Below are 211,766 nucleotides of genomic sequence, written 5' to 3' on the forward strand. Positions count from 1 at the left end.
ATCTCCAGGACCAGAACAATAAAGATGTCAAACGCTTTATGAATACTCTATAAGCTCTTACTTTTATTAATGTTTCATAGACAAGCCCACTCGTGTAACGCCCGACAGCGAAACTCTTCTTGACAATATCCTTACAAATGTGCCACACAAAGTTGTGTTGTCTGGCATTATTATATCTTAAACCAAAATGATGCTGACTCTGCATATTCTTTGTTTTTCAACAAATTTTCCTCAACTTACTATAGCTGCTTTCCGTTGGAACGTCGAAACCCCGTAAAAGCAAAACTTGGTGCACCAGTGGTATTTCTAATTCTTGTCGTACCAAGCAAAAATTGTACAAAAAATACGTTCAGCATCTAAATGACAGCAACCGCCGCAATTACGTTAGATTTCGTAATAAACTAAATACTGTTATTAGAACTGCTAAAAGACTTCATTTTTGCTCGCTCTTAAGCAACAATAATAATACCAAACGTTATTGGGGTGTATTAAACTCAATTATAAAAGGAACCAATCAACCCAACCATTTTCCTCAGAAGATACACTATAATGATATCGAATATGACGATCCCACCTGATACTTGCACCACACTTAATAATTATTTTACCAATATAGGGCCATCTCTTGCTGATCGACTACAAGGTAGCTACCACTCTTTTAACGATTTCCTACATACTGCAAATCCCGCCAGTTTTCTTCCTTACCCCAACCGACGAGGAAAAAATTGAGAAGTGTATCTGTAACCTAAAAAATACAAGTTGTGGCTTTGACGACATAAATGTTTAAGTAGTTAAATGCGTCTCTATAACCTTATCACGAAGCCAGCTCTTTGCCACATCTTCTACTGCTCCTTATCAAATGGGTTCTAGGACAATTTCCCCCTGACAACTGCCCCCTGGACAATTGCCCCCGGGACAATTCCCCCTGAAAACTTCCCCCGGAAAACTGCCCCCAGGAAAACTGCCCCCCGGACAACTGGCCCGGACAACTGCCTCTGGACAACTGCCCCCGGGCAACTGCCACCCGGACAACTGCCCCCCGGACAACTGCCCCCGGACTAATACCCCCTGGAAATTCGAATCCCTATAACTGTTATTATTTTGTAGTTATTCTCACATTAGGTTTTTTTTTTATAAACCACATACACCCACCTCATATTTATAGGGACTACAAGGGCATCACTGGCCAGTTTTCCTATTAGTTATATTGCTTGTCGGACAACAGGGAAATTGTGCTGCCGCTTAAAGATGATGTGTATGTATGTGGGATCTATAACCAGAATTGCAATGCACGAATGCATTGTGGTTTCTTGCATTTTTTCTTGTTTCTTTAGCTGAAATAATTACATCAAATTGGTTGAGCTATTTTGTTGAGAAGGGTTCATCTACTCGTTATAGGGCATCATGCAATGTTCCAAGTATGACTTCAATACAATTTGTTGTTGTCAAATTACTATGATTTATGAACTTTTCAGCATAATCAAGTTATAAATATGCACATATCAAATTGATCTACCAACTCTTTCGTAGCAAGCATGAATATATTTTCATTGCAGAAAGGAAATGGCACTAATCTGCTCTAACTGTTGACAAAGACGTCTATCTTCAAGTTAGAAAGAACACTACGACAATGGCTCGATCAAAGATGAAGTGATTTCTTCAGAACCAAGTTCCAAAATTGTGAGGGGAATTCCAAAGACCTTTACAAATGTGTGCATAAAATTCCTTGATAAAAATCAAACTAAAATCCTTCCACTTATACTGTTTCTTTACACTCTCTTACTAATGACCTTAATACGTACTTTATTAATGACAAAATAGAACAAATACGTTCTAATTTTCAGGACATTGACAGAGATGCTGAGCAGCTTGCTACTGCTTATCGTGGAGTTGTCTTATCTCAGTTTGAACCTACCAGTATTGATGAGTTAAGGGAGATAATTAATGATATTGGAATTAAATGCTCCCCTAGTGATATACTTCCGAGAGATCTCTTACAAACTAATATTGATCTTCTTCTTCCTTGCATATATCATCTTGTTAATTTGTCTCTCATCACTGGCAGTATGGATGGTCTAAAACTTGCAGATATTTCTCCTGTCATCAAAGGGAATGGCTTAGATCACAACAGTTTTAAAAATGATAGACCGATCTCCAATCTATCTTTTTTGGGTAAATTGATTGAAAGAGTTGTGTTTAAACGGTTGTATAATCACATCATTATAATAGCCTCAATATTTCCAGGCAATCTCCATGCTTACAAAAAATACCATAGTTCGGAAACCCTCCATTTAGGCTTTTGAGGGTGACTATAATGACATATTAGTTACAAGTGACAGTGGATATACCACTGTGCTGGTACTCCTTGACTTAAGCTCGGCTTTTGACACAGTGACCATGCATACTATATTCTTTTGTCCGTATTATCTAATGAAATTGGTTTTACTGGTATTGTGCTTAACTGGTTTAAAAGTTTTATTGCAGGCAGATCGCAAAGAGTTAGAATAGGGGATGATCTTATGACGAGATTACAATTAAGTTTGGTGTGCCACAGGGATCTGTTTTGGGTTTGATCATATTTAACATTTATATTCGTTCACTTTACGCTGAAGTTTCTAGAATGGGTTTAATATACATGGCTTTGCTGATGATCACCAGATTTATAAACACTTCAGGCACCATAATCAAGGATCTGTTCTGGTTGATTCTATGTAGTCCTGCTTTGGTTGTATTCAACGTTGGATGCGCAAATACTATTTGCAACTCAACCCTGGCAATAATTGTATTTGGTCCCCCTCCTATATTAAAACTGATTCGCATCAAGAGTGTTATTCTTAACACTGTAGATTGCGTACGTTTTGACCAATTTTTCGTAACCTTTGTGTTCATTTTGACGATACCATGTCTTTTCGGCATAAAATCTGTTCACTTAACTCCAGGTGTTTTAAGAATCTTAGAAACATTTCTAAATTGCGGTTCTATCTTACTAAGTCTGAGTTAAGCACTATTGGCCAATCCATGGTTATTTTTCATATTGATTATTGTAACTCAGTTTATTTTGGTATCAACCAACATTTATATGATCAACTCCAATCTGTTCGAAATTTTGCTGCAAGAATGATATATGATAGAAGTAGAAATGATCATGTGACTGATCTATTCCATGATCTTCATTGGCTTAAAATCAAGGAGAGGGTGTACTTTAAAATAATATTGATTGTGTTTAAGTCTGTTAGAGGGCTGGGTCCTAAATATATCCATGAACTGTTGGTAACCTCTAACCGTAGCAGAAATATGTTATTTAAAGAGCCTCCAGTTAAATCCTCTTATGCATGGTATCGCTCGTTTGCGAAGGCTGGACCTAAATTGTGGAATAAGCTTTCATGACAGCCTTAAAGAAGTCCAAAATGCTGCTACTTTTAAGAGGCAATTAAAAAACTACTTATTTGTCGATGGTTCTGATTTCAGCTAGAATCTCGACCAGGTTTAACTTTCGTTTCATTTAGTTGTTTTCCAGCACAGCGGTGCACACAGTTTTCTGTAGTTGTTGTGCTTATAAGACTTTATTATTCTTCTTCTTATTATTATATATATATATATATATATATATATATATATATCTATATATATATATATATATATATATATATATACATATATACCTATATAAAAATGTAAAATGGTACATCCATTGTTTGTTTGATTTTTGAAGAGATATTTTATTGCACTCTCCTTGATTCGTTTGTATCACTCTCATTTACTTTATTTAATGTAAGGAATAAATAACTTTATTGGTGCAAAATATATCAATAGCAATAATAGTAAAATAATATTACTAATAATGAAAGCCTAAAATTACAACCCTAAAAAGGTATATGAATGTCGGATATTTTCTAATATTTAAGTCGTTTCCTTATTTCTTTCACTGGATACACCTTCATTACTTACTGCAGCCTTTCATTACTCAATGTTTTCAAATGAAAATGCCAAATACGCTTATAAAAGTGATTAAGACTAGATGTAGTTTTGCATGAAGACATTTCAAATACTTGGAATGGATTTGTACTTATGACATGTTATGCGGTCTTTGTATTCACGGTATGCCTATATATCCGGTACGATAACGTTGAAAAGTACATTTTGATCCTCCGCATTTTACCATGAAAAGCATGAAAATGTTCGCTGTTCGAACCCGGGGTACGGTCGGTGTTTCCTGGATTGTACAGGTTGTTAAGGTACTTTATGGAAACCAAACTTCCGATTCATGTCTGATATGTGACGGTTGTCACACGTACATACCCTTCTATCAACATAAGATGGTGTGTATGTTCATAGTGTCTTAAACCATGACAGGAAACATAATATGAGTCGTCGTTATATGACTGCTGTCAAGGTGTTTTTCCCGCCTGTTTTACAGTTCAATCTTACGTTCATATAGGCAAACCGAAATTTTGCTTGATGCAAGTTGACTTATTCGTAGTTTCTGAATTGAGGGCAGGGAGGTAGGAAGCTTCTAAAAAAGTGGAGGGGGGGGGGGCACAACAACAGGGGGGCACTTTCTCATTCCACAACCACCACTCGTTATGCTATAAACCGATACACACCGGCCATATCACTTAAATACATATGAGTGTTAGTATGCTATGAACACTATTATATGGTGCGAGTGACTCTATCAACCTGCATCTGTACAGTATAGAATAATATGCTAATAGAATGAGCTGCAACATTGATTTTTTATTTACTGATATTGTTTATTGTTAACCGTGCTACAAAAAGATATGGGATGCCATTTTTAAAATAGCATGTACAGACTAAACATAAACATATATAATTAAAATATTAAAATTAACAAAGGCTTAAGATATCTAAAAGACAGTTCTTCATCAAAAGGGCACATTTTATTTGCCAGTATATAGGGCACATTTGCTATTTCGAAAAAAAGTGTGGGGGGCACGTTCCCCCAGTCCCCCTGCCCCTACCCCTGATTGAGAGAGGGAATAGGAGAGGGGTTGGTGACAATTGGAAGAAAACCATGCATTCAAACATTTCTTTGAAGAATTATGCCAAGACATATACGGAAGCGTATTGCTGCCATACGGGATAATTATTTTTCGAAATTACGAAAAGATTTGAATTGTTTTTTGGGTGGCAGCAATACGCTTTCGTAAAGACCAGTTTTGCCAAGTGAGAAAACCAAAATAAAAAACAGTCCAGGTCATGTTTCCATATTAATTCCAGCATTACTTTTGATCAATTTGCTATACTAATTATATCCAATGTGACCTTCTCCAACAACGGTAAGTCATTTCGAATCTGGAGCGTTAAAATAATAATCCTACCTACATCATGGGAAAGCACTTATCGAAACTTACTTTAGCAAATTAAACTTTTGAGGAATAACACTTTGAAATGAAAGACGGGGAATGGAACTCGAGGTGAAAAGAGCGGAGTGGTACCGTATATAGTGCATGCGGAAAATTCCATGATAAGAGAATGATATATAGCCTGAATTATTCAACAGAGCTGGATACAAGCATAGGCGCAGGAGCCTAATTTGATTTTGGGTGCTGTAACGACTTGCCCGAAAAATATAAACAACATTTTTCGCGCGCATTCAACATGTTAGTGTGCATATCATATAGGCAATCATCGGTTATTACATCACATGCCAGTCGTTACGACAATAATTATAATAATAATATAAGTTTAACCATTGAAAAACACACTGCAAATTATTCTTCTTTTAGTAGGTGCCCGAAAAATTCTCAGCATATTGCCCGACTTTTGCACCAAAAAATTGAAAAACACACTGCAAATTATTCTTCTTTCAGCAGGTGCCCGAAAAATTCTCAGCATATTGACCGAATTTTGCACCAAAAAAATTGAAAAACACATTGCAAATTATTCTTCTTTAACCAGGTGCCCGAAAAATTCTCAGCATATTGCCCGACTTTTGCACCAAAAAAAAATTGAAAAACACACTGCAAATTATTCTTCTTTCAGCAGGTGCCCGAAAAATTCTCAGCATATTGCCCGACTTTTGCACCAAAAAAAAAAATGAAAAGCACACTGCAAATTATTCTTCTTTTAGTAGGTGCCCGAAAAATTCTCAGAATATTGCCGAATTTTCACCAAAATATTTGAAAAACACACTGCAAATTATTCTTCTTTCAGTAGGTGCCCGAAAAATTCTCAGCATATTGCCCGACTTTTGCACCAAAAAAAACACGAAAAACACACTGCAAATTATTCTTCTTTTAGTAGGTGCCCGAAAAATTCTCAGAATATTGCCGAATTTTCACCAAAATATTTGAAAAACACACTGCAAATTATTCTTCTTTCAGTAGGTGCCCGAAAAATTCTCAGCATATTGCCCGAATTTTCACAAAAATATTTGGTTGGGGGGCTGCAACCCCCCAGCCCCCCCCGCCTCCTACGCCTATGGATACAAGTCATAATAAGTCCTATTCTGTCCTTTAATTTACAGATCTATACAAAGAAGCCTTGCTGGTGTTGTTTTTCTTTTTCTTTTTGTAATTGAGGGCGTTCATCAAATTCAAAAGTAGCTTCCCGCTATAGAGCGTGTTACGTGGTGTCAAATGATAAGATTAAATTTTATTCGATACAAAATGCGGAAAATATAATGTGTATGTCGCCAGAATTTCGTCGTTTTGAGAGACAATTTTCTTTATAAAAGTTTACACTTTCTAGTGAGGTTTTATGGTTGAATGCTTCGAAAACTGCACAAATACATACCGTCATGTTTATCACGGAATTTGTTACAAATACATATTACTTCCGGTCCACTTCCGCTCTTTCATCTCTGTAGTTACATACACTAAGTAAGTCGAAAGGTGATATATACTGTTAAAAACAGAAGGAATTTGTTTTGGAGTCCCATGCCTGCGTAATTTGTTCCCCAGGACGAATAAAGGAAATATGCATAATGGGCGGGATTTGTGACTTTCGATATGATTAATCATGAGACATCACGGTTTGTCCAGCCAGTTTGGACAATTTCCTAATGCTAATACCTCTATATACTGTACTCCAATTTCATGCTCTCAAATTAAGCACTGGTATTGTCAGTACAAACATTGATCTGATAGAAGCATGCTACTCATATACTGACAATACGAGTGCTCTGAAGCGGGACATGGCACTAGAGATATAGAATTCTACCTCCATCAAACTTAACTTCGGAATTACATGATGAGATTGCACAATCGATCAAGCTTCAGAGTACACAAGAGATGACGTACTTGCCGCATTCTCTTCTCTGCAGCTTTAGAATCTTGCTCTATTGTGTATTATGCCTATTGTGTGTGCTTACTGAACGGATAGCGCTAAGCTGATAGCTGTATAGCATTATAAATACTTTTTAAGAAAAAGTCGCCCAGGAAAGAACCTGGGCACGAAAACCAAACTACCGAACGACTGATCCGCTCTCAACCCCAGTCCCCTTGCATCGGGACTGTGACTGTGTGATCATCGTCGGGTGTGCATCACCAGGTGCGTATCCAGGGGGGGCGTTGGGGGCGCGCGCCCCCCGGGTAAGAAAAAGAGAAGAGAAAAAAGAGAAGAAAAAAGGAAAAAAGAGGGGAAAAAAGAGGAGGAGGAGAGGAAGGAAGGGAAAAGAAAAAGAAGAAAGAGAGAAAAAGGAGAAAAAGAGGGAGTAAAAGCAAAACACGAAGACACCGGGAAGAGAAAGAAGAACGGTGACATCATTACAGCGCTGAATGGTAGCCAGTGACGGATCAATGATTTCGTAAAAGTGTGACTCACCCTACCCCTTACACCGACAACTTCATTTTTTGACGTTTCCATTTTCCTCTCTCACTAATGATCTATATATATATACTATATATGGTCTATCATAACGCGTGTGTAGAATTGTGCTATGAAACCAACTGTGGCTGGTCTTGAACTCGACCGTGTCGTCGGGGAACATGACGCATTTTGGGATGGGGTCGACCGCCTGCCCCCCCCCCATCAGCATTTTTTTTTAAATGATATCGCTAAGTAATTTCAAAATAGAAAGTGCTTAGAGGCAACTTACAAGGCCTGGGAAGTGTCATTTCCAGCGATCTAGGGAGTATCTTTACTCAAAAATTTTCTGTACGCTACGCGCCAACCAGTGGTGGCGCTCCGCTTAGATAGTGTCGAAAGCGCCCCTTCAGACCATTCTCGCCACTCCTGACCAATACCCCTAGCTCCGCCACTGCCGCCGCGCCTCCTACGCCTATGTGTGTAGTGTTCGGTTTCGGAAATATCTGCTATTTTTTCATTTCCTTCAACCAAGTTTCATAATAGCCGTTATAACAGTTTTTTAATATTTGTACACCAATAAATTAACTGTGTCGGAATTTTCGAAAATTTCTGACCAACATTCTACATCACACTTCCCGCTACTCGTGCAATTTTGACCGGTCTGTTAGGGGTTGAAGGAAGTTTTTTCTGTATTGGTTGTCCATAGATGAAATTTTGTACAACATTATGGGTATGTTTTGAAGTGAGTTTTTTCACGAGAAATGTGAATTTTCAAATTCTGAACAAATATGGGGCTTAAAACCTTGAAAAGTGGGGCTGACGGGTATTGTGGGCCGCGACGTAGAATCACCTACAAAAGCAAAGACCCACAGGAGATGCGATCAGGTCGAACATGATGTGTGCCGGGTTGACAATCTTCAAAAAGGTTATGGATGGAAAAAAAAACTATTATGAAATACTTGGTTCTCAGGCAAAAAGTGTACATCTGGTTGGTCATTTCAAGCCCGAGAAGTGCCGTTTCCGGTGATCTGGGGGGTTTCAAAACAAGAAATTTTCTTGTACGCTGCGCGCCAACCGATGGTGGCGCTCCGCTTAGATAGTAATTCGCGCCCCCCGGGTTTGAAAATCCTGGATACGCGCCTGATCACCATTCCCCTCGAAAGGGAACAGATACTACACATGATCTTAGCCAAAAGGCTGAGCATTATAAATTCAAAACTTTCGGCTGATTAGAGCAAGAGACTTAAGCCACGCAGTATTTGGCTGACGTTGGCTTTAAGTGAAAACAAAATTACACAAGACTTCGGCAGCCTGAGCCCAGAAGCAATGGCTAAACACCCTAAAGGTATAACGTTGGTAAACTATACGTTGCTTGAGACTGACTTGGCATTTGGCCTATTCTGTCAGTGATATAGTACATTGTCCCCCCCCCCCCAACCGTGGGTTTTCAAACAACACTGTGTTGGGAGCAACTGAGCTGCATGCGAGTATAAGTTGTAGTATAGTAAATTAACAGTGTCCCCCCCCCCCCAATGCACGTTACTGTAATAATTATAGGAAATCCACGTGCATGCAGTCCTACCGTGTTTATGTAAATCTGAATGGTTCACAGATATTTATGAAATGGCTGTAAATGTGCGCCCTCTATTTGCTTCTTTTATTATCACTATGAACACTTATGAACAACAGTACTATTGTTCTTACAATTATGAAGTGATTAATACTTCCAGAGAAAGGTCTTTATATTTTGTTTCTTCTGGAACCTGCCCATTCCATCGGGCTCTGAAACTTCACTCGAAGACCGCTTTCGTTTCTGCGGTCCTGCCTTAGACGTAAAGACATGGTTGAATGTTTAAATTCTCGTATCACTTGTTTGATAACGCTTAGTTCCAACATGGTTCCAACATCAATGCCATGTTCCCTGGTCACCAACATTCTTTTTTGATATGTCGCATAACCAAGGGCGGCGGAACCGGGGGGGCACGTGCCCCCCCCCCCCCACTTTTCCTCAGGTTAAAAATGTGCCCTTTTTCTACATAAAAATTGAGGTGTCTTAAGTTAGCAAGAGGCCAGGGAACCAGAATGAACAAGGCTCGGGAAGGGCCGTTTCCGGCCATCTGAGGGCATTGTAAAACCAAAAATTTTCTTGTACGCTCCGCGCCAACCGATGGTGGCGCTCCGTTCAGATAGTCGTGCCTTTACAACTTTGCAAATCCTGGCTACGCCCCTGACTTTTAATGAATTTCTGTGGGTCAAACTCAAAGCTATTTCGAATGGAAAAAAATTGTTAAGATATTAACAAGAAATAAACTCTAATTCGGAAGATTCCTACATTAGCAACTAGCATGACTTCACCTCATTCTGTCTTCAAAGAAAACTTGTTCCTTGTTTCCCAATTTGCACATTGGATATTGCAGTGCTAGTATGCATATTTTCCTTGAGGGTGGGGGGGGGGGGCGTTGATGGAGTGATGTGTATACGCAAATAAGATAATACAATAAGAGTTATAAAGGGTACTAAATATCAGGCTGCATCAGTCCAATCGAATTTCTGCAAAGTGCCCTTTGATGTCGGTGCCCCCCCCCCAGATTAAAAGTGCTTCCGCCGCCCTTGCGCATAACGGGAGAGGAGGGACTGAGAGAGGGTACGCTCGAATAATTTTATTTACAATTCTAACGTTGGTTGTATTATTTCTTACTCCCCCCCCCCCTTTTTTTTGTTCGGTTGGGTTCCTGTCAATGGTACCAGCACGTACCAACCTATAGTTTTTTTTTAACAGCTTGGCCATTTCTGGTTCACTAGCTGGCTACTATCCAAACACACACAATGCGTCCACCCCACGGATGTAATAGGTTGAAATAGTGGACTATCTCGTATAATTTCTAATAAATGCTGGGCAGTCGTTGATCTTTCGTCGGTTGAGTGCTCCGGTGTGAAGAGAGTTGATCTGTTGACTTGATTGCCTGTCAATGGTACCAGAACGTACCGATCTGTTCTTTACTTTTAGACAGCTTGGTCATTTCTGGTTCACTAGCTGGCTACTATCCAAACACAATGCGCCCACCTCACGGATGTCATATATTGAATATTGAGGACTATCTAGCGTAGCTTCTATTAAATTCTGGTCAGAGGTTAAAAAAGCTAGTTTTATTTACATTTCGTTTGAGGTATGTTGACGTTGACTGCCTGTGCACTGATATGCTTGATAGTGAAAGGAACATATTCCGACTCTGTCATTTCTTGATTATAATCTAATAGTTCGTGAAGAAATTTCTTCCTAAAGATTTGGGATCGTTAGCAAGGTATGTATCACAATATTGTTTTTATAGATAATAATAAATATGTAGCCTGTGGCCAGCCAGTGATTAAGGCTAACACTAACAATTAGTACGTACGTACCGCGAACGCCAGTACTGTAGTAACAGCCAGGTGTTAGCCCATTCAATTGCCAAAGTTAGGCCTAGGACCTGTACTAGTACTAGTGCTGGTGTAGCTTTTTACTGGGCCTAGGTAGTGTAACTGTAAACCTGCGTAACGGAATGAATTTGTAGATCTAAGAGCCATTTGACAAAGTAAGTGATTTTTCATTGTACTGCTTTTCTTAAAATCCCATAGCAATGTATTTCTAAAGTTAGCATCAATAAGTTAAATGAAACTTGAAAGCGCAGGAAACCAGGCCTTTTCCATCTTTGGGAAAGTGACCAGAGGGCAAAATGACCTGAGGGGGAGGCTTACCAAATCCTATGCACTGGGGCAGTGAGAAAATGTTTTCGTTTTGCTTCTGGTTAACACAAGGGATAGTTAACTCTCTTTGTTAGGATATACAATTTATGTATTTTCTACATGAAATCATTTTATTAATCACATGATGTTGTTTTAAACAATTCTGCAAAGGGGGGGGGGGGACAAGAGTTTTGAGGTGACCCGCACCCTCTCATGTAAATCAAAAAAGGAAATTTCCATATTGCTGTCGCATGTGGTTAATATGAAAAAATATTGGTAGATGAATCCTTAAAAAGTGTCATTTTAATAGTAACATTTTGGTACCATCTGAAAATAATTAAAAGTTAGAGTGCATACTTTAAGGATTCTTTTGATATGATCAGATGCTAGATTCCAATTTTGCATTCTGTATACATTTGATTTAAAGAAAGGATAGTATCTAGAGAATAAAATGTTCAAAATCCAATCAAACTTAGTTTAAAACTCTCATGGCTCCTTGATGAAATTCATTTCATAGACAGAATTGATCCAAGACACACAGAAAAGTTACATACTCTTTTTGAAAGAATTTTCTCCATTCATGTTAATGAGGAAACTCATTTATTGTGTGCAGAAAAATTAATAGTATATTTGAGATACTGTTTAATCAGCTTCACCATTGTAGTATCCCTTTTACAAATTTGTTTTTTTAATTTTTTTTTCTACTTTCAGTTCCAAAGAAGAAGGTGTGACTTAGTACAGTAAAATTCTTGTGTGTCACCTGTGAGGTGATTTTTCCAATGTGCAGAGAGAATGGAGTTTTCTGCAATAATTCTGTCATTTCTGATGTGCTTTGCTGTAGCACAAATCAGTCCAGAGGAAGAAAATGCTGGGTAAGTCCCTCATTTGAAAGCATGCTATAAATTTGCCAAAATGTTCACTGGCTTTACTAAGAATTCTGATGTGTCACCAAATGTTAAATATTTGTCTCAAAATAAGTCAATTAGTGGTTTTAAAGTCTCAATGTGTGTTTGCCGAATTTTAACTTCGACCTTTCCAGCTTACTGTCCTAAACGCTCGGTGAAAATAACACTGTTCTATGCAAGTTTCATATTAATAATCATTATTTATATTGAGTTATCTGTCGTTAAACATTTTGAGCTGAATGAAATTCGCCAGATTTTTTAACAAGTTAGTAAATTCTACAAACTGCAATCAAAATTTGCAAGCCCTGCCCAACAGATCATGCGCCAGTCAAATCTCTCTGTTTTGATTATGACCGTTAGGCTTGTATGCTAGCCTGTGTTAGGTCCATATTTGAATTGTATCTTTCTTTCAGTCTTACCGATGTAGCTTGCAAATTTGTGTCATTTCCTGCCATTGCAAGGGATGAAGAGGTGTTTTCAGACGTTCCTTCGTGAAATTGGGTAAAACAAGTGGACGATTTGAGTATATAGGTAACATTTATGTAATGAACATGCTGTTATGGGCGGTCGTAGTGAATTGACGGTAAATCGTTTGCGCCATAAGGGCAACAGAAAATAAATTTCTTTTCTTTGATTGCGATAGCGTTTCTCCATTAGACCCACCTGGTCAGAGTGCATTTAGAATAAGAAACATTGAATCTGCTTGGGAAGTTTGTTTTCCGAAATTCATCAGCAAACACACATTGAGACTTTAAATGAATTGCAATTGAAGAAGCTGTTTTATCTTTTTACTCGGAAGAACTTTAAAGCTCTTATCAAACCTTCAGGATACATTTATACCATGGTATGTATAAACTGTATAAATAGCATGAGAAGCACAAACTGTTAAACTTACTAAAAGCTAACCTAAGTAGAGATTTACGTTAGAAATTTAGAATCAACAAAATTGTAAACTCTGGGTCACAAATCATAACGTGAGCACGAGCTTCACATGGTATCTGAAAAGGTGTTAGTACAGCCTTGAGGTTCTCTCACTTGGTAACCAGCTGAGCCTTGCTGTATTTTGAGAGTCCTTCATATGTTAACCTTCCTACTGTAAGGTTGTTTTTGTATTAATCTTGTACAAACATTTATGAGAAATAAGTTTGTAATTGAAAAACTCAAATTTGCTAAAAAAATGAGCATTGTGATTGTATTACGTAGTTAACCCCAGACAGTAATAAAATGGATGAAAATCCCTGAGCCTGTATGTACATTGTGTATGTATACAGTATACAGAAGTTAAGTTTGCATTTTGAATTTGGCACAGTCTGGTGGTTCAAGTACATCACAAAAGGACCTACTCAATTCCACCAAAATCACAAAGTAACCGAAGGTCTGCTCTAATGATTTGGAAGAAAACACTCACAAAACAAACCACAACAATTACTTCTAAGCCCACAAAAGTAGTTTTAACATGTATACAATAGGAAGAAGACACAGCTACAGTAGTAGTCCAGGTTGTATTTCTATTTGAATGTTTGGAAAAGACCTTTTAAACATCTGCGGCTCATCAATGAAAGTAGCTGGACTACTTAGTCTAACATAGAGACCATAAGGTCAGATATTTAGGTGGAACACAACAGTCAATTTTTAGGAAAACATTTTAATATGGCCTCATGATATAACAACATCTTTACATTGCACATTAAAAATTGACGCTAGAAAAATAGTGTTGTACTAAAATCAATGGTTGTTCTTGTGCAAATGAAGTTAATAACATTCTAACAAACGAACGGCACACACCACGCACCAGTGTTTGAGTCTGGATAGCTAGTCCTAACATTAATAGGATATGTAGCCCTTATATGCATGCATCAGTTAGGTGACCTTGTAGTATTGAACTGACCTTGGTGGCCAACATTAGTAGTTGTGAGAAATACACACTCAAATGCCGAGACGTAATTAAAAATAAATTGTTATATCCAACGTGTTTGTCTTCTTTGTGTTGTTCCAAGTCCCAAAAATCCTTACATAAAATCATAGTAGCTTGGATTGGGGGTAGAGCAATTTATCGTATTTTCTAGGGAGAGGGTATTACAATAACACGTGTAGGAATATTCTCCATCTGGGGAAAAAAGTTGTTTGTGTTAACAAACGAATTGCTATATTATCGTCAATTAGCACGTTAAACAGTAAGCAATTCTCAGATGAAAATTGTAAGTTCATATTTACTTGTGCTGTCATTTATACAAGTAGTTTTCTTGCTGACGAGGTGATTGGGATGACCCTGAATGTATTATTTTTCTGAACACAAACTTGAACGTGAACTTTGTGAAGTACAGTACTTTAAAAACACAATACAAACGATATGTGTCCGTGATGTTAACACTTAAGAAAACTTATCACAAACACATCATTTCTTTTCGCCATATTTACTTCAGTTGAGTTAACGCGGATAATAAAAAGAGAGTCATGAAGAAGACAGTCACATGTCTTGAATTAATTCTCTCTATTTTTACCCTTTACTACAATTGAACTAGACTTTGACTGAGCTGTTGTTAAAGCATAAAAAATATGCATCCTAGCAATCGGGACACCTCTGAGATTTGCAATGTTTTCATTGCAATTCGGGAGGGGAAAAAACACGTTTTTGAGCCAGATTAGGTTTTTTCTAGCCAAAAGAAAAAAACTTTTTTAGTTTTCCCAAAACTGTGCAAGCTTAGCTGAGACTTTTGTCTCAAAACCAACAGGCAGTATTCTTGTATGCCCAGTGCAATGAAGCTTTCTAATGATAACTTAATTTGTTGACTTGTGACAATTTTACACTTTATCCTTTTATTTCTATGTATATTTACATATACTACTATTTTTAAATTTTGTTATCTTTAATATAAACGGTTGTATGTGCGAGTACGTAAATTCCAATTTTGAAGAAATAAAGTTTTACTTACTAACTTAATTACTTACCTTCCCTAACCTTACCCTACCCTACCTTCTCTTACCTTTCCTCACCCTATCTTATTCTACCCTACCTTACCCTACCTACTGTACCCTACCTACTTACTTGCTTGTACATTAACATTAACATACAGTATGTAGGAACCTACACCAAGGAGCTGATTTCATCATCAAGTTAGCCTTAAAGGCTTGCATTCTAGAGATATAATTATTTAATGTGTAAATCTTGATAATTGGATCAGTTATAGAAACAGCTTGCTACAGTAGTTTTCTTTTCTAATTCACATTCGTCATTCATCAGGACTGAAATGCTGCCAAAAGTTATCCTTAAAGGCATTGAAGACTCGCCCCAAACCGCGTGCGGCCATCTGAAAAGTTAACTTTCTGTTGCTTGCAAGTGACGTTTTGTTCGTGTCGCTACAAAATGCAGACAGTAATGAAACGTGATACTGTACCTTAATGGTTATCTTTAGCTGGACCTGAGATGTCCATCGCTGTATCGTTTGTACACTGTGCTGTGGGTATTGACCGCAGCTGTATGTACTGACCGTACATTATGTCTAATTACCCACGGTAGCAAGCTGTGTGTGTGTATTTTCTGGGATCGATGGTGGTGTTTAACACTGCTGTTACACCTCATACGAAACTACTGTACAGGGTAGGTCAAATTACCGGCATAAGAAGTTTCTTTTTGCGCGAGTCTTCACACCCTTTAAAAACTTATGGTGGTTTAAAATGATCTTGTATCGAATGAAGTGATTTGTGCAGGAACTTGTTAATTTTTGAGCACCAAATGAGTTTGGACTTAAAACTCTGAGAACCACTGACATTATACACATGTGCAAACCTTGCATAATTTTCCTGAACATTCAGGCATAAAACTACAACTCCATACAAATGATGCACTTTTAAGGTTTCAATACTAAGGGTAACTCAGATGTTTCTGTTTTGAATTGTGGTCGATGTACAGTGTCCAGTAAATCAAAACTTATGATTTTAAATGTTTTCCCGAAAGGTCGTGAGGGCAGTATTGAAGAACTTAGCAAGCATAGACTACAATGAGGATGTGTGACCTGATTAATTCGCAGATGACATTGCAGGGTCCTACGTAACCCTAGTAAGAATTGACACAGGGGTTCTACTCGTAATGCGTAAGGTTTGCATGTAATTTACATCTCTGAACTTAGTCAAATGAGAACTTTATTTCAGAATAAATTAAATCTAAATGGGTTCCTCATACGTCATCTGCCGTAAAAGCATTAGTTTGGTTATACAGTAGATATATTTCCATGTTTGTTTTTATTTAAAGCCAACTTATGTTACCCCTAACAACATAATGGACTAACCCTCAAAGCTTCAGGTACATGAACCATTGCATGGGGAGGTTGACAATTCGGCATCAGACACAACATATTTTTTTATTTTTTTTATTTTAAATGAGAACTTTATTTCAGAATAAATTAAAATCTAAATGGGTTCCTCATACGTCATCTGCCGTAAAAGCATTAGTTTGGTTATACAGTAGATATATTTGTTTGTTTTTATTTAAAGCCAACTTATGTTACCCCTAACAACATAATGGACTAACCTTCATAGCTTCAGGTACATGAACCATTGCATGTGGGGTTGACAATTCTGCATCAGACAACATATTTTTTATTTTTTTTTATTTTAAATGAGAACTTTATTTCAAAATAAATTAAAATCTTAATGGGTTCCTCATACGTCATCTGCCGTAAAAGCATTAGTTTGGTTATACAGTAGATATATTTCCATGTTTGTTTTTATTTAAAGCCAACTTGTGTTACCCCTAACAACATAATGGACTAACCTTCAAAGCTTCAGGTATATGAACTATTGCATGGGGGGTTGACAATTCTGCATCAGACACAACATATTTTAACAGATCAAGACATGTTAACTACATAATATCATCAACATTGACTAATAGCATCAAGTACAGTTTTAACTTTCTTTTAATAATTTAATTTACCTGTTGAATGTTTCGTCTAACACTGACAAACAGTGCAGACCCTACGATTTTAGTACACTTAGCAACCTTTCTGAGAAATGACGGTGTAGCAGTCGCTTGCCGAAGGATTTGCACCAACAAAGTCTTTGGCTTTGAGTACAGTATTTCTGTATGTTGCCACGTTGGATGATACTGTAATATTTATTACCGACTTTGCGATCTGCATAAAATTCATTGCCAACTTTGCAATCTGCAGTCCCCCTCACGATATTGCAAGGGCGTTAAGAGTGACTACCATAGTTTTCCCTTTCGAGAAACCAAGAAGGATGGCAAATTTATACAGTATACTGTTTCCCAGTGTATGAGCAGTATGTAAATTACTGAGTTAATGTAAAGTGCACTTGTCTTATCATTTGTGAAGGCAATTATCATAATTAGTATTCTCCGTGCATATATTACAATGGTTTTATTTAAGAAAATTGAACAGTACTGTAGTTATTCACTGATGAATAGTACTATTTACTGTACAAACATACAGTAGTTGAAACTAAGCTATGTACAGTTGGACAATGGACCAGTAGATATGAATTGTACATGGACGTCACAGTACCTTGTATCCACACTAATACAGCACTTGTAAGTGTCTGATATGCAGTACTACTACACCCTGAGCATATATTGCACACTTTTGGTGCAACTGGTCATAATTACCAGTACTTAATCAATATTTTCCACAAACTGTGGGTGTGTCAGTGCAGTGCTACTGTACATAGTTAAATTCATTCTTTGTTCTATTACAACCAGGTATATACCCAACATCAGATTGATCCAAAGTATTGATCTGTTCTGCACTGTTTTTTCAACTATTTTGCTTTGTTTATTTGTTTTAGGCAGGGCTTTAATTTCAATGCTAGTAAGCACAAGTCCAATTACTTGACTCCCAAAACAGTAAGTATGGGCAGACATGACCAGTACCAATAATGCTACAACATTTTAAGAAAGTCAAAAAGTGTGCAATTTAACTCTACTGTACAACATCACCCAAGCAATTTACGGTGAAAAATGTAGGGAATAATTGATCTCGTATCGCATCGCAAAAATGCTATAGAAATGGTAAAATTGCTATAGTTGTTCAAGGGTAAAGATGCGTTATGTTGCAGGTTTGGTACATAGGAGCCATAGTAATTTTATGAGGGAAAAATGTTCAGAGCCATTAACACCAGTTGCTAGACAAAAACTTGAACACTAAATTTTGTCCTGATACTGTATACATGGCATTGTGATGATTGTATCCCTGTGTATATCAATACACTACTGTGTACATGGTAAGGTTGTTTGGTAATACGTACAATGCTGGTATCAGTTAGTACTGTACCTTGCATGATGTATAGCATAGTAATTGTTTTGATGGTTATGTGCAAAATGGCGTACTTACCAGACTTGTAGTCAGTATGTGTACTGTTTCTCAGATCTTAGCATTGTTGCCTGTATTCGCCTTCATGGAATTTGCACTTGAAGCGTACTCCGGGACATTTTGGAATGATCTACTAAAGATAGTTAGTACAAAATCACACTACATACTGTACTCATACTTGTCGTAAGGGTCTGTTTGTATTTGTACCCGTAATCACACTACATACTGTACTCATACTTGTCATAAGAGTCTGCTTGTATTTGTACCCGTAATCACACTATATACTGTACTCATACTTGTCATAAGAGTCTGTTTGTATTTGTACCCGTAATCACACTATATACTGTACTCATACTTGTCATAAGAGTCTGCTTGTATTTGTACCCGTAATCATACTACATACTGTACTCATACTTGTGGTAAGGGTCTGTTTGTATTTGTACCCGTAATCACACTACATACTGTACTCATACTTGTTGTAATGGTCTGTTTGTATTTGTACCTGTTATCACACTACAAACTGTACTCATACTTGTCGTAAGGGTCTGTTTGTATTTGTACCCGTAATCACACTATGTTGGTACTCATACTTGTCCTAAGGGTCTGTTTGTATTTGTACCCAAAATCACACTACATACTGTACTCATACTTGTGGTAAGGGTCTGTTTGTATTTGTACCTGTAATCACACTACATACTGTACTCATACTTGTGGTAAGGGTGTGTTTGTATTTGTACCTGTTATCACAATACATACTGTACTCATACTTGTGGTAAGGGTCTGTTTGTATTTGTACCCGTAATCACACTACATACTGTACTCATACTTCTCGTAAGGGTCTGTTTGTATTTGTACCCGTAATCACACTACATACTGTACTCATACTTGTCATAAGAGTCTGTATTTGTACCCGTAATCACACTATATACTGTACTCATACTTGTCATAAGAGTCTGCTTGTATTTGTACCCGTAATCACACTACATACTGTACTCATACTTGTGGTAAGGGTCTGTTTGTATTTGTACCCGTAATCACACTACATACTGTACTCATACTTGTTGTAATGGTCTGTTTGTATTTGTACCTGTTATCACACTACAAACTGTACTCATACTTGTCGTAAGGGTCTGTTTGTATTTGTACCCGTAATCACACTACGTTGGTGATCATACTTGTCCTAAGGGTCTGTTTGTATTTGTACCTGTAATCACACTACATACTGTACTCATACTTGTGGTAAGGGTGTGTTTGTATTTGTACCTGTAATCACACTACATACTGTACTCATACTTGTGGTAAGGGTGTGTTTGTATTTGTACCTGTTATCACAATACATACTGTACTCATACTTGTCGTCAGGGTGTGTTTGTATTTGTACCCGTAATCACAATACATACTGTACTCATACTTGTCGTCAGGGTCTGTTGTATTTGTACCGGTAATCATAACAACTTAGGGAATTCTAAGTTGTACTCATACACTGGGAGGGTTTTATTTGTAGTTAAAGTCTGGTACGTTAATACTGTAACCTGTTCAACATGACAAGATGTTCATAGATATGTTTCCATATTCATTCTATTGCTGTAGATTTATATCCATATTCAGGTATTGCTGTAGATTTATATCCATATTCATGTATTGCTGTAGATTTTTATCCATATTCATGTATTGCTGTAGATTTATATCCATATTCATGTATTGTTGTAGACTTATATCCTTATTCATGTATTGCTGTAGATTAATATCCATATTCATGTATTGCTGTAGATTTATATCCATATTCATGTATTGTTGTAGACTTATATCCTTATTCATGTATTGCTGTAGATTAATATCCATATTCATGTATTGCTGTAGATTTTTATCCATATTCATGTATGCTGTAGATTTACATCCATATTCGTGTATGCTATAGATTTATATTCAATGAATATGGATATAAATCTACACATGATTATTATTCATGTATTGCTGTAGATTTATATCCATATTCATGTATTGCTGTAGATTTATATCCATATTCATGTATTGCTGTAGATTTTTATCCATATTCATGTATTGCTGTAGATTTATATCCATATTCATGTATTGCTGTAGATTTATATCCATATTCATGTATTGCTGTAGATTTATATCCATATTCATGTATTGTTGTAGACTTATATCCTTATTCATGTATTGCTGTAGATTAATATCCATATTCATGTATTGCTGTAGATTTTTATCCATATTCATGTATTGCTGTAGATTTACATCCATATTCGTGTATGCTATAGATTTATATTCAATGAATATGGATATAAATCTACACATGATTATTATTCATGTATTGCTGTAGATTTATATCCATTGTCATGCATTGATATACTATACTGTACCCATATTGAAGATTATAAGAGAAAATAGTCTTTATAACTTTTCATTTTTCATTTCATTTATTTTTCCATTTCCTCACAATGTACTTATGTCAGCAGGATCATATTCAAGGTGTAATCGAGCACAGAACTGTACTACATACCATTCAGTAGTATGTATTGGAGGACATTACATAAAATTTCAGACTAACTTTACTCGTTTTGTGACAGTTTTTGGTTTCTCTTGAATATTACAGTAGACTACTGTACCTGATGACCTCCAAGCCAACATAAGTTTTATTGCATAACATAAATATATATCTAGACACACTTTAAACTTCAAGATTAAATTACTGATATAAATGCAAATCCACAAGTAATCTTAGTTTTTTTTTTTTGTTGCCCAGGGTTAATGTCATACAGTAGCTGAAATGAATTAAATATGTAAAGTTCTGTAGCAATGCAAAAAGGATAAAAATGGAACGTTGATATCAAAAGTCATTCTACAACCAATCAATTGACACAGCAGATATATTAAAAAAAAACTTATCTAAATTCTCACATCCTACCTAGAGGCAAACAGTCCTTTCATGTAGATTTGTACAGTCAATTTTGCTTTTACCCAAATTTGTATCATGAACTTGCGTGTGTACAGTACACTAATACTGTATCTAGTTGATATATACAGTGTATGTGTCGATCAATAGAGAATCCCTCTGTTTCATTTTTAATTTCAGTTTTCTATTGTATGTCCTAAGAATAGGGAAAAAATATGATTGCAAAAAAATTGGCAGCCTCAGAATCAAGGTCTATCTATGCCATCATGTGAACTGTTGTACTGCAGATCCATAGGTTTTCTGCATAAAGAATGACTAGGCACAAAATTAATTAATATTGTAGACTGGTAAACGTCAATGCCACTGCTTTCTTCAAGTTGTAGTACTATATATGGATCATTCCATATCAAATCACCAAATTTGGGAGTATATATGTTGTAGTTCAACATCTTTTAAAAATCCCAAAATTTATTGCATGATTGGAACAATATATAATAAGCATTTTCTGATAATTTCAGTTGCATTGATACAATTGGCCCAATTATCATACAAGACATAATAACCTCTGAAAGAATCAAGTACCCTGAAGCAATTGTTTAGGAGCAATGCATAATTACTAAAAAATAGCACATTTTTTAGTGAAAAATGCATAAATCAAATATTTTGACACTTTTAAGTTGACATAACTCCACAAGAAAATGTTTTTGTAGCCCATTTTTTTTATATTCCTGTTGTATGGGATAGACTCTATGGGCATATGTAATAGAAAGGTAGTATGATGTTTAATTGCTGAGAAATGAGACCTCAAAAGTCAAATTTCAAAGCGTGATAAATCGGCCAATTACGAAGCAATGCGACTGAAATTTTCAGAATATGCTTATATCGAGGTGTTCCAATCATACAGAAAATCTGGAAATTTTTGGAGAGGGTGCAGCAACAGCCATCCGTGATTTGTCACGGAAGGACCCATATAGTACCATCTTGTAAATGTCTTGAGAAATAGAATTTTTTTGGAAAACAAATCTGCAGCTCATCATTTGAGTATACACACTATGGCCTAATCATGTTACCTCGTTTTGGATCACAAGTCAAAAACTCATCCATTCGTCGTTGCAGCATGTCCATTGGCCTTTCTGTAACTCACCCAGGCTATTTGTTGTTTGTTTTTCAGGTCATATGTAGTCCTGGCCCCAAAGACGGTACGACCCGGACTGACCTATTCCGTGAGCGTCAACATAAGGGTTGCTACTGGACCGGTCACCGTCTCCGCTAGGATAATAGCGGAAGGAAGCAAGTCATCTTTGGTCCAGTCTGAGATCACTGTATCAGCCGGAGATGTAGGAATCATTGATCTGGAAGTAGGTTTTGTTTTCTCGGCAATATTCATGTCCTGTAATTTCTTGATACAGTAATTTGATTCAAATTTGAAGTTCTTATTTGTTTACACCCTACCACTCGTCTAAATTAGCTGACCGTTTAGTTAATGTTGTTCCTTGAGTGTTTAAATATCTGGTGATGTACACTACATCACCACATCTATAGAACATGGATCACCACATAGATAGAACATGGATCACCACATAGATAGCACATGGATCACCACATAGATACCTGTAGATCATTGATATCCACATAGATAGCACATGGATCACCACATAGATAGAACATGGATCACCACATAGATAGAACATGGATCTCCACATAGATAGAACATGGATCACCACATAGATAGCACATGGATCACCACATAGATAGAACATGGATCACCACATAGATAGAACATGGATCACCACATAGATAGATCGTTGATATCCACATAGATAGAACATGGATCACCACATAGATAGAACATGGATCTCCACATAGATAGAACATGGATCACCACATAGATAGAACATGGATCACCACATAGATAGAACATGGATCACCACATAGATAGAACATGGATCACCACATAGATAGATCGTTGATATCCACATAGATAGAACATGGATCACCACATAGATAGAACATGGATCTCCACATAGATAGAACATGGATCACCACATAGATAGAACATGGATCACCACATAGATAGAACATGGATCACCACATAGATAGATCGTTGATATCCACATAGATAGAACATGGATCACCACATAGATAGAACATGGATCTCCACATAGATAGAACATGGATCACCACATAGATAGAACATGGATCACCACATAGATAGATCGTTGATATCCACATAGATAGAACATGGATCACCACATAGATAGAACATGGATCACCACATAGATAGAACATGGATCACCACATAGATAGAACATGGATCACCACATAGATAGATCGTTGATATCCACATAGATAGAACATGGATCACCACATAGATAGAACATGGATCTCCACATAGATAGAACATGGATCACCACATAGATAGAACATGGATCACCACATAGATAGATCGTTGATATCCACATAGATAGAACATGGATCACCACATAGATAGAACATGGATCTCCACATAGATAGAACATGGATCTCCACATAGATAGAACATGGATCTCCACATAGATAGATCGTTGATATCCACATAGATAGAACATGGATCACCACATAGATAGAACATGGATCACCACATAGATAGAACATGGATCTCCACATAGATAGAACATGGATCACCACATAGATAGAACATGGATCACCACATAGATAGAACCAGTGATGCTCATACTGTAGTCATATGGTACAGGTCCTGTGCCCCTTTTAATGAGTTCTTTGTTGCTGTTGGTTTTGGTGGAGGTCAGAGGTCATTTCAGATTGGCTGTAGTCAAAATCTGAAAACTCATCCTAAATAGCTGCCTGTGAATGAAATATTAAAATATTTTTCGTTAATGTTAAAAAGGTCATTCGAGATTGGTGGCAGCCAATTTCTGAGAACCTTTTTTAATATGTTTAGGCCAGTAAGTTCAGCTTTGGTGAATCTCATACTTGGATATTCCTAAAAACCTATTGTGGACAGAATGTTGTCTACATGCAGTAAGTTGACCTTCTTTCCATCTGTCTGTCCCTCCCCCACCCCCCATATCACTTGCCTCCCCCCCTCTGTCCACGCTCCCGGTCTGTAGTCACATGCTTACACAAGTATTGTTTGTACACAGAAGAAAGTCTGATCATTCATCTTTCACATTCAAGTCAAAGCTGAAAACCTACCTTTTTAGACAGCATTACTGCAATATATAAACTGTGTATTCAACCATATTCATGTGCAGTACTCCAACACACTCAAACCTGCATGCTTTTTATTCTTCATACTCATCTATAACATTGTATTTTATTCTGCAGGTTTACTACATATTATGTGTCATATATATATTTTTACTGTTACATAGCATTTTCGAGCCCTTTTGTGGATTTTACGCTTTATAAAATAAATTATTATTATTATTTAAAAAAATATATATTTCCAGATACCAGATACATTGTCGTACCCAACATCTCAGTATCAGTTAGAGGTCTCAGGCAGTGGAGGTGGTGTGAGCTTTACAGACACGGACAATCTCATGTTTGACGTCACTCATTTTGCAATGTTCATTCAGACAGACAAAGCGATCTACAAGCCGGGACAAACCGGTAAAGTAGCCCATCCATCCCTGAAATTACTGAAGGTTATCTGTTCGTTTATGGTCTATTTCTCACCTAACACTCCCATATCGTTAGAAAAGACGTCGTTAAAGTCTGAGAAGTTATTTTGTACAATGTCACTTGTCCAGGCATTCTTCACGTTTGTTGAGTTTTAGTGTTTGTTTTTGTAATTACGTGCTTGACCAAGCACTCAAATCATTATGAAGAGGTGGTTAATGGCTTGAAAGAGCCCTCTCTTGCTTTAAGGCTGCCTTCGTCATATGATAGATACTTGTCGTGCCTTCTGCTGTGTGACCTACTTGTATTTGTTTATGGGAATCCTAGGTTTTATCCAACAAATCTGAGCTAAATTGAGGTTTAGTCATTTGTTAACTGAAATCACTAAAATAATCATATACTTTTTTTCTTCTCTCTTTTTTTCAGTTAATTTCCGAATTTTTGGTGTACATCCAGGGATGCTTCCCTACACTGGTCCATTTGACGTGGATGTCATGGTAAGTTGCCTCTCAAGAGGTGGAAGGGACAGGAGGGTGGCCTGGGATTGGCAGGGGTAGGGGGGGTTGGTCAGGGGGTGAATGTCCAACCCCAAATTTTTAGACTTGAATGGCTACAAATGCTCACTGGATACCTGTTACAAACTCTGCAACGCAACAAATTTCGCAAAAAGTTATATTTATTATAAGTCAATACATCATTTTCATTTGGGGTTTACTCAATTTGGTAGCAGTGTTCAAACCCTCCAGAGCAAAATTCATTTGAACCACTAGTGAATGCAACAATATCTTGTAAAATGATAGATTTGGCAATATTTTCACTTTCTCCAAAGCAGCACTTTAACCCCGCCCATACGATCTGATTGGTTTGTTGTTCAGCGTATGGCCCTTTATGCAGCAATTAACTTTGCAGTGTTACTGCTCTCTCTTTATAGATATCTCTGGCTTGTAGTACATTGCTTGATACCTGTCTTCTCCTAATTATTGCACTCTCACCTACCGTGCATTGTGCTCGATATGTCAGGGTCCATGGACACCTATGAACAAAGTTGTCCTAATCACTTTAATAGGCATTAGAAATCATGAAAATAGCTGCAACTCCCATCAAAATCCATCAAAGATTGGTCATTGTACAAGTTTTTAATTAATTCTAGTTTTATAAACATTAGCCAATTATGGACATTGACGATGTAAAAGGTAGTGTCTGTTTAATTTTCTGTTATGTTATCCCTTCGTTTTTCACAACATTCCTTTCAAGGACAATGAACACAAGTTTGCGGCCTAAGGCAATGTTTTGAAAGATTTTATTGTCTTCTTTGAAAAAGAGGAATGTGACATTATTCAAATGATATATGTGAGGTTGTAATTAGGGGCTTGACTTGCTAAGAGAACAAATTTAATGAGTCTCCCAGATTTATCAAAACTTCAAACGTGTGTATCTTGGAAAGGAAAAGAGCATTTTCCCAAAAGTTCAACAGATTTTGAATGAGATAAACACATGCAAGAAATGTAATGAAATGTGAGGCAAACTTGGCTAGGTGTTGTCCATTGTTCTTTTAAAGATGTGACTGGTTGTGACTGTCTGTCTTTATCAGGGATCACATTAGCCACATTCAAACCGTATATCACTGGAAGTATAATTAGCTAGAAGAGATATGTTTACAGTGATTGTGATCATTAATAACTTCTAAAGTTTCATAGAATTTCAAACCGAGCTTTACCCATCCCATCCCATGCCTTTAATACCAGCAGTCCAGGGTCATAACAGATTGCAGTCAATAATATTTCCGGTTTTGATTCTTTGTATAGGATCCTGACGGTAACATCATACTGAAGTTGACCGGCTTGCAGAATGAGACGTACGGCGTGATCACACATTCCATGCTGATGTCCTCGGAGCCGGTCTTGGGAGATTGGACGATCAAAGCTGCAGCTGAAGTAAGTCAAAAGATGTGCACACCTTACTCTCCCGTCAAAAAATGCAGATAACACCATTTTTTGTTTTGATTTGCAACCTTCAAGAAAAGTGCCAAAAAAAAAAGAAAAAAAAGAAGAAGAATATCATGGTAATTAGAGTAAGCATTGAGCGTTGTGGCAGAGTGGTTAAGACAGTGAACTTGTGAACTAAGGTTTGAGTTCTGGCCAGATCATGACATTGTGTACTTGGGCAAGGCACTTTATCTCCATTGCCACTCTTTACCCAGGTGTATAAATGGGGACCTGTGAGATGAACTGTCAGTTGAGAGCTGTTTAGCTGCTGCCATGTTAAGTTTGACAGGTTATCGTTGACCTGGGTAATATTGTGATGCGCCTTGAGCACCGTTATTGATATGTCTGCGCTTTATAAACCCTCAATGTTATTATTATTACCTCGTTACTCAATTTAAACAAACGCAAAATTATAAAAAAGTTCTCAGATAGAACTTGCAGGTGTAGTAATTAAAGAAAACACAACATAGATGATGGATGGTGACGTTTTAAGTGTTGCAAAAGTGGTAAAAGCTTTCAGTAAAGACAGGCAGTGACATTCACCCATCAAATTCCTGGATTCTCTCCCTCGTCAGCATGAACTTAGTTTGAAGTGATACGATATGTAATGAATTATAAGGTCATTATTCCATCATATTCCAAGCAGTTTCTTGCACACTGCGACGGACTTCAATGTTTTCCTTTATTCTTGACTTCTAGGGCCAAGAAAAGACCAAACAAGTGACTATTGAAGAATACGGTGAGACGATTTATTCTTAATTTGAATGAATAAAACTGCCTTGGGGGTGGGGAAGGGGGAGAGGGGACATACTGTGACACCTTCACCATAATCATATTGTAGAATAAAACTATATATAGATTTTAGTTTATGGGTAATAGGACACCAAGGAGAGTTAAGAGGGTTTTGGTCAAAGGTATGACCTTGTGGATAGCTGGAATACCGAATCAACTATATGGTATTTTGCTCTACGTTATCGTTGAAAACTTGCAAAGACTAACCAAATTCCTGTGCACACATCTTTGTCGATATGCATTTCTATGTTTAATGTTAATGTTGCTCCACCGATTTTAATACACAAAACTTGTTGATATTATTCAATATTGCAAACCTTGTTTGGTTTTCCAGTCTTACCCAAGTTTGAGGTCGATGTGGTTTTACCTCCATACATATCATCAGAGGACTCTGCCCTCAACATTCAGATCGATGCAAAGTAAGTCACGACTAGCAACTTTGATGGGTGGGGCAAGAGGGAAGGGGGTTGGAGTGTCTCGACCATTACCTTGGATGGGTTGGGCAAGAGGGAAAGGGGTTGGAGTGTCTAGACTATCACCTTGGATGGGTGGGGTAAGAGGGAAGTGGGTTGGAGTGTCTCGAACAGCAACCTTTGATTGGTGGGGCAAGAGGGATCGGGTTTGGAGTGTGGGTGTACATATAGTGTGGGGAACGGCGCATACCATATCCCTACTCTTTTCCATCATTGAATTTCCTTTGCCAGAGATGGGCAACAGACAAGGGAAGGAGCAGGTGGTTGGCATATACTTTTGTATCAATGGCTGAAATTGGAAGGATTTATTTTTTGACATATGGAAACATAAAAAACTAATCCAAGAATTCTGGTGGGTCAATTCCTGCACGTTGTGTCTGAGGTAACTTTATTTTTGAGGTATATACATTTTGGACCGGAAGTGAGCGAAACAGGTGCGATGTCATAGATGCAAATCGACAAAACTTGTTTTGTTTCTCTTTTATGTATCACTCCATTGATCTGGTTGGGTTGGGTCTGTTCTGACTTCATTTAAAGAGATTGTGAAACCTTATAGGCATGAACATGTGTATTTTTATATTCCGATGCATCTAAAGTTTAAGTGAAAAAAAACAAAACGAAAAACATTGAATTCAAATTGTCCTTGTTGTTGTTGTTTGTAGGTATACATTTGGCAAACCGTTGAAGGGTACAGCAGATGTTTCAATACAGTTTAATTATAATGACCCTTCAATTACCAGATCTGTCCAGGTTTGTAGCAACTTCTATTTTTCTTTTGGTAACCAACAGTGAATGGTGTACCGTATGTTTACATCTCAATTTTCTTGTAACGCTGCAGTACATACATTTGTTAGTTGATATATAAGTTTTTGTTTCTAATGCTTGACTGCTTTGAGGGGAAGGTGGAGGGGCAGGGGGAGGGGCATAACCAAGGTAGTTAAAAAGCCATGCTGTGGGGGTACAAGCAAAGCGATTAATTTGTATCCAAGAAGAAACTGATTCTAAAATCCTTCGATATAAATTACACAAAATGTTTGTACGATTAAATTAAATTCATGAGAGCAATATCATCACAAAGTTAATATTTGTGCTAAAGTCCAAGGCTTGTAAGACTTTGGAAAGTGTGATTATTGCTTCATTGTCAAGAGTCATCAATTGTATCCTTTGAATATGAGGAAAGAGACCAGTCCTCTGTTTTGGTTGTGTTTTGTGAAATATTTCAGGGCACTGTCATGCAGAAGAAACTAAAAAGTAAAAGTTGTCTTAGCCCTTTTGAACTTTCACAGTTGTAAATCCATTTTTCTCATTCGACACTTTAATTGGCAGCTTGATGGCACTGCGGACATATCCCTGTCCCAAGACGAGATCTTCAAGCTTTTCCGTTCCTTCAACACATGGAGCGATGAAATCTACGATGGGACGGAGATTATCGTGTCTGCAACCGTCACGGAAGAACTGACTGGCCTTACCCAGGATGCAACAGCTGCAGTCTCTTACTATCAAAAGCCAATCAAAGTCGATGCACTCCCAATCAGTTCGTCCGTGTTCAAGCCAGGTCTTACTTACACCGCTTATGTAGGTTTCCATTCTGTAAATGAGGATGTTTACATTGTATTTCAGTTTCAGGAAGTTTGGCGGTACATTGATCTTCAAAGCCCCATTTACCATTTGATCTTGAAGTCTAAAGTTTCTTTGTCTTTGCCTTTGGTACTATTGGGTAGTAAATAAGCAAGACAAGGTACTTTTTTACCAAACATTTTGGCTCATTCGCAGAGATCGAGCGGAGGCACAATTCAAACAAAAACTTCCCTGTTTGTATACCAAAGCAATGACCTGGTACATCAAATCATATTAATATTTTACAATTGATATTATGTTATCATCTTTCAAATCTGTAGTGTGACATAGTTTGATATTCTATTTTAGAGTCAAGGTTTCTGGTATTAGCCAAACCATTTACAGTATTGGCATCAAGGGAGATAGCAATTGCGCATTTGGTGTTCCTGTCTGTGACATTTTCTATGAGGGTCACTCAATAACCATTAAAGGATCGGTTCATGTGTTTGACATGTCTATTTTGTATGAAAGAGCACAAAAAGGCAAACAGAATAGTGAAGAAACTACCATGATAGCATGCTCTGTTAAGGAGATATCACACTTTGAAGATATCAAAATTTCCTTGAAAATGACTGGTGTAGAAAGACTAACTGTGAGGGTGTGATGTCACATCCTCACTTCCTTGACATGTGTGAATATATTTCTTTAAAAATTATTTACATATTTTTACACATTTGAAAATAATAATCAAAAATTCTTCAGATGTTTAATCTCAAATACTGCCTTTGACAAATCGTCCCTTGTTTCACGCACTGACGAATATGCAAATTATTTTATTTTGTTTTACGTAGTGACGAATGTTTTTAAAACATTTATATTCCCTTAAAAATTGTTCTACATCCTTTAAATTTAAAACGGCTATAAAATATAATTTGTTTTCTGTAACATGAAACTATAGATACTGCTTAAAAGGTATTATTTGTGATCAAACATTCATTTGCAAAGCAGTGAATTGATTTGGATCGTGATAGATAACTTTCTAACATTCGTCAGTACGCGAAACAAGGGACGAAATATGAGATCTCCTGACATATCTTTTGGTTGAAAGTCATGAAATCTCACAAAATATTTAGAAAAAAAACAAAGACTTTTCAGAAATGTGAGGATGTGACATCACAGCTAGTCAGATTTCAGCAGTTTCTACACAATCTGATAAAACTTTACACTTGAATATCTCTTTAACCGAAAAAGATATTTGAACAGTTTTTTCACCATTGTGTTTATTTTATTGTCCTCTTTCATATAACATAAACATGTATGACAACTGAACCAATCCTTTAACTGCAATGTCATACCACCCCACCATATTTCCAATAACTATGATGCTTCTTTGGTAGACAAAATACACTTCCACGTAGGCTTTGAAAAAGAAAATATGTTTTGATCTTAACCTTTTTGCTCCAGGTATTATTATATGCTCAGTGCTATTAACTGAGCATTTCAGGTAAGCATACCATCAGTTTACAGCAACCTTTTCCTGTGTGCATGTGTGTGTGTGTGTGTTAACTTCTAAGAATGACTATCTTTGCCAGCAATGAGTATTTATGACTCTTCTGTCTTGATTTATTTGTCCTCAGTTGTTGGTCACTCATCAAGATGGCAGCATGCTCACAGCGAAGGAACGAAGAGATAGTCTGGTCGTTGCTTTTAAAGAGGCTATTAACTACGAGGAACAAAGTTGGGTCAGAACTGCCTACAGTATCCCAGAGTCTGGAATCGTAGAAGCCACACTTGATGTAGACCAGTCAGCAACTAGTTTACAAATGAAGGTAAATCATTTGAAATATAGTTTTACCTTCAAATCTGTTTGGTTTCGTGATCGATATGTTCTGTTTACAAATGAAGGTAAATCATTTGAAATATAGTTAACTTTCATATCTGTTAGGTTGGTGTTCGATCTGTTATGTTTACAAATGAAGGTAAATCATATGTAATATAGTCAACCTTCATATCTGTTTGGTTGGTTATCGATCTGTTATGTTTACAAATGAAGGTAAATCATTTGAAATATAGTTAACTTTCATATCTGTTAGGTTGGTGATCGATCTGTTATGTTTACAAATGAAGGTAAATCATATGTAATATAGTCAACCTTCATATCTGTTTGGTTGGTGATCGATCTGTTATGTTTACAAATGAAGGTAAATCATTTGAAATATAGTTAACCTTCATATCTGTTTGGTTGGTGATGGATCTGTTATGTTTACAAATGAAGGTAAATCATATGTAATATAGTCAACCTTCATATCTGTTTGGTTGGTGATCGATCTGTTATGTTTACAAATGAAGGTAAATCATTTGAAATATAGTCAACCTTCATATCTGTTAGGTTGGTGATCGATCTGTTATGTTTACAAATGAAGGTAAATCATATGTAATATAGTCAACCTTCATATCTGTTTGGTTGGTGATCGATCTGTTATGTTTACAAATGAAGGTAAATCATTTGAAATATAGTTAACCTTCATATCTGTTTGGTTGGTGATGGATCTGTTATGTTTACAAATGAAGGTAAATCATTTGAAATATAGTTAACCTTCATATCTGTTTGGTTGGTGATCGATCTGTTATGTTAACAAATAAAGGTAAACCATTTGCCTTGAAAGCTTTGCTTGGTTCTTGACTGTGAGCTAGATCATAACTTGAGCAAGTTGTTATCATACAAGTGAAGGTATGAAGGCACCTGTGAGATTGTAATACATTAATAAGATGTATAGTGCAGCAATTTAGGGGACCGGGCATGCTATATTTTGCATATTCCCTTATCATTGCTACTGTAATTACAGATGTCTACTCTTCCAACCTCATTAATAAAGAAACGTACTCATTCATCTATTGTCTATCTGTTTGTCTGTCAGTCTTTCCTTCCATCCATACATAATATTAGGTATAATTAATCCCCCCTTCCCACATTTTCTCTTTTCCAGGGTTTGTACTACCGACCATCTTCACAAGAACTTGACAGTTACCAACCCAACTCATACTTGCAATATTTGACAAAAATGGACTCCCCCAGTCAGACGTACATCCAAATTGCCATTGAGACAGAACAAGTGACAGTAAGCTATGACATTTTTTCATTCATTCTTGCATGCTTAATTATCATTTTTACTACAGTAGGCTAAGGAGCCTAACAAGAAGTAACAATAAGGCTATGGGACTTTACTACAGTAGGCTAAGAAGCCTAACAAGAAGTTACAATAAGGCTATGGGACTTTACTACAGTAGGCTAAGAAGCCTAACAAGAAGTTACAATAAGGCTATGGGACTTTACTACAGTAGGCTAAGAAGCCTTCCAACAAGTAACGACAAGACTACGGGTCTTAACAACATTTGGCTAAGAGTTACAAGAAATAATGACAAGACTATGGGACCTTACAACAGTAGGCTAAGTGCTGTAGCTTACCAAGAATTAACAACAAGAGTATGGGACTCTACTGTAGTAGGCTAAGAAACTTACTACAGTAGGCTAAGAAGCCTAACAAGAAGTTACAATAAGACTATGTGACCTTACAACAGTAGGCTAAGTACTGTAGCTTACCAAGAATTAACAACAAGAGTATGGGACTCTACTGTAGTCGGCTGAGAAACTTACCTAAAAGTAATGACAATACTATAGGACTTTACTTCAGTAGGCTAAGGAGCTTACCCAGATGTAAAGACACGACTATGAATGAAAGAAAAAAGTGCAAAGTTCTGTTTAAGGATGATGTTTAGCGATAATCAGGTTCATTAGAAAATGAAATGTGTTCAATCATACTTGTTTACAATCAGTACTTTTACACAGTAAAATAATTAGCATAGTTAGTCTGAATAAGTATCATCCAACTGATATGTTTATTTATCTTTTTTGTTTATCTTATGAAGATTGGCCAGGATGTGACTTTCACAGTGACGACAACGGAAATTCCATCGGAACTTACTTACACGGTAAGCATTGATTGTAAAATGCCATTTGAGACGAAAATAATAATTATTGATAATACAGCAATTATAATGTTCCATCTGTCTAGAAGAACATAATCCAGAGTGCCAAAACAGAAGAATATCAAAAAAACATATTTCAGAGTGCCAGATATAAAAATAGAAAACACATATTTCAGAGTGCCAAACAGAAGAATAGAAAACACATATTCCAGAGTACCAAACAGAGTTTTCACATTTTTTATTTCTTTTTGGCAAATTTGTGTCCACATTGTTAGAATGTACTATAGAAAAAAAAGTTATTTCTTCTCCTTTCAAATTTGAAACCGTTGATGGTCAAGTCCTTTTATTTACTTCACGTTAGGTAATCTCCCAAGGCAACATCATGTTAGTTGACTCACTGAAAGCTCTCACACGGAATGTCAACACTATAACCTTAGCCGTGGATGCTAGGATGGCCCCCAGAGCCAAGGTGATTGTTTCCTTTGTCAGGGATGATGGAGAGGTGATAGCAGACAGTGTTGAGCTCCAAGTCGACGGCATCTTTAAGAATCAAGTGAGTATTGCCAAAAGAACTCTCTTTCTAAGTCAATTAAAACTTCAAAAGCCATGAGATTTTACGGTTTCCACAAATGTCATGTCTTCATCGTAATGCTAGATTTTGAGTTGCCTTGGACTACAATCCCAGTGATACTATACTGGGGCTCAAAATGCTGAAGTGCTGACGGCACAGAGAGTAATTTGTTCCCCCCTCCCCCACCCCCCCCTACCTTATTCAAGACCTGTACCCTACTCAATATATTATATGGTAACATAACAATAACCAGCTACTTCTGACCACCAAAATTACATTAGGAATGGTGACATTATGTTTGTAAATAACAATGTATAAGTACTGAATTACAAGTTGTACATGACAAAAGAGTTGGCCTAACTTACTTTTACACATTCTCCTACACAGGCTCTCTAGTGGATAAGAAGTTTGCTAACAGTTTTATTTTATTTTGACTAAAGAGTTAACGGAACTCAATCAATTAAAAGACACCATCTGGTAGTGATCACATATATCTCGTGAATAGATTGGGGTGGGGGGGGGGGGACTCTGATTATGTTTGAATATTACACTGGTTGATCAAAGTAAAAGTAAGTTACATCCCAATTCAATATGCAGTGCGATCTAGGTCAAAAGCAAGGTTGAGAGTTAAAGCAATCCAATCCCCCCCTAGAGTAAAATTAAAGGATCCGATTGCATTTCATGATCAAAAATAGAAATTGTCGATATTATTTTATTACTTTAAGTTTTAGCAGTAAAGCATTGACCTATGTTTTCATTTGTATGTTAGGTAAGTGTCTCCTTTGACCGGGATACTAGTGAACCAGGTGATGCCATCACATTCACCGTCGAGGCTTCCCCAGAGTCTTTTGTCGGTATCCTAGCTGTCGACCAGAGCGTTCTTATTTTGAAGTCGGGGAACGACATTACCAGAGATGAGGTGAGTCCTCTGTTCCGTTTGTCAGGTTGAATCTATATGGAGTGGAAGGTAGCCTTCCTTATCTCACCCACTGTTGCCTAGAATCTTGTCTCAATGAATAAAAGCAATCATATGGTGTAAGTATTATATCCTTTCTAACACAACCCACTGTCACAGTGAATGTCACCAAAATGGATAAAGTGTCTTTTGTAACACAACCCACTTTCTCTCTCAACATCAGAACGATGCTGAGATAACCTGTAGTGTAGTATGCTTCGCAGGTTCCTACCTTCCTATACACTGAATATATTTAATATGAGACAACAACAAATAAAACCTTGGAACCTTGTGGTATTGTATATCACACTGACAAATGTTTGCAGATTATTTCAGACAATTTATTAAAAAATTGACACTGATGGATTGTTTCAAACTGCCAGCGCCACAGCACTTATTGAAGGTTAAATTTATAACTTTTTTCAACTCCATCTTTTTCTATTTTCTTATAGGTGATTGATGAATTATCTGCAATTGGCACTGATGATGTTGGCACTGACAGTTTTCCAACAGATGTCGTTTTCCGCAAGAAGAGAAGAGTGTTGTACCCTCGTTACTCCCCAAGCAGTTCTGCAAGAGAAGTATTCAATGTAAGTATGATCGATGCTAATTGCTGTATTATTTAAAAGAATTGCTACATATTTCTCTATGGCTTGTATAGTTTATGACTTTTATCAGCAGTTTACTACCATGTAAACTGTATAGGAAACAGGATCCTAAGCTTAGCAACGGCAATATTCAAGTTTAATTACAAGTGTCATAAATTATTATTTTTTCTTTTCAAATGGATTCACTCATTCAGAAGTGTCAATAAGTTTCTATAGTGTAATAGAATATATGATCCTTGTCAGCAAATTTATGCTAAGCTTAGTTTTATGCTGAGGTAAGTTGCAAGCATAGTCAAATGCTCATTCTTGTGCAAACGATTTTGCCCACAAAGAGAATAACAGGTGTTCCTATATCAGGAGAACTGTTCCTGTGTTGTACCGTCATGGTGTAGCTAGCCTACCATGTAAACTGTACAGGAAACAGAAACCTCAGCTTAGCAACGGCAATATTCAGGTGTAATTAATAGTTGCTGCTGTCCAAATGGTTTCCTCATTGAGAAGTGGCATAGGTACAGTAGTGACATAGTCGATCATCTGATAGGGGGCAATTCTAGTTACTGCTGAATATGCAAGCAGAATTTAATTGGTTTCACTAAATGTATTCACAATTCAAGTCAGCAGTCATTCTCTTGCTGGGGTCTCATGTGCTTGCCGCATTATCACGCACTGTTTAATTATTGTATAGAACGTGATGTCAAGAGCTTCAATATGATCATCTGATGTGTCCAGAAATTAAATAATCTGTTTGGTCTCTACTCACATAGTGAACTCTTTTATCACATTACATTTTTTTTTTCACTTTATCATATCATGTTGTAGGATGCTGGGCTACTGGTGTTTTCTGATGGGCTGGTCCCTGGATATGTGTCTAATAATTACAATTGTGAGTATCTGCTATTTCTCAGCTGTTTGTTGAACAACCCTTGGCATTGTAAAGACAAAAGAAAACAAAAAACAACAACAAAGAATTGTATCGAATCATCTGCTATTGAAACTCTATCCAGGTTTTCTGGTCACTCTTGAAGAGAAATTATGTAACACATGTACCAAAAGTATTAAGCTGTTGAAATGTGCCACGAAGAATTCAGATTGGTTAAGTGTGTGCACACTACTTGCATGCAACATGATTGCAGTAAGCTTGTGGACACTGTGATGCTCTACAGTGGACCCTCTGAAGTCCTGGCATGAGGCAATCAGGGTGGTGGTGGGGGGGGGGTGCTGCAAGGTCAAGAGCCTCTAATTCATGTGATGGGTTACAAATGAAAGGGTGAAAGAAAATATGCTCATACTTAAGAGCTGGTATTGAATGAAGAACCTGATTTCATTCTTGCTTCTTTATTTATCAGATTTTTTGTATGAGGATGATGTGGCACTTGAAGCAGCTCCGTTTCCAGCTCAGGCAGATACAGCTGGTGGAGCTGCACGTGAGAAGTCGGATTCGAATACGAATCCTGGCAGTGCTATAGAGGTGACCGTGAGGAAGCAGTTTCCTGAAACGTGGCTTTGGAGCGATATAATCGCAGAGTGAGAATTTGTTTTTTTTGTCTTAACCATTGTCAGTGTAGTTTATTCAGTCATTCCTCCTAACTTTTTTTTTATTTCCAGATGTTGCAGCAGGGCATATGAATAATTGTCCCTAATGATGAGCTAATATTGGTTGGCTTAAGATTAACCTGGAACAGCAGGATAAAATAGCAGAGCTTTGACCCTGGATGGTTTGAGCTTTGACAGTGGATTGTTTGAATATATGATTAATAGTGGTTTCGTGTTACTTCTGCTGTCGTAAGGTTCAATCCAGAACCCGAAGAATAAAGGGTAGTGGGGAACGTTAGCATCGTCAGTGATAATTTCAGTGGAAAGTCAGATTTGTAAATATTATTCAAATAGAATTCTTAAACCAAGTATCCACAGTGGCCCTCCCTTCCATACTTGACCAACAGCCGTTGTTTGGGGCACCCTCACATCTGTCCTATGCAAAGACTTCTCTAACTAGAAACACTGCAAGTATTGTCATTGAAATGTTGAGGTATGGTACATAAATCTGCTACTTCATGCATTTTACTGTTAACCAGTGACATCATCAGTTAACCAGTGACGTACTGTTAACCAGTGACACCGTTCTGTTAACCAGTGACATATCGTACTGTTAACCAGTGACACATCGTACTGTTAACCAGTGACATCGTACCGTTAACCAGTGACACTGTACCGTTAACCTGTGACATCGTTCTGTTAACCAGTGACACATCGTACTGTTAACCAGTGACATCGTACCGTTAACCAGTGACACTGTACCGTTAACCTGTGACACATCGTACCGTTAACCGGTGACACATCGTACTGTTAACCAGTGAACCTTACCGTTAACCAGTGACACCACATCGTTAATCAGTGACACATCGTACCGTTACTCAGTGACACATCGTACCGTTAATCAGTGACACATCATACCGTTAACTAGTGACATCGTTCTGTTAACCAGTGATATCGTACCGTTAACCTATGACATTGTACCGTTCACCAAGACATCGTACTTCACACTGTTAACCAGTGATGACATACTGTTAACCTGTGAAAATTTTTCACAATTGGTCAAGTACCAATGTATTAATTGGACAGGACTCAATAGCCAGGAATTCTGAGTTGGAAAGGCACAAAATATTAAAGATAGGGGAACCAAAACTTCCAAGGAGAGGCAGATTAGTCCTTTCATGAAACACGTACAGATGCTGGTGGCATAGATGGAGGGTAAGTCCGTCTGCCTGGCGAGGGGGGGGGGATAGGCAAGGCCCTGACACTGCCGGTTTGGTTATGAAACCTATATAGATATAAAAAATAAAATAAAATGAACACTTTCATCATTTGAATATTCCTCTGTCAGTGATAACAGAGATGTAAAACCTTTCAAATTTCTTTCTTTTCGATTAGCTCTAATGGTCAAGTTATCGTCAAGACGACAGTTCCCGATACCATCACGTCTTGGCTTGGAAGTGCTTTTGCTGTCTCACTCACAGATGGTCTTGGAGTGGCTGAAGCACCGGTCAAGGTAATCTTAAATAAGTTTGAAATTTAAACAGATAGTCTAGGTCTACACATACTTACACATTGCCTTAAATGTCTTGTTCCAGTCGGTGACCACACCCTGACAGCAGTTTGTTGTCTGAGTGATGTGGAATTTTCAAAGCTGTAGACTTTTAGTCAAGGTTTCTTCATGGGAACATCACAAAGAGTGATTTTTTTTTTTTACTCTATAATGTCAAATAATGTATCCTGAAGGGTGGGGTCCCTTCTCCTATGTGAACCAAAATTGTTCATTTTATACACTCCCCACAGGTTCCTTCACTGGGGTAAACATAGACATAACATGAAAGGTCTCTTTATACAGGTGCCACAAATCATTTGATCCTGTGATGATGTAAGATATTCGTCAGAGGGTGCCCCTTCACTTATGTGGCCATTACAAAGCATTTTGTGAAGAGGGTTCACTCCATGTGGAGGTCATCCATTCATAAATTGAACCTCTTTGTCAAATAATTGGCCGTTATAGTTACATTAGTTGTTTCAACATCCTTTTGAAAGCAAACCCATTCACATGGTGACAATAAAATCACTCTTTCAGAATAATTTTATTTGGCAATCGCATTATAGAAATTAGCATTAATACTTCACTCATAGGTGCTTCCACTTATTATTAATTATTATTAATTATAAAATCATTTTCATATGCGGGTACAGAATCCATCAAATATGTAATCCTTAAAGTGACGTGACATATCCATCATCAGAGACGTGTTCAGTTTTTGTCGAATATAGAAATCATATTTTAGAAACTTCTTACCTGTGCCATCAGACTGCATGAACCTTAAAAAGGTGACATGATATTTTTCTTCACATGTACTTCCCAGTGCGGGTGAACGTAGAGAAAAAAACTTTGCATCAAGGCTCACATATGTGCCATCCATCAGTAAAGTCACCATCCACAAGTACTTTCGACTTACTTTTGAAATTGAACTGCATGAAGACATGCGCGTACATTACTCTTTCAAAGGTATTTTGCATTCACACATATATCATTTTCTATTCCCTAGACGACTGTTTTCAAGCCGTTCTTTGTGTCACTCAACTTGCCGTATTCAATCATCAGAGGTGAAACTCTGGTCCTTCAAGCTACCGTTTTCAACTATTTCGACACCGAAATTCAAGTATGTATCTATGATGAATATTTTCTGTTCTAGTTGAAGGAATATGACATGTTTATTTTAACTGAAATTTTTGTGTTTTACATGTTCTTATTCCATTTTTAAGAAGTAATATCTCTTTAATATTTCACTTTCCCTTCGGTATGGAAAAGGTTCATATTATTCATTTAAATGCATCACTGCCATGTAGCATATTTCCAATCAAGCATCATATTCTGGAAAATGGTGGCCAGAAATGCAATGTTATAGATTGCTATTCATTGGGATAATCATTCTTTCTTGGAGAGGGAGAGATGACAAACTTTCTTTGGCAGCAGTGAAAATAACAACTGTTTAAAGTAACATTGAAGACAAGATTGTAACTTAGAGAGAAAATACAGTGGGTAGGAATGCCCCCTCTTGTTCCCCCTCAGGCCAAACAACTGACCTTTATTCAGTTGCTGCCCTCCCCCCCCCACCTCCCCCCTTCTTTTCTCTTTGGCTACACTACTGCCCTGTATTTCAGTTGGCAGGTTTCATTTCTACTCTCCTTTATTCTCACAACTGCTGATTGGCCTCCCCCCTTCCACACCCCACCCTCATTTTACCCTTTTAGTAATCACCACTACTTTGTCCTGAGTTTCAAAAGTTATTTAAGTTTCACATTCAGCCACAATCCAAGCCATGTCGTTCTTGTTTCTCTTTTAAAGGCCACAGTTTCTCTTGAGAAGTCCACTCATTTTGAAGGCATTATCGTGGATGAAAACGGCATCGAAAAGTCTTCATCTGAGGCCATGGTAAGTTAAAGGTCATCAGTTTTACCCCTCACATGTGCTAGAAAGTCGAAAAATGGTCACTCTTAATATCCAAACTTCAGAAGAACACATAACCGCCACTCTCTGTAACTGTTATGGAACCTGATGACATTGCTCATTATATGTGATGCCTCATCGAGGGGGCCCAGCTATATTGCCCAGAAATTTTGAAAGTCGGTAGAATTTCCAGTCAGGACCCACTGCAGAGTCAACGATGTCTATATTTGTTTGGGCTTTCATTTTATTAAAAACTTACTGTACGCCAATGCTAAGCAAAATATATATATATATATATATATGTAACAAGCAAGGCATAAACAAAATGGAAATTGCATTGCATAGATTTCTGGGATTTGTGATGAAAGGGGTGTGATACTCAGGCATACAGTTTTATAATAAAAAAAAAAAGGAAAAAGAAAATACTGCTCTGATATTAAACATTATGAATGGAAGAGAAAAAAAGGTAATCAAATCATAAATAATAATAATAATAAATAAGTTCTTAATATAGCGCCAAATACCAAAAGGCCTCTAGGCGCTTTACAAAACCTAAAAAAAATTTAGAAAAATAAAAAGACAGAGAAATCAAAGGAATAAAAAGTCTAGAAAACACATAAATAAGCTGTGGAATTGTTCGCTGTTCAAAATGTCTGGACATTTTCTTTTCTTTCTAGATGGACAAAATTACCATTCCAGCAGGAAGTGGAGCCAGTGTCTTCTTTCCTATCAGCATTACAAAGATAGGTTTGGTCAACCTTGAAGTGAGAGCGATTTCTGATCTGGCCGGTGATGCCGTCAGGAGGCAGCTCTTGGTTGAGGTTAGGGAAAGAGAATACTTGTGTGATGCCTTCATGAATACTATTACCTTTAGGGAAAGAGAATACTCATGTGATGCCTTCTTCAATACTATTTCCTTTAGGGAAAGAGAATACTCTTGTGATGCCTTCATGAATACTATTACCTCTAGGGAAAGAGAATACTTGTGTGATGCCTTTATGAATACTATTACCTCTAGGGAAAGAGAATACTTGTGTGATGCCTTCATGAATACTATTACCTCTAGGGAAAGAGAATACTTGTGTGATGCCTTCATGAATACTATTACCTTTAGGGAAAGAGAATACTTGTGTGATGCCTTCATGAATACTATTACCTTTTGATCCATGTAGCAGTCTAGCACTACAGCCATGAATATTCTTTGTAAAGTCTTTATTTCAAAAGAGCAAATTTTCCTGTTTCAGATTTATTTATCATGACAATATATTTGATGAGATCCAAATCTAAAGCCTTTCGAAACAAGTGAATGCCAGTACCTTTACAACACTTTTCCATGTGACCCTGTTAATGTCTTTATTCCTCCGTAAAATTGCATACTTAGATATAAGGTAGCTAAAATGTCACCTATTTGGACAAGAAGAAGAATTTAGATGACTTTCAAGGGATTGTTGCCGTAGTAACTGAAATATGATAATGAAATTTCAACAATGTACTTAAGGATTGAATTACATTAGGATAATAGCCCCTTTCTTGGCTTCCTAGCTCTAGTGCCTTGTAAACAGACAGTTTCAGTATCCGTGTTATTATGTTGTATGCAATGGACAAATTTTTCAGGAAGAAGTCAGATTTGGAGAACAAGTCCCTCCTCCCCACCTCCCTCCCTCCCTCCCACCTCCCTCCCTCCTCCCTCTCTCTGAAGTAATAACTATCTTACAATATGTTTTGGTTATCCTTCAGGCGGAAGGAATCTCCCACAGTGTCTCAGAGACGAGACTGTTTAATGAGGGCACAGACACAGACATCGAGGAAGTGTTTGCCATTGGACTTCCCTCGCCAGATGAACTGGTCTCTGGGTCAGTTAGGGTACTGCTGTCGGTAACGGGTAAGAAACAAAATAGTGCATAATATCATATAAGAAGGGATAAAATATTTGTACAACAGTTACAGCTAAAGGAATGAACAGAATTTGGGTTTCTAACATGGAAAAGGTTGAAAACAATTTGTGATGGGGGGTTTTGGGGGGGGGGAGAGAGAGGAGGGGCAGATATTCGGTACTTTGTTCAATAATTTACTGGGCGAGTACCTGTATTTGTAAAACACCCCAAGTAACTTTGCGAGAGATGTTTGACACAACTTTTTCTCTGTCGTACCAAAAAGACACCTCATGCCCAGTGGAACTGAATATCCTTTGAAAGTCTCTAAATTGTGACTTATTTCAACTTTCAACTTTATCCAACTTAGTAAATCAACCATACAATAAACAACATTTTGCTCAGCTTTTGAAATTGTCCGTCTCAAATGAAAATTTTTCTCAGGACTTTGTTTTTGAAAGAATTAATACATTGAATTTTACCTTTAAACTCAGAGACTACCCTTGATTGGTCTCTCAGCAATGGCAACGTAACATAACTATATTGTCATATCACTATGTCAATCGATCGCAGGAAATTTTATTTAGAGAAAAAGTGGATGCTACCGAGGGAGTGATTGTGTGAATATTCATGTCGGGACATGAAAAGAGAGTAAGGCCACTTTCGACTAGATTTGTGATCTATATTTTAATTCCCCTTGATTTGTAAAACTCTATTACCCCCATTCTTTGGTGGGGCCATGCAGGTGACATCATGGGTCCAACCATGAATAATCTAGACAGCCTGCTGAAGATGCCCTTCGGCTGCGGAGAGCAGAACATGATGAACTTTGCTCCGGACGTCTTTGTCTACGAATACCTCACGGTGACAGACCAGAACAGCCCAGAGATCAAAGACAAAGCGTACCGGTTCATGCTCTCTGGTAAGTTAATGAGGCAAGACAAATGTTAGACAAGGAGACAATATTCTTCATATAGCATTAATACAAACAAATGCAAGAATCTCTTTTGGTGAAAAACGAGAGTGAACAAGGCCAAAAAGCAAGTGAATACTTGGTGGTAAAATGCAATCGGGATTCTATGATTCTATCAATTATGATGCAACCAACCTGTTTGATGATTAACTACATTTAAGAAATGATAATTTTCTTTTATGATTGAAGTAATCTTTCGTGTGACATAACAATACAACGAGATGATATTTCCATTGGTCTGAAGTTCTGTTGTCTCTCTCTTATATTTGAGAGTACATCTCTTTTTTCTTCTGTCTTTGACATTACTGGAAGAGGTGATTCGTAACTGTCTGTTGTTGGCTACATACTAAAGCGATTACACTGGAATGCAAATTGTTGTCTTTCTTCTTGTGACAACAATTTCATTACTTATAAAGAGATACGTTGTTTTTTCTCTCTTTTTTATGAAGATGTTTGGTAATTGTCCTGTAATTTTTTTTGTCCTGCTAGGCTACCAACGTGAGTTGACGTACAAGCACGATGACGGTTCCTTCAGTGCCTTCGGTAAAAGCGATCCATCGGGCAGTGTTTGGCTGACCTCTTTCGTCGCAAAATCCTTCACCGGTGCGGCGAAATTCATTACCATTGACACCAAGGTCATAGAAATGGCCGTGAAGTTCATCATATCCCAGCAGGATCGCTCTGGAACATTTACGGAGCCCGGCAGAATTGTGGATAGCGGTATCGAAGTAAGAATTGATTCCATTCTGTTAACGTTTTATTTTTTTTGTTTCATTACGTAAAAGCTCATGGTATTACAAATTGTTGGAAAGGCACGAGCCCAAATTTGTTGTCAATTTCATTAAATCATCGTGATAAATTTTCTTTTATTCTTCAAGACAGCTTTTTTGAACGACAGCGTGAAAACGTGAGAACGAAAATTAGCCCCTCTCTGAAACCCCGATGACAGAATGGCAAACTTTGAATATGACTCCCAAAGAAAGCAAGATTATTCTTAGCTGTTAGGGGGAGAAAATATTCTTCCTAATCCTGTAAAATCTCATAACAATATTGCAATCCATCCTCACGGAAACCAGACAGCCACAGTTCTATAACAGAAGCAGCAAAATGAATATAAATTTAATTTTTCTCTGCTCTTGTCATTTTTACCCATTCCAGGGAGGAGTAAATCCAGGAGCCACACTGACTGCTTACATCACAATTGCACTTCAAGAAGTTCTGAATTCTCAAAATATTTCAGAGGTAGGTCAGATTACTTCCATTTCAACATCTTTCACTAAATTTGAGGATGGTAGTTGTTGAAAAAAATTATTCTGAAGTTTTGTATTCCAAAAAGAAACTGCATTTTCTTTCCTGTTTTACATATAAAATTCTTTAACTTCTCTACAAGTTGGGGAACTTGCTGAACTACAGAATAAAACTTGCTGATTTAGAGCAGTCCAGGTATGAGCAAGTTACTTGATCGGAATCAAACGTAGAATTATTCCTTGTTTTGTGAACAGGTCCCACTCGAACGAGAAAAGTGCTGAAGGAAAAGAAACCGAAGACAGCTGCAAGCGATGTGTGCTCGTAATATTTTCTCGCAAAATTTGTTATCTGATGTTAAAAGATGATCATGTTACATTTAAGTGGTCTTCTCATGATGTAAAACATGGATTTAATAATTTAATATGTGTTAATATTTGCAACCATAGTTCTTTAACCATAGTTCTCTAACTTTCTGGTTTGTTTTCAGTCCATAAGGGAGAGCATTCAGTCAGCAATAACAAGGGCTCAAGGATACCTGGTGGATCAAGAGGACGATGTCAAATCGGATCCCTATGCTCTCTCCCTGGTAACCTATGCTCTTGCCATCACCAAAAGTAGTGCGGCAACCAGATTTAGGGAGTTGTTGGACAATCTGGCCATCACGGAGGGTACGCTTTGTAAATTTAAAAAAAAAAGAAGTTATCTCTAAAAGTAAAGGTGTGGTTGTGCCGACAATCCTCTCCAGAGGTTGTTATTCATTTTGATATTTTTAATATTTTTTTGATATTTTTGATATTTTTTTCATTTTTGATATTTTTGATACTTTTGATATTCTTTATATTTTTTGATATTCTTTATATTCTTTAGGTTTTTGATATTTTTGTTATTTTTGATTTTTTTTATATCATTTATATTCTTTAGATTTTTTATATTCTTTAATTCTTTATATTCTTTATATTCATTATATTCTTTATATTCTTGATATTCTTGATATTTTTTATATTCTTAATATTCTTTATATTCTTTATATTCATTATATTCTTTTTATTCTTTATATTCTTGATATTCTTGATATTCTTGATAATTTTTATATTCTTAATATTCTTTATATTCATTATATTCATTATATTCTTTATATTCTTTATACTCATTATATTCTTTATATTCTTTATATTCTTTATATTCATCATATTCTTTATATTCTTGATATTCTTGATATTCTTGATATTTTTTATATTCTTAATATTCTTAATATTCTTATTATTCTTTATATTCTTTATAGTCTTTATATTCTTTATATTCTTTATTTTTTATATATTTTTATATTTTTTTATATTTTTTATATTTTCATATTTTTTCGTTATGTAGGAGGACAAAAGCACTGGTCATCAGCAGAGGATGGGACGGTAGAAGATGAAGATGACTACTGGTACAGGCCTTACCACGGACCGCCGTCCAGCGAGGTCGAGATGACCTCTTACGCACTGCTGACTTATCTGGAAATGGACGATATACCTGGAGCGTCCAGCATTGCCAAGTGGATGACGCACCAGAGGAATCCGTTTGGAGGCTACGGGTCAACTCAGGTCAGATGTCTTTCCCTTTCGCCTCATCTAGCTATCAGGGGTCTGTCTGTCTTGGCAGGTCGCGAAATAAAAAGCCAAAGAAAATTTCCCAAGTATCAATCGTTTATGGTTGCTCGGTAACAACACACAGTGTCTGAAATCCTTTGCACCAGTTCTCTCTTCCAATTTTCTCTAAAGCAAGCGGTATTGTTAAAAGAATAGACAAATTTATGATCGACATGTATCCTAAGAACACATCCTGGTGAAAGTTGAATTCAACCCGAAGATGCTGTTTAGGATATCAATTTCTATGATTGTGTAAAAGTTAGAACTCCCAACGAGGGCCTCATTTTATTCTACATCATACAATAAAAACTCAATTGTCTTTTCTATTTATTTTTTTCTTTGTACAGGATACAGTGATTGGACTTCAGGCCCTCACAGCATTCTCATTAATCTTCAGGGAGACTGACCCTCAAGTGGACCTCTCCATCTCACTTAGTAGTGACCCTTCGTATACCCATGACCTCACAGTGGATACAAACAATGCTATCGTACTGCAACAAGTCGAGGTGAGGTTTCGTTTCATTCCAACAATAGGCATTACCATGCAAGGGCGTAGGAACCGGGGGGGGCTGGGGGCACCAACCCCCCCAGTGAAAAATATGGTGGGGCGGAAGTATCATTCCGCCCCCCCCCCCGCTTCGCAAGTCAGAAAACCCCTTTTTCATTTCCAAATGAGAAAAAAATCTCATTTGGAGCACCAAATTGCATCTAAGGCTAGGTGAAAATGCAAAATTTTTTACAAAATGGAGTGGGTGTTGAAGTGTGCTATATTGCACCAAATTGCATCTGAGGCCACCTGGAAATGCAAAAAAAGTCCAAATGGGAGGGGGACACCCCCTCCCTTTAGACCCCTCCCCCAGGCCAGCCATCAGTCTTCAGCCCCCCCCCTCCACTCAAAAGTACCTTCCTACGCCACTGTTACCATGTTTGGGTCTTCTTCACATTGTTAATAAAGTTATGTTCTTGTAGTTAGCATGCGAGTACTGGGAGCCTATTTATGACCTCAGGAGAGGGTCGTCAAACGTCCCTTCTGTTGATACCCACATAGTCTTGTTGATCAGTCCAGACCCAAAGTCTGATGCCTAGGTTACCTCTTTGGTTCCAATGCCTTGGCATCCATTAGAACCTATGCAGTCATCAGAACCTATCCATCAGAACCTATCCATCAGAACCTATCCATCAGAACCTATGCAGTTGACGAATGTGTGTTTGTGACGCCCTAGCGTGTAAGCACGGTATCTCAAGAAGGAACTATGTGATTGGTGTCATACTTGGTATATATATGTTGGTCAGGGTCAGCAGATGATCCCTATTGTGTTTGGTGGGGCTGTCATGCATATTAACAAGTGGGCGGGGCTTACTGTTAAATTCATGTAATGTCGATATCTCCACAACTGAATGTCTGATTTAATTTAAACATGGCATGAATATACACACCAAACAGGCTTCAGTCACTTAATTAGTAGAATTATTAATATTCATGAAGGTGAGGAGCTCATAGAAATGTGCTAGATTATGCTAGTAAACATGATGTCTCAAGAAGGAAATACAGGATTGATACATACTTGGTACATATGTTGGCCATGGTCAGTAGATAACTCCTATTGTTTTTGGTGATTGTATTTTGCATATTTAATGAGTGGGTGGGGCTAAATCTAAAAGCATCAAATTGAAATAAGTTTCGAACGGTTCGTCCAATATGCTTTATGTTAGGTACGAAGGTATTACTGGGTAATAGGTGCAAGTTTATGTAAAGATGGAAGCTTATCTCATTAACATTCACGATGGGTGTGGCTACATTGTAATTGGCTAGAATAGCTTTTAAAAACATCTCAAGATTGCAGTGTTTTATGCATGTGATATGTGGTAGGTAGGTACCTCATGTGGAATAGATTAATGTTAGTATGTTTGGTGCTTGCAATATGCATATTAATGAGTGGGCAGGGCTAAAGTGCAGTACCTTTGGAGCAGCATGTCCTACTTGCTCCATATTTGATATGAAGATGTCACTAGGTGATAGGTACAAATGTTATGTAAGAAGCTTATCTTATTGACATTCATAATGAGTGGGTGGGGCTAAATAGAAAATTCCTTAAATGTTAATATCTTCACAACAGTTTTACTGTTTGAGAGATTTTCACCGTACCTGGTATAGAGGCAGTTGGTAGGAATCGCAACTCCTAGGCCTATCAAGTAAGTATACAATCCTGAAGCTAACTTTTTATGTCAGAAACACTGCTTGTCCGGTCTGGTGACAAATTCCATGTTACTGACTTAGATTCATACTGCTCTCAATCCGCAGTATTAACTTCAGCCAGAGTTAGCTTGCAAACTACTCTTGTGGGACATATGTAATGTATTTAAATGCAAGTAATCTCTGGAAGGGGTTTCCCTCTAGTTATACAATGTCACTAAATAGACAAAATCAATCAACAGGGTATTCCTGGTACCGTCCATTTATATCTTGTTAGTCAATAGCTAATCCTCTTCATTTTTGGTGTGCACAAGTTCACGAATATTAACACGTATGGCATACATACCATGAAATTGGAAGCCACCCATAATCCATAAGCCCTTGCGGGGTTTCTCCCACATTTGTGGTCGCTTTAAGCGTCGTAAAAAGTAACTGCCCGATCATCATTACTATTGTCAATATACCATGCTATGAATACGTTTAGGCATCGGAACCGCTGAACGTTTTCTGGTTTCCTCTCCAGGTGCCGACCCAATCAGGAGAAATAACGGTCCGCGGTAGAGGCAGGGGTACCTGCCTCATGACGGTGGCCATCTTCTACAACCTGAAGGCAATTCATGAGAGGCGGTCATTCGAATACACCATCAGCCTCTCAGATTTGGATCAAGATAACCTGGAAATTAAAGCTTGTGGCAGGTAAACATGACTTGCCCTATAATAATCCCGGGTCTCTCGCACCTGTCCCTCTTGGGTGAGGGTGGGGGTGAGGGTGGGGAGAGTTTGTTTGAAGCGGCTTTTATTACCGAGTTCACTACTTTCTGTTAGGCAGACAATTTTTACTTTGTGCAGTTTTACCCAACATAAAATATTGAATATCTTCGTACTCACATGTTTTTTTAACGTGTTACTCCTTGCGATTTCAGGTATCTTGGCGAAGCACAGGTGACCAGCATGTGTCTGATGGACATTGGTATCCCATCAGGCTTTGCTGCAGACCACGATCGCCTCACAGAAGTCACAAACGACCACCCTCTGGTTCAAAAATTTGAAACGGCCCAGCAGTCTGTGTACCTGTACTTTCAGGAGGTAGGTGTCTAGTTTGGTTTATTTGATAATGTTACAAGCTTTTACTCAATCAAAGAAACAGTTTCTGCATTATGTTGTCAATTTCCAGATGAGAGTTTATTGGTGCGTTTTGTAGGATCTAAGGCTTTGTCGTTCAAACACTTTCTCACATTATCATTCATCGATTGTGACTTATGTGTCACTTTCGAAAAAATCATTAGATATCAAATTTGTATTCTTAGATTCCCATAGGGTGTTATGGCCTGCATTACCTTGACTGCTTGCTACTTTGGGGGGGGGGGGATAGGTCCCCAGGCTTAAACCCCCACCCTTAGCTACACCACTGATGTCAGCATTCACACACATTTGCTAAAGTAGGTCCATATGGTATGCAAACAATTGGTTGCTCATTTTAAGAGATTTCCATAAACTCAGATTATTGCTGCAATTGGGTCAATTGTATTTACTTTTAAAAGGTAATTTACCTCTCAAGAGATCATAAATTAGACGTCCAAAATGTGTTCTTTCCCTAGATTCCAAAGGACGAGATGACCTGCGTGACCTTGCATGCCAGCCGAACGAATGTCGTGGCTAACGTACAGCCAAAGTACGCTAGGTTGTACGACTACTACAATCCGGGTATGTTCAGACTTTAGAAATAAACTCATTTATTTCAGCCTCATCAGAGCCTTGACGCTTTTTCAGGTCTCTTTCGTATTCCTCCACCCTTCTCCCACCCCACCCCACCCCACCTCCCCCCTGTGTGTAAACTTGAAGCACCATCCCTCCCTTTCTCGTCAGTCCTGAGGCTTACGGTGTGACATGATATATTAAAAGAGTAAATATCAAATTTAATCCCCTTTTGCCTTTTTATGTATTTTCCTCTTCCATTAACCAAGGCTTGTTTTTGTTTCCGCAGCCGAACAAGTTGTTGTCGAATACTCCTCTGATGTCCTACAGGGGAGTACTATTTGTGATGTGTGCCCAGACTGTGCGGGTTGTACCGGTGGTGCCAAACAACCTTATGTGTCATTCCTGCTCTTCTTGGTTACGCTTCTGGTAGCAGTGTTTGTCAGTAATGTGTAAAAAACTATGCGACGGGGGACGTGTCAGTACTCTCTACCCTTTACTTTCATTGGGCATTGATAAACATTCACGCTCCGGAGATTCTAAAAATATATATTTTTTTGAAAACAGATTATAATATTGTGCGACGTGATTTGACCTTTATCTATTAAATCAATACAAGACAATATTTGACAACGAACCAAAGCTAAACTTGACAAGAATTAGAAGGTTAATATTCATTACAAACATGTAGCATGTTTATTGTATATTTAATGCTTTAGTATCTTATATAGTGTTATACCATGGTTTTTATAGCCCATGTGCTTAATATGTGTTAGACTAAAACTCTACTTTGTCAATCCTCAATGAACCACCACGCATAGTGAGAAGCGTTTCAGAAATTATGCCCGAAAATAAGGAAAAGCACATGCATTACTACTACAATAATAGCGCTGTGATGTCGTCGGTGTTAGACTTTCTGAAGTCTGAAGTTAAAGGGAAAAAACTGTTCTGCCTTTTTCCAAAAAGAAAGAAACATTTTGGCCGTTTTCGAAGGTGGAGGGGGTTATTCGTTATTTTCCAATCTTTTTCTATCATTTCTAACGAGTAACAAGTTTCTAACAAGTGTTCTTTTTGTCTCTTGCAGGCAATATAACCATTCATTTGGTTTTGTGCCTTTAGACTAGATATTATATTTCGATAGGTATGGAGTATATTATATAATATGTCTGAGATGGTTAAACTAAAATTTTATCCTCAAACTTAAGGAGAAGATGCAATAAGTCATCATGGCAACTGACCTTCTGTTTTCTTTGTATTTGTTCTACAATCAATATATTTTCTGTTACCATCCTATGTACTCAACTGGAATCTTCATTATGTTGCTATCTCCATAGTTGCTATCTCCATATGTATATATTTGCACGTAAATTTCATCTTTGTGGGGGGTTTTTTCGTCTCGATATTGAAATATGAATTGTTGTTTTTTGGCTCTACAAGCAATTTATTTTCTTTTACCATGCTATGTAACTCAACTGGAATCTCCATATGTTTTTATCTCCATACTTTCGTCTGATATATATATACACGTAAATTACATCTTCGTGTTGTTTTTAACCTTCCGGATATTGAAATATATATTAAAAAAAAATAAATGAATATGTTAAATAAATAAAAATGTTGCTAGAAGGCTACATTTGGGTGGGGTACCTTGCTGGTAATCCAGACTTTATATCAGATCTCCCATTTGCTCCAGTTTCTAGAAGTTAATATATTATTGCACTTATCTCATTCGCTCACCGCTAACATCAGATGTATTGTCTCGATGAAAGAACATAATGTTTACAAGGATATGGAATTTTAGATTTACCTGAAACAACCTTAATTATAATAAAGATGAACATAATGTTGACAATATATATGGAGTTTCAGATTTCCCTGAAACAACCTTAGTTATAATATAGAAGAACATAATGTTGACAATATATATGGAGTTTTTACATTTCCCTGAAACGACCTTAGTTATATTTGATACTGATATATGCGTCCAAATCTGAGTACTAAATAAAGTAATCATCAGGTTAGTATATTTTGTAGTTCTCCAGTGTAGTGTTCTACAGTGTAGTGTTCACAAGTAGTGTTCTCCAGGGTACTTGTTCTCCAGTGTAGTGTTCTACGGTGTAGTGTTCTACAGTGTAGTGTTCTCCAGTGTAGTGTTCACAAGAAGTGTTATCCAGTGTAGTGTTCACAAGTAGTGTTCAACAGTGTAGTGTTCACAAGTAGTGTTCTCCAGGGTACTTGTTCTCCAGTGTAGTGTTCTTCAGTGTAGTGACACAAGTAGAGTTCTCCAGGGTACTTGTTCTCCAATCTAGTGTTCACAAGTAGTGTTCTCCAGTGTAGTGTTCTACAGTGTAGTGTTATTCAGTGTAGTATTCACAAGTAGTGTTCTCCAGGGTACTTGTTCTCCATTGTGTTCTTCAGTGTAGTGTTCACAAGTAGTGTTCTCCAGGGTACTTGTCTCCAGAGTAGTGTTCTCCAGTGTAGTGTTCTACAGTGTAGTGTTCTCCAGTGAAGTATTCTTCAGTGTAGTGTTCACAAGTAGTGTTCTCCATTGTGTTCTTCAGTGTAGTGTTCACAAGTAGTGTTCTCCAGGGTACTTGTCTCCAGTGTAGTGTTCTACAGTGAAGTGTTCTCCAGTGAAGTATTCTTCAGTGTAGTGTTCACAAGTAGTGTTCTCCAGTGTAGTGTTCTCCAGTATAGTGTTCACAAGTATTTCTCCAGTGTAGTGTACACAAGTAGTGTTCTCCAGTTTAGTGTTCTACAATGTAGTGTTCTTCGGTGTAGTGTTCACAAGTAGTGTTCTCCAGTGTAGTGTTCACAAGTAGTGTTCTCCAGTGTAGTGTTCTCCAGTATAGTGTTCACAAGTATTTCTCCAGTGTAGTGTTCACAAGTAGTGTTCTCCAGTGTAGTGTTCTACAATGTAGTGTTCTCCAGTGTAGTGTTCACAAGTAGTGTTCTCCATGGTACTTGTTCTCCAGTGTAGTGTTCTTCAGTGTAGTGTTCACAAGTAGAGTTCTCCAGGGAAATTGTTCTTCAGTGTAGTGTTCACAAGTAGTGTTCTCCAGTGTAGTGTTCACAAGTAGTGTTCTCTAGTGTAGTGTTCTCCAGTATAGTGTTCACAAGTATTTCTCCAGTGTAGTGTTCACAAGTAGTGTTCTCCAGTGTAGTGTTTTCCAGTGTAGTGTTCTCCAGTGTAGTGTTCACGTGTTGTGTTCTCCAGTGTAGTGTTCTCCAGTGTAGTGTTCTCTTTTGCATCATCTTGAAGGGTCTTGCAGGAGCAACTAAACTTCCAGAAATACCGTTACATCGGTCCCTTGATGTCTTCCCTGGTATCCGTGAATAGGACTGTTAAAAATGCTGCAAAGGAAAAAGCCAACACTGTTAATTTGGGCGTCTAGGGGTGCATGTGTCGGCGTGCAGGAGAGGTGGACCAGGGGTTGGGAAGGGGGTGGATCCTCTCTTAATACCACTTTGTATCGCCTCTTTTACAAGTCCATGAAAAGTAACCTTTTCCTTTTTTTCTTCTTTTTTTGGTAATATTAAAAGTGCTCTTATTTGTTCCCCGATGAACTAAAAATGCCTTGTTAGTATAACTACATCTACAGGGGCGTATCCAGGGGGGCGCAACAGGCGCGCGCCCTCCCTATTGGCCGTCACCAAAAAAAAAAAAGTTTAGCAAAAAAAAAAAAAAAAATTGATGACGACCTTTATGTGAGATGTCGGTGATCGCTCAACCCCCCCCCCCCCCCCTCCTGTATGCTTTATTTTTTGTTTGCCAAAAAAAGGTTCTGGCGAAGTTCGGCGGCATAATAGTTTTAGAAACATAGATGGTAATTGTGTTTGTATTATCACTATAAACACTAAGTGACATGCCAGCCATACTAAATTGTGCATTTTGTGTCCATATTTACTGGAAATGTTGCTTATTATTAAGGTCGAAAAATGGATCACATATGGCCATGGGCGGCGATCCTGGGTGGAGGGGGGATATATCCCCCCATGAAAATGGGTGGAGGGGATGTAATGCACCATATCCCCCCCCCCCCCACCAAATGCCAGGGATAAGAATATTTTCATGCCTACATTTATGCATCTTCGTTAATGTACGGCTCTTTTTTAGCTTCATTTCTCGCCTACCATAAACGCAGTGCGATCTTTTCAAATAAAGCGTCTTTATAAAGCAAAAATAGTTGACTGTAGGCTTCATTGGCCCTATAACAACAAAATGTATTATTGCGCCCACGGTATTGATATAGTACATATATGCACCCTCATAGTATTCATATAGGCCCTATAGTAGGCCTACACACGTACATGTTCCCTCGAACAGCTGAGAATCTCATGTAACCAGGGTAATGCTTAATACACGTTTCACCTGGATGCCCTAGCAATCGGTACCTAGGAATGTCACTATGTGTAATTGTGTATTGCATGTGTATAGGCCTATAATAGCCTGCATGAGACCATTTTCTTCATCGAATAATATAAAAGAGCTCTCGAACATTTTAACGTTGCGCCTGAAACAAGATTGACAGGGGCAATTTTCCCAAAATAACACCCGAAATTAAAAAAAAAGTGTTTTGGATCCTGAATATGAGATATTTCGGACATGACATCCCTATTTTAAAGTTGGGTATATGCCGCTTGGAAACCTCGGGAAGTGCCATTTCCGGCCATCTAGAGGGTTTGTTAATCCCAAAATTTTCTTGTACGCTTCGCGCCAACCTATGGTGGCGCTACGCTTAGATAGTCAACAAGGTCATATCCCCCCCCCCCCCACTCGGAAGTACTGATCGCCGCCCATGCATATGACACCATTTTGCATTTCAGCCCTTCTTCGAAAGCAAAAATTGTACACCCCTCCCCTTAGACTCATCCCCCAGGACGGCGATCATTCATGCCTGGCGCCCCCCCCCCCCCCCATTGGAAAATCCTGGATACGCCCCTGCATCTAGTGGGTACGAACTGTTTGAAGGGTCCATTTTCTCCCGGAAATGTTTTGAGGTAATGTTGTGGTGTGCCTCCGCAGCATTTGCAAGTTTGCGACTCCCCTACACTCCCAAATTCAATCTTCTTCTCTACCGCCCCTGGTTGTATTACCTACGAAATATCTGTGCTACCAAGTACCCACATTTTACGTCATTCTCAAACCGCTTCTAGAACTAATATGAACCAGAGCAGTATATACGGCTTTACTACGGAAAGATAAAGAAGTGAAAGAAAATGGTTTCTTCCCTATAAATCAGGAGTGACCTAGTCTTCTGTTTTTTTTTTTTTATTGTTTTTTTTTAATATTCCTGATCACAAAACTACTGTCCTTGATGATGGTCTGTGGTTAAGCGAGAGAAAGGGACTGAAAATAGAAAACGAACTCTTACCTAAAATTGGAGAAACTGAGAAAGTTAAAAATACTCCGGCCCAGCTCCAGAATTGAATGACTTGAGCGCCGACAATACCACAAGTCACAACGCTGCAGGAGTAAGCAATGTTAACCAAGCCTACAGACAAACCCTTGTTTGTTTCACCGAAAACTCTGTGATTATGAAAGCAAATCATTAAAAAAAAAAATTATAAACGCAAATATATATACTTTATCAAAATATATATTTAATAAAAATTGTAAACGCAAATATATATATATATATATATATGTATGTGTATATATATATATATATATATATATATATATATGTATATATACATATATATATATATATATATATATATATACATTGGAGTGTTAGTTCCTTGCTTAACGCCAATCATAAGGTCCCAGTTCGAGTCACTCCAAGATTAATGTATGTCGTCCAGTTACAGAGTTGTTGGCAATTCATAATCATGGACGTTAATTTAAATGTGAATCTAAGAGACTGACTTCGGTCAGCTTGCGGCTTTGATAAGCCAATGATGGCTTTTTCGCGAGTTCCTGCTTGCAGGAGGATCTGAAATACATACAAACACACACGTGCATACACATATAAGAATAATCGAAATTAATTTAGTGACAATTATAAGGCAGCAGACAACGCACCTTTATTGTTGCAATGTCGGCTAATACTTCATCTCGTGAAAATTTTTTGTAAGTGTTCTCTAAGTGTATATACGTATGGAAACATTGAAAAACGCCCTTGTTTTTTTACTGAAACCTTATTGGTTGGCGTAACGTACATAAATGATCGTCTCCTTGCCGAGACCACTCACCTCCAGGTCATATTTTGAATCACAATAACTGCTCCATTCAGATTCGCCACTGCCACATGAACCAAGACTGCATACACGAACATTAATTGGTGGAAAAGACTTAACCCGATTAGCAACATGCTAATGACCTGGGACAGAGCCAGCCAGAAAGACGTAAACTATTGGGAAAATAAAGGAATATACCAGAATAAATAAGAAGAGAAAACCCAGGAATTGATGATGTGAAGTTTGGTGGACACGATACTGAGCTCAGAAGAAAAACATGTTATAACTACGCTCTAATATGGATGGAAAAAAATTAAAATGAGCAAATCATCGTTCGATAACTTTTATTTTTAAATTATATTGTAAGCGAGGTGTCTTACATTTTGAGCTGCAAATGTTTTCAGGTATAAGGACACACATAAAATGAGCAGCCGAATTGCACCATACTCAGGGACGTAGCCATTGGGAGCAACGGGAGCGTTCGCTAGCCCCCCCCCCACCCCACCACACACTTTGAATACCCCGGAAAATAAAATTTAACTAAAAGCAGGAAATATCATAAGAGCCCTCTTTTCAGGTTTAATGAAGCTAAGCGACCCTTCTCAATCTTTCCCTTGAAAGTTCGTCTCCTACGTAATACAATACTCTTATTATTGTTTATTTCCTGCAATGTAGGAGGCATTTTGGGCAAATAATTTCGTTGTACATCATGGTGCTACGATAAGTGTAATAATGTTCCCTTTGTGAGAAATGCCCCTATTCAAATTCCTCCCCCCCCCCCGCCCCCACCAACCTTTCAAATTCCAGGCTACGTCCCTGACTATACTCAGGGTATTTCCCACGTGGAGCAAGCTCCCAATTTTCTCTTAGCTGTTTGGGAGAATTGGGAGTCAAAAAGATCCATTAACAAATAAACTAAAAAAATGATGGGTTAGTTTTCCGTCCTCTCGATCTTGCGATGAGGTCTCCGCTGTATTAATTGCTATATATAGTCTACAAAGTTATGACTATGTCAGTTCGTTCCATGATGTACGTGTTGTCAAGTTTTTATCGCATAAAATGTTTAGAAACGAATTTTGATTAAAGTTTTGTAAGTTTTTTTTTTTAAATGGTTTACCTTAAATGATGTCCTATCGAGTAGAAAACCAAAGAAAACCCTTCCAAGAGCACCGGATATTGATGATGTGGAACCAATGTAAGTTAAAGCCGAATCGTCGTGCATGAATGTCTCTCCATAAGTCTGCAGTGCAGGGAAGATGAGGGGGGGGGGAACAAGAAGATGAGGGGGGGAAAACAATCGAAAATCATAATGAATTCCCTGCATTTTCTTCTTTTTTTTTTTTTGCCCTGCAAGGAGAACTTGTCATCTTAACTATAGGAGCAGTTTTTGAAGAGGTCGAGCTTTGCTTCAATAGTCTGCAAATATATCTCAATTAATTTTCATATATACGGTGAAAGAGAGCATTTGATATCACATACATTTATTTTTGTACAATGATAAGCTATATTAATGTATTTATTGAAATTATCAGCCGATTCACACTCCAGAGTTTACAGTAACTCCTACTGTAAATCTTTAAAAACAAAGTTGAACCAGTGAAAACTGGATTGTGCTGATAAATATGATAAGTCGGTAGCATGTGTTATGAGAATTACAGTGTAAAAACTGAGGATATGTTGTAATCCTAACAAATCCCAACAACTGGATATGTTGGGATTACAACATATCCTCAGTTCTTACTGTAATCATAATAGCACATGCTACCAATTTATAGCACGATCCAGTTTTGACTTTGCTACCAAACTTTCAGATTTTCAGTAGTAAACTGCACGTGTTTTCTGTGTGTATCGGGTCAGCTATGCACAACAGTCAAAATCACCGTCTAGATATTCTTTTTCGGTAAATTGTTTTCAGATATTTACACAGGATTTGATAAGTCATATTAAAGTCTCAATACGAGTTTGCTGATGAATTTCGGATAACAAACTTCCGAAGCAGATTCAATGTTTCTTATTCTAAATGCACTATGACCAGATGGGTTTAATGGAGAAAAGCTGTCACAATCGAAAGAAAGAAATTTATTTTCTTTTGCCCATATGGCGCGAACGATTAACCCGTAAAATCACTGCGACCGCCCATATCAACATGTTCATTACACAAATGTAACCTATATATACTCGGAGGAAACGTCTGAAAACACCTGTTTATTCATTGCAATGGAAGGAAATGACACATTTCGCAAGCTACATTGGAAAGACCAAAACATAGATACTATTCAAGACAAGAAACCTAACACAGGCTAGCCACGAAATTGAAAGTAGTCCTATGCCTAACGGTCGTAAACAAATTAGAAAGATTTGATTGGCACATGATCTGTTGGACGGGGCCTGCCAATTTTGATTGAAGTTTGCAGATACTACGGACTCGTTACTAAATCTGGCGAATTTTATTCAGCTCAAAATGTCACAACGACAGATAACTCAATAAACATAATGAATATTAATATGACAATTGCATAGTACCGTGTCACTTTCACTTAGCTATTTGGGCAGTAAGCTTGAAAGGTTCGAAGTTTAAATTTGGCTAACACACATTGAGACTGTAAGTAGCGAGGCTTAGTGTGATAAGTGCTATAATCTAGTGTGCTATGAGAAAGTTTATTAGAAATTGCATTATTCTTAACCTCGAGTTGGGGGTAGGGGAGGGTGGGGGGCGCATGAGGTACTGCCCCAGTTCTGTGATAAACCTGAAAGTTTCCCCTTTGATTCATAAATATGAATCGCTCATTTTGGGGGTAAGAAAGTACCCTTTCCATTTGTCAAAAAAAGGTGCCGCCCTTTTGTTGAGAAAAAGGCATTTCAAATGATGCACAATCATATGATCCAGTTTGTCTAAAGGTTGTGAGTTAACTTTGTGGTTTGCCCACTCAAAGTCACATGTTTCACTGCCCGTTGAAACTTGTGCCGCACACTCCCTTCCTCCCCCCCCCCCAACCCTTATGCCGACCCCAGTGCTTTACCTTGAAGTTCATCATCATGAACAGCGGATATTGATTGACGAAGAAAGCCCATGTAGACAGTAACCAAAATGTCTTGGAGGATATGATTATTAATGTGTCGCATCTCGTGTCTACCGAAGACTCTGATGGCAAATCCTCTGCTGGTTCCTTTGGCATCAAAGGTTCTGACATCGTTTCAGACATTGACAACTCATCCAATAAACTCTGTGAAAGTTAAATCCCATTTATTTCAAAATGTGACCAATAAATAAACCAGAATGAAAACATTTCATGGTTCCTTGCTGCTGTTCGTTAGTTCCATTCAAAGGGAAATTTCTAATACAAGAACAGTAATTTATGCTCACAAACTTTTGTTGCCAAAGTAATGTTAAGCCCTGATATCAATTGCAACACACATCAGTGTGTGAAGACTATCTACCATTATCATCATACCAAGTTTGACGAAATTCCGACTAGTAATAGTAGCCAAGTAATTGTAATTTGGAGTATTTCACGTTTGATCCCATGACCTCATTAACATTCATGATATGAGCACCAAAATCAACAGGATTAATCTACTTACTATGGGCCACCCACTCACCAAGTATGGTAATGATTGGTCATTTCCTTGTTGAGTTATTGTGCATACAAACTTTTCATAACGAAATAATGCTAGCCCCCCCCCCCCCTATAAACATGCATGATATCAATTGCAACGCACAACAGTGTGTGGAGACTATCTACCAATATCATCATACCAAGTTTGACGAAACTCCAATAAATAGTAGCCAAGTTATTGCAACTTGGGAGTTTTTCACGTTTGACCCGTGACCTCATTAATATTTTTTAACTTTGACCTCGTATAACTTCGCACACGAAGGTCACACGGGGTCAACCTATTGACATTTATGATCAGAAGGTACCTTTGACATCTGAAAATTGCATCGAAACTGTAAAAATCCCCAAAACACGAAAAGGTCACCAGAGGTCAAATTGAGGTCAAGGGTCACCCAGATGCGGGTCAACAACTGGATTACATTGAAGCAAGTACCAACCTTAACGGACAGTTCGTTCTCAAGTTATCACAAAAATACTAGTTTTTTCTTATCATTAATTGACCTTTGGTGACCTCGGATCACATGACCGTTAAGTTTGAAAATATTCCCCTATACCATTTGCAACTTGTCCCAAAATATCAACCGTGTCACACCTTGGAACTGAGAGTTATTGCATTAAATGTCTGAAAATTAACTTTGACCTCGTATAACTCCGCACACGAAGGTCACACGGGGGTAAACCTATTGACATTTTTGATCAGAAGGTACCTTTGACATCTGAAAATAGCATCGAAACTGTAAAAATCCCCTAAACATGAAAAGGTCACCAGAGGTCAAATTGAGGTCAAGGGTCACCCAGATGCGGGTCGACAATTGGATTAAATTGAAGCAACTCCCAACTCTAACGGACAATTCGTTCTCAAGTTATCGCGAAAATACTAGTTTTTTATCATTAATTGACCTTTGGTGACCTCGGATCACATGACCGTTAAGTTTGAAAATATTCCCCTATACCATTTGCAACTTGTCCCAAAATATCAACTGTGTCACATCTTGGAACTGGGAATTATTGCACTAAATGTCTGAAAATTAACTTTGACCTCATATAACTTCACACACAAAGGTCACCTGGGGTAAACCTATTGACATTTTTGATTGGTGAGACGTGAATATAGCATCAAAACTGTAAAATTTCAAACATTTTTGTCTTTGTCCATTTTCTCACCCAAAATACTAGTTTTTTAACATTAATTGACATTTGATGACCTCGGATCACATGACCGTTAAGTTTGAAAATATTCCTCTATACCATTTGCAACTTGTCCCAAAATATCAACCTTGTTACACCTTGGCACTGGGAGTTATTGCATTAAATGTCTGAAAATTAACTTTGACCTTGTATAACTTCACACACAAAGGTCACCCGGGTGTCAACCCATTGACATTTTTGATCGGAAGGTACCTTTGATATCCAAATCTAGCATCAAAACCAAACATTTTCTTTTTCGCCCGTTTTCTCCCAAACTAAGCACATTTTTTCTAATGTGACCTTTGACCTTTTGACCTTGGTTTCAAATGTAATTTGATCTGCTGATTCCAAAAACCAACACGACAAGTCTGTACAGCCATCCTAACTCCGACCGAAAACTTTGACCCCATATAAGTTCGCACACAAAGGTCACACGGGGGTCAACCTATCGATATTTATGATCGGAAGGTACCTTTGACATCTGAAAATAGCATCGAAACTGTAAAAATCCCCAAAACATGAAAAGGTCACCAGAGGTCAAATTGAGGTCAAGGGTCACCCTGATGTGGGTCGACAATTGAATTACACTGAAGCAACTCCCAACCCTAACGGACAATTCGTTCTCAAGTTATCGCAAAAATACTAGTTTTTTAACATTAATTGACCTTTGGTGACCTCAGATCACAAGACCGTTAAGTTTCAAAATGTTCCCCTAACCAGTTCACAACTTGTCCCAAAATATCAACCTTGTCGCACATTGGCACTGGGAGTTATTGCAGTTTTAGTATTTTGGGTTTTTGGACCATAACTGACCTTTGGTGACCTTTGTGGGCACCAAAAACAATAGGGTTCATCTACTCACTATGGGCCACCCACCCACCAAGTTTGATCATGATCAGTCAATCCCTTGTTGAGTTATCGTGCATACAAGCTAAAGCGTCACACACACACACACACGCACACACACACGCCAACCTGAATACATAGGTTCCTTTGCTTTTAGCAAGGAACCAATAAATTAATAAACAAACTCAAATAAAAAAAATTAAAATAAAATAAAATAGATAAAAAATTAAAATAAAAAAAATATAAATAAAAAAAATAAAATGGCTATACTTTTTCTTCCTTTTTTTCAGTATTCTATAACATGTAATGGACTTTTTCTGGTTTTTGGTTTACAGTAAACATGTACACCAAACGCGATATCTATAAGAGTACAAGTTCGCTCTGGGATAAGAGGGGGGCAGGTGGGGTAAAGGGGGAGATGGCGGGTCTTATTGATATTTTCTGGTTACCATACCTCTTTCTGATGATCATAGAGCATCGAGATGCCACAAATAGAGAAAATAGCAAGTATGATGGCAACAATAATATAGGAAGACGGCACGCGAGAGATAACTTCTTCTTGGCCAAAATATCTGAAGTAATAAATGAGAAAATAAGAAGAAAACATCTAAGTTACTTAAACCTATATGTTGTACTAGTTGTAAATCGCTTTCTTGGCTCATACGTTTGCTCAAGATGGGTTCAAAGATTGAGGGGGTGGGACTGGGATCGGGAGGGGAAGGGGGGGGGGGGTAACCTAAACTGTAGATGAATATTCCAATGCGAGTTTCGACACATACCATGCCGTATCCTTGATACCTATATATGTATTGGCAAATTTCAAGCATTGTGTTGCAATGCGTGCTCCAAATTCTGGTCATCGAATTAAAAATGGGGGAGGGGAAGGCGTGGATAGGGAACGCTCTTGCGGGCGGTGGAAGGCTAGAGAGAAGGTTCCTCACTCAGCCCTTATACTCTTAGCATTTGTCTTGTTTAATTTTTACGGGAGATGGATAGCTAACCGCCATGAAAAACAAGTCACACTTAAAATCATATTGTTCTAGCCACCAGGGCCTATGAAAGGTATATCACAGTTTAATATCATTTATTAAAGTGAAAAATGGCAGTGGGCCGTACCGCCGCAAAAATGTACTTGATTTTCTCTTTAGTTTCGTGACTACCATCGAGGTAGAGAGTGGAAAGTTGATAAAAGGCTCCTAAATGTTCTGGAAAAAAAACAATATGCTTTTGTTCACAATCAGAAATGTCGCACGTTAATCAGAAATCGAAGCCCCAAGAATGTGATTATCATATAAAATGGGATAGTTACACGAAAATGAATTAAGGCATATAAGGCAGACGCATAGGCATATACTCATATTCCTAGCTGACCATATTGACTGACAAGAAGACGTGCATTATAGGCTATAGAAAAAGAAGTAAGTGAAGGAGGAGCGTGGTTAGGCGGTATATATACCTGACGTCACAGCTCACTCTCTGTGTAGTTACCCGATAGCACAACTGTTTAGGTGCACATATGTCAAGGTTTGGGGGACGTGAATTTTTGAGTTATCCCCTATTGACTTTCGTATGGGATGAACCTTTATGGACGGGGGGCTGTAGGCTAATTGTTATAATTATTAAGTTTACGAAATAGGGTTGTGGCTGTGGCTGCGCCGATTGCGACTCCTATATAGGGGGAGGCCGGGATCTAGTGGTCCTATACCCAAAACCAAAAAGAGTTTATAGAACGGTTCATTCTGAGGTATGCTCATATTATAAATTAGGTCCAAAATTACAAACCATTGGTGATCATTCGTGAGATGGAGTCACATTTGACAGCACTGAGGTTGTTCTTGTTTCTTTCTCCAGCGACGCGGTCGCCATTTTGTGTTTCGCAAAATCAGTGGTATTGGAATTGATGGTAGGGAGTTGCACTGTATTGTATCCCACCTATTTGTTCACAAGCGAACGTTTCTATGATTTCCTGAATTCATTTTCGGTAATTTATTACAGCTTATCGTGTATTTCGCTTGTGAACATTATGTCAGTCACTTCAATATCTGCTCACCCTTTTTGGTATAGTCACGAAACAATGGAATAAAACACAAAAAAACCATGAGCGCCAACAGTCTATGTGCATGACTAGAGATAACATAGCTTAAAGGCATTGAAGACTCGCCCCAATACAGCGTGCCGCCCTCTGAAAAAAAAAGTTAACTTTCCGTCACTCTGCAAGTGAAGTTTTTTTTTTCTTCTTGTCGCTACAAAATGCAAACAGTAATGAAACGTGATACCTTGTTATCTTTTATCTAGACCTGAGATGTCCACGCTGCTATGTACACTGTGTTGTGGGTATTGACCGTAGCTGTATGTATTGACTGTACACTAGTGTCTAATTACCGACGGTAGCCAGCTGTGTGTATATTTCAGGGATCGATGGTGGTGTCTAACACCACCATTATTCAGATCAAAATGTTTAACACAGATAACCCAATAAAAATGATGAATATTGATATGAAAATTGCATAGAATGGTGTTATTTTCACTGAGCTTGTAGGGCAGTAAGCTGGAAAGGTCGACGTTAAAATTTGATAAACACACATTGAGACTTTAACATTTTGAAATGATTCAAACCTCCTCTGGTTTAAATGGAACAACCTATAGTCTCATGTCACTGCAGTGTATACCGCCATTACATGTGCTACCGTATTTTGCAAGTGTGTACTACAGGAGTTGCTGGTGTTCTGGCGTTATTTTTCCTTTTTTTTTTTTTTATCAATTCTCACCCAAGATGATTAATTACTTATCATCGTTCGAAAAGCAATAGTTATGGTTAAACGACTAATAAAAAGTACAAATTATAGTTATGCTGGTATTGTTTTTTTTTGTGTGTCAATTCTCTACACAGTGACCCGACCAATCAGGAAGAGAGGATGTCAAAACACTTACACTTCAGCACCGTTATGCTGCGATAAATTCGCCAACAAATTATTTGGGTTGATAAGGAACGTCTGTATCGGAGAGAAAACTAACGGTCCGAGAGCAATGCCCAACGTTGAAATCGCGGACGCTGTCGCACTATGGGTAGGAAACCACTGAAAGAGAGTAAAAAAAATCAAAGAGTAGAGTATGAAATGCTTCCCGAAAGGTAATGAGTGCATGCGGTACCGTATTGAAAAAAAAATCAGCAATACATATATATATATACTCCGGATGTGTGACCTGATTAATTCACTTTGGCTTTGGCTTTGAGTACCATGTTTTCTGTATGCTGCCTTGTTGGACAAATGTAACCGTAATATAGTAATTACCTACTTAGAGATCCGCGTTATTGTCGCTGCCGACTTTGCAAATCCGCAATTCCTCTCGCAATTTTGCAAGGTCGGGTAAGAGTGACTCCATATAGTTTTCCTTTTTTTTTCGGGGAAACCACAAGGAAGAAGAGAACAAATCATATCACTGAACAGGTCGTGGACATTCATCAATCTCGAACAATGAAACTGATTTTATTTAACATATTTTGAAGGGACATTCGCTATAACGGATTTCGAACCAGTGACCTACACAGAATTACAAGCCCTGAGTTTTACCATTGAAGATATGATGGAGCTCCTTATATATATTGCTCAGTTCTTTGCTGAAGAGGGCGGAGGGCGGGGGGCGGGGGGCTAGCTGATAGAATCGGTACCTTAAATGCCGTGTTAGCAGGGATCACACAACAAGTCAATGTGATAAACAACAACACCCCCCTCCAAAGTCAAACATACAGCAACAAGAGGAGGGGTGGGAGGGGGAGAAAGGGGAGGGGGTGGGGGTTAAAAGCAGTCAATATTAACCTGGCATTCACATTATATGCAAAATACATAAGGTAGAAATATTCGTATGTTTGCTTTAACGGATGAATTGACTTAGATGACGGAGGGGGCCGAGGCGGTTGGCAGGAAGGTTGAAGCTATCTTAACCATTTGAGAAAACGGACCAGCGGCCCAAAATAGAGTAGGTCTTTAACATGTAGTCTATAGTGTTGTACTAAACATCATACAAAGGGCACCGTGTATTACATGACAAGGGGAGAAGGAGAGGGGATTGAATCTATACTGACTATAACTCTAAATGTGACTGATCTTGGAGACCCGTTGTTCCTAAACTATTATAAGATAAACAAGACTGCCATGATTTCAGATTACTTTATATGTCTGTTTCGAGCAAGTTGTTTAGTTCCTTTAGAGATAATAGTAATGAAACCGGGGGAAGGTGGGACGAGAGGGGGGGGGGATATGTTCCTACCTTTAACGGACTAAATTTATAAAAAAAATATATAAACGAACCTGGGCTGCATTTAATCCGATGCAATTAAACGTTAATCCTATGGAACATCCGCCGACGATTCCACATGTCAGCCCGACTAATAGGAAGTGTACATTTAAACAAAATGCCGTTACGAAATATCCTAGTCTGTTAGATATGTATAAGAAAAACGGAGGAAGGAAAAATAATTGAATATAATGTAAAAAGAAAGTTTAAATTAGAAACATACAAACCTATACTCTTAACATAACAATAACAATGATAATAACAATTATTAATAATAATAATAACAACAATAATGTTATACATGTCAATTAAACAAAGTGTTTAATTCTAATTGGAAAGTGCATTCGGCAATCACAAATATATGGGAATCAAACCTCGAACGCCATCGTTAATTTCGTTTCCATTATGAACGGAGAACTCCATGTCTGTAGGGGTTGTGTTAATTAAGCCTATTGAAATAGTAAGATCTTGCATGACACTACATCAAGATATTTCTCAAAATCTATAGTTCAAGCAACATTAGTAAGTACCTTACGATAATCTCCGTATCTAAATCAGCAAATGTCTCCTTAAAAGCTCCGTAGTTACGTCATATAAATTTATGTGTATTTAATACTGAGAGTGAATTCCTGCTTATACTTACATCAAGTTAAAACATGCCAATGTGACCATACACCTCAAGCTTAAATGTTTATCCAGAAATCCACCGAGTATCATGAAGGGTGTTTCGGCGGTTAAGGTTAAGATATAAACTGACTGGTATTTCTTTGAAAGAAAAGAAAACAGAAATATATATATATATATATATCATTACGATTTTCATTTATATATATATATATATATATATATGATATATATATATATATCATTATATAAATATATTCATTTATATATATATATATATATATATTCATTTATATATATATATATATATATGATATATATATATCATTATATATATATATATATATATAAAATGATATATATATATATCAATTATAAATATATTCATTTGCCTTTGTCGTTTACCTCCATTTCATTAACATAAAGTCTGTTCAAAGTATCTCTTTCGAGATCCGGCTTTCGGAATAACAAATGATTTTCGAGTTGGTTAGCATCATGTTTGTCACCAAAACAGAACTAGTATTGTTCGATACAGATCACAAACGCCTACATTGGAATCACGACCTTCCTTACCGGTTTGTATATACCTACATTAATTTTCTTGCCGTAGGCAATCCTTCTATCATACAAATGTAGCAACTGAACCATGTTGCAATAAGCTTAGTAAGCAACTCGAAGTTGATCAGATATAGTACCGGTATTTATTTTTTTTTTTTTTACAGTTAAAATAATGACTGGATCCCATTCGTATGTCGCACTTTTTGTTGGTATGCTCATGATGTGGGTGAAAGTTGAAATAGCAGTCTCAGTTCACTAATTAATTAACTAAAAAACAAATACCGAGGGACTGTCTCATATATATATATATATATATATATATATATATACATACATATATATATATATAATGTCACAATTAATGTAGGTATAGCCTATATACACACACACAATCAATATCATTTTATTTCTCCTTGATTTTAAGCCAATAAAGATCACGGAATAGATCAGTCACATGATCATATCTACTTCTTCTTCTACCTGCATATATCATTCTTACAGCAAAATTTTTATTTGAACAGATTGGAGTTGTTCATATAAATGTTGGTTGATACCAAAATAAAGTGAGTTACCATAATCAATATGCGAAATAACCATAGATTGGACAATAGTGCTTAACTCAGACTTAGTATGATAGAACCGCATTTTAGAAATATTTCTTAGATTCTTAAAACACCTGGAGTTAAGTGAATAGATTTGATGCCGAAAAGAAATGGTATCGTCAAAATGAACACAAAGGTTACGAACAATTTGGTCAAAACGTACACAATCTACAGTTCAAGGGCGCCGTTTTGTTTTGAAAATTGGTGGGGACGTGACTATCTAAGCGGAGCGCGACCATGGGTTCGCGCGGAGCATACCAGAATATTTTTTAACAGATGTACCCCCCAGATTGCCGGAAATTGCATTTCCCAGACACAATTATGATCAAAAATGGGTCATTCATTTTAATATTTCACGGTTTGAAATGTTTCATGAAAATTAGTAACTAAAAAAATACAAGAATAAGAGTTACTGATGATGAATTTATCAAATACAAACATCATAATGAGCCGATATAAAACAAGAAATTAGTCCATCTTCACTTTCCTTCACCGCCCTTTGGGCAGTTGGGCGTGGGGTCCCATTAATATGTGCTGGGAGCTACACGCAAGTTGACGCAGCAACAACAACATTGGAATACACAAACAAGACTGAACAGGGAGTCCTGCTGCCCCCCTGGTTCGACCGCTGGGTTCTGCATTAGCTCCCAGACAAACAGATAACTACAAATAAACAAAGCAGATGAAATAGAATATTGTGCTGGAGAAAGGCGAACAGGGTCAACAAGAGGTATGATGAGCAGCATCAGTCGTTGGAGTGCAAAATCAGCCAGTGGAAGGTGAGGATGTGGCAAGTGTGAACTTAGGAAAACCGGTACGAAAGTGAATAAATATCGTGTTTACGCGCTACTCTTATCTAAAAGTTTAGAGACCAGGTAGGGGTGGCTATCCTACCACGCGGTATAGCAGGATATCATGGATAGTCGGACCTCCAAAATTCACTCAAAAGATGGTGGGGACATGGTATACCATGTCCCCACCTCTGAAATTTTTGGTGGGGACGCGTCCCCGTGTCCCTGCGGGAAACGGCGCCCCTGCTACAGTGTAGAGAATAACACCCTTGATATGAATCAGTTTTAGTATAGGAGGGGACCAAATACAATTATTTGGGTCTTGCCAGGGTTGAGTTACAAATAATATTTGCGCATCCAACGTTGAATACAACCAAAGGAGGATTGCAGAGAGTCAACCAGAACAAATCCTTGATAATGGTGCCTGAAGTGTTTATAAACCTGGTGATCATCAGCGAAACCATGAATATTGAAACATTTTCTAGAAACTTCAGCGTAAAAGTGAACGAATATATATAAATGTTAAATAAGACTGGACCCAAAACAGATCCCTGTGGCACACCAAACTTAATTGTAATCTGATCAGAAGAGCAGCCCCCTATTCTAACTTTTTGAGATCTGCCCACAATAAAACTATTAAACCAGTTAAGGATAATACCATGTAACCTCAATTTTCATTAGATAATACGGACAATAAGACATTATGGTCATTGGTGTCAAAAGCCGAGCTTAAGTCAAGGAGTACCAGCACAGTGGTATATATCCACTGTCACTGGCAACTAATATGTCATTAGTCACCCTCAAAAGGAGGGTTTCGGAATTATGGTATTTTTGGTAAGCAGATTGCCTGGAAATATTGAGGCTATTATAATGCATGTGAGTATTCAATCGTTTAAGGACAACTCTTTCAATCAATTTACCAAAAAAAGATAGATTGGAGATCGGTCTATCATTTTTTTTTTTAATTGTTATGATCTAAGCCATTCCCTTTGATGGCAGGAAAAATGTCAGCAAGTTTAAGACCATTCATACTGCCAGTGATGAGAGACAAATTAACAAGATGACATATGCAAGGAAGAAGAAGAAGATCAATATTACTTTGTAGAAGATCTCTCGGAAGTATGTCACTAGGGGAGCATTTAATTCCAGTATCATTAATTATCTCCCTTAACTCATCAACATGCAGTGGTAGGTTCAAACTGAGATAAGACAACTCCACGATAAGCAGTAGCAAGCTGCTCAGCATCTCTATCAATGTCCTGAAAATTAGAAATCATTTGTGCTATTTTGTCATTAATAAAGTACGTATTAAAGTCATTAGTAAGAGAGTGTAAAGAAACAGTATAAGTGGAAGGATTTTAGTTTGATTTTTATCAAGGAATTTTATGCACAAATTTGTAAAGGGCTTTGGAATTCCCCTCACAATTTTGGAAGTTGATTCTAAAGAAATCACTTCATCTTTGATCGAGCCATTGTCGTAGTGTTCTTTCTAACTTGAAGATAGACGTCTTTGTCAACAGGTAGACCAGAGTTATGCCATTTCCTTTCTGCTTTCCTGCGAAGACGCCGCTGATTTACATAATCAGTGTCAAACCAAGGTGCCGTGTTAACAACTTGTATTCTTTTGGTCACTAGTGGGGCATTTTTATCTATTATCAAAGCGATTGCAGAATTATATATGTCAACTGCATCTTTGAAATCCGTTGTCAATGCTTCGTAGTTGGAAAATTCACGGTTTATATCACAGGAAAGGGCTTTTGTATCAACAGACTTCACGTTTCTAAAGGATATATCTTTATACTGATGCTGATCGCAAGTGAGTAAAACACCAAACTTAATAGGAAAATGGTCGCTCAACGTAATATTATCCAGAACGTCTACGGTTTCAACAAGATGCTCACTGGCAACCACAACATCCAATATATGACCAAGATTGTGTGTAGGTGAATTCACGTACTATATGAGCCCAAATGAGTTCAGAATATCAGTTAATTGAGAAGTAGATTTGGCAGTACTTAGAGATGTCAATATGAATATTTATATCACCACATAAAATAATATATATATATATAAATAATATATATAAATAATATATAAATCATAATATATTTAAATATAAATGTATATAAATATATATATAAAAACATATATATTTATATATATATTTATATAATAAAAAATATATATATATATATATATATATGTTGAGACTAGTGGACCACTAGTAGTTGTAACTCAGAGTTTCACGCGTGTGTGGGTGTAAATATATATAATATATATATATATAAATGTGTATATATTTATCTAGATATATCGGTTTCGAACAAACCTAGCCCTTCATCAGTGCATGACCAATCGAATGTCACGTTGCACTAACCAAAAAGAAAACACCAGACCCATCAAAATATGCTTGCAGAGATTATACCAGCATATTTTGAATTGTCTGGTGTTTCTGTGAAATAGGTCAGTTAAAGTTACGCTAAAGGTTTCAACACCTCGTTTTAAAGTTACATGTATTAACATGGTCAAGTTTATGAACTATGTGCTTCAAAGCATGCTTTTTGTGTTTGTTGGGAACATTTATAGCAAATAAACCAAACTTAATCGCTGAAACTCAACACCCCTCTTGTATTTGTATTATTTCCTACCACGAATCTGTGCATGTGATGTTGAAGAAGTTTTATGTTGACACATTTTTCAATCACATTTGCAGCATAAATGTTCAGCCTAAATTTTCAATTTAGGAGTGTTAGCTCAGCGGTTAACGCCGATGCCTTTCAATCATAAGGTCCCCGGTTCGAGTCACTCCCAGATTAATGTATATGTCGTCCAGTTACAGAGTTGTTGACAATTAACAATTCATAATCATGGACGTTAAATATGAATGTAAGAGACTGACTTCGGTCAGCTTGCAGCTTTGATAAGCCAATGAGGCTTCTTCGCGAGTTCCTGCTTGCAGGAGGATCTTAAATACACAATCATGAGACTTAAGTTTATAACTTCTAACGACATAGTAAGTACTATAAATATGACAGTTATATGGGGTTTATTGTTTTAATTTTATTGATCAAAATGTTCTATGTATTAGAAATTATCAGTTATTCGTATTTATCATTAATTTGTCTAGCGTAAAAAGAGAGTAGCTGCTTTAATTAATAATAAGACACACTGTTATATTGATACTGTGATAACTTTTTGGCAATTATGGTAAATTGTATGTTGTTTGGTGTTATAGTTGCAGGTATGAATAAGTCTATTCACAAAGATCAAATTTAGATGATTAATTGTATATAGAAGGCGTATTTTATATGGGTATCATAATTAGTTACCTTTTTGCTGTTTGGATGTGTTGCAAACTGCTCTATTCCCCAATTAAAGCTTTTTTTTTCTTTTTCTTTTTTTACGTAAACACAATTTTCCGTTTCAGTAACAACATACTGTGTGGAAATACCTTGCTATAGATTGTAATCATTATCAAAATACAGCAAATGTATTACGCAACACACCTAAGTCCCGTTGCGCTGAGAAAAGGGTATGTGTGTGTGTGGGGGGGGGGGGGGGGTGACAGAGTAACAGCCCGAGAAAGAAAAATGATAACATTTAGAAAAAATGAGTAGGCCTAATGTTTAAAAGCAAAGCCATATATTCAGCTTCTTTCTTTGGAGGGGGGGGGGGAGGGGCAGACTATATTCCACAGAAAGTGGGTGTAGAAGACATGGAAGCTTGCTGACCATATGGACTTTGTGGCAACAGCAGGAGGAGAAAGTCAAACTAGCCTACTAGAGCACAGGCGGCGAGCTGTATAGGACCTTAGGACATGACTTTGTAAGTAGGAGGGGATAATGAGGGGAAGGGGAGGGTGAGGGGGAACCAGGCCATGGATGTAATTGACAATTAGGAGAAGAACTCTGAAATTGATGCACTGATTTTAAAGGAATCCAGTGAATATTGCAAATGATAGGAGTAACGTTAGTTACCTAGATTTTGTCTGTGGAATTAACCTAGCTTGCGCCGTAGTTTCATATAGGCGACGAGAAGTTTTGGGAGGCCACATTACAAGTTGTTGGTGCTGCATGGAGATTAATCTCCTTGATTGTAACATTTTTAGGGGAGAGGGGGTGGGGGGTTGTGGGTCAGTTTTTTTTACCTCCAGACAAGTTCATCGAACAATTCTTAACAATGGTCATGCATTAATGTAAACAATGTAACACCGTCGATCACTGTTAAGACAGCAAGATGTCGCTCTCATCAATAGTACATGGAAATGAAACTTTGCTAGTTACGCTAATAATATTCCATCATTAAGGGACAATATCAAAGATCAAAACACTAAAGACGACGATATATATATCGCAAAACGCCATTCAAAATGCAAGGTTGTAACCAAATAGTTCTCATACAGTGGGTTGTCTCTAAGGGGTACCCTGGGCTATAAAGACCTTAATAGTGCAGAAAACGGTTCTACGCTAACACTGTATATATACTGTATATATACTGTATACATTATTTAGCGTACCATATACGTGAGGTCACTTGGTCTGCCATGGGCTCGGATGTACGAGACTGTGTAAGGTGCCATGTTGCCTGTTTTGAAGGAGAAAGATATGCCCGTCAAACTTGGCTCATTCTTTTCATTTACTATAGTATACAACAAGAACTAGCCTATCCAAAATTACAAGAATATATTACGTATATATTACATATATATATATATATTTGCGATGTATGCCATGGCGTAGCACTGTGTTAAATAGTCATACATACTTGTATAATATATATATATATATATATATATATATATATATATATATAGGGCCTATATATATATATGTATCTATATGTATCTATCTATATATATTAAAATATCTATATATCTATATGTATCTATATTGATATATATATATCTATATTTATATATCTCTATATATATATATATCTATATGTATATCTATATATATATATCTATCTATTTATATGTCTAGATATATCTATATATATATCTACAAATATATCTACATATATCTACATATATCTATATATATAAATATATATCTATATATATATATATATGTATATAGATATATATATAAATATATATATATATATAGATATAGATATAGATATATATATATAGATATATATATATATATATATAAATACATACATACATAAAAAAGCAAACAGTCATCGCATAAATATCGAACATACACAGAATTTTCAGGTGCATCATTGCACACTGTAGACCTATTCAGAAAACAACAAAACATTTTTCTTTATTTAATATCCCAACTATTCTGAAGTTAAACATAAGGTTATATACATCAGTAGTTGTTATTATAAATTAATGAGTGTCACAATGTGAATTTTAATTACCCGCACAGTAAAACTGATATACCTCATCATCGATGATCAAGTTAACAACGCGAGGTAGGTAGGAAAGGAATAACAAACCACTTTTTGGAGTGACGTTTATGATACTCACCGAAGCTTTGATAGCTTCCAACCGCAAGTGTTGCAAGCATTCCGCCAATTAATGCTGCAACAGCCTTAAACAAAGACTTCATGTTGTCAATTCACAACAGTGCTATCACAGTGCTATAACAGTGCTACAACAGTGCTATAACAGCGATCGCTGTAACGTTAAAAAATCGTAGAATGAACAGACGTGCGTCTGTGACTGGAACTGGAACTGAAGCTATGAATGAATGTATAGTGAATGACTGCCCTCCACTGTAAGATAAGTGCGATGTGTTGATTATCTCGTGATGTCAATGCGCCCTGTTATTATCAGTATATCTGTTTCCTGCCTGGATGTTGTAGTAAACTTCTTAATTGGTGTAAATTTTAATAATTTAAGGTGACTTGAGAGACGATTTTCCTCTTTCTAAATTTTGTTGTTGAAATAGGAAGGAAAAAAAAATTAACAATATAAGAAATTCCACAGTTCGCTTTTTTAATAATCGTTTATTCGTACTTCTTCGGATGAACAATGAGACAAGCATCTGATAATAGACATATCTTAAACAAAATATTTCCCTGTGATTTAATTTAATCTCGGCTTCTTTGTATTCTGAAAATTTAGTAAAGAAACAAACAGTTGCACATTCTCATTGTAAGAATTGTATTTTGGGGAAAATTTTACCGGTACTAGAAAGAGCAATGTACTGTAATGGCCTTGACGATCGCCTCAACCAAATCAAATTATCATAATATTTGTTTTTATTATCATGTTTACATGTTGCAGTTTCAACAAACGATTAATGCTAGCTTATATTACTGTGCGTGGGTCTGCAGGATGCTAATTAAATCAGGTAATGTCAATATGGTGTAAGGTTAAAAAGTGCATTCTGTTCTACTACCTGAGACAAGCTCATGACAAGAGTTACTTTCCGGAGTGAACATTTGAATAAAAACGAAACGAAAACTGATGTCATGAGTAACATCAACAGACGTGAACAGTTGTGGAGAGACGGACGGACAGACGGACGGACACAGACAGACAAACTCAGTCAATCGTATGTAGACACACCAGCTTTGCTGTATATATATATACTTATATATATTATATACTTATATATATATATATATATATATATTATATATATATATCTATATATATATATATATATTATATATCTATATATATATATATATATCTATATATATATATATATATATTATATATATATATATCTATATATATATATATATATATATTATACTCATTACGATTTTCATTTATATATATTCATTTGCCTTTGTCTTTTACCTCCATTGCATTAACATAAAGTCTGTTCAAAGTATCTCTTTCGAGATCCGGCTTTAGGAATCACAAATGATTTCGAGTTGGTTAGCATCATGTTTGATCTCTAGAGTAAGGCAAAATATGTCACCAAAAACAGAACTAGTATTGTTCGATACAGGTGACAAACGCCTACAGTGGAATTACGACCTTCCTTACCGGTTTCGAACCTCTGGACCTACAATCAGCGTCCATAGCCTAGTGGTTGGGTGTCCGCGTACAGAGCGGAAGGCCCGGGTTCGAATCCCGGTGGGGCCGGAAGTTTTTTCACTATTCTTGATTTTCCAACTCATTACGATTTTCATTTATAAATATATATATATATATATATATATATATATATATATGTATCAAGTAATACATTGTTGACCATTTTCGGGGGAACCATTTACACTAACATTGGCGTGTGTAAGTATTGGGAGGGGGGCAAGAAAGCAGATATAGGTTTTTCACAGGTGCTTAGGATATCCTGAAGCACTCCAAACAAGAGACCGTGGAGATTTGCCTTTTGCTTCTTTGTAACCCACCACAGCTATCTAGAAATGTTGCACTAACGTTTTGCTACCCACCTCTTTTCTCCTCTCCTCTCCCCTCCTTTGATGATAAGCTTCATTAAGTACTGTATATAAGTATGGTTTGCCATATATAGGGGAGGGGGGGTAGACGAACGGTAGTAAAGAGAAGCAAGATATTTAAAGAAAATAAAAGCTAAAAAAGTATATAGTAGAAGCAAGACAAGCAATTTAGTAAAATATCTTTGGATGTTACACAAAGAGAGTGTTTATATACGTGCGTTATATGTGTGTGTATGAGTTGGGAGGGAGGGAGGGTTGACATGTTTGCTGCGTCTTTCAATTAAATGCATAACCCCGTGGGCATGTTCGTGCACGCATTAGGTTAAAACATGTAATACAAGATTTGAACGTTTTATTATAGGATTCCTAGAATGACTGTCAACTGAAGATGCAATTCGTTTTTGCAATTCTGTCATAGCGCCCACACTTAGACTAACTCGTAACGTAGATATTAAGCTGAGATTTCGACATGGAACATGAAAATAGCTTTATATTTGTACATAGTGAACATTTTTATTGTTACTGCTATTTTGATTAACGGACACATTTAGGGGCAGCAGAGTAAGGGAGAAACTATAGGAGAAGACATATCCAACATAGACAACAAATCCAACATATCCAACAGAAGACAACATAGACAACATATTAGGGGCAGTTGATGATGATTACGATTATGATGGATTTTTTTTTACGCAAATTCACTCATGCAACATCATCAACCAGAAACGTTCTTGTATCAATGTAACTTTTAGTATTGATTGATAGATATACTGATCATAAACACCACCCTTACATATTTACGAAAAATATTTTCGTGTTTCGTGATATCAATGTATCACTATTTCTATAAGTAATATGATTTGCATAACTATAATATTACCAATCCATTATACTCTGGAGATTTCTTTAAATGGTTCGCCTTTTATGTTTACGTTTCCCGTTTATTATCATTGATCAAATAAATGATATGTTTAGTAAAAGGATATTTTTTAGTGACTAATATATATATTATATTGATATAATGTATGATAAAAAATATATATATATATATGAATTTACAGAGCATAGCGACGTTGAAGTCAGTGCATAACTGGTGGCGCTGTTACACTTCACATCGATAGAAAGATCGATGATTAACTCATGTACGTGTTAGATAAACGTAGGGTCCGTAGCCAAGGAGACTTTGAAATATTCCTATTTGGGATCTGATGGCAGGGTCATGATAATTAATAAGCCTAATAGCTTTCTCTCACATTCCTATATTACGATGCCGGTTGACCTCTTAGTAAGTTTGATTGTAACTTTAATTTGTTACTCTAATTCAGGCGCGTAGCCAGGAATTTGCCAAGGGAGGGGCGAAACTGTAGATTCGGCATTGCAAACTATCTAAGCGTAGCGCCACCATGAGTTGGCGCGAAGCGTACAAGAAAATTTGGGCTAAAAATGCCTCCCAGATCGCTGGAAATGGCACTTCCCAGGCCTTGTAAGTTGCATCTTAGCATTTTCTCTTTTGAAAATACTAGCGATATCATAAAAACATTAAAAATAAAATAAAAAATATGCTCAAGGGGGAGGGGGGCGGCTGCCCCCTTCGCCCCCCATTGGCTACGCGCCTGCTCTCATTAATGAAATTCCATAATCTGCGAAGTATGAAACTTCAAGACTATAGGAACAATGTTCCTATGATGTTACTGGATCACGTGATGTATCATTTACATTATCGATTTTAATGTCAAATTATACGTCATGTTCAGTGAGTAACACGAGCCTCAATATTCCGATATCAATCTGGGTTGGATATTTACGAAGAACGCATTTAACCTGTCTCCTTTACTAGACGCGTGCGCAATTTTAACCTGAGACAGCTTTAATCAGATAGACAGCTTTAATTGGTTAATATTTCACTTTAGCGTACGGTAAAGTTAAGAGTGAGAAGGTTCTGCGGTGACATGTAAGCAAGAAACGTCACAACGAAAGCATGTTACTTTTTCTCGATTTTTTTTATTATTTTAGTCTATCATTCTTTCTTTGTATTATTTAGAGAGCATCGTTCCCCTTTAATAATAACATGAGCTTCTCACCTCTCTCTGTTTTTTTCTTTTAACTGTATCTGATAAATCCTTCTTCTTACTCCTTTCTATGCTATTATACACTACATCTGACATCACTGGCTTTCAACAACAACAAAATCGATGACGAACCTCATTTCAAGGGCCTAAGCTGTATGTTTCCTATGCATAGTCACGTTTACACCATGAGTCCCAGGCACAAAAAGTCACGTTAGGCTCTCGCTTGACGGTTCACGTGAGAATCCTTTTGGGAACGGATATCAGAATCGAGATGGTATATAACCTTGTGGTGGTGATGAAGAAAGTCGATTCCACTTTGTGCCATTTTCATCCTTTGAGCAAAATTTCTGATCATCAAAAAAAAAGGGAGTAATGAGGGAGAAAGATCCTTCCATTTAGCCTTTCGAGGAGACTATTAGAGGTTTCTTTTCTCTTTTTTTCTCGCAAAACTCTCCGCTTTTAAGAAATATATATAGCTTCGATGACATATATTTTCTTGCACTTACTTGCTTTTGCTACGAAATCCTCCTTATGTGTCATTTAACATATAAACAAAACCTATATATATTTATATGTATATATATATATATATATATATATATATATATATATATATATTACATTTTTATTACAAGTTATTTGTCACGTAAGTGGATGCAAAATTCCTGGTATTGATATGCTTCACTGTGTGCATTGGAGCACCTGTATCGCATATAAAGAGTAACTAAATTCAGGGTTTCTCGGCTCCTTATTGTTGGTATGTTTCACCGAGATATATCGGAATACCTGTGCTTACAAATTGTAAGAGCCGTTACGTCATATTAGATTCGTGTTTTTTTTTTTAAGTTGATGTTAGGGTGGGGTACAGGAAAGTTAGTTAGTTGCATTCCATCTGGTAACCATATCACGTCGGCGAGAGAGGTAGTTTCTCCGTTATTGAGAACGAGAGTTAACATCTTCAATTAAAAGGCAATGAGGCATCAAATTGTGTTCCTCTAATATTGTCACTGAGGACAATTTTGTATACTTGTTATTGAGAACAAGCCGCTACGATACATTGTATTCTCGACGCACGAGGTCGAGCAGAGTGCTTTATTCGTTTAGTGTGACAAGCGGAGTTTGCTGTATAGTAAACCAGATTACGGGCAGGCGACCCCCAATAATCTGTGAGTATTCTAAGTATTAATGTAAAATTGGTATATTCTAGGACCACATTAAATGAGAGAGTGTCATCATTTCGTAAATTTATTTGTAAGTAAACTGTATGATTCAAAGTGCTTGAATTGAAACGAAATTCTTAAAAGTGGTCGAATAACTAGTAGAACTGCTGAAACAAATACATGTAACGAGAGTTAGTTTCATTTTGTCGCATAATTGGTTTATTATTGAGATTGTATGGAATTTATATTTGATTGATTGATTTATTTGTTGTATCACGTGAATATGTACAATGTGATAGGAAATCTTCTAAAAAACCTTCAGATGGCTTAACAAAGTAGAGGTCTCCCTGTAAAGAAAAGGGAAGAGTAAACTAAGTATATAAGAGCCTTAATTGTTTGAGGAACAAAGGCAGATCTTAAAATTGTCGCGTAAAGAATTTATTGTGAAAAATTTGTAAGATTATTTTTAGAAAGCAAAGGAAATGCTGTATCATGTTTACGTTAATTTGTCTCGTAAGAAGTGAGAGTTAAAATGTCCTTTATAAGTTGCGATAAATCAATCGTAGTTTTGTTCGGGAAATTGACCGTATGTTTAAAACAAATATTAGGAATGGTTTTGTTCCTCTGTTTGTCTACAGGGTTTTATTTTTGGTGACTCCAAACTAACTGCTTGGTGTCACGGGGGTATTCTTCCGTGCCGATAGATGTGGTCTGGTCCACACTTTTAAGACGCCGGATACAGGTATCCTGCTTTGACACGTGCGAAAAGCTGAATGGTTTGACTCCGCCTATAGCGACTACCTTGTGGGCGGTGATCTTCTGAAGCCTGTCCTAAAGCGTACTATAGCAGTGTCAGTTAGCATAAAGGGGGTAGGATTCACTGGATAAGTATCCAAGGGGGTGTAGTTATTTTCATATGTGCATTTCTTTTATGATTTCTTTTACAAATAATCATTGAAATATCTCGTGCCAATAAATCCATGAGAATTAAAAGCAGAGTGTTTGCGTGGTTTCTTGATTATCAATTGAGCGTTACTTTCTAGAAAGGGTCACTATGTGTCACTTGTGACATTATTAATCTGCTCTTACAGCTTCTTAATTTGATATAACTTAATAAACTGAAACAATAAATTATTGAAGTTTTCGTAAGAAGTGAACTTTCCTTTTGTTTCGGTTCCTTTTCGTACATTTTCATTGTTTCGCAAACGATGAAAATTAAAGGGGAAGAATAAAATATATATGAAGCGATCTGAGATGAAAAATGTTGTTTCCATTTCAATGTTCCTTTGTTATAACCGTTTCTTCCCAAATTTGGATGCTGGATCCATCACACTATTACCTTTTTAAGCTGGTTTCTAACCCTAGATCACCACCATCATGACCCCCAGTAATAGATATTGACCTAACGATCATACAAGCTTCAACTGTAACATTCTGAAATAAATTCGTTTCGTCACAGATGAAAGTTTTGTGTCCATTATAAGTAATAATAAATATAACGATTATTTTTTTTATAGTGATCAATTCACGCACTACCTCAACCTCGTACATCAAAAAAGGGAAACGAAGAATTACTAACACAGATAGTTTGAAGGGTGATGGGTCCCGCTTAAGGGGTTTTAAAAAGCTACCGCACAGTACCGTAAGTGTCAAAACAGTGAAACACATAATGTTATAGTATAAACTTCATCATTAGTAAATTCCGCTTAAGATTAAATGTTTTTGTTTTCATTTTTCACCATATGTTTGCATCAATAATTTTTGTATAAGGACTATTTTCTTGTCTTTTGTTTTTATTTATCTTTAGTATAGATATAATGACATATATATTTATATCAGATAAACAGAAAGGAAATATGGACTTGATGTTATAAATGATGGTGTTACGTCAAGCGAAAGTATCACTATAGTCCCTTTGATTGGTGGGTCATCTCCGCAAAGGCTTGCCCTAGGTAAACCTACGTCTGTTCAGGGACGTAGCCAGGCGGAGCAATGTGGCGATCGCTACCCCCCCCCCCCACGCTTTGAGTACCTCGAAAAATAAAATTAAAACTAACAACAGGATATATCATGAAAACCCTCTTTTCAGGTTGAGGGAAAGCTAAGCTACCCTTTTCAACCTCTCCCCTGAAAGTTTGTCTTATATATACGTGATACAAAACTCTTATTATTGTTTATTACCTGCAACGTGGGCGGCATTTTGGGCTAAAAATTTTCTTGTACATCATGACGCTCCATTAAGTGTAATAATGCTGCCTTTGTGAGAAATGCCCCTTTTGAAAATCTGCTCACCCCCCCCCCCCATTCAAATTTCTGGCAACGTCCCTGCCTCTGTTCCATGCATACATTTAGCTTGATGACTCGGTCATGCCTGGCAGTTACATGGGTTATCACTATACATGTACACACGCCACCCCCCCCCATCCCGCCAACCACCCAACACACACGCACACACTTGTGCACACTCCTTAGACGGCGCCGCTAACTAACAGTACTTTAATGTTACAAGTATAAACCACACTCGACTCCCTGATTGGCCAATGCCCGTTACGTCACTAATCTCGTTTCCTCAATTCACGCAATACTATCCTATGAAGATGACTAAGGGTCGAAGTGTGGTTACTCGATACTTTACAACAGGAAATAATATCTTCCACAGGGATGCTTTGATGCTGCTGTTCTTTTTCAAAACTTTTCCAAAATGCATTCTCACGTGCAAGCAGCACTGACGTAAGCGCATTTATTTGTGGCATTTACTCATTTGAAGATTTTTTTTTACTACTCGTGGTATTAAAGGGGGACGTGAAGTAGTAAGAACGAGGAATTGCTTTATTTTCGTATCCTCTGTCTCCCTAATCTTTATGCCAGTCTGTCCTTGTGTATAACTGTCCGTGTTTCTGTCATCTGCATCTTTTATATATATATATATATATCATATATATTTATATCACGACTGAAATTTTGTACTAATTAAGAGACACAGCTAACTTGATTGAAAAGACTATACTTTTCACAGAGAAATATGTTTCTCTTCTAAAACCTCATTATCAGCAAAAGAATAAAGTTAATGGAATATTCATTCCCTCAAACGAACTATATTGCACAATAAATTAAAACAATAGCAATAGTTTACTAGAGCACATAATCTCAAATTAATTTATTCGTTATCACGTCTTAAACAAATGAGAGCGTCTCAAAACGTTTACTCATTAAGTTCTCTTCAATTTTCAGTTTTATAATTAGAAATTCACTGGAATAGGAAAATACTACTACTATAATTAAAGAGTTTATGTAGTAAACAGCGATTTCAATAAAGTTGAATACGTAATGTCTCTGAAGTCATCATAAATATTTCTGCCAATGTCAGATATGAAACTAGAAAAGAAACATTTTTACTTTTCGAGACACCTGATCGGAATAAAATTTCTCAATCTCAATGGCTTGACCAAAGTATTTAGCTATGGTATACAGGTTATCCAAAGTTTAGCAATATCTACCCCCCCCCCTCTCCCCCTCTCCCAATATGCTAAAATGAGATTTTAAACAATGGTTACATTTCTTTAAGTTTTATATGCCCCTCTAATTTGCCACATCCTTTTAGCATTTTGCCTCAGTGAAATATGAAGTTAGAATTTAACCTCCATGAAAGAGAGACAAACCCAAATTCACAATCTTTAACTTATTTATAGTGAATTGGTGCTGAATAAATCCCCAAAATATTTAAGGAAAATCTTTTGTCCGTTTGGAAGACAAAGGGATTTAAAACGTCGTGTGAGGGGGCATTTAATATTTGACTTTATTATGCCACTATACTGCCACTACACTACCACACTACTGCCACTAAGAGTGCCAAAATCTTTGCTTTTCCTTTAGTATTTTAATGGTGTCAATAATAAATTAGTTAAAAAATAAAAAAGCTGAAACCATTCCCAGTCAATTTGTTGAAGCCTTCAAAGTTTGAAATTCAGAATGAACAGAGATACTTCTCTGTATGACGAAAAAAGAGGCAAAAATGTAATTCGATATTATCAGTGTTTATTTTGGTAAGTTTCAACTTTCAGACAAACACTCTCGGAAGTTCAGGTTTTAGTTTGCTATAAAAGTTATAGGTGCAATATGAATTTAAAGGATATAATATACTTTTAAGGATTTTAAGAACGTTCTATATTCAATAAATATTCCGGATCGACGCTACCCCAAAAAGTAAATAAATAGGTTAACGAGAGCAGAATTAGAATTGGAAGAAAAACAAAACATTCGCTGTGCTTATGTAAAGTGGATCAAATATTAGTAATTGTCAAAATATGTTTTATATTCAGTCCTTGGAAAATTCACCTTACATGAGCATTTTGGTAATTATGGCATTGACGTCACACAAATAATTTAAAATGTGAAAATTAAAATTCCACAAGATATAAAAAAGGGATGAAACTTCATTTATAACGGCAAATTCAGTGCTGGCGAAATATTCTTAATTAATTGTGATTATTACGTGAGGCTTTTTCAATTGTTTGGTTTCGCCGAAAAAAAAACAATAAGTAAGATGAGAACATTTTCATAGATTACCAAGAATTATTAATACGTGGCTTGAAACTTCCATTAAGCACTCAATTCTTTAATGCATAAATTAGCATTAATTTTCAATTTATTTGCGAATGGTTTTGTAATAAAGGAAATTGGCTCCGTGGCTCCATAGAGTTGCATATCAAAAGTCGTATTTCTCTTAAGATAAAATTAATTGTCACTTGATGATTAAACCAGTTTTTGTTACAATTATTCTAACAACTTTAGGCTTGGGAATGCTTTGAAAAAGAGTTGATGACTTCAAGCAGAATTGTAATCAAGATGTCATTGTTCAAACATGAAATAGTGTTTCTACAGCTATTCTTGTATTCAAAAGATATTCACCTTAAAAAATACATTAAATCTCGAGACTTCTCCTTTAAGGTTAAATTGATATGACGTCATCTCCTCACTAACGTCCTAAATATTGATGTGTGCATTGTTTTAATTAAGTTGGTAAACTAAACCGAAGCATGTTCCTTTTAATTTCATATCAATAAAAGAACACTTTTGGATAACACTTTAACACTATTTGTCCGTGAGATGCTTGCAATGTATTGTAAAACATGTCATTTGCGGCCATAAAAGTCTTATGTTTCCTCATTGAGTTGTGTTGCGCTGAAGAATTGACCTAATGGTTTTGTACAATAGAGAACATAGTCCAGTCCGTTGAATTGATGAACCTCATCTGTTTAAAGGGTCATATCTCCAAAAAAATTAAAGTATTGGAAATTCATATGATAATAATAATAATAATAACTAAGATTTATAATGCGCTAATTATAAACAAAATAGTTTTCAAAAGCGCCATACATATAAATATGAATAGAAAGAAAAGCAAAAATAATAATGCAACAATGAAATATAATTACAAATCAAATTGAAAACTGTTTAGCATAGAGGTAGGTTTTTAGTTTAGATTTGAAAAGTGATTTATTAGGTATACATTTTAAATGGTTTGGGAGGGAATTCCACAATTTGGGACCAGAAACTGAAAAAGCACGCTTGGCATAAGTAACCCCATTGGTCCGAGGTTCAAGGAGGGTAATAAATTTTGACTGACGGGTGGCACGCTTGTATTGCTTTACTATTAGAAGTTCTGAAAGGTAGTTTGGAGATAAATGGTTATAAATACAATTGTGGATTAAAATAAGGACTTTGAAATGTAAACGCGTTTCAATTGCAAGCCAGTGTAATGCTTTAAGAAGAAGGGTAACATGTGTAAACTTAGTTTGCCTGAAGATAAGTTTGGCAGCCCAGTTTTTTATATGATAAGTACTGATCACACTGTCTACAACATATTAAAATTAATTTTGAGAACAAAGTCATCTTTTAAACTTCAACTCAAAACTGACAGTCTTAACGATGGTGTTAGCGGAGCCGGGAGTGTAATTTTATGCATGGGCACAGAGTGGTTGTTCATTAGCCGCTAAATCTATTAAGCCGTAACTCGAATAATTTATGACGTAACGCTTGACGTCACAACATCCAATTTCTTTTTCGTACAAAGAATCTCTTCGAGAGGCTTCATAAGTCTATTCCCATAACTCTATACCCTCATAATACATAATTAATATGTTAAAAGTTATAAAAAAAAATCCCTGTCCATGTTTGAATTCGCCCTCATAATTTTTTCTTCCCACTAAGGAATTTATGAGGCTCCGAGGAAAGCTTAGGGTGGGTGGGTGGGTTGTTGGGGGATAGAGGGGGGGGGGTTGCCAACCACTCCTCCGAACAAACAATTCAATTCAATTGATTAATTTCTTAAATCAGTGGCGCACAATACAAATAACATATTAATTCAGATTATTCAGATTTCATATTTGTTTTTATAAAAAACAAAATGAGAATACAGACAGACAGATAGATACATAACTTAGTCACTGAAATAATAGGAAACCAGAGAGGACTTTGTGAGAGAAACTTATACAACCAAGGGCGTAGGAACCGGGGGGGCTGGGGGCGCCAGCCCCCCCCCCCGGTGAAAAATGTGGAGGGGCGGAAGTATCATTCCGCCCCCCCGCTTCGTAAGTCAGAAAACCCCTTTTTCATTTCCAAATGAGAAAAAAATCTCATTTGGAGCACCAAATTGCATCTAAAGCCAGGTGAAAATGCAAAATTATATACAAAATGGAGTGGGTGGGTTGAAGTGTGCTATATTGCACCAAATTGCATCTGAGGCCACCTGGAAATGCAAAAAAATTCCAAAGGGGAGGGGGACACCCCCTCCCCTTAGACCCCTCCCCCAGGCCGGCCATCAGTCTTCAGCCCCCCCACTCAAAAGTACCTTCCTACGCCACTGTATACAACAACTGGCTACATAGAAAGACCTCAACAAAATCGGGATCGGGGATGGGGTGGGGGGAGGGTGGGGGTGGGAAGACACAAATAAAGTAGAATAACATCCAAAGTAATGACAAAACTCAGCAAAGGAAACGACTTAAATGTGATTCGTAAGAGTAAAAAAGAAGCAAATTTCAATTGGCTGTTAGGTAGGCTCTGAAGTGACTTTTTAATTTTGAACTTACATTTGTTTAAAAAGAACGTTTTTTCAATGATTTTGGTAAATAATTGATTCTGCGTGATCCTAAAATCCAATAACGATGCATTTCCTCAGCACAACAATGGTAAATTAACGTTTCAAAACAAAGGTAATTTAATATTTTTTTTCTTTCCCTTTTTATTTTCCATGCCATATGCATTACGAATACGGGCGAGATCATTTCTAGAATTAAAGGTAATTACTTTATTAACTCGCTAATCTCAATTTAATTGCAGATACAGTTTGGATATAGTGGGGACCTTAGAAATCTTTGTGTACGCTGTAGGTTTCATGAAAACAATGGAAAATGACGATCCTTTGCAAAAAAAGACTGCTCTTAGAATCAGTTTACTTTCTCCCACAAAATATAATGGAATTATCACCCACCCCCTTTAACCTCAGTCTTTAGAATCGCTTTTTAAATTGTCTGATTTCATTTATAAAGCCAAGCCTTTGAGGCAATTTTGTGCGTATGAATTTAAGTAATTCTTTGTCATAGGGTATTTGATAAAGCAAGTCAAGCGCGTTAACGACACGAAATAAGCCCGGTAACTCTTCCGCCACCCCTGTTGCCATGACGACTGCAAATAAAATTAAGTGCTTTGAATTGTAAATGAGAAGAGGAGAATTTGTGCCCTTTCCAATCGACTGTAACGAAATGGACAAACTTTATCTATAGAGCGATCTTAAGTTGGCTGACTCAGGCGAGACGCTTAAGGAAGAACAAACACCGTATATTTCACAGGTGTCCTAAAAGGGAGTCACTCCTTGCCTCTTGGTTTCACAAAAAGAAAAAGAAAAAAACCCGGCAAATAACCGTGAATGACAATGTGTGTCGAGCTGTCGGCTCTCGATAAAAGACTATATGTCTTCGAACCTGCTTCGTTGTAGGTCAATTGCCTACATTTAGTTTGTATAGTAACCATGATCAAGAGCAAACATTGTTTAAACGTAAAAGTCGGTTGCAGAATCTCCTATCCAAGCACATATATATATATATATATATATATATATATATATATATACATATACATATATAAATATACATATACATATATATATATATATATATATATATATATATATATATATATACATACATATACATATATATATACATACATATACATATATATATATATATATATATATATATATATATAGATATATATATACATATACATTAAAGATGTTCGTATATGTGCATATAGGAATTCGTCGGAAATTGATCATTGAGTAATATTACTCATCTGCATTATGACAATGTTCAATGATTGTGCGTCCTCTGTACATCAGGTTCTAGATTCGATGGCTGTTTGTTTGATTCACGAACCGTCATTCTATACGTCTTAATTAATATATACAACGTATGCCCCAGGATATGAAGAAAGTTCGTGTCTGAGCAAGTATTCGGTAACAGGGCTATGAAAGTAAACATTTCACACCCTGCTCAATTTTGTTCATGTTATGAAATACTTATTGTACCCGCAAACGGATTATATTCATCTATAGAGATGTCAGTATATAACCATATACATTTTTCAGTGGTGGCTGAAAATTCTAATGTAGCGAGCAAAATGCTTGGCAGGTGGAAATGTTAACGTAGTCAGTTTACCACCAAAGACGGTAAAGTTGAAAGGATTGAAGGTGTCATATGCTTGTTCGCAATCTAACTTGACTTGTATTTGTCAATTTATCGATAACGCCAAATATATATATATATATATATATATATATATATATAGGCTATATATATATAGGCTATATATATATAGGCTATATATATATAGGCTATATATATATAGGCTATATATATATATATATATATATATATATTATTCGCTTATAACTATTTAACCAGAATAACTATATCCAGAAGTAAATGTGCTTGGTTGCTGCCCAAATTCCATTGTTATATCGGGAGAGTCGGTGTAAAGGTATTTAATGTAAGTGTCACAGCATGTACATGACTTGGACAACCCGTTCTCGGAATGGAAGAGTCCCGTAAAGTTGTTCACTTTTCGTATCTTCCAATAGAGAAAGTACAATGACATTTATCTGAAGAAAATTACAGGTATAAATGACTTGACCTTGAAAATAAAGTGACATGTTTGATGAATACAAATAATCCTGGCAAATTGTTATATAAAGAGATAAACATTCACAACGAAATTTGCAATAACACACGCTTATTCGGTTACGATCATTCTGTAAACTACTGTTGTTTAAAATGTTGATCTATATATTAAATTCTTTTTGGTACAACGAAACTAGCGCCAGAGCCTATATGCATCCTAAACGTAAATCTATAGGCTATATATACAACCTACATGTATATAGCATAGCATGCAGACGTTTCAATGCGGCATTCACGCGCACACAATGAACCATTCACGTTTCCTGCATTATTTTATACCGGATAATGGATTACTTTTCTGTATCTATATGTTTATCATTTGATTTCAATATTCTGGAATAATTTCAATGGTTGATATTATATATGTTATCTATTTATATCAGTCAAATATATACATACGATCTAATGCCCCACATATTTGACATATTCGTGTATGTTTGTACTTTTTTTGTAATAGGGTCACGCGATTGATCCCTCGAGAGTTGAGTATGTGGGTGTAGGAAATATGGAAAAAACATGAACGTATATATATATATATATATATATATATCCATATATCATTCAATGTTACATTTGCTTGAAGAATTGTGCCTCTGAAAATATGGCATATTAGGAAATGGCGTGGGTTGTGAGCTATTATAGGTGGGGAAGGGGGTGAGGGGGTGGGGATAATGACAAGCAGAAGCTGTGGCATGTAAAATATAAGTAGGAAGGAGGGATGGAAGGAAGTAGAATAAGGATGTGTGAGGGGGGAGGGGTCGAGGAAAGCTAAACTATTTTCAAGAGGGCAAGTACCAAGAATTTATGTCACTGTTTTGTCGGTCCTACTTCAGCAAAAGGCAAATCGGACAGGATAGGTGGGTACAACGGGAGGAAAAGGGTACTTCATGCGGTCGGAGCGAATAACAATCAATACCTAATGCATATTCAGGATTTCATGCATATTTATGCATATTCAGGAATTCAGCCTATCTGTTTGTCAAGAAAAATATGCAAAAGGAGGAGAAAAGGTAGGTGAACTGAATTTGAAAAATTACATAAAAAAAACCTTCCAGTTTTGTTCTAAAAGTTACCCTACCTGAAAAACAAATCTGATAACAAACAGTTTTTAGTTATAGTGAAGGTAAAACATGTGATATGAGGTTCGCCTTAGTATTCCCGTCACACACTACCCTACATCACATAAATGAAATATATGATTTTACGAAATATTCAAAAAAATATATATAAAAATGTTTTATATTGAAATATTACTTTTACGCATTTATATGGAAGAAGACGAAATTCCCTGAGGGTGAAAGAAAAAAAAAGGTTTCCTTAGGAAACTCCGAAAAATCGAAATCTTACATTTTGAAGTAATTTCCTCGCCATATTATGTAAATATTGGCCTATAATTTCAAACTTGTACAAAAAAACATGAAACAAAGAGAGGGCAGACTCATTTGTAGAAATTACCATAGAAACAACGATAACATTTAAAAATAACATTGATTTTTTTTTTTTTTTTTGGGGGGGGGGGTTATGTTTTCTTTAGAGAGAAAACAGCAAGTTATAAACTTGAAAAGAACAACGATGAATTTGGGATGTTCGTGCAATGTTGGATGTGTTCCAATCATACAGCTCCCGTCAATATACAGAGTACTAATGAGAAAAATATATTGGACTTTTGATGAGTGGTTAAATAACATGAAACGAGGTACAAAAAACAAATACAAATAAGAAAAAGGTATAACTGTTTAAAGTAAAAAAATATATATATTATAGTTTTACGTTCTTAGATCGATTCATCGTGAAAAAACCCTACACTGTAAGAGGCAAAAATATAATCATAATAATAAACAAATATGAAATAATATGTATGCAGCAGAAAAGCTATTCAAGTGCGACACAAACACAATCGAACAACATCAGACTTTTTATGGCCTTAAAATAGATAAAAATGTGTTAGGAAATGTTAGAGAAATTTGTCAAAGATGACTGGAGTTGACAGTTATCAAGGGGTGTTTTTTTTCTAGTTAAAAGACCATAGTATAGTTATTAGAATTAACCATACAATGGATTTACAGTATAGCCTGCACTAATGACCATAAGTCATAATTTATTTAGGCTAGAAAAAAAAAAGCATCTCAGAGATTTAGCATAATATAAAGCTTAAATATCTTGGAAATAGCTATATAGAAACATTATTATAGCATTCTTATATTTTCCCTCTTGTGCGGTGGACTATGATCCATCAAAACTTCAAAAGTACTGACCAAATAAACTTTGTCTCAGCGAGGGAAAACTGCATTGGGTATTTTAGTGAGAGGCTTCCTGAAACTATCAAGAAAACAGAAGGACCATTACTTTTAATTTCTTGCTTATTACGGCAGAGGGGGGGGGGGGGGTTGGGGTAGGTTGGGTCGATGTGAGGGTGTGTGCGTTGTTGAGGTTGGGTTATTACTCTAGTGACTTTTAAGTATGGCCTTCATAGGTCACTACTGTAAACTGTTACATTATGTACTATATCGAAGTCTATATGTGATATGATATTTACGATTTTATGGAAACGCATTTATATAACGCATTAATATCCACTAAAGCTCACTTGGAATTGCTAAAAGCGGGAGTGGGGGGGGGGGGGGGGTTACGTTAGACAAAGCATTTTATTTGTGTTGTATTGTTATTTATGTTTCTTGGTTGGCGTACAATACGGTCCTACATACGAATGCCATATATTTTAGAAATATTCCGTTCGAATAACGTGTAATTCGTAAAAACATGGCATATGTGCGTTGAACATCCAAATTGTAAACCGTATGATATTAATCGAATTCATTTCGTTCGTTCGTATGTTCGTGACGAAACTCTTCGGCATAACCGAGTCCACCGAGGTAACACGTATCGCTATAGGCGCACCATTGGTTCCCGGTATTGCAGTGTTATTACACTATACTGTTAACAGGGGCGGATCAAGGATTTTCGAACTTAAGAGGAAGGGGCGAAATTTTCTCGGATGGACGGACTTGTCACGATTAATATCTAAGCGGAGCACCACCGCCAGTTGTCGCGTACCGTATCAAGAACATTTTTTGCCTAATATGCCACCCATGCAGTTTGCCAGAAATATCACTTCCCAGGCCTTGTAAGTTGCATCTAAACATTCTTTATGTTGAGATGTCACCTTTGAGAAATTAACACTTTCTAAAAAGTAATAATAATAATAAAAAATTGTATTCAGTAAAATCATTTTTTATAGGGGAAAAATAGGGCTTTACTTCATATTCGATGTTTGACACAGGTAATTATGGAAGGTAATCATATTTTGATAAGTAATACACGTGACATGGATAGAAATCCATGACAGGTGGTCTTGGCTAGGTATACGAATTCGTACATTAAAGAAAGAAATCAAATAACCGGTATTCGTTTAGAATGAAATTCAACACTGCTCTGCCCTTGGAAAACTATTAACGCTTCATGCATAATAAGCACAGTTGTCATCAAGCAAGACGTATTTTTTTCAGATAAAATTAGATCTGTTTTTGCCCGTTCCGGATATCAAACGCGAGACAAAGATTACCATTATCTTTGATATATCGATTCACTTAAGACAACTAAATACACATCTAAATTTGTATGAAATTATAAAGAAAATAACTCCGCAAACCTCCCTCCTATCTGCACAAAAGTCTTTTAATATCACTCAAATATCATATATCTTAACTATTTGGTTTATAAGTTAATAAGTGATGGTAAACCATGCATGCTCCAACGCAGATTACATTAATAATGAAGTCATATTGTTCGTTAATGGTTTCGAGAGACAACAAATTGAGATATGATTTGAGAATTTCACAGAAACAAAGCTGCACGTTCTCAAAATGGTATAGTTTACTAATTTATGCATTGATATGTGTATTCAGCCTTGTATGATTGCGATAGGTCCCTCGTTCTCTGGATCAAGTTTGATTGTAAAGTCATAAAAATGGGTGGGAATTGGTTGGGTATCGAGTTGGTGGAGGTGGGTTGGTTTGGATATGGGTATAGGTGGGTCCCTCCCGTCTGCATGGGTGTACACATGCTACTTTAATTACGTATAGCTATATATATTCATTCTTATTTTCTTCATTTTCACCTTAAATAAGCTTCGAAAACGTAATGTAACTGCAATATAAAGGTGCATCATATCAGTGATATTCACAAAATGTTGTAGTGTATCTCATATCTGTTCGTTAGAAAGCCCCAAATTCAACCAAATAATATCATCTGATAGAACATATATTACACATTTCAATTTATGAATTAAATTCCAATAACTATGTCACATCCAAAATGTAAACGGAGTCGGGGTGAGAGGGGGGTCTTGGTTGGGGTGCCATATGCTTTAAAAAGGATTCCAGTGTTTCAGGATTTTAACCCTACTATCCGATAAAAAATATGAAACGTACTTGTTCTCGAAATAATTTCGCAACGGTGGGAGAGAAAATAAATTATATTGTGTTCTATGCCTATCATAATTGTGACCCAATCCCCTCCCATTTCCTCCTCCTCCTCCAACTCGCCATACCTACCTTAAAATGCCCCCTCCTCATCCCTATATCTTGACAATATCGTCACTGTTACAGTTCGCTTTTAATCTGCTGCAATTGAAAAGTTTCTTCTCATAACGGTCAATTTGATTTCTCGCGGAAGCGAAACTGTTGACATAAATAATACGACCGAAATTAATATCACGAAGAGACATGCTACTTGTAATTTCATGTATTCGAACTGTCAAAAAAAAATGAAAAAAAATTTTTATGCTAGGATTGAATGTTCGATTACTCCAGTATGTTCAAATACCAATAACGGTATTGCAGACGTCAGTTGGTTAACTTTTGTAATATTGAAAAATTAGGTTGAACCGACAGACGCGGACCAATATTGGCAAGCGACTTGATCTATTGGGACATTTACGTGTATGTGAGTTTGAGTTGAGGTGCATGGTGGCATATTACATGAAGAAAGGTCGGAGGGGGGGGGGGGTAGGCTATGGACCAATTGTCGGCAGTTCGATTTCTTCGTTAGAGCATTGAGGTACATATACTGCATTGTATTGCAATGTGTGACCTTATCCAATACTGGGGTAGTATTAAGTGTTATCTTGCGCAATAATGTCACCGTATATGGTTATACTATATAGTGTATATAGTTTTACTATACACAGTGTATATATGGTTTTATACAACACCTAATTATATTCTGGTCATTTGATTGGTCAATTGCTCGTTGATTGCATGCAAAATCCGCTCTATTCCACTCTATGAAATAGAACCATGGGTTATACTTTTTTGGTAGCACTTTTTTTCAATGGTAAGAGAGCAGAAAAACCTGTCTCTTCAAAACAATCTGTTGCATGAGTGCATTTTACCCATCTTAATATAATATGTTGTATAAAACAAATAATGAATGGTTTCCATTAGTGCAATAGTGCAAATATTTCATTCGTTGAAAGATGTAATTTGTTCCATTCAACTCGGCTGCGCCTCGTTGAATGGAACATTCCATCTTTCAACTCATGAAATATTTGCACTATTGCACTCATAACCATTCATTATTTGTATAATACTATAGTTTATATAGTTATATACTATACAGGTATGGCATTGTATATAACTGTCTCTATTAATGTTCATATTTTTGCCAAACACACACACACAATAGATACTGTATATTAACAGGTAGCAATAAAGAAGAAGTTATTCCATTGTTCACAACAACTGTATTAATATATCAAGTTTTTATTTTCTCCCTAAGTCTTTCCCAATATTCTTAAGCTTTGTGTTAAATAATTAACAAAACTCGCATACCTGAACACATGCACATGTTGTTCACTTGTTTTTGTCTACACTGGTAGCATACAATGCTATATTTGCCTGTTGTTTTCTCTTTATCCATATTTAACTTGCTTAAATTATGACTAGGCTATTTATAAGCTCACTGCATGAGGTTGCTTGCTTTCGGTCGACTGATTTCCTACACTGTTGATGTTGTTTCTTCATTTACTAACACTCTAGGAAGTATGTCAAAAAACGGGAAAGTTAAAACCTTCTCGAACAAGGCCAATTAAAGAGAGATAATCGTGAACGTGAAGAATTATAAAACAACACTGTAAGCAAAAAAAATATTGCATTCATGAGACGTGAAAACAATAACTTAATTAAATCACAAAATTCAACTATTGAAACAGGAATACATCGATAGCTTTCATGGCAAAAGATTCACAGGTTTAACAGTAACAGGTGAACGTAAAATTCTTTCGCATTATAAAAAAAAGTGCATGCAAAAGAAATTACCTACATCGTACAGCCTATATATATATATATATATACATATGTATATATATATATATATACATATATATATACATATATATATATACATATATCTCTATATATATATCTATATATATCTATCTATCTATATATATATATATATATATATATATCGATATCCTCTTCCCCTTCCCCCTAACCCCCCCCCCCCCCGCCCTCCTCCCTTTCACCAGTTTACGCTAAGCTTCTTTAACCGAATCCATGGTTCCAGATTGCATATAAGTGCTGTTGAATAAGCCAACGTTTGATAACACCTTTGTTATATAAATGTTGATAAGTTAGGAGAGAGTGAAAAAATAGCTATAGAATAAACCGATTTGTTAAGTCAACACTTGATGCGAATTTTACATTTCTGAGAACATTTTAGAATTATCACTGATTGTCAATTCAACAACTCTCAACATAATGTCATAGTACTTTCTCTTGATTCGAAATAGTCGTTGCTATCGAATGGATAAAGTCTTAATGTATTAAGTTACCAATATACAGCAACCTGGGACTTGTTACATCCTAAGTGAGGCATTCAACCCAGCATGTTATAGTATAAGTTTGCCATAAAGTTACCAGCACTTTTTACCACGATTAAACATGTTTAAATATATATATGTATATATATATATATATATATAAACAATATAAATATATATATATATATATCTATATATATATATATATATAAAACAAATTTAAATCAATATATATTTATATTCATATTCATTAAAAACAATGAACTAACCAATTAAATAATTAGGCATTAAATGAGGAGCCTACGTCATAGTCGGTTTGTATTTAAAGAAGCTTTCCAGATATTTATTTCTTTATTCGAAGATGAATAGCTTGACAACCGGAAGAGACATAGAAACATTGTACGCACTTTTCGTTCGTTATGTTGAAACTATATATGGTATCAATACAAGATACCAGTTAAAGTCATCCAACATGGTTCCTTAACCACACACTCTGTGATAGATAATTGTCAATTTCAAGTTCTGTCTAAAGCAATATTTTATCCGTTTTCATCTCTCGTTTTCAAACCTTTTTACCAAGGTAACTTTCATTTATGTTTCTATAGCAGTATGTGGAAGCTGTTATTGGCTTTTCCATAGAATATAGACATTTTTCCAATAAATTTCCCCGTCGGCTAAATATTTCGCATGACATTTAATTGTCACTGTCAAGGTGAAATGATTTAAGTCAACTTTTCGACATCAGAATATGAAAGAAAATAGTTTATAAAAAATATAGATTTTTCATTTTCTTTTCAGCTTTGAACCTTCCCAAAAACAAAAACAAAAATACGAAATTAACAAGATATTATATTCCTTGTGGGAAGATTTCACCCTCAGTTATTTCTTATTATTTAACTTGAAAAGAAATAATTTGATGACAGGACGCTGCCAAAAACAAATTCTTACGAGGGTCTATAAATTGTTAATTAAATGCAGCAAGGCTTAGACTTGTTCAAAGTCGTACTCTATCATATTATTTACAGGCTCTATTTTGGGTGACATTTAAAAAAAAAAAAAAAATTCCTTTGCTATAAATATTGAAAGTTTTTGGCGTTTCGGCTGTTGAAGTGGGAGTGGCGATGGTTCGGATGGTGATAGGGGTGGGGATGGGGTGGTTGAGGATCTGAGAGGTAGCCTATACTGTTAATATTTTTTTGTTGCTATAGGCCTATATTGTATATTTCTCCTGTGATACACTGCCTTACACAGACCCCTTAGTAATTCGCTAATAATGCACGTCCACTTACCAGCTAACCAGTGAAACTCATCTGCTATATAAATTTGTCGTGTTTTATTTCGTGTTGCTATTTTGCCGTGAACCGCAAATTAGCCGTAAGTACTACTATACTGGCGTACGCTCAGTTTATAGTTTACCTCTAAATGAAAAAAAAAAGCCGTTCGTCTTTGAAAGACGTAAAAAGATCTGCTAAAAGGGGCTAAAATGCACTTAACTTTTTGATAGTAGAATTCACTGCTTATTATTTGTCGTCCAGCGAAAATGTCATCTATGAACACGAACCTTTTTATTTTGTTTTCATCTGTAGCAAGACTTTATGTTGCAAACATCACTCGGCAGCAACAGGAGCAATCTGTATACATTTCATTGGGTAATTAAGAACACGTGACAAGAAGTTTAAAAACGATAGGTTGCAACGTTGACTGGTTTATTATATCCGTATTATACACTACTGCCTTGCCTTCTTTCCGTAAGTATCTGCGCGTCAGCTTCGCGCGGGTTTCATTTATTGGCGAGATTTATCCTTGCGAAGCAAGACAGGGAGTTCTCACGTTCTGACGAATTTCTGGTAAGTTTGCTAGGTAGTTTGCTTTATCTTCATTTCTTTTCATTGGAATTCGTAACGTAGGAGATTCATAGATGTATTTTTTTTTAAGTCGGTAAGACTGTAATACTGGGGGAGAGAGAGAGAGAGAGGTGGAGAAATGGGTGGAGTGAGAGAAATTTAAAGGCCTGGGTGGAGAATTTAAACAGGTATTGACCAAAACTAAGAGAAACAACTGACGTGCATGTTTGAAATAACAAAAGGTTTAAAGGAAAGGTAAACAAAAGATCGATATTTCTTATATAATAGAATGCGTATAACTTAACGATATGTTGTGCGTGATGTGTGCGGATTCGTTATTTGTTGATAAACCAACAACACTACAATTTTGCGTACCTTTTTATACCCAACAAACTGAAGAAAAATGTCTTTATCTGTACGATGCATAAATGTGACATATTTAATAAAACTGATCTAAACTACATCCTGGCCATGGGAAGGGATTTGGGGGTAGGTAGAGGTGGTGGGGGGGGGGAGGTGAGGGTGCGTGAATATAGTCAAGTTTCACTTCGTGTATCAACACTTTATTGTAAACCTTAAAAATTGCGTAATTATAGCATAACATAGCTAAATTATATCATAACTATACTGTAGTCTCTGAATTTTCTATAAATTGAATCCCACGAACGGATATGATGAGTATAGCCTACACTTAAAAAGTGTTACACGTTGCAGTGACATTTAATGTTGACAGATTATTCAGATGAAGCAAATGTATGAAGGAAGAATAATAAAATCAATGTTTTCAATAATAAGTGAAAAATGTAAAAGAAGAGCAATAGAGGGAAAAGAATTGACATTTAATGACTGTGAAATTTGAAGTAATGTGTATAGAAGTATATATTCCTACGGCGGCCTACAGTCCCTTTCAATAGAGCTTCATAGAGTTTAACTATCAGCAAAATAAAGCCTGTTAACATGTAGTTGATTTTGCTAATCAAGTAACCCTGAAGATACATTCCTATGTTCTTTTTTATTATTATTTCTTCTTCAATCGTTTTTTTTTTCTCTCATCAAATACAACCTTGAAAAACTTGATTTTAATATGTATCAATGAGAGACGCCCACAGCAGTTGTCAAAAGAAGTTGACAATTTTTTCTTTTCGCGCCAAAAATCCATACTTTATAGTCGCCCCGGGACGGTGTCGTCCTACGCTGAAACATTGAACATAAACGGGATTCTGATAATGGGTAACAAATAGATGATATCTGATACCAATTTTTAGCTTCGAAGTAAGAAACCCATTCATTGAGAAAATAAGGGCTTCATTGATGCAAGGTATATAGTCTTGATTGTTTTCGTGTGCATGAAGAACGAATTCAAACTCTGTGTTATGTCTGAACGAATTGATAACTGAGTTGATAAAGATCGACATTATGTGTACCCTTGTGTACCCATGCATATGTTGGTATAAACTGCTGTTAGATGTTTATATAGTTGTTTATACAAGTCACCTTTAACTATTTCGTATTTTGCGCGCGTCGATTATGTTTTTGCTGTTCATAGCGTTGTTACATCTGGGAGCTAAAACGTTGCGATAAATTCAGTTGTAACATGGTTAGCTAAAGACATGCGCAACGATATGGACACGCGGATCCTTATTATCTTCACTGAGTTCAAACTCGGCCTTTTTGTTTGTTTGTAGCTAAGATCATGTAGTGAGCCCGCTCTCGTACTAGTTCGCATTCTAGCATAGAAGCATTTACTCGAGTACTCACGCTGGTCAATTTGTACTCGAACTCATAATGAGGGCATTTTAGAATAAAATAAGTATACTAGTACAATATTAAGTACTCGCAACATGTGTTGTATTCTTACTCGTGGGGTTGTACTATAGTATTCATAGGGTTGTACTCGTGGGGTTTTACTCTTACTCATGGAGTTTTACCCTTTTAGTCGTGGGGTTGTACTACTCATGGGTTGTACTCTTAGTCATGGGGTTGTACTATAGTATTCATAGGGTTGTACTCGTGGGGTTGTACTCTTACTCATGTGTTGTACTCTTATACTCGTGGGGTTGTACTATAGTATTCATAGGGTTGTACTCGTGGGGTTTTACTCTTACTCATGGAGTTTTACCCTTTTTAGTCGTAGGGTTGTACTCGTTCTCATGTGTTGTACTCTTATACTCGTGGGGCTGTACTATAGTATTGGGGTTGAAGTTGTATTAGTCCGGTAAACTCGTTTGGGTTTATTGCAGTCCCTCTCTCTGTCGTGACTGATCTCGAAATCTAAGGTACACTTCCGTATCTGATACCTTTGGACATTATTAGAACTTCCGGCATTACAATTTTATTCCAAATGATAAGAATTTGCTCGGTAATCGGTACCGTAAATCACACATTTAACTGCTTGTGGATAGCTTGAATGCTGTTCTATATTATAATAAAATGCGGCCTAGTTATGTCTACAATTTGGTCGAACCTCACCTGACTGGCATCTTTTAAACTATACTGAAGTTCATGAAGCAATACTGGAATACAATGCTCATCCTATATTCTCACAATCAAGAGGTGCTTAACATATATATCAGCTGGATGATCATTTCTAACCATGTAGATAGGCAAATCTCGATCAGCGAGGTGCAATAAACTTATTCAAGTGGACCCTTCATGTACTGATAGTCAAACCCTATAGGGGAAAAAATATCATGGAATACTGAAACATTTATTTTACTATTTCATGAATTTTATTTCAGTTTTACCTGAGGCTAGAATATGGTATCACAGCACTTAATATATACCTGTCATAACGCTCAGTTAGTATACTTGGTCATTTTAGAAATGATGCTTCCATTGGCCTTATTTTGTCACATTAATGCTATATATATAAATGTTATATATATATAAATGCTATATATATATATATATATATATATATATATATATATATATATATATATATATATATACATATATATAAATGCTATATATATATATATATATAAATGCTATATATATATGAATGCTATATATATAAATGCTATATATATATAAATGCTATATATATATATATATATATATATATACCAGAAAAATTAACGATTGGTATATTAACCAAAGACAGAACATGTAAGTATATAAAGGCTATACAATCATTATATAGACTGTTGCAAGGTTACTATTTGACGAAAAGATCTCTCCTATTCTATCTTAACGTATTACTAATTACTTATAGGCTATTAGCAAATCAACTCACCAAGCCTCTACATTGATCAATACAATGGGGCACAAAAGAAGAAAAATATCAAAAACTTAAATGTTTAAAGTAGACTGCATCGAATACAAGGGAAGATGCAAATATTACAATATATGACCTCCCCTTGTAAGGTATGGATTATTGATTTCGAGAGAAGAGCTGGATGAAAAGGTTAACTCTTAAGTCTATGATTTGAAGTGCTGTATCGACAACAACAAAGAAAGAAAAAATGGAAGGGTTTTGCCCTTCGTAAAACGTTAAATGTATGGTTTCATGAATGTTTGTAATATATAAGGTCATTCACGGATATAATAACAACCACAAAGTCCCTTTTTTCAACTCTTTTTCTGGTTTTATTTTTGAGTTGGCCTGAGGGTGTTTCCTATAAAGTAGATGTCTCTCTCGATCATCTAATATGAACTGTGAGAATATTTAGCAAGAAACCCTCCATTTTTTACCGCTCTGTCAAATCCACTAGGAAACTGTTCATCATCAAACAGATATGTACGAGGTATAATCTCCATGGCAACCTATTAGAAAAGATGATACTTAGTGTAATTTCTCTAGTCAAACGGAATGTTTGAAAAGAAATAAAACCACATAATATCAAAGTTTAATGCTTCTTATATACATATATATATCGATGCCTCATCCCTAGCTATTTGCACGCCGAAAATACCAAAGCAAGAAACATCATAAATTGACAGATATATACAAAACGAATTCCTTACAGGGTGAAAATCTACACTAAAACAAAAGGAATGAATCGCAACTTTGGAACGCCATTAATGCAAAATCAGAACATGAAAGTTAAAACCACAAAACATGTCAGGCGTCAATGAGACAAACCCCCTCCCCCATATTGATTAGGATATAATGTTTACACATCGGACGCATGGAAGACAGAACGGGTGGGATGGATGAGGGGGTGGGGTGATGTTGATGATGGGCGGGAAGGTACCATATCCTGCCGGTGAAAATACCAATATAATACTATAAAACATAATAATGTCACACCTTTTCTCTTGAAGTTTGTAAGTTCTGTTTTGGTGGTGAAATAAATATCTATCCCCAATTCACACCCTGCTGCTCACCACCCCTCCCCCTCCCCACCCCTCCATACACTTCAATCGCATTTCATTAATGTGATTCAGCCATTACAACTTTGAAAGACTCATTCAGGGATGTGCGGGAAATGTGATCATAGCTAGACTTTTCAGAATTTTGCTTGCAGTTTCCAAGTTATAGTTTTCTATTCATTCCCCGTAAAACAGACTAATCCCTTTGTCACGCTTACTTCATAAGTTTTAACCAAGGTTTTATCATAGCAGCATACCGATCCCCTGTTTTCACTTTATACATATATGAATTTTGGACGAAACGCCTGCGTACTATATGTTTCATGCCAGTTTATGAAAGACCATTTTTTATATGAAAATGTCACGTCAAAGAAATAAATATATCAAGTGTATAGTCATAATTAACGCTATATACTGCTCATACTTAGCAAAGAGTGCTATATTAAAACAACCATATACCACCGAGCAATGTAAACACATCCCGGATGTGACGTCAGCTTTGCATCAAGCAACTGGAGGGAAAAAAGAACAATGTTTGACTAGCTTCAGTCTATTAAACTGGGTTGGCAGTTTCTTGCGCCTTTTGAAATGTATTTGAAATCTTTAAGTAGAATCATATAAGTTTTTACATTGAATGATATTGATTTTTAAAGTGAACGAACGGCTTTTCTAATGTCCATGTGCCAACGTTGTCTGCCGGATATCAACCAGAGAAGACGACATTTGCTGGTTGTTGATGTGGTTCGTTGAAGTAAAGTGTTCGATACTATATATGCAGCAATATATAAAAAGAAGTAACAATATAATTCTTATTTTAATATACCATTGTACCATGTAATACGATATGCAACACATTTTTGTGGTCGTCTTATATTATATATTATATGATACGATATTATTGTATGATACTATGTGAATCGGGTGCTCCTGCACACACACACAAAGTCAAGTAGTGTTTGGTCTCGTATCTCTCTAACAAAACTGTTAGGTTCATTAATTAGCTGTTCGACAGACCATTACCGATGGTATATATGCTGGTCCCTTGTCTCAGGGATTAATGTTTAATTAACACCTCAGTGCTTGCTGTGCTGGTTATGAGTTCTCATGAAGCAGAGGGATAATACACATGTACTATACAAGAGTCCAAAACAAGTCAATCTTAAAAGTGCCTTCAGACAATTTCGCAATTCAAAACAGCAACAACAACAACAAAATAATAAATAATAAAATAGTAAATGAATCTAAATAAAATATGATTGTTTTTCCGATTACGTTTTTCATTCAAAGTCTGTGTCCTCTTCTAAGATGCAACTAACATCACAGCGTTTAAATTAAACTTTCCAAACGCACAACACCCGCCCCGCCCCTTTCCTTTTCCACACCCTTTTTCCTGCTTTAATAACCTTTGACATTTAACCTGTGACCCTATGACGTCATAAGTCACGTGCGCATTACAACCATGCCCAGACATGCACCCACCAAACGTGGTGCCCATCAGCATTACGGTTGAGTATATACGCAAACACACATACAATACATGCACATACACATTACTTTTTAGACCGTAACACCAAATGTAAAAGGATACGTCTACCCAATGTTATCGTGGTACCCACATGTGGTATACACTTTAATTACACACTAGAGCAGTAAATATTTAAGTTCATTCCATTAAGAAGTGTGAGCAACTTAAAGACCACGTTTGTACAACTTGTCAATGATTAACTGTATGTCACCCCCACACCCCCCACCTCCACCCCACCCACCCCCCCAGAACATTATACAAGAAGTTAAGGGTGAGATAATCAACACCGGGTCCATGCTTGTGTTGAATTTCATTTTTTTATAGAGGTTTATAAATTTCCACTTCTCAGACATTCCTGCCATAATTCCGATAAACTCGAATCACTGTTTTACCAACTATCAAACAAAAGCGAAAGCTGATATCCATGTTACTTTCTTCTGACATTAAATGCACTTTTTTAACGAAGGTTTTCAGCAAAATATGATCTTTCGGGCGGTATCGGTTACTTTTTAAATGTCATTTTTGGTAAATCCGCTATGGTTAAGGATGATAAATGTATCTTTTGAGAGAGAGAGATAGAGGGGGGGGGGGGGGGAGAGAAACAGACAGACAGAGCCGCATATTGTTCAAAGAGAAATGTGAATCAAGAGAGTTTGGATGCGAAACTTGACTTTCAAGATACACATTGTTGTTGGCTTGTAACTTATCGATACTTTGACCAAACCGTGTAGTACTCACTAATAAACTGGACACCCTCTAGCTCAATAAGAGATCTGTGGTTACACTAGCAATTTTGGCCAGCTTCTTAAATGAGATTATTGAACCACTCAGGCCAATACAATTTTTATTTTCTGACAACCCCTTTAAGTTTAATGATAATTCTATAATATCGTTCATGCAGGGGCGATTTGGTGATTTAAACTGTTTAGTATTGCCACGTATACCGTGTCTTCCTTCAGGAACCGCGAAGTCGTCTTTGTGAAAAACCGAAACAAGTGCCCCTTTTAAATTAATGAAAAGTAGAATTTTCGGTTCTGGTAATTAAAAGAGTGCCCTTTTGTTATTTACAAGATGACCTTTTGTTCAGAAATATTATTTCAAAAAATTAGTAATTAGAAAAGGGCCCGTTTTGTTCAGAACCATTCACACATTTCGTGGTACAGAATGTACAGAGGGCCCCAAAGTTTTTCGGGACATTTTTTAACGTTTCTGATTCAAATCAATGTCAAATGCACATCAGCCCTTTGAAGTTGTGTCCCCACCCCCACCCCCACCCCTCTCCTCCCAGAGACTGAGCAGTGTCTTCCGCCTCCTCTGTCTTCGTCGACTATGATACCTCAATATTGTGGGTAATTTCAACACAAAAACGCAAAGATAATCCTTAAAGAATCATTCCAACTATGTCTTTTATGTATGTATATTAGAAGCTACACCAAACGAAATTAAACAAGTTTATCACAACTGATAATGATTTTGCTCCAGATTCCTCTCTATACATGTTATCCCTTTTTTACACCAAATCATTGTCATTTCTCAGTCTAATCTCATCCGGCGAAAATGTCTTCTTCGTGTGAAATTCACAGATCGACAATCAATTGAGCTAATGGTGTTGTTCACCCCATTTTGATTACATCTCAACGTAAAATTTGTGATTACACGCACGGTGACGTTAACAACCACCAAGAAGTAGCATTATTTATTAACAAATGACACGTTATAAAACGGGGTATTGGTCTAATCAAGAATGACTGTTGACGAATGAGGCAGTTATTATTATCTGTGATTAGTCATTTACTTGAGGGACATAAAATACCATATGTTAACCTATTGAATAAAATAATAACACATACCGTCAATAATTGTGGGTGTTTGAACGGCTATTTATAGTTTAAGCGTAGAATATATAGATAGTACTAGGGAAGTTGAAACTACAATCTTAGGAAGAAAAAATACGTGAACGAAATGTTATCTGATCATACAAACTAGTCAGACATATACTGAAAAACCTTCCTCTCCCCCTTCCCCCTCCCCTCCCACCCTCGTCCTACCCCTGTCTCCCACCCCATATGTTACATGTGCCTGAATAGGAGACCTTACATGACCCGGTTTGGATTCATTTTGACCAACCGTTCGACGATAGTTGACAAACGTTATCCAGTGAAACCTATCTTTTCTTACTCTATATATAGTTTACTTCGATTAGACGTTAAATGCGATTAGTCCTCCAAAATGGTCTGCTATATATTCTCTATGTAAAAAGCACATGTGTAGTACTTAAAAATGTATAAGTTTTTAATTTTATTTACTGTAAAACCTGTTAGTATATCATGGCTGTTTCAGGAATGACCAGGGTTACTGAAACCCTACTTTTATATTTTATATCATCAAAGCCAGGGCACCAGAATCGATGAAACTAAAGCATATCGTTTCGAAATGAAATATACAATTCATAGGAGCAAAATCAGTTACGATTTTTGGCCTTGAATCCCGTATACAAAACGTTGCATGTTTATGTACGTGAGTGTAGCCTCGCTGGGTGCGGAGATTACTTTTCTCGTCCAAAATTATGGAATAGACTGCCAGAAAATATGAAGACTAAAAGTCAGTATGAAACATGTATGAATATCCTGAAACTCCCACCCCCTCCTGTCCCCCCCCCCTCCCCACCAACACCTCCGTTTTGTGACGCATATATTTACAGTGATTTATGCTTCAGCGCCTTAGAGCATTTTGATTATGTTTCATTTTCGGCGTTTTATAAATTTTATTGATTGATTGAATCCTTGTTTGCTTGCTTGCTTCATATGCTTACCTACTTACTTGATTAATTAATTGTTTGGTTGATTGATGAAATAAAGCAATGAACACTAACATTAAGACAATAATGTTATTAACTGGATAACAACTCGCCATCGAGGTAGTAAACAGATGAATTTATCCTACATGCAAATAATTTAGTCCAAGTGAAGGGAGTTCATCCTATAAATGTGGCTTTTGTCAACGTAACACAAAGTTAAAACCCTACAGAAAAAAAATCATCCTTCAAGAATTTACTTACAAGCGCTAAGAAAGTTTCCCTTGATCGTTTAGAGAGGAGAGATCCTAATCTTTTGTTAAACACCTCGACTTAAATCAAAACTCTTTCCAAATCCTCCAAACGAAGATGTCTTCGTCAGTAAAGGGTTTGTATTCCTTTCCCGGAGACGATTCCCCCCTTTGCTGAACAACTCGCTTGGTTTTTTTTAACTTGTTTTCAGGAGTTTATAGATGCCTCGGGACATTCGAGCTGAATTTTAATACTCTTTGACTCTGAAATTAATGCAACGTCACATTCGGTCCGAGTTTCTGTCGAGAAACCAGAGAATGACTTCCTAAGATGCCAAATTGAATCATCTCACAAAGATAGCCGGCAAATATGTTAGAAATTAATAGATAAACGGTCACGTGGGTTGGCTTTAACGTCTCATGATATTTGGATTTTGTTTCTTTGTGTTGACTCTTGTGCGTTCTTTCATGATTCAAGCCAACTTAACCTTCAAGAACAAAAGGAAGTGTTAAGTTTTGATTGTAAGTATAATATTGTGCAAAAACAGGTTCGTGGAATTATGGGCAAATTATAAACTTTACCCTCCCTTCTGCAGACTTCATTCGATATTCCAAGCAAAAGGTTTAAAACACATCAAGTGTTGCATTGTCCACTTGAAGGATATGCGGAACAGGTTTGATTACTTTCGTATAAACTAATCCCCCCTCTTGCCCCTTCCACCCCCTAAACTACAGTTAAACAATAACGCCCTTTTCGCCGAGAGGTGTTCAAAGTGAGGCTGCTATCTGAAGCATGGAAGTACGTGAAATTAATCTCTCAAGTGATAAATTCAAGATTAATATTTAACTATACCACAGAGAAAAAGAAGCTAGCACAAATTCTGAGAAGACAATGCATTCTAATCTACATATACAATTCTAGGCGAAAGACTTTGTTGTCAACACCATGCTGAAACGATCAAAATAATTGGCATTTTGGGACAAAAGTGAAATTACTTCTGTGCATGAGTTCACACTGAACAATGCTGCAGTTGTAATGTGCGGGAAAGACATCTGAGCTATACTGCGGAGTGCATTAAGGCTGTATCATGTTGCCAAAATAAAATAAACCAGCTGTCTTTAACTTTAATTTCTCATTTCCATAAGAGAGAATGTAAAATTGATATGTAATCCTGAATCTACAGGGTTGCGTGTGTGTTTGTGTGTGATTGATGAGAAATGCTTTTCAAAATCTAAAAATCCCGAAAACGTGATAACGTGAAATATTGGAAAATAATCATGGACATCTTATATCCATTTGTAATGCAAGCATGGCCTCTGATCATAAAGTTACAGTCGAATATTTTTTGTTGTTGTAATTATTATTATTCATCTTTCTTGTTAAGAACGATCCTGCTACATCCCAGTTCGACATGTCATCAATAGTATCTGCTTCCTTTCCCTACCTCTCAATTCATCTTTCTATCGCTGCCAGATAAATATTATGTTCGTGAAGAGCTTCTCCATCTTTGTCCGTTAAAGGAATATATACTAGATCTTTACCTTATAGGGTAACCCAGTGTAAAAGGCCAATCTGTACGTGCGTTTTGATAACATATGCGTTTGATAATATATGCGTTTGATAATATAAGCGTTTGATAATATATGCGTTTGATAATATATGCGCTTGATAATATAACTAGATTGATCTTAATGATAACGTTACCCGCATTGATGAAGGCCTCTCATTTAATGCTATATTTTCAGTTAAGTTGATACACCTTATTCTAGAAGATTTGTGGATATTATTATCAATAGTTGTATACCAGGTAAAGTTATCATCAATAGGTAAAGTTATATTATCAACACCCGTATGACTCTCATCAATATGACAAACGTCATTCCCAATCGGGTAACGTTATCTTCAATATCTACATGATCATCAACATGGGTAAAATTATTATCAACATGGGTAAAATTGTCAATGCGGCAAAGATAACATCAAAATGGATATTATCATCAATATGGGTGAAGTAATCATCAGTGCATGGGTAAGGTCATCGTCAGTGTTGAAATTGTCATCAGTTTAGGTGAAGTTATTATCAACAACATGTGTACTTCCACCAATATGGGCATTATCATCAATATGGGTACTATCAGCAGTTAAATTAACATCTGAATATTCCCTATCACTGAAGGGCCTCTTAACCGTTTAATCCAGAAAGTTTCGATTCCCAAATATATTACATAATGTTATACTGTACATTTGCAAATATTTTATGTTTTATCTATACCGAATGAAAGCAAGGGCGTAGGAACCGGGGGGCTGGGGAGCGCCAGCCCCCCCCCCCAGTGAAAAATATGGAGGGCGGAAGTATCATTCCGCCCCCCCCCCCGCTTCGCAAGTCAGAAAACCCCTTTTTCATTTCCAAATGAGAAAAAAATCTCATTTGGAGCACCAAATTGCATCTAAGGCCAGGTGAAAATGCCAAAAAAATCCAAAGGGGAGGGGGACACACCCTCCTCTTAGACCCCTCCCCCAGGCCGTCCATCAGTCTTCAGCCCCCCCCCCACTCAAAAGTACCTTCCTACGCCACTGAATGAAAGTAACAGCTTATGTTGCCAGGTACCTAATCTTTCAAGGAACTGTAAAGTGTGCATGATGGCCGGCAGATTCTGTTAAAATTTGACGCAAACTTTAGTTTTAATATGCTGTAGCAATGTTGTAATAGTACTTCACCGTTTGGCAAAATTTTTAGCGTTAAATAACCACCTGGAATTTGCATTTTAATGCCAATAGTATGCCATATGAGAGCCAAGATATGAATGCATTTTTTTTTAAATTAACTACCTTCAGATGTCCCATTCGTGACGTGAGTGAATTATTTTACATATTGAATGGTACTTGAGTTTTTCTTTTTCAAGGCGACACAATTATATATATTAAATAGTATGCCTTATCATATGATGCGGCCAGCGTTACTGAATAATATTATTGTTCCCTTAAAAATTGTCTTCATATTATGATATTTAAATACCTTTTGAACGCCATCCGTGCCTTTTTTCAAGCACCAATGTGTCCAGTTATATATCACCAAGGGATGCGGGATTACCAGGGGTCAAGTGGAGGGGGGGGGGGATTTTGAAAGACCGCTGTGTGTAAGCATTTTCTCTTCTTCTTTCCTAATCGAAAGTGGTTTCTTTTTAAATATTGTTTGTTTCGTCACTTCAGTCCAAGCGAGAATATACTCAAATGATACACTTGAGTGTCAAGTTACATATGAGGATTGAATACTCGTTATCTGAAAACATTTTTTTTTTTTCTGTTTTTGACGAACAAACAATATACACCAGAAACATTAAAATTTTATTGACACTGTTTAACACTTGTATGAGTGAAACGTATAATGCTATAACAAGGTACCTGAAATATTGATATTCCATATGATTCCGTATACTCAGGAAGGAACGAGTTTGTGGGTATGGGGGGTGTGGTGGTCATTGCGCATGCTCACCCCCCCCCCCCCAAACACACATACATCCACTTCACGTCCTATGTAAGTAATGAATGTGTATGGTTACTAAATGTACCTATTTTAGTTCCCATATCTAGTGAAGTAGACCGAGTTTTCAAAACTTTTGCTTGACCCCAAATTTTGGTGCATTTTATCAAGTTGGGGGTTATTCTACCCTTGAAACGTCTTCGTAACATCATAAATTGTAAAGTCCAACACTTCAAAGGTCATGCCTTTATAACACGTTAACACGAACGCAACATATGGGATATTGTTAATCACATTTGACAGCGAAACGACTTGAGTAAGTCCAATGACGTTTTTAATCACTTCCCTGGTATAGATGGATACAACTTTAACAGTTTTCTTGTTCGTTTTTTTGCTAGCCGATTTGTCTCCGAAATAAAACACACAATAAGATGGGAGTCCAATAACCACAAAGTGTTTCTGTTTCTCTCTAATTTCGATAAAATCTCTGACAAGATCTTACAAAAACCTACAAGATTCGATCCTTCCTTTTTTTGTACCTTAGATTTATTGCCTTAATTGACCATTACTGGGAGAGAAGGGAGCTGGAATGTTTTTTTTTTCTTGGAGGTTTATAAACTGAGGGTCAACGACCCGGAGAGGTTTTGGAATCAAGATACAACGATATTACCGATACCTTCATTATGTGAACGATGGATCATTCAGAATTTGTATTGGAACAATGGTAGAACAGTAATTATTCATTAGAAGGGGGAAAAAAAACCGTATTTGATATTGAAGGTGGCGGGGAGGGGGGGGGGGGAGATAAAGCTGTATATTGAAAGTTGCTTTACCATGATCCAAAGTGGAAAGAATTGAATTTTCGTTTCAAAATTCGAAAGAGGGTATATTTAGCGGTGATGAAACCTGTTTAGGCTATCGTTAACGCAGTAAAATAGGAACTTGAGAGGTGTGTGGAGGGGGTGGGGGTGGAGGTATATAGGCAGAAGTTGAAACCAAATCTCGAGTTTGCTTTTCTGATCGCACACCAAGTACTTGAGCATTTTATTTCTGTTTGTTTTTGCTTTAATCCAAAATAGTGAACTAAGTAAACACAGTCATTATTTTTTTTTATTTTGAGGACATTAATGTTATTCTCGTGAAACTTTGGCAACTCTACAGGCCTGAAGAGAGGTAGTCTAGAATGGAGTGGGATAATGGGGGTGGGGAGGGGATGGGGAAGTATATCCCCTGAACCCTACTTCAAGGATGGGGTCATGGAAATATAAATACATGCTCACCCCGCCCCCTCACACCCCGCCCCTGACCCCTTCCCCCCACCCTCGCCTCTCCCTTCTCCTATTGATCATTCTCCGACTCGTCCCTTCCCTGAAACATTGATCCATTCAATAAGACACCGTGTCACTATTTGATGAATAATGTTTTCGGTTCTCCGACCAAACACATTTTGATTCAGAGGAACGATTTCAGAAGATGTTTTCCCTTTGGCAATGTTCGCTTCAATCTTCGGATACATTTTCTTCAACTGTCAATGTTTCTTAACATTTTTTGATTAAATGTTGCGAGACATTAACATTACTTTATTGAGGCATTTAAGAATGTCATAAATTTAGCTACAACGTGTTTAAGAAAAAAATGACTATTATGATAAAGAAAGAGGAACTTAACAGATAACAGGAAAGCATAAATATTCTAAAAAAGGAAAAATTGAAGAAAAAACAAGACACAAAAGAGCGTAGGAGTCTGGATATGAATGGAACCTGTATGATTGAGAGTTTCTACATGATAATTAATAACTTCCAGTCTCGTGATGTTTGGGGAACGAAGTAAATTTTATGTTATTATAACATATCAAATATTCGATGTCGTAATATCCACTTTACTATATTGAATGAAGGTTTCTATATATCGCATCCAAAATAATATTCTATTACATAAACCATAAATCTCAACATTACAGAGAAAGTTAAAACTTTACTCCACAGAAAGGAGAAAGTATCGCCCCTTGTGTCTTATAAGTCTCTCTTGGTATATCCACATTTTAGCTGATCGTTCCGCTAGTACCCCTCCTCCTTTATGAAAATATTTGCATTTAATTTCCAAGAATTGCTTACTGATATAAATATATCCATAAGTATGCCAGAACTTTTCCCCTACACAAACCCTATACCCGCAAGCCCCGACCGCAATCAACCCTACCTCTATCCCCCACACTCCCTTCCCCTAACCTCTATGTCACCTTCCATACCCCCAACCACCATCCCACCCTCCACACATCAAGTAATCTTCTATCCGCGTTCCATGATAGAAGCGTTGCTATATGGTTGTTTACTACAGTGGAAATGGTCAGTAGTGCCTGTCCACTCTTTCATATACCTACAACGTATACACAATACAGTAGACACATTTCAATGTACAAGAAAAGCTGGCTCAAACTGTCAACGGAAGAAAATTGAAATATAAACCTGCTTTGATTTTTTAAGAGTTTCCTGATTTTGGTGAGGGAAAAGGGTCGAAAAATATCTTTTGAAACTCGGGGTGTTATGGAATACCTCTCTCTAATATAAGAGCGACCATCCCACGCGAATGGTTTTTCTTAGGCAGTCTCCTGAGCTAGCTCAAATAACGCCGCATCTCTCGCTAGATTCAATATTAATATTCTGGAGTTTTCAAGAATCATGACACATTATCTAGGAAAATGCACGCCATTATGGGTATAAGAAAGCACTGTGCAGTGTTAGATTCGACATTTGCATGTCCTGTAAGTCTGTAATGTGAAGCGCATATAAGCATGAAATATATATTTACTGATGACTAGAGATAAATACTCCTTGCGACTACTTCAAGTGCGTCTGGTAGATAAGTTAGTAAAACTCAACCGAGTGCATATAGGAATGGAATAGCGTTCCAAACAACACGACGGAAGTTACATACAATCTTGACTTGCCTTTTAACCTTGCTTTCGTGGCCTACATATATATCGTTGACTACAAGGTCGGGGTAGAAAACATATATAACACCATTGAAATTTCAAGTTCGAAATTGTAGACAAATTTACATCGGTTTACGTGGTTTTCTTAACAGATGCAGTCGAAGTAACAACGTAAGAGAATAATGATAAATAAATGAGTGTATACCCAGTAATCGGAAGAAGGCATAAGCTATTAGTGACGTCATTGATTACGCAACAAATATTTACATTTCCTGAGTTACTAGGTTGTCTTTCCCACTGCTAGACACAAAGACACAAAAAAAGCCTATTATCAATATTTTAAATAGAGCATGGGATTATTGAAGCTGCCTGAGCTTTCACATGCACGTGAAATGGTACACTATGTCACGTCTAAACGTTTATATTTGTCGGAGGAGGATGATCAAATACCCCCCCCCCCGATCCCCCGCCCCGAAATACATGAGAGTCGGCTTCAACGAACTGAATGCCACACTCACTGCTGTTTATTTTCTTCCTGGATTCCCCAGTGAATCTGATATAGCACCCGATACACATAGAGATTACAGTAACTACTGTATTGAAATCTTAAAGTTTTGTACCACAGTAAAAACTGTGGATATGTGTAATTCCAACAAATCCAGATGTTTGGGATCTGTTGGAATTACAAATATCCTCAGTTCTTACTGTAAACCTATTAGCACATGCTACCGATTTATCATATTTGTCAGCACGATCCAGTATTTACTGTGGTACAAAACTTTAAGATTTAACAGTATAGTTACTGTAATCTCTGTGCAATGTGAATCGGCTGGATATACCCCCAGACTAGTAGTACAAGTACCACAGCATGAGTAAGTTAGCTATGGGTACAAGAAAGATCGATTTCCGATAATATTCGAATACGAATACAAGAAACTAAGATCGAGTGCAAAGTACCTTGTTTTGCACTATATGACTCTATACTAGAGTTATAAAAGGGTCACGAGAACGAGCAGGCCGCGTAATTTTGTTCCTAGGAGGGTTAGGGGCAATGATCATATATAGGCGTATCCAAACCCTCGCGCATGCGTGTTACTCATAGACACGCGTTACTCATCGATCGCTGTAAAACACATGTGGGGGCCCGGTGTACGTGGGCACTATGTACGCTTAACAAAGCGTATATATGATAATTGCCCCTAACCCTCCTAGGATAAAAAAAATACGCGAGCAGGCCGAGATATTCAAAAGGGCGGCAACAAATGCACCGAGTTGGGACAATTTCTTTCTATACTGTAGTGTAAAGTCCCGCTTCAGAGCTCTCACATTGTCAGCACGAGCAGTTATCATGTTGATATCAGATCAAGGTTGGGAACTGTTTGTACTGTCGAAATACAAATGCTTTGAGAGCATTATATTGGAGTACAGTTTGGAGAGGTGTTAGCAGTAGGAAATTGTCCCAACTGGCAGACGAGTACAGGCAACTTTATAATAGAAAACGATCGCTTGTACGGACAACTAGTATAATTATATGCTATGAAATCTTCCCTGTTTTTTTTATTGTTTGTGTGTGTGTGTGAAGCGTGCAGACGACACACCGGTTTTGTTACCACTAAGTAAACCTCATGTCACATGTGATATAATACAAGTGTCATCCACATGAAATTTTAGATGTTGGAAAGGAAAACATGTTAGATATTTGTAAAGATGTTGGTTAAGATTGGTACACTATATATTGTGAAGCTATATGGTTCGTTTCGTTTTACAAGACTGTAAATGAATTTCACGAGTGCGTACGTCAAGGTACAATCATCGCATACGTCAAATCAGTCACCTTACATTTCCCTTGTGTAAAACCCTTTTTTCACCAAATAGCTTTTTGCGAAAATTGTATATTTTCTTTTTCAATTTTACATTGTTTTATGGTTTCACCCGAATGAAGGCTAAACTATTGACACCTCATACAATCGCGGAATGAGAAAGCAAATGATAATTAAAAGATATAAACAGATTGCTTAGAAATAGCAATTTCTATGCGTTATAATGTTAAACATGGCGCATGCGCAATTGACAACTAAAAAGTTGTACAATTAAGGAAAAGACACACAAAAAAAAGGAGAATTATGAGGAATTTGCGATACTCATAAAGAGGGATACATTTTATTTTTTTAAAGTATTTTGTAATGCATCTTTATCAATGTTTCTCTACTGTTCTTTTAATTAAAATTCCATAATTATATATGGTTTTTAGCTTTACTGATCATATTTGAATCGCAAATTATGAAGATTTTGTACAATTCGCACCGCTCCATGATGACATAATCATCTACTTCAAATTACTATTTTAGAATTTAAAAGACATGTTCATAAGCATTATTCTCCTTGTTGAGTTAGTATAGCATATCATATCTATATATAAATCTCCACATATAACAGACGTGTATAGTGTGTATATAGTCTCGGTGTACAGCTGTCACGTGGATAGTAATTTCGGTGGATAAAATAATATGGCAAGTTCTTGATTAGGCCTATACTGTTATACAAGAACGGATAAAAGTTTGTTTTCTATAGGAATTCATATACCGATAAAAAACAGAATCCGGTCTGATTCTTGTTTATATATGTAACATGTAATGTATTGACCGCTATGTTATATACATATACGCTATGTAGTATGTGATATTTCGACGGCGATTATATTGAAACCATAAATACTAGTATAGGTATAGCTATACCATTGATACTAACTTATATAGCCATCTAAACATATATACACCATATATACTATGTACATAGGTATACATATAGATACAATGGATACTAACTGATATAGCCATCTAAATATATATACACCATATAAACTATATACATATTCATACATATAGACACAATGGATACTTACTTATTAGCAATCTAAACGTATATACATCATATACATTATATACATATTTTTCCATTAGATACTAACTTATATAGTCATCCATACATATGGACACCATATATGTACAGCTATTCATAGACAATGGATACTATATTACATATATAATCTATATGCATATAGAAACCATATATACTAAATAGATTGTTATACATACACACAATGAATATCTTATATAGTCATCGATACATATATACACCATATATAATGTGTTCATAGTTATACATATAGACACAATGGATACTATAGTATATATATATAGGCCTATATATATATATAGTATATGTCGATCTATACATGATACACCATATGTACTATATATTTAAAGTTATACATATATACACGATTAATGCTATAGTATAGAACCATCTGTACATATAGACACCATATATACTATATAGACAGCTATACATAGGCACAATGGATACTATCTTATAAAGACACTATAGATAAGATATAGATATAGATAGGGATACATGTTTGAAGGGATTTACACGTGTGCTCTTAGTTTACAGTAATTTCGTCTGTTCCGATGCTGCATTTTGTAAATTTGAAAACTTTTGAAAATTCACTTCCAAAGAAATAATTATCAGTATTCGTAAATAAAAATATAACTTTCTCTTTGATATTGAAACAAATCAGTCTCTACCGCAGTTGCTATATATTATAATATCTTCATGGTTTGAGTGAAAACATCGACTGCAGAAGGGTAAAAATTGTTTTCATGTTTCTAGTTGAATTACCTTATAAAACAGCAACAGCCCATCATGTCTGTTTGCAGCGTTTATCAGACATCTCATTTAATAATCTATAGTGAACTTGTTTAAAAGGAAGCCACTGAATTTCTTTTTTAATTTCTCACTTTTAAGATACAAACAATAGGACGAAAAATGACAAAGCAGTCTAATAACTTTACACATTCCAATTTAGTTTTTAATATAATTTTAATTTAATGTTTATACTTCAACATAATAAAAATTCTGAACCTTTATTAAAATGGTTCCAAAATATATTGTATATAACCTTGTAATCCAGCCGTTTTCATTCATAAGTAAGAGTTTGAAACACGCAAACACGAATCGATCGAAATAGCTAAGATGACCTTATAACTTTAAAGTCGTCTATAAAGTATTCTGTACTTGATTCGTTTCAAATCTTAGTTTTCCTTTACCATTTTCGTAGGCGTGAAGCTCTTAACACTGTTTTATTTATTATTACTTTTAATTTCTTATTTTTTTATACACAGTGACATTCAATTTTATTACTTGGACAAGTTTGTTTCCTAAAGCTGAGCACATCCATTAGCCCATAAGAATATTTAAAAAAAATACTTCAAACGATTTTTTAAAATTTATTCCTGTTATTAAGATCAAAAGAACCACTTGACCTTCCTTTCAAAATTGATGGAAAGATAACATTTCTATTTCTTGAATGAATCGTTAATCTAGCGCGACAAAATTTGAGCAAACTCTCTCCATTTATCAAGTAGCGAGACTAAACCTTTAAGGATTTATCTTGAAGTTAAGGCTTGACGCTGGGAACACTTGACAAATTGTTATCAAAGAAACACAATATATTATCGGCTTTAAATATTAAACATGTCACCGATAGACAAGATTCTGTTCGCTAATGTCTGCATTCATATATATATATATATATATATATATATATATATATATATATATATATATATATATATATATATATATATATATATATACCATCGTATTGCATTGACGGTTTTAATGATCCAGTTTTCTAACGTGTTTTAGTATATTGTTTTGGATTGTGCTACATATGTCGTGTGTCTGGTGGTTTCTTCTTTTGTATTTTCTTCTACCCATGCAAGGGAAATGAGGAGGGTGTAACGAAGGGCCTACAATCGGGCTTAATGGAAGGATGTATATATGTCAAATCTCATTAGTAGACAACCTCAAGGCTGCAGTATTTATTCAGCCTAACACATGCCTAAGAACCTCACCATCTAACGGCTATTTAAAGAAAAAAAATTAGGAAGACCATCACACCCCTACATGGGATTTCTCTTCACCGATTCCACGCGTTCTCCCCCCCCCCCCCCCGTAGGTGATGAATCCGCCCCTGACTATAGGGTCATACGATATGATTGCATCCACTATAATAATCCAGACTATGAACACGAGATCATTATGGTGTCTAATTCATTAACTATATACTGTATTATTCATACTATTAATATAAGACTAATCCGATATGTTGTAACTATAACTATGTATATGAAGTACTGTTAAATGTTAAAGCCAAACTTATGTTTACCTGAAAGGCTATAGAGTACTGGGATCCTGGATATGAAACGCGATTCAAAAGAAACTGGTTTTTCTCTTCAAAGTAAGGTTTTTCTTTTGGTGGTGGTGGGGGGGGGGGGGTTCTTTCCGTTTGCCTAAAAGCGATAAATATTACATCGCCAACTTTGTCGGTATTAACCTAAATTTAACAAATTTTCACGTTTTCTTGTTTTGTATATTCTTAAAACTTTTCTCAGGCAATAAACTGACGTAGCCCTTGGTTGATGACATTAAATGTAGGCTATCTTGAAATGTTGAGAGCCACTCATATGCGTATTGCGAAGACACGATAGTCTGTGTCCGGGCGGCTTCATTCGCCATGATATATAGAGGCACGAAATGTTCACTGAATAAACGTATACAAACATTCAACTTCTCTGATAGTCAAATCATTTGATATGCAAATGACTTGAAGCGTTTAGTTATGAATAAAACATGAGATTGCGCAAGTTATAACTCGCAATATTATTCTGGGTTTTTTTTATTTCATTTTTTTTTTGCATTGAATGTCATACTGACGGTTTATAAATCAGATCGATGGACACTTGGAATACATTTTGCTGTATTTTTATTTGTTAAAAAAAAAAAAAAAAGAAGGAGGAGGAAAAAGGACATCCAAGAATCCTGACGTCAGGTGAAAAAAATATTTTATTCTAGCCTATAGCCTATATACCTGAAGTTTTCATATTTTTTATATTTTAGGTATTTATCATTGAAAATGACTTCATCTTATTTGAGACAGAGCAAACAATTGTATGATAACCAGACCTTCGTGAAGGAAATCTTCCTTCTTATTTACATTAACACTTGGGAGCTCTCATACCATCTCTTATCCAGTCCCTGGGTTTATTTGTATACGATACTCGATCCATATTCATAAATAACTGCATAATATAAATGCAATCCACAGTTTTTTTGTTTAATGTTGTCGAGTGGTTTAACCAAACACAGCAAAAATTAGTTCCGGATTGTCCACGAATAGGGAAATTGCATATAGGGTCCCTCACGGTAGAGCCCACCCCCCTCCCCCCATCCCCATAAGATCAAGGGAGCTCAGCTTGTGAACTCTATCAGGCAAGACATGGGCCTACAAACTTTTGGGTCGTGCCTGGAAAATGGGGTGGATGGTTCGTGGAAGGTAGGAAGTTAAATGTATACCTCAGGGCGTAATTACTTGATTAATGGACAGTTTAGGAATATACGTACTTGAAACAAAATGTGTTGTTACTGGTCACTTGGTATAAATAGCAACCTATATATATATATATATAGCCTATATATATATATAGCCTATATATATATATATATATATATATAAAGCCTATATATAAAGCCTATATATATAGCCTATATATATAGCCTATATATGTAGCCTATATATAGCCTGTATATATAGCCTATATATAGCCTATGTATAGCCTATATATAGGCTATATATATAGGATATATATATAGGCTACATATATATAATGTGGGTTACAATGTGAATTTAAGACCACAAAATTGTAAATTTGTATATAACATTTTTTTGCTGTAGTTAATCCGTTCAAGATCGTTAATTAAAGTTAATGAAAATCTTTACTAAATTTATTTGTACTAATGTTTAGTATATGAGGGTTTCATTATGTGCATTAGTAGAATACAATATCGTAAACCAGCCAAAAATGAGCAATTATGTCTCCATCAAATATATCAAACATTATTCTTTTTTAATTAAAGTCTTACAAAATGTTCGCCCAAAATAGCAAACGTTTATTAGAAATATGACGAAGTGCATGCCGGGTAAATGAAAAATAACGGTGCTAATAAATGTAACAACAGAATTCCATTTCTTTCCCATATATATAACCATCTTAACTTTTAACATGTAACACGTCCATTAGCATTAAAAGGATTTTTTACGATAATTTTCTACTTCCTGATCTATACGTGTAATTTATCATGTTACTTAAGATAGACCGATCCGAACATATCAGGGTTTTCGTTAATATAAACCCATTACGGCCTTTTCAATATACGTTACGTATACGCAAACCGCTAACCAGCAGTACATGGACTTTTATCACCGGAAAACGCTTGTCGGTATAGAGACAATGCCCGTAATATAGCCATGTAATTAAACGTGCAGGTATATACCTGTGGGGGTAGGGGAAGGGGGTAACAGGTTAAAGATATAGTTTGGATTTTGAGTTAGCAAGCAAAGATGTAGTTTCGATTAAAAAAACTTTTCATGTATTTTCATATGGAATGTATCATTTTCGAAGATGTAAATACATTATTAAACCGCTCGACAAGTTGGTCCCATTTTTTTCATTTACGCGATCGCTATACGCCCCCCCCCCACCCACACCCCCTCCGCGACAGTATTTGTTTATATGCTGTATATATCGTTGTAATAATCTGTATCCCTGATTTTTTCCTACCATAAGTTGTTGCGCCCCTGCTCTACCCTTGAATTGGCTTTGTTGCGGGGGGGGGGTGGGTTGGTTGGGGAGCTTACATCCGTTCTTTCAAGGGATCTAAGCCCCTTCCCTTTGAGACATTTTTCAGTAAGGCGGGTGGTAATTTTTTGCTAATTTTTCATCTACATTTGTGTAGTACAACTTAAATCTTGCCAAATGTAAACGACTTAACGTGTGTTTACTCCTGTCCCCCTCCCCCACCCACCCCACCCCTCTGGCTACGCCACTGCATTATATCATATATACCTATATGGCATTAATTCTTTACACATTTTTGAAATACTTAAAATTAAAAAATTTTGCTCGCTAAATCCAAATTGACAGCTGTACAGATGTATAGGCTGAATCCAAAGAAAAACACTGTTTTTTTTTCCTTTTAAGATTGAACACCAAACATCTTTTAGATCAACATTAATCACTATTAGCGCAATTATTTGTTCGCCATTCATATTGCCATTTTTAAAATGAAGTTTTGGCAAAATGTTCATTAAGGCAATAACGGATATGGCCTTGAATACAGTTTTTTGTCGGGGTTGTTAGACAACCCATTCATACCACACACACACACAAAAAAATGTTTTCTTCTTAAAGAGCAAGGCTGAACGACAAAAGGTTAAGAAGGAAATGTAAACAATCACTTTTTTGGTTGATTAGAATATGACCGATTCCTCAGGGACGCGTCAAAAGGCGGAGACATACTTTTTATAGCGGTATTTAAAGACAGAACAAATAAGAGTAGATGTTTGGGAACGGGTGACGCAAACATGACGTCACAATCGGCTCATTTTTACTCTATCAACTATGTTGTTTCATCTACAAACAAAATTTAAAACAAATTGTCGAGATAAGTTTTAATTTTTCATATTTTATGCTAGGTAATAGAACTCAATTCACACGAGATATCATATCAAGGTTACTTTTATGAAAAGCTGAAAAGATTAACTGATCACTTTAAAGAGGGGAAAATACTAAATTTTGTTTAATTCTTAGAAGTAGGTCATGTCTTCATGCCCAAAACTCATGAAAATTCATGAATAAGGATCAACTGAATGCTCTTCATGATGTTGTCTTGTTTTTGTTAGATCACCGGTTTTTGTTTCAGTTTTGCCGGGTGACAAGGAATAGAGGAACAGGGGGGGGGAGGGGTGCTACATAAGGTAAGTCACCCATGATAGAGAGTCAGCGCACGAAAAGAAGAAAAGAAAAGTCGATCCACCATATAAACCCAAGTCCACCTTACAACGAGACTCTAACCGTGTGATCGTTACGATATTACAACAAATTAAGTACCTCGAGTCCCTTCAGAAGGGAATAGATACTATATATATGACCAGGTTGAAGGTTAGAGAGCGATCTATATAGTAAACAAGCCGAGATTATAGGTAGATCACACACTGCAGGATGAGTATCATCTGCTAAATATTGTAGCCAGATCTGTATAGTACTCGAGTCTAAACAGGCCGAGATTATAGGTAGATCACACACTGCAGGATGAGTATCATCTGCTAAATATTGTAGCCAGATCTGTATAGTACTCGAGTCTAAACAGGCCGAGATTATAGGTAGATCACACACTGCAGGATTAGTATCATCTACTAAATATTGTAGCCAGATCTGTATAGTACTCGAGTCTAAACAGGCCGAGATTATAGGTAGATCACACACTGCAGGATGAGTATCATCTGCTAAATATTGTAGCCAGATCTGTAGTACTCGAGTCTAGACTCGTAAATCGACTACACGTTCTGTACTCGTCTCGGACTCATGTATTTGAACTCGGACTCATGTATTTGAACTCGTACTCAGAGCATTGTACTCACAACTAGTACTCCAGACATTGTAGTCTCTATACGAGTTCGAATATTTGGCGCTGGCATTATGCACTTATAGATGATCTTTAATCGCAAAGTGAGGGAATCTCACAGATGTACACTGTACATCTATGTAACTGCTTCGACCGATGTAAACGATAATTTATGCAATGTGAGTACATTGCTTTCGAATGAATGTTTCATTTTAAAACAAAGAAATGTGAATAGTTTCTTCTCAATATATACTTGTTAGTGTAATATTTAAACTGCTACTAAGACGTTATCAGGTGAGATCGGTTAAATATCCTAATGAGTACGAATTCAAAGTGTCGAATTTGTTCACTAACTTCAACCACACACAAAATATTGGTCATGTTTAATATGGAGCGCCATTCATAACAAAAGTTCCCCTATACTGAAATCAAGGAGGAAAAAAAGTGAAACACGATATGAAGGATACGACCTTCCATTCACAGTTTATTACATGTAAAAAAGTTGAATTTTCGATATTTTTTCTATCATGGCGGAAATTGCGAAAAAGTCGCTTGTCGTTGCTCAATTATGAATCACTAAACTGTACGTGACAAGGTCTTTTTTATTGACAATGCGCAAACAAATCACAAAATTGCAATTTTCTGGCAAACTTGCCAGTCAGTCAGTCATTCCTATAGCAAAGCATCGATTTTGTTGGAAAAATCATTACTGCAGGTATAATGGTTTATGATATGTACTATAATGTGTGTAGCACACTGTACACGGTTTCAAGAGGCGGCTAAAATTAACAATTTCTCCGACACGCGAAGCACATTGCATGATGCTAACCTGCACGACTTTATCACTTTTAACATCAATAAATTGTTTGTGCTAAAACTGCAATGGTAACCCATAATAGTTTGAAAGAATATTTGTAGGGTCATGTTTCATTCATCTTTAACAATCACATGCAAGAACAAACTTCAATCGGAAATCTGTTAAAGTTTGCGGATTTTTCTTCTTCAATATCTTTGTTAGTGGCTTATGTTATGCGTTATCCCTTGAATTCATCAAAGAATCTATGTACGGTATCGTCTTTCGAAGCAAGAATTTTAATGCGCGCATTATTTTCTCTTGTAATTTGTAGTCAATCGATTAGATCGAAAAGCCGCTCAAAAGTTATCAAGAATAATGAGCGAATATCCTCTCCAGTATGTTACTTCTTCACTCTTAGGATATAGATAGTGTAAAGGTATTTTACGGACTGTAAGTTGTAACAACATTGCGCGCACCATTTTACCATGAAACTTTGAAAGCAAAACCAAATTCAAGAAACGGCAATGGTTTGGGTAATGTCAGGGACCACGATACAGGCTTGAGATGGGGTTGTAGGGGAGCAAGGGGAAGGGGGCGGGGTGGAAGAGTCGAATGAATGCTCAGTGGTGTAGAAAGTGCCGTCTATATGGAGGCACCTGTGCCCGACAGAAGATCATTTATCTGAAAGCTATTGGAAGGGATGGGGGGGGGAGGGAGGTGATGTCCCTCCTCGGTATAGGGTGCGCTGAAGGTATATGTCTATGATAATTTGGCAACAGCTATATCAAGTCTTACTAAACTATTTTGCATTTCATGAAACTGAAGGCACTCTTAAAAGCGATATCTGGTTCCGTGCTGTTGTGGAATTTCGTCGCCCAGACACTGCAGTTTTATACAATACTAATCACATGCAAGAACAAAATTCAATCGGAAATCGGTTAAAGTTTACGGATTTTTCTTCTTCAATATTTGAACAGAAAACCTGACTATAGTCAGTCGAATGTAGTGAATTACCATTGGATCTTGTGTATTGAATAGCATCCAAACATGACCACAGATCGTCACAAAATCAGCTGAAATTCGCAAACCTTTTACACTTAACTTTGTTATATATTTAGGCCTGTTTCTTTTCCGACCGAAAGGGGTTAAACGCCTTCAGTAATAACCCTCTCACTCTTCAAGTCACTTCTAATCAGGAAATACAAATTTGAAATTTGCATTTATCGAATCGAGGAAGAAAAAGAAACTGGAGAGAGGTTTTGACTGTGTTTAATGTTACAGTATATGTGCAACATTTCTTTAGTGACAACTTTATCTCATTCCAAATCAACCTTTTATTTGGTTCTCAGCAAACGCCCCCTTCGCCCAGCCCCCCCCCCCCCAAGTCTCTTGTAATAACTGTTTCAGGATCGCAGATTCATAACACAGAACCAGAAGGCAGTCATGCAGGAGTATAGCTGCCTATATACATACTCTTAATTCCAAGTAGTAAGAATTCACTCTTCGAGAATGCTCATAATTATCACTTTTGGAAGCAGTAATTTCAGCTTTTCATCTCGGAGTAAAATTATACAAAATATAGCTGTAAAAGTCCAGTGATAGCATTGTCTCGTTTTAGAGCTATTGTTTGCCACGAAGAAGTTTTGGATAAAGCCCTATGAGAAAAAATAAGAGGTGATAAAATACTACAAAGTCTCTCCAGGATCTTAATGAAGTTTTTATCATTGCAATATTAAACTTTTAAGTGTCATTGTAGACACATATGGTATATATATTTTATTGTTTTGTTTGTTAGGGTTTTGGCATCCATCCACCCATCCACCCATGCACCCATGCACCCATCCACCCACCCACCCATCCACCCACCCACCCATCCACCCGTCCACCCATCCACCCGTCCACCCGTCCACCCGCCCACACGTCCATCCGTCCGTCCGTCCGTCCGTCCGTCCGTCCGTCCGTCCGTCCGTCCGTCCGTCCGTCCGTCCGTCCGTCCGTCCGTCCGTCCGTCCGTCCATCCATCCATCTATCCATCCATCCATCCATCCATCATTGTAGCGATGCCGTAATGTGGGACCTATATGTCGTTGGTTGCTAAGCAATGTTGTAACCGCATGCACATATAACTAAGATGTAACACAATGCAAACACATTCCATCATCAAATACGATAAAATATGTGTACAACCATGGACTTAACGTGTCATTTATGGACCGCTGTTCCCCCATGGTCCTCTGGCTACATGGCCATCTAGTACCCTGCCCCCCCCCTCCCCCGTTCCTATGGTTAAGGCACGTGGCAACAAATACATGATTACAGATTCTTGAAAGTATTGACTCACTCTGTTGTACAAATAATGTCATCGAATATTGATTCAATATTACAAGATAAATGCTTGACATACATCTTAACATGGACGTTCCAGAAATGTCAACTTGAGTATACCTATAGCAGTGTTCAGGATTCGTCACTTTCGTCATCAATTACACTTACTTCGTCATGATCAAACTTTTTTTTTACCCCGTTATTGAATGATTCGTTATTCTAATTTCCAACATTCAAATGTAATGCGAGCTTGTCGTTTGAAGAGGTTGCGCTACGTTTAGTACTTAAAGAAGAATCGATTTCTGAAGATACAAAAAAAACAAGAAAAAAACACACTCACAGAGAAAATCACCTTCCCGATGTTTTCATTACTATTGACATACTTCGTTATAGGTTTGTAAGTTGATTTAAATCAATAAACAAACGAATGTATTATTGATTGATATCAGGAATAGATGTTTCTACATCTCACTATGTATCGATACTTCAAGGGCGTACATTGAAAAGTTATTATACATGGACCTACTTCAATGCATCGATTCCTGTCTTGTTTGGTTTTTCTCTGTACTTGCGTCAAAACATATGCAAGTCACCTTTGGTCCATATATGAAATAAAAATCACATAATTCATTGGACAAGTGATTTATAAAATTATATTAACCGGTTTTATTCCTTCAGAAAGCAATACGAGAAACGATTGCGGGTGATGATAAAGGGGTGGGGAGGGGGGGGGGGAGATCATGTGAAATTTCACTAAGATTCTTTAGTAATTCTTTATATTTATTGTTGCACGCTGTTATATAGGCAAACGAAATGTATCTTCAACGCAACGTATAAACCAACCGTCAGTATAGATGTACTAAAGTTATAATAAGCATAAAGTTGAAAACGTTTCATCATATAGAAACTCTATAATATATAAATTTTCATATATTGTGTCGGACTCTGTACATTTATACACGCAGACCTGTGCCTGGTACGGACTTATTCAGAGGGACATTCCACCCTTGATTGTGCTGCTAACTGCACACAACCCATACGGCAGCATAACCCTAACCCAACACATATTAATGGCCCATTCATCGACACATGTTTTTTGCCGTATAACTCATTCTACTGCAAATTTGGTATTTTCTAGTTTTTTTCTTCAAATTTTAAATAAGTTCACATTATAAAAGAACAACCCGAGAATAAACGAAGGATAATGTACAAAGAAGACCATTTTTAGCTACATTCAGTAACTATAGATATAAATACGTCTGGATATCACTAATGGTTTTGATATTAACATAATTTACTTTCCATTTATAACCATTGACATCAATGTACAATGCCACCATATATGAATAACAAGGGCACCAATAAATCCACTTTACACAAAAAGTATCCTCTCTTACTAGTAACGACGACCAGAAAAAAAAAGAAAAAAGAGAAAGGACTTTTTAAATTCAGTTTCCATCGCATTAAGCAATTCTCTTGTACGTCTTGCATATTAGCAATACTTCCCAATTCTTAACTGACTCATGATCCTAGTTATTACCTGTAATGTATACTTAGTCTTCCATACATTGCTTTCAAGGTATCTAATAAAGTTGTCAGCTAACATTAAAAGTGGCAATGTGACCCGCGCATAAGAGAGGAAGCGATGCTATACAGACAATGTCTCGTTTCATACCCTAAAGCACGAGTGCATTCCGCTGATATGTTAATCTTAAAGAACCCTACGGCAGATCCCACCCCATGCTATGTAGTCATTAGTGTAATGTTCGTCACCCCAACCCCCAACTTACCCCTCCCTCCCAATTCAAGAAACAATATAGGTTAATGGATCCGGAAATTAACAAGACACGCGAATGTCAATAATAACATCATGAACCCGAAATCTTCTACTAAGTGAAGTATACTTTACGCCTTTTAATACATATATGGTATAACAGTATATCGAATGACTGAAGTAATTTCGGTCTGAGTGTTAATTTTGATTTCAAGACATCACGATTTCGTTTCTTTTAGTGGAGGTTGTATTTTTTTACCGTGTCGTTAACAAGATAATTGTGATTAATGCATTTTCAGGTGTTATGGAAATCTCTGTTTCATGAACCTAATACACGACTGTTTCATGAATAATCAAAACAACCTACGAGGCTGAAAGATTTTATGTTGAAAGAGTTTGACAAGGACGGCAACATCAACTGCAGTGGAATTACACATAGAAGGGTGGATCCAAGGGCCAAGTGGGTATGGGGGGGGGGGAGGAGAGACTTCGGGGCTCTTTTGTATAGTTTGGCGTGACTACTACATTTAAAAATAATTTTGTCCAAATCAAGTTATACAGTGAAACCATTTCGCATGTTTCTCGGGCGGACAACAAATGTTTTCTTATGCACCACTATTTCGGAAACCTTTAATACCATTAGTTCGTTATCTACGATAGTTCGATACCACCCCCCCCCCACCTCCTCCTCCCCGAAAATCCTTGATCCACCACTAAAATACAACATCTTCAATAAGTTTTATATTGTATATATATAGACGTTACATTGTTAGTCAACGCCAGTGGCGGCGGAACCGGGGGGGCTTGGGGGGGCTCAGCCCCCAATGAAAAAGTTGAGGGGGCAAATGCATGATAAGCCCCCCCAATATTTACCAAGGCTCCGAAACGTGCATCTGCCCATTTTTCAATGCATACTTGTCGATCTGTCCGATGCACACGTATACTATATAGGTGTAATAATTTTAGTAAAAGTTAAAGTTAAAGTTGAAGGTTTACAGTCTTGTATGAGGCTAATGCCTCCTCACACGACTTTACAACTTAACCCCTGGTCATTGGTAACTTGTCACACCCACACACCAAAGTGTGCACAATTCAATCAGTCTCTCCTGGGGCACCACAGTGCACCACAACCACGTGTCCCCCGGGGGACTTCCCATAGGGTGCAGCCACAAACCGGCGCACGCAACTATATTTACAAGTTACCTCGCAGGTCCCCATTTATACACCTGGGTGAAGAGAGGCAATGGAGATAAAGCGCCTTGCCCAAGGACACAACGCAATGATCTTGCCAGGGCTCGAACCTGTAATCCTTAGATCACAAGTCCACTGCCTTAACCACTTGACCACAACGCCCTCCACAGTAATTGCTGGGGGACCCTCGGCCCGTCCCCTGGCTATAGACCACATTGTCACCCCAACCGCGTCTTCACGCCCCGTGAAAAGTGGAAGCAGTGAGTGTGAGTACCGGTAAGCGTGACACAACTTCGTCTTAGGCCAATGACTTGCCTTATTTGAGCCAGTTCTCCAACATTCCCTTACTTAGTGGCGGAGCGTTCATATATACAGTCAGGGGGCGGATGCCCCCCCCCCCCCTGACAGACTCAAATGGACTGCTGGCGCCCTTTTCAGCTTTTCACTACTTTTTACTTATTTGCGATTATTGACTATTTTATTGCGCTCTCATATACCTATTGACCATTTGTCATATTCTGTTGGTGTAATTTTCCGACAAAATGGCGACGACACCTATTTATTCTCCGTTTATCTGCAAATTAGCAAGGCCCGGAAAGGGTCATTTCCTGCAATCTAGGAAGTATCTTTACTCAGAAATTTTCTGTACGCTCCGCGCCAACCTGTGGTGGCGCTCCGCTTAGATAGTGTCGAAAGCGCCCCTACAGACCATTCTTGGCCCCCCCTGACCAATACCCCTAGCTCCGCCACTGCCCTTACTACACTCAAAAACGTCTTTGCGAGTACACTACGAGTAATAGCTACTCTCTTAAAACACCATCAAATATACAAATTACAATGTTTTTACAGACTTTTACGTGCAATCTGAGAAATTGCAGGTTTGAGACTCATATTTAAGGGCTAGGTATTCGCAGCATAAAAAACTCGGGAAGTGCCGTTTCCGGCCATCTGGGGGTTTGAAAAAACCCAAAATTTTTGTGTACGCTCGGCGCCAACCGATGGTGGCGCTCCGCTTAGATAGTCTCCACACATTAGCCCCCCAATAATTTTTACGTTCCGCCGCGCCTGGTCAACGCCATGCTATATTGCTTTAACTACGAAGTTTTTTAAAGAATTCAAATCGAAGAGGACAACCTAATATTTGAAGACTTTTTCTCTCATCTTCGAAAGCCCAAAGAAAAACTTCAGAAGAAAAAAAACAACAACTTGAAGATATCGAAACACTCAAACTGACGAGTGAAGAATGAACTGATTCGTCTCCATCGTCCTTATCCTGGTTTTGAGATGAGAGGTAGAGAACGGTTACCGGGTAACATGACCAAAGAAATGAATACATTTGAGGAAACGACTTCCTGAAAGAGACTACTTGAGTTGACAGACAGTTAAAATTATGGTTCATGTTAACATGTTAAAATAAATATTTGTAACAGATTCATGAATATCGCACTTTTGTTCATGTTATACCCTGTTGGTGCTCCTTACGTTCATTTTAAAGGTGGTACGAGGTGTTATACAGGCAGACATTTGAATACCCGATGAACTGAGCCATGTATTTTGACTTTTTTGTCTTTTATTTGTAACATGACAAGCGGGGGGGGGGGGGGGGCGGGCCGGGCCGGGAGGTGATGTTGTAATGGGGAAAATGCCAACCAAGTATTTCATCAGGTCATTCGAGGCACGTTTCCGGACAATGGCCTTAGGAGCGAATGTACACTACTATCATTGTGTTATGCTACCTTTATCAACTGTATGTTTGATACTAGTCAAATTGAATCCAAATTCGGATGCTTTTGTCAAATATTGCAAAATATCGTCCACATTTTATATCTATATATATATATATATTTTCGTATAGAAAACTGAAAATGTTCAAATTAAAATGATTGCATACTTTTCATGTTCAATTCAATTATCTCCTTCAGACGCAGTGAAACGAGACGAAACATAGCTTATTACGTATTTGTCAACGTGATTTGAACCAATAATGTGAAAGGTACGGACTGGCGGCAATGACAAGATCCGAAGAATTCAGGAATATTCATCGATTTATGTAATAGGTTTAATATATATTGGAGTTTGTTACAGCAGAACGAATACTGAACACGTGGATGGGAAAGATCATTTTCATTTTTCGTTTAGTGGTATGTTTTATCGTGTCGCTGTCTGTGTCATTTAAAGAAAGCATCGTTCGTAATATCTATCAACTATTATTCTGGTAACTGTCAACATTAGATGTCTTTGTGAGGTTATCGATATGCTAATAAGCTTTGTTCTAAGTACTATTGAACGTACGGTTTAATAGCGATCGAATCAACTCTTCTCGCCTCATCTCAAAAACACTTGAAATGTCAATTTTTGTAAAAAATTGAAAGGAAAATAACTTTACCTTCAACTCGCTAAAAGACGAAGGATATAATTAAAAAAAAACAAAATGTCAGGTCTTGGATCTGTCTTCTCTACGTTGAGCAGTGCCTTCCGGAGGACGCCAGCCAATGACAATATAGCTCTAGTAAGACAGGACCAGTTGGCCTCTCAAACCAGATATACATGTGATATGCAAAACGGTATCAACGGATCTGCAAACCACAGCACCACCCTCGGGACGGACGGGCAAGTTCACGACGTCACTGACGCTGGATCAAACCTCGACGAGACTCCATCAGGTAAATGGATGATACTTATCGTTGTAGTCTATATCTGTGTGTAAGAAAATTCTACTCCCCACCCCCCCCCCCCCGTTCAAATTTCTGGCTACGTCCCTGGTATATAGTGTCTGCAGACTGTATTGTAATAGTCAATGTGTCTATGTGACTGTGTTTTTCCATGTTGTTTATATTTGTCTATCTGTGCATTTCCCTGCAGTCTGCAGTGTAAAGTATTTTATCGGTATATGTTTACATTCTATATATGCTATGTAGTTTGTCGGTCTCTATATATAATATGTCTATATGTTACATAAATCGTAAGTATTTTGGGAATAAGTTCAACAGACGTGTCATTGGAAGACTTAACAATAACTTTTCTACAAAAAAAACAGAAATAATTGTTTATTACATTTTAAACAGTTGTATACTTGATCAAAGCATACTCTGTGAAAAAAGGGACGTTATATTAATCGAAAAATCGCTGATATTAGGATATAGTATTAAAACTGTACAACGCGTCGATACACACGACTTGACGAATTAGTTCACACAGTCTTGTCATAAATAAATAAAAGGGACTTTTCCATCAAATTCTCTTGTTAAAGGAGGGACATTTAATGGGGGGGGGGGGGGTGAGGGAACATACTCGATTGTAATAATTATAAAAGTATTACTTTCCGAGAAATCGAATTACTCAATACGGTGTCTTTATATTAAACTAACTGACCTTTTGATCTATCACGTATCATGGTAAATTAATGAGCCATAAAATTACAATAGTTTTACTTTGCTCATACTAAACACATACAAGAAGATAAATACGGAGGTCGGGCCCCATTTAGCGATGTTTAATGGAACTTATATTACGTGAGAGAACCGGTTAAAATAATCAAAAATAAAGACTTTTTTTGGCGATGAGCTACGACTAACGGTTTTGGAAAGCGTCAGGGTGGGAGTTATGGACGACGAAATAATTTTAAAAAAAATATTAAAATCATCTTATTTATGACCTACTGTTGTTTTACGTAGGGATGGCGGGTACTTACACACATAGTCATACGTTCACTTTTACGGAACGTCAACTTACTTGGTAGCCTCAGGCCTATAATAACGTAAAATGTCGGACAATATGCAGATGGAATCAATAAAATGACTAGTGCTATGGTCGAGTGGATAATGGCGGTGGGCGTAGGACAACGATGCACCATCCACTTGTTCTCACATATAACATGGTCTTCCAAGTCGTACACATGCCCACATGTATGTGGTTTAAACGATTTAAATATTACAAGGAACTACAATAATACAGTGACAGCGTTTTTACATGTGTGACAACACCACTCACTCTACGGTTGCCAGACACGTTTATCAAAATATAACCAATTAAAATATATATATATATATATATATATCAATACATATATATATCAAAACATATATATATCATAACTATATATATAACTATATATCTAACTATATATATATAACTATATATATATAACTATATATATATATTTATATATATATATATATATATATATATATATATATATATATATATATATGTGTGTGTTATGAGTGACGGCAGTTATGTGTCACTTCATTATCTAAACACTCTATGTGCATTGAGGCGTACGTACCCAGCTAAAATCTGCCAATAAAGGTAAACAAACCTACAAAGACTATAGAAGAAAGATAAACACTGTCTACCGTCGTTCATCACTTAGAGGTGAAACTAGCCAATTGCAAGTATTCACAATTTTATGGAGCAGTTTCTATCATATTTGGAACACACATTCATGATGTGGCTTGAACCCACCATTCATAATGTTACACAGCCAGGGGACCATAGAAGGGTGGGTTCCAATTAACATACATCATACATGTAAATTATTGCAGGGGTTGCAGCGAAAACATGTCCTCGTGTATAAAAGTCAGTCTTCTCTCCAAGTCTTGCTTGTTTAGAAGTCTTTTTTAGTCTTCTTTAGCGTTACGGTCCTTCTGGTAGACAGGTGCATGCAGGCAATGACATGCACGTCTACTTTTATGTATATATGTATGTATATGTATTTTAGATCCTCCTGCAAGCAGGAACTTGCGAAGAAGCCTCATTGGCTTATCAAAGCCACAAGCTGACCCAAGTCAGTCTCTTACATCATATTTAACGTCCATGATTATGAATTGTCAATTGCCAACAACTCTGTAACTGGACGACATACATTAATCTTGGAGTGACTGGGTAAAATGATGGAAGGGTATAATGGTGATAAGGCATGACTCATACTAGCGAAAATCTTTTGGGGAAGAAAGTTGCTGTAATGTTTCAAACACTTTATACTTATATAGAATATGACATTTCACTACATAATAGAACTTCTGGGCAAATGTCATCGATGACGTATCATAATTCATAACAGGTGCGTTTACAACACGAAGACCTATAAAGTATATAGGCCCGTGGTATCTATACAAGATAATCACATGTTAACTTACCTAACTTCAGCTTGGCACATCTTTCCATGCTATTCACAAACACCCCCGAGTCAATTCAATATGGTCACTACCTCATGTCTTCAAATTTAGTTTTAGCATTTACATTTTCGGCATTTATTTGGTTTTCCTTCGGAATCTGTTTCTGCTTATCCAGTGTTGAACCTATACACGTATGCTATAGTATGGGAGAAACGATTTGGGCGCCAAACTTGAACACGTGGGTTCTACATATAGTGTTGATGAGGAATCTCAGAAGTTTTGTTTGATAAGCGTTCATCCTTGATTCTCGTTAAGCTCTCCAAAAGATGCGATATTAGAACGAATTTCCTCTATTTTCTGGAACGATTGAAGTCCACAGTTTCAATATATATTACGTCCACGGATATGATGATATGACATGATATATATATGTATATATGCACACTGTCAATTACATCCTTAGAGATCCGTATACGGTATAGAGTAGAAAAACACAGGTCGGCATATTTTGCCTTTATCTAGCAGAATATGATTTAACTACTGGTCCCTGGTCTCTTAATGTCATGCATTAGAGCCACACACAAAGAGAGAGTGGGATATATCATTCTTTAACTAATGCCATGGATATAGGAGCCAAGTTTAAGGATAAATTGATTCTCGGCTATAGTAATCTTTTGTGATGGTCTTTAAGGTTCCTACGATTTAAATCGAATTTGAGACTGTCAATGCTATGTAGTGGCAGATTAAATTGATCGCTTACTGGACAACCAGTTTTGTTATGACGAATACTTTTTAAGGAAAAGTCTCCCAGGAATGAACATGGGCACGAAAACCAAACTACCGAACGACTGATCCGCTCTCATCCCCATTGCCCTTGCATCGGGACTGTGACTGTGTGATCATCGTCGGGTGTGCATCACAATTCCCCTCGAAAGGGAACAAATACTACACATGATCTAAGCCAAAAGGCCGAGAAGCGAATACTGCTTTAATGGTTATTGAAGCAAGTACGACGATAGTAATAGGAAAGGTACGTCCAATGCATTGTAGATTAGTTACAAGCCTAGGGTACATCTGTATACACCTTCACATCAAGACATTGCTTCGTGCATTCCGTATGTTCTTATTCTATGGTCGACTTAGTCCTGCATAACAAACACGTTGAAGCGTGCACATAACGAGCAGACAAAAGGTGACAATTAAAGTTAATATAAATCATAAAGCTAAGCTGTGTCGAATGGCTGACAAGGATGACGTCATAGCAAGGGCGTAGGAACCGGGGGGCTGGGGGGCGCCAGCCCCCCCCCAGTGAAAAATATGGGGGGGCGGAAGTATCGTTCCGCCCCCCCCCGCTCCGCAAGTCAGAAAACCCCTTTTTCATTTCCAAATGAGAAAAAAATCTCATTTGAAGCACCAAATTGCATCTAAGGCCAGGTGAAAATGCAAAATTCTTTACAAAATGGAGTGGGTGTTGAAGTGTGCTATATTGCACCAAATTGCATCTGAGGCCACCTGGAAATGCCAAAAAATTCCAAAGGGGAGGGGGACACCCCCTCCCATTACACCCCTCCCCCAGGCCGGCCATCAGTCTTCAGCCCCCCCACTCAAAAGTACCTTCCTACGCCACTGCGTCATAGTACCGTCCAAACCTGAATGGAATACCTATCATAACGTACCGTATCTTACCCGGTAATGCAAGAAACAATCAACACTGTAAAGTACTATATCATAGTAACATCACTCAGTAACCTGGGGCTGGGGCGGAGAGGTGGCCACACCTTCGGTGGAATGCATCATTGCCGTATCAAGTTTCTCTGGGGAATCGCAGTCACCGTCTTTCGTAAAAAAAAACTTTCATCCGCCTACAGCCCGTCCATAAAGGTTCATGTACCTACCAATTCTGTCGAGGGAAGGTTGGACAAATAATATGCACTTCACTGTTCTCCCATCAGCAGACGCACCATACTAAGATAACAGAAAAAGAAATATGACCAAAGTGATATATACGGTGGCCGAGAATGGACATAAAGGATCAAGTTGCTCCATGTTTCCTATCTGGGCCACTGTAAAATATCCGGCTTAGTAGATAACAATACTATTGAACGAAAATACACGTACAAACGTGATAGCAGCAAAATATTAAAACCATACTCTGGGTAAGATGTGTCAAAAACATTTATACAATTCGCGAAGGGACAGAAATATAGAGAGCAAAACATACCTAGAAAGGAATTAAAATAACACACATTTGAGGAATGCTAAGACAGTCATAATGAGCACGATTAATTTTGACATTAATTCCTGAACAGAACTCACATACATTTTGAATAAATATGATTAGACTGATGAAGATATGCCTGCTGCCATATGAATTTACATTTTTCTTAATTACTTGTGTTCAAGTCTGTATATATATATATATATATATATATATATATATATATATATATATATATATATATATATATATATATATATATATGTATATATGTATATATATATATGTATATATATATATATATATATATATATATATATATATATATATATATAGCTTATGTCGCGATGTAAAAGATTTTAACGCCAAATCACAGTATAGTTCAAAACTCAGTGTACAAAATGTTCCGTTTTCGCTGGATTTCATCTGAATATAGTATTGTGTCGGAAATGTCAGAAATTTATGTCAAAATTTTCAATTGCCGAGTACATTGTTGAGGAGTACTCTTGAGACCTCTCAACGAAACTTGTACACAAATCTCTTTATTAATAAATCACGCTCTTTTCATTCTGTAAGATTCATTAAAAATGTCTCTCCAGTGCATCAAAACAAGTCTTCTCTTTCCATAAACATTATTATTATTATTTTTATTTTTATTACTACTTTTATCAAATTATTAGTGATTTCGATCTGAGTGGGTTTCCAGTTACGTTGAAATTTATTGCCAACAGAAACCAAAAACCAACGATTTGTAAGTTTTTAATATAATGTTAAGTCTCTGTTATGAATAATCATTAAAATTACGTGAGAAGTTAGGTATATTAGCTGGAAGGAAACGTCGCTGTGTGTGTCTGTTTGTGCGCGCGTGTATTGTGTTTGTGTGTGGAAATCAATGTAGCCTAACCAGTTAAAGACAATAGATTTAATGTAAGAAAGAGCAACATATAACTCATTAATTCATGAAGTAAATTCAAGCATCATGTTTACTTAAGTATGTCATAACGATGGTTGCGACGAAAGCCCCCCCCCCTCCCCTTCCGATCTACAATATGCAGGTGATATTCCTCGTAATCATAAGAGCCTGTTACACCTGACAAGTTAGAGGTGTCGCATCTACCAAGAGAACGGGCTCTTAAGTTTCCGTTCCCATATTTTACCAAACAGACCTGTAGGTATTTTCTTCCATTTATATATGTCCTAACTTATGCGTCATATGACGTCAGAGTTTGCGCCCCTCTTTACCCGCAACAACAATTAATTCGCCACAATTGGGTGAGAACGGTCCGTCCTATACTACTAACCCCCCCCCCCCCTACACTCCTTAACCCCGATCCAGTTCAAACCAACTTGGCTCCCGGCACCGACTACTCCTGTTGCGCTCTTATGTATTTCTATCACCAATTAGGCCTATGACGATGGTGATAGTTTGATCTACTCTTCCCTTCGTCATTAATATCATGTATTACGTCTGCATTTATCAAAAGATATGTTTGATAAATATATCACGTGACACACATGTGACAATCACACTTCCGCACAGCTCTATAATTTACTCCAAGCGAACTTTTTGACAAAATTTTGCAGGTTGTAAATATATATGCCCTCGCCCCATTTATCTCATCAAATTCAAAACAACTCTCTTTCTCAGACAGATTTAAAATCTTCCTTTTAGTGTCAAACTTAACTTTGTTTTGAGTTGCGACTTATATATTCAATTGAAATAGACAGTTATAGCGTAGGGAATTCAATCTTGAGACATGGAGGAGAGGTCTATAGAAGGAAACTTGGCCATTCAGATAAATATTTGTTCTCAGTTTAGTTGTTTTTTCCCCTTGGTCCTTTCTTATCATCTGCTTATAACATTGACTTGTGTCAAAAAAAAAGGATAACATAACCTTTACAGCTGTTTATTCAGTTGGATCCCGATTCTTTAAAAATATATTGAAAAAAGGTACTGTTAGGCATTCATATTACGAATACCAACAGTACAAACATTGAGAAATGTTTGCAACCCTTTGTGATAATGTCCACGTGTTTTGTACCAAATGAATAATAATTAACGAGTTATTTATTGATGGTCGTTTAATTCGGTTTCAGTAAGTCTTCTTTCCTTAATGATAGTCGCTTTGCATATTCATGTCTGACGTCATTTGACTAACATTAAGTATTATTAAAAGTATGCGTTGTTCTCAAATGACCCTTGACATTGTAGGCCTACATCATTATACTCTACTTAAATACAGAGGCGACGTGACCCAAGGACAACTTCATCAAACTCTTTCTTACACTCTTCCCCAATTGGCCCTCCTAATGAGCCCTCCCCCCCCCCCCTTACTCTCTCATCATGCCTGATTCACTGAGTCGACGAAACAGCTTAGTAAATAAGGGAAATATATTGGACCAGGGACAACAACGCCCTGATTGGACGCTATTAATCTAAATTTAAATCTTATTTTCTGTACAGATAATGGTACGAGCAGCGCCTGGCAGGCTGGTTGGAATGTTGGTAACTGTATGCAAGGCATAGGCATCCTTAGCCTACCGTACACCGTCAAGGAAGGAGGAACGGCTGCACTGGTTACCATGGCGGTTGTCCTTCTTATAGGAAACTACACGTCAAAGGTATATACGAACAGTTTAAAACATTATAATTGGAAAACGAAAATCATTGTGGCCGCTCTAGTTCCTATAGTAATGTTTACAAATATTTGTTCCAACGTTTTTCTAAAATGATGCAAATATTGAATACTGTTTGAGTTTCTGGCAAATTTGGGTTGGGGTACCTATAACTGCCATCGAATCTAAAGCACTCCTTCCCACACATAATGAAGCAATACGATGACGTGTGTCTGTGTGCTACAGAGGGGGGGGGGGGGTGGGGGAGGAGTTAGGATGGTTTGGGCATATATATGTATATGAATCTCACTTGTTATCAATTTTATATAAACATTATTTTCAGATGCACAAAGTAAGGTTTCATTACTTTCTTTAAAGCACCGCTTTTGTCAACAAACGAGCAATAAGTATTGTCTTCGTAATGTTACACACTGAGCATATGAAATATATTACTTTGAAAGTCGAAAGCTCGATTTCGTTTTAAGCCATTATGTGTACACCTAACAATTACGTTTTGATTTTAGGATGCCATAGGCGGAAGCCTTGTACTATAACATATACTCATTACATATATGAACGTGTGTTTTTGCTTGCAATTATAGCATATTAGCTTTATGTATGGTAAAATAACACATTATGATAGCATGGTCTTGAATTGTTTTCAGGATGATATTGAGGCCCCATTAGTCTTTAAAGTTTGGGACACCTCAGGTTGATTTCTGTTTGAATTTTAATCATCTAAGTTAGGGGTAAAAACCTTCAAGTCAAAGATAAACGTTAGATTCTGTTCGTTCGAAGTGCTGAAGTTAGTGCCATAAGTCCTCTATCGTGTGCTCCCATGCGATTCTCGAAACCTACGTTTTTCGCGCCGCAGACGACAGAAAGGTCACACCTGATTGGTTAACTACGATTGACGGCCAATCGATAGTCATATTACTTCACGCCTTAGGTTAGTTTTAATGATGACCGTTAACCTGTATGAAGAAAATTAAATAGCAGTAAAAGAAGACAAAATTAACATGGCCTCATGGAATAAGTCTATTGTCACCTGACAAACAGGTTTTGAATTAAAAAAAAAAAAAAAAAAAAAAAAACTTAGAAGTTATTTGTTATCAGTTCTTCAATTGACAATCTGTCTTTCTGAGACTATACGTCAAATAATGAGCTGAGACTTATGGAAATTGTGACGGCATAGGTAGCCAGGAACATATAATATTAGGACCCACCTAGCACACAATGTCATTACAGGTTGGGAATTAAGGGAATGGTGGGAAAAACGAGGGAAGATGTATTCAATTATGTGGCGCAGTGCCTTATAGCGAACATTATGATCTGCGGGGTTTTCATGTGTTATTAGTGACCGGCTTGAATGAAGGTACAATATTGAAGCAACCGCGGGCCACCCGGGCCCTTCCACCAAGCCGCCGCTCGTCAACTATATACATCTTAAATGCCCTTTTGGCCAAATGCTTGTAATCTAAGTACTGCAGGAACTTATTTTAAGGTAACAATATCCCCGTCATAACGTTACGATAACTTTTTTTTATTACAGATCCTTGTACGATGTATGTACGAAGAGAAGATAGTATACGCTGAGGAAGACCAGTCATCGCGCATCGTCAAGCATAAAGTACGCAAAACCTATGCAGATATAGCCGATGCGTGTTTTACAGGTGGCAGCAAAGTGCTCAACATAATGCAACTGATCGACATCGTTGCTGTGGCAACACTCTATCTAGAATTAGCGGGACATTTACTAGTGGACACTTTTCCATTTCTCAAAATTTCCACTCTAGCATGGACGATCATTTGCGCCTTGTTGCTTCTACCAACTGTATTCTTCAAGACACTGACAAATATCTCTTGGTTGAGTCTCGTCGCCATTTTCTCTTTGATCCTCATGTTCTCTAGTGTCGTCTGGTACAGCCTAGACAACACCATACGTTGGGATTTGTCATCCATGCCAGGCTTCCGGTTGGACTCATACTCCTTGAGCTCATCTATCATTCTTTTCAATTTTGGATGTCAATTTTTGGTGCCAAGCGTAGAGCAAAGTCTTAAAGACAAATCCCGATTTGACCCGATGGTAAATTGGACCTATTTAATAACCGGCGTACTAAATTTATCGTATGCATTTTTTGCATTTCTCACGTTCGGTGAGGATACGCGCGAGTTCATAACGTATAATATGCCCCTTGGTCTCTTACAAGCGAGCGTCAGTTTAATGTTTGTCATAAAATCCTTACTCTCGTATCCCTTGATGATTTTTCTCATCGTCAACACAGTAGATGCCTTAGGCCTTTCCTACATCCCGAACTGTTTTGGACAGCGAGATGGTGAATCCCCTTCAAAATGGGCGTACATATTCAGGATTTTACTCGTTATGTTTACCCTTTTATTAGCCGTTGTGGTACCTCACTTTACTCTATTAATGGGATTTACAGGTAGTTTAACAGCTCCTTGGCTTGACTTTATATTCCCGTGTCTGTTTCATCTGAAGCTTCGCAAGGACAGACTAAGTTACTGGACAATAGCGATTAACTGGGGTGTAATCTTCGTAGGGGTTATAGGTGGTGTCATTGGATTAGTGTATTCAACCGTCCAACTCGTGCAAGCAATATGGATCGATTTGATTTCCTAACTATAACTAAGGATTTATTTTCGTAAATTTAAAAAGTTTCCATCTCACATTATTTGATACAAATGTATACCTAAATGCAATGTTGTTCTAAGGTTACTATGGGGATACCATGTTATCTGATATGTGACGGTTATGTTTGTGTTAGATACTTGATAATACTCGGAAATTCCCGGAGACGGAAAGGAGATATTAACAGTAGAAATTGGTTTTGTCTGTTTTAGAAATGTTTGTATATGCTTAACGGATAAGTACACATAATCTGAAGGCAAAGGGGCTCGACCTTATTTGTAGCCAGATTGTTTGCATATGTAACTTGTAATTGTGAATATTCATGAAAAATCCATAAAACACCTAATTATCACAGTATGGCTTAATTGTAACTGATTTGATATGAACATGAGAACGCACGTCCTCCAAGGATATATTCCTTCCACAAATATGACAATTCCCTATGGATACTTCTGGTGAGGGGGCAATGTAGATAATTTGAATGAATGGCTATCTTTACTTATGAATACTAATTAGATATTTGACGAACGCCTGCCTGGTTAGGTTCGTATTGAGGTATACATTGGCTTACTTTACTATCAACATAAGACTTTGTAGTCAGCGTATATTAAAGTGAAAATGTCTTTCCATTGACAAATGAAGTTATTTCATTCGCATATGTATCCCTCACGCATAAGAACATTTCCTACGGATAAATCCTTCCACAAATATGACAATTTCCGACGGGTATTCCTCCAGCAGATGGTAGCAGCTTTCAATTCGTACTCTGCTCTGATATTTCTTTAAAAGGTATCTCCCGCTTTAATTTTCTTTTTAAAGCAAATATGGGGGATTGATGGGGGGAGGGGGAGGGAGGGGGTTGGGGAGATACCCTTGCCCTCTGTCGTTGCTTGGATAGCATGTTCTTTGGGACAGAAAACACCCTTCTTTGTTTTTCATTTCAAGAATCTACAAAACCATTCTATAAAAATATTATAATAGTATGATAGTGTAAATGATATATGAATGAATTATATTAAACCAAACAATTTTCATTTGAAAATGTTCAAAATTCACCTCATGGATTTTAATTTCAGCGTTGCATATTCATTACAAACCAAATAATAAATGTATTAAATTATATAACTTAATTTATCTGTCGAATTCTTTCATCTTTTCATTCTTCCTATTAGCGGGAACCCCTCACAGAAGACCCCCTCCCACTAGTCGCTGCAACATGTCCTTCTTTCTTTTGATAAATATAGTAACCTTAACTACTAGAGAGAGTGCCAGGTAATAAAGCAAATAATCGATGTTTTTAAACAGCTGTAACAAATGTTACAAGACTACAAAAAGTCAAATTCTTCTGGTGAAGGGCTAACAAAACCTAGCTGGATTTCTGCTGCCCCCTCCCATTCCACTCAATGTCCACCGCTTGCCCTCCCCCTCGCCTCCCCCTGCTCTCTCCATCCCCTCCCCCTCCCCCACTTTTATTTTCCCTACCACACTGTAACTCTGCTTCATCCAGATGAGGTTCAACTTAACATATAATTTCAAAAACAAAACTTGAAATCCAAGGAGAGTTCGCACTTCATTTTATTGTATCAAGCTTCCGTATTTGAGTTAAATTGTTGAATTGGAAGCCACCAGAAGTGAAAATTGTATTCCATAAGCCCGCGCCGGCTTCTCCCATGTTCGTGGTCGATCAAGCGTCGTAAAAAATAACTGCTGATTATAATTAGGATTATTATGTATTTTCTGACAAAATAAAAAAATATAAAACATTGCGATAACTTTCTGCTTGTACAAAGCAGTTGCTGTCCTCACAGAAGTGATACAAAAGAACAACAACAAATAAAAAAACCAGAATGACGAGGATCTGTACATTAATGTTGCAACATAGAAAACCACTCACATTTAATACAAGATACAACAGAGAATTGTATACATGCGACTGCATATTAAAGTTATGCATTATGTATGCATAAATGTGCAACAATACGTGATTTTGCATTATACATTTCTGTCTCAATGTTACCCCTCGTTATTAAAGGAATACAAAAATCCTCTGAGAATAAAAACAAGAATGGAACACAAGGAATGTGAACAGGTCGATTTCTTATCTTCTTTCCTATTGTACTTAATTTAAAAACAGTTTACTACAAAACAGTCAATGTGCACTCATTTTTAACAGCACAAAGTGAATCAAAAATTCGTCTTTGCTTTTTTTGTTTTCATTTGCAAATTTCTCACTTGTTCACAAAGGCCATTGGTGATTAAAGGCTGTTCACACTTGGGAATGAAGGCAGTGAGTGTAGACCCCCCCCCCCCCGGCTCAAGGTCAGATTTCTAACTGTAAATGCTGTTCACACCTTAAATGCACTTGATCAAAACTGAACCTCATGAAACAACAAAACTTGCTTGCTTGCTTACAGGAGCAGCCTGACAATAATCTGGGCCCCCAGGTAAAACTTTTGAGGGGCCTGGATACTTTCCTGAGACAAATGTCGAGATTGAGCCCACTTCTGACTGCAACACATCTTACAACGATAATTCTCACAGTATTGGCAAAATACTAAAATATCGGATATATATGAAGGCTATTGAGACTAGTGGCCCATTCTCCACACCCCCCCCCCCTCCTACAACCTCCCCCACAATGCTCTGGGCCTTTGGACATTCTGTCCGAAGCCCTGAAATGTGGCTTATCACTACCAACCATTTTAAAAGACGGATGGGGGGAGGCAGGGGTGGTGGGCGTGCCGGCCAATAGGTTGCATATTGTGTACTATAGGACCTTATTACCATATAAGACAAATTCCAAAAGCAGAACGAAAAAGAATTTCAGAAATTTCAAGTGATCCTTTTTCTCAAGTGTTTCTTATCTCTTTTATTTATTTATTGAAATAAATAAATAAAATAAATTTATTGAAACTTTGCAAAGAAGTTTTAAACAGTTTATCTTTTACTTTTCAAGAATACTGCATTCTCTCTTGATAAAGAATCGGTAATGGATTAATAATTCAGTCCATCTGATGGTAGACAAGCGCTCGTTAATAATGTAGAGGAAATACGAGAGCCTTGACAACCTTGACGAAAGAGATAAACTCACAATTGCATTTTTTGTTAAATTGGTGATATTCATAAACCATGACTTTTTCAAGGAAATCTTTGTCACACAATTGAGTAATCGAGTGTTCTGAAAATAACAGGGTAAGACGATCCGTGCATTTGATTTCAACAATGATGAGGCTCTGAGCATTATAATCAGATAGATGCAGCTTTTGTTATCTATAATTACAAACTCGTTAACATTCAGAGACGGGAGAAAGATAATCCGAGTATTTAGTTTCGTACAGGAGTCTCTTAGCATCATAATTATACGTAATACTGTTGTCTTTCATCGCAACCTCATTGATATTCATTGTCGAGAATGATATTAATCCGATCGTTTAATTTCATATGGTTTTCTTCCATAACAACCTCATCAATATTCATTGTTTTTGAGAAAGATATTTAATCCAATTATTTAATGTCATATTGTTTTCTTTCATCACAACCTCATGAATATTCATTGATGGGAAAGAACTTTGAGTCAACCAAAATTCTTGTCTAATTCTGACGCTATTTTGTTTCTATTTTATTACATACATACTCACTCACTCACTCACTCACAAACACTAACAGAGGTATCCATGCATATGGCAACATGTCTGTTCTATTCCTCTTTGAAAATCTTTGCAAAAAGTGTTCAACAAAACTAAACTAAACTCATGCAATTGATACATATTTTGTTAATGAAGGCTTTCTTAATTTAGCTCATTAAAAACTTAGCAAGTAAATAAAAGCACTAGTTCTCATAGTACCCAGTTGTAAAATTTTCAACTTCTTGACTCCTGACAATATTTTTTGGGTTCTTTACAAAAACAAAAAATCGGCAAGGAAAAGCATTTTACAGGATTGCTGACCTCAAAGTACATCGGGAGGAACAGCATCGTCGATGCAACACAACACGAGGACGACTTTATGAGCATGAATGGTTCATCCTCTCTGGTATAGACATCCTCCAAAGTTTGAATATCTTCGGCTAAATCTCCAAAAGCAACATTTTGAGAGGCTTCTGAAATACAAAATGAACGGAAAGCACTAAATAAATTTCAAAATCTCTAATTTAATATTGACAGTTGCAAAAAAAGGGAAACAAAAAATCTCTAATTTAATTTTGACACTGGCAGAAAGAATTTTTTTAAGAAAATCGATTTTAACATTCACAGTTAAAGATGATATCCTAAGTTCTTAACGGCTGATCTCTGTGGCTCATTTGGAAAAGGCATCTTTGGTAAAAAACAAACAACTTTCTTGTCATATTTCACTGTTTTTAAAAACAAGAGCATCAATGATGCAGTATCTCAATACTGGAAGTTTAAATTTTGATTCCTAATTTCAAATCTTTGCTCTGTCAATTCAATATCAATCATGGTACAACAAATATATAACTTGCATTTAAGCTACTTTGCCACGAATAGTCTCTGCAGGTTACACTTTATCCTGCTAGTGTTGCGGCTGTTGCCTTTAGCGCTCATTGCCTGTTTGTCGAAAGAACGACGTTGCAAGGTTTAGTAATGTCATAGAATACCTAAGAACTTGTTTTTTATGTGGTATCCTTCATCTTGGGTCAGTCTCTGTTGGACTTTTTGGTCATATAGTTTGACGTCAATGACAACGGCCAAATTAGAAGAGGCGAACAACTTGACCATATTCTTGACGCCCGCCTTGAGAGCTAGGCCTATCAACCTACTGTATGTTACTGTAGACTGTAGTGGTGACTACCATCAAAACTGTGCATGTCCACTTCCAAGTATCAAAACAACCCACGTTTTTCCATCTCAATTTTTCTGACATGAAGATTTCATGGATTTATGACTTGGAAAAAATAATGTAACAGAAGATTACAAGTTTTTATTTGAAAGTGATGGGTGGCCTCCTCCTCCCCTCATAGCCACCTCAGTTCCTCTCCATTTTGTTATTTTATTTTAATTCTTTGTACATTTGATGTCAAACATCACAGGTTCAAAAGAACGCTAAACATACTTCTTATAACCTTATACAGGGGCGTAGCGAAGGTGTTTTTGTTGGGGGGGTGTGGAGAATTTGATTTGCCGACGGATCTGGAAGTGGTGACTGAAATGGGGGAGGGGTCTAAGGGGAGGGGGTGTCCCCCTCCCCTTTGGAAATTTTTTAGTTTTGAAACGTCCTTAGATGCAATCTGGTGCATATTTTAAGTCAAATTTGGCACGGAAGAAGCTCCCGTTCTCCTTTTCTCTATTCAGCTTTCCTTCTTTCTTCCCCTTCCGCTCTCTTCACCTTTTCTCCTTTTGCCGACAGACCCAAAATTTGCCGACAGCGACCAAATTATTGGGGGGGGGGGTGTGACACCCCCCACACCCCCCCCCGCTCGCTACGCCCCTGACCTTATACATCTTATATCCTTATAAATAAAACATAACCTTATACAATTTTTATAGTCTTATAAAAGTTGTGATGCTATGGCCGGCTCCTCTTTTATACGTACCCATCAAACAAACTTACCCTGGTCCTTCCTAGGAAAAGCTGTCTGAGAACACCAGTACAATGCTAATGTGGCTATCACTGAAAGCCTAATGATAGTAATATAGTCAGTATTGCGAAGTTCGGCATACTGCGAGGTTCGGACACCCTAAGAAATACACGATTTCACCATGAAAATCTACAGGAAGAGTCAAATTTCACCAAAAAGTACGAAGCTACAGTTATTTTCTCTCCAAAATGATCCGCGTGCAAGAAATTACTTACATATTTGTCAATAAAATGACGAAGATCTATGAAGTCCAGGGGCGTAGCGAAGGGGTTTTTGTTGGGGGGGGGGGTGTGGAGAATTTGATTTGCCGACGGATCTGGAAGTGGTGACTGAAATGGGGGAGGGGTCTAAGGGGAGGGGGTGTCCCCCTCCCCTTTGGAAATTTTTTAGTTTTGAAACGTCCTTAGATGCAATCTGGTGTATATTTTAAGTCAAATTTGATTTGCCGACGGATCTGGAAGTGGTGACTGAAATGGGGGAGGAGTCTAAGGGGAGGGGGTTCCCCCTCCCCTTTGGAAATTTTTTAGTTTTGAAACGTCCTTAGATGCAATCTGGTGCATATTTTAAGTCAAATTTGATTTGCCGACGGATCTGGAAGTGGTGACTGAAATGGGGGAGGGGTCTAAGGGTAGGGGGTCTACCCCTCCCCTTTGGAAAATTTTTAGTTTTGAAACGTCCTTAGATGCAATCTGGTGCATATTTTAAGTCAAATTTGGCACGGAAGAAGCTCCCGTTCTCCTTTTTTCTATTCAGCTTTCCTTCTTTCTTCCCCTTCCGCTCTCTTCACCTTTTCTCCTTTTGCCGACAGACCCAAAATTTGCCGACAGCGACCAAATTATTGGGGGGGGGGGGGGGTGTGACACCCCCCACACCCCCCCCCCGCTCGCTACGCCCCTGACCTTATACATCTTATATCCTTATAAATAAAACATAACCTTATACAATTTTTATAGTCTTATAAAAGTTGTGATGCTATGGCCGGCTCCTCTTTTATACGTACCCATCAAACAAACTTACCCTGGTCCTTCCTAGGAAAAGCTGTCTGAGAACACCAGTACAATGCTAATGTGGCTATCACTGAAAGCCTAATAATAGTAATATAGTCAGTATTGCGAAGTTCGGCATACTGCGAGGTTCGGACACCCTAAGAAATACACGATTTCACCATGAAAATCTACAGGAAGAGTCAAATTTCACCAAAAAGTACGAAGCTACAGTTATTTTCTCTCCAAAATGATCCGCGTGCAAGAAATTACTTACATATTTGTCAATAAAATGACGAAGATCTATGAAGTCCAGGGGCGTAGCGAAGGGGTTTTTGTTGGGGGGGGTGTGGAGAATTTGATTTGCCGACGGATCTGGAAGTGGTGACTGAAATGGGGGAGGGGTCTAAGGGGAGGGGGTGTCCCCCTCCCCTTTGGAAATTTTTTAGTTTTGAAACGTCCTTAGATGCAATCTGGTGTATATTTTAAGTCAAATTTGATTTGCCGACGGATCTGGAAGTGGTGACTGAAATGGGGGAGGAGTCTAAGGGGAGGGGGTTCCCCCTCCCCTTTGGAAATTTTTTAGTTTTGAAACGTCCTTAGATGCAATCTGGTGCATATTTTAAGTCAAATTTGATTTGCCGACGGATCTGGAAGTGGTGACTGAAATGGGGGAGGGGTCTAAGGGTAGGGGGTCTACCCCTCCCCTTTGGAAAATTTTTAGTTTTGAAACGTCCTTAGATGCAATCTGGTGCATATTTTAAGTCAAATTTGGCACGGAAGAAGCTCCCGTTCTCCTTTTCTCTATTCAGCTTTCCTTCTTTCTTCCCCTTCCGCTCTCTTCACCTTTTCTCCTTTTGCCGACAGACCCAAAATTTGCCGACAGCGACCAAATTATTGGGGGTGTGTGACACCCCCCCACACCCCCCCCCCCGCTCGCTACGCCCCTGATGAAGTCTGTTATAATTACTGAAAGAGCAACTGCGCCACCAATTTTATCACCAGCGCCACACTGTGGGTTGCGTGTCCGAACTTCGCAATACTCTAGCAAAGAAATACCAGTTCCACAATCACGAAGAATCTTCTTGGAAAGCAACGTGAAAACAGTTTGCAGGAAAGAAAGTTTGGCCGTGTATCGTACTGTAACAAAATTCTCCCACCTTATGAAGTATATTTTCAAATGATTTATACCAGAAGATTTAGTTTTGGGGTGTTTTAAGTCTTAAGTGTCCGAACTTCGAAGTCACCATGCTACTAGTAATAATAGGCCTAGGCTAGGCCTATATATATTTTATGCATTAGGCCAATGCCTAAGTAGCCTTCAGAAGTACAAAGATGTGTAAACGTAATTATACAAAAATACATGAAGGGCAATCAAACAAACTTATCATGGCCCTTGCTCTGAAAAGCTACCTGAACCCCAGTACTATCCTTAAATGTATGTTACAAAAACGAAGGCCTAATATTAATTAAATGCACAACGTAAAATTCAAAAGTACACAATATGTATATGCATTCAGCATGCAATACACTACCTTGCGTACCTAACTACAGTAAAGAAATTGGTCGCGAGGGTAGCCATTTTCGTATATCTAACATGTAGCTGTCCATGAGTCATAGCCAATCTGCTATAAACTATAGACTTGGAGGCGGGGCTTAATCATCAAAAACGGACCTTTTTACTAAAAGTTGGGGCGGCAGCTCAGTGTTGTTTTAAGAAAGAAAAATCATTTAAACATCAAATAAAGCAAATAAAAGCCATAAAATGTCATTTCCAGCTAGTAAAAGTTTTATTCATACCTACCTGTAAAAACAAATGGAAGTTTAAAATGTTAATAAAAAATATAATAAATAGGACCCTATCTTAGACGATACCACTGTTAAAAGACAATTATATTCTATTCTCTTTCATAAAACATTAGACTGCAGATAACAAACCAATCGCTGAGAAGTAATATGTCACGTGCCCATAATAAACCATAGACATCGAATAATAATTAACAAATGAGCAGGAAAACGTGGGGAAAAGTTCCCTACAAACAAGTTTCGGAGCGTGTGCAAAAACGTTCTGGTTCAATCGTTTTTCAGTCCGATTTGGCCCGATTTCGACATAAATCGGTGAAAAAGTCATAGAATGAGATAAAATTCTCGAATAAAAAATAGTAACATTTGTTGGTCTATATGATATATTCTTGCTCTGGAAATTCCAGAGAAAAAGAGCTTTGTATGAAGACGCTGAAAAATTTTTAAGAGAAGAGAGAGTCCCACTTACTGTTACAATATCTCTATACATGTAATGTATTGAGATAACAATACTCTGCCTTTCAAATATGGCTACTACTACATAATGGTTTCAGACAGGTGAGTGTAATCATAAAACCCACTGGTCCTCAAACACCATCAGAACTCATCCAGATTAGAACCCCCCACCCACCCGCACCCACCCCCATGTACTTAAGGCCATCTAGAGCTAAGCTGTAGTCTGTCAGTCTAAGCTCAAGCCTTTTGACCATTAAGTTTGCTTTCTATGTCTGTTTGCTAATATTTAACCAGCACTGGTGTCTCTCTGTGCTGGCCTGACATTGGCAGAAACAGTCTGTCCGAGTACTGATGGAGATGAGGACCTCAGTAGTGGGCTGATCAAACCTTTTACTTCGTCATCATAAACCTTTGTAACTTTTTTCTGAACTTTCATCCGTAATGCATGCAGGGATGTGCCCAGGATTTCCTGCCGGTTATGCTGATTTTGGAAGGTGCTCAGATGCCAAATGCTGGCACTTTTGTAGCTTTATAAACACATTCACAAGTACTAGTTTTGCTAACAATTTACATTTTTGAAATGTTTTTTTAGTGAAATATATTACGTACCTGGTGAAAATGATTAGTTTGTTTCAAAGAGATTTTACAAGGGGCCGATTGAGAGCCGTAAGTAATGTTTCTTGCATGTGTAACTGATGCATTATTAGTCTGTATGATTTTGGCATAGGCTCTGCCCAATTTATGTTGAATATATTGTTAGGAATGTCGGGATTTTAGATGAAAATAGTGCTGGGCGAGATTCACGATTTTTAAGACAGTGCTGGGCGGTAATTTTTAGTGCGGGGACGCCCAGCGTGGGCACATCCCTGTGCATGATATGACCATCGTATGATACAAAGTGAAAGTGGGAACTTTTATTCTTGCTTCAGAACATCTTTCCTCAATGAGACATTTAGTTATCCAAGTTTAAACCTCCTCCAAATCGGAAATCATTGGGGGGGGGGCTGACCGTGGAGGGGGGTAGGTAGTTCTTCTAGAAAAGGGGTTCTGACAAATTCCAGCATGCTAATACTGATAACTTTTAATAGCAATGTTAAAGTGTGCAATTGCCAGACTTCAAACATATCAACATGGATCCAATCTAATATATGTAGAATAGTTTATACCATCAGTGGAGATAAGAAACAAAAAGGTTAGAATAAAAAAACAAACGAGTTGACTTGTCTGTAAAATGCTAACACAAATCACAAACTTACAAGCTTTCATCTCAGATGAGTCATAAATCATGTTATGGTGTCTTCAAGTGGACCCTCAAAGGTATAGTCATTTCAATTTTAATACAAACCTCTAGTCCCAAAAATCAACTTTGACAGCAAAGATCATCCATCTTCATCTACCCCTCCTTCCTCTCGGTTCCACAGAAAAGAGCTCATCGGCTAGAGCCTCCGCTCTATCAATGTCAGAACTCTACAGGGGGGGGGGGGGGGGAAATGGGAATAAAGAGAGAGATAAATATGTACCATACCCAAAGATACCTAGTAGGTACCATATGTAACTCTTGATGACCCAATATCAACATCCAGAAAGTACAATTAATGTCCAGGTACGTGAGGATTAGCAGACAGGTTTGCTAATTTTCCCACCCTAGTAATGATTCCAGAAACAGCAGTTCAAATCCCTGTCTGAATGAAAGGGAGGGGTTCTTAAATCCAAGCACTGCCTCCTTTACTGAAGGAAGAAATTGAAGAGTATCACATACGACACTGTCACAGTGCAGTTGTTAATTAGAAAACAATTAAATTAAACATTTTCTTACAGTTATTTCAAAAAGTAAATAAATAAGTTATTTAGAGGCAATACAGAAAAGAAAAGAAAAGAAGAACGCATGAATATGTCATTTATTAATTTCACAAACTAAAAATACAAAATCTGCTACATAATTTTTCACATCGCTATTATTTCCACAACTTTGTAAAGGTCTCAGGCCTTCCAAGCGGTGGTTTAAGTCAGATATAAGTGATGTTAAACAAATAGCAGAACTTTGTCAAAACTGTCACAAAAAAAAATTGATTTAAAAAAAAAAAAATCACTTGGACAAAGCAGAAGTTCACCTATGGGCTTCCTTCACAAAAAAATGTCAAAATGGTCAAAATAGTTTGAGATCAAATTACCCGAGAATCTCCGAGGAACATATCTTGGCTTGCCTGGCTTTGCATGTGATGATGGACGACCAGATCTGAACCTCCGATGATCTGAGGCAATATTCTCTGACCGGCATAGCTACTCTGAAAGAGAAATTATAATAGGAATGGTGAAAAATCAATTAAATATTTGCTTCTTAATTGTTGTTATTCTTGCAGCACGATGCCATGATGTAAAGCAATCATATATATGATATATTATGCAAAGATATCCTAAAGCTTAGGCTACCATAATTGAATGAGGTAACCTTAGCTTATAGGAATGATAACATAGGTGATGAACAGTAATGAATATTTTAAATATTCTAAATATTCATTAATTATTATTATTATTTACCAAATTTATATAGCGCTCTTTTCATGCTTAAGCATGCCATGTTCAAGAGTGCTTGTCAATGACAACAAAATGACAAACCCCTTAAAATATGAAGAAAAAAATAGACACAGCTTAAATATTATCATATATATATATAAATAAATGAAGGAATAATTTTAAAAATAATATAGATTTACAGTGAAATTCCTAAAAGAGAAAAAAGTGAGTTTTAAGTAAATTTAAGTAACAAAATGACAAAACCCCTTAAAATATGAATACGAAAAAAATAAAATGGATGCAGCTTGAATATTAATATAAAAATATATATCAAAAAATATAAATATTAATGAATATTCATATTTACAACAAAAGTGAGGACAAAGGAAGACTTAATAAAAAAATTTACAAAATAAAGAAGAATGTGAGATATGTATTAACCAGTCTTCCACTAATTCCAACAGCAAACTACAGTATATACCTTTTAAACCCCAAGCACGCCAACAAATATTTCTCTCCTCCCCCCCCAGGAAACAAATTTGGACCCCCTCTCCCCCTACGACCGTGGCTGATTCAACAGAAACAAGGTGACAAATCATAACCGTTAACTTGTCTGTGGAAAAACACCCCAAAATCTTACACTTCATTATATGCTCATGTCATTTGCAACCCTGGAGACATTAAGTTTGTTAAATGGGTTTTATGTGACAATCTTTGTAAATGTGTGTGCCAAGGTATAACAGACCTCGGGTCCTCGTCCGAGATGAATTTGTAGCAAACCCTTATAAATTACTGTTTATTGATGAGATTAATGACAAGCAAAGATATGTCATATCTACTTAGGTTTAAATCCACAGATATTTGACAAAATTTATGACGAATCAATTTCCATAAATCACCTCGCTAAAATAGGTCACCTGATTTCTATATAATCACTATATAACCAAATTCTACCCATTTCATGGCAGGTATGAAATTAAATGGATTCAAGTCAATTTAATGAGTACATTTACACTCTTGAGCAATCACTGATCATGACCACAAGTCTAATTTCAACCCTGTAAGCTAACAAACAAACACACACAGAGGGATGACAATCCTATTTGCCAAAGCTTAGTATATTTAGGTAATTAAATACCTACGTAGCTGATAGTAAGAAGAGGTCATTCACATATGTACACTGATATCTTTGGCAGAGGTTTTGGGGAAATCAATTTCTCCTGTATCCCATACCTGCTTTTATGCAAAAGAAACTGGCTGAGCTACTTCCAATACTTGATGAGAATCAAGATCACAAAACCTTAGTAATACGTATACAAAATTCAAAAGGTAAAATTTTCGTTCCCTATACGTTGTACAAAAATATAGCAACCCCATATCAGCAAAAAAATTCACAGTAAAGCTGCAGTCAAAGACAGTAAAGAGCTAATTTCAAGCATGAGTCACATAAAGTCATTCTATTGTTCCACTGCAGTCAAGTTGAGATCATATAACTGGCAAAAACTGTTCACTATTGATCATCATCTCCATGGCAACAAATTAAAACATTTCATTGGCATAATTTAGTTTGATTGGTTTTTTTATGGTACGACTCCTCTGTGCTCGTGCTACAGTGTCACCACGGCAACAGAATACTAATCAACGTCAGTTTTCGGCAGACGACTCTTAGACAACGCCCTACATTGTTTAACAACGAGAAAGTTTGAAGAGAACATTCAAATGAATCTCAAAAAAATGTCATACGAATGTTTGTCACCTGGTTGTCAACTCATATTTTAGTCATTTTTTGTTGTTGTTGTAAAGAACAAACAATTTCAATAATTCAAAAAGGTTTTGCTATTTTTCAGATTTGTAATCAAACTTGCCTAGTCAAGCTACCTATATTACAGTTTCATACAGAAGCATTAAGAAATTTTTATGGCAAAATCAATCTAAGGAGTGTCTAAAGGAATAACTTTGGCATTAAATTTTTTGCTTAGCAGTTTTGAAGGGCTCTGAGGTTTCTCTCTCTTACGGCTCCTGTGTATACAAAGACATCTTCTTTATGCTTCTCTGCACAAGCTGCAACAGACCATATTATTCCCAGCAGCTTGGAAACTTTTAAAAGCTCTTCACACATACACAGCCATCTTTGAAATATTCAATCCATCTATCTTTCTATGCTGAATACTGCCTCGTTTTAATAATTTTGCTAGGATCGAAACATCAGGCCAACTTACTTTTTCACATTCTCTTACACAGGCTCTCTAGTGGATAAGCAGTTTGCTAACAGTTTTTATTTTATATCGTTTTAATATTTGAAAAAAATTTCCCTGGGTTAATATTTTACTTTACCCCTTCTCGGGGCTCTTTTTTATCATATTTTTGCCATCTTTTATTTGCTTGAATCTCTTTTCTATGAATGTGAATGATCTGTATATTACAGAGACTATTTGGCTTATTTTTTATTCCATTTGTTGAAATAATCAATAAAACCGGAATTGAATCTTCACCACTGAAAACATATAGACAAATAAAATCAACGTGGCAAGTTTGAACATTTTCTGTTCCAGATTGAGGAATCTCTTGCCTCATTTCATCTTGTTGAAGTAGACTTAAACATCAGACTCTATTATAATGCAAGAAACAGATAAAGGATGAGAAAAAAAAACACATAAAAAGGGTGACAAACAACTTAGAAACTGGAATAGCTTGATCTGTTTCTTTGAAATTTTCACTGACTTCGACCTATTAGTCACTTTTAGTTTTAATAGACTCATTGCTGCTATAAAGTCCTAACTATTAGACCCACGTGTGATTTACTGTTTTCCTTCCAACAAACAGAAAATATATAAAACCCTAAAATAAATAAGAAATAGAATTAAAAATGCTCTGTTCCACTTAACCTATATTTTTCTCTCCTTAGTTGGTTCTTTTTTTTTTTTTGCCTTATTGATAAAAAAATTAGTTCAAACACATACAAAGACGAAAAATAGGCTAAAAACCTTAGGGATTTCAATCCAAGCTGTGATGAGAAAGTAATGTTAATGTGTTCAATTCCTCTTTGCAATTCATGCATGTTACAGACGGAAGTTTAACCTAAAGCACAGACTCTGCTCTGATAATTTTAGTTCTTCCTCAATTAAAAGAAATCTCCAGCAGTGCTGACAGAATGGAGTAATGTGTTTATCGAAGGGAAGAGGAATCACAGAGTGTGGGGGCAGACGGGGGGGGGTTGGCTTAGGGGTACAAAGGAAGGATTACTGACATAGGGGAGGGGTAGGGGAGAGAAAGGGAAGGCAAGGAAATTCCTCAACTAAGGCATCATATGGGAAAAATTCTGTGTGCGCGAGAGGGGTAACAAATTAAAAGGGTATCATGTTTGGGGGTGTATGGGGGATGGGCTGGAGAGTGCAGTAGGAAGGGATATGTGACAGTGGGGATGCAAGGGGGGAAGAAGGGAGGGACTGACTGACCGAGGAAGAAGGAAAAGAGGCAGGAAAGTTTCATCTTCCTCTGTGCTCTGATAAGTAACAATACTAGCCATTGAAGGAACAAAGTCAACACTATGGTGTATTGGACATGGGTGGGGAGGTGTGGGGGGGGGGAGTAGTGGGCAGGCAAGAACAGAGGGCAGAATGGGATGTTATGTTATGCATGATATAATGGTAAGAAGGGTGAAAGAAATCTGATGTTTTAACACAAGGTCAGTGGCCATTAGTGAGTGTCGAAGAGGGCATTAAGAGGGCAATGAGAAGGGATACTGTACACTGAGGTGGCGGCAGGGGGGGAGGGGGGAGGAACAAAGCTTTGTTCTCCCTTAATATGTGTTGTAGTATACATCAACTTACAGCCTTCAATGACCATAATTTGTTGGATCCAACGCAATCGCTAAGATTTCAAGAGGTTCCTTGGAGAACTCAACTGGACCAGGGGTGTTGGATTAATAATGCAATGATTTTTTATCAAAGTTCACGGATATCAATGTGTTATTAAATTAACTGAAATTCTTAAAGTTCTACATTTATTCTAGTTGGATTGAGAAATTTGCCAATTTCCTGCAATAAAAAAAAATGCAATACTTTACAGAAATATTTGAATTTTTTTTTTACAAACGACCAACGTATTATGCAGATAATCCAGTCGTTAGAAATTTTAAAATTATGATTTCCTTTCAAAATTCAAATTAAATATCCTCATCTTAAAATTACTGTCTGCCTGAGAGTGAAAATTTCTAGAAAGAGTGAAGACAAGAATAATATTCACTTGTAAAATTCAAAGTAAGTTTAACTAACTCAATGCACTTGCTCTTATTAAAGCAAACCATGACAGACATGCTTATCAAAATTACTCAAATTGTTAGATACTTGAAACTTGCTGTCTGAGAGGAATAAACATGATACAAAAGGGCAAATAAATTAAACACGAAAAAAGTCTTGGTAGTTTGCTAATGCCACGTGTTATTCCGAAGCTTCGTTTACAGAGAGCTTTTATTAAGCCTCTTACATCTCGGGTTCCTCTTTCGTAATTCCTGCTAAGTAATTTTCCCTCGTTTTTTAGATTCTCAACATTCTGAAACTGCAGCTTTTCAATTGACTTGTAAGAGCTGCTGACACTTTATCGCAATTTAATGGAACAAACCGAATAAAGGGAAACGTGTTGAAATAGTGGAGAGACCTGGAACTACAGCTGTACAGAAATGACGGAATCTGTAAATAAGCAACGTTCTCGAAATCCAATATGACAATGTTAAACATTTCATGCTTCCTCCAGGAAAATTGCAATTTTCGTAATAAATTTGATAAAAATTGCATTTTACGACCTTTCAAGAGAGTAATAATTATCTTTTCCTAATTTTTTGTCACCTCTTTTTTGCCAAACAATGCATTATAATCTAAGTAGAGCAGAAATTTTCTCTTCCTCCAGATTGGCAATTTGTCACGGTTACTAAATATTACGGTTCTGTGATGTAACAACGAAGTCACTAAAAGACATTTTCTTTGATAATTTGGGAATATAATTCGTAAAAAGAATTTCACTTTCGGCAAGCTCCTCTCAATAATTAAGAAAGAAAAAGGGGGCCAAATATGGTACATGCTAGATCCAATGCAACATGGAAGATTTATACCTAAGCTGCTACCCACAGGAAGAAGGCCATTTGTTTTACTTTGCCTGAAGCAGTCCACTCATAAGAAGCAGAGGACCAACATTGCAGTGTTTCTTATCTTTTCCCTGAGAAAATACTTCTCTCCATTCCAATGGAAAGAAAAACACAAATGGAGATGAACTAGGATGACAGGGATACTGGCATGTTCATTGTCTGCAGGGGGGGAGGGGGTTACCTTCTTGAAGTTTTTATAGTTCTTGACCGGATGACCATTTCTGCTCTTCTTCCCAGGATTCTTAGCGGCCGGTTTGGACACTATCAGAGAGACAATTTCCATCACCACCAACTGTTTCGGTAGGTCAGGCTCAAAGACGAATCCCTCCTCCTCTTTGACCAGCGCCTACAAGAATAATAGAAACTACAAAATACCCCAAAATAAACTCAACCTTGAAAAGAAGGATAAATTGAGAACATTATGAAAGAAGAATAGAATAGAATTTTGACATCTGTTCACCTGAAATGACCAAAAACACAAGTTCTTGGCTTAATGCACTAAATATGTGGCATCAAGATATATACAGTGCTGTTTAAATTTTTGAGATATCATCTCAAAAAATATCTCAAGAACACACTCATACAAAGCCCCCCCCGCCCTGCCCCACCCCAACCCTCATACTGCCATGATTGAAAAGGTTTCAAAAGCCAGGATTTATCACTGAGTCTGCACTAACAATAAAATTTGGCAGTTTAATATTTTTTATTAATAATTATCCATTTGACTTAAGCTTTATAGGAGGCAAAACCCTTTTATGACTAAAACAAATGAGAATAATTAATTCATCTTTAGAGGGTCGAATGACAGGGCACAAATCTATTAATGTCATGGCTTTTAATTCCAGAGCTCAACACTTTGTTCATGCCCTCACCTTTCCATACTCAGGATAAATAATATCTCTTTTTCTTAGAAGGAAACATAAATATACAGCAACTTTGTTTTTATTGTAAAAGAGATAAATTTTTCAAAATGTCATCTTTTGATACATTAAATTAATTTACTTCTCTTTGTATGCTCAACTCCCCCGTATTTTAATTGTCACGTTTAAAAATTGAACAATTGAGTCAAACACACACCCACACGCTCAAATATCTATATGCCTTCCCACTGGCTGCAGTTTCCTGTTCATGATTGTGTGTCATTTCCAAATTCATCTTTCTCTTTAATATCCCTTGGCCTGGTGCATTCTGGGTTTTTTTCAGTAGAGAAATGTCAAAGGCTTCCTAGTTACAAACATCTGCTCTCAGAGAGCTGGATTCTCAAAAGGAAATTATGAAAACCCCAGTGACAAAGCACACATATCAAATTTTTGTTTTCTTTAAAGAAAGTCCCAAACTGCAAATTTCATCTGGGTAACTCTCAGCTATCGACGACTCACCCCTGGTCGGCGTTTCTTTGAGATGAAACCAGGAAGAGACGGTAGAGTCGTTGCCTCTCCTCCAACCGATACTTCACTAACAGATGACTCATCTACCACTCTTGCATCGTGGCCATTGTCTTCTTCCTGTAAAATAGATTGTTAATTTCGGATTAGGCTTGCAAATCGCCAAAATCGGATCTAATCCTCTTTATCCTATCCGACTAACTCGTCTATTTCCAGATCACTCTGTCTGACTGTCATACTCTATTTCTCATCGCTGTTATCAAAAGTCCAGTTATCAAAAGTCCAGTTCCTTTTAAGAGGTTCATCAAAGAACAAACAGAGACAGACCCAGGGAAGATTTGAGACATTTTGTGCAGCGAATCAGAGGTGTACGTATGATGACGTAATGTTGTGAAAATTTGTGTGACACTATGATAATGTGTGTACCAAACTTGCCTATACATCTTTGTATTAGTGAAGCACCGTATCCCTCATCGTACTTGACTATACAATACTGGATAAATTACTCCAAGCAGGCAGTCTATGAAAGTCCAGTCTTTGGAAGCTAAAGGTGCAAAAGCAAACGATACTGTATTCCTCCATAACAGAGGAAATATCTGTGACAAGAGAAAGGCGAGGGTTTCATACCTTTGCTATAAAGAATGGCTAAAATTGTAGCTCAAAAAGTCCAGCATGACTTGCCTTTAGTCCTTCCTACATGAGTTGCCAAGAATTAAAATACCTTAATTTTTTCAATGCTCTTTCTTAAGAGCATATCTCTTACTTTTGGTTTAAAAACAGGGTTAGCAAATATAACCAACATAACATCAGTCACCAAAGACTCCATATAACTCTTCCATTTCCTGTTCTATTTTCCTTTGTTGAGGTTAAAAATTTCAAGGTTTACAGTCTCGTATTGAGGAAACGCCTTGTTCATGTGACTTTTACAACATTTAAACCCTGGTCATTGGTAACGTGGTCATGCCCACACACACCAAACTGTGCACAATTCACACGGTCGCTCCCAGAGCACCACAAGAGCGTCACATCAACGTGTTCCCTAGGGGATTTCCCATAGGGTGCAGTTACAAACCAACACACCAACTAGGAAGGTGAAGTGCCTTTGCCAAAGGACATAATGCAAATTATGTATCTGGCCAGGACTCGAAACTTGCAATTCTAAGACTGCAAGTTCATTCATTGCCTTAGCCATTTGATTATGAAGCCTCGCTTATTTGGAGACGACCAAATAACACCAACATATCCACTAATACACAAACTTGAAAATCCCTGGCACAAAACATTGACAACCTGCCATGTTATAGTATAATTTAGGACATCTTTAATAATTACAATGACAACAACAACAAAATTACAGACTGCAAAAATAATTCAACAAATCTGCATTTCTATGTTTGCCTTGGTTTTTACACAAACATAAATCCTCTTCATATTGATGGTTTCTTTGTTATGAACAAAAATTCTTTTAATGATTTGTAAATGCTTTTATTATCTCTTGTTCCTTTTATGATACTTGAAGCTTCTAAATGACACCTGAGAAAACCCAGTTATACAAACTTTATACCTCTGAGAGAAGTCTCCTCCTTCTTTTGTTCTTCCTCCATTGTGATTGGCTACTCTCACTATCCCCTCCAAGAGACTGGGAGCCTACCTCTTCGACCACATCACCAGGTGCATCATTGGTAACTATTTCTGTGACGTCCCTCTTGACTGTGAAATTGAAACAAAATATGAAAGTGATCATTATTTGACGTCAGTGTTGAAAGATAATGGAGTGGTCAGTATTGAATACTACTTCTTCAAAATAATGAAGTGATCTCTCTTGGAAACTAATTTTCTCAAACAACAAAGTGATCCCTCTAGGACACTAGTTTGACACTAGTTTATAAATAATAAAGTGGTCCCTCTTGAAAATACTTTTTTATAATGATAAAAGGATCCCTTTGTACACTACTTCTTAAAATAATAACTATCTTACTATTGTTTCAATTCACAATGTAAACAGGTCAATGGGACGTAGTATATACTGTACTGTCTCCGATTACCAGGTAGCCCACCTCCACTCCTCCCCTTTCCACCTGGTGACATTAACATGTGAGGCTTGATCACACTGTCTATGCAATGGTCCCAGAAATATCAAGCTGTCATGCTGATCCCATGCAGCCTACGAATTTCATAAATCTCTATTTATCACGCCCTCGCCACCAGCCTCTACTTTCGATTAGTTCCCCACCTGCCACTCTGTGATTGCCATTACTCTCAGCATCCTCTGCTTTCAATTCGTTCACCCACCTGCCACTATGTGATTGCCATTACTATCAGCATCCTCTGCTTTCAATTTGTTCACCTACCTGCCACTCTGTGATTGCCATTAGTATCAACATGTCCTCCAGCTATTTCCTGTGGTTCCTCCTTTATCTTCACAGGTGGGTGCGCTGCTGTCTCTCCACCAGCAGAGACTGGCCGGACTGCCTCTTGGGCATCGGTGGCAATGACTGTCCCTCTGGCAGATGGGACCGATGCCTCTTCTGATGGTTCCTCCACTTTAATCCTCTTCTTTGCAGTTGATTCCTCCACAGATTTAGAAGAAGAGGCAACAGCTACCTCGGGGGAGAGAAGTCTTTTTATCGCCCTCCTCTTTGCTCTAGCGGACTCAGCGAAAGGGTCTTCGGAATCATCGGTCTCAGATACGATGCTTTTGGAATTCAGGGAGCCTGCCATCAATGTTCCTTCCCCTTTAACATCTTTCCTGTTGCTGAGTGAGAGTGTCCTCTGCATCGGTATTTCAAACTTTGGTTGTACCGTCTCAGCTTTGCCTTGTCCCCTATCAAAATGAAAGATAAAAAAGATAAAAAATAAAAAGCAACTTTCCCACATTGACATTTCTTTTCCAGCCTCAGATATGATATTCTTGTTCCCCTCTAATAACAGATAAGTCAATTAGAAATTGAGTTGCCACAGCAACCAACACCTGACAGGCAGACTACTGAACACTAGATGGGGCTAATCAAAAATACATGGCAAATTTATGAATGCACACATTGAACATGAAACATATGCCACCTCTACATTACAAATTCCAAATCTTCCCGAGAAACCTCATTAATATCCAAACAGTCACTAGTCGCAGTTTCCACTACCAAAAATGTCATGATAACTCACGTAGAGCAAGGTGACGACTTGAGGAAAAGGGACAGTGGCTGGAATTGATACAGGTGTGACCGAGACGTTGATTAAACTTAAAAAGTCAAGATATTGGAATACGTAGGAGAGCGCATATGTTGAGAACAGGAGACACAGTGATAAGCCTCCAGTGGGTGTTAATAGCAGTTTGCTATTCAGTCGGGATGATGGACTGTCTTAGCACACACGTGACAACACCTGTCACGTTCTATGACACCGCCTGTCGCTTTCTATGATACCCTGTAGTTGATAACATCCAGCTCTGCCAGATAACACTTAGAACTTGATAACAGTGATATCTCAGAAACAAATGCTCTGCTGGGCAAATTATTAAGTATTTCATTCCGGTTGTCCCTCGGACAACCAGGTCTTACATCTTAGTTGTCATAACAGCTAATTTGGTTGTCCGACAAAAATGTTGCAAAATAACAAAGAATGACCAATATGTACACTGTAGTTGAGATGTGTAAGTTTGGTGAATAGAATACCAATATGTACACTGTAGTTGAGATGTGTAAGTTTGGTGAATAGAATACCAATATGTACACTGTATGAAAGATGTGTAGGTTTGGTGAAGAATACCAGTATGTACACTGTATGAGAGATGTGTAGGTTTGGTGAATAGAATACCAATATGTACACTGCTGGGGAGATGTGTAGGTTTGGTGAATAGAATACCAATATGTATACTGTATGAGAGATGTGTAGGTTTGGTGAACAGAACAGTTATATGTACACTGTAGGAGAGATGTGTAGGTTTGGTGGAGAATGCCAATATGTATACTGTATGAGAGATGTGTAGGTTTGGTGGAGAATGCCAATATGTATACTGTATGAGAGATGTGTAGGTTTGGTGAACAGAACAGTAATATGTACACTGTAGGAGAGATGTGTAGGTTTGGTGAATAGAACAGCAATATGTACACTGTAGGAGAGATGTGTAGGTTTGGTGAATAGAATACCAATATGAACACTGTGTAGGCCTACCTGTATTTTTTTCTTAATTTCATTATGTCCAAATTCATGGCGGGTGATACCACTTTAATTATTGTTACCATTTGGAGGTCTTTAATTAATACAATGCAGTCTAAATTTGATGTCAACAACTAGTGGCTTGGACGACCATTAAATATTTACCCTGCTCTGGCAAATATAGCAAACTAAGTAATAAGTTGCAACTATTACCGAGAATCTGAACAAAAAATTTCTTTGTAACACTGGTTTAAAAGACTAAATTTTTCAGTATTCTTGTGTCCATTACCAGTGCAAAACATAAATCTAAATATTGCACCAACCAGACACACAATAAGAAGAGTATACACTGGATATTTGTCCTTGCATTTGGTAACAAGAGCTTCAAATAATGACCTTTGACCTGCTGATGTGATGGCATGAGAGGTTTCAGGGGCTTGCGTGTCTGTTACCAGAACCTTCTGAGTAGAGATGTTGATAAATTGGCTGTCTTTCATACAGTTGACAAGTTTCACACCCTCTAGAGAAAGTTTATATGGAAAGAGAAAGAAATAAAGGCAAAACAGGAATAGAATGCACAGAAATTACTAGTACTAGGTCCAAAAAAGGTGAAACAATATGTCTCAAAGCCACCTCAAAAACTGTTGATCTTTAAAGAGGTTTAAATTTTGAAGTCAGTCAGTCTGCCAATCAGGAAATCAAGCCAATGAAATATTAAGACTCACAGCCGAAGGATATTTTTCTTAGCTGTGAAGATGTTATGTACATAAATTGTGTTTGAATCTCCGAGTGACCCGACCGTCGCATGTACTGTTTCGTTACATAACTCACGATAATTCAAAATATATTACGATTATGACACTGATTGAAGAAAAATGTTAAAAACAGCTATCCTTACAAGAGAATGTGGAAAATATTCTTTTTGAATAATATTTCATTTGCATAAAAGTCGAAATTGAACCTTTTAAAAGTTTTATAAGAGGTGGAAAGTTATTCAATCCAATAATTACGTTGCTTGTATCTTCTACCAATTTTTTTCCATTTGCTTTCCTTTTTACCTTTTTACTTTCAAAACAGCTTTTATCAGTTCATAAAATCGTCTCACATTCTCTTGCTTTACCTTTTGCGATGGAAGGATTGCAGTAAACGCTGGTAGAGGCCGTCAGCACCGCCAGACCCAGCTCGGCCTCTCCGATCAGTCGTAACTGCTTCCTGTTTAGGTCAATCAATATTCAGGGCGAGAAATAATTAATGCAGCAAACAAAATTCCTGATTTCTTTTTGTCTATCAGAAAAGGAATTGTTGTAGTCATGTTACCTTCAAATTGGCTTCTTGGGCCTGACCTATCCCTTTCTAATCAATAAACATTATACTACATGATTTTCATTTCTCTGATTAACCATTTATACTAACAAATAGTAATAACAACCAGCAGCCTTTTTTACGATGCTTAGGTGACCTCAAATGTGAAAAAACCCGCAAGGGCTTATGGATTACAACTTACACGTCTGGTGGCTTCCAATTCAACATTCAAATTTGGAATCTTTTTTCAATTTAGAGAGTAATTTCAGATGGGAAAACTGTAGATTGCTCTTGGATGCAAAACCCACCTTACTATGACCCGGGCGGGTATCGAACCTGGAACCTCCCGATTGCTAAGCCTCATTGCTTCAATAGCCACCGCCTTTATCCACTCGGCACCAACACCGGTATTCATATTCAGTGTGCAAGGATCTTTCCTTCCCCAAACCCAACTGCCCTTAATAAGTTGCAAACCATCCTTAATCTCTGCTCTGATTGGACTAAAAGATTCGAAGCAACACCAACGACACATAACTTTACACTCCGTGGGGGTTCATAGACTTTACCTCTTCAGAATATTCTCAACTTCTTGAGTGACGGCCGCTGGCGCCTGCGTGTGATCTGTAAGTTCACTCTGAAGGACGCAGGTATGTTGGTCCTGTAGCAGCGTGGGCTTACAGGTGTCGGGTGAGTATAACAATGTCATGCCACCAGCTAATTCAATCACAGAACATAACCTTTTGTGCTGTGACAGGAGGGGGGGGGGGAATAAATGAATATAAAAAAGTAATTTTTCAAAAGTTTCGGGTATAATTTTTATATGACTCAAAATAACTAAAACTTGCTCACATAAATAACAAATGTGTAAAAGTAAGTTGGCCTGACCTTTTCGATCCTAGCAGGATCTTCTTCAGAGGCTAAATGACAAGTAACAGTAACAGAAGGGACAAAACACGCATGCCTGAATACAGACAGGTTAATGAGCATGGTGAACACAAAAAGATAGATGAAAGGGGATTAGTGGACAGGGGATGGAGAGAAGATAGAAAGAAACCAACAGGGGAAGAGGAGAGGTAGGATATAAACAGTTGAGGGACAAAGAGAGGATTAAGGGAAGGGGTTAGGGAATAAACTGGAGAAAGACAAAGACAGAAAGGTGTGGAGAAAAAATGGTGGAAGAGAGCTATAAGAAGAGGAGTGATGGGGGGGGGGGGAACCAGGGGAGAAAAATAACAAATATCAGTTCACCTGTTTCTGACTCAAAAACACAAACGTCTTTCCCTGGAGCATGGTCTTCCTTTCTAACTTCATCTCGAAGAGAGATTCGTCCTGATTTATGGCTCTCTCCACAACCGGGGGCAGGAATCTGTAAGGACGAGACGAAGAGAATAAATTTTGAAAATTTGTTTATATGACATCTTGATACTTTGGAGCATCACTGTTAGTATGTTCTGCGATGACAGCATGACAGACAAATATTATTATAATCCCTTCAAATACAAAGTTTATGTTATTAATCTCTGAACAGGAAAAAAACTCCATTGAAAGTTTGTGAGGTCTATATAATTGCATTTTTGCATCTGCAAATGTCCCATGCAGAAATTCCATCACAAAGTAAGGGAGTAAAACGTTGAATGATTATTTTGTTTAGATTTACAAAAAATTTAACACTCATGTAATGAAACACTCAAATTGTAAAATGTTTGCAGGTACCCTGACTAAATCTTGGAATAATCAAATTAGAATTTAGATTTAGCCTTAAGACTTTGGGGTGGACGAATTGGAACAACCTCATCAGATTTGGTAAGATTGTTAAAAACTAGCAGTTAAATACCAAATGCAGTTTTAATTTGTTTATTGCTTCTATAAATGCTAGTCAACATTGTGTCCACCCTAAAAGAATGAAGAATGAAAACCTTGAGCGTTGAGCGCAAAGCTGCAGTGACAGGAATAGGTATACAATTTTGACATGAGAACATCCTTCTTTTGCTGCAAAATATTCCCATTATGGATGTTATTTATAACCTTGACGTGATGTGACAAACTCCCATTCCTCGTTCTCACAATGGCAAACGATTCGATCCCGCCCAAGTGAGAAACTTTGCACGTTTCTGGCAGGTTTGAAAACTCACGAAATCTTACCGTTTGGGATCAGGTGGTGATCCTCCCTCGACAGACAACGCTTCCAAACACTCACTGACGTAGGACGGTGTAACTATACTACGACATGTCACAAGGGCACCGACCACCTAGGACAAAGGGAGAACAACTTCTAACTGTTACACGATGCCAAAATAAATCAGCGGTTATCTTTAAAACAGTTACTGTTGCCGTAAGGATTGAGTGGGAACGAACTGATCTGATGTTTTTTTTTTTGGTAGAATGTGTATGTTTTGCTTTCAACATAGAATTAGCAGTTGAATGTGTTACCAGGCAGCATTTACACACACATACATACATATATATTGTTGCAAGATTATTAAAGATATTTTCTCTTGTAAATGTGATCAATAGCTGGAAAAATTGGTTCTTGGCAAGAAGAAATCGGGATTTAATTTAGGTTCAATAACCGCATGCAACTTTAAGAACTATCAAACAACTATCATGTACTGTATTTCAATGACAGAAATTTTACAAGGAAAGTTAGATTTGATAAAAGTATTCCAAAAAGGTGTAACAATGGTCAAACTTTATCCTACTCCCCTCCCATAATGCAAAGTACCCGGGTCCATTCATAATTTCTCACAACAATGAAAGACATTTTTGAATTAAAAGTGAAAGACACCATTTGAAGCGATTTGGTAAATATGATGTTACAAATCATACAGGCAAATCTCTCTCAGTGGATCCCGAGCCCCCAATCAAATTTTAAAGTAACCATATAGAACAGCAAAAATGGTGTCAACGGAACTAATGCGAGACAGTCCAAGGTTCGACAGACTCTCGATAATCTTTGTACCTGTATCTATTCCAAATCTCTGAGTGTGGACGTTTTACTAATCGTTCAACGAGGCAGATAAGATCAGATAAATTCAAGAGCAAATTTTGATAAGGTATAAACAAGACAAATAAACAAACAAACAAAAAGACTCCAAAAGCTGATTAGTGGCATACCTTTGCAGTCACATTAATCTCTCTCATGACAAGCAGAGTGCAGTCTTTGGTCCACTCCGATAAGATGTGTCCCCCTAGCTTAGATACCTGTCTCTTGAGCTCTTGTTTGTCCCTTCCAGGCACACCAGAGCATGCTACGACCATCGGCTCGTAGTCAACCCTTTAATAACAAAATGCAGAAACATCACCGGAATTTGACGGGAATAAAGGAACTTTATTATTTGATAACGTTTATTCTTTGAAAAAAAAAGGAATAGAGGAGGATCGAGTAACTTTAAATGAAAAATGTAGGCTTGATTTAAGAGTGGTTGGTTCTTTTGATCACCCTCAGTACCTGTAGAATTACTTGAAATGACAAAAATTTACAAGCATCCCAATTCCTAGATTACACCACGACTGATCTGTTACTGTACCTCCACGAGTTTGAATTAAGAGCACCGAATGTCACATTATCTCCGTGTTTCAGGAAGACTGAGCTGCCAAGCGGCATCTTTTTTCCGTTCACCAACGTTCCGTACTTGGAGCTGTCCTTCAACTCGAGCGAGGGAACTCTCTCTGGATGACTCTACAATACGTAAAGAAGTAAATAATATTTCAACGTCTACCCCTCGGGGATGCCTTGGAAGTGTCTTGTTGCGTTTACAACCCTAAAGGAGATATAAAACTCAATCATCTTTTTAATGTATTTTAATATATGATGATGGATATCTCTGGTGATGAACAAATCGTTCAAAACAGCTACGAAATTCTTGTTGCTCTGTTTGGGAGATATCATAGTCTAAATGTCATGTCTGGGTCATGTGTGCCACCAGGACATTTTCTACTTCATATCTTCAAAGTTGAATGTTAAACAGTGTTGACTCTGGAACCAATGCCTTTTGGTTTGACTTGTTAAAGAACCTGAATATTTTAGATTCATGATTATATCCATAAACCCCATCTCCCATTACAGAATATGAACTACGTAGGTTATGAATTTATGCAATTTTCATTTAAAGTTGAATTACATGCACTGCTAAATGATGTTATATTTTGGGCTAGTCTTAATAATAATGCCTTCAAGTCATCTGTGTGAAGGACAATTAAAAGCCTAATTAAAATTAAAATTCCCAAATGGAATGAGATGTTGCTTCTACAGCTGTTTGGGGGAGTTGTTTAGACCAATGATCCAAAATAGGTATTGTTTGTTAGTGGTGTCTTATATCACAACTGAGATGCTTAAAAATGTTGAGAACAGATGTGGCTATTCACATCAAACATCAACACTGAGTGTATGGTTATAGTACCTACCACACTTTCATAGCATGCCTACCTAGCCTAGCCTACCAAATATACAGGAGTAACTGCTAAACCTGTAACTGTCAGTGTCTGTTGAGTTTTACATACAACTTAACAAACTAGTCAGACAGATTGATAGCAACATTTTCCAATCGGATTACCGGCTGATATTGGCACTGACAAGAGAGCCAGGTTTCAAAGTAACCGATAACAACCATAGGAAATTGCAAAAATGTATCTCGTCCCCACCCCTCCCCCCCCCCCACCCCATCCTCCCTCTCTTCCCTCCCTGACAGTGACCTCCAACATGTATACAAGTCTTACCAACTTCAGACCAACCTAATATCACATAGAGGCATTTTCGCTTTGACCTTTACTAAACTTTGAAACCGAGGCAATATTAATAAAATACCATGCTACTCAAGATATCTTATATTCTAAATGACATTTATGAATGTGGTATCTTCAACGTACATCAAGCTCATTTTATACTCACCACATTATTTATTGGATGCTGTACAATCAGAAGGGCATGTTTACGACTGATAGATTGATCGCCCTCTATCTTGATGGAACAATCTGCAAATCAAATTAAGAAGGGTAAAGTACAAAACTTTTTTTTTCTTAATCAAAGTCCATTTACAAAGTTATTCCCAACTTTACACTGGGAGGAAATGCCCGGGAATATACTCTCTGGATTGTCATATACATCTATCAACTTGTTTGCTTTTGTTGAATGATCTACAAAGCGAATTAGAGTGTCTAAATTATTAAAAGACGAGGACTGAAAACAAGCCTCACTGTCATCGTCACAAAATACAAAAGTGTTGGACGACAAGGGATTGGGGGGGGGGGATAGGGGGATGTGGGGACAAAAACAATAATACTATTGAGACCTGTATGTAGATATCTGGTGTTATTCTCTCTTCTCAATGGAAAGCTGTTAAATCAGCTGAAAGTAACAAGGGTACGGAAGATACACAAATTTACAGTGAGATACAGTATTTTGGAACTTGAAAACTTCCTGCTTAATTTCTGCAAATGTCGCAACATGTAATGTCTTCAACAGTAATGTTTCTAAACATTATCATTGTCAAAAATGTTTGCAACTTTGTATTTGCTGCTATCAATACTTGAAACACAGGTATTCTGTATATTTATATTTTGATAAATCAGTCATGGGTACCTTGTAGTGTTCAAAGTAACGTCCCTTACTGCATGATATAAAAGTACCCAGAACTGTATATTGTAAGGTATAGGTCCTCATCTAGTGTATGTTTTACTTCATTCTACCTGATATATCCTGCATTACAATATTCATGAGGTATCATGAATATGCAAACCATTAATCAGTGTCTGATTGGTCTGCTGACAACTTCAGACTTGAACACACTTCCACACACTAAGACACACAACAAATTGGCTCAGATGGGTTGCTAAGGCAATGAGGCATATACATGTACTATGAACCCTGTACAGATATCAAATATACCATCTCTGAGGCTTTGAACAAATCTTTCAAACCTTTCCTCACAAAAGCCTCACACGAAGATACACAAAACTGAATAACTAAATTTGTGATCGATTGAATAACAAATACTGTCAATTTCAAGCACAAGGTTTAAAGTAACAGGACATCAGGGGCCTATCGATAAGGTATAAGATGAGTTATGTAGGTTCATAGAAACTCTAAACTGTGCATGGCAATAGTTTTAATCTGACAACACAGTCAAACTTTAGCAGCAACAATAAACTACTGCAACCAATATGTTCACTACTCAGTGATATAATACTGACAGTGACTTGCATTAAATAACTTTAAAAACAGAATAGGTTCATCAGGCCAAATGGCTCCAAGATTTGTTACTGACAGCAATTAGGGGTTGACTGAGGGGAGGGGGGGGGGGGAACTGGGCCAAAACATACAGACTAACCCAGTGACACAATTATATAAAAGAACACAATTAACCTCCCAAACAATTATCTCGGAACAAGAAATCAATCATTTCTAAGTCAACGAAGCTATGAATTTCTTGGATGACCACCTATCCTGATGAACATGGATGGAACGATTTCAAATTACAACGGTGATGGATCTCCATCACAGTATATAGGTTGAAACCACATGCCCCTTAAGGGGCATTAGTCAATATCGGTGCCTTCAATAAAGTGTTCCCCATATGATACGTACCTCTCTGGGATAAATACAAAATTTCTCCTTCCATGATTTATTGTTTCAAGGTGAAGTACTGTCCACTATTAAGAAATGACACCTCTCAAAATAGAAAACAAAAAATGTTTTTGCAACTTAGAACTTCCAAATAAAGGACAAGCAAGACTTTTACCTTTCCTCCCAACTGAATAGCCTTCATCTCTGACAACCAAGTACACAATTGCTGGAAAACATGGGGAAAAGAAAAGTATTCTTCAATGATTTTGTTACAAAATCTTACAAGAATACTTAAAATTAAGCAGAAAGTTGGTGTTTCTGAGAGACATTTTGGTTACATATCAATTTTTATTTTGTTGTGGTATAGAAGGTCTTGTTTCTTCCCATTTAAAGGTCTGCTGTATAGACCCCAACTATAGCACGCAATCATAGGGAAAAGTTTCTTGTTTCTACGTAATTGACCTGCCTTGGTCGTAAGATGACCTCTTTTTACCAATTAGTCTGCAACGCCTGCCATATTTTTTCTTGTATGATGGTCTCTGTGTGAAAGCTGTATGATTAACTACACTGTAGACTTGAACATATTTCCACACAGTGTTTACACAAAGAGCCTAATGGTGTGAAGAATCTATGCAGACTAATTGTAGAGCCTGCAGGTCGATTTACGATCGTGGCAGGTCGATTAAGTGGTCACAAAACTTTCCTAGCTATAGCGTACTATAACTGGAGCCCAATAAAGCAGATCTTTAAAGATTTGTTCATTCTCTGTTTATGCACTATCTATAGTGTAGTAGTCTATGAATAAATGATACATGCAATCAATTCACTAAGTTTCCTTGGAAAGTTGAAGAAACGGACAGCAGTATGGAAAATTTTATTATCAAATTCCATTTGAACACAGCCTAGAAAACGAAGAAATGTTAATACAATGGCAACTGAATGAAAGTCGACCAGACAGAATGTTGTTTCATGCATTGAAATCACAGTTTCATAGTTATGTCAATTTTTTTTGTAGTAACAAGACCGATTACTAAAGCAAATTTGGCTTTCATACCTTTGGGAATCTTGGCAAGAAAGCTGGGCTAAACTTAATTTTGTAGATAGTTTTAATTCAAATTCAAATGTTCCTTCTGCTTTTCATTGTGATTTTTTGTTTTATTTGAGCATTATTAATAACATAAATGAATGATAAATGAATGAATGAATGATAAATGAATTATTCAGATCAACTTCTGTCCATAGTTAACTTATTTTAATAAAAAATACATGAACCAACATCTTCATTTCCATGGCGATGAAATGCTGGAAGCTGTACCAGAAATGTAACATTATTGAGTAATGAAAAATGAAGAAACACCTCATTCAGAAACAAGTACAGTATCTGATCCAAGATGAAAATCCAATACCAGAAAAGTTGAAGGTAACTGGAGATCTTATTATACATCAATTCGTGCAACGTCATGTGCTTCAAGTGAATTACAGGCTGTAGAATTCATCATTGATCTGGGGTGCCTTTACCTGTGAGCAAGCCATGAATGTTCTTTACATTTGTAATTGTAAACAGTTACGAGTTTGGTTGAAGCTGTCTCTGTTCAACAGATGGCCAAATAGGTAATAATGAAATTATTCAGGGACTTTTTGACGATCTTGGCGATAATACAGGGACAGTACAGTACACAAATTCTGAGGATATTTCCAGGAGTACTTTTAAGAGCTGGGGGAGCTAACCAAAGTTATGCAAGGTCATCATCAGAGACATTTTGCTGATGATGTCACTAGCACCAAGCTACAATTCCAGTGCCTTCTTCATTGCTTCTCCAAAGACTTTGGACTTACCATCATCAGCCTAAAATAGACTGAAGTTCTATGCCATGATGTAGGTGCTCTACCAGTAGTTAACATTGATAATTACACACTGAATGTTGTTCATTTGATATATATATCTTGGGTCCACCATAAGCAACCATCTGTCCCTTTAATTTTCCAAAATCAATAAGCACATGGAATAAGCAGATGGAAATCTGCATCCATCTTAAGTTGGCACAAGTCATGGAGGATTTCAAAAGTAACTTTCAAGACTAAGATGGCAATTTACAATTCCTGTAGGGACAAACTAAAACGAATGACAGCGAATGACCGAATGGCAATTGACGTTGTACAGGGTTAAATATCATTCGCGAATGACAGCGAATGACAGCGAATGACAGCGAATGACAACGAATGACAACGAAGGACAGTGGTGAGTGGAGATAGAATGAGTGGGTGGAGTAAATGCGGTTATTGGTTTTCTGCGCAAAAATGATTTGAGGAAAATCGCATGTTACGTGGTTGCAGGGTTTTGGTGTAATTTACGGATAGAAACCACAGGGAAAGTTTTTTTGTGAGAATGCGCTTGAGTGCTGTGCTTTTGACATTTACCTCTGTAAAGCCGTTTCAAGATGATAGTATCGTAGTTTCTAACAATTAATATCGGAAAAATGATGTTAAATTTACTTTTTAAAATCAGACTTACAATTTCGCTTACTATAAGGTGCGTTTGTATCTTGTCTGTACTTTACTAGCCTCTGTAAGCCACGCACTTCGTGTCCACTCGGTTTGCGTGGCTTTAATATACCCACGAAGTCTGAACTGTGATATCCGGTTGAAGCAAATGTCTGTGCTGTCATTACTGTCATTCGTTTTAGTCAACGCAATTTTTTAGTGTGTACAACATATTGTCATTCGTTATGTATAACGCAATTGTCATTCGTTTTAGTAACACCCTTCCTGTATCATCAGTACTCTCCTATATGATAGTGAAGTATCCATGGACTAAGTTAAATATCAAACAAGAAGCACAAGCTGCACAAGCTTTCACCTAGGCCGCTTGCATAAAATCCTGGGCATTACATGGAGAGAGACCCATCTCTCTCGTGCTAGCTCTTTGACAGTGTACAACACTGCTCAGGCAATGTAGACTGTGCTGGCTTGATCATATATGCAGAATGGAGGATAGCACAATCCCCAAAGATATCTTCCATGGACAAATTGAAACTGGCAAAACTAGTGTTGGACATCTCTAGCTGTACTCCAAGGACACTTGTAGGTGAGAGATGAAATCTTTGGACAACAACACAGAATTCTGGGGAATATGAAGCAAAAGATGGCTCTGTTCTCCAGCGCCAGCTGAGGGAAGGAGAAGAGCTCATACAAAACACATTTGAAGTAAAGACAGCTAAACAGAGTGCCCACACTTAAAGTCAAACAAGTAATTATGTGTCCAGGAATATCTGCAGTAAACTTGAAGAGTGTCATTCTTGCATTGGACTTGTTAGCCTCATCATTTGGTTTACTCTTCTTTACCTTATTAGTGTGTGTGTGGGTGGGTATGGTAAGGACGAGTAACATACAGTAGGCTGGGCCCTGTTCTTAAATAGGCTAGGGCCTAGTATAACTTTTCTTCCCAATTCGCTTTGAGTGTTACCAAAAATGCAATCGAAACTGAGCATAGGCCTAGGCTAACTAGAACCCATGCAGCATTGGTGTAAACAACTTACGTTTGCCAAATTCATCAGGCCAGAATGGAAAAGTTTACGTTAACTGATTATATAGGCTATTGTAGTGTACAGCTGTAAGTTAAGCTAAGCCTAACTCAAGAATTGTATTATTTGTCATTACGTTACTTTTACTGTTCAGTGTTAGTGTTACTTGTTAGGACAACAGAATAGGTCAGCATGTCAAAATACAATAACTTGATTCGTCTGTTTAAAATGCTTACATCCAGTTTTAATATTTCGAAAACGAAACATGTTGGTATGCTTGACATCTGCTATCTAAGGCAGCAAAGTTACGGATATTTCCATCTCCTTTAAAGTAAATATTCGTGCTTGATAGTGAGAAGTAACATTAAAACTAGCTTCACATACAACATGCATGACCCAGGTAGCATATAACTAGAATGAAACTCATATGACCTACATCCCATACTGTAAACTAACCAAATCTCGCGATAGTCAGTGAGCAACATATTACGATGGCGGAGGGAAAGGAAAAGGTGGAGGGACAGGGGAAAAGTTTAGGTGTTGTTGTAGGACGGACACCTGTCTTTACAAATGACACAGGTATGCAAACTGCGAAAGAGGGTGTGTTTTTTGTTGTTGTAGGACATTCCAAATACAAAAAATACTGTTCTATAATTGCATTCATATGACACTTTTCTTCTGTTAAGTTTCTTTCAGGAAAAGTACGGAATACAGTGGCGGCGGAACCGGGGGGGCTTGGGGGGGCTCAGCCCCCCCCAATGAAAAAGTTGATGGGGCAAATCCATGATTAGCCCCCCCCCCAATATTTACCATGACTCCGAAACGTGCATCTGCCCATTTTTCAATGCATACTTGTCGATCTGTCCGATGCACACGGATACTATATAGGTGTAATAATTTTAGTAATCGCTGGGGACCCTCGGCCCGTCCCCTGGCTATAGACCACATTGTCACCCCAACCTCGTCTTCACGCCCCGTGAAAAGTGGAAGCAGTGAGTGTGAGTACCGGTAAGCGCAACACAACTTCGTCTTAGGCCAATGACTTGCCTCATTTCAGCCAGTTCTCCAACATCCCCACATTTCCGATGGATATATCCTTCAGGGACATTTCCTTCTAATTGGAGATGTATCTTTCGTAGGGTATATCCTTCTAAAGTGCCTTAAGTGTGATAACAAAAACACATTATTAGCATTTCACCTGTACTGTATAGGGTACATGCATTCGTGACAGTGCTTCGTTCATAGAAATTTGTTGGCAACTGCACATGGTTTTGGAATTACCCATTTGTTGACATTAAGAAATGCTTTCAGTTTTTTCTTATGACATTTATATAATTATGGCATTTAATTGCAAATAGTAATTTACTACACTCAGAAACGTCTTTGCGAGTGACTACGAGCAATAGCTACTCTCTTAACTTACACCATCCAATATACAAATTACAATGTTTTTACAGATTTTTACGTGAAATCTGAGAAATTGCAGGCTTGAGACCCATATTTTAGGGCTAGGTATTCGCAGCATAAAACACTCGGGAAGTGCCGTTTCCGGCCATCTGGGGTTTGAAAAACCCAAAATTTTCTTGTACGCTCCGCGCCAACCGATGGTGGCGTTCCGCTTAGATAGTCTCCACAAATTAGCCCCCCCAATAATTTTCCCGTTCCGCCGCGCCTGACGGAATAATGTTACTAAGTAATCTCCCATTTTTGCAAAAATACTCTTTCTTAAAGGTTGGCAGTATCCCAGCTCCTCCCAATCATTTTCTGGTATTAAGTGCTGGTATTACCAAAAATGTCAGGCACATGATCCTTTAAATTTCCACCACACTTCATTACATGACAACCCTGTTGCTCCTAACTCTCCCTAGCCTGTGTAAAAATGCAGTTTCTTTGAAAAGAATTGTGGAAGTCTATGCAAATGCCAGAGCATTACTCCTACAGTGACTCTGTATCTTATAGCTCTGTATCTTATAGGGACATGATCCCGTGTCCCCACCGATTTATCTTGACCAAACGCTGCATTTCAAATTCCCCGGTATTGAACTTTGGCGCAGTTTGATCCAGCATTGTGCAAATGACATGCAGCAGTTCTCATTTTATTATATTTATCCACAGTTGTTAAATATAGGACGGAACATTTGCGGAAGTCTATAATTGTTTTTTGGGAGAGGACCCCAGACCCATCGGATATAAACGTCTACTTGGATTATTTGTCCCCTGATTTTTTTATCTGCAGACGCCCATATATTTCCCCAAACTAAATTTCTAAGCCATGAGATCTTAAAGTTAAGGAGGTTTGGGAGCATCATTGGGTCTGGGAGGTATATTTGCCAAAAAAATTCTGGTACGCTATGCGTGAACCAATACCGCTTACATAGTATCAGAGAACAAACACGCGTCCCCACCATTATCCAAGACTGATCTGTGCCAATGATGGATCGGTTATAAATTAATCAATTCCCATTTCTTTATCCTAAGACTAAAGGTGTATTCTAACAACTTTTGAACTTCCTCCTCACCAACCAAACCCACCTCTTTCAGGTTTTAAGTTAATAAGGTAACAATAAAGAAATCCTTCACACAGTGTATCATGTCATCAAGTGAAAGTGAAAGTACACAGGGGTAGCTCCTATCATGGTCAGTAGCAGTGGTGAGGCCAAGGCCAACACCATAGGCCCCCCCCCCCCAAAGAAAAACACCAGGCCACCCTAAAAGACGTCTAGCGATACCTCTGATCATCATAGCTATACCCGTTCATCAAATTCATACATACATATATATATATATATACATATATATATATATATATACATATATACATATATATTCACATATATATATATATATATACATATACATATATATATGTAATATATATATTTTGGCAGCTATTTTTATCAAGGAATATTATACTGTTGAGAAAGGTTATGACCTTTCCATCCCAAATACCACAAAACACTGGGGGCAAAAAAAGGAGATGAAGTTTGGTTATTCCTTTTTCTTGTTTTTTATTTCCTCCAACCAACATACAGTACCAAATCTTGTAATATAATCTATCATATATTCTGAAAAATATGCAAACATTTAGGATTGTGAAATATACAAAATGTATTACAAAGCTGAATATGATGAAGACATCGAAATGCAAACACATACTGAAAAAAGGGTAACCTGCACAAATCTGTGGCTTTAGTGACAGGCTACTGGGAGTGACGAACCCTAAAGTAGCCCTCTCACCCTCGTCCCAACCACTACCACCACTACCACACTACCACCCTCGTCCCAACCACTACCACCACTTTTGGACCTGCATTAACTATTTGTAAGTTTGTATATCCCATTGCTTTTTTCCTAATGATGCAGTAAACAATTACTTTTCTCACAGTAACAAACATTAACTTACTCCCACACTCTTATGAAAGACACAAAAATTAAACTTTAAACAACTTCAATAACAAAAGTCACTTTCACGGGAAAGAGAACCATACCATTTCTTTCTCACCCATTTCTGTGGTTCTCTTTGCTCGTATTATAAGACATGAGTGTTAATCAAACCACAATCAAATCACCCTTTGACATTGTCTGACTGTCTGTGAGAAATGTCATTGTATCAGCGTACCAGAAAAAGACCCACATACCTCACCCAGCAATTTTCTTTTAGATCGCTAGCTTTGGGGAAATAACGAGCCAACAAGCTAATGTTAAACTTTGCATAGAAATCTGTACCATTGTAAGCAGATGAACGGATTCAAGCGAGACACTCAACGTGATGCAAACAAACCTAAAAGAAGCGAACAAAGATATGGCACAGCTAGGCTGTGGGTGGATGAAGCTAGGCTGTTATTTCAGTATTCGTCATCAAAATGCAACAAGCATTTTTATAGTTTCGACATACAAAAGCTCCTTTCATAATGTCTTGCTTAAACTAAAATACTCCAGCGGCATTTTGCAATCAAATTCATATCAAACTGTGAAATCATATTACCATCACCATTGGTCACACCGTCATAACGTTTTCCGGTTTTCTTTTCATCAATCAAATTGTATTTGTAATTCAATGTCATGTGTTACGCTACCACCACTGGTCCAACGCAACCAACAATATAATGATTCTAATAGATCTAATATGCCGAAGAGCTGAAGTTATGGTATGGAAAAACGTTCAGGTGGAAAGTACAGCTTTAAATAATATAGAATGAAAATCCAAATTATACATAGAAGAAACAGATCGGCAGGAAGAAAGAAAAAAAAAGAAAGCTTTTAAGCGAAAAAAAAAATACAATAAATTAATGTACTGTAATACAGATTTTGCAATGGAGCCCTAATTTAAATCATTAACATAATACGCAAATGAAAAGAATTTTTTCTTTCTTAAATACTTCAATTAAGGTGAAAATGTAACTTTGGTATTGGCAAATCAAAAGTCCCAACACATGCTGTATACATAACACACATAAAAGATACCAGGTGCAAAGGTTATTCTGTGTTCATTGACATAACACAATCACTGGTCTGTTTGCTTCATATCCAATACTTTTTTCGACACATTTAATATGGGTTTACCCATGACAGACATGAGGAACTGCAGGCGTAATAAACCAACATAGATCATCCACTGGTTGAATATCACCCGAGATAATATTAATACCAAACGACAACGAACATATGCAAAACTGTCACTTTAAACAGCCACTGAAGACATACATCTCGCAGCAGATGTTAACGTTTCCAGAAGGCTACTTTCTGTGGAAACTGATGAAAGGACCATATTCACAGGAGGTATTAGGTGGTACTTTCTTATCGTTCATCGGTTATCTTTCCGTTGATGTAGAGAACTAACAACATATTTCTCCCCTTCCTCTTATTCCCCCTTCAAAGCATCCTTCAGCATCATTTTTCGTTTGAATTTGAACAAATCAGTTGAGCTCTGCGCAGAGTAAGATTACACAACAGATGAAAAACACAAAGATAGATTTACAGCTTGTCACGTGATGGAAATTAGTTGATGGATATTTGGAGCATTCCATCTGATCATGAACGAATATTTTGTCCGGAGTTATTTCATTTTTAGTATAAACTATATCAAAAGGAGCAATCTGGAAAAAAAAAATTCAATTTTCTCTCATTATTTGAAGTAAACCTAATGTTCTGCATGGTTTTGGAGGTTTAGTATGACCATAGAGTCACAGATTTTTTATAAAATGAAAGTCAACGTAAAAAGCTGCTTTATGTATTATAAACAAGGAGAAAGCAGATATGCGAGAATCACAGAGAAAAAATCAAACATAATAACCTAAATAAGTCATACCTAATTGCAAGCTAGATAGAAAAAAATACAAAAAAACAAAAACAGTATGCATCCCTCCATCATAGATATGGATAACAAGTTTACTGTTTGAGACAGAACAAACGAGGCTAAAAAGCCAAATATTGTACAAAGACTGTCTTAGAATAAAGTAGGAAAGATTCTATTTGAATTGTACAGCCCATGAATACATTTTAATGTAACTCTTCAAAGCTTCAAAGCTAACACTGGAATGAAACTGATTTGTATCTAAAACTCTGGAGAGAAATTTGAAGAAGAAATATCTCGCTCATGCTTGGTTACTGTTGTAGCAGTTAACACAATGGACTGTGGATCAGACACAGGAAAGTTTAAAACACAAAGTTCATTGTTTTAAAACATACAATTTAGCTTAAGATACAACTGGTCCATGTACTGTACAGAACTAGTTATAAATTCGGTTTGAGCTGTCATAGCCAACCCCCCCCCCCCTTTGCCCTCCCTTCTCTCATATATGCAAAGACTAAAAACATTTTGTGCCCATTAAACCATTCAAGTATACACATAAAAATTCAATTTTTCAAAAATAAATACAAAATTTCGAAATCAGCTGAGTTCCTTTAATATCTCAGAGTATGCAATTTGGTATAAATTTCTTGTCTCCCCTTCCCCTCACCTCTCTTCTGAACCCGCCCTCTCTGGTTGCACACCTAAGATCAAATCCTTTCACTGAGATTGTCCCATGGTGATGGTAACATTTTCTGAGATGTAGGGTATTAAACTCTGAAGCCCAAAGAAAGTACTGAGTAACCATCGATCAAACCCACCGAGCAGCAACAGGGAAGTAACATTCGAAGAGCAAAAACAGCTGTTGCATTCGCTCCGTCCAAACTCTTCAAGACCCATCTTGAAGATATACCCGAGCGACGCCAGAACCACTCAACTCAGCTGTACATTGCACATCGTACTTCCTGAGAAAATAAAAGCTCATTCCAAGCTAAACACAGGAAAGTTCAAATGAGATACTCTTTTCACAGGTTATTGTTGTTCTTACTTGCCATGTGACCTTTCTCCACCAGGTGCTTCGTAATTGCCAATGCGCCCCCTAACGAAAACCTGACAAAGTTGTCTCCGACCAGTGGCCCCATCGCATACAAGCCGGGTTGGTCGACAATTTCCATGGTGAAGGGATTCACAGCCAAGGGATTGTTCTTGTAACTGATTGGCTCCTCTTTCTGAAAGCCCATGTGCCTTCCTTCGTTCGGAAGGAACGTAAGGTCCGGCTGAGAGCCAATCAACACTACCGCTAGCGATATGGACATATGATAAGGACCCTGGGGGCCCCGCATGGTCACTGAGTAATCCGCTAAGAACTTTTCAACCTGGTGCTCGGCCAGAGGGGTGTAACCGGGGTCCTTCTTCTCCCCTCTCATTAGTTCTAAGACCTCGTGATACTCTGGGTAGACTGCCTTTGGTAATCTAGCCAGAGCTATCTGCTGGTCGCGGGCCTTCCTCCTGAAGACGTGGATGACGGGAATGTTGGCGTTCCGGCAGCACTGAACGGCATCGGCCGCGCTGAGCCCGGCGCCGACCACTAAGACTCTGGACGACGCACAGCCCAGGTCGCCTCCCTGAATGGCCGACTCCAGATCCTGTACTTTGGTCTTCACGAAGCCGAGGTCTTCTCCTGCCACGTGCAATTTATTGGCTCTGCCCAGCATCCCTGTTGCCACGACGACATTCCTGGTGAGCATGGAGAAGGAGTTGCAACAGCCGCAGGACACGGTCTTATACACGCCTTTCACCTCAAAGAGGTTCTCGCCCTCCAAGCCGAAACATTTCTTACAGGTCGTCTCCCTTTCGCCACTTTCATCGTTTATTATCCGTTTGCCTTTTATCCTCTGGACTGACGTGACTAGAGTGTTTGAGAGGAAATATTTCTCCAGGTTCTTTTCCTGGACGTAGCTTTGGTAATATCTGGCAACTTCTCCTAGCGTGGCCCTGTCCATGTGATGTGCTTGGAATGGGCTTTGGGAATCTTTGCTTGAACTGCAAGATGGAAGAGAAGTGTGAACATTGTTAAACATGACTACAATCAAAGGATCATGTTCCGTATGTATCTGCCCTACTGGCCCTCCATTTAAATACTGTTCAACATAACTACAATAATAGGATCATGTTACGTATGTATCTGCCCTATTGGCCCTCCACTTAAATACTGTTCAACATGACTACACTAAAAGTATCATGTTACATATGTATCTTCCCTACTGGCCCTCCATTTCTGTCTCCGATGAAGGTGTAATTTATTACAACACTTTAACGTTTTAGTATATACAAAATACCCACATGGCTACTACCAACTTAGGTGAATCAATCAAAAAAAAGTTGTCCAGCAGGTAGTGCATATGCTTTAATATGAAAGCCGGATGCAAGCTTATCCTTTTAAAAGTTTGCAAGCTTTTATCTCTTTAAGTATTATTTGTTTGAATTGTTAGCATCAACAACCCTTTCACAGCCGCTCTGTTATTTTAATGGCAGACTGCATACTATCATTCAGATCTATACCTAATACAATGCCAAAACCAGATCCATACCTAATTAGGGTTGCCAACCTACAGTGCCAAAACCAGATCCATACCAAATTAGGGTTGCCTTACCTACAGTGCCAAAACCAGATCCATACCAAATTAGGGTTGCCTTACCTACAGTGCCAAAACCAGATCCATACCAAATTAGGGTTGCCTTACCTACAATGCCAAAACAATGAGAGGTTTACTGCTTTGCTTATCAAACCTTAGACTCTGATTTCTCAAGTATATAGCTCATGTAATAGGCTACCAACAATACCATGATATAAAACTTATCACTTAATAAATCTTAACACTTAAAACTTTTATTACAAATTACCGAAATTTGGCTATCCATTGCTTGAAATCTTGCCCAGGGAGTTCCATCCAACAGCCGAGACTCAATGTCAGAACAGACGCCTCTAAATCCTATAACAAAAGGAAAGCGAAACATTGAATTCAGAGTTCCAAACATATTGCATATTAAATCTGATTCATCATCTTGCAATCTAATGAACAAAAATGAGAGCTGGTGTGTTTTGAATAATTTAGATCATTTATCAGTAGGTTAAAGGGAAAAGACAACATGGTGAGTATTGATTTTACCGAAAATGTACATGTATACGGTTGTTGTTTCTAAAAAAAATCGAAAGCCTTTGTAATATTGACAGTTTGACACCTCCCAATAAACCATGTCGTTACAGTACACCATTGTCTGTAAGTGTACTCAAACACATTGTAATTTGTAACCAATATGTAAGAGACTTTCAGCATACAGTTTATATCATGTGTAACATTGGCAAAAATGTCAAAAATGACTCCACAGAGTAAGAAGTTAACATGTTCATCAAAAGTACATACCATACGTAAATTGGTTACATATTTCACATTAAAGCCAGCAAACATCCACAATAGCATCAATTACAGTACATTTAAGTTTGTATAGTTATCGTGGAACGACCGTATGGTGAGGGCAGAGAATTACAGGGATGCAACTTTAATGCAGTCCTGACGTTAAAACAGTTATACAGGTAGGGTACGACTTAAACATACGGTAGATGAGAAAAAAAAAACAACCGTTATCAGAGAAGCAAGAATACTAGTATAACCACCTTGTGTGGTATTAATACTGTACTGCAACTGCCATGCAAAACATTTAAACGTAAAATAGATAATGATTTTGAGGGGACTGTAGTGTTGAGTAGATGCCATGCACAGGTTGATACGTACAGTATAAGGAGTGATATGTCACAGGCAATGCTGTATATTGTCTCTCTTACAGTACAAGTAAAAGGCTCTAAGCATTCATGAGTACTGTACTAGCACTTCATTTTGAACTAGTATCTAAAGCAGATTCCAAAATGTCCCGAAGACAAAAGTATGAAGAACAAATATAATGAAGTACGGATATAATTAAGTACGAATATAAATAAATATGAATATAAATCCAAGAGAACGAGTGTTCACAGCGAGGGGCAACCGTTCCGGAATACGAATACCAACTGACCAAAAGTCAGTTCATGACCCGTTTAAGGAGATAGCCAATGACCGTATAGATATGCATTGAAATGTTATCAATGCTAGGACAACTACTACTGTACCAATGCTGGTACCAGTTCTATTAATCCTCACGGCTGTTCTCCGATCACGTTGGATCTCAGTTCACTTTGGAACGTGATCTGACTCGGCTACATTTCTGTTCTGATTAGGGAAGCTAAGGTGTCCTTGGTAAAGGGCAAATTTTTTTTTTTTTTTTTGTGGTTATTAGCACTCCAGAGTTCCACTGTGCAGGAATCTGATGTGGACAACTCAATTTTATTATTAACTTCAATGGACAACCTTAATAAAAGACCAGGATGTGTAAGGGAAGGACAGAGATAGCTTTCTGTGTAGTACATATACGTAGCCCTGGTACTGTATGCATGTTAATGGCCATACGGCATATATGATAGGTTCAAAGAAGCCTATGTGTTTCGATATTTATGGATATCATTACATCATGCACTGCATACGGTATATACTGTACTGTACTGTACTGTACTAGAGATGACAACCAATGGATGGAGAATACTGTAGACCAGAGATACATGAATAATTGCCTGGTTACTGATTGGTTATAAGCCATCTGCACATGTGTTCACACGTAAGTGGTCTGTGACATATATACAGAATGTGCAATGAGAGACAGTTATATGATAATGTACTTTAACGTTTGATTTATCTCTACACTAGTTAGTTAATTAAGCTAATTAAGTATGTACTGTAGCTCTACAGACAGCCCTGTTCATATACAGGAATTAGCTGGTACTGTACTCTGCTGTGACAGTATAAATATCATCCATTTAACTGTTATTAACAGAGTAGGTGCAGGAGAGTGATGTGAAGGGGAATATTTTCACTCAAGTTCCAGATCTAAGGTCACACACAGTGACGGTTACAATGTTGGTTTGTCATATGAAACTAAGAGTCGCAATGCTCACCTCAAACACACACCTTTAAGCGTTCATATGACATGCAAGTGTTTTCAAAGTCTCAGTGAAAAACAATCCTATGTTAATTTCATATCCTAAAAGGCCAAACCATTGGAGATCATCCTTAGCTATAGAGACTATAAGATTTGTTTCCCGACAAATATTTCAAACAGTAATTAAGAAACCCTAAATCTGTCCAAATTTGGTACTAGTAATTCCTTTTGATCTTTAAAGGTTAATAATTCAAACAGGATACATCTCGTACAGGAACTTGGTTACAGTCGCCTGCGCTAAAATCGGATCTTTATCCTGTTTCACGAGAAATTCTTCCATTAATACATTGCCAAGGGCATTCACCATTTAGGCAGTCCTCCTACATTACAAGATACAGTATTGACCTAATCAAGCCTTTTGTTTAGTGTTCAAACGATTAACTGAATCGGAATCGGCCCGATTATTGTATAATGGGAACATTATTGGAATCGGTAAAAATTACGTGGAATACCAGTAATGTCATACCGATTATTCGAAAAACATATGGAAGGTGAAAATATTCAAAAACATATGGAAGGTGAAAATATCATAATTTTTCATGTAAAAAAACCAAATTGGAGTAGTTTCTAGTTGTTATGATTTCTTTACATCAGTATGGTAACATTCTACAGTAGTTATGTTACGATGGTACAATTTGCTGTTCAGTTTGATTGGCTTAAGCTTACATTTTATAATTGAACTTGAATGGAGTTCAATAGGTAACGAATAAGGATGTTTAATCATAAACGGAATTATACTGAAAATAAGTTCAATACAATGTCGGAATGTAAGAAATATGTAATTAAAATTTACACTTTGGTAAGATTGAAGATGGATGGTATGTCTGAGACACTTTTTGAGATGGATATTTTGAGTACAGGTAACTATCCTTTTCAAACCATTACCAGGTGACATACACATCGAGGTGGTTAGGCCATTTGCTTAGCACAGTGCTTAACTGGTAGGATGTCATATTTTCGAAATTTGTAAAACATTTTGAATGCATGCGTAGTTTCCCGATTCCCAAAGCATTACTAGTCAATATTCTTCAATATTAATTTTTGTTGCATCCAGTTTCTGCCATTGTTCTCAGGCTCTGTGCTTAACTGTATCCAAAAACTTGTAAGGTTAGCTTTCGGAATACTTCAGAAAACTTTCATTGTCTTTAGCAACCTCATGGAATGCAGGTTGTGTATATATTACATGGTTTACGTTAGATGAGAGAGTGTTAACATGACCAGTTTTGTTTATTGTTCAAGGAAGCCAGGATAACAAGTTTATTTTTAGCTGAGCTCCAAAATATGGCAAGCTGTTCCTAACTTGCATTTTTATCTGCTGTACTGTGAGTTATGTTCTTTCTGTACGAAAATATGAGGAACTTAAATTGAGTTTGCATTGATTGTAAATCCCATTTCCTGATTCACTATCTGGTATTGTACATGATGAATATCTATTTAATAAAAACAGTTCAGACACAATGTCCCTGAAGGAGGGGGGGGGGGGAGGTAGGAGGTGGTTGGAGGGATACCAGGATAGGTCTAACAATTTTTAACCCAGTTGTTTCTATTTCCTTTTGAGTTTCAAATGTAACATATTCCTCTTATTTCTTTCTTTTTTCCTGTTTCTTTTGCATGAACAGAATCTGATATGGAAAGTCACAACATGTGTACCGACTACGTACAACACACTCGGCAGACTCTTCTTGGCACTGTATGTAAATGCTAACAAATGCCAAAAACAAATTTTACGCCTGATTTATGTCTACTTGATGGCATGCTAGGTACACAACAGACAGTGATGGTCCAGGTCCCTTGCACCGAGTTTACTACCCGGTGCGCAGACACTGATCGGTACTCTGTGCCAGCCAGGACCAGCCTCATGGGCTGCGAGTAAAAGGCGTAAGATATGTTCTGGGTACTGCTCTCAAAAATACTCACCCACCAAGCTCCACCGGGAAGACCACTACCAAGGACCTTGTGGGGTACCACCTTGTCCTCTTCACCTTCCAGGAAGTCCATCCTGGATGGCACTCGGTCTCCTTGGTCTGCATTTGGGTGTTGTAAGGTATCAAACAGAAGAGCTACCGGGTGCCTTGATCGGCCCTCCAGACCCTCTGAGAGATACTCCAAGTCCTGTAGATGTTAGATTGATAAAAGAGAAAACAGGAACTTTAACTGACCAGTACTTGATTAAAAAAATAGAGAGTCAAGAAAAATCTGCTAGAAAGGTCTGATTCGGCTTTAATATTTGGCTGGAAACCTTCAAAAAGAAAAGAGCATGCAACCATCTATTTGTGAAATTAATGTAAAAACTGCAATTATAACAGCTTGGTAGTGTTAGCTTGTTCATATTTTATTAACATTGTACATTGAAATGAACAGTATTTGTGCTCAGGCAGGACCCTTGCTGTATGCTGTAAGTAAATGCAAGCAGCATATATATGGTATTAACAACAACAATAACAATCATAATAACTTTGAAGCAAACAAACTGTGTGCTGCTGTATAACATATGACTTTCAAAGAACAGTTTAACAGGAAGAAAAAAAAAGGATAAAATTTGAGGAATTTGCCAGCTTCATATAAATTGTTGCATTAAAGTATCAACAAAGGCAATATCTGTCAATAATAAGCTTTTAATCCAATTTTTCTCATCTGAGTTACAACATTTAACAAATCTACGTATTTGACACAAACAAAGGCGAGAGAGTTGATTTCAAATAGACAATAACATTTTACTGTACTTCAGAATTTCAGATAATGAAGAACTCTGCTAGTACAACTTTCAGTTCAAGGTTTAAACAAAAGACTGATACAGTTCACTGGTGCACTTGAACTCTGATTCTGCTTACCTGGGAAAATTAGTTTTTTTGCAAGTCATTTTCTGCTTACCTGGGAAAATTAGGTTTTTGCAAGTCACTGTTTCAAATCCAGTTTTCATATCAAAGTATTGCATTACTCAAGACCCAAGAACAGTTATACTTGAGCAGCCTTGACACAAATCAGCTGCATTTGATCACCTTATACTTCCACATTAACAGCTGATAGACTTTTTAACCTTTTAATCTGAATTCCTTTTAAAAGTTTACTTGGAATTTGGGCATGATGGATAAAAACAGGAAAAACGTTATTTCCTTTGGAAAAATTACGAGTTTTTTTCTTCACACCTTCCAGTACTTATTGTTTGTTCTTATTTCAGACTATTAAGACAATGTTAGAATACAGTACAGCATGTGTGCAAGCAATCTGCTCAGTAAGGTCAAAGTTCATTTCAGCTTAAATGCACTTTTATAGAGTTTGCACACTAAATATGAACATTTGAAATAGTTCAGAACTGCATACCAGCAGAAATTTTTATAGCTTCAAAGTCACAGGGGAAATGAAAATCACCATGAAGCAATTAATTGACGTAATTGGAATGGAATTAGTATCTAATGTAAGAGGGGTCCCTCAGGATTGAAACCAGTAAATTAATATTTAGTTTTAAGCACTGTAGCCTACCCCTCCCATCCTTTCACCTAGCCTTTCCCATCTACCACCACTCTGACAAATTCTGAAATATGTATGTAACCATTGTAACGTTCATCAAAATCACATTGGAACACCATGACTGAAGTACTTAACAAACTGCCCACAAGATATGACATCGCTATAAACAGACTTTTCAAAAATGTACAAATATATCCACAAAATGTGTCATATTTACCTGTTCCACAAGGGATTTTTCAACATTATCTTCCAATCTTTTCTGCAAGTAAGTGTTAGGATGTTCGAGTCCATTGTAGTACGGCCAATGTCCAGAGAGGAAGAAGGATAAACACATTGCAGAGGGTCCATTCCCTGCGGAGAAAACAGTAAACAGTCATCACCATGACTACGTATTTGGTTACCAAAATACGAACAGAAAATGACAACACAGCCCAATGAAAGACTCGTGAAGGGTATTTTGACTTAGGTGGTTAACGTAACATCATTCTGAAGTATACTAAGTTACAATGAATACCCAGGCTCCCTCCATGCAACACAGTTCAGAGGTTCATGTGGTAACCACCCTTTGTCTAACCTTAATTAGTAATCAATCTTTTAATCCAATTTAGCCACACTTTCTGTGTCTGACAGTTATTGTATTCCTTGTTTCATTTTCAAACCTCCAGTTGTTGTTTAGGTAACCTTTAAATAACAAAGTCATTTTAGGTGAATGGCTAGTCTATGTGCAGTAGTACTGAGTCTGTTAATCTTATATTTGAAGGTCTAGTGCAGTTACTGCAGTATGGTACCACAACACTGTGACTAGCTGCTGGCTAACTCAAAATACAATGTGTGTACAGTAATACATATACATTAAATATCTACATGTGGCTAGATACTGAAGACACAGACAGTACACATGTACACAATCATATATACACAGTAGCTCATTGACTGGTTGCTAAGGGAGGGTATATAGTGATAAAAAGATTAGCAGTTCACTCTAGACATGATAGAGGGAGGGAGAATGCAAATGTTCTCAGGAGACAGGTAAACAGTACGTACAGTATGTGAGGAAATGTAGTAATTTACCTATGTCAGTAAGTGTAATACCTCACATTGAAGTCATATTGCAGTTATTTAAGTATGAATGCAAAAAAAAAATGGACTCTTCATATTCAACGTAAGAAATTAAAACATGGCCCATCACAATCAGTAGATCTGGTTTCTCTGGCATCTCTTTTCATCACTCAGTTCCGAAATAACAGAACTGCTTGTTGTCCAACTGTTGTTGTGCGTTATATACTGTATGCATGGCATGCATGCCTGACCTGTTCTGCCGAGATGAATTCAAGCATATCCAGGCCTATTGTTATGTACAAACAATGTCTTTACAACAACAATAGGAATCCTAGCAACTTTTATGATGGTACAACCAGCAATGTAAACTTTGAGCTGCTTTGTTATGTCAGTAATAAGATCAATAGACTTGCAACACTTGGTTATATATCAAAGTCTTACACCCAGTAAAGGACCTGAAAAGATGAAACAATGTAAAGTATAACAGTGGCCAACGTTGGAACTTCAAAATGACTCAGCAACTTTGAAGTTGAGGTCTCCATTCTAATAGACCAATTCCTATTTAGTCATTGACCTTATACCATCAGTCAGTACTCCAAGATATAACATGAAAAATTTATGATTTTTGAAAGCGAGCAATTTATAAAAATTGCAATTCAGCTCTGTTATATTAAACTGTAATATTGTTTATTTTCGAAATCCTACTGTAGGTACTGTATTAAAATAACAAAACCTTGAAAACCCCCAAAAAAGGCAAATTAAGTGAAACTAATGTTATACTACATATTTAGAGATCTCAGACCACTAAAACACAACTGATTGGCATTTTCTGTATCCGAATACTGTACAGTATATACCACTTCCATAAATTGTAAAAAGCAACACCAGAAAAATTACCAGTTATGTACCATAATTGATTTTTCTTTTTTGGGTTCCAGCGAAACACAGTATATCGAAGAGAGGGGAGGGTGGGGGGGGGGGGGGATATACATAATGGTGAAAGATGTACTGTATAGATACAATTTTTTGCTGAAACTTATGAGCATATATTACAAACTATTTATAAATCCTGTATTACTCTTCTTTTCCAAAAAATATATATATATGATTAATAGGTTTTTAAGAGCTTTAAAAAGGCAGTAAACTGAAGTATATTTACCTATGACTATTACAGGACTGTAGGCCTGCTCGGCAATACACCGTTGACAATGCCCTGCAGTCTCTGAACTGTTATTATTGTAAGACATCATGCCGACAACTTCCTCCTCTCCATTGTGATGATGATGCAACTATATATTGATTACTGTCTGGCAAATGTCTGAAGGACTTGCTCAAAATATCTCAAGAGGTTTTATTCCTTCTGTAAAGGGGGGGAAAAAAGAAGAATGTTACAATGACGAGTCCTAGAGTCACTGTACTGTAGAGTGAAAAGTTCCCCCTTCTAAAGAAAGAAGCAATTCATCCATTCAGAGTTGCTGTTCCTATTAATATTAAAAATATATATCGAGCTCTTAAATTGGTTTAACTACGGGTACATACAACAGACTTACCAAACATTCTTCTTTCCCACACGGACCCACTTTGTGTAAATATTGTACTATATCTAATCTTTGTTTAAACGAAACACTGTCTGTTTACATGAAGGTATACAGTAACTGTTCAACAGAACACAACAGCCAAGCTACAAATAATACATTTATCAAGTTTGATCAAAAGTATCTCATAAAACAAACAGGTTATATCTTTTTTAATTTTTAACTAAGGTTACGGTTTCTAATAACACACAACGTTTAGCAATTATTTAAACTACACTACTGTATCTTAAGGATTAATTAGTTTTGAAGTACACGTCCGAGTAAAGCAAACATTTGCAATTTGCGTCATGGTAACCCCTTGTAGGACCTTGGGAGCAGACTATGGAATTCCTATCTCTCATCCACTACTCAGTACTGTATGTACCCACCATAACAAAACTTTTTTGCTGTGTCATGCCATATCAATCATCAGTAGTTATGTTGTTTCATGTATCTTAACACCAACAACAAAAAATTGGCTATGTCACTACCAGAGTTTCTTTAACAATAACAAGTTTGTTATTATTCCCCCCAAAAAAGGAGGGAAAAAGTGAATGTGTTGTGCATGTACCATAGCAACAGGCCTTTTCGTTATACATCAAAACAAAAGAAACACATCACTGAGTTTTTTATATAGAGTGCTGTGAAGGTAAATGAATGCATTTTGTTTAGCTGTCGTACACTATTTGTTCTGTAAATGTATAGCGTTTTTTTTTTGAAGGATTGGTTCAGGTGTTCAACTTGTCTATTTTGTATGAAAGAGCACAAAAAGACAAAAAGAACAGTGAAGAAACTACCATGAGAGCATGCTCTGTTAAGGAGATATGACACTTTGAAGATATCAAAATTTCTTTGAAAACGACTGGTGTAGAAAGACTTACTGTGAAGGTGTGATGTCACATCCTCACTTCCTTAACATTTGTGAATATATTTCTTTAAAAATTATTTACATTTTTTAACACATTTGAAAATAATATAATCAAAAATTCTTCAGATGTTTAATCTCAAATACTTCCTTTGACAAATATCTTTTGGTTGAAAGTCATGAAATCTCACAAAATATTTAGAGAAAAAAACAAAGACTTTTCAGGAATGTGAGGATGTGACATCACAGCTAGTAAGATTTCAGCAGTTTCTACACAATCTGATAAAACTTTACACTTGAATATCTCTTTAACTGAAAAAGATATTTGAACAGTTTTTTCACCATTGTGTTTCTTTTATTGTCCTCTTTCATATCACATAAACATGTATGACAACTGAACCAATCCTTTAAGTTGGTTGTTGTGCCGCCAAGTTTAGCCGATGCAAAATATGATTGCATTGCCATTGATTGAACTACTGTACATATGACAAGTTGACAACCCACTGAATATTTGCACGAAATAAAATATACTTTAGGCCTGCAGAAGAAAAGCTTAATATGTATATTTATGAAGCTTGCTTACACCTCTAACTATTTTCCAGATATTACCTGGTTGAAGTGGGTTTCAATTCGTACCACACTTACCAAGGTAATTTGAAGTCAGCATGTGAGATGATGTCATACAGTAGTTACAAAATCCTTTGTATTTGCTTCACTTTCACTCCATTGTGTTGACCTTCGACTGGGTACACGTTTTCAACTTTCAGTTACTACACATCATGCCATTTATACCCGCAGTTACCCTTGCCGTACAAATGTCCACTTTTCCTAAACTCCTAAGAAACCTTGCTATAAATGTCTGTGTACATGTTTCTTCTGCATAGTACACAATGACTATAGAATAGATGATACAATAACTACTGTACCTGTAGTCTGTTGAATTGTTTTTAAACCTCTCTTAACTTGAGCTTTACTAGATGCTATGTAGGTCAATCTTTATCATTAATGATGATCTACAGTATCCATGGATGATGCATAAATTATATTAAAGAGGCGTGGTCGTGACGTAGTGGCTTTTAGAATATTTCTTCTGGACGTCAGAGTTTGGTACAGTACATTTCTCTGACATCACGAAGGTGACGTCACTCAGTACTTTAACGAATGATCACCGCGACGAACATCGGCAACTTTCTCCTGTATGCAGTCTGCTACATGTACAGTTTCATATAGGGAAAGCCCAGTACACAATGAAGGGAGTGACTGTTTTATTGACAATAGGCTACCGTGAATTAGATATTTAAAGCGGAAATTAAAAGAACGGAGGTCAACATCGGTTCTTCTTTCCGACGCTTTGATGAGTGGGTTCGACGGAAAAAAAAAGGCTTCGAGACGAAACGAGGTGAATTTAAAGAAAGTCGAGGGATAGGTGACAAAGACCTAACGGTTTCCTCAACACATTGTGGACACCTCCTTGAATGTCATCTCACTGCATGTCGTTTTTGCTGGTAAGTGCGTAACTTTCAGCATGCATAAACTTTTAAAAATGTTTGATATGCCTAGGTCCTCCAACCATAGGTGAACAAGTCATACATTGATGTAGGCCTATAACTGAAAGTCAATTGCTTTCTCTCGATCAAGGTGAAGCAAGTACATACAGTATTCCAAGAACCTTTCAAATAATTGATTAGGAATAGGCTCAGGCCTAATTTTCGTTGCTAAAGCCTCGAGGCCTAACTTCTTTGTGTAGGTTTTATTCTGTCAAGGGACCTCTTTGGACTTATTTTTAGTTATGGACAATATCAGCATTGATTTACCTCTATGATGAACTGAAGTAGTGCCAGGGCTTTATTTTCTCAGTTTGAAACTTGTAAGATTGTATCTGAGGACAGTTTATCCTCTCATCATGAGAACAGGTGTAAAATATGTTTAGATCGAACTTGAGGTTTCCCCCTCCCACACAAGATATATTCACGTTGAAGATATATTCTAATTAGTAGGAGTTGTATGTGGATCACCAGTTAACTACAAGTTTGCATGATAAATTGCCTAGCTGGTTGTATTCAATTGCTGGAGTCACATCAGACCAAAGTTGATGAAGACTTATACATAAAAACATGTTGTTCCGTTAAGTAGAAAGTGGTGTGAGTGAAATTTGTGCTTTGACAGTCCTTGCAAATGCTTGTTTTTATTACACTTTGTTGAAGGTCGTTTCACAGTGATGAAGAAGGTATTGCAGCCCTATCCCATGGTGAAGAAGAACTATTGTGTATTGATGAAGGGTGAGTATATAGTAAAGACTATCACATAGTTACTCTATGGAAGTTTCTATGGATACAGTTATCAGTGTAATTTACATGGAATATAACCTGCAAGTTAACACTGCTGTACAGTGTGGAGCCAGCCATACTGTCAAGTGAGGAACTATTTTCATTCTCATTTAAAGTTTCAAGAAAAGAAGAAGAAAATCAGTTAGAGTAAGCTAAGCTAAGGCCTACGGTTTCATGTATGACCTATTTCATAGTGAAGTTGGGGTATACATCCTGCTTAAATACTCTGCTAAATGTGGTTTATTAGGTCAACAATTTTGGCCATTGAAAATTCCTATATTCCATGCTTTACCAGAACTATACAAAATATTCATTACAATCTTCCCTGCCTATAGCAAATTCCACCAAGAGTACCCTGTTTTAGGCAAAAACAACACGGGAGATTGAATATCTACAGGTGTAGGTAATGCTAGCCATACTGAACGCCCCTTTGCACAAATTCATGATGAAACACACTGTACTATTTCAGTGGTCAAGCCAAATTTGTCTTCACACAGGCAAGTACTGTATTGTTGTCCATTACAGCACTTGTGTCTACAACCATGTGGTGACTGTCAATTAATTAGGTGTACTCAAGGATGATTCCTAGTGCCAGTACTTGCCAATTTGGGGAAGTTTGTGCTATCAAGTAACAAAGTTTTAATGCTCAAGTGAATTTTGAGGAGGAATCTTTGCCATGTTAAATAATTCACTGGTTCGTGAATTTCGTTGTCAGGTTTTCAAAAGTAGCTCTAAATTTTGGCATGTCAACATGGGGAGAAAGGCCATAAGAGAGGGGGGGGGGGTTGTTAGGAATATAAATATTTTGCAAGAGAAGAATGCTAAGTTTAAGAGTTATTCTTCTTTCTGAAGCTGACCTTGGTTGTTGTGCTTCAAACTTGCTACAAGAGAACATGATACATGTGAAAACAGAGGTTACCCCTGGCCCCCACAATATCTCCCTATTTTATGCCCCTTGCATGTCAAGTATACCACACTGCCCCCCCCCCCCCCACAAAAAAAATACAGATACCATGACTGAACTGTTGTGCCTCTCTCTGCACTTACATTACAGTACTGATGCAAATAGGCTTCAATAATCTATTACTAATATACCTGTTGACTGAATTTTTGGATTTTCTTTTCCCAGAGAATTACTCCCTAATGAAACTGTAGGGAGTGAGGTGTTCCCCCAGAGCTTGAGATGGACTCCTCAGAAATACAGAGTGAAGAGTCTCTTCCAGATAACTGCCCCTCAGGGGAAACTCTTGGTATAATTGAGGAAGCGAAATGTTTTGTATCTATAAACAAATTGTTAGAACTGCTGAAGTTAATACATGGGGAGTACTGCACACACACTAACTGTACTAAAATAATATCTTATCAATGGAGTGCTATTGGTACAGCAATGATTTTTTCTTGGAAGTGTGAAGATGGCCGGCCATGTGTGTGGAAAATAGTACTCACAAAACAGATTTTGTGGTATCTTTTCAGGTAACATTCAAATTTCGTCAGCTGTAACCATTTCAGGAAACAAGTATTCTAAAATGGCTTTGTATTTTAAAGTTTCCAATTTTTCTTTTTGTAAGCAACACAACATTTCTACGTGTTCAAAGGTTGTATGTAACTCCAGCTGTTACAGCTACTTGGCAGAAGGTCCAAAAGGCAGAATTCTGCAAACTTAAAGACAGAGGTTTATGTGTAGCAGGAGCTGCTAGAACAGAATCCCTTGGGCATTGTGCCCAATACTGTACTTACAGCTTCATGGATGAAGATTCTTAAAAAATGTTGCATTTAGAGGTAGTTGATGTTAGGGAAGTAGGTGGGAAAAGTCCAAACATGGAAAGAGTAAGATTTGAGAGAGGATTGGATTTTCTAATGAAATAATTTAAAATCTGTGAAGTAGTGACAGATGCCCATGTTCTGATAAAGGCACTGCTAAAAAAGTGTACAATATATGATGGAATTTCTCATCAAGTGGATGCTTGGCATGGGGCAAAGAACCTTGTCTGGAAACTCTCTAACGTAGCAAATGCCAAAGAGAACACTGATCTGCACTTATGTATGCCTGCTATAATGTAATCATTTCTGGTACTCCGCTAAAGAGTGCGGCAGTAATGATATCAAAATCAAGTCAATTTGCTGTCACTTCTTCACCACATCGTAGACGAACACCAGTGGTTGTTGTCAATTGATGGTACACCAGGTGAATGTAGTCATCACCACTTATGTGAAAACGACCATAGTAAGCCATATCTAAAGAAGGGATCACCATCACATGAAGCCCTTAGGTCTGTCATACTCAAGAAGCAATTTCTGAACACTTTTCCATATTACAAAATTTCAAGCATACTGGTTCTCTTGAATCATTTCACAATCATATGCTAATGTATGCCAATAAACGTTGTGCTTATTCTTATGATGGATATGTAACTAGAATGCTACTGGCTGCTATTGATCACAACTATCACATTGAACGAGCATATGGTTCAACTGTTGATGGCTAACCAATGTATCGGGCAAAGTATAGTAAAAGATCAAAACAATGGGCACCTCAAAAATTGCCTAAGGCTTTTGGTTACATTCCTGAATTGATGAAAACTGTCTTTCTGCTCAGACAAGAGAATCAGTGCCATTTATCGGCCAGAGTAGGCCTACCTGAAGATCACCCAAAAATCATCAAACCAAATATTAGCAGCGCTCCAAAGCCTAGTATGAGTGTTTTACTTGCACAGTACCAGTCTAGATTTGCAAGTTCAGCTGACATGGGGCATTCCTAAGCTACAATGGTTAATTAAGGAAACGGACTGCAGTTTTATTTCACTTGAGTTTTTATTGATTAGCACTCTTAATGGCTCGAAGAGATGTTACATAAAGTTAAGTGTTGATGTGTGCTAAATTTACTAGTTATTTAAAGACTCCCTACTTTACTCGTTCATTTGATTAAAATCCTCTTTAATATTACTATGTTACAAGTCAAGCAAAGCATGTTCTTTGATTTTCATGTCAAAAACAGAGCCCTTGGATTACATTCAATACCATTTTATACTTGTAACACACTTGATGCCTTAAAGTCTAAAGTATTGCCACTGAGTTTTGCATGCATCTGAGGTGGCAAACTGCAGTCTTATCCATTGGTGAGTAGCATTTAGTCAGAACTTCTATCTAGACTAAGAACATATTATTGTAATGGTTAAACATGCAGGTGAATGGGGCTTTTAGTAGGGTTATGATGTTCTAGTTTCTTTGTTAGACTACCTACTGTAGTCCAGCCCCTGTAATAGATGAAACTTGGCTGTTTAAGAGGTCATTTATCAAAATTAAAAGTAGTACAATCTTGGCAACTTGGTCTGATAGTATTCATGGTTTTTAACTGTCTATAACACATCACAATGGCTGTGATAATACTTCATTTTTGAGAGAAAGAAAAGAGAATACATTGTCATCAACTATATTTGAACTTTTATACCTTTATTTGGAGTGCTCACATCTGTATTATTTGGATCTGCATTTGCTATTTGTCACCTACAGGTACATTCTAACTTTTTCCCCTGATTGTGTCGTTTCATACCTTTCAAAACATGAAATAAATATTTTACCTTTCAGCATAATTTGCAAACTTCTTTCACTCCTTGGAAGAACAATAACACCCATTCCCCTCCACCCTGCTTAGGTTACCACTCTCTATAAACTTGAAGACAATGAAATAATCAGTTAACATTCACCAATGTTTCACTGCTTGGAGTAACAAAAACTACTCCCACAGCCCCACCCACCATCATCCCACATAGGTTACTACTGTCTATAAACAAACGAAAGAAATTACCATCACTCTACCAAAGGTTGTTGAAAGGATTGAAATCCCTATCACAAACCATGAAGTAATCAGTTTACCTTCAACAATGTTGCACTTCTTGGAGTAACAGTAACCCCTCCCCCCTCCCCCCCTGCTCTTCCCCCATCACCCCACTCTTATCACTATCACTGTGCCAATATGGTTTCTTTTCAAATTGTTTTCTCTCTTAATCGATGAGGTTGTTGCCAGGATTGAATCCTACATATTGTCCGTCTACAGATGGAAATCTTTCCCTTATCTCTGAGATGCAACAGGATGGCAATACCATTCTATTTCCTCTACCTAGGCGACCAAACTTCCAGTAAATAAAATTTCTGTAAGCATAATGTCTGTAGTTCCTGTTGGTTCTGTTTTCTTCCAAAGCAAGATCATCCTCTCGCATGCGCATGTTTACACCCAAGATGTGTGCATTAAGGCAAATATCCCTAAATGCATCCGAGTAAGTTACACATTGTTGCACCCTGTTTGTGCAGCACTTCTTTTCCACATCAGTTAGCATCTCTACACATTGCAGACATTTCACGAGAAGCAGTTACTTCCTTAGTTTGGTTTGGCGCAGTGAGATCACTGTGAGCATCTGGGTTTCTGCGGAGCTCTACTGCAACCTGCTCTAACTGTTCTCATGCCAACCCTTGTACATACATCTGTTGGACAATTGAAAACAGCTTGTTTATTTCTTCAGTACAATCATGAACATATTAAGGGATAGCAGGGCAATTGGCTGCTAGTAAAAATGCAGAATATTTTCTGGGGTCAAACTCACTACCTCATAACACTCTGAATGGTGAAATTTTGAATTTTTGGTATTTTGTGAATGCATGTGGAACACAGCAGAGTGAATGATGCAATCATGGCACTATTTATAAGCTATTTCATTCCACAAAAATGTCACATTTTCAGCCACTGGAATATCCCTTTAAGAAAGAATTGAACACAAACATTTCATTTTATTTCATACCAAAAAATTCCGACCGCAGCCATTCACGTGAAACAAAACATAATACTCATCTTGATAGATAACTAGTTTGGTTATCATTGAAAGAGACAAAATGTGGTTTTCTTTGATTTCACAAAGACTGACATTCCTCAGAAGCTATACTTTCATTTTCTAATCTTTATTTACTTAAAACCTTGAAATCTGACATATTTTGGAATGTTAAATTTTTATCTGGAAATGTATTATGAGTTTGAATTTCATTAAACTTTAATATTTTGAATGAATATCTGGTGTGGATAAATTATTTTGGGATTATGAATGGGGGGGGGGGGTGGTTCAGCCCAATCATCATGCATGGTGACATCACATAGTTTGCTTCTGTTAGGGAACTTCATAAACCTGTAATATTGGCTGCAATCTGAATATCACTCTCTGGAGATTTCAAGGTGTGTCTGACACTAAGGTGTCCAACTGCACCAATGTATGTGTGACAATATTCTTTGTTATAAGAATTCGGTACAACATAAATTATAAATAGAAAAATAAGCAAATATTGGTCTGATAACAGTGGGCACAGTTGCACATTGTGACATCAACTTGTACAACATTGTATTATATGCATCATAAAATCTGGACAAATTTTGGTCTGATAACATTGGCAGTTGCCCATTGTGACATAACCTTGTACTACGGTACATTATTATATGCATCATAATCTGCATATGTATGATTTTTGTGGTCTATGATCATCAACGTAATGTCAATATTTAGTAAAGTGGAAAGTGTGTGCTATGCCAACCTGAAGTTGAGATTCATTGTTGTTTGAAGCCACATTCTGCTACCCAGGTGCACTATCATCTTCACCTGCTGCATGCTCATTTGGTGAGACCTCACTATCACCAGTGTCTGACAAATTCTGTATAAAGAAAAAAAATCAAAAGACACTTATGAATGCTACATTTCTAGCATGGCTTGCTTTGAGCCTGTTTGAGTGTAGATATCAGATGACGATGCTCTAGATATCATTATATATGGGCTTTAATCTGTCAGGACAGTTGTTATTCATACAGAGTATAGCTCCCCTGCTCGCACCCCACGGTAAAGAATCACTGCTGTGCGTGCAGTACTATACCAGCAATACCCCTTTAGTACTAGATTCTTACCAGGTTTGTATCAGGGCTTGCCATGCTGGTCACAACCATCCCCTAATCCCTGACTCTCACCCCACGGTATATAACCACTGCTGTATCTAAAGTACTTTACCAGCTTAATCCTATAGTCCTAGATTATTACCATGTTTGTATCAGGGCTTGCCATGCTGGTCACAACCATCCCCTAATCCCACAACCATCCCCTAATCGCCCCACTCTCCAAAGCAATGTCATATTCTCGTTTAACCCTATTCATGTAAAGCGCCCAAGCCTATAGGGCTACTTTTATTTGGTTTATAGTTATAGGCATAGCCTAGGCCTATACACTTAACTTACTAGACTTAGCCTAGGCCTAATATAGTAATAATAAATAAATAATTTCTTAGCTGATGAAATAAGGCCCTGTACATTAAACTTCAAATTGTAAGTGCATTTGCCACCCTCCCTTCCAACCATGCATTATATTTGACGATTCGTTTGCACACCGCGAGCACCATTACCCTTCGCCTTGTACCATTACATTATAGACCTAGGCCTAGGCTTACTAATGACACATTTAGGCCTAGCCTACCTTAACCTAGACGCTGTGTTGACAGTTATTAACTTACCGTAGGTTTCTTCTGGCAAGCTTTCCTTTTTGTCCCACAAGTACAGAAAGAATTGCAGTAGGCCCCTAGTCCCTTGCACGGACACCCAGCTCCTGCTCGGCCCCTTGTCCTAGTGCTGGGCTGTCTCTGACAGGTGTTATTACAATTACAACATTCCACCGGAAAATTGTGAATCCCATGATGATTGTTACTCTAGTTCAGATGACATCTTTGTTTGTAATTTTCAAAGACGGTTTTTCGAAATCCACAAAATATACGTTCGAGTGAATGTTTCGGCGGTGGTACTGTCATATGTTGAAGGTGAGTTGTCAACTGGTTGCCTGTACTGTAAGTCTGTAGACACACATACAGCACACACAGCAACGGTTCCGATTCGGTTAGTGCGATGATGACTGTACATATGTAGCGCATGCACTTCATATTGCCGCTGTGGCAACAGCGCCTGTGTTTTGCACACGTGTTCGGCAGACTTCTTGGAAATTAGTGGTCAGATACCATTTATACTTCTCTCTTACCTAAAGTAGAATCCATCTTACCAGTCACTTCCGATCTTTACGCATAGTGTAATAATTTAAAATCGTGTAAATTATATATTTTAAAATTTTAAAAGCTAGACATTGAATACTGAAAACGAATTTATTTTTTCCCATGTGAAAACCTCTTACATCACAATGAACAATGCCGTTTGGCAACAAACCTTAAACCAATGAGAAAATTGAAAAATAAATTGCTGTCGATATTTCATGACGACCGCGCCCCTTTAACTACACTAGTACACTCTGTATATTTTATTTGGTAGCACATTTCTATGAATTGTGTTCCAAAATTGGACAAGGAACTATTGTACATACCTGTAGCTGGGCAGGGGAGGGGTTGTAATTTTAAGGGATGATTGTTGCTCTGAGGGATAGGAATTACTTTTTAACTATAATTTAATTCCTTTCGTTCTTTCTGTAAAGGCTACTGTAACAGGTAGGTTACAGTACTACAAGTTTTTCTCTGTGTACTTCTCCGTCTGTACTGAAGTTATTCTCTCTGTTAATTAATTACTGTACATTTGTTCACTAATACGTAAACGAAACCAAAATAATCTATTTTTACACGAAAAGGTCATGAAACGTGACGACAAGGATTATTAGAGACTTTTATTGTACACTATTTCTCCATTTACGATACTGTAGCTATTCAGTTTATTGATTCACTTGTTTACAGTACTAGGTTTTTAACCATCTCATATTATTGTAATTTTATACATTGTATAATGCTGAGAAAATGTCATTAAATTTTAGTCTACAAGTATAAAGTTTGTTTTTGAACATTCTGTGCCAAGCTCTGAAGTTGAGGTTGAAGTTGTGATTGCTGGATTCGGCAAGAAGAAACTTCTTGACATTATCGTATCTGACCTTGTTCGCTATGAAGTCAGTAATATTACAAATTGAGTTGTGCGCTGGCTAGCTGGTGGGAAAGCCATGGCTCCGTTTGCAACAACCTGTTGCAACAGCTTCTTTTTTAATATGAAAACTTTTAACCGTATTTCTGTCATCAGCGAAGGAATGATGGCCAGATTTGATGGAATATATCCTGTGAAGTGTTGGAAAAGCTTGCAGTGGCTCTTTTGTAGACTATGGTACCTACTGTAGACTGATTCTAAGTGTGATGTTTAGTAATCTGTAGATAGTCACAAGTCACCTATCTAACCTAGCCCTGCTGAGGGACTATGTCACCAGAAGTCAATACACTTGGTCCCAAACGACAGATAAGGGATTCTGAACTTCTACTGTAATGTGCACTGTATCCAAGGGGGCATTGAACTTCTGCTAGACCAGTGGCACAGTGGTATCCGTAAAATACATTTAGGCCCAAAGAGCTCATGGATTACTGGAGTCATCATTAAGTAAAAAGACCGGTCGTATACAACATGTATGTATGCTTGTTAAAATTACTTGTTTTAACCTGGGTACATTCAATATATCAATGGAGAAGTAAGTAGTTGTGGTTTCTCCCTCTAAAAGATGTTCTTATGTCTCTTTTGTAGGGCATTGTTGGATTTGGGTGTAACCCTTTGACTTGTATCTGGTCACTGGCATGACCTGAGTTACATTGAGTGTATACACAGTTACACACAATTTGACTGTTCTTTCCTTTTTTTTAACTTCTTTCTTTTTCTTTTTCTCCCTCATATTCTCTTTGCCTTTAATTTTTGCATCAATTGGTTTAGTTGTCTGAGCAATATGCAATAAGTTACTGTACCAACTGATCATGTGGAGTATTTTACTAATATTGGAATCAACAAACAAGTGCAGTTAAGAAGATGGGTAAAGATAGACAGCATAAAAACTGTAAACACAGCTAGTGTTTACATTATTGACTAACTGATGATAATTTATGTGTGCAATGTAAATTGATGTACAACATTTTGGGCTTGTATCAGTATTACAGTGACCTTTAACACAGATCTATAGTAAACACTTACAGTATCACAAAATGTTATTTTTATATCTCTGCAGGTTCTAAGGCCATACTATATATACTTACAGTTTGAGGCTACTACTTAAGTACTAATTAAAAGCTAAGGCATTCACAATTTGTATTTCAAATTTCAAAGAAGCCATTGTGGATGTACAGTAGTTTGAAACGACTCAACAGATTGCCATTAGGAGACTTATTAAATGAGAACAGTATTTAAAGGTCTTCTCTTTATTAACTTTTGGTAGCCATGCTGTAACAAGGAGCACTTGCCCAGCTCTAGGGAAGTTAATACATACTCTTAGAGAATCATATGGTTCTGCTTAACATAATTAAAAATAATTTAAATAATTAAAATGGAATGACCAGGTAACAGTATGTAGTTGCTTTGAATAGAGTAGTGAAATTGATTTGACCCCTTGGTTGTAAATGGGTTGTCCCATGAGGATGGCCCTTAAAATCATTTTCTGGTGGCTAAAGTTGATAGCTGCACAAAATTGCTGGATATTTTCTGTGTGATCTAACTGTGAAATCTACATCCCCGTAGCATTTGGTATTGCAAAGGTATAAAGTTTTAATATTTAGTGATATTTTACTTCCAGCTGAAAATGTCTTTCTATTTCTTTACAATTTGTCGATCATTTATCGACAATCAAAAATAATATATATTTCTAAAAAAGAGATACATTTTAATGAAATTCTCTAGTTTATATTTTGAAAGCTATGCAAACATTCCACATGTATCAGGTTTGGAGGATAAATCAACCACAAGATTATAACAGCCTTAGAAGTAAAGCTTCCAAATAGCATTTGCCCAGATGACATCACAGACCCCCTACAGTGATCCCACTTCCTGGAGTAGTTGAAGGTTTAGCCAGTCAAACCAGGTTACATTCAATCAACCATACCTTGAGTTAGGGGCATGATATTGAGATGGGGGTTTCACCTAGCAGTGTGGAAATTTTCTCTTCAAGACTCACATTGTTTGTCACCCCAAAAAAAGTGTGAGAATTAATTGAAACTTTGTACCAAGAGCAAAGCGACCAAAAAGGACATTGTGATATTTGCTTACATACATTGCTATATGGTCAGTATTAAAGATATTAAATTGTCGGTCTCAGGATCACTTTTATAATATGAAAAGTTGTAGAATGCATCACATCTTATTGATCTGTTCATTATCACAAGTTTAGCTTATAGTCTCAAGGCATATAGTCTACAGCCAACCCACAAACAATTTTTATTTCCCATTGGAGATTGTTATGAACATAAAGAGTACAGTAATACAGTATTGAAATATTGAAACCCTATAGATTGTCTGCCCAAGCAACTTTTATTTGAAGTGGGTTTGCCTTTCACAAAATACAGTAAGAAGGTTTTAAGATGGCAAGTGTAACAGACCTGTGCACCTATATGTGGGGGGGGGGGGGGCTATTTAGCACTTTGATAACCTACAGCTTTCTTGTAATTAGTTAATATCATAATCATGTTGAAATTTAACATTTTAACTTCACTGTGTACTAGTACAGTAGTATATAACAACGGTTTCTTTGAATACTGAAAAATCAACAGGCCCCCCCCCCCTCCCTCCCCCCCACCTTACTGACTGACCAGACTTACACTAAGTGGACATAGGGCTGCTAGGTTCATGACATGTGTACTCTAACTCCATAACCAAATGACTACCAAGGAGTACCATGTACATGAATTAACTTCAAACAATTTTTACAATTCAAATACATACAGTACAGGTATCTGTCCCACCAGTTTGGACAATTTCATGGCTTCTTTTATTCATTAGGAATTTATAGGATTTGCAGTGTCACTAACTTGTTTAAGCCAATACTGTGGAAAGTATTCAGTGATTCAAGTTGTGACAACTTTGCAGATCTAAAAAAACATTTCTCCAAAAAATGTAATATTTGGCTAAGATCTAGACTAGTATATGACATTCACATGTCAAATACAACAGATGACCATACTAGTGATGGTCTACAGGCTATATACAGTAGCAACAGAGGGAGAAGGTTTGATTTGGACTTAATATACATGTTCTTTTCATTTCCAAAACTTGTAATTAATATAACTTGGTAAATCAACATACAGTTCTCCCTGTTGACTTGTTAACATAAATAATTCTTGGAAACTTGAGTTTCTAGAGTGCTTTGACTAAACAGTCAAAAACTATTCAGATGCATTATATACTATCTCTGTGTAGTGTAAGTATAAAAGCCCAAGGAGCGTATGCAAAGAAATTTAAATATTTTTATTTTGTCAAATATATTTGTAAGCACTTGGAAAGTTAGAGGGGATATGGCCCAGTGGTCCATGATGCCAGTGTAACTGTAAGGGATTATGGGGTCCTCCAAATAAAAACAAATATATGTCAAATGGTGCATTCTTAGGTATATTTAAGCTATAAATTAGTATTATAGTATACTTAGGTAACATACAAGACTGGACTCTACTTTAATTCTTTTCATGTGTAAGGGGGTTGGGAAGGGTAAGTACTACATCCCAACCCCCTGGATCTATTACCTCCCAACAGTCAGCTAAATAAGTGTTACATCAGGCATATTAAACCTACGATCGGGTAAATAAGCCCTAGAGCAACGCTTACCCCTTAAGTCTAACTCAGTCTAAGGCCCTATACTTACGTACAGTACTGCCCACTGGGGCAAGCTTCCCTAGGCCTGACGGCCATGTGATTGTCATAACCCAATAATGCCTTAGATCTTTTAATTCCTGGATGATACCAATGTCGGATATCTTACCTGTTCAAAATAACAGATACATTACTACATCGAAGACCAACTGAGAAAATTCTCCATTTTGTCTGAATTCGGCACTGTTTTTCACCATACACAGTACATCACCTTCCGCACTTTACTGAGTCACACTCACAGACTAAATCGTTTCTAGCCTACATGTGTAGACTCAAACGACTTATAATTTGGGAGCATGCAAATACTATACCTTGGATACTAATCAGCTAGATTTGCAGGGTGGTTGGTCAACCATTCGTTACGGAAAAGAGCACATGCAGACGGAGAATGCTATTAAAGGGTTAGTACATAAAAGTGCGTATCTACTTGCATTGTATTAACAATTCGAGTTTAGTGATATAAACTTGTTGTAGGTACCTTTAAGCACAACTCCGCCCCTTATTGCAATACTGTAACGTGATTGGCTTTCATAATCGCATTGCGCAAGTAGGAATGATACAGCAAAAAGTATTGACAGCTTGGAAATTTTCCTTACCGAATTCGACCAAAGTGATATCTTAGCTAAGCAAATTTTTCAACGATTAATTGTCTCAATAATGTAGGTGAAGCAAAACTTCTTTTAGCCTAAGCAGTTTTCTCATTGCCGAATTTATGGTTAGGTAAGAAGGGAACGTTTAGGTAAATCCAGCGCAGGTATATACGGCTCTGGGTAAATCACTTGTATAAACAAAAAGGTCAACTACCTGACCAATTTCGAAATAGGCAAATCGGCGTGTAACTTAAAACGAAAAATGACAATCGGACAAACAACTACGGAACGCCAAATGTATCGCATCTTATGATGATATGATGGTGTAATACCCAAGGTTGATACATCTACCACAATATGTAAAGGTATACCTATACCATGGTGCATAGGGTATCTCTATTGTCGACCACCCATCTACGTACAATTTCACAGCAAGAATATGGCAAATTTAATTATCACCATTAAAATTTACCAACATTTCGATCTCAGTCAGGACTGACAACTGTAGAGAAACAGTCTGTCGCGCTGCGATATTGTGAGCTAGAAGAGGAGCACACATTTATTAATGAGGCACCCAACTTACTTGAAGTGGTTTAGACCCCACCCACCCCAGCCACCGCAAAGTGATCCTCCGTGAATCATTTTCTAATTGGGAAACTATTCCTCTGTCTCTCTCTCTCGCCCTTAAGCCTGTCTGTTCTTCTGTTCCTTCTGCGGTAAGAAAGATAAATTATCCGTGTTCGAGTCGATTTGGAAATTCGAAAATCCTTGGTCTGAATCGTACCTTTTCAGAAGCTGCTCGTTTGACCTGTATTGTTATCTCCGTAAGTGACATCCCGGGAGAAATTTTTAGCCGGAGAGTTGCTGTTTGTGCTAAGCTTACGGTCTTAATATGACCACCGTGCCGTGGTGGAAGCTTAGCTACCTCCTTCACGAAGTAGATTTAGGGGTAGAGAAAGAGTTTGTCGTACTGCGATATTGTGAGCTAGAAGAGGAGCACACATTTATTAATGAGGCACCCAACTTACTTGAAGTGGTTTAGACCCCCCACCCCCCCCCCCCCCCCCACCCAGCCGCCGCTTAGTACTCCTCTGTGAATCATTTTTTCATTGGGAAACTATTCCTCTGTCTCTCCCTCTTGCCCTTAGAAACGGTGAAAGGCAATGATTTCTGAGCCTACAGGTAATAAGTATAGCTTGCTTCTTAGCCGGTGTTTAAATTATTCCTCTATTTGACATGTATTTTTGTGTTGACAACTGCATCAAGAGAACAAGCACCTGACATGTACGGTACAGCGTCTTTATTTCCTATCCACAACCAGCCTACAAAGTCCGGGGAGTCATAACTGTCAAGAATATTCTTTTGATAACCCATAAAAAAAACCTGTACTAAGAATGGACGAAATCAGTGGCGGAGCTAGGGGTATTGGTCAGGGGGTCGAGAATGGCCTGTAGGGGCGCTTTCAACACTATCTAAGCGGAGCGCCACCACAGGTTGGCGCGGAGCGTTTAGAAAATTTTTGGGTAAAGATATTCCCTAGATCGCCGGAAATGACCCTTTCCAGGCCTTGCTAATTTGCAGACAAACGAAGAATAAATAGGTGTCATCGCCAACAAAATGTGACAAATGTCAATAGGTAGATGAGAGCACAATAAAAAGTCAATAATCGCGAATAAGTAAAACGTGGTAAAAAGCTGGAAAGGGCCCAGCAGTCCATTTGAGTCCGTCAGGGGGGTGGGGGGCATCCGCATGTACACACGAAGTATGTTGCTCATTCAAGAATTCACTTTTGTAGTTATCGTGTTTATAAAGTTGTCAGAGTTTGACTTATAGATACTGACCTTAAATAATTTTAGACCTCCGGCAATTATAACAAATTTTCTTGCGCACAACGAGGCCTCTACATGTCAAGTTATAATTAACTTCAACCAAGACATACTTTCGAGTTCAATTCTTGTTTACAAACTATACAGGCGGCTGGGGCGTCACGACACATACATATCACGCGCACACACCCACACACACCCACACCCACACCCTTATATCCTCACACGCCATGCATTATCAGCACATATCAATTTCCTTTGCTGGTGACAGGGAATCAATATCGGAGTTAACGCACACAAACGGGATCTTCTGTCACGTTGTCTACAACCGTTACTCTAGAATAAGCTCAACATAATGGAATATGTATGATACAGTGTGTAGAATAGTAAACAGCGGAATTATTATACATGTTGGCTATATCAGATACGTTCATATATTACTCGCCTTGTTTGCGTATATTATTTTCCCTTTTGTCGGCCTCATCGAAAACCAAATAGGTATGGGCTACAAACAGGGATTTAGAGTAAACCACAACGAAAGGACCACAATCGACCACGATCGAGTTAAAACTACAGCATAGAAAACTCTTGTGAGGCCAGCACTCGCCGCTATGCTTCAGTAGTCTGGGACCCTCATCACCGTCAGTGTGATGTGGATAAAGTTGAAGCTATTCAAAGAAGAGCAGCCAGATTTTGTATGGCAGACTACTCTTATAAATACAGTGTGACAAATATGCTTAGATTGCCCCCCTGCTGAAAACAAGAAAAAAGGACACACGCCTACAAATGCTTTATAAAAATCAATACAAATCTTGCCTCAATTGATGTAGAAAATCTAATCCCAACAAAAAGTGTTAATTAAGTTCACTATAAGCTAGAAAGAATTTATATACATACTCCTTCTTCCCCGCACCTTAAAATATTGGAATGGTTGCCATCAGACAATATGCATGCACCTATAGTTTAGACTGTTTCAAAGAAAAGCTTATTAACTAGTACTCTTACTTTGTAGCGCTCGGTTGGTGTTTATGTCCTCTAGTAGGATATTTGCCGACTTCACCCATTCAGATTCAGACCCCGATCTATTAGTATAATGCCTTATAAACACATGTCAATGTTGGGTCCAATGCGCATGACTGGGGTATAATTCGTGTAATGTGTTAAATTGACAGCCTGCTTTCTCAGTTCCTTGTATTACAGTTAATTCCAATAGGTTTCCTATTATAGAAAGAAATTTAGCTATTAGTAAATAATCAATATCATTCAAGGAACATGACTCGAGGTATACAGTTTGATATATTGTAGACCGTTAAGAAAAGGAGCGATACCAATTAGAAACGCATGAAAGAAACCAAACGGTAATTGTAGCACATAGATTGACCGAATGGCGTCCCATACATTCATGTGGCAATAACTATAGTTATATGACTATAGTTTGACATAGGAGGATAGAAACAAAAGTGTATTTTATAATGCAGGAGACTATACACAAATTCATTTTATTGGAATTTGGAGGGAAAAAAATGTCTTTTGGTACTTTATGCAGTCCATCCAACGCAATAGGGCTTAGCAGATAATGGGTCAAGTTATTTCAACAGGCAGAGTAGTCAAAGGAATTTATGCATGGACAGTCGCTTATAGCTGGGATAACATTTACAATAGAGTATACCGCTTATTTGTACTCGTCTATTTGACCATTCAGGTATTTTGTTAAAAGTCACCGAAGATACAGCCTGGGCAATAAGAAAACCAAACAACGTAATCCAATCTCAACCCCAGTCCTCTTACCATTGAGACGATTAAAGTATCATCCATGAAGATGTTACGTAAGGAGTGCCAAGCGAAAAACTCCCTCCAGACACCTCCTTTTGACTGCAGGAAAACATCATTTATATGCGTGGCACCAGTCAAGTAGCTACAGCCAGGGAGTTGTTCCGTATAGCCACTGATCTCTCTCTACACTAGTGTAGAGATCAGTGCGAATAACAACCCCCTGCAACAACTGTTATGGAACAACTCCCTGCTACAACTATATAATATACGTATGCCTGGTCGATGCATATATGTCTCAGCGGTTCCTAACTATAATATACTCTTTCAACTGGGAAACAATTTTCGCCTGGAGAGTGTGTCTGTAGTCGATATTTCCATGAACACAAGCATTAAGACTTCCCCAGTGCATGCATCCATTTAATTGTTATGCAACCAGGCGCGTAGCCAAGGGGGGCGAAGGGGGCAGCCGCCCCCCCCCCCCCATTGAGCATATTTTTTTTAAATGTTTTAATGTTTTTATGATATCGCTAGTATTTTCAAAAGAGAAAATGCTAAGATGCAACTTACAAGTCCTGGGAAGTGCCATTTCCAGCGATTTGGGAGGCATTTACAGCCAAAATTTTCTTGTACGCTTCGCGCCAGTCAATGGCGCTACGCTTAGATAGTTTGCGGCAATGCCAAATCTACAGTTTCGCCCTCCCTTGGCAAATTCCTGGCTACGCGCCTGTATGCAACGGATTTATGTACTGTTAAAGTTCCTCTCATTGGCTTCTGTTACGTAACACTCACATTGTCATTCCCGTTTGTTTTTTAACCGGTTAAATCCATAGATCGATGGTTTTCGTGGTCAATGTATTTATATATCTAACAGGTAATATATATATATATATATATCATATATTCAGAATGTTGAAAACGTGACGATTCGTTCACGTTTAACTTGAAGAATTGAAACATTTTGTTGTTAGCAAAATAAATAAATAATTTTAGACACATTGAAAATAACATACCCCACTCCTTCTTACCCATTGTATTACCATTTTCCTAAACACAGCAGTGAAATCAACATTTCTGTAAAATTTTAACTACATATATTTACTTGAACTCATTAATATTTCCTCTTCGTTTTATAACTTATCTACATGATTTGTGTATGAACGATCAGTTCGATATACTGTACATGTCATACATATATTTCATTATTTTCTATCATTTTAGCCGAAATAGCTTTCTTGGTAATAACACTCTTGGAATACCCCAAAGAGTAAAAAAAAGAATACAATTGTATTTATGTAT

General features: G+C 37.1%; 5 protein-coding genes, 2 long non-coding RNA genes and 1 pseudogene across 11 annotated transcripts; 3 read left to right on the top strand and 5 right to left on the bottom strand.

Moving 5' to 3' along the window:
* Positions 1 to 10,916: 10,916 nt before the first annotated feature.
* LOC139961299 (CD109 antigen-like) lies at positions 10,917 to 51,270 on the top strand. The gene is made up of 33 exons (XM_071960427.1): positions 10,917 to 11,075; positions 12,208 to 12,368; positions 22,813 to 22,999; positions 25,094 to 25,256; positions 25,692 to 25,762; positions 27,071 to 27,199; positions 27,950 to 27,989; positions 28,377 to 28,461; positions 29,178 to 29,265; positions 29,842 to 30,090; positions 31,710 to 31,901; positions 33,060 to 33,191; positions 34,000 to 34,062; positions 34,421 to 34,612; positions 35,400 to 35,549; positions 36,038 to 36,175; positions 37,013 to 37,076; positions 37,540 to 37,717; positions 39,122 to 39,239; positions 40,282 to 40,395; positions 41,082 to 41,168; positions 41,861 to 42,004; positions 42,921 to 43,065; positions 43,800 to 43,976; positions 44,517 to 44,755; positions 45,186 to 45,269; positions 45,763 to 45,943; positions 46,644 to 46,861; positions 47,254 to 47,412; positions 49,624 to 49,796; positions 50,024 to 50,186; positions 50,699 to 50,804; positions 51,085 to 51,270. The coding sequence occupies exons 2-33, from the start codon at positions 12,289 to 12,291 to the stop codon at positions 51,249 to 51,251; spliced, it is 4,476 nt and encodes a 1,491-aa protein (XP_071816528.1). The 5' UTR covers positions 10,917 to 11,075; positions 12,208 to 12,288; the 3' UTR covers positions 51,252 to 51,270.
* A 945-nt stretch (positions 51,271 to 52,215) lies between these two features.
* LOC139961328 (apicoplast pyruvate carrier 1-like) lies at positions 52,216 to 134,945 on the bottom strand. Of its 4 annotated transcripts, none has more exons than XM_071960471.1 (11): positions 134,069 to 134,945; positions 93,902 to 94,027; positions 67,569 to 67,690; positions 66,940 to 67,066; positions 65,561 to 65,706; positions 63,084 to 63,201; positions 59,999 to 60,202; positions 58,096 to 58,218; positions 56,994 to 57,151; positions 56,171 to 56,325; positions 52,216 to 54,149 (listed from the first exon to the last, which is right to left on the bottom strand). In XM_071960471.1, exons 2-11 carry the CDS (start codon positions 93,920 to 93,922, stop codon positions 54,094 to 54,096), a joined length of 1,230 nt encoding a protein of 409 aa, XP_071816572.1. In that variant the 5' UTR covers positions 93,923 to 94,027; positions 134,069 to 134,945; the 3' UTR covers positions 52,216 to 54,093. The 4 variants fall into 4 exon arrangements, with proteins under 4 accessions (XP_071816572.1, XP_071816563.1, XP_071816579.1 ...); XM_071960462.1 differs by lacking the exons at positions 93,902 to 94,027; positions 134,069 to 134,945 and adding exons at positions 74,017 to 74,084; positions 74,983 to 75,485; XM_071960478.1 differs by lacking the exon at positions 93,902 to 94,027 and having other exon boundaries at positions 134,069 to 134,939.
* On the top strand, positions 75,897 to 144,170 carry LOC139961314 (vesicular inhibitory amino acid transporter-like). Of its 2 annotated transcripts, none has more exons than XM_071960454.1 (4): positions 75,897 to 76,015; positions 130,853 to 131,593; positions 138,730 to 138,887; positions 140,434 to 144,170. In XM_071960454.1, exons 2-4 carry the CDS (start codon positions 131,362 to 131,364, stop codon positions 141,520 to 141,522), a joined length of 1,479 nt encoding a protein of 492 aa, XP_071816555.1. In that variant the 5' UTR covers positions 75,897 to 76,015; positions 130,853 to 131,361; the 3' UTR covers positions 141,523 to 144,170. The 2 variants fall into 2 exon arrangements, with proteins under 2 accessions (XP_071816555.1, XP_071816547.1); XM_071960446.1 differs by lacking the exon at positions 75,897 to 76,015 and adding an exon at positions 97,534 to 98,018.
* Positions 134,952 to 135,028, bottom strand: LOC139965883 (U2 spliceosomal RNA; annotated as a pseudogene).
* Positions 144,171 to 145,158: 988 nt separating the features above from the next.
* Positions 145,159 to 173,875, bottom strand: LOC139961308 (nibrin-like). The gene is made up of 17 exons (XM_071960439.1): positions 173,846 to 173,875; positions 171,603 to 171,653; positions 169,754 to 169,836; positions 168,393 to 168,544; positions 167,980 to 168,139; positions 167,008 to 167,114; positions 166,114 to 166,231; positions 165,432 to 165,610; positions 164,684 to 164,775; positions 163,960 to 164,083; positions 161,760 to 162,232; positions 160,973 to 161,118; positions 159,403 to 159,528; positions 158,205 to 158,369; positions 152,541 to 152,654; positions 151,715 to 151,836; positions 145,159 to 145,630 (listed from the first exon to the last, which is right to left on the bottom strand). Exons 4-16 carry the CDS (start codon positions 168,467 to 168,469, stop codon positions 151,759 to 151,761), a joined length of 1,959 nt encoding a protein of 652 aa, XP_071816540.1. The 5' UTR covers positions 168,470 to 168,544; positions 169,754 to 169,836; positions 171,603 to 171,653; positions 173,846 to 173,875; the 3' UTR covers positions 145,159 to 145,630; positions 151,715 to 151,758.
* A 5,966-nt stretch (positions 173,876 to 179,841) lies between these two features.
* LOC139961355 (oxidative stress-induced growth inhibitor 1-like) lies at positions 179,842 to 206,554 on the bottom strand. Its single transcript, XM_071960501.1, has 6 exons — positions 206,391 to 206,554; positions 191,013 to 191,213; positions 189,012 to 189,145; positions 187,244 to 187,438; positions 183,143 to 183,231; positions 179,842 to 182,281 (listed from the first exon to the last, which is right to left on the bottom strand). Exons 2-6 carry the CDS (start codon positions 191,101 to 191,103, stop codon positions 181,264 to 181,266), a joined length of 1,527 nt encoding a protein of 508 aa, XP_071816602.1. The 5' UTR covers positions 191,104 to 191,213; positions 206,391 to 206,554; the 3' UTR covers positions 179,842 to 181,263.
* On the top strand, positions 193,391 to 198,244 carry LOC139961364 (uncharacterized). The gene is made up of 3 exons (XR_011790805.1): positions 193,391 to 193,797; positions 194,497 to 194,571; positions 195,749 to 198,244. It is a non-coding gene; the product is annotated as an uncharacterized lncRNA (long non-coding RNA).
* LOC139961348 (uncharacterized) lies at positions 198,520 to 201,612 on the bottom strand. The gene is made up of 3 exons (XR_011790804.1): positions 201,151 to 201,612; positions 200,191 to 200,307; positions 198,520 to 199,098 (listed from the first exon to the last, which is right to left on the bottom strand). It is a non-coding gene; the product is annotated as an uncharacterized lncRNA (long non-coding RNA).
* Positions 206,555 to 211,766: the final 5,212 nt, after the last annotated feature.

This window comes from Apostichopus japonicus, chromosome 3, assembly GCF_037975245.1.
Source record: "Apostichopus japonicus isolate 1M-3 chromosome 3, ASM3797524v1, whole genome shotgun sequence".
NCBI classification, from domain to species: Eukaryota; Metazoa; Echinodermata; class Holothuroidea; order Aspidochirotida; family Stichopodidae; genus Apostichopus; species Apostichopus japonicus.

Coding starts and splice junctions, on each gene's coding strand:
- LOC139961299 (XM_071960427.1), top strand. CDS start 12,289: ATGGAGTTTTCTGCAATAATTCTGTCATTTCTGATGTGCTTTGCTGTA. Junction 25,257..25,691: donor CTACAAGCCGGGACAAACCG/GTAAAGTAGCCC, acceptor TCTTTTTTTCAG/TTAATTTCCGAATTTTTGGT. Junction 33,192..33,999: donor TTGAGACAGAACAAGTGACA/GTAAGCTATGAC, acceptor TATCTTATGAAG/ATTGGCCAGGATGTGACTTT.
- LOC139961328 (XM_071960462.1), bottom strand. CDS start 75,064: ATGAAGTCTTTGTTTAAGGCTGTTGCAGCATTAATTGGCGGAATGCTT. Junction 67,691..74,016: donor CAAGTGACCTCACGTATATG/GTACGCTAAATA, acceptor TTTCTTTCAAAG/AAATACCAGTCAGTTTATAT. Junction 63,202..65,560: donor CAGCATAACGGTGCTGAAGT/GTAAGTGTTTTG, acceptor TTATTACTTCAG/ATATTTTGGCCAAGAAGAAG.
- LOC139961314 (XM_071960454.1), top strand. CDS start 131,362: ATGTCAGGTCTTGGATCTGTCTTCTCTACGTTGAGCAGTGCCTTCCGG. Junction 131,594..138,729: donor CCTCGACGAGACTCCATCAG/GTAAATGGATGA, acceptor TTTTCTGTACAG/ATAATGGTACGAGCAGCGCC. Junction 138,888..140,433: donor TAGGAAACTACACGTCAAAG/GTATATACGAAC, acceptor TTTTTATTACAG/ATCCTTGTACGATGTATGTA.
- LOC139961308 (XM_071960439.1), bottom strand. CDS start 168,469: ATGCCGCTTGGCAGCTCAGTCTTCCTGAAACACGGAGATAATGTGACA. Junction 165,611..166,113: donor TGTTTTTGAGTCAGAAACAG/GTGAACTGATAT, acceptor CTCCTGTCACAG/CACAAAAGGTTATGTTCTGT. Junction 151,837..152,540: donor TGTTCCTCGGAGATTCTCGG/GTAATTTGATCT, acceptor CCCCCCCTGTAG/AGTTCTGACATTGATAGAGC.
- LOC139961355 (XM_071960501.1), bottom strand. CDS start 191,103: ATGATGTCTTACAATAATAACAGTTCAGAGACTGCAGGGCATTGTCAA. Junction 187,439..189,011: donor AAAAATCCCTTGTGGAACAG/GTAAATATGACA, acceptor TAACATCTACAG/GACTTGGAGTATCTCTCAGA. Junction 182,282..183,142: donor CAATGGATAGCCAAATTTCG/GTAATTTGTAAT, acceptor TCCATCTTGCAG/TTCAAGCAAAGATTCCCAAA.